This window comes from Rattus norvegicus, chromosome 13 (assembly GCF_036323735.1).
Source record: "Rattus norvegicus strain BN/NHsdMcwi chromosome 13, GRCr8, whole genome shotgun sequence".
NCBI classification, from domain to species: Eukaryota; Metazoa; Chordata; class Mammalia; order Rodentia; family Muridae; genus Rattus; species Rattus norvegicus.
This window is the reverse complement of record NC_086031.1, coordinates 64,345,607-64,633,964: the sequence shown is the minus strand read 5'-3', so window position 1 is coordinate 64,633,964 and position 288,358 is coordinate 64,345,607. Positions and strand designations below refer to the sequence as shown.

General features: G+C 40.1%; 1 protein-coding gene across 1 annotated transcript; it reads left to right on the top strand.

Moving 5' to 3' along the window:
* Positions 1-61,612: 61,612 nt before the first annotated feature.
* On the top strand, positions 61,613-206,044 carry Pla2g4a (phospholipase A2 group IVA). The gene is made up of 18 exons (NM_133551.2): positions 61,613-61,717; positions 87,808-87,906; positions 103,085-103,166; positions 125,185-125,333; positions 126,388-126,501; positions 140,414-140,451; positions 141,868-142,009; positions 153,476-153,612; positions 160,840-161,062; positions 162,472-162,586; positions 169,510-169,647; positions 169,743-169,835; positions 173,716-173,787; positions 177,139-177,381; positions 182,962-183,146; positions 194,076-194,271; positions 195,481-195,638; positions 205,501-206,044. Exons 2-18 carry the CDS (start codon positions 87,874-87,876, stop codon positions 205,639-205,641), a joined length of 2,259 nt encoding a protein of 752 aa, NP_598235.2. The 5' UTR covers positions 61,613-61,717; positions 87,808-87,873; the 3' UTR covers positions 205,642-206,044.
* Positions 206,045-288,358: the final 82,314 nt, after the last annotated feature.

The window sequence follows — 288,358 nt, the reverse complement described above, 5'->3', positions numbered from 1 at the left end:
ATTTACAATTCAAATGTTATACTTTTTCCCATTTCCTGTCTGTAAACCCCCTATTCCATCACCCCTCCCCATTATTCTATGAGGGTGTTCCCCAACCCATCCATCCACTGCTTCTTGACTCCCTGCCCTGATCTAGCCTTGGCAGGACCAAGGGCTTTTCCTCCTATTGGTGCCCAGCAAGGCCATCCTCTGCTACGTATGCAGCTGGAGCCATGGGTATGTCCATGTATACTCTTTGGATGGTGGTTTAGTCACTGGGAGCTCTAGTTTGTTGGAATTGTTCTTATGGGGTTGCAAACCCCTTCAGGTCCTTCAATCCTTTCTCTAACTCCTTCAATGGGGACCCCATTCTCAGTTCAATGGTTGCTGAGAGTGTCTTCCTCTTATTTGTCATGCTCTGGCAGAGCCTCTGAGGAGACAGCTATATCAGGTTCCTGTCAGCATGCACTTCTTGGCATCAGAAATATTGTCTGGGTTTGGTGGAAGTATGTATATGGGCTGGATCCCCAGGTGGGACATCCTCTGGATGGCCTTTCCTTCAGTTTCTGTTCCAAAATTTGTCTCTGTATTTCCTCCTATGAATATTTTCGTTGCTCCTTCTAAGAAGGGAAGCATCCACACTTCGGTCATCTTTTTGAGCTTCACATGGTCTCCGGATTGTATCTTGGGTAATCCAAGCTTTTGCACTAATATTCACTTATCAGTGAGTGCATACCATGTGTGGTTTTTGTGATTGGGTTACCTCACTCAGGATGATTTTTTTCTGGCTCCATCCATTTGCCTATGAATTTCATGAAGTCATTGTTTTTAATAGCTGAATAGTACTGCATTGTGTAGATGTACCACATTTTCTGTATCTATTCCTCTGTTGAGGGGCATCTGGGTTCTTTTGAGCTTCTGGCTATTATAAATAAGGCTGCTTATATATAGTGGAGCATGTGTCTTTGTTATATATTGGAGCATATTTTGGATATATGATCAGGATTGGTATAGCTGGGTCATCAGGTAGTATTATGTCCAATTTTCTGAGGAACCTGCAAACTGATGTCCAGAGTGGTTGTACCAGCTTGTAATCCCACCAACAATGGAGGAGTGTTCCTTTTTCCTCACTTCCTTACCAGCATCTGTTGTCACCTGAGTTTTTGATCTTAGCCTTTCTGACTGGTATGAGGTGGAATCTCCGGATTGTTTTGATTTGCATGTCTCTGATGACTAAAGACATTGAACATTTCTTTAGGTACTTCTCAGCCATTTGATATTCCTTAGCTGAGAATTCTTTCTTTAGCTCTGTACCCCATTTTTTAATAGGGTTGACTCTCTAGAGTCTAACTTCTTGTGTTCTCTGTATGTTTTGGATATTACCTTCTATCAGATGAGAGAATGGTAAAGATCTTTTCCCAATCTGTTGATTGCTGTTTTGTCCTACAGATAACATTTTTGCCTTACAGAAGCTTTACAATTTTATGAGGTCTCATTTGTTGATTCTTGATCATAAAGCATAAGCCATTGGTATTATGTTCAGGAAATTTTCCCCAGTGCCCATGTGTTCGAGACAATTCCCCACTCTTTCTTCTATTAGTTTGAGTGTATCTGGTTTGATGTGGAGGTCCTTGATCTACTTGGACTTGAGCTTTGTAGAGGGAGATAAGAATGGATTGATTTGCTGACTGCCAGTTGAACCAGCACCATTGTTGAAAATACTATCTGTTTTCCACTATATGATTTTAGCTACTTTGTCAAAGATCAAGTGACCATATGTGTGTGGGTTCATTTCTGGGTCTTCAATGCTATTCCATTGATCTACCTGCCTATCTCTGTACCAATATCTTACAGGTTTTTTTTTTTTAAATCACTATTGCTCGGTAATACAGCTTGTGGTCAGGAATGGTGATTCTGTCAGAAGTTCTTTTATTGTTGAGTTTTCACAATCCTGGGTGTTTTGCTTTTCCAAATGAATTTGCAAATTGCTCTTTCTAACTCTATGAAGAATTGAGTTAGAATTTTGATGGGTATTACATTGAATCTGTAGATTACTTTTGGCAAGATGACCATTTTTATAGTATTAATGCTGCCAATTCAGGAGCATGGGAGATCTTTCCATCTTCTGAGATCTTTTTCAATTTCTTTTTTCAGAGACTTGAAGTTCTTGTCATACAGGTCTTTCACTTGCTTGGTTAAAGTCACACCGAGGTACTTTATATTATTTGTGATAATGTGAAGGGTGTCCTTTTCCTAATTTCTTTCTCAGCTTGTTTATTCTTTGAGTAGAGGAAGGATACTGATTTGTTTGAGTTAATTTTAAAACTAGTCACTTTGCTGAAGTTTTTTATCAGGTTTAGGAGTTCTCTGGTGGAATTTTTGGGGTCACTTAAGTATACTATCATATTATCTGCAAATAGCCATATTTTGATTTCTTCCTTTTCAATTTGTATTCCTTTGTCCTCCTTTTGTTGTCTGATTGCTCTGGCTAGGGCTTTGAGTACTATATTGAATAGGTAGGGGAAGAGTGGGCAGCCATGTCTAGTCCCTGATTTTAGTGGGATTGCTTCAAGTTTCTCTCCATTTAGTTTGATGTTGGCTACTGGTTTGCTGTGTATTGCTTTTACTACATTTAGTTATGGGCCTTAAATTCCTGATCTTTACAAGACTTTTAGTATGAAGGGGTGTTGAATTTCGTCAAATGCTTTCTCAGAACCTAATGAGATGATCATGTGGCTTTATTTTTTGTTTCTTTATATAATGGATTATGTTGATGGATTTATATTGAATCACCCCTACATCCCTGGAATGAAGCCTACTTGGTTATGATGGATGATCATTTTAATGTGTTCTTGGATTCTGTTTGTGAGAATTTTATTGAGTTCTTTTGCATCGATAGTCATAAGAGAAATGGATGTGAAGTTCTCTTTGCTGGGTCTTTGTGTGGTTTAGGTATAAGTGTAATTGTAGTTTTGTAGAAGGAATTGGGTAGTGCTCCTTCTGTTTTTACTTTGTGGAATAGTTTGGACATTAGTGATAACAGCTATTCTTTGAAGGTCTGATAGAATTCTGCACTAAACCCATCTGGTCCTGGGATTTTGGGAGACTTTTACTCTTACTGACTGCTATTTCTTTAGCAGTTGTTGGACTGTTTAGATAGTTTATCTGATCCTGATTTTTACTTTGGTACCTGGTATCTGTTTAGAAAATTGTCCATTTACCCCAGATTTTTGAGTTTTATTGAGTATGGACCTTTGTAGTAGGATTTGATGATTTTTTGAATTTTCTCAGTTTCTGTTGTTATGTACCTTTTCACTTCTAATTTTGTTAATTTGGATTCCCTCTCCATGCTCTCTGGTTAGTCTGGCTAAGGGTTTACCTATCTTATTGATTTTTCTCAAAGAACCAGCTCCTGGTTTTGTTGATTCTTTGTCTAGTTCTTTTTGTTTCTACTTGGTTGATTTCAGCCCTGAGTTTTATCATTTCCTGTCATCTACTCTCCTTGGGTGTATTTGCCTCTCTTTGTTCTAGCATTTTTACATGTGCCATCAAGCTACTAATGTATGCTCTCTCCACTTTCTTTTTGGAGGCACTCAGAGCTATGAGTTTTCCTCTTAGCACTGCTTTCATTATATCTCATATTTTTGGGTAAGTTTTGCCTTCATTTTCATTAAATTCTTAAGTCTTTAATTTCTTTCTATCTTCCTTGATTAAGTTATCTTTGAGTAGAAGATTGTTCACCTTCCATATATATGTGGGCTTTCTGTCATTTTTGTTGTTATTGAGAAAAGCCTTAGTTCATGGTGATCTGATAGAATGCATGGGATTATTTCAATCTTCTTGTATCTGTTGAGGCCTGTTTTGTGACCAATTGTATGGTCAGTTTTGGAGAAGGTACCATGAAGTTCTGAGAAGAAAGTATATTCTTTTGGTTTAAGATGTTTTATAGGTATCTGTTAAATCCATTCGGTTCATAACTTCTGCTAGTTTCTCTGTGTCTCTGTTTAGTTTCCGTTTCCATGACCTGTCTATTGATGAGAGTGGGGTGTTGAAGTCTCCAATTATTAGTGTGCAAGGTGCAATGTGTGCTTTGAGCTTTAGTAAGGTTTCTTTTATGAATGTGGGTGCCCTGGCATTTGGAGCATAGATATTCAGGATGAGAGTTCATTTTGGTGTATTTTTCCTTTGATGAATAGGAAGTGTCCTTTCTTATCTTTTTGATAATTTTTGGCTGAAATTTGATTTCATTCAATATTAGAATGGTTACTCCAACTTGTTTCTTGGGACCATTTGCTTGGAAAATTGTTTCCCAGCCCTTTACTCTGAAGTAGTGTTTGTCTTTGTCACTGAGGAGTGTTTTCTGTATGCGGCAAAATGCTGGGTTCTTTTTACATATCCAGTCTGTTAGTCTATGTCTTTTTATTGGAAAATTGAGTCTACTGATGTTGAAAAATATTAGAGACCAATGATTATTGTCTCCTGTTTTTTTTGTTGTTGTTAGAGGTGGAATTGTATTTGTGTTGCTATCTTCTTATTCAATTTATGTTTGAATTTTAGTGAACTTTTTAAAAATAGGAATGCTTGGACAAATCATGTGATCTATTCTAGAAAAGGTACAAAGGACTAGGGAAGATTACATTGGAAGATATACATTGAAGAGAATATTTTGGGAGTAAGGATCACGAACATTGTTACATGAGAGCAGGAGGAAATAGTAATATTAGAAGGAGTATGCAGTGTGGAATAACTTAGAAATTATAAGCCAACGTAAAAAATTAAGAGAGCAATATGCTGAATGCAGAGGGAAAGAGGAAAATTCAGAGTGAGTGCAAGGAGCAGGCAGGCTTCTCCTTACCACAGAACCAAACAGGTCTTTTCTTAATAGCAAGGCAGGCTTAGCCTTACAAAAAAGAACAAAGCTTTCTCCTTACAGACTTGGGTTTAATTCATTTAGTAATAATAAGGTAGAAGTTTTTTCTTTCTCTATGCAATGAAGATTGGAGCTCATTTTTCATCCAGAATGAGTGAGTTCTTTCTGCACTGGCACTTGGTCTTTTGCTCCCTATACATACATACATACATACATACATACATACATACATACATACATAGATGTGTGTGTATGAGTGTGTGTGTGAGTGTGTGTGTGTGTGTGTGTGTGTGTGTGTGTGTGTGTGTATGTGTAAGTAGGTAATTATGAGATAGTTTGAAAACTGGGCCCAAGTGGTTTGAATGGAAATTCATGAATATACACGAACAAATCTGTAGATGAATTTATGTGGTTTTAATCCATAGTTGCTTTTGTAAAAGTTTTTCCTTCTGTGAGCATGATTTTCTTCTCCTGGTTCAATAGAAGTTTCTTGCTGGAACTTCCTCATACCCTGACAAGTGACAAGAGGGAAAAGGCACTAGCTCTTTTTTTTTTATTGACCACCTAAAGAATAAGAAACTCTTGCAGTTCCAGGAAGTTGTGAGTTACTCTGTGTATGTTCTTAGAACTCAACTAGAGTTGTTGCAAGTGTCTGGAAGAGATGTTGAGCCATCTCTCTAACTCTTTTTTTTTCATCTTCATTAACTTGAGTATTTCTTATTTACATTTCAGTTGTTATTCCCAAGGCTCTAGCTCTTAATCCACAATCCCATGCTGCTTTAAGATAAGGTGCTAATAGGGGTTGGGGATTTAGCTCAGTGGTAGAGCGCTTGCCTAGGAAGCACAAGGCCCTGGGTTCGGTCCCCAGCTCCGGGGGGAAAAAAAAGGAACCAAAGAAAAAAAAAAGATAAGGTGCTAATGCCAGAGACTGCAGCTTCTGGCTTTAGAGGAACTTAGACAGAAAGGTCAGCTACTGCAGCAAAGTGACTTAGACTTAAGGCAGGAAAACATTTAATTATTAAACAGAAAGTTTAAGTATCTTGCCATAGCTGACATTCTTTTTCCTCAGTTTACCTTCAAGAGAAAACCAAGAAAGAAGAAGAGTCAGAGATGGCCTCTGGCAACATCGTACCTCTGGCTGCTTTAGAACTTGTTATGTGGACCAGGCTTGGCTCTGCCTCCTGGATTCTGAGGTTAAAGGTCAGTGCCACCACACACAGCAAACAAATACTCTTTAGGTGGCAAACAACTAATTCTAATCTTAGTTAACCCACTTATCTATGATTTCATTGCCTTTCTGAAATATCGTCTGAGTTCTGAGCACAACTGGTTTTGGCAATAGCACAAGATGAAATCTGACTAAATGGTTAGGCGGTTACAAGTTGGCTACATTTTCGTTTGGTTGGTTTAAGAAAAAAAAAATAAATGTCCTTAAGCCTAGGAATCTGTCATATACAAATGTAAATACCATTTTACCTTCTAAAAACTAATAGCTTCTAAAACGCACGACTACTTTATCCTTTGGGATTCTTGACTCAAGTCTTTCTAGCCATGTGAATAACTGAGTTCACATCTTGGCATTTCAGTTGTTGGAAATAATGGGCCCACTAATTTCAAAGTGCTTTCTCAAGATAAACTAAGATTATTTCACAATGAATGCATTCTTTCATCTTTGGGACTGATAACAAATACATACAAACATAAACTAATCGCTTTGCTCCTTCCACCTGATTTATCAGATTTCGAGTGACAATCTGTTTTAAAGAAAGCTTTGACGTGTAAAGAATATATCAGACATGAAAAGAATGCTTTCATAAACCTAGGATTATAAAATAAGTTCATCAAAACAGGGATTTTGTAGAATTCTGCTACTAAGAAAATCAAAATTGTATTATTAATTGACCTATTTGCAACATAAATAAATTCACAGTACAAAAATATGTTAAGAGACATTTAGGAAAATCTATTAGGTAAGGTATAAGAATACTTGATTTTTAAGAAAGTAAATTAGAATGTTATAATACTAATAACTTGGCTTGCTTTTTTGGAAGAAGAGTGGATTGGCTAGATATTTTGAAGTTCTACTAATGTTACTCTCTCTTCTCTCTCTCTCTCTCTCTCTCTCTCTCTCTCTCTCTCTCTCTCTCTCTCTCTCCCTGTGTGTGTGTGTGTGTGTGTGTGTGAGTGTATGTGCGTGTGTATGTGTGTGTATGATTTGTTTGAGTCTCACCCTGTAGCCTAGACTAGGTTCAAACTCATGACCATCGCTTCAGCCTCCCATGTAGTAGTAGAATTACAGGTATGAGCCACTACCCTTAGTTTGTTTGTTTTTTTTTTTCAAATTTAAAGTATCTTTTCACTACTTTGCCCTCTTTTCCAATATGTTTCTCCCCTTTTTGTGTTTATTCCACTTAGTTGCAAACATATTCAAATGATTCAATTATCAAACAAATCACAGAAGGAAAGAAAGAGAAAAGAAAAGAAAAGAAAAGAAAGGAAAGGAAAAGAAAAACAAGATCTGCTCAACCCCACCTCCTCCTCTGGCTCCTTTCTTTTATCAGCCACACTTGCTTATTTGATTTGCAATATTTCCTTGCCTTCTGCACTTCTTTATTCTTTGATTTTAAGCTTATCTTTTTGATGATTTGGTTCTGTCACATAAATACATTCTCTCACTGACATACCCAGGGGACACCCTTTATCTCCTTGTGAGCAATAGGTCCTTCTAATGGTGTCTACAGTTCTTGACTCACTCTGACTCTGATAAGATTAAAACTAACCACACATGCTTTTGACATCCAATCTATATGAGAACAGGGAACTAGACAATTGCTAAGAAAACAGCATGTTTAAATGGACTAGGGAGTGCAGGACAAAGGTCCTTGGGGCAGCAGCAAAACCTCCAGATTGTCAAGCCATACAAATTTCAAAGGTGCTGACTGAGTGTGAAGACCATAAAATCCCTGCTGTTGCCCTCAGGATCCAAGTAACTTTTAGAAACAATATCATAATTTTTGTGAAGAGAATTCTTATTCTCTGGGTCTTCTTATATATTTATAATGTCCCCTTCTTTCCCTTAATTATTTCTCTTCTTGCTCCTTAAGTATTGATGGTATTTTCTCAGGAAACCAGCTTTTGGTTCTGTTGATTCTTTGTACAGTCCTTTTTGTTTCTACTTGGTTGATTTCAGCTCTGAGTTTGATTATTTCCTGCCTTCTACTCCTCCTGGGTGTATTTGCTTCTTTTTGTTCTAGAGCTTTTCGGTGTGCTGTCAAGCTGCTGATATATGCTCTCTCCTGTTTCTTTCTGCAGGCACTCAGAGCTATGAGTTTTCCTCTTAGCACAGCTCTCATTGTGTCCCATAAGTTTGGGTATGTTGTACCTTCATTTTCATTAAATTCTAAGAAGTCTTTAATTTCTTTCTTTACTTCTTCCTTGACCAAGTTATCATTGAGTAGAGCATTGTTCAACTTTCATGTATATGTGGGCGTTCTTTCCTTATTGTTATTGAAGACCAGGTTTAGCCCATGGTGGTCTGATAGGACACATGGGATTATTTCTATCTTTCTGTATCTGTTGCGGCCTGTTTTGTGCCCGATTATATGGTCAATTTTGGAGAAAGTACCATGAGGTGGTGAGAAGAAGGTATAGCCGTTTGTTTTAGGATAGAATGTTCTATAAATATCTGTTAAGTCCATTTGATTCATAATTTCTGTTAGTTTCTCTGTGTCTCTGTTTAATTTCTGTTTCCATGATCTGTCCATTGAAGAGAGTGGGGTGTTGAAATCTCCTACTATTATTGTGTGAGGTATAATGTGTGCTTTGAGCTTTAGTAAGGTTTCTTTTATGTATGTAGGTGCCCTTGTATTTGGAGCATAGACATTTAGGATTGAGAGTTCAGCTTGGTGGATTATTCCTTTGATGAATATGAAGTGTACTTCTTTATTTTTTCTGATGACTTTTGGTTGAAAATAGATTTTATTCGATATTAGAATGGCTACCCCAGCTTGTTTCTTCAGACCATTTGCTTGGAAAATTGTTTTCCAGCCTTTACTCTGAGGTAGTATCTGTCTTTGTCTCTGAGGTATGTTTCCTGTAGGCAGCAAAATGCTGGGTCCTCATTACATATCCAGTTTGTTAATCTGTGTCTTTTTATTGGGGAATTGAGTCCATTGATGCTGAGAGATACTAAAGAATACTGATTGTTGCTTCCTGTTATCTTTGTATTTGGAGGTGAGATTATATATGTGTGCTTCTCTTTGTTTTGTTGCAAAGAATAGTTTCTTGCTTTTTCTATGGTGTAGCTTGCTTCCTTGTGTTGGGCTTTACATTTATTATCCTTTGTAGGGCTGGATTTGTAGAAAGATATTGTATAAATTTGGTTTTATCATGGAATATTTTGGTTTCTCCATCTATGTTAATTGAGAGTTTTGCTGGATACAACAACCTGGACTGGCATTTGTGTTCTCTTAGGGTCTGTATGACATCTGTTCAGGATCTTCTGGCTTTCATAGTCTCTGATGAGAAGTCTGGTGAAATTCTGATAGGTCTACCTTTATATGTTACTTGACATTTTTCCCTTACTGCTTTTAATATTCTTTCTTTGTTTTGTGCATTTGGTGTTTTGACTATTATGTGATGGGAGGAGTTTCTTTTCTGGTCCAATCTATTTGGAGTTCTGTAGGCTTCTTGTATGTGTATGGGCATCTCTTTCTTTAGGTTAGGGAAGTTTTCTTCTATGATTTTGTTGAAGATAATTACTAGTCCTTTGAGTCAGGAGTCTTCACTCTCTTCTATACCTATTATCCTTAGGTTTGATCTTCTCATTGTGTCCTGGATTTCCTGTATGTTTTGTAGCGTTTTCCGTTTCACATTATCTTTGACAGTTGTGTCGATGATTTCTGTGGAATCTTCTGCTCCTGAGATTCTCTCTTCTATCTCTTGTATTCTGTTGGTGATGCTTGTATCTATGGCTCCTTGTCTCTTCCTTTGGTTTTCTATATCCAGGGTTGTTTCCCTTTGTGCTTTCTTTATTGTTTCTATTTCCATTTTCAATTCCTTCACCTGTTTGATTGTGTTTTCCTGTAATTCTTTCAGAGATTTTTGTGTTTCCTCTCTAAGGGCTTCTACTTGTTTACTTGTGTTTTCCTGCATTTCTCTAAGGGAGTTCTTTATGTCTTTCTTAAAGTCCTCCATCATCATGATCAAATGTGATTTTAAATCTAGATCTTGGTTTTCTGGTGAGTTTGGATATTCAGTGTTTGCTTTGGTGGAAGAATTGAGTTCTGATGATGCCATGTAGTCTTGATTTTTGTTGCTTGGGTTCCTGTGCTTGCCTCTCGCCATCAGGTTGTCTCTGGTGTTACCTTGTTTTGCAATTTCTGACAGTGGCTTGACCTTTCTATAGGTCTGTGTGTCAGGAGTGCTGTAGACCTGTTTTCCTATTTTCTTTCAGCCAGTATGGGAACAGAATGTTCTGCTTTCAGGCATGTAGTCATTCCTGTCCACTGGCTTACAGCTATCCCTGTGGGTGGGAACCAGAAGGGCCTACCCCTACTTTTCCTAGGTCCCTGTGCGCAGGGGGCCCTGATTGTACTAGGTGTTTTCCTCTTGCGTCAGAAATGTGGACAGAGAGTAGTCTCCTCTGGTTTCCCAGGTGTGTCTGACCCTCTAAAGGTCCAGCTTTCCCTCCCTTGGGATTTGGGTGCAGGGAGCTGTCTGACCAGGTGCACTCAGATGCGGGCGCAGTCTGGACCTAGGGCTCCTGCAGCTTGACTGCTGCAATCTTCCTGTGCCCAGAGGCACTCTACAGTTGCCTCTTGGGCCAAGGATGTGGGCAAAGGTGGGCAGAAGTGGCAGTTTCTCCTGCCCTGCAGTCTCAGGATTGCTCACACTTCTGGGCAATCAGCTCTCTCCCCCACGGGGTTTGGGAGCAGGGAGCTGTGGGCTGGGATCAGCCATATATATATATATATATATATATATATATATATATATATATATATACATATATATATATAATTTTAAATGTTAAGGAGAAAGAGAAGGAGAAGGAAATCAGCCTGGTCTATACAGCAAGTTCCTCAACCTTTAGGGCAACATAGTGGGAGTAAAGATGATTTCATTAAAGGTTATATTGGAGAGGAGATCTGGCCAGCAGTCTTTCTTTTGCCATTTGACTCCTTGGTGATTTATTCTCTCCTCCCTGTGTGGCAGCTGCTGGTTTGCAGTGTGGCTTTCTAATCTTTATTTCTCCAGAGATGTTCTCCGTGCAAGCCTGAGGCAGAAGGGATTGCAGAAATGGCCCACTTGCCTTGAGAGTTATGTGGACCTTACTGCCTCCCTTTGTGTCTGCCCACACAGAATAGGGTCCCAGACACAGTCTGACACCGAGCCAGTCCTCAGTTCTCATTATGTGCCAAGCTCTGAAAAAAAATTTGGGCTGAGCATGTTCTTTGGCTTTTGGGATTCCCTCTGTGGTTTGATTCCTTTTGTAGGAACGTGAGGATTAAGCGCAGTGCCTCACGTTCTTGAGCTGAACCCAGCCGTCGGTTTGTCAATGTTGAGACGAGAGCCGAAGCCTCTCACCCATTACTGATACTATCTGTAGTCAGGTGTCGAGCTGTATTCCTCTGAAATATTTTCCGAGTTTTCAGCTTGGACGTTAGCGTCATTTTCTGCCTACGTAAGTGAACCACACCTGCCTGTCTCAGCAGCACGGGACAAGAATCCGCAGTTCTCCAAGAATGCTGCATACCATTAAAAGTTAAATGTTTTCCATCACTTTTACCTGCCGTCCTTCAGGGTGATTTCCATGGGACTATAATTTCTTTTTTATTTTTTGTTTGTTTTTGTAATTTAAGTTACAAAACGATATAATTTAATCACAAGGTTTCTCCCTTCCCTTTCGTCCCTCCAAACTCGCTTATATGTACACCTGGATGAACCACACTGGATAGCTATGACTTCTTCATTTCCTGCTCTTATTTTCTTCCACATCATTTTCTTTCTCTGCTCCTCTCCCCTGCTGTCACTTCTTTCATTGTCTGCTTAACCAAAAACTCAAAGAGCTGCTTGTGGTGGTGCACACCTATGACCCCAGCACTTGAGAGGTAGAGGAGGCGAGAGACCAGAAGTTCAAAGTTGTCCTTGACTGCATAGACAATTCAAGGCCAACCTGGGATATGTGAGACCCTGATTCAGATAAGCACACACAGAAACAGTTGAGTAGATACTGGGCAGACCTTTTCTGTTCTATGTAGTATATGGATTTCTAGAAACCATTTTTTTTTTTCCGGGAGCTGGGGACCGAACCCAGGGCCTTGCAAGCGCTCTACCACTGAGCTAAATCCCCAACCTCTAATATATGGATTTCTAAATGCAAACAGCTCAACATGCCGTGAACCAGATCGCTCTAATACACAGGTCTCCAGCAGCAGCTAAGCCTAACTTGACAGTGAGCAGAGGTTGCGACTTCTAGTCGGCTGTGCAGAAGGGAGGCTCCTCCCAGATCTGTTGCTAACCTCGTCTTGCTTCATTCCTACAGTGTGTGGCAGGTTCTAGGCAATGTGTCTGGGAGAAGCTGCCTTATGCTGAGGGAAGCTAGTTCAGTGCCCTGAAGGCCTACCTTGAGTATGAGTGTGCATTTGAGTGTATGAGCATGAGTGACGTCACTGTTATGGGAGTGGTGGATAAGGTGAGCCGTTGCTTTGAGGGTACATAGGTCTCTGATCAGTATCTGAGTACACGTTCATCTCGAGTCCTCACTGCTATGGGCTTCTTTAAAGCCTCTTGCTAGATTTAACAGATGATCATCTATATCACTCACAAAAGACTCCTTACCTGAACAGTGCTACTTTTATTATCTTTTTAATAGAGAATTGCCACAAACCCACACAGAAGCTCTGCCACTTACCTTTCTCTGTAGAAAGAGAGCTCCTGCTATGCTAACAAGCGCAGCTCACAAATTGGACAGGTGTCCAGGGCTGATTGTTAATTGCTTCTTGCTGATGACCTAAATATGAACTTGCAGCCAGAACTCTCAACTAAACAAGTACAGCGTTCTGTGCTGCCCTGTTTTCTACATGCTGTGAATAGGTCCTCTCAGCTGAGAAATCTTAGTAACTCATAAAACAGGGTGAGACTTGAATGCAGGGCACAGCTTTGCCAAAGCCTTGACTTTTGGAACTGGAGAGGAATCTTTGAGCTTATTCAGGAAAGCTCCTCCTTTGTGGGCTTTAAATGAGGAATCTAAAGTCCAGAGGAGGTTGTGAGTAGCTCCAGGTCACATAGGAAGCTTGTGTCAACCTTGAGAATTAAGGTCCATTCTTCTGTTTTTTCTTCTGAGAGACACTATTTCTCATAACTGCCTACTTCCCTTACCTCTCCTGCTGTGAGGATCTCTGCGGCTGACTTCATCGTCCCAGGACCCTAAACTCTGAAAGCCATATTTATTTCCACTCATTGGAGAGTAAGACTTGCAGTCAGATTGTACTGTGGATCCTAGGGAGATATCTGGGACTTGCACGTAATGTTTTGGTGATAATGGGGGCTGTAGCATGAGATGGCCGATTGCTTGCCTAGTACGCAAGAAGCCCTGGGTTAGATCCTCAGTCCTGTATAAAGTACGCAGGGTGGCACAGGCATGTCATCCAACACTCTGATGGAGGCAGGAGAGGAAGGAGATGGAGGAGATCAAGATCATCCTTGACAACCAAGACAGTTTGTGGTTGGTCTAAATAACTCTATGCTTTTAGGATCATTTTTTATCATAAATATATAAACCGTAGAGAGTTACTATATTACACTCTACCAAACACTTGTTGTGTTTTGACTTGTTTTCTTCCTTTTCTGTTGCCTGTCATTGCAAGCTTCCATGTTCTTTTTACAGCATCTTGAAACAAAATTAAGCAAAAATCACCTAAATATTATAAAGTTACGCATGTCAGGTAGCTGTCTTTGGGTGTAAATCTAAGGAGAATTACATATAAGGACCATGCAGTGAATGGTGCCCTTTCTACTTTAGGGTGGACTGAGGGAAAACATTCCTATTTTATCTTTACAGGATATCTTTTGGAAAGAATTCTTAAAGGTGTGTTTTTCCCAGTGTTAGCTTTTTATACTGAGAATCTTGACTGTAATCACAAAGGGCAGTTGGAATGGAGCAACCATTCTGGTAAGCAAACAGGACTAGCCTGGGGTTCCCTGATTCCTGTAAGGAGCCTGTGTCTTTTGAGAGGACTTATTGCTGTCCCCAGGAAAAAAAAATAAACATTAAGAAAATTGGAACTGGTTCTGTAGTTGGATCACCTGCAAACACAGTGGACCAGTCCTGTTAACATCCTGCTTTGAAAGAGAATTGGGGGAGCTAAACGTTATCTTTTCCTGACAACTTCCTGATTTTGGCAAGACTTCCTTACTCCTCCTGCCCTCAGGACCTTCGTCTTCTTCCATCAATAAACAGGCCTTTCTGACTTCGTCTCCTAATCTAAGCAAAGCTTCAATGCAGCTTTGCTAACCCATCTACACTGCGGATATGCTGCCATTTCTCATGTCCTTTGCTGTAAATTTAAAGATTGCTTCTCTAACGTTTATTACAATTGACCAGCCTTGTCCACTTTTCCGGCATGGTTTGAGGTCCACGTCTATGAGAACATTCTCTGTGCACACAAAACTCTGCATGTACTAGTGACTCCTGTTGCTCTCATTCCTTCTCAGGCAGTTCAACTTGCTGTTTCACGCACATCCTCATAGATGTACTACACTTTGCAAAGCTGCTTCTTCCAGGAGAGAGTCCTTACATTGTATTTTGCCCATGGCTCCAGGGTCTCACGACAAAGCCCAGGCTGTCTTCTAGCGCATAATTAAAGAGTGTGATTACAAGAGTGCACTACCATGCCCAGCCACTGACCAGTGAGTGAATCTGGCAGTGTTTGAGCATTGAAGTGCAAATTAATTACAGTTCTAGATCTATAATTTTCAAAATCAATGCTAAAAGTAGCATCTGTATAACCTCTGCAAATATTTGGAAAAATGTATAAGAGTTGCATAACACTGCTGCACTAAAGCGATAAAGTATTAGTGAGAGAAATTAACAAAATCCTTAATGTGTATAAAGACTCAATATTGTTAAGCTGTTCCAGGGCCTCCAAATTCCCCCAGATACATGGACAGCATCTCTAGAGATTCTTTTAAAGTAAACTTCCTAAAAGTAGAAGTTGACAAGGTAAAATTATAAAATGCACATAGAATTGATTCAAGAGATTTAAAAAAAAACAGTTCTGTACAGGATTTTAATTCTTTTACAGGACGATTCTGTAAACTGCATATCCCTATGTGAAAAGAAATTTTGAGTGTTTCTTAAGGTCACAGATACTGAACCATGGCCACAAATGCAAATGCCAAAACATGGAATTCCTAGGTAAAAGAAATAAAGGAAAATAATTGCAATGGTTTGCTAGGGAAGTGTCATGTTTAGAAAAGACAAGTAAAGCTAGCCATAGAAGAATGGGAAGGAGAGCACTTAAAATGTTGGCTTAGCAGGAGACACTTTGAAGAAGATACATATGTATGTCTACCTCCCCCTAAATACTTCTGTGTATATTCTTAAAAACTAGTATTCAAAATATGTAAAGAATTTGTACACCCTCCACCAATTCATTCTACCTTGATTGCCTGTGTTTTGGCCTCTCCCAATTTTTACATGTCAATAATAAAGAAAAGCAACCTAGCAGAGAGGTGAACCAAAGGCTTCAGCCTGTATTACACAAAGATCCATGACAGAGAAAGATCCACGACTAAGAAAGATCCACGAGTGGATAACAACACATGAAAGCTTGTTCCTGCCTTCAGTCTTTAGAAATCCTGTATTTATATGAAATCACTTCACAGATACTACATTGGCTGAAGTAAAAAGGCAGGGCTGAGCATGCAACTTAGTTTCTGGGATGCTTGGCTTGATTTGAGCACCAGCACCTAATCAACCGGGTGTGTTGACATACACGACAATCTATAATTCCAGTACTTTGGAGGCTGAGACTGAAGGATTAGTAGTTCAAGACTAGCCTCAGCTACATAATGCATTCAAGACTAGCCTTGACTACAGGAGTCCCTTCTAATAAATAAATAAATAAATAAATAAATAAATAAATAAATAAAATAGAAAAATAAAATAAAAATTTAAACTTTGCAGGCTGATAAAAACATAAAACAAATGAAACTTATTTTTCCTGGTGGGAATGTAAAATAGTTCCTTTTTTAAAAAAAATTACTGTTTGTTTGGTTTTCTTCTTAGATTTTACTCTGTAGCTCAAGCTAATGTTGAACTCAGCAATCCTCTTGTTCCTACTTTCCAAGTGTTTGGGTTACAAGTATGGGACACCATAGCTATTTTGTTCATTTTGTTTGAGACAAGATTTCCCTACCTAACCTTCTAATCAATTTTTAAAGTTGAGGGTTCTGAAAATTTTAAACAAATCTTTTGCTGTGATCTAGAAATCCCATAAAACCTTTCAGGTTTTAATCCAGAGAAATTATAGTGTATGTCCACAAAGATTTGCATAAGAATACTAACAATAACTTCGGCTCGAGAGCCTAATTCTGGAAATAGCCTCCATTGACCTTAGTGAAAGACTAGACACATAAAAATGTACTGGTTGGTTGCTAAGCCACAAGAAGCAAGAAGCTATAGATGATTATGACACCATGGCAGCATCATATAGACTAATGCTATTCAGATATAAAAACACCTACCTGAATCCAGATAGAATAGAAGAAACATGTTATTGCAATAAAAATCAGAGCCAGGCTGTTCTAGGACAGAAAGACATTGGCTAGAAAAGGGCAAAACAGGATTTTCTGGGGCTGTTATCCCCATGTTCAGTAGGACACGGGAGATATGTGTTTCCTGTTTAGGTTGTTTTGCTTGTTTTGGAGACAGGATTTCTGGCTTTGGATGGCCATGAACTAACTACCTTGAGTTTCCAGGAATAGCCTTGGGCTTCTGCTGCTCCTGCCTTCTTCTTGTAGATGATAGGATTGCAGCTGTGTGTCACACATCTAGATAATACATAGTCCCTTTGGTACCTTAGGTTTTCCTCTCTTTTTCTCCTGGAGAATATTAATGGGGAGCCGAGGATGAGTGACTCAACAATGGAGGGGGATTTAGAGTCTAGCTCAGTGAGTCATGGACACACAGGGATCCCTCCTTCATCCACATCGTTTTCTGACTCTGCTAGTCTGTCATTATGTACTAAACCTCAATTCTCACTCAGCAAACTTCCATGACATTACAAAATATAATTTCCCAATGTTATTCAGGGACAGCTCATTGAGTCTTTATTGCTAAGGTGCATTTCTTCAGATTCCATAGATTACTGTCATTTTACAGTCAAAATCCTCCTTGACGTGGCATTTCTTCTGCCAGACGTTTTAAAGTCACAGACTAATATGTAATCTGTGGTAAAGAATGTCTCTCTTTTTTTCTTTAACAAATCGCTTATGTCACTTTCTTTTTGACTCAGTGACACACAGAATAAGTGGGTGGCAAGCTTCTTGTTTCCTAGGCTACCACTAAATTTGACTTTAGTGTTCTATTGTGTTTTCACTATGGTTTCCATGTTATTATCTGACCATTGTCTTGAGAGTGACTGAATAGTACTAATAAGTAACCTGTAGGCCATAGAAACTGAGACCTTTGCAAACAGTGTGTATGAGTTCTAAAGTCGTAACATCTTTCACTTTCTGCAAATGAATTTTTATAAAGAGATGAAGAATGTTCATACTTGTTACGATTTCTTCATGAATATTTTGAGTAAAGAGGCAGTGCCTTTCCCTTACTAGGGACTCTTGAGTGTGAAAGCAAAGTATAGAGGATTTCCTCGTTTGTGGAGGCACTCCGGGTTGCTACTGTGTGGCTCGAGGCTTCCATTTTGAGTATGTGAGCAAACATCTGGATGGATACATGGATTATTTTGGTTACATTAAACAAAGAAACAAACAGACAAATGAGTGGATTCTAATATAAACTTAACTTCCTGTGAGGAGAGAACATTGTTTTAGAGTCTTGACTTCTGGCAATTCTTGTCCTTGTGAGTCCAAAGAGGAAAAAAGTATACGTCATTGAGTAAGCTCAGGCGTAGCTGGACTCCACACACGACCTTTCAGAGGGATTTGCCAGTGAGTTTGGAGTTGCCTGAAGCTTAATCTCTTGAGAATTGTATGCTTGAGTGCTTGAGGTTTCTGGAGGCAGGTTTTCCACTAAAACTAAACATGATACTTAGGTTTTAATATTCATGTATCTGGCAGCCAAAGCCTCATGTAACTTATACTCTGGTACTGACAGGTAAGGCTGTCATCGTTCCTCCCCTGGAAGCCTTCCTTATTTTAATTTCTTCTCCACCCCAGGCCCCTCCCTTATGTTAAGAATATTAGCATTTACTAGGGTTTTACTGCTGTGAACAAACACTGTGACCAAGGCAACCCTTACAAGGACAACATTTAATTGAGGGATGACTTACAGTTCAGAAGTTCAGTCCATTATCATCAAGGCAGGAACATGGCAGTGTCCAGGCAGGAATGGTGTAGGAGGTGCTGAGAGTTCTACATCTTGTTCCTAAGACAAACAGGAAAAGATTGGCTTCCATGAAGCTAGGACGAAGGTCTTAAAGCCCATTCCCACAATGACAAACTTCCTCCAACGAGGCCACACCTCCTAATAGTGCCACTCCCTGGGTCAAGCATATTCAAACCATCGCACTGATCTATTATATTTATTTGTATAACAGTTTTACAGAAATATAATCCTTGTAATAAAAAACTGTATTGTTAGACATATTCGACCACTATTACAACCAAAATTTCAAGAAACCATTTAAAGAACATTTAAAGCACCTATAAAAGAAAGCCTATACAACTTTCTCAGCCCCTAATGATGCATCTACAACACAGTCCCTATATCTCGGGCTCAGGGAACATCCTTGGAAAAGTAGATAGAAAGGTTGTAGGAACCAGCAGTGTAGAAACTCTACTGCAAGGTTGTGTCTTCTGGATGCAACAGGGGAGATGCATGCATGAAATCTCAGGAATGAACAAAAACCAGAACAAGACCAGAACAAAAACAATATCAGTTGACAAAATAGCAACATGGATGGGGCAAATCTCCTGGGGTCTCATCTCTAAATGAAGAACTAAAGGCAAGTAAGGACACTTGAAAGGAGAATTAGTTTTCCCCAGGGATGGTCAGCCATGTACAAGCTACACTAAATGGATAAGCATTGTTAAGTAGATGTAGCTGGTTCAATTACTATATTTATTTGCAAATATATGTAATAATAAGTAAAGAATAAGAGGTCTTGGAATTTAGAGGAGGTATAGAAGGACTTGGAGAAAGGAGAAGGAGAAGGAAATGATTTAATTACATTTTAATTAAAATATTTTAAAGAAAGAAACTCATATTTATTGGTAGTCATTTGTTATTCTTGCTGTATTTCCAGTCTCTGTTAATGACTAATCTAATTTTTTATAAGTTTACTTATTGTAGATATTTTTGATAAATGCAATCATACTCAATGTGACAATCTTCTTTTCACTTAACATAATACTTCTGTGATTCATCCGTATTGTAGCATGAATCAATACTTTATTTTTTGATTGGTAAGCATTGTATTGTATTGGGTTTTATTTATCCATTATCACTTAATCAGTGTTTGGATTCTTTTTTGGTACAAATAATAAACTTGTGCATTCTTCTGTACAAGCCTTTGGGAAAATGTTTTCCTTTTAGATGCTTCAGAGAGAAATTGCTAGGTCACATGGCAGTTATGTCTAACAAACAAAACTATTTTTCAAAGTGGCTGTATCATTTTCATATGCCCAAAACACTGCATGAAGGAATCAGTTGCTAATCATGTTTGTCAACATTTGTTATTGCCTGTCATTTTGACTAGAGTCATTGTGTTCAGAGGTGTGTCCCTATCACATTCATGTTTACTAATGGCCACTATCTTCTTCATGAGGCTATTAGATAAGTACATACATGCTTTGGAAAGATGTCAAATTCTTTATCCACTTGTAAATTCATCTCCTTGACTCTATGTAATTGATTTGTAAGATCTCTTTATTATGGATACAATTATTTTATCATATAGATGCATTATTTACAAATAAACATGTTGCCGTCATTTGCAGTTGTGACCCTCAAATAATAAGGATGACAATTTTACTTTCTCTCAGTCTCCCAATATTTGATCATTGTGTGAACTTTCTGTGCAGAAATGCGAACAAATGACGGCTTGCCCCAGGTAGAATTCAATGACAGAACAAAAGATCTGTCTAATAATTGGCAAGCTAGCGAGTTGACTTGTCTTACTTACAAAGCATAAGTTTTTAAGCATCTATTACTCACAGGAATATGAGTGACCTCAAAGCAGCCTCATCACAAAAGACTCTCAGTCCAACATGGATGAAGTCTTCCCCTTGTGGCGGAGGAGGAATCCCCTCTTCAGTCCATTTTCCATACTGTATTATCTACTGAGATCACTAGACCAAACGCGTCTTGGGCAGAAGTGCGTATAGCTGTGGAGGGAGGCTTAGAAATTAGTGGGTTAGAGTCTCACATGAAATTTTAGTGACCTTCCACCTGCTCTTTTCCATGAGTAAACACCCACAGGCCATGTTTTGAGAGATGCTTACATGTAGTCTAACACACGAATGAAGAGATTAATGTTATTATGACCAGATGACAATGTTCTACGGCAGTGATAAGCAGCTATAATGAAGTATGCATAATTCCTGAGATATATTCTAGATTTAGTCAACAAGTTGAGGTAAAGTAGCTGGTTCTACCTAATCTCCCACTGAGGTCCTATCTTTCTACTATTCCAAACAACAGTACTTCTGAGATGTCTCTGGGACCCTCAGGCAATGTTCAGAGATCTTTTGTGTTATCACTAGCATTTCATCTCCTGTTTTCAGAAAAATGTCTCTCAGGTAGGAATCATTTTCTCCTTTTAAAAATCTGCATGGCTTCTGAAATGTTATTTAGTTTTAATTTTTGATGAGTTAATTGATTGCTTTTTAGTGTGTATGTGCCATTATCCACAGTTCTCAACCTGTGCGTTGCCACCCCTTCAGGGGTTGCATATCAGATATTCTGCATATCAGATATTTACATTATAATTCATAACAGTAGCAAAAGTACAATTATGAATTAGCAGCTAAAATAATTTTATAGTGTGTAGGAGAGGAAGAGTCACCTCAACACAAGGAACTGTATACTAAAGGTTCCAGTATAAGGAATGCTGAGAATCACTGGTCTATGTACAAATAAGCACAGGAACCTTTGGATGTTGGAGGAGGATATTGAATTCTCTGGTGTTGGACTTAAAAGAGGCTGTGTGAGCCACCTGATGTCCATGTTGGGAACTGGACTCAACTTCTCTGTAAATATATGATACAAGTATGTGTATACAGCATTCTCTGTCATTCACTGGGTTATCTCTCTTGCCACCAGGGTATTCATTTAATTAATTTTCAAGGTGGGTCTCATTCTATAACCCAGTCTGACTTCAAACCCAACCCATTAAGTAGACTGTGTTGGCTTTGAACTCATAGTTGTCCTCCTGCCTAAGCTTTGTAGGTGTCAGGATAACAGGGATTGATACCTATATCCATCCTTTGATCCCTTTATATTCTATGATGCAGTATGCTCTTATGCTCTTCTCCAAACTTTTATCTCTGTTGCTTGTTTTCTTCTGTTCATATCTGAATACATTTGAAATCCCATGATTTTCTATTTATTATTCAAGAAAAGGCCAGTGAAAAGAAGGAGACCCTGAGTTCCTGGCATTTAGACAATGTCCAATGAGCTACACAGATCAAAACTAATGATTTGTGTCACTAAAAGCATAGGGCTCTGATCCAATTTGTCATGCTAGAGCAGGGTTTTCTGAGAAGAGGTTTTGAAATGACTTCAAGGCAACCTAAAATTCATTAGGTGAAAGCAAGTGAGAGATATTCTGGGAGGAAGAGATATTGGCATGACCCTTTAGTAGAAGGGTCATGGAAGATTCCAACTCTCAAGAAAGGCAGTTAACTTGAGTAAAGAACATAATGAAGAAAAAGTAGAAAATGAGAAATTTGGGTCTGAAGCAATCTGACATTAGTTAGAAAGGTTCAGAAAAGTTAACCAGTCTCTGTCTTATAGCAAGGCATTACCTTTGAAGAATCTGAGAAGAGGCAGCATCATGAAGTTGATTTTATCAGCAGTTCATAGAGATTGGTGGGTGAGAGTCAATTGAAATGACCAAGGTCTACACAGATTGAAGGGGTAGTTCGAGTGAATTGTCAAGATCCTGGGGATGAAGGATGTCAAGGGATAGGACATGACAGCTGAATATATATTCAATTCACTCAGAGAGGTGATACAAGCATGGGACAAAGATCAAAGTTTTAGTGTCAAGCTTACTACCTTTGTAGTACCTTTTAGATGACAATGGAGGTTTCAAATAGAGTGGCTAATACATACATTCATATGTGTCATATATAAGTTTGAATTTTAAAAATGTTAAGAGGTCAATAAAAAGAAAAGAGTTGTGGTCTACAAAATATCACTAAGAGGCAGTTTCCTACTTATTTATAGTAAAGGATGTCCTTACTGTAGGCCTTACTAACGTAGTAGGCTGGCTAACATGATCATCTATAAAATTATATTTTCTGTGTTTTCTGAGAATTATCAGTAAGAGTTTAAGAACACATGAAATATTCCAACACAACACATAACTCCTTCATAAAGTTAGATCAAACATGTCTCTGTTTTCTAAATCACTTTGATCATGGCAATACATAACTCATTTTGTATTTTCTTTTTGCAAGAATGTTTTATGATGTACTACAAAGATCTTGCTCATGAGTTTCAGTGTGTTTAGGTGTATTTCTATGTATTTTATACATTTTCCACTGTTTTTCATTGTATTATAAATTTTTCATTGAGTGGAAAGATTTGCAACTTTCTAGTGAAACTTCATAATCACAAATCAAGGTCACGGTGATTTGAATTTCTCATTGCCATTAACCAAGCGAATACAGTTTGTGTCACTCAAAACCCTCACGGTAGCATTCCTCTTAAACTCATGGCAAGTTGGCCCCCAGCTGCCTTCCTGGTTTACAAACGTCTGTAAATATTTGCGAGTCTCAGAAAAGAAATGGTCTCTCTCAAGTGATAATTTGTGGAAATGCGAGTAGGAAATCATAGCTCGTGTCAGAAGATAAGTTTGGATCTCAGATGGAACTTCTGACAGTGTCTGACTGTAGCAAAGTGAGAAGCACAGTCTCAGAAGCCAAATGTTGATTCAGTCAAGAGACACTAATATAGGGGCTGGGGATTTAGCTCAGCGGTAGAGCGCTTGCCCAGCAAGCGCAAGGCCCTGGGTTCGGTCCCCAGCTCCGAAAAAAAGAACCAAAAAAAAAAAAGAGAGAGACACTAATATAGAGCTCTGTGGAATTTTAATATTAGATTTTAAAAAAGGATTCTTTATAAATCACCCTAATTCATATAAGAGAGCTAAGAGATCTCCAGAATCAGTGTTTACGTAAGTTAGAATGTCTCTCTCCATCCATTACAAGTCACTAGTTATTCCACTCTGCTGCCGCCTCTACTTAAACTCCAAACCTTCTCACCAAATAATTCTTGGAATCACCATTGTTACTTCATCCCTTCATACTAAAATTATTAGTTTTTGAAGCTATACCATAGAGTCGAGGCTGGCCTTGAGTTTGCTGTGTGGTTGAAGATGAAACCCGCTCTCCAGGTCTTCCTCCCTCTATCTCCCAAATTCTTTGATACAAAGTCTTCTGGGAATGGTAATTAATAGAAGCTCACTTGTTCAAATGCCCTTCTCAGTCATTATAGGAACTGGATAATTCCATGACTGGAATAAGGTCATGACTGGAAAAGAAATAGGGGAAAGCTATGTTAGAAAAGGAGAAAGAGAGACACCGCCGGAACCTGAAAGAAACAGACCGGATAAACAGTTCTCTGCACCCAAATCCCATGGGAGGGAGAGCTAAACCTTCAGAGAGGCAGACAAGCCTGGGAAGCCAGAAGTGACTGCTCCCTGCACACACATCTCGGACGCCAGAGGAAAAAGCCAAAGACCATCTGGAACCCTGGTGCACTGAAGCTCCCGGAAGGGGCGGCACAGGTCTTCCTGGTTGCTGCCGCTGCAGAGAGCCCGTGGGCAGCACCCCACGAGCGAACCTGAGCCTCGGGACCACAGGTAAGACCAAATTTTCTGCTGCAAGAAAGCTGCCTGGTGAGCTTGGGACACAGGAAAGCAGAATTTCTCTAGGACCGGGCACGTTCTGTGTTTACCGGAAGTCCCACACCCGCGGATCCCGGCCCGCAGCAGCTCTCTGCTCCCAGACCCGGTGAGAGAGAGACCCAACCACCTGGTCAGGTGGGCACTCCTGAGGCTGCAGAGCAGAAGAGACCACCAACTCTGCTCACCCCTGCCCACATCCCTGGCCCAAGAGGAAACTGTATAAGGCCTCTGGGCTCCCGTGGGGAAGGGCCCAGGAGCGGCAGGACCCCTGTGCCTGAGACACCGCCGGAACCTGAAAGAAACAGACCGGATAAACAGTTCTCTGCACCCAAATCCCGTGGGAGGGAGAGCTAAACCTTCAGAGAGGCAGACAAGCCTGGGAAACCAGAAGTGACTGCTCCCTGCACACACATCTCGGACGCCAGAGGAAAAAGCCAAAGACCATCTGGAACCCTGGTGCACTGAAGTTCCCGGAAGGGGCGGCACAGGTCTTCCTGGTTGCTGCCGCTGCAGAGAGCCCGTGGGCAGCACCCCACGAGCGAACCTGAGCCTCGGGACCACAGGTAAGACCAAATTTTTTGCTGCAAGAAAGCTGCCTGGTGAACTCAAGACACAGGCCCACAGGAACAGCTGAAGACCTGTAGAGAGGAAAAACTACACGCCCGAAAGCAGAACACTCTGTCCCCATAACTGACTGAAAGAGAGGAAAACAGGTCTACAGCACTCCTGACACACAGGCTTATAGGACAGTCTAGCCACTGTCAGAAATAGCAGAACAAAGTAACACTAGAGATAATCTGATGGCGAGAGGCAAGCGCAGGAACCCAAGCAACAGAAACCAAGACTACATGCCATCATCGGAGCCCAATTCTCCCACCAAAACAAACATGGAATATCCAAACACACCAGAAAAGCAAGATCTAGTTACAAAATCATATTTGATCATGATGCTGGAGGACTTCAAGAAAGACATGAACACACTTAGGGAAGCACAGGAAAACATTAATAAACAAGTAAAAGCCTACAGAGAGGAATCGCAAAAATCCCTGAAAGAATTCCAGGAAAACACAATCAAACAGTTGAAGGAATTAAAAATGGAAATAGAAGCAATCAACAAAGAATACATGGAAACAACCCTGGATATAGAAAACCAAAAGAAGAGACAAGGAGCTGTAGATACAAGCCTCACCAACAGAATTCAAGAGATGGAAGAGAGAATCTCAGGAGCAGAAGATTCCATAGAAATCATTGACTCAACTGTCAAAGATAATGTAAAGCGGAAAAAGCTACTGGTCCAAAACATACAGGAAATCCAGGACTCAATGAGAAGATCAAACCTAAGGATAATAGGTATAGAAGAGAGTGAAGACTCCCAGCTCAAAGGACCAGTAAATATCTTCAACAAAATCATAGAAGAAAACTTCCCTAACCTAAAAAAAGAGATACCCATAGACATACAAGAAGCCTACAGAACTCCAAATAGATTGGACCAGAAAAGAAACACCTCCTGTCACATAATTGTCAAAACACCAAACGCACAAAATAAAGAAAGAATATTAAAAGCAGTAAGGGAAAAAGTCAAGTAACATATAAAGGAAGACCTATCAGAATCACACCAGACTTCTCGCCAGAAACTATGAAGGCCAGAAGATCCTGGACTGATGTTATACAGACCCTAAGAGAACACAAATGCCAGCCCAGGTTACTGTATCCAGCAAAACTCTCAATTAACATTGATGGAGAAACCAAGATATTCCATGACAAAACCAAATTTACACAATATCTTTCTACAAATCCAGCACTACAAAGGATAATAAATGGTAAAGCCCAACATGAGGAGGCAAGCTATACCCTAGAAGAAGCAAGAAACTAATCGTCTTGGCAACAAAACAAAGAGAATGAAAGCACACAAACATAACCTCACATCCAAATATGAATATGACGGGAAGCAATAATCACTATTCCTTAATATCTCTCAATATCAATGGCCTCAACTCCCCAATAAAAAGACATAGATTAACAAACTGGATACGCAACGAGGACCCTGCATTCTGCTGCCTACAGGAAACACACCTCAGAGACAAAGACAGACACTACCTCAGAGTGAAAGGCTGGAAAACAACTTTCCAAGCAAATGGTCAGAAGAAGCAAGCTGGAGTAGCCATTCTAATATCAAATAAAATCAATTTCCAACTAAAAGTCATCAAAAAAGATAAGGAAGGACACTTCATATTCATCAAAGGAAAAATCCACCAAGATGAACTCTCAATCCTAAATATCTATGCCCCAAATACAAGGGCACCTACATACGTAAAAGAAACCTTACTAAAGCTCAAAACACACATTGCACCTCAAACAATAATAGTGGGAGACTTCAACACCCCACTCTCATCAATGGACAGATCATGGAAACAGAAATTAAACAGTGATGTCGACAGACTAAGAGAAGTCATGAGCCAAATGGACTTAACGGATATTTATAGAACATTCTATCCTAAAGCAAAAGGATATACCTTCTTCTCAGCTCCTCATGGTACTTTCTCCAAAATTGACCATATAATTGGTCAAAAAATGGGCCTCAACAGGTACAGAAAGATAGAGATAATCCCATGCATGCTATCGGACCACCACGGCCTAAAACTGGTCTTCAATAACAATAAGGGAAGAATGCCCACATATACGTGGAAATTGAACAATGCTCTACTCAATGATAACCTGGTCAAGGAAGAAATAAAGAAAGAAATTAAAAACTTTTTAGAATTTAATGAAAATGAAGATACAACATACCCAAACTTATGGGACACAATGAAAGCTGTGCTAAGAGGAAAACTCATAGCGCTGAGTGCCTGCAGAAAGAAACAGGAAAGAGCATATGTCAGCAGCTTGACAGCACACCTAAAAGCTCTAGAACAAAAAGAAGCAAATACACCCAGGAGGAGTAGAAGGCAGGAAATAATCAAACTCAGAGCTGAAATCAACCAAGTAGAAACAAAAAGGACCATAGAAAGAATCAACAAAACCAAAAGTTGGTTCTTTGAGAAAATCAACAAGATAGATAAACCCTTAGCCAGACTAACGAGAGGACACAGAGAGTGCGTCCAAATTAACAAAATCAGAAATGAAAAGGGAGACATAACTACAGATTCAGAGGAAATTCAAAAAATCATCAGATCTTACTATAAAAACCTATATTCAACAAAATTTGAAAATCTTCAGGAAATGGACAATTTCCTAGACAGATACCAGGTATCAAAGTTAAATCAGGAACAGATAAACCAGTTAAACAACCCCATAACTCCTAAGGAAATAGAAGCAGTCATTAAAGGTCTCCCAACCAAAAAGAGCCCAGGTCCAGATGGGTTTAGTGCAGAATTCTATCAAACCTTCATAGAAGACCTCATACCAATATTATCCAAACTATTCCACAAAATTGAAACAGATGGAGCCCTACCGAATTCCTTCTACGAATCTACAATTACTCTTATACCTAAACCACACAAAGACACAACAAAGAAAGAGAACTTCAGACCAATTTCCCTTATGAATATCGACGCAAAAATACTCAATAAAATTCTGGCAAACCGAATTCAAGAGCACATCAAAACAATCATCCACCATGATCAAGTAGGCTTCATCCCAGGCATGCAGGGATGGTTTAATATACGGAAAACCATCAACGTGATCCATTATATAAACAAACTGAAAGAACAGAACCACATGATCATTTCATTAGATGCTGAGAAAGCATTTGACAAAATTCAACACGCCTTCATGATAAAAGTCCTGGAAAGAATAGGAATTCAAGGCCCATACCTAAACATAGTAAATGTATTTCTTATATACATTTCAAGTGTTATTCCCTTTCCCGGTTTCCGGGCAAACATCCCCCTCCCCCCTCCCCTTCCTTATGGGTGTCCCCCTCCCAACCCTCCCCCCATTGCCGCCCTCCCCCCAACAGTCTAGTTCACTGGGGGTTCAGTCTTAGCAGGACCCAGGGCTTCCCCTTCCACTGGTGCTCTTACTAGGATATTCATTGCTACCTATGAGGTCAGAGTCCAGGGTCAGTCCATGTATAGTCTTTAGGTAGTGGCTTAGTCCCTGGAAGCTCTGGTTGCTTGACATTGTTGTACTTTTGGGGTCTCGAGCCCCTTCAAGCTCTTCCAGTTCTTTCTCTGATTCCTTCAACGGGGGACCTATTCTCAGTTCAGTGGTTTGCTGCTGGCATTCGCCTCTGTATTTGCTGTATTCTGGCTGTGTCTCTCAGGAGCGATCTACATCCGGCTCCTGTCGGTCTGCACTTCTTTGCTTCATCCATCTTGTCCAATTGGGTGGCTGTATATGTATGGGCCACCTGTGGGGCAGGCTCTGAATGGGTGTTCCTTCAGTCTCTGTTTTAATCTTTGCCTCTCCCTTCCCTGCCAAGGGTATTCTTTTTCCTCATTTAAAGAAGGAGTGAAGCATTCACATTTTGATCATCCGTCTTGAGTTTCCTTTGTTCTAGGGATCTAGGGTAATTCAAGCATTTGGGCTAATAGCCACTTATCAATGAGTGCATACCATGTATGTCTTTCTGTGATTGGGTTAGCTCACTCAGGATGATATTTTCCAGTTCCAACCATTTGCCTACGAATTTCATAGACTCGTTGTTTTTGATAGCTGAGTAATATTCCATTGTGTAGATGTACCACATTTTCTGTATCCATTCCTCTGTTGAAGGGCATCTCGGTTCTTTCCATTTTCTGGCTATTATAAATAAGGCTGCGATGAACATAGTGGAGCACGTGTCTCTTTTATATGTTGAGACATCTTTTGGGTATATGCCCAAGAGAGGTATAGCTGGATCCTCAGGCAGTTCAATGTCCAATTTTCTGAGGAACCTCCAGACTGATTTCCAGAATGGTTTTACCAGTCTGCAATCCCACCAACAATGGAGGAGTGTTCCTCTTTCTCCACATCCTCGCCAGCATCTGCTGTCACCTGAGTTTTTGATCTTAGCCATTCTCACTGGTGTGAGGTGAAATCTCAGGGTTGTTTTGATTTGCATTTCCCTTATGACTAAAGATGTTGAACATTTCTTTAGGTGTTTCTCAGCCATTCGGCATTCCTCAGCTGTGAATTCTTTGTTTAGCTCTGAACCCCATTTTTTAATAGGGTTATTTGTTTCCCTGCGGTCTAACTTCTTGAGTTCTTTGTATATTTTGGATATAAGGCCTCTATCTGTTGTAGGATTGGTAAAGATCTTTTCCCAATCTGTTGGTTGCCGTTTTGTCCTAACCACCGTGTCCTTTGCCTTACAGAAGCTTTGCAGTTTTATGAGATCCCATTTGTCGATTCTTGATCTTAGAGCATAAGCCATTGGTGTTTTGTTCAGGAAATTTTTTCCAGTGCCCATGTGTTCCAGATGTTTCCCTAGTTTTTCTTCTATTAGTTTGAGTGTGTCTGGTTTGATGTGGAGGTCCTTGATCCACTTGGACTTAAGCTTTGTACAGGGTGATAAGCATGGATCGATCTGCATTCTTCTACATGTTGCCCTCCAGTTGAACCAGCACCATTTGCTGAAAATGCTATCTTTTTTCCATTGGATGGTTTTGGCTCCTTTGTCAAAAATCAAGTGACCATAGGTGTGTGGGTTCATTTCTGGGTCTTCAATTCTATTCCATTGGTCTATCTGTCTGTCTCTGTACCAATACCATGCAGTTTTTATCACTATTGCTCTGTAATACTGCTTGAGTTCAGGGATAGTGATTCCCCCTGAAGTCCTTTTATTGTTGAGGATAGCTTTAGCTATCCTGGCTTTTTTGTTATTCCAGATGAATTTGCAAATTGTTCTGTCTAACTCTTTGAAGAATTGGATTGGTATTTTGATGGGGATTGCATTGAATCTGTAGATTGCTTTTGGTAAAATGGCCATTTTTACTAAATTAATCCTGCCAATCCATGAGCATGGGAGATCTTTCCATCTTCTGAGGTCTTCTTCAATTTCTTTCCTCAGTGTCTTGAAGTTCTTATTGTACAGATCTTTTACTTGCTTGGTTAAAGTCACACCGAGGTACTTTATATTATTTGGGTCTATTATGAAGGGTGTCGTTTCCCTAATTTCTTTCTCGGCTTGTTTCTCTTTTGTATAGAGGAAGGCAACTGATTTATTTGAGTTAATTTTATACACAGCCACTTTGCTGAAGTTGTTTATCAGCTTTAGTAGTTCTCTGGTGGAACTTTTGGGATCACTTAAATAGACTATCATGTCATCTGCAAATAGTGATATTTTGACCTCTTCTTTTCCGATCTGTATCCACTTGATCTCCTTTTGTTGTCTGATTGCTCTGGCTAGAACTTCAAGAACTATATTGAATAAGTAGGGAGAGAGCGGGCAGCCTTGTCTAGTCCCTGATTTTAGTGGGATTGCTTCAAGTTTCTCTCCATTTAGTTTAATGTTAGCAACTGGTTTGCTGTATATGGCTTTTACTATGTTCAGGTATGGGCCTTGAATTCCTATTTTTTCCAGGACTTTTATCATGAAGGGGTGTTGAATTTTGTCAAATGCTTTCTCAGCATCTAATGAAATAATCATGTGGTTCTGTTCTTTCAGTTTGTTTATATAATGGATCACGTTGATGGTTTTCCGTATATTAAACCATCCCTGCATGCCTGGGATGAAGCCTACTTGATCATGGTGGATGATTGTTTTGATGTGCTCTTGAATTCGGTTTGCCAGAATTTTATTGAGTATTTTTGCATCGATATTCATAAGGGAAATTGGTCTGAAGTTCTCTTTCTTTGTTGTGTCTTTGTGTGGTTTAGGTATAAGAGTAATTGTGGCTTCGTAGAAGGAATTCGGTAGTGCTCCATCTGTTTCAATTTTGTGGAATAGTTTGGATAATATTGGTATGAGGTCTTCTATGAAGGTTTGATAGAATTCTGCACTAAACCCGTCTGGACCTGGGCTCTTTTTGGTTGGGAGATCTTTAATGACTGCTTCTATTTCCTTAGGAGTTATGGGGTTGTTTAACTGGTTTATCTGTTCCTGATTTAACTTCGATACCTGGTATCTGTCTAGGAAATTGTCCATTTCCTGAAGATTTTCAAGTTTTGTTGAATATAGGTTTTTATAGTAAGATCTGATGATTTTTTGAATTTCCTCTGAATCTGTAGTTATGTCTCCCTTTTCATTTCTGATTTTGTTAATTTGGACGCACTCTCTGTGTCCTCTCGTTAGTCTGGCTAAGGGTTTATCTATCTTGTTGATTTTCTCAAAGAACCAACTTTTGGTTCTGTTGATTCTTTCTATGGTCCTTTTTGTTTCTACTTGGTTGATTTCAGCTCTGAGTTTGATTATTTCCTGCCTTCTACTCCTCCTGGGTGTATTTGCTTCTTTTTGTTCTAGAGCTTTTAGGTGTGCTGTCAAGCTGCTGACATATGCTCTTTCCTGTTTCTTTCTGCAGGCACTCAGCGCTATGAGTTTTCCTCTTAGCACAGCTTTCATTGTGTCCCATAAGTTTGGGTATGTTGTATCTTCATTTTCATTAAATTCTAAAAAGTTTTTAATTTCTTTCTTTATTTCTTCCTTGACCAGGTTATCATTGAGTAGAGCATTGTTCAATTTCCACGTATATGTGGGCATTCTTCCCTTATTGTTATTGAAGACCAGTTTTAGGCCGTGGTGGTCCGATAGCATGCATGGGATTATTTCTATCTTTCTGTACCTGTTGAGGCCCATTTTTTGACCAATTATATGGTCAATTTTGGAGAAAGTACCATGAGGAGCTGAGAAGAAGGTATATCCTTTTGCTTTAGGATAGAATGTTCTATAAATATCCGTTAAGTCCATTTGGCTCATGACTTCTCTTAGTCTGTCGACATCACTGTTTAATTTCTGTTTCCATGATCTGTCCATTGATGAGAGTGGGGTGTTGAAGTCTCCCACTATTATTGTTTGAGGTGCAATGTGTGTTTTGAGCTTTAGTAAGGTTTCTTTTACGTATGTAGGTGCCCTTGTATTTGGGGCATAGATATTTAGGATTGAGAGTTCATCTTGGTGGATTTTTCCTTTGATGAATATGAAGTGTCCTTCCTTATCTTTTTTGATGACTTTTAGTTGGAAATTGATTTTATTTGATATTAGAATGGCTACTCCAGCTTGCTTCTTCTGACCATTTGCTTGGAAAGTTGTTTTCCAGCCTTTCACTCTGAGGTAGTGTCTGTCTTTGTCTCTGAGGTGTGTTTCCTGTAGGCAGCAGAATGCAGGGTCCTAGTTGTGTATCCAGTTTGTTAATCTATGTCTTTTTATTGGGGAGTTGAGGCCATTGATATTGAGAGATATTAAGGAATAGTGATTATTGCTTCCCGTCATATTCATATTTGGATGTGAGGTTATGTTTGTGTGCTTTCATTCTCTTTGTTTTGTTGCCAAGACGATTAGTTTCTTGCTTCTTCTGGGGTATAGCTTGCCTCCTTATGTTGGGCTTTACCATTTATTATCCTTTGTAGTGCTGGATTTGTGGAAAGATATTGTGTAAATTTGGTTTTGTCATAGAATATCTTGGTTTCTCCATCAATGTTAATTGAGAGTTTTGCTGGATACAGTAACCTGGGCTGGCATTTGTGTTCTCTTAGGGTCTGTATGACATCAGTCCAGGATCTTCTGGCCTTCATAGTTTCTGGCGAGAAGTCTGGTGTGATTCTGATAGGTCTCCCTTTATATGTTACTTGACCTTTTTCCCTTACTGCTTTTAATATTCTTTCTTTATTTTGTGCGTTTGGTGTTTTGACAATTATGTGACAGGAGGTGTTTCTTTTCTGGTCCAATCTATTTGGAGTTCTGTAGGCTTCTTGTATGTCTATGGGTATCTCTTTTTTTAGGTTAGGGAAGTTTTCTTCTATGATTTTGTTGAAGATATTTACTGGTCCTTTGAGCTGGGAGTCTTCACTCTCTTCTATACCTATTATCCTTAGGTTTGATCTTCTCATTGAGTCCTGGATTTCCTGTATGTTTTGGACCAGTAGCTTTTTCCGCTTTACATTATCTTTGACAGTTGAGTCAATGATTTCTATGGAATCTTCTGCTCCCGAGATTCTCTCTTCCATCTCTTGTATTCTGTTGGTGAAGCTTGTATCTACAGCTCCTTGTCTCTTCTTTTGGTTTTCTATATCCAGGGTTGTTTCCATGTGTTCTTTCTTGATTGCTTCTATTTCCATTTTTAATTCCTTCAACTGTTTGATTGTGTTTTCCTGGAATTCTTTCAGGGATTTTTGTGTCTCCTCTCTATGGGCTTCTACTTGTTTATTTATGTTTTCCTGGAATTCTTTCAGGGATTTTTGTGTCTCCTCTCTATGGGCTTCTACTTGTTTATTTATGTTTTCCTGGAATTCTTTCAGGGATTTTTGCGATTCTTTCAGGCATTTTTGCGATTCCTCTCTGTAGGCTTCTACTTGTTCTCTAAGGGAGTTCTTCACGTCTTTCTTGAAGTCTTCCAACATCATCATCAAAAATGATTTTGGAACTAGATCTTGCTTTTCTGGTGTGTTTGGATATTCCATGTTTGTTTTGATGGGAGAATTGGGCTCCGATGGTGCCATGTAGTCTTGGTTTCTGTTGCTTGGGTTCCTGCGCTTGCCTCTCGCCATCAGATTATCTCTAGTGTTACTTTGTTCTGCTATTTCTGACAGGGCTAGACTGTCCTATAAGCCTGTGTGTCAGGAGTGCTGTAGACCTGTTTTCCTCTCTTTCAGTCAGTTATGGGGACAGAGTGTTCTGCTTTCCGGCGTGTGGTTTTTCCTCTCTACAGGTCTTCAGCTGTTCCTGTGGGCCTGTGTCTTGAGTTCACCAGGCAGCTTTCTTGCAGCAGAAAATTTGGTCTTACCTGTGGTCCCGAGGCTCAAGTTCGCTCTCGGGGTGCTGCCCTCGGGCTCTCTGTGGCGGCAGCAACCAGGAAGATATGCGCCGCCCTTTCCGGGAGCTTCAGTGCATCAGGGTTCCAGATGGCCTTTGGTGTTTTCCTCTGGAGTCCGAGATGTGTGGGCAGAGAGCAGTCTCTTCTGGTTTCCCAGGCTTGTCTGCCTCTCTGAAGGTTTAGCTCTCCTACCCACGGGATTTGGGTGCAGAGAACTGTTTATCCGGTCTGTTTCCTTCTGGTTCTGGTGGTGTCTCAGGCACAGGGGTCCTGCCGCTCCTGGGCCCTCCCCCACGGGAGCCCAGAGGCCTTATACAGTTTCCTCTTGGGCCAGGGATGTGGGCAGGGGTGAGCAGTGTTGGTGGTCTCTTCCGCTCTGCAGCCTCAGGAGTGCCCACCTGACCAGGCGGTTGGGTCTCTCTCTCACAGGGTCTGGGGAGTCATATCTTTTCATAGCCATAAAACTCTAATGAATACAAGGGCACAGGATCCTCTGGGACTGGAGTTACAGAAAATCTGTTTAAATAGATGCTAGAAAATGAATCCACTTCTCTTGATAGGCAGCAAATACTTCCTGTTAGTCATTGAGCTATCTCTCTAACCTCACAAGTGTCCTTTAACATTTTTGTCACATCATTGCTCCGGAACCCTGTGTCTTAATAGATTAAAACAAAAAGGGGCATGGTGATATAGTCGTGTAATCTCAGAACTTTGTAGGAGGATCACACTTGACTACACAGTATGTTCAAAGCCTGCCTAAGCAAGGTATCAAAAAACACAGCAAACAAAACTAGGACCAAGCACACAAGTGTAAGATAATCTGCACGTAAACATTTCTCAAGTTTGGCCTTGAAGGGAACATAGTTCACATTTTCAAAGGACAGGCCAATTTGATTTGGTTTCTTTTTTTTTATTATTGTGAGGGAGAGTCAGTCAGATAACTAAAACTCCTACAACCATCTCTTTCTCTAAGCTGATTTGATATGATGGAAATACCTTAAGCTACTGAGATGTACATTTTGGCATCTGCCTGAATTGCACGAGAAACATGTTCCTGTCTCAAAACACAGATACAATAGACTAGGAAGTAAAAGTAAACAAGGAAGTATTAATCTGGAGTCATTAATTATATTGCTACTAAATAATAAAAGTTATCTCAACTGTTATTAGGAACTACTGAGCTAAATGTTTAGGGGATCACCTAGTTACTTTCAATTCTGGAAGTTCTCCCAGTCAACAGAGTAAATTGTTTATTGTTGCTCATTCATAGCATCATGAGGCTGAATCAAGTTGTGACCTGCTTGTTTTGAGCTTTTGAGAGATGGTCTTTACTGGGTAGTTAAACCTGACCTAAAGTTCCTGAAGGGTTATCAAGAAGACTCAGTGGGTAAAGGCGCTCACCACCCAGTCTAGTAGCCTGAATTCATTCCCAGAATCAACATAGTGGAAGAGGAGAACCAACTTCTCCATGTTGTCCTTTAACCTCCACATTCGTGCCTGTATTCTCTAAGGTTCTTTAAAGACTGTGTTTAGCATTTACAGTCTGCCTTACCCAGTGTTTTCTCATCTACCAATCTTCCACATTCAGCTGTCAATTTTACTTCCTTACTTGTACTAGTGTCTTCTGTTTTCCTTTCCTCTACTCCCCTCAAAGGCTGGGCACACCACTGTTTCTTTGATGCTGTGGAAAGCAGACAGTGTAATTAGTTCTGAGTCAGCTTGTCTTTAGTGAGGCTCTATCTTTGAGTAAATGACCCTAAATAAACCTAAGAAAAATACCAGAGTCAGAGTAATGAGAGCAGGGCTGGTGTGCTTTTGGTGTATACCGCTCTCTCAAGTTTTAGGGGCAAAATCAATTAAAAGGGCAGACAGAGAAAATGAAAGCATTAGCCTAGAGATGCTCTGTGTCATTGTTTTTTTCTTTCATTTTATTTTGTTTATATTCTGTTTACTTCTTACAATTACTTTTCAGAGAAGGAACCATCTGCATGTTAAATTGGTTCCTCATATAATTAGAGGTTCCTATGCATGGTGGCTCGAATGAGAGTAGACTCATATGTTTGAGTGCCTGGTCCCCAATTAGTAGAACTGTTTTGGTAAGTACTAATAGGTGTGACTTTTTGGGGGAAAGATTGGCCTGTTGGAGGAGGTGTGTCTCTGGGGATGGGCCTTTGAAATTTCACAAGCCCATGATATTTCTTCCTGTAATGATACCGATCAGATGTGAGCTCTTAACTATCGCTCCAGTACCATGCCTGCTTGCCTTTCCCTACATGTCCTGCCATGAGAGACTGTAAGCAAGTTCCTAGTTAAATACTTTCTTGTAAAACTTTTGTTGATCATGGCGTCTCCTCATAATAAAACAGAAACTAACATACTATGAATGAACGTCACTACAGGTATGAATATTTTCAGTTTTCTAATTTTTTTTTAACAGAGGGCCAAGAATAGGAAACAAGAACAATGAAAGGCTGTTCCTAAAGAGGAACACGGTGATGAAGGAGGGGTTAGAGACCTTCCAAAGACAATCAGCCAGTCTGGCTTCTAGCTGATTGTCATTACTTTCTACAGAAACTCAATCAACTTATGTGTGCTTCTTTGATACAGAACTATTTAAACCAGGCATGAAAGAGACTCTAACAACTCACTAGTACATCATCAAATATACTTGAAACTAAAATACCAAGCCGCCTTCCTTTCCTTCAAATTACCCTATAAACTCCAGTATTGATAAAAGCACTTTGGAGACCACATTCAGAACAAGGGAGTTATAGTCAGTAACTATCCAGAGTCAGGTGTCATGGTTCTATGTGTGGGGTTGGGAATCCCCAGTCAGGATATTGACGTGTAAGCAGCTCTCCCCACCCCAGAGGGGGGAAGAGAAACAGTCCTGGTGTTACACTTTAACCACCCAGAAGCCTTGAAAGAGCTAGGCAGGGCATTCAGAAACCTAATGAACTATGCTGTACATGTAATGTTCTCAAGACTTCCTTCCCAAGGCAGGACAGGGTTATTAATACAGTTGCAATTTCAAGGGCACACAAGTTTTTTCACATACAACTTTGTTGGATATTTTTTTAAATCCTTTTCTCTACACTGTACACGTTTAACAGCAAATCATTTATTTTTATTCACTTGTTTTGGGTTTTGATGCTTTGATTCAGGATCTTACATAGTGCAGGCTAGACTCAAACTCAGTCTATACATAAGGATAGCTTTGAACTCCTGCCTCCACAGCTCGAATGCTGGGACAAGAATGATACTTAAAGATATTTTTAAAAAGTTTTATGTGTATGAGTGTTCTATCTGTGTGCATGACTGTGTACCGCGTGCATACCTGGTGGCCACAAAGGCCATTGGATCACTTGGAACTGAAGAAACAGCTGGATGTGAGCATCAGTGCTAAGATTCGAATCCAAGTCCTCTAGAAGACTGGCCAGGGCTCTTAACCACTGAGCTATTTCTGTAGCCCATGAGTAAAAATTTTAATTCAATACAAATACCTTGAGATATCTGTTTCTAGAATGTGAACATCACTCAGTAACTAAGTGAGCTGCTTTGTTAATGGATAACACTCGTCATTGAAATCACTGAAATTCCACTCAGCACTCAAAGCTTTTGCTGTCTCTGTTGTGTTATCTCTGGTGAATAACTAGTAGAGATACTGTTTATGTTGCCTCTGTGTATGTATATCAATCATTGGGAGCAAAATTAGGTTAAAGAGAACTTTGTTTAATATAGTTGCCAGTATTTTGGGGAGAAACAACCACTGCTCAAAGATTGACAGATTATCTCATTAGGTCTCTAGAAAGTGATTGCCAAGATGACTTTAAGAATAAAAATAACTAGCCTGTGAAAATTGCTTTCGCTCTTAAAGCTGGAGCAAAGATGAAGTAGGCCAGGAACGGTTCAACTGTTTTTATGGATTAATGTATAAGGCAAGGAATGTGTAATTGTTTAGCTGCTTAGCTGCTTTCACTTCAGCACACAGGGGGTTAATGTGAGATGGTAAACTTCTGGGGAAGGGCAGTGGGAATAGCTGTGGAAACAAAGTATATGGCCCCAGGCAAAGCAGCAGCAGTCAGTCAGTTGCTGGCTTTTATTACTATGCAAAAGGAAATGAGTTTTCTCATTATTATTCTTTTTTATTCTTTTACATCATATACATTTTTATTGGATATTTTTAAATTTATATTTTAAATGTTATCCCCTTTCCCTGTCTCCTGTCCATAACCCCTCCACACCCAATCCTCCCTCATCCATCCACCTACTCCTTCCCACCTCACCACCCTGACATTCCCCTATACTGGGGCATTGAGCCTTGGCAGGACCAAGGGCTTCTCCTCCTATTGGTGCCCAGCAAGGCCATCCTCTGCTACATATGCAGCTGGAGCCATGGGTCTGTCCATGTGCACTCTTCGAATGGTGGTTTAGTCCCTGAGAGCTCTGGTTGGTTAGTGTTGCTGTTCTTGTAAACCCCTTCAGCTCCTTCAATCCTTTCTCTAACTAACATTGGGGACCCTGTTCTCAGTTCAATGGTTGGCTGCGAGCATCCGCCTCTGTATTTATCAGGCTCTGGCAGAGCCCCTCAGGAGTGCATCCTGTCAGCATGCACTTCTTGGCATCAGCAATATTGTCTGAGTTTGCTGGCTGTATGTATATGAGCTGGATCCCCAGGTGGATCAGTCACTGGATAGCCTTTCCTTCAGCCTCTGCTCCAACCTTTTTCTCTGTATTTCCCCTATGAATATTTTTGTTCCCCTTTCTGAGTGTTCCGCACTTCAGTTGTCCTTCTTCTTGAGCTTCATGTGGTCTGTGGATTGTATCTTGGTTAATCAGAACATTTGGGCTAATACCCACTTGGATACCAGTGAGTGCATACCATGTGTGATTTTGGGGATTGGGTTACCTCATTCATTATTATTCTTAAACATTTGCCTTTTTTACCACTTTTAATCTTTAGGTTAAAAATGAATGAACATATGCAACTGTTGGAGGTGAGGAGGTTGGGGCCATCTCCATGATGAGACAGAGACTTGGGATAAGGAAGGCACCCAAGGATCAATGGGAGTGACCTTAGCTGTGACTCACTACCTTGGGGATATGGAACCCTAGTGGAGTGATAGAGACACCAACCCACCTATAAAACTTTCAAGGCAAAATTAATTCTGTCTATAGGAAATGCAGACATGGTGGGAGGGAGCAGAGACTCAGGAAATGGTCAACCAATAGCCAGCCCAATTTGAGACCCATCCCATGGGCAAGCACCAGTCCCTAACACTATTAATGATATACTCTGTTATGCTTGGAGACAGGAGCGTGCTGTCCTCTGAGAGGCTCCACCCAGCAGCTTTTCTCAGACATACAAACACAGCCAAACAGTGGGTGGAGATTGGGGACTCTTATGGAAGAACAGGAGGAAGGATTGTGGGCCTCGCAGGGCCTAGGAGCTGTGTTAGGGTTTTACTGCTGTGAATAGGCACTGTGACCAAGGCAACTCTCATAAGGACAACATTTATTTGGGGCTGACTTACAGGTTCACAGGTTCAGTCCATTATTATCAAGGTGGGAGCATGGCAGCGTCTGGGCAGGCATCGTTCAGGAGGGGCTGAGAGTTCTACACTTTCATTTCAAGGCTTCTAGCAGAATACTGACTTTCAGGCAGCTAGGATGAGTGTCTTAAAGCTCACACTCACAGTGCCACGTCTACTCCAACAAGGCCACACCTACTCCAACAAAGCCACACCTACTCCAACAGGGCCATACCTTCTAATGGTGCCACTCCCTGGCCTAGCATATACAAACCATCTCAGGGGCTCCACAGGAAGACCAACAGAGTCAACTAACCTGAATCCTTGGGGTTCTCAGAGTCTAAACCACCAACCAAAAAGCATACAGAGGCTGGACCTAGGCCTTCCTGCATATAGTAGCAGATGTGCAGTTTGGTCTTTATGTGGGTCCTGAACAACTGGAGTGGGGGCTATCTCAAAAGCTGTTGTCTATTTGTGGCTGGCCTTCCTTGTCTGGCCTTCCTTGTCTGGCCTTACTGGGAAAAGAAGCACCAAGTCTCACAGAGACTCAAAGTGCGGATTGGGGGGAGCGGGTGGTTGTAAGTCCCAAGGGGGCCTCATCCACCTAGAAAAGAAGGGGGTGGGGATAGTAGGGGGAAGATTTTGGGAAGGGGTGACTGGGAGGGGGACAGTGAGTGAAATGTTAAGTGAATAATTTAAAAAATTAAATTAAAATTTTTTAAAAAAGCTTTCCTTTTATATGTGCCCATACAAACACTTTAAAGTCTTCTTTTTCTTTGTTTTGTCTCCCTCAGGTCATCCCATCCCTATTGTCCTCAGACATCTGAGCATCTTGGTGCCACATTCTATGATCATGTGAGCCTTAGGCAGCTTCGCACATGTTAGGCAACCATGAAGTATGAATTATTCCACTCTTACTACAAGATTGGAATCCCAAAGATGAAGACCTCATCTGTTTGTTAATAGTTCAGCATTTTTGTCTCAGAATTCCTAAGTGAGCGCACTGCTCCTTACTATCTGAGAAGCTTTTCCTGATTTTATTCCTTTTGAGGAATGTGAGAAATGAGATTCAGTCAGTCTTAAAACACTGGTTATATTGACAATGAGGAATAAGCATGTTTGCAAATAATGCGATAACATTTTAAACACGTCTCAAAGGCAACACACTGATTCCCTACAGACTGTTTGGAAAGTAATTATGGAAAAACAGCCTTAAATGGAAAAACTGAGCAGTCTCAGGTGGGAGAGTTCCACCTGAACACTTGGCCTGTTTAGCCATTCTGTAATTAGACTTGCTTACTGCGTAAGAAGAAGGGCTGGTGAGCCGACACCCTCCTACTGACCTATTGGAAAATGCCTGGCTCACTGACCTCCACACAGGTCATGTTTCTGTACCTTTCCCGTTCGTCACTGGTGGTTGGTGAGACATGTTCCTTTACTTCTGGTCTCAATACAAATTAATAATTATAGGAAAGTTTAGGAGGATTAAGATCTTGGCCATTCTTACTCTGCACTGTTCCTCAAACACTCTTGCAATTTACATACAAGTTAAACAATTCAAGCCATGAATGTGCTTTTCTGGAATACCATGGTATCGCCAGCTCCACATTCTAAGTTACTTAGGATCATTTTATGAAACAAATTTCATGAACACAGGAAATTGAAGATAAGGCTAATCAATGTTTAGCAAACATTTAGATAGGATGGCATGATTAATGGTGGCTGGCTTACACCAATGTCAACATGCAGACTAAACTTTTGTTTTGTGGTGTCTTCCATTGAATACTCCCCCCATTCATTCCTCTCTGGGTAGTTCTGGATGATCCCTGGTTTGCAACTTGAACTAGTTTAGTATTTGCCTCTAATGAAGACAGATATGTGGCCCCCTTCCATCCCTTTATATGCGTTCTTTAACCCTTGAAAGCCCCCTAATTTAGTGATTTCTATTTACAACAGTTAAGAAAGTAGCAAAGCACGATTATTACAGATTTCAAACTAAAAAGGTATAGTTTTTGATTACATCCTTGGTCAACTACAGGAGTTAACATTATAAATTATGGAGATTTCATTCTATTCAGCCCCATAAATGTGAATATTTTATAATAGATAGTCAGTTAACATCATTTTATGTTACTTTAAAAAGATTTGCTTGTATGGGCATTTTTGCCCATACATTTGTATACATATATCTGTGTACCGTGGATGTTCTGGGTGTTCTTAGAGGCCAGAAGAGGGCATCAGACCACTGGAACTAGAGTCAGGGACACATCATGTAGGTCCTGTTTCTCTGACATGTTGACTTTACACTAAGGTAGCATGGGTAAATTGGGGTGTGACTCTTTTCATTACTTATTTTTATTATTTTAAATGGCATTGTAAACAATAAACCTGGAAATAAGATGACCAATTTCAAACTCCAATTGTGACTTAGATAATTCAGATCATGTCAATTTTTGTAGCTACAAATCTTACGTATCAATGAATCTGTCAGTAGCATGTTGCCATTATCACAGATAACTGTGGGTACAAATATTGGAACAGTAAAACTTCTTGTATCTGACATGGTTCCACAGAGGACAAAAAAAAAACCTATTGGATAGTTGATAGACAGGTAGGTAGGTAGGTAGATAGATGATAGATGATAGATAAGGATAGATAGGTAGGTAGATGATAGATAGATATGTAGATAGATAATTGATAGATAAATAGATGATAAATAAAAAGATGTTAGATGATATATATGTGATAGATCAAAAGATGATAGAATATATATATGTATATATACATATATATATATATAAATACTAAGTGATTTTCATGTTGAAATCAGGAAGTTCCTAAATTGCCATCTCCAGACTAGAGAAATGGGAAAGACGGTGGGACAATCCAGCCCATGAGCCAAGACTTGAGCACTAGGGTATACTGTAGACACTCCTGTTGGGGTGAATTGTACCTCAAGCCAAAGTTCTTGAGAGGCAGGAGCTCCAGTGTCTTAATGTGGGAGAAAGTATGACCCATCTCTGGACAGAAAGTTCATTTCATTCACACCACCCTTTGCTATTTTCTTCCACTGAAAACAAGACTAGTAATGGCGCATCTTTTTTACTTAATCTCTTGATCCAGATGATGACCATCTCTTGAGGCTCTTTTGCAGACTTATCCAGAGGTAGTGTTTACCAACTAACATGGCATTCCTGAGCCCAGTCAAATCAATATCTAATTTACTATCACCTATATAAGAGTGTTTGCTATTAATAATGTCATTAATACCAATGTTTCAGGCTTATGTATAAATGTTTTTTTATACCCCCAGTAGTTTATGAGATATTAGAGGAACATGTTGTGGTCATTATTTTTTTAATATGCTGGATAAACAGTATATACAAAGACTTGAATAAGGGTTGTTGAATATATAAATAAATTTTTCTAAAAGGAAAACTGGGAGGGCTGTGGTAACCCAAAAGTAATTTCACTTGTTTTCTTTCTGTTTTTTTTTTTTTAGAAAAAAATTACAGGACACTGAGGAGAGTCATGTTGTTTTCAATGATGAATTATCTCCCAGAGAATAAAATAGTCATACTACTGAAATCCTGTGGACCACAAGAATTTAACAATGATTCCAAGACAAACCATTTGTAGCCTCATTCACTTGAGAATGAGGCTGAAATTATGCTGGGAAAGAATGAGCCAAAGCAGAAGAGAATTACATATGAATCAACACAAAAAAAAATAAATAAAACTACAGTAGACAATAAGTTCAGCTCAATTCTGGGAAGACAGCTGTCCTCTTACACAAAAGAACCTATTAAAAATTCAGTCTGAGATAGACCAATGGAATAGAATTGAAGACCCAGAAATGAACCGACACACCTATGGTCATTTGATTCTTGACAAAGGAGCCAAAACCATCGAATGGAAAAAAATAGCATTTTCAGCAAATGGTGCTGGTTCAACTGGAGGTCAGCATGTAGAAGAATGCAGATCAATCCATTCTTATCACCCCGTACAAAGCTTAAGTCCAAGTGGATCAAGGACCTCCACATCAAACCAGATACACTCAAACTAATAGAAGAAAAAGTGGGGAAGAACCTCGAACACATGGGCACTGGAGAAAATTTCCTGAACAAAATACCAATGGCTTATGCTCTAAGATCAAGAATTGACAAATGGGATCTCACAAAACTTCAAAGTTTCTATAAGGCAAAGGGCACTGTTGTTAGGACAAAATGGCAATGAACAGATTGGGAAAAGATCTTTACCAATCCTATAACTGATAGAGGGCTTATATCCAAAATATACAGAGAACTCATGAAGTTAGAGTGCAGGGAGACCAATAAGCCTATTAAAAAATGGAGTTCAGAGCTAAATGAAGAATTCACAGCTGAGGAATGCCGAATGGCTGAGAAACACCTAAAGAAATGTTCAGCATCTTTAGTCATAAGGGAAATGCAAATCAAAACAACCCTGAGATTTCACCTCACACCAGTGAGAATGGCTAAGATCAAAAACTCAGGTGACAGCAAATGCTGGTGAGGATGTGGAGAAAGAGGAACATTATTCCTTCATTACTGGTAGGATTGCAGACTGGTACAACCATTCTGGAAATCAGTCTGGAGGTTCCTCAGAAAATTGGACATTGAACTGCCTGAGGATCCAGCTATACCTCTCTTGGGCATATACCCAAAAGATGCCCCAACATATAAAAAAGACACGTGCTCCACTATGTTCATCGCAGCCTTATTTATACTAGCCAGAAGCTGGAAAGAACCCAGATGCCCTTCAACAGAGGAATGGATACAGAAAATGTGGTACATCTACACAATGGAATATTACTCAGCTATCAAAAACAACGGCTTTATGAAATTCGTAGGCAAATGGTTGGAACTGGAAAATATCATCCTGAGTGAGCTAACCCAAACACAGAAAGACATACATGGTATGCAATCACTGATAAGTGGCTATTAGCCCAAATGCTCAAATTCCCCTAGATGCACAGAACACATGAAACTCAAGAAGGATGACCAAAACTCGAATGTTTCACTCCTTCTTTAAAAGGGGAACAAGAATACCTTTGGGAGGGAATAGGGAGGCAAAATTTAGAACAGAGGCATATGGAACACCCATTCAGAGCCTGTCCCACATGTGACCCATACATATACAGCCACCAAACTAGATAAGATGGATGAAGCAAAGAAGTGCAGGCCAACAGGAACCGGATGTAGATCTCTCCTGAGAGACACAGCCAGAATACAGCAAATACATAGGCGAATGCCAGCAGCAAACCACTAAACTGAGAATGGGACCCCTGTTGAAGGAGTCAGAGAAAGGACTGGAAGAGCTTGAAGGGGCTTGAGACCCCATATGAACAACAATGCCAAGCAACCAGAGCTTCCAGGGACTAAGCCACTACCTAAAGACTATACATGGACTGACCCTGGGCTCCAACTTCATAGGTAGCAATGAATATCCTAGTAAGATCACCAGAGGAAGGGGAAGCCCTTGGTCCTGCCAAGACTGAACCCCCCGTGAACGTGATTGTTGGGGGAGGGCGGTAATGGGGGGTGGATGGGGAGGGGAACACCCATAAAGAAGGGAAGGGGAGGTTAGGGGGATGTTGACCTGGAAACTGGGAAAGGGAATAACAATTGAAATGTAAATAAGAAATACCCAAGTTAATAAAGATGGAGGAAGGAAAAAAAATATTAAGGAAAACCTTAAAGGATAAAATTAAGAGTATCTGAGAGAGATACACAAATACACACACACACACACACACACACACACACACACAAAACAGTGTTGATTAAATTTCAGTCTGCCCTCCCTCAGCGTGATGTCACAGTACATAGCTACCTTCTCTAAATTTCCTAGGGTTTGTAAGAAGGCTCCTAATAATCAGGAAGCTCATGAGAATTTTAATATTCCAGAGGTTCCTTCCCATGTTAGTGTGAAGAGAATCCATTTCTGGGGAGAGGAGATTTTCCTGTTGAATTTCAGGCAAGTGGGTGGGAGAGTTCCACAGATGCACTATTTTGTGCCTTCTCACCCATGTTGCATTGGGATTTTTAGTGATGCAGGTTTATTAGAGTCTGACATGCTCCTACAGATGACCCCAGTAAACTCAATGGGTCACAGAACCAGATCTAAGTGAAAACTTTGGGGTTGTTGTTGTTGTTAATGTCGTTTATTGAGTGAAAAGATACTGTTTGCACATGTCCCCCGAACAAGATTCACATGTTATCTCATCTTACTTTTAATGTACCTTAAAGCCTCATTCCCAAATAAGTTTACTTTCATAGCTACTGGCGTGTGCCTTCAAGTTTTATGTCAACTTCATATAAGCTAGAATCATTTGGGAAGAGGGAACTCAACTGAGACAATGTTAGTAGCAGATTGGCCAGTGGGCAAGCCTGTGGTGCACTTTTGACTGATGACTGATTCAGGAGGGTACAACTCCCACACTGTGGGCTGTTCTATCAGTGAGAGGGTGGTCCTAAGTTCTATAGGAAAGCAGGCTGAACAAGCAAGCTAGTAAGCAGTACCCCTCCATGGCCTCAGAATTAGCTCCAGCCTCCAGCATGATTTGATGTCCTCACTTTCTTCAGTGATGGATTGTACCAGGAAACAAAATAAACTCTTTCTCCCCCCCAGCCCCCCCCAAAATTCAGTCTGATGTCATCTTTATATTTAGACTAGTATTGATTCAAATCAGAAGTTAAGAGCATATGAGGTACTGTCATGAAACCATGCTACAATTAATAAGTCCCACTGCTTTCAGAGTTGTAAGAAGTGCTATATAAATCCCAACAATATTCTGACTTAAGTCAGCACATGCAATAGGGAGGATCAAATGACTTATTTATATACTTTGGGAGAGAGCGTTTTACTGTGTATCTCAGGGTATCCTTGAGCTCACAGCAATCCTCCTTCCTCAGTATTCTTAGTGGTAGGAATACAGGCAAGAGATGCCATAGCAGCTCAGGTCTCATTACATTCTGATCTAGGTTAGGAATGAGACTGAAATAAGCTGGCATGGATACAATATAGCACTTGTATATTGTTGGTACCATAATTGTGATGCAATTGAATTCAAAACATGTACTATTTGTCTTCTGAGAAGCAATTCATGGTGCTCTGATTAAGTGTTAAGAAAGAAGTACTAATCGCTAGCTTAAAAACATATACAATGTAGTTAGTGAGAATAAACATTTGTGGCCTGTAAAATAAAATAATTGAAATCGCTAGTCTAAAAGGTTCAAATTGGTATAGTTTGAATAAGTGATAAGCACATAATTACCCAGGGCTCCCATGGGAGGATGCTTTGGGAAGGCCTAAGGCACTTTTCTTAAGGTGATGAAGCCCTTTCCAATTCTATAGCCAGCTCTAGGCAATGACCCATGCAAAGGCACAAAGACAAATGGTATGCTCTTGTGAAGGATGACAATTAGATGTTAACTGATGTACAGGTTGCATTAAGGGTTGGAGTATAGAAAATAACAGGTGACTTACTTATGTGTGGGTGTTGGGTCATGGGCAAGTCTTGAGATTTGAAAATTACAATGTTGGTAAAAATAGGAATCTACTGAGTCTGGGAGTCTAAGAACAGGAATCTGTGATTAGAAGTCAGTTGGGAGAATAGAGATACCCATCTGTTCTTTCTTTAATCTCATGCCTGCTCGTCCCTTACATATACCTCAGAATGTCCTGTGAACTATGGAGCAAAACAAGGAATACGCTGAACATATGTAGACACATGGTACTTATGCTTCAGTGAAAGGAGTTACAAACACACAAGAGACAAACAAATGACATAATTACTGGATAACTGCAATGAAGAAAATAAAAGTAAATGAAGACAGAGAGACAGAAACAGAGAGAGACATGCATGGGCACATGTGCACATGTGTGTCCATTCACACACATACCACACACACACACACACACACACACACACACAGAGAGAGAGAGAGAGAGAGAGAGAGAGAGAGAGAGAGAGAGAGAGAGAACTTGTTTGCTTGTTTATTAAAATTGGCCTCACTTGCCTCTGCTCCCAAGAGTTAAGAGTACAGCTCAGCTATGAGTTTTTTTTTTTTTGTTTTGTTTTGTTTTTTTTGTTTTTTTGGGTTTTTTTTTGTTGTTGTTTTTTAATTTGGAGCTAAGAGAAGGAGAATGTAACCTCTCCTCAGTGACATGACAGTTTGGATTTGAAGAGCTTCCTTATTGATAGAGTACTTTCCCAGCATGCACAGGGGCTGGGCTTGATCCTTTCAATAAAAAAAAAAAGGTAGGCAAAGCTGAATAAAACATATGCAACAAAGAAGAGGAAAGAGAAAGTCACAGAAAGGTGGATAAGGTTATATTATCATAAAGACCTAAACCAGGAAGCCCAGCTTCACTTCCAAATGAACATCTGGTCCCCTCACCCATAGGAAATTCTACTAATTTATGTATGAAGGAGTCCTCACAGCTATGCCCCCACACTGCCTCTTTATTTGAATTTGTATTTGAAGTCATATACTTAGGAATGTGGTCTTAGTCTGGCGGAATGATTGCCAGGAGACAGACAAAATTCAAAACACGGGAGAGCACTGGAGTTAAGAAGGAGGAGGCAAGAACCTGGTGTCTAAGAAAATGAAAGTAAATGAAGACAGACAGACAGAAACAGATAGACAGGCATGGGCACATGTGCGCATGTGTGTCCACACACACACACACACACACACACACACACACACACACACACACACACAGAGTAATGAGTGTAACAGGAAGGACCCCATGAACTTAAAGTTCCTCTGAGGTAAACCGACAGTGTGGCCGCAGAGCTCTGAGGACACAGTCATATGTAAATTGAGTAAAACTGGAATTAGTAGAATTCACTATGGGCCACTTGACCAGATGTCAGTATAGAACTAAGACCCTGCTTCCTGGTTTAGGTCTTTATAATAGTATAATTGTATCTATTTATGAGACTTCGTGTTTCTTTTCTGTGTTACATATGTTTTATTAGATTTTGTTAACCTTTTTTTATTGTTTTGATTTTTTGTTTTGTTTTGTTTGCTTTTGAGTCATATGGCTTGATGCCAGCCCCCTGTGCATGCTGGAAAAGCAGTCTATCAGTAAGCTTTGTGCTTCTCTCCTCAACAGAGTTTAGGGGTCCTAAGAAAATTCTTAACCCAGAGTACATTATCAACTTTATGATTACATGGCTTCATATTTATTTCCTTTTGAAACAATATCTCATACAACCTAGGCTGCTCACAGACACTGCTGAGGCTGACCTTGAGCTCCCAATCTCCTACCCCCAACTTCCAAGTAGTGATGTGTAATGAATATTCTTACTTGAGATGAGTTTTCATTATTAATGCTGCCTTGTTGTAAAGGCTAATTTGCCAATTAGGGGTGGATATGACCTTTGTTAGGTTTCGAATGAAGACTCCCTCCACGTGGCTTTTAAAGTGCTAAAGGTTTGGTCTCTAGCTAGGGTGTTATTAAGACTGAGTGGCCCGTGAGGGCTCCGCCTTCACCAATGGACTCAATTTGACTGCATTATTAGGAAAGCATCATTATCCCTCATCCCTCCCTCCCCCCAGCCCCCTGTTCTCTGTCACTGTCTCTTCCATGTCAAGGTTCGGTGTTTCGCCGTGTATTGTAGTGCTAAGAGCAGGTTCCCAAGACCTAGTTGTCCCAGAGACAGGAGAGTCAGCAGGTAGACCCAAGTGACCCTATGTGACCTCACCCTCAAGTTATTTCTGGTTGGTAAACAAAGATGCTGAGGGTCAATAACTGGGCAGAAGAGACAGGGGCAAAGTTTAGGATTCCCGGGCTTTGGGGTTTGAGGAGAACCTAGAGGTAGAGAAGGAATGGAGAAGAAGCCACCACAGGCTAGGTGAGCATGAATAGGTGGCAAAGAGTGCTAGGCAATTGGAGTAAGAGCAGCCCAGATGAACCATAGTATAATTTGGGGCTATTGGAAAGTAGATTCTAATAGCACAGAAGATAGATATCTGCCCAGCTCTTAGGCTATTTAAGGCTTATTGTACAACTTGTGTGTCTTTTATCTGGGAACTGAAAGGCGTTGAGGAGGAGTTGAAACCTCTGATCAGGACTAAAAATTTCTCCAACACTTTCTCTCCCTGTCCTTTTCTCTCTTTCCCTCTGCTTTTCCTTGCTTGTTGAAGAGCTATGTCCCACTGCACCCCAGCACCAGGAAGTTCTGCTTCACTGAAGACCCAGAAACAATGGAGCCCGCTGATCATCGACTGAAAACAAAACTCTCTTTCTTATAAATTGTTTCTCTTGGGCTGGAGAGATGGCCCAGAGAATCAGACTGCCTGCCCTTTCAGAGGACATAGGTTCATTTGACATCATCTCCACAGCTGCTTACAGCCATGTGACCTTCACTTGCAGGGGATTCAGTTCTGGCTTCTAAACTCCCTGGGCACCAGGTATGCTAGTGGCACAAAGAGATGCGCATAGGCAAAACACTTATATACGTCAAATAAACTAGAACGATTAAAAAAAAAACCCTGTTTCTTTAGGTATTTGTCAAAGCAGTGGACAGATAACTAATACAGTTTTCCAGCTGTGGAGTCTTGGAGCAGAACAGCTAGGTAGAAAAAGGGCGAAAGTCTTAGTAGAGATGGGATAACAAAGAGAAAATCCATTCAAAGACTCCAGGATTATAAGCCTGTGATCGATCATAAGCTAAGAAATTCAGGAAAGCATTAGTATTACTCCCTACACCCCACACCTCCAACAAACACAATTGGTACAACCAAATACTTGTCAATCATCTTAAGGTAGATAGATAGATCTTGGCTTACAGTTTGAGGAGATACAATAATCATGTCTGTGCTGGTGACAACATGTGACATGACTGATAAGGAAGGGAGATTTTTTTTTCTCATTTTCCTTTTTGTCTCTTCAGGCTGAAACTAAAGCTTGTGGGAAATGTCACCCACATTCCTGATGGGCCTGTCCCTAGCAGTGGTTCCTCCTAGGAAATATTCTCATGAACACACCAGTCTGTTCCACTAATATCTTAAGCGCTTTGGGACCCAATCCTATTGATAATTAAATTTGCCATCACAGCATCAAGTTTGAGGAAGAAGTAATAAATGAAAAAATGGAAATAGAAAGGAAAGGGAGGTGTGGTTAAGGAGAAAGTTTATTGTGAATATATGGGAGAGCACAGGTAGAGTCAGGGACCTCTGGGACAGTCCGGAGTGGACGTGACTGTGAGCTGGGCCATGGGGGGAGACAGGGTCGAGGAAAGAGGAGAACCAGGAGGCCCAGTGCTACAAAAAGAATAGGTAACCAAAATGCTTGGATTATATAGGGAAGTGCAGCCCAGCCCCTCTGGGCTGGAGAGTTCAGGGTAGGGGGATGGGGTATGCAGTGAAGAGAACCCTGTAACAGGTAAGTACTGAAGGATGTCTGGAGAAACTGGGAGCTAGGTCTGCCTGAATATGTTAAATAGCCACCCCAGCATTTGTCCTTGGTCTGAAGCCTAACAAGAAGCGACTCTCACACATTTTCCACTGTCAATCACACATATGCTTTGACATGTTTGTCTCCCATACACAAACATATATATGTACTAGAACATTTTACTTTTAAGTACTGGCCTTGTGACCAACGCTTCAGTTTCTCACTTGTGAAATGTATGATTCCTTCCTTCCTTCCTTCCTTCCTTCCTTCCTTCCTTCCTTCCTTCCCTCCTCTTTCTTTCTTTCTTTCTTTCTTTCTTTCTTTCTTTCTTTCTTTCTTCCTTCCTTCCTTCCTTTCTTTCTTTCTTTCTTTCTTTCTTTCTTTCTTCCCTTCTTCCTTTCTTCTTTTTTCCTGTTTGTTTGAGACAGTATCTATGTAGTCCCAACTGCCCTCCATCTCAGAGAAATCCTCCTTTTTTTGCTTTCTTGGATGCTGGGACTAAGCCTAGCAAGAACATTTTCTTTGAAGAGTCACTGTCTTCTCTAAATATGTAAGATTTTCTAAATCAAAATTATTTCCTTTTTTTTAAATTCTGCTCTCCCTTTATCTTTTGTGATTTCAAGATGATGGCCCCCAAGATGATCATTATATGAATGTGAAGTATGTTTACAAACAAGGACTGTTTAGATCTCTTCCTCAGGTTTGTGTCAGCTGCATGATTAGGATTGTAGGGCCTGTACATGCAAAGGCTGTCTCCTGTTCAGTAGCTTTCCTCAACACAACTGCTTGAGTTTATTGTTCTCCCAGGATATTACCATCGCTGTAGAATGGGAATGGCCTGCTTTCTGCTGTGGGTTCCCCCACTACAATCATACATTGTTAAAATGTACCTTCTGTTCCTTCCAGTTTCAATCAGTTTACTACAATATGCTATTCAGAAATGATTGGAGAGTCCTGCTTTCTTCAGTCAGCCAGTTCTGACATGCTATAGAGTCTATAAAAATTCTTAAACCTGACCGTCTGTATAGCTCCCCTGTCTCCTCCCACACCTAATCCTGCCCCCCTTTTTTCTTCTCCCCCTCCTCTCTTCCTCCTAAGTCCTTCCCACTCTCTACATCCCATGATTATTTTGTTCCTCCTTCTAAGTAGGACTGAAGCATCCGCAGTTTGCAGCACACTTCACTTGAATCTCTATTCAGTTTATTGCCTAATTAAAATTTTTTTTTATTATTAACTTGAGTATTTCTTATATACATTTCGAGTGTTATTCCCTTTCCCAGTTTCCGGGCAAACATCCCCCTCCCTCCTCCCCTTTCTTATCGGTGTTCCCCTCCCCACCCTCCCCCCATTGTCCCCCTCCCCCCAACAGTCTAGTTCACTGGGGGTTCAGTCTTAGCAGGACCCAGGGCTTCCCCTTCCACTGGTGCTCTTACTAGGATATTCATTGCTACCTATGAGGTCAGAGTCCAGGGTCAGTCCATGTATAGTCTTTAGGTAGTGGCTTAGTCCCTGGAAGCTCTGGTTGCTTGGCATTGTTGTACATATGGGGTCTCGAGCCCCTTCAAGCTCTTCCAGTTCTTTCCCTGATTCCTTCAACGGGGGTCCTATTCTCAGTTCAGTGGTTTGCTGCTGGTATTCGCCTCTGTATTTGCTGTATTCTGGCTGTGTCTCTCAGGAGCGATCTACATCCGGCTCCTGTCGGTCTGCACTTCTTTGCTTCATCCATCTTGTCCAATTGGATGGCTGTATATGCATGGGCCACATGTGGGGCAGACTCTGAATGGGTGTTCCTTCAGTCTCTGTTTTAATCTTTGCCTCTCTCTTCCCTGCCAAGGGTATTCTTGTTCCCCTTTTAAAGAAGGAGTGAACCATTCACATTTTGATCATCTGTCTTGAGTTTCATTTGTTCTAGGCATTTAGGGTAATTCAAGCATTTGGGCTAATAGCCACTTATCAGTAAGTGCGTACCATGTATGTCTTTCTGTGTTTGGGTTAGCTCACTCAGGATGGTATTTTCCAGTTCCATTTTCAGGAAATTGAACAGAGGTGTGTAGCAATGGGGGATGGGGAACTGGGAGATAGCCACCAGAAAGTCCCAGATGCCAGAAAAGTAAGAGGCTCCCAGGACACAACAGTGATAACGTTAGCTGAAATACCCTACAAAGGGGAGGGAGAACCTATTGAGATCATATCCAGAGGTTAGTCAAGACCTTGGGTTGAGGGATGGGGCCACCCACCCTTCACAAAATTTTAATCCTGAATTGCTCCTGTCTAAAGGAAATATGGAGACAAAGAGTGGAGCAGAGACTGAAGGAAAGGCCACCCAAAGACTGCCCCACCTGGGGATGCATCCCATATGCAGCCACCAAACCCAGATTCTTGCTGATGCCAAGAAGTGTTTACTGACAAGAGCCTGATATAGATGTCTCCTGAGAGGCTCTGTCAGAGCCTTACCAATACAAATGTGGATGCTTACAGACAACCATTGGACTGAGCACAGGGACCCTAAAGGAGTTAGAGAAAGGACTGGAGGAGCTGAAGGGGTTTGCAACCTCATAGGAAGAACAACAATATCAACCAACCAGACTACCCAGAGCTCCCAGGGACTAAACCACCAACCAAAGAGTGTGTATATATATATACATATGGAGGGACTCATAGCTCCAGCTACATATGTAGCAGAGGATGGCCTTGTCTGGCATCAATGGGAGGGGAAACCCCTGGCCCTACGAAGGCTTGATGTCCCAGCATACGGGAATGCTAGGGCAGTGAGGAAGAAATGGGTGTGTGGGAGGGGAAACTGGGAAGGGAGATTACAATTGAAATGTAAATAAACAAAATAATCAATAAAATATTAAAAAAGAAAAAAAATTCTTAAACCACAATAGAAGAAAGAGCAGCGCATCAGATTATGTTAATTGTGATAAGAATTCAAACCCAGTGCTTTATCTTTAAAAAAAAATGTTTAAGCAAAAATAGAGAATGCTATTAAGCTACGCAACAGGAAGTAGTCCAGGAATGCACGTTGCCTGTCACATGCAGAGGAGAGGCTCCCTGGCTTTTGGGATGTTGGTCCATCATCATGTTCTATCTTCAATTAGTTGATATGAGTTGTTGATTCGAAATACCCAAAGTTATATTATCCGAGTTAATAAAGAATTATGCTAGCTGGATTTTATTGTCACTTATTTCATACAATTTAGAGTCATTTGGAAAGAGAGAACTTCAATGGAGGAATTGATAGTTGATGTGGGAGGACCCAGCCCACTCTCTGGGTGGCAGAATAGATTTTTGAGATAGTCCAAGGGATGATACAGGATGCCAAGCTTCCGATCTGAAGCTACTACAAGTAAAGGAATATCAAAAGCCTGGTCCTGAAGGGTCTTGTTTTGTTATACGGCAAACAACACACACACACACACACACACACACACACACACACACACACACACACACACACACCAATCATAGTGTGATAAGCTATGTGCATAGCTCCTTGGATTACTTTGTTGACAAGAGGTGTGTCTTAGTGATTGTGTTGCTGTGAACAGGCACTGTTACCAAGGCAACTCTTATAAAGGACAACATTTACATGGGGTTGGTTTATGTGTTCAGTGGTTTCGTCCATTATCATCATAGCAGGAAGTATGGCAGTATGCAGGCAGACATGGTCCTGGAGAAGCTGAGAGTTCTGCATCTTGATCCAAAAGCAACCAGGAAAAGACTATCTTCCAGAAGCTAGGAAGAGGGTCTTAAAGGCAATAAGCACAGTGGTACAATTCCTCCAAAAAGGCCACACCTACTCCAACAAGGCCACATCTCCTGGGCCAAGCATATTCAAACAACCACAACATGGGATAAAGCTTGGTGTGATTTAAGGAAGTGATTGCTTTCCTTGTCCTTTGTCCATGACAAGAGAAGAAAAGAAGCATTTGGTTATTTTCTAACCAACTTTTCAATGAATATAATTTCTTAAGGTCATAAATTTCTTAATAAAAACAAAAACAAGATTGTTCATAGAAATATTGGGTTCACTGGTATATCATTAAACTGTATTATTAACCCCCCTTTGCTTATGTCTACTCAGCCTTCACTGCCCAAGGTCTAGCCTACTCAGACAGTTGGAGAAGGATGGTGTCACCTATTGCTGACTCCACATCTCAGCATCTGTGGTGTTCCTCAGCTAAAGCAATACGGGCTCTGCAGACTAGCCTGAGAGCTATCCAGTGTGGTGGTGATTGTAGAGAACACTTAAGCCATTTACACTTTATCAGTTTCTTGGTGTGTGCCTGGACCCTCATGGATACATAACACATTTAAATTCTGGAAATTTTGTGTCCATGTTTGACCTCCTGGCTTGACTTGACCCAGGTGGAAGTTAGCCTCCACTTAGAATAGGCAGCACACATTGAGAAATGTAGTAATGAGCTAGTGGAACGCTGTAGCATTTCCAGAGTACCTGTTGTAACTATAGACCTGGTTAGGAAGGCTCTTGAGTTTCGAAGTTTAGAGGAATTATTTCTGATGATCGAATTAGTAAAACCATCCTGCGTTCATTTTATCAACTTCCCACTGTATTAGTATTCAATAGGTTGATAATATGACAATACTATTTTAAATTTTTTTCTTTATAAGATTTCATTTATCTTTTGTGTGTGTTTGAATGAATGCATGAGTACATGTGCTCGTGCCCATGAAAGCTAGCAGGGGTGTTGGCTCTCCCTGAAGCTGGAGTTACAAGGCAGTTGGGAGCCACTGTAGGGATGCTAGGAACTGAACTCAGATCCTCTGGAAGTGCTCTTAGCCACTGAGCCATGTCTTCAGCCTCAGGTATCATGCTATTTATAAAGACTCTTGAGAGAGCTCTAGTGACAAAATAATAGTTGGGGAAACAAAATACCCCCATAGTTGTGCATCTGTCCCTTTCTTGAATGCTAAGAACTGCTGTTCCTTAACCAGAGAGGAGCAGGCTGTTTTCTCCTTTGAAGCCACCCTTGTAGTTGCCATTCCTAGACTTGCTCTGAGTTCAAATCCCCAGATTCTCCTTAGAAGATTCCTTGCCTTCTTACAAGTGGCCCAATTCAGCCATGCCGACTTTGCCATCTATCTTGGGGTGGAGTGTCTGACAGAATGTAGGCCATGCATCTTGTTCATAAAGTGCCCACTGCCAACTCCCAGGGATTGAACTCTCAGCCATAGTCATGGGTTTTATGCTAGACAATAATTTAATCTTGCAATAGTATGTTCATTAACTTCTTACAATGAGAAAGGGGTGCAGGTATGCTAGAACACTGAGTGTTCTATCACTCTTTGCCTAATTCTTTTGAGGCATAGTCTCTCCCTGACCTAGTTGGAACCTGTGTTGTTTAGCTGGGCTAGCAGCCAGGAAGCTGCAGAAATTCTTCAATCTCGATGATACAGAGCACTGAGGTTTCAAGCCTGTCTACAAGTCTGTCACTTGTATATAAACATGTGACTTGTTGTAAGGGTGCTGGCATCTGCACTCAGGTCTTCATGGTTCAGTAGTAATCCGTCTTAACCACTATGGAATCATCTTTCAAGCTGCTGTTCCTATATTCTAAAGAATTACAGGGAGAGATTCCTGCAAGATGAACGGTCCTGTCTCTGGATTGTCTTCATTGTGTGTTTTAAATAATAATGTAAAACTCTTTTGATACATATAACTTAAAGATCACAAAGTCCAAGCAGTGACCTTTGCTGGGTAGACTTTTAAAATTTCTTTGGCAGTTGTAGCTTACTTTGTTTTGTGTTATAGAATGAATGGTAGTAATTATAGTCTTAGAAAGGGTATTTAAAACAAAACATGGTTTGTAATTCTAAATATTCCCCCTCAGTTTTTTTCCATAGTTTTTAGATAACAGAACTAATTCCAACTAAGATTATACTCTTTCCTTGTTTGGGCACAATTTTTCAATGTAAACAGCATCTTGAAGATAAACATCTTAAATCTTGAACAGGATATGGTAGTGCCTGTCTGTAATTCCAGGACTTGCAAAGAGGAGGTGGGAAGGTCAGGAGTTCAAAGCCAATCTGAATTATAGGATGCTGTCTCAGCAAATTAACAACAGACAAAACCATAAGTCAGACATATTGTGTAAGTACGGACCAAGTTTGTGTAAGACGTCAAGTCTCTAATTCTAAACGGAGTCTGAACTGTGAGTCTTATGTTAACTAACTTGCACATTATGGAATTGTAGTTAACAATCTAATTTATTACCTGCCTTTTCCACCCTGATGGGCTCCTCCCTCTCAGGCCCTAGTGCACAATGCCTGCTTGACCGTGCTCGCCATTCCCCCTTTTAACATCACTGTCTATCCTAGTCCCGTCTAACCTGCTGTCAAGAAGTTTAACTACAGCGGTCCCTGCAAAAGCTCAAAGGTACCAATGCGTCCAAGTTCAGAGCAGAAAGTTCTAAATAACCCAAAGCATCTCATTCTAGGCCCAAATCTAAATGTCTGTCAAAACTTTTAAAAACCTGACCTCCAACGTACATTTCTAAAATTGCCTCCAACGCCTCGCCCCATAAACTCCACTGTGTGCTAGAGAGGACTTCGCACTGCACAGGGTGACATCTGTTGCTTCTGTTTACCCACCAAATTCCAACCCTGGCTTTAGGATCCTGCCTTGGGTTTCTGATTTAATTCAGCCCGTGTTTCTTCCTCATTCACTTCAGTGCTTGCTGTTTAAGGTCCACCCCATTCCCCCAGCCCTCCCCTCCCCACACTCCACCCCTTCTCATTCCACATCCCTCAGTCGCCCCCCACTCTCATGTATGTCTTTCAGATTTTATGGGCCAGTTTAGGTTTCTGTGTGCATACCTCCTGGTTCTTTTGTCTGGAACATTCCTTCCATATTTGGTTTCCTCCTCTAAGCCTCAACCAAAATGTCACATCATTAGACAGGCTTTCCAGGATTACAGTAGTTCCCGACATCCATCTTGTTCACCTCAGTAGCTTTCAAAGTCCATCCTCCAGGATGTAGTTTCATGAAGATGTGGAGCCTGTCTGTTCTGTCTGCCCTCTCTCCAGTACCTCCTGGGATGTTATTTCACTTTATTCCCTTGCCCCCCATAGATTAAGGAAGATTGTCTACTGATTTAAAGGTTGATCTCTGCTATTAACCCCACAGGGATCCACTCAGAAATAATGTTTTCCCAACAATATCTTTTCCCAACCATCCCAGAGCAGTTGATGCATAAGTTTAACCAACACAGTAGTACCTAAAGAGATATTTAACTTGGCTGTACCACCAATGCTTTTCTTAATGGGCCTCCGACAGGAAAAACAGTTGTATCACTTTGCTAATGTGTGTGTGTGTGTGTGTGTGTGTGTGTGTGTGTGTGTGTGTACACACTTGTGTACAGAGTATGATGTGTTATGTATATGTATATGTGAGTGTATGTAAATGTGTTATAGGTATATGGCTGGAGGCCAAAGGTCAATATCTACAGCTTTCTTTGGCTACTTTCCACCATATATATTTTTAAAAGTTATTTTATTACTTCTGTCACTTATGTGTGGGTGGCCTAAAAACCACCAGATTCTCTGGAGCTGGGACATAGGAAATTGCTTGATGCTTAACATGGGTTCTGGGAATCTAGCGTCAATTCTCTGGAAGAGGAACAAGGGCTCTTGAGCCATTTCTCCAACCCCTCTGCTTTATTGATTGTTGATTGATTGCTTGACATAATCTTTTGATGAACTTGGAGCTCACCAACTTAGCTAGATGAGCTGCCCAGCTAACCCTAGGGATCTACGTGAGTCTACTCTTCCAGTGCTGTGCTTGCAGAAATGAATTGGCATTAATATGGATTCAAGGGACCAGGACCCAGATCCTCTGGCTTCCTTGGCAAATACTTTAGCAACAGCATCATTTCCCCAGACCTTCATTTAGGTTATTTGGAGCAAGTCTGATTCTTTCATTAAGTAAATGTTTCAGTATTTATTTTTCTATGTTTATATTTATTACTATTAAAACTGTCTTTATTATATAAAATAATATATTACACAAGCATGTGCACGTGTACTTCTAGAGGTAAGAGAACAACTTTCAAGAGTCAGTTTTCTTATTCAACTGTAGTATGGGATCCAGGGATCAAACTCAGGTCAACAAGTTTTTTAGTTTTTGTTTTGTTTTGTTCTTCTCCACTGAGCCATCTGGACAGCCTTGTTTTTTCTTCTCCTCAGCCCTCTCTTCTTTTTCCTCTTTTTCTGAGCCTGAGTCTCATATCGCCCTGTGTGACCCGAAACTGCCTATGTAGACCAGACTGACCTTCAACTCACTGAGACCTGCCTGCCTCTGTCTCTGTCTTTGGAGGGCTAAGATTTAAGGATTGTCCTATGACCAGCAACTTTTGGAAAAAAAACACTTTACAGTATATATTTATTGCAAGTTTTCTCAATTTTTACTTCACCTACAAAAATAAATGGGATAGCTCTGGACTTTGAAGCCATGTGATAAATAAAATGAAATGAAGTCCTGGTATGTGATTATCTTTGTAATTTGGGTAAAAGTCAAATTACTTGTTTTAATGGAAGAAAAATTATGGGTACATAAAGAATGAGGATTCTTCAAAGTAGCTGCTGAGGCCTGACCATGTATTTGAGAGAGCAAACAATAGAATGTTCCTGAGCTTGCAGGCAGTGGTGTTATAAACACACATATAAGAATGCTATTATTATCTTGGCCCTAGGCAACCGATGTGCTGAAGAAAAACCTTCTAGTGACATCTTTCAAAGCTCAGCTACTTGAGAAATACAGGAAATTTACTCAGAGATAATTCTTTCTACTCAGAATTGCCTCAACACAGTGGCAATGGGGCTTAGACTACACACTGTCGTCAGTGCATTTAAATTCCGACAGCATAAATATTTTCAAAACCCTGCAGTGCCTGGAAGTCCTTCTGTGAGATGAGTAATAGGGTTTGTGCCCATTGTGACAGAGTCACTAAACTTGGATGGACATTTGCTCCACCAAATTTAGAGGGATCTTGGAGAGCAAAAAACAACTTGTGAAATTATCGCTGTAAGTGGATAGAAGGAATTAGGGCAACCTAATTCCTAATCCAACTGTTGGTGAACACGACTATGTGGAGCCGTATTTTCTACAGTGGATTGCTATATTTATTCTAACTGTGCGAATCTTTCTATTCATACCACATAAACTTGCACTTTGTGATAGAATAGAGGTGCCAGATTCGCCTTTTACTTTATTTGTGAATGGAAAAGGAGCCTTTAAAAGTATAATGACATGAATTGCTAGGTATGGTGTCTTGTACCCTTGATCCCAGAGAGGTGGAGGCAGGAAAGTCAAGAGTTCAAAGTCATCTTTTGCTGGCCAGTTCAGTTTGAGTCCAGCCTAGGCTGCATGAGAGAGTCTGTCTCCTACATCAAAAAGAAATAAATTATGAGATAAGAACAAAAAGGCATCCCTCCTTGGTTTTTGCTTCGGTTCCTGCCTCCGGTTGTCTGCTTTGAATTCCTACTCCACTTCTCTTCCTGATGGACTACCATCAGGACCTGTCTGCCCAAACGAAGCTTTCCCTTCGCAAGTTGCTTCTGGTCAGAAAATTTTATCCCAGCGATAGAAAGCAACCTGAGAGAAAAGAAGAGGAGAAGTGCTTTAAAAAAATATTGATGATACTAATTAGGAAATGAATTAAGGAGTTGTAGGGAGGAAGGACAAGATAGTGACTGCTGTTGGTATGGTAGAGGCTCTGCAGGCTTCCTAACCAGGGTACTTAGAATAGTGGAGTTTCGGGAATTCTCATGATGTCTGTTTGCTTTGAGATATGGCTTCACTATGTAGCTTAGGCTGACCTTGAACTCATCCATAGATACTTCGTGCTTCCCACGTGCTGGGATGACAGGTGCGAGCTACCACACTTGCAAGGGATACAATGCTTTCTTCACACAGAAGTTATTATACGCTTTACAATGTATTCAGACTTGGGATTCTGCCTGGTTTGTTGTTGTTTCTGAATTGGAACGTGTGTGTTCTATCCTTTGAAATGTCTTAAATAGGTCAGGGGTTTTGAGTTTGGGGAGAAAAGCTTGAAAAGGTTTGCATTTTAAAGTGATTCAACATTGTTCAACTGTTTTTTATACACACACACACACATATGTATAAATAAATAATTTGAGGTTTGTTTAAAACATCGCTTTTTAAAGACTTTAAAAATGCTCAACATAATTCATTATCTTTTCAACTTCACTTTTAGTCTTTTGGAAAAAAGAGGAAGTAGTGACTGCTTAAGGGCAAGCAGCAGTAAAACACACACACACACACACACACACACACACACACACAAACATGCACACACTCGCATACTCCTAGGACCAGTTAGGTCACATGTTTTTAAAGCATATTTTCATGCACACCCCTAGGACCAGTTAGATCACATGTTTTTAAAGCATATTTTCTGACTTCAAAGCCTTGTTTCTGAAAATTAAGCATGTACATTTATAACATTAGTCTTCACCAGAGGAGCTCTGGCCCTCTCTTGAATTCCACCTTAACATCCACAGAGACCAGCCCATTTCTTAGCCCCTCCTACCAGCGGGAGAAGACTTTCTCAAAGTCGGAACTGTGAAGGGCTCCCATCAGGGCTCCCGACTGACAGAGAGCTAGAAGGCACAGAGAAACCTGAGGATTCTCATTTAACTCTGGGAACTGTAAGCGATGTATTTACTCTCCCTGCCTGCTTCCTCTTGCACTTTTCGTAGCTATATCATCAGGGCAGCTTCCTAGCAGGAAGGCAGCCACGCGTGATTAAAACCTCACTTGTTCACTCCTCTGCCTTTGGGAAAAGTTCACAAAGCAGGCTTCAGTTTCCTTCTAACTGATGAGGATTTGCTTTCCTGGGTCTAAGGGCAGATTGGAATAAAGGTATAGGTCGTTTCCTTCAGCGGGTGCTGGGAAATTGAGTATAGAGAAGTGAATTGGCGCTCGGTCGTGTTCCACGTGATGCCTCCCAGTGATTCCTGACTCCTGGATTTGAGTTGCATGTTGCTAGCCAGTGAAGATGGTCAGGGGCAGTTTGGTGACTCATTTAAATTTTAATTAATAAAAAAATAGTCATACTAGGCAGAGAATTCCTGGTTCTTTAATGGGTTTCTGTGTGCTGTGACAGATAATACTGAAAAACTGTGAACTACAAACATTGCTGCTCGCAGTCTTTGGGTAACTTGTTTTGACAGGAGAACGGGTCAAAACTTTTTTATCCAGTTGCATGCTTAAATTTTGAAAGCGAATACCGTTTTTAGAATTGGGGTTCAAAAGATGAAAGCGGGAAAGGCACTTGGTTTTGAAATAAGTGACTTAACCTCTTTGTGTCTTTTACAACTTGTAATGATTTCATCACTTCAAACACTGGGTTAAGAAAAATGTTCTTGATGTTGGCCGATGATTTAAACTACTTTCACTGAAGGCCAGTGGAGAGTGTTAGAGATGTGCCACTTAGAAAGGGTGGATTCTAGTAAGATATTTTGGATTCTAATTTGGGGAATGGTGTATATTTGTTTCTTCTGTTTGTTGAATACATTTGAAATTGCAGTCAAAGAAATTCACAGGGAGTTTAACGAAATAAACGTATCGAGTCTGAAATTATATCCCAGATACATCGAGACCTTCGCAATGAAGCTAGTCTCTGTTTCAATTGAATTCAGGAAGAGTTAAATTTTAAATTAAGCAATAATTGTGAAATTCATAGAGAAGTTTAATGGCCTTTTCTCAAAGTTTTACAGAACTTCCTCTAAGGAAAACATATTTTATGGGAAGGAACACTTTCATTTTAACTGTATACGTTTTCAAATAGCATTTATTTTTAAATAGAAAAAAAATAAAGTTAGGAAGCACACGTCTTAGCCTCTGGTAAAGTTCATGTCACAGAAGTCAATTGGCCTGTTTTTAACCCTTGTCTTCCCTAGTGCTGCTACTTAGACAGCAGAGTCCTGACACTAATTGTTTGATTGCTTAAATATTAATAAGCATGTTCTAGGAGTAGAAAAAAAGAGGAAGACAAAAGTTGCCACGTCCGTTTTTACTCCCTTTCTATATATCCTCACATCCCCCTACCGTACGCCATCATGCTGGTTATACCTCTTTCTTTCTTTATGATCGCTAACTCCTTTACAAACATTTTGAGAACTCTGAAGTTCTCCTAGGATAATGAACTCATGCTTGTCCAGTGCATAGAAATCTGAAAGAAAAAAAAAAAGAAATTCACACATTTTTTCCCAAAGGAATGGGACATTTTCACAAACCTTGGGACTCTCTGATGCTTTATCCAGGTGAAGCAGCAAACACTTCCACATGTGAGGTGGAGCTGCTCCACTGTGCCAGCATCTCCACAGGCACTCGTTCACTGACAGGAATTCCAAGCGCCCCACTGCCACGAGTAGAACCACTTCCTAGAAAGCCAGTGACCCAGATTCTAGACTCAACCCCAACGACAATCTCCATGAAACATCAGGCCTATCATCGTTTGCAACTTTTGATGGGTCTTTTCGTTTAAACACAATAAATTCAATGGAGAAATAGGTGCAAGTTTTTGACTGGAGCCGGAAGTGGATCTACACATCCTGCTCTGTCCTAACATTGTGAATTGTGTTTCCCGGACTGATCCTGTGCTTTAGTCTTATTTTTCTATCACACCCATTGTCAAAATCTTGCTAAATAATAGAACAATTGCAAAGAACAAAATAAAAACATATGTTGATTCTCCTCTAAGGAGTTACTTACTTTTAAATGGCCTTCGTTTACTTACTCCTTTGGTAGTCATCGGTTACCTATCATGCATTAACACATAGAAAAAGAATCCATGCATTTTCATTAATTTATGCCTTTAAATATTTTCCCTTATACTATAGAATCTACTCATTAACTTACAAATTGGGGAGTTAGATTTTGGTGCCATTTTATATGGCATTCTCCACCAATTTATGACTTTAATTAAAACATATTTTGATAACTGCAACTCTACATTCATCCATATTTTCAGCAAATACTAATAAGTCTCTACTCTGAGTCAGATATCATGTAGGAGATGATATCCTACCAAGGTTGATGATAATCTATGAACTAAAGACTATGGTTCTTACCATGAGCTGTCTTCAGTCTGTGGCTATGCTGAACTGAGCAATCTTAAATGACTGAATATTTAGATTGATTATAAATATTAGTTTATATCAGTCTCTATAGCTCAATCTGATTCAGCCTTACAAGTGCATTTCTAGATAGCAATGAGATCATAAACCACCTAGTTCCTTAATCTCCACATCGTTACATTTTTTTTAAGCTGGAAAATAGGAATAAAAATAAAATTCAGTGTGCTGACAATGCTCAAAATATTTAACAAAATGCCTCTGAATACTACCTAATCTTTGCCATTTTGCTTTGGAGGAGTGTATCCTTCTTAAGTAGCTTCAGGACTGGAGTTTGCCTAACATTGGATGGTCTCATACAGAAAAAGCAGAGAATCCAGTCATTCAGACACCTGCTACAGGAAGAGCGCTGCCTTATTTCCAGGCACATCTCTTTCTTAACCAAGTTCAGCAGGTTCGGAATGGTACTTAGAAGGGTTCACCTTTTGATGTGACTTTAACAGTTTTTCCTCAGTATTAACTTTTAGCCTAGCAAACCTGAACAGCTATTCTTCGCACTATCAAAGATTGTTCGGAATCCTCATAGATTTTGAAGAATGTCAAGAGTCTTAACGATGTACTTCCAAAGTAGAAATAGAGATCCTGTAGAAACTACCTTCCTCCTGTTTTAGGGAGTTCGGTCTCAGTGTTTCATGGAACTCCCCTTCACAGTGGATGGGACTGCACAAGAACGTGAGAGGAAACAGTATTCTCACAGACTCATAGTTCACCAGAATTGAGGAAATGCAAGAGACTTCTGAGAAGAAGCCTCAAGCCTTCTGTAGCATCTTTCACAGCACTAGAGATATCCAGGCTTGCTTACGAGAAAGTAGGGCAAAGGCCAAGAGCTGGCTATGTGATGGTTACTCATAAGAAAGTTTGTAAAACGAATGTTCACGTTTATCAATAATCAACTCTGACCAACTCATCATCTTCTACCTCTTGACTAGTGGGGCGACAAAGCTGGGGAATCATGATGCTGGGGTCCTTTTTTAGAGAAGGCAGTGAGCAGGGAAGATATTCTTCTGATCTTCTGATATGATCACCTGTAGGGTGTGTGTGTGTTTGGGTGTGTGCGCGTGCGTGCTTTGCAGGTGGGCTGAAGCATGTTTTTGCTGCTCTTGATGTGTAGCCCTCAGTGTTTTACTGTCTGTGGCTTTTAATCCACTCAGAGCTATCTTTAAATACAGTTTCCCTTTCTTCTAAAACAAATACAAACATTCAGTGTTGAGCATAAGCAGTTTTGAAAACCTGCACTACCAGTTTAATCGCTTAATTAATTCAAATGTCTACAGAAAAATGCAACACGTGCCTATTGAGTGAGCTGGGATTGAAAGACAAGAGACAGCAGACCTTATCTTTCTTTTCTTTCTTAACACATGCATCTGTGAACAATCTGCTCAACCTTCTACTCCTTTGCTTGCCCTTGGAATCTACAGGCAACGTCAGATATTTTAAGTGAAGAGTAGGTTTTGAGCTAAGTGTCCCTAATATGCCTAATTTTGGCATCCTTACCAAATATAGAAAACTCATGTGTCCACAAGACTCAACTTATATTTTTTTATTCATTTGTCTGTGTTTATGAACTATTTTCCAATCATTTAGTTTGAAGAAAAATGTGAGTTCTATTATTAGCTCCTATTTATATAGCGACAAGTGGCTTATAAGAAGGCTACCTAAGAACTTCATTCTTAACCGAGGCTGATAGCATAGGCAGGTAATCCCAGCTACTTGAGAGAAGCTGACACAGGAGGTTAGCAAATCCAAGGCATACCTGGGTGCCACATTAAGTCCTTTTCCTTGTCAAACATTCACTAAACTGTAGATTCTGTCCTCAATACTGAAAAAAACAAAACAAAACAAAAAAAGAAACAAACAAAACAAAACAAAACAACAACAACAACAAAACAACCCCAAATAGCATGAACAGAAAATTCCATTCAGCTTTGTTTTTGTTGATGTTTTCGTTGATGGCTGAATTAGCAGAGCAGTCACTGCTGTTGATACTTAGAGGGATGAAAAGAGAAATCTGGGGGAAAAAAATCAAATGGCTCTCTGTACTAGCTTATGTCCATGGCCTGCACCTGATGCACTTTGGAAACTTGTTATTAGAGCGGCCAAGTTGTTCATAATCCTTGCTCTTGATGTGCTTCATGTGTGCTTCTTAGCCTCCTCCAGCTGTGGTTAACAGAAAAACTAAGGGGAGGCTCAGCACAGCACATGCTCGCAAAGCCCCGTCCCACAGCAGCTCCATTGCTCTGCCCTTGCCACCTGCTCAGTGATGGATAGGACACTGCACCAACATCGCAGGCTCTTTGAAAAGATTAGTTTCAGATTTGTTTCAGATTTAGTTTCAGGGTTTTTGAACTGCTTAGCATTTTATGTACGCACACAGTGCTTTAAAGGCATATGCTATTTTATCAAAACCACAAAATAGACATATTAAAGACTGATTTATGTTTTTATGAATCATGATAAGAAATACTTATTTAACACAGGGATTTACATCCGGGTGGCAACAGAGGGGAGTCTTTAGAGTATTTGGAGTCTTGAGGTCCTTTTCATCTCTGATTACGCTGGACAGTATAAAGCACTTGCCTTCACCCTTTGTAGAACAAAGTAAGAAGTTTACTTTTCCTAGCAATCCAGAAGGTTACAGTCAAGAAGATAGCTTCTCGGAGCTTATAAACTATTCTTAGTGTGCATGACGTGGTCATAATTAACAGCTGAGGGCTGGATGCTGGGTGCATCTCTGCCTCTAGAAACATTAGGTCAGCAAATAGCTTCAGAATTTCAGCCAGTGGATTGGCACACTTCCTATTTGCACCACACTTCATGCCCATAGCTTTGACAAGATAAGAGAGTCGAATGCAGTCTATAAGCAGCGAACTGGTTGTTAACCCCTGGATGAAGGATATTTTCTTTTTGGGTTTACAGATCTGTAATTTCAGAAGATATTGCTTGTCTGGGGGTGTTTAGGGGAAGAAAAATGTGACTTAAATTTTTAGGTTCTGATGTTTATTTATGGAAACAAAAAGGCAATTGATTTTGTGGAATTTTTTTACCTGTATTTTATGCAATATTTTGAAAACATCAAGAGAAGTAATTTAGAGCAATTGTGTCCGAAGTTATTAAAAAATCAATTTGGAGGAAAGTGCATTAAGATGTATGCATGTACAATGATATAGATTATTCTATATAGACTCTTTCATCTAATTATGATGTCTTAATAACCATCAACTACTTACTCTGTCCACTATGACCTCAAATATCAATAGCTTTTGATAGCCTTTTCATTCATAAAGAAGAGGGAGATGATTTTAAAATCAACTGAGTTTATGAGCACAGGTTAAAGAAGAAAAACCTGGCATTTTTATAATTCATGGAAGAGCATTTTACTTTCACTGTACAATGTACATGTCCAAATAACACCTTCTAAGTATTGACAGAGTCTTGATTCTCAGAAGTTACAACTAACACACTTTATAAAGATTTGTTGTAGCAAAAATTGTAATTTAAATACATTTCTTGAAATCAAGGGTATATGACACATGCCTATAATCCCAGGCAGGTAAATCAGGGTTACCTAGGAGACAGAGTGAGTTCAAGGCTCACCTGGCCAATCTAATGAGGTCATGACTCGGAGCAAATAGTGAAACAATAGGGCTAAGACATAGCTCAGTGGTTAATGTATTTGCTGAACCTGTGCAAGGCCAATATAAATATCGAAATAAAAAGGTGTCGTTTAAAGCTGTTAAACAGTTATTATAATCTATTACTTATATTTATTTCCCCAGTAACAACCAATGATTTAAATTTAAAGTACGTAAACATTTACAATATTTAAACAGAACTTCCTCCCTCCTTTGCATTGTCTACCGTGATGCCTCTCAGTCAAAACCAGAAAGATGAAATGGACAACTTAAGAAGATTCAAGGGATGAGAGGCGATGTGTTCGAGGTGCATAGGATGAGGGTAGCATGGCTCCCATGGGCTCCTGGCAGAGAAAAGCATTTGTAAAGGAACCTGAAAAGAACCAACCATAAAATCAGATGAGAAAACAGGGGTTTAGGGTAATGTGGGAGTTCGGGAAGGATGGTGGTTCCAGAGGAAACAAAGGTTGGGTAGGATGAGGGTGGAGAATTGGCTTCCTTGTTAGAGAAGGTTGAGATTGTTCCTGACCTTCCCCAGGGACATCTCAGTGCAGTGATGGAGGCAGACTGACTAGAGGAGGAGGCAGAAGTGGGATAGGGATGCCAGAAGTCAGAGGACAGGGCGCATCTGAATACAGAAAGGAAAGAATCCTTTCTGGAAGGATCAGGGACTGGTAGAGACTATAGTACATTTGGCAATCTGATAATCTGATCGAAGTTGATGTTTGATGATTCAGGAAAGAAAATCTTTGCCTTCAGAGTAGAGAGTCCTTGAGGGAGTGTGGAGGTAAGAATCTCTCATTCAGAGCCATGTGCCCAGGTCTGTCCAGGGGATGGAAGTCTGCCTCTTCAGTGACTGATTGTCACATGTAGGACAGTCCCAAGCTAATCCTGGAGGGTGAGAAGGAAGTCAAGTCACTTCCATGAGTGGGAATGCCTCTTCATGTTCTGAGGCTCAGAATCTAAAATACAACCATGACTCGGTTGGGTTATGTCTCTGTAGCAGTTGATTTTAGAGTGAGTGTTTCTTCTGTTTTGCTTTTTTTTTTCTGAGAAAGAAAAGGAAGGAAAGGAGAAAGAGAGGAAGAAAGGAAGAGAGAAAGAAAGGAAAGAAGGAAGGAAGAAAAAATGAAAACCTTGAAAATAAAACAGTGTATTCAGTAAAACAAACAGCCAAACAGTACCAGATCTTAAACATAAAACATCTCAAGTAAAAATACAGAGACATCCAGGAATGTGTAGGACTCGGGTTCTTTAACACAAGTTAGTTAGTAATTGGCAGGGTGTGTCACACTTTGGCATGGTTTCCAGTAGGCAGGAATGGAGCCTTTGTTCTTCTCAAACCCGTGTTGGATTTCATGCCTCTCCTTGTCCATGTTAGGCCTGCTTCTACACTTCATCGAATCTCAATGACTTTTGACCTGTTCCAAGGGCCGACGTGTTCTGGAATCTGTTTTCCTCATGTACCACTTGGTAGAATAGCTGCTGAAGTTGATTTGAGATCTGCGTTCTGTTTGCCTCCTGCTTGGCTCCTGCTGGCTCCCTAGTGACGTCTTTAGGTTCCACTTGAAGTACATAGGCTGCCTTTTGTCTACCACTCCAGTTTCAGAGGAAAAATTAAAAGTACCTTATTATTTTAAGACAGGCATTTTGAGCCGGAACTCAGTATTTAGACCACTCTGGAGCCTCAACTTCCTCGTGCTGGGGTTACGTAACACCTGGTTCTCAGAGTGTTGGTGTATCTGATAAGATAGTCTAGAATTTGATTGCATTCATGGATTCTACTGTACAGGGTTGGGAGTCAGGAGGAGAGTCCTTGCCTGGCATGTGTGGGGCTCTGGGGTCTATCCCTAGTACCATCAAAAGCAAAAGCAAATCCAAACTGAACCTTTATTATTGTGCTTGAGACAATTAGTAATAAAACAACAATCAAAAGGAGAATCTTTCTCAGAGTCCTACTACAGAGCTGAGCTTTCTTCAACCTGATCTTGTTTTTTTGTTTTTGTTTTTGTTTTTTGTTTTTTCTCATCTGAAGGCCACTTCTTTTGCTTCTTTTTCAAGCACCAGACAGTCTTAGGGAACAGCTGGTTGCTATAAGCAAAGTCATGGGTTCTTCCTACCCATGACAAAAATGATATTATTGAAATATTAACTCATATATTTCTTCAAAGCTAAAAAATAAATCACAGTTTTAAAGGTCCATTAGCCAGTATCATAAATTCTCTGTACATAAAAGAGCCTCACTTCTGAACCACTTGGAGCCTTAGTCTGAGGAGCTCAAGCTGTTCATCTTGTAAGTGGAGTAAACACTCCGGTCAGAGGCTGTGCCATTGGCTCTGGCCTTACCGTGAATAGCTGCACTTCCCCATGATAGGAACCCATCCCTTCCCCTTCCTTCCTCTCTCCCCCCTTCCCTCCTGCTTTCAGGACAGTCGTGAAATGGAAAGTAACTGTACACTCCCCTCCTGGTTCTCACTATGTTCCTAAGTTATAGTTTAGTCAACAGTCAACCATCTTCCTCATCTGTAAAACCAAGGAGACTGTCAGACATTAGTTTTGTTAATTTTTTATTTAAAAAAAGACTATTGGTAGAAGCTGAACTGAGACCCTACAGGTTTGATTTAGACTTTTGGTACAGCTTTCTAGCTTAGGCACAAAGGTCAAGGAAATATACAGATGATATTTGGAGGGAGTGAAAGTCATGTTAAGTTATCATCAAATTCAATGCATCTTTGAATAATATTCAGGGTGGAGTACAAGAGCATTATGGTTCCAGCAAAGGACAATAGCACAGAGCGAATGCATTTCCTGCCATGTTTACCCACTATAGTTCTGCCATGGTACTATATCTCATCATAATTTTTTTAATACTCTGGTGATTTCATTAAATGGATTTAACCTCAGACTGTTTTGAGGACTTCCTTCCTAACCTTCACTAGACTGCTATCAGCTACCACAACCAAAAGGTGACTAAGAACCATTGAGAATATTTCCCTCAAGCACGAACTTTATCTTTACTGATACCTTAATCCTGCAAGAGACTGGGTTTATTTCTCATTTCGAAAGGGAATTTCCATTCATGGTATCTAGAAATACCATTTTTAAGATTTCTTATATCTAAGAAGAAAATTGTGTCTTTAAACCTCTTTTCTGTGTTACACAATCCTGGACCCGTGGGCTTCCGTTCTCATGTTTAATGGTTAAACTTCCTCATGATGCCTAGACAGCGGTATGAAGCGCTCACCCAAGTTTGCATACCCCCCTCTTAAAGATTTTAGTTCAATTGTTCCATTTAAACATCCTGTTGACATCACATTTTAAAGAATAAACAAGACCAGTATCCCAAATTTCCAAAATAGTTGCTGATCCATGTTGATCCAAAAGCCAAGTGCAGAAGTTCATTCAGAAAGAAAATGGCTCCCAGGAGACAGTTCTTCTCATCAGATGGATTTGCAGAAGGTTTTGCCTGGACTTTGTCTTAGAGAAAATATGAAGCTTTATCTGTGGGGCAAGCTATAGTAAATCACTGGTAGAAAAGAAACAAAAAGATTAAAATCTATCAGTTAAAGACCCATTGGGTCCTGTTGTAAAATACAAGGATTCCCAAAGGGCCATATTTGCAACTCTCAGTCTGCAGAAAATACACACACTTGGCCTAAAAGCACCCTGACTTCTCAGCACTTTGTGCCCCTTTGTTAGGTGTGTTTAAAAGGGTTGACAGTGACTGAATCACCTTCTCAGTTTCTATAAGGGGAAAGGCAGACCTTTCTCACTCTATACTGGCTAAAAATGAACGTTGAGTATTTTTCAGTCATCACTGTAATTCTATTCCAGTGGTGGTCTAATTGACAAAAGGGTTTTTATTTAAAACAACCTGTGCAGTATTTGTAAGCAACCAGCTTATAACTGTGGTTCAAATATAGAAAAGTATAAAAGATAAACAAAGGATAAAGTCATCTTTCATCATTAACATGGGGAAACTTGGCTACTAGTTTTTCTCAAGTTCATTCATTAAGTCTACTTTCTACCACCAAACTAGTAACTAGGTCACTTAACCTACTGGCCGAGCTAAAATGCATATACTTATATCGTTTTAATTTTGATTAATTTTTAAAATCTTTAACGTGTACACTGAGGTAGAGAGAGTGAGCTATGAATGTAGAGCTGTCCTCTCCCTAGGCTAACTTGGCCGGGCTTGTCTGTTCCTTCGGCTGCTGCTTATAAACTTGATGCACAACGATGGCAGGCATTATAAGAGAATTTCCTCCAACTTCAAAATATTACGACTCTAAAATATGGCCAGAGTGGCTACTTGCTTAGGTGAAATGATGGAAAATCACAGCCAACATGAATGTCAAGGAAAGAACATGAGAAAATTATCTGAGGACTGGACTGGTTTGCTTTGTTTGTCATTCGGTGTGAAACTGGGCTGGCCAGTTTGCTTACTCTGACATGTGCACATGCCCCTGAGTGAGTGTTTCCTAGTGGCAAGGTTGTGTAGGAAAATGCTACAGGGAAGCAATAAATAGTGTTCATTGATGTGGAATGCTGAGGGCTGTGCATGGAAGCCTGCTGAATGGTCAGGTGTGGTGGCTGTCCCATGGAAATGGTGAGTGCTGCCTTCTAACCAAAGCTCTGCCTCAGTGCGGGACTCAAAACAGCTAACTCCCCTAACCCCCCCCCCCAGCCCCTTGTCATTGCATGCCTCACTCAGCAACTAACACCCTGACATTCACAATCCATTTCACATTGCTGGATTCTGGATTGCTATGCCTAAGTTATTGAACTGTGTTTTAAAGGGATGATTAGTTAAAAAAAAAGATCAGTCAGATGGGCCGTAATCCAGCCAGACAGATGTTCTTCTAACAGAAAATTTGAACACACATAGACACGTGGGGCATTTGGAAAGAAGAAAAAGACAAGTGCGGACTGAGTGAGAGGACCACCACCTGTAGGCAACGAGAGGATGCTGGAGACACAAAGTGCAGTGCTTTGGTTTTGGACTTCCGCTTTCTAGAACTGCAAGAAAATGAATGATCATCACAAATCTGTAGTCTTGTCTTCTTTCTTTTTCTTTCTCTCTTCCTTCCTTTCTTTCTTTCTTTCTTTCTTTCTTTCTTTCTTTCTTTCTTTCTTTCTTGGTAAGATATGACATTTCTGGCATGTTGCTTAAGGCTTTCCAATAACTCATTTCTTCTCGAGCAATTTCCAAATGTTTCTGGATATTGTGTCATTTAAAAATTGTTTATTTTGTGAGTGTGTGTGGTGTGTGTGTGTGTGTGTGTGTGTGTGTGTGTGTGTAGATACTGCTTTTGTTCAACAGCTGTGTGTGCTCACTCTTTTCCTTTGTCTCTCTGTCTCTGTCTCTCTGTCCCTGTCTCTCTGTCTCTCTCTGTCTCTCTGTTTCTGTCTCTGTCTCTGTCTCTGTGTGTGTGTGTGTGTGTGTGTGTGTGTGTGTGTGTGTGTGTGTGTGTATTAAGGTCAGAGTATAGCTTAGAGAGTTAGTTTTCTTCCTTGCACCATGTGGGTCTTGGTTATTGAACCCAAGTCATCAGGCTTGGCAGGAAGTGCCCTTTCGCACTGACTCATCTTTGCTTGAGTTGAATTTGCCCATCGAATTTGCTTGAGCACATGTGGCAAAAATAAAGTTCAATGGAGAAAAAATTAGTACTGAAATAAGCCAGTGCTTAGGTACCTAGTAGTTTGTTGTTCTAGGTTCTGTGAATAGAGAATTCCCTTACATTCATTCTCAGTACATGGTTCATTTATATTCTGGGCAGTTTTCTCTAGTATTCCATGAAAAGTCCTTATTTGCTTATTTGTCCTTTTATCAAGAGTAGTTAAATAATTGTTCCTGGTCCAAGTAGAGAACCTGGGGAAGGAAGCAGAACTCTCTTTGTGCTGTTCAGAGTTAGGGCCACCACTATGTAATAAAGTCCACAGCTTGTGCTGAGCTATCATATAGAAATACAATGGTCCAAGCTGGTAGATATATCAAGAGTGCTTCCTCACAAAGTGCTTAGACAGAACACTGAATGGCAAGCACACAGCTCCAGGGAGAGCCACAGCTGACTGGGAGTCTTTAGCACTGAGTCTTTCCCTGATATTTCTCTGCCCCCTTCCTGTGTATCTTCTTAGTTTGTGCTTCTCTGAAGTCCTATTTTAAGCCAATAGACTCTGTTCCTTCTTTGATACTCTGGTGTGTGTTCTGTATGTGGTTGTGGGTTTAGAGTGAGCTTTAGGAACGCACATGTGACTGAAGAATTAGAGACCTAAAAGAGAAAGCAGGAAGGCCAACAATCAGCTCCAAAGGAAGAGCATGGGTTCCAGTGCATGGTAACAGGGGCGCCATCGTGATGTGCTGGGTAGGCCCTGCGGTTGTGTGACTGGGCTGAGAAACCCACCAAGTTGATAACCCATCTCTCCGAGTCTGGGAATGAGCATTTACATCTCTGAGTAAACAAGGAAGCCCTCAGGTTTTCTGTACTAAAGTAGTGTGGTTTGGGGGGACATTTCTTATACATTCATTCCTCTTAAACTACCTTTTTACTTGTTTGCTTTGAGACAAGGTTTCATTAGGTAGCCTTGGCTTACCTGGAACCCATTATATAGAGCAGGCTAGCCTCTAACTCAGAGGTCTACCTGCCTCTGCCTCCTGAGTGACGAGATTAAAGGCATGTGCCACCATGCCTGGCACATTTACTGTTTAAATTCCTACCGCTCATTTTTCTCTGGCTGTGGTTGATAGAAAGCTTTGGTTAGCTTTAGTTTAAAAAAAGAGAAGCATCATTCACACCATTCAAGAATGGAACTTTCGGAACTTTCGTAAGCCCTGAGTGGTAATGCATGTCTAGGGGAGATGCTAATAGGGCCCAGAGCCAGCTCTTTTGTTTCCAGGGCAGCTGCGTGTCCATTATAATGGAGAGAACCTTGACCCTAGCTAGCATCAGACAAGCCAGTGGCCCAGTGTTTTTACTTTTTAAAGTCGTAGTGTATTAGAAGTGTAAGCACTTCATATTTTCTACTCAAAACTCAATCTTGACCATTCAAAAAAAGCACAAGATCCTTATAAGAGCTTCTCAATAAACTGGCCAATTTCAGACTTCTTAGAACTCTCAGCAGAGCCAAATACCTCCAGTAGAGTTGAGGCAGCTTGGGAAAGCCTCTGTTTTGTAAACACCACTTTGTTATTTCACTCATTTCATTGGCTTGTGGTTGGAGTTGACATACATTTGCTCATTTTATCCACTGAGTCTGTGAGACGGAGGAGCCACTTCCTCATTTCATACAGCAGAATGCATGGGGGAATCAGGACAGGAGAGGAAGCCAGCTCTGGCTCTGGCTGAGAAGGTGGTGCTCTGTTGTGAGAGCTCATGTCACTACCTGGGAAGCATAAATTCCTCTCCTTCTTGCCTTCAGATGCCATGGCTCTAATGCTCTAATTATACTCTAATTATACCATTCTCATTCTCTCTCTCTCTCTCTCTCTCTCTCTCTCTCTCTCTCTCATTCTCTGTTACATCTCCTTCCACAAGAGAAAGAAGTGACAAAACACTTCAGGTCAGACGTTTAGTTTTTATCCACTTTTTCTGAGAAGCCTGTGTCACCCCAACATGACACAGCATCCGATTTTGGTTTTGGTCACAGCATCCGATATTAATTACTTATTGAAAGCCGACAGAAGCATGTGTGTGTTGGGACGTGTTTTCAATTCTGAATATTCCAGAGGTTTCTAATTATAGGGCGTGGGGGTGGGGTATGGGGGTGGAAAAAAGACCAAGACAAAACAAAAAACAAAAAAGGGGGTCCTGGGGATATGGGTCAATGATTAAGAACACTAATCACCCTTCCAGAGGTCCTGAGTTCAATTCCCAGCAATCACATGGTGGCTCACAACCATCTGTAATGGGATCCGATGTTCCCTTCCGGTGTGTCTGAAGACAGCAACAGTGTACTCATATAAATAAAATTAAAAAACAAAACAAAACAGTAACCCTTCAAACCAATAAAACCATAAGGTTATATGTCTTACTGCAGGCTTGCAAGATAGTCTTTTCACAGGAAGACTGGTTGTTTAGCCCAGTTAGAAGAAATGAGGGAAAACCTTCTTTTTCATGAACAGTCATTCTAACAGTTGTGTAACTTAATTGTAGTAAGAGTTCCAGGACTGAGCTAATTGTGGGGGTAAAGACATTTTCCTAGTGTTTACAATGGATAGTTGGGTAGAGATGTCTTAATACCACAGAAACCTAAGGTATCTGCTGCCATTACTGTCTCTGTCACTGGAGGGCAAAAGTGGGTGAGAGGAAGCTGATTCCTAACCAGAACTACAGAAGTGGACTCATTGACAGTAACTATGCCTGGTTTTTGTCCCGAGGAAAAGTGACTGTATCCCAACCCAGTTCCCTTAGGAATGCTTTAATTTCCTTAGGAATAAAAATCGTACATATAAATGAAGTCTATTGACATTTCTTTTTTGAGACAGAGTCTCACTATGGGACTGATGTTGAGCTCACAGATACCCCTTCCTTTGTTTTAGAGCCCTCGGATTAAGAGCACGCACCACCATAGCCCCCATAACATGCACTATATTTTAAAATAAACTAAAGATAATTAAGATAAGAAATCCTTAAAGTGTTATGTAGAGTTCTTGCGAGCCATTTACTAAGGTTCCTCATTGTATGCAACCAAAGCCAGGACACTAACATTGGTACAGTAGTATATCATATTTATGATATAATACTAAAGTATTACAGACTTTGTTTATATGTGTACAAGTCTTCGGTATTATTCAATCTGAAAGCCATTGACTTTTGACTGGAGGACAAATCTATGTTCATAGCTTTGCTGTTTCATTTTTGAGAACATTTCTTACTATGTAGTTGTTCTTTATTATTTTTTCATCTGTGCATGTGTTTATTGTCATTTACTTATATTTAGATTGTTATTAGCATGTGCCATGATGTGTTTTACTGTGATATTTTCAAACATGTTTACAATATATTTTGACTGCATACCCTCAGTTCGTTTCCACTTCTGCTGATTACTCTACACACACACACACACACACACACACACACACACACACACCCTCACACACACTTTCATGTTTTATTGGTGTTTAATTTTTTCTGCAAATGAATGAAATGCATTAGGGTTACAGCACAGGCAATTGAATAGGTTATTTACCAAAGCATGAACAGCTGACATGTGGCTCTAGCACTCAAGAAAATGTTGCTCTCCTTTAGCACCCACTAAGTTCCTATAGGTCTTCCAGAGAGACACTGGGGCTTGTGAGACCCATCCTATTCCAGGATAAGATGTTGCATATCCCCATCCTGTTCATGTCCTGTGCTGGCGATCAGAGATGCTGTGAGTTTAGGAAGATGATCCTGTCATGTCCAAACAACAGCCTTCCACACCACTCTACCCCTTTCTATGGCTTTTAAATTCTTTCCATCCTCTGGTCTGCAATTTTCCTTGAGCCTCTGGAAAAGGTGATGCAGATGACTGTGCATTCAGGGATGCCTTATTCTCATCATTTTGACAAGGTGTGAGTCTATACAGTAACCTCTACACACTGCAAAGGGAAGCTACGTGATCAAAACTGACACCAGCACTATTTATGGGCAGAAGCATAAATATTTGTAAGGTAGTTTGGCAAACCATCATACCTATATCAATATCTGTATCTGTATACTCTCTCTCTCTCTCTCTCTCTCTCTCTCTCTCTCTCTCTCTCAAACAAACAAAAAACAAAAGGCAAGCCAGGGTTTCATCCCCTGTGACTTCACCGACCATTGGCTTTTGACCATGTTTTCAGCACCAGACATGGATTCCCACTTGTGGAGTAGACCTCAGTTCCAATTAGAAAGTAATTGGTTAACCCACAAGTCATGCCAAAGTTGCACCATTTTGCCTTGCAGGTTGGTAATGCAGCATGCAGGGTCCATAGCTAACGATGTTGGTGATAATTATTCCCTAGCATCCCAAGAGCCTGCACAGTATCTGTGAAAACTGTGAAAACCACTAGTTGGGAGGCAGAATCACTTCTACCTTGACTTCTCTAGTCTTGTATACAGTGCCTTAAACAATAGAGTCTTATGATTTATTCCTGGCAGGCAACCAGGAGTAGATACATTAGCTCTCAGGGTTCTCTCTGGCCAGGCTGACCTTAAACCTAGAATCCTCCTGACATAGCCTACCAAGTCCTAGGATTCTAGATGTGTGATACCTCATCTGGTTTCACAGTTTTTGTTGGTAGATACATGGTTGAATTTCTCTCCGCCATTGTTTTTGTTCACCCACAACTCATTTCTTTCTTTTCTTTTCCTTTTTTTTCGGAGCTGGGGACCGAACCCAGGGCCTTGTGCTTGCTAGGCAAGCGCTCTACCGCTGAGCTAAATCCCCAACCCCCACAACTCATTTCTATATTGACTTATTTTTAGTCTTCTGTTCTCCGTACTTGGTAGCTCTTTTCTGGTGAACTACTTTACTTGTTTGTCTCATTTTGGCCTGGTGGTTAATTTAAATAATGTTGTTAATATTTCAATGATATTGGAATGAGTTTGTTAGTAGTTCTAGGAATTAAGCTATATGTATTTATTACAGTTTTCTTCATGTGAGTAATAACTTATTCTTGTAAGATACTTTCCATGTAGTTACAATACTTCTTTTCTTATGTGGCTATTTCTGTTATATGTATCCTATCTGCATGTGCCATAAATCATGTTTCTATAAACCTCATCCCTCTATAAAATGTAGAGATAAAACTAAAACTTGTATTGAATCTGATATTCTTCATTTCTTCCTATGGATTCAGACTATCTGTTATCTTTTCTATATCCCAATATAACTACATTTATCACATTCTTCTTTCTCTCTCTGTCATATAGCTTCTACACACACACACACACACACACACACACACACACTCACAATGGAATCACACACAGTCTTTTTAAATCAGCTAAGTGTAATTTTATCATCTTTGGCATAGAGATAAAGATAAAATATATCTTTATCTTTTATTTTATCATTAATTTTTAAAAGTGGCATGTAAGTTTATTGGTTTCTTTAACTCTGTTTCTTGGTGTGGACTCGGGTTATTGTTATTGTCTACTGTCAACTTCCTTTCAACCTGAAGAACTTTCTTTACTATGTCCTGTCTCCCCTTCCTCCCCTTCTCTCTCCCTCCTTCTCTCCCTCCCCACCTCTTTCCCTTCTTCCGTTCTGACCCCAAGGTCTTCTGAATGTTAGGCAAGTGTTCTAATACCCAGCTGCATTTCCTGTCCTTTAGTAGTTTTTAATTAATTTTAAGTTAGCATGCAAAGTAATAGGTTTCATCATGACATCTTCTTCTGTGAGTCATTGTGCTTTGGTCTCATTATTTCCCTTCCTAGTATTCCTTCCCAGCTGCTTCTCTTCTCTCTATCAGCTGGTGTTCCCCCTTGACTTATTATCTGTAGTCCATCACCTCCCTTAATGGTCCCCCTTTTCGCTTTGCTGATAAGTGTTCTAGTTTCTTGACATCAAACACATCCTTATAAACACACACACACACACACACACACACACACACACACACACACACACAGACTTTTAGGTTTAGGTTCTGCATCTCTTACTAGTTTATTTAGTTTTTATCACATAAAAAATTCTTCCTGTGTTTGCTGCTATGGTGATGTGTGTCAATACGATGAACAGCTCTGTGTTGCAGTTCCCAGCACCACATAGGGTGGCTCTTAATCACGCCACTGTACTTAAACATGTACATACTCTCACATAGACACATACACACACACAATCCCAATTTAAAGCAATAATTAATGCCAAAACAAATAAAGCATGATTAACAGAATAGACTATTATGCTGCTCATATTTCAGAAAGAGTTGTGTGACTCCATTTTTTCTCAATGTACAGCTTGATTTTTTTTAGTACTTTAAATCTGTGGTCCCACTGTCTTCAGGATGCCATTGGTTCCAATGAGAAGCCATTTGTTGATCATTGATTATTTCGTGCATGAGCAGCTGTTATTTTCTTGCTCTTAAAGGTATTCTTTATTTCTTTGAATTTCACGAGGTTGGATATGTGTCTAGATGTCAGTCTTCTTTGTATTTATTCTATGTGGAGGAACTGAGCTACGTTGATCTGTTTTTAAATCAGAATCAAAGGAATTCCAGACAATATTTATTGCCGTTTTTTTCTTTTGCCTCTTTCTCCTTGGAAATTTTTGGTGTATGATTCATACTGGTTTTGTTGTCTTTTTATTATTTATTTGTTTGTTTGTTTTAAAATCCTTGTTAAATTTTATGACATTTATTTATTTTTTTAGAGTGTTTATGTGTGTGTGTTTACCGAGGAGCTTGTGTGGAGGATGTCAGAAGACAATGTGCAGGAGAAGGTTCTTCCTTCTACCATGGGAGTCCAGGGCCTGAACTCAGGTCCTCAAGCTTGGTGGCAGTCACCTCTATCAGCTGAGCCCTCTTACTGGCCTTCTTATGATTACTTCTGAAAATAAAATTCTAGATTGCATATCAAGGTGTAAATTGTACATGATGGTGCCTTTTGATTCTGGAATTTTCTATGGGTAATTTTCTATAGTAATTGAGTTGTTTTAGTGACTGTCTTCAACTTATTCACAGAGGTGCCCTATAGCGGTCAACCTTGCTCAGGTTACTCCCCTGTCTCTGTTCTTGCTTTTACTTTCTGTGTTGTTTTTCTAGGGTTCTTCCTCTGTTAGTATGGCTTAGCTGTCAGCCAGTGCCTGGGCAAAGGTTTACTTAGGGATCTTAAATGAGTAGTACATCTCTGCTCTGACATCAGACTTGCGAGTGGCTTGAAGAATGCATTCTAAATTCAGGCAGTTTACAAGTCCATGCCTACATTTTCCTCCCTGACTTTAAGATTCCCACGTGGAATCTCTTCCTCACACTCTTTCAGCACATCAGTAATGTGCTGGACATTACCAAGGTCTTTCTCAATCAACCTTTCTCCATTTATTTATTGGGTATTATTTCTGGAGCCTCACATATCGCCATGTTAAATTTTCTGGTTGGGCTATTGTCTGGTTTTGTTGCTTGTCCCACACTGTGGATCACATTATAGTATAAGATGTATCTGGTGCTTGCTTTGTGATATTTGATTTCTCTGACAACTTCTAGGGTGTGGAATTTTCCACGTTCTGTCCATTATGAACAAGCAAGGCAGCAAAGGTGTGCATTCTCAAGGCTGCACTGCCTTACTGCTTAGAACTTTATGCTGAGAAACTGGGGAGTGTAGGAACAACTACTTCCTAAAATGTCAAAGGTCTCCATTCTCCCTGGTTCTTGGCATATTGGAATATATTATGTTCACATGCCCTATGATCTTCCATTGGTTTCCAGAGTTGTTGATTACTTGTGACATTACTGCTTTGTCAATGTTTCTATAGCATGAACTTTGCAAATTCTTTTCTCTGCTGTTTTGGAAGTTGGTCTAGCTTGATGTTCAACCTTCAAGTGGAAGTATTAGCCAAGACCCTAGCATATTTTTAAGTTAAAAAAGTACTAAAACTGGATTATTGGTATACTTTACATATTATGAATGTTTTTGTTGTTGTTGTCGTTGTTATTATTGTTGTTTGGTGGATTGTTTTTTGTTTTGATTTTGAGATAGGGTCTCATGCATTACAAACTGACTTCAAACTCATGTACCTGAAGATGACCTTGGATTCCTGAGGCTCCTGTGTCTATCTCCCTGGTAGTGGGATGCAGACGTGTATCACTAGTTTATTTGGTTCTGGGGATTGGACTATCCATATGATATGACTACTTGATTTCCCACTTTGACATCCTTTAATGATGGGCTGAAACCTATGGTTGTAAGCCAAATAAACCCTTTCCTCCTCTAAAATGATGCTTTTTGTAAGCATGTTTTACCACAGAAAGAGAAATGTTAAAATATTAGATCTAGGGAAGGGAGGAAGAAAGAACGTCGGTGACCCACTTTCTCTTTGTGCAATAGTCTCTGCTTTCCATTCTAAATGGACCTGGCATCTAAATCCACTTTTTTATTTCATTGTTGTTCATAACGGAAATCTTTTAAGGCAGCCTGAAGTTTTATGAGAGTTGAAAAAAGTTTAGACCTGGTCTGGCATTAAAGGAGACAAGAAAAAAGGAAGTTGTTCTAGGACTAAAGGATTAATGCCATGAGTCATGTTTGTCTAATATCTAGTTATCTTGTAGTTCTTAACCCTGTAGCTTTAGAGAGGTAGAGACAAGGAGAGATGGGGGTGGATTTAACAATGTTGGTTGGATCTAAGTATGCATGCATGTATGAAATTACCAAGGAATAATATAAACATTTAAGAAAGAATATTAGTTGGCTACTTAACATGTTAACTATCTCGAACACATTTCCTGCCAGGCAAGTGTCTGTCCAGGTCTAGCTGGAGGATGTGGTTTTGGCTGATAGTTGGATGTCGAACACAGTAGTTATGAATGGAGTTACTGGATGGGAAAAGAGGAAATAAAGTTGCTGACACCAGGGTTTGCTCCCCAGCAACAGATTTCCTCTAAATGAAGAGTCATCTCAGTTCTTGTGGAATTTTCCTTCTTCCTTTTTTTATTTGTTAAAATACAGGCTCATTTATAGCATCTTTTGCTGTTAAATATAGTTAGGCATGAACAGAAGTGCCATTGAAAGGGCATAATTGTGAGAACTTCCTAAATGCACATGCTTGCCATTATCCCTGGTGCTGTCCATCATCCATCATCCATCATCCGTTGAACACATCTTTTCCTTGAACGCGCTGTGTTGTAGGCACCATGCTATGCACACAGGGGCAAGGTGAACATGGTCACTGACTTTATACATCTGGCTTTAGTTCCTTAAGAGAAGGCAGGCATGTTGGAATGGGAACTAAAGGCTTGAAGAAGTATAAAATAGAAACAAAATCAGACATGCTCTGAAGGTCACAGAAAATTTCTCGGTGGTAGTGAGCTTCGAAGCTGAGTTCTGAAGTTTAGGTCTGTTTAGCTGGTGTACAGTGCTGCTTACCCACCGAGGCCTGCAGGGTCTAACCCAGCTTCCTTTCTAACCGCACAACCAACCATGTTTGTTTCTGGGTTTTAGTTAGTGGCCACAGGACCTCTCTCACTTCCTCCACTTGCCTGCTGGGAACATTATCTTCTAAGTCCACTCGTTCACACTCTGTGGCCAGCCCCTTTCCAGAGCTTAGCTTTAGGAGACTCTTGCTTTCTCCTGCTGCATTATTTATTTTCTGATGGTTCTGTAGAATATAAGTTCCTACAAAGATGTGCAGCTATCTCAATTGTCACTTTACCTCTGGGATCTTGGAACACGATTGATAGGCAGTAGCTAAATGTTCTACTTGAGTAAGTGGATAGACGGAGGAAGTAGGTTACATTTTGGAGAGAACATCCTACATTTGGAGAAAAGTAAGATCATCTGTATGGTTGTGAATAGAAAAGAGGATAGAAACGAGATGGGAATGAGGAGGTCGATGAAAATCTAATCTTGAAGTCTTTTCGATCAGTGTTTGTAAAATTATGTTAAGTTGAGCCTTTAAAATGGTTTTGGTGGATTGCTCTAAGCATTTAATCACATGGGGCAATATAAATGCTGTACCTTGTTCCTAATGAAAGTATCACCTTAAGTTTGCTTCCATATTTAATTGATACATGTATGTGTACACATATATAATATGGTATGGTAGAAAAAAGTTTTCTTGGTTTAGCTTGAAGTAAATAAGTATAAAAGAATCATTTACCGATTGAGTTAAGAATATCAGGCTTTCTGCTCTAAGACTAAATGACTCATGAAAAATATTTTCACAGAAGAGGTAGATTTCAAGGTGCCCTTCCATCAAAAAGATATCAATCCTAGGAAGTGATCCTGCTTTTAGTAACAGAAGCATTAGGTGTCATTGTGTCTACAATCTCTAGGTTTCTGGGAAGGAGGAGCTCTGCCTCATTCACTGCATCTGGTGCCTAACACACACACACACACACACACACACACACAAACACACACAATATATATATATATACATATATATATATGTTATATATATGCTCATATATAGAAATGGCACAGGGGTTGCATGATGAACAGATTAGTCTACAGAGAAATGTTTATGTCTTTCTAAAGTTGCACTTTGTGAACTGAATAGATATAGAACTCTCCTGGCCACAAGATTTCTACCTCTGAACTACACCCTGGCCCACCTACACTTTTTATATGAATAACTTTGGTGAGAATACCAGTCCTAGCCATCTTTGCTTTCATAGATTCTGATATGAATCTCATCCACTATAACAGCAAAAAAAAAGAAAGAAAGAAAGAAAGAAAAAAAAGCCATAGTAAGCATTAAAACAAAACAAAACAAAACAAAACAAAAAGGTCATTTTGTGTTAGCCAACTACTCCTGCCATGTGAGCTGCTCTGACATGTCGTTTATGTACCCAGTGATATTTTATTGGAGAAAACTAATTTTCCCTGTCCCAGAAGGTATCAATTGATTACAAATAGGTTCTTGGTTAGGGGTTGAACTCTGCTCATTTTCCCTTCTCCCAGCTGGGATTTTGTATTTTTTGAACCTGTACAGGAGTGGTGTATGTTATCATAGTCTCCGTGAGTTTTGGCCTTATTTGTTACTTATTTGTGACTTTCAATTGTAATTATGCATATGTGTTTGTGTCTATGTGGACGTATGTGGACATTTAAGTACTGGTGCTTGAGAACTCCAGAAGACAGTGCTGGGTCCCCGTGAGTTGGATTAGCCTTGTGGTTAGGGATAGGCAGAGTGAGCTAGGGTTGCAGTTTACATGTAGTTTATCCCTTCCAAACCTCAGGTTGGTTGTTGGTCATACTCTCCTAGTTTGCTCTTTTCTTGCTACGGTAAAGACCATGGCCAACAGCAGCAACTAGAGGGGGAAACAGTTAATTTGACTTCCAAGTTCATGTCACAGCGCCTCATCATGGGAAACCAGGACAGGAATTCAAGGCAGGAACCTGGAGGAAGAAGCTGAGTCCGAGGCCTAATAATCTGACATCACCAGTTACATTTTCTTCTCTTAAATTTTAAATATAGAGACTCATGTTGCCCAGGATGATATCAAACTCTGGAGTAGCAGATAGCAGACCTTGAATTCTTGATCTTAATACATCTATCTCCCAAGTGTTGGGATTATAGGAATGTAGCACCCTGGCCTTTGGATACGAAGTGTCAAAATGAACTTCTAACAGTAAAACTGTAGCACAGAGGTCCTTGGTGATAGCCTCATGTATCATCACATTTTTTTCTATTTGTGCTGAGAGAAAGTTGAAACAAAAATCTCGAGAAGCCCAGGTTGGAGTTCAAACTCCTGATGTTCTTGCCTCTGACCTGTGAATGCTGGGCGTGTGTGTTTTGTCATGCCTGGAAAATGTTTCTTTTGAGTTTGAAGTAAAGCAGTGCAAAACAAAAACAAACAAATAAACAAAACCTACGTCAACTTTATTTTGGTTTATTGAAAGAAAATCAGAACGATAGTTTGGATTCACTTTGTTTAAAGTGGATTTAAAATGCTGTATCCATGCTGGGTGGTGGTGATGCAGCCTTTAATCCCAGCACTCGGGGAAACAGAGGCAGGCAGACATCTGTGAGTCTGGTCTACAGAGATATTTCCAAGACAGCTAGGAATACACAGAGAAAACCTGTCTTAAACAAACTTGCTATGTGCAGCCTGATAGAAAGATAGGATAAGCAGTCCAGTGAGGTGGCTTGCTAAGTTATTAATATGTTCCGTCCCAAGTCTGGCAACATGAATTCTATCCCTGGAACCCATGTGGTAGAAGAATGTCTCCTTGTTACACTTTGACCTTCACATGCACGTGGCACCTTTACATCAATATACACATAAACACACACATTCTCTCTCATGCACAAATAAATAAATGTAAAAAATGCATGACTAAAAAGTAAAGATAATTATGTTTAGTTGGGCATGATGGTATACTGTTTTAATCCCAGCCCTAGGGATGAAGAGACAGAAGAGCCAAGAATTCAAGTTCATGCCCAAGTTTAAACTGTTCAGGTCTTATAAGCCCCGTCCATTCATGAAGAAATACTGGTGAACTTGGTACTGGCCGGTAACCACAGCTGCTGTGAGTTCCTGAGTACAAGACCCATGTCATAGTCACAAGGCAGTGTTTCCCAGTATTCCTTTCCAACCTTCAGCTCTCTTCCACAATGTTCCCTTAGCCCTACCGCCATGGGTAATATAGATGCCCCACTTAAGGCTAAGAATTTAACAGTCCCTGTTCTAGCACTTTGACCAGTTAAGAAGACTGCCTACTACAAAAGGAAATCTGACAAAGCTTGAGGTCAGCACTGATATGGAGGTGTACACAAAAACATTTAGAAGGCAGTTTCATATGCTCGTTTAACAAAACAATAAGAGTAGACACCTTCCTAGGACTCATGGCCTTTCGCAGCCATGGGGTTTTGACCAGGTTGATAGTATTGGGCATACATTTCCTCCTGTGCAGCAGGATTTGAATTCAACCAGAAGAAAGCAGTCGGGCAACATTTTAACAGTCATGCCACTATCATACCAATGCATACACCTTGTTTAGAAGGTTGTCACAGCTGTGTAAGATCGTTGATAACTTTTTTTTCCTTCAGCAGGCTGCATAGCTTCTTCTGGCACTATGAAAATTACCCTTCAGTGAATATTTTTACCTTAATTTAATATGAATGAATTATGGAAGAAAATACAGAGAGTAGTTTTTCTGTTAAAATGTTTGCATGGTGGTGCACACCTTTAATTCCAGTACTCAGGAGGCAGAGGCAGAAGCAGAGGCAGAGGCAGAGGCAGAGGCAGAGGCAGAGGCAGAGGCAGAGGCAGAGGCAGAGGCAGAGGCAGAGGCAGAGGCAGAGGCAGAGGCAGAGGCAGAGGCAGAGGCAGAGGCAGAGGCAGAGGCAGAGGCAGAGGCAGAGGCAGAGGCAGAGGCAGAGGCAGAGGCAGAGGCAGAGGCAGAGGCAGAGGCAGAGGCAGAGGCAGAGGCAGAGGCAGAGGCAGAGGCAGAGGCAGAGGCAGAGGCAGAGGCAGAGGCAGAGGCAGAGGCAGAGGCAGAGGCAGAGGCAGAGGCAGGTGGATCTCTGTGATCGAAGCCAGCCGGAGCTCCAGAGCAAATTCCACAACATCCAGGACCGCATAGAGAAATCTTGTCTCAAATAAATAATTACATAAATCTATCAATTAATAAATAAATTGGAAAAATATTAACTGTTTCCACTTAAGCTGGAGGCTAAGAAGTAAAAAAATAAAATAAAATTCTGTCACCAAAATTCAACTTCATTATGAATTTTTAAGATTTCTAATAAATACCTAGGGTAAAAAAGCTATTACTTTCCTACTGTGAATTCACGTCATGTTAAGCAACTGAAAAAGCAAAGGATGTGCATTATTGAACTATGTCTGACATAATAATATGAAAAAGAACTTTATTCTTTTCAGTTATGTATATATGTGAGTATGGGTTTGTACTAGGGAGTGGAGACATCCTTGAGGGCCAGAGGAAGGCTTTGTATGCCTTGGACCTGGAGTGACTGGTGGTTGTGAGACACCTCATATGGGTGGTTTGAAGTGCACCAGGTCCCCTGCAAGAGGACTACAGTGCTGTTAAGTGTTGGGACGTCTTTCTAGTCCCTCAGGAATAATTTTAATTTTCCGAAATTCAATAAATTTCTCAGCATTCATTTGAACAAATGAATGCGGGAGTTAAACGGTGGCCTTAAACTATGCTTAACATCCCCCTAAAAGAGGCATGTATATAAAAATATATAATGAAAAGTCATATAGAGAGAGCTCAGTCCACTCCTATAGACTTCTATATCCTAAGATGTCTAGTCACCATGGTTTAATCTTGGAACTGAGTCCAGGAGGAAACTTAATGATAATGATTGCTTGTTTCATAGGCTTCAAGAAGCTATAGTACCAGAGAACACCTGGGAAGTGTGAGAATTCCTGCAGCTGGGACCAAAATGTCTTTCATAGATCCTTATCAGCACATAATAGTAAGTAGACTCCTTCTGGGAAGGGAGTTGATGTGCTCGGTGACTGTGTGTGTACATGTGTGCATGAGTGTGTGTGTGTGTGTGTGTGTGTGTGTGTGTGTGTACACACACACAGATTGCTGATGCTGCTAGTAAAATTGAAGTTTTAAACTACTCCTTGAATTTGTATTCTACCCACGAACATAATATGGCCGTGCTGCATTACGAAACAAACACATGTCTTTAGATCACTGTAAATCTTTAGAGAAAAGGGGGATTTAGGAAAAACAATAACCAAAACATCTGTGATCTGTGACAACACCAACCTTCATGGAATAAGAGAAGAAATGTTAGCACTTGACCTTTGTCAAAGAGCGGAGTTGGATATGATGTTGTAGAGAAAGGACAAATGAACTTCTGGGCTTAAGACTGTATGTTGATATGCGTCTCCAAGGCAAATAATTGTTATAAACTTTCACTGAGCTAGAAATGCTCAACAAGTTATTCTATGGTTGGCGAATTTTTGGTGAAGAGTTGAATAATTTGAATTTTATTCACTGTGATTTTCTGTATCTCATTAAAAACACACAGTCTGTCTTTTGATTAAAAAAAACAAAAACAAACCAAGCCAATAACAATAAGAGAGAGGGAGTTGTGGGGGGGGATTTTCTGTTTGAATTCAGCACATGGAATTCAGTTAGGTTTCAGTGAACTCAAGATCACTTTGTGAGCATTGACGAATAAATTGTAGCCTCATTTTTGCTTATGAAACCATTCTCTTATTAATTCTTCACTAGTTGGCCTTTGTTTTCCTGTGTGGGTTGCAAAGTTAGCATATTATAGTTCTTGTATAGTGTGCTAAATTCTAAACTCAGTGCAACTCTGGCTTTTCCTTCCTCTCTCTGTTGGCCACTCTTGCCTTGAAATCTTGAAAATCTTAGTTTTTTCTTTTTTTAAAGTTTTTCATCTGTTTTCTTTCCTTTGGTTACTTATTAATTTTCTTTTATAATTCTCTCTGTCTTTCTGTGTCTCTCTGTCTCTGTCTCTCTGTCTCTGTCTCTGTCTCTCTCTCTGTCTCTCTGTCTCCCCCTTCCTCTCTCTCTCTCTCTCTGCTCTTCCACATTCCTTCTCTTCCTCTTAGAGATGCACTGCTAAGCTAAACTTGATGAAGTTTTACCTATGTATTCCACCCAGAAACTATCATATAAATAAAAATATCCACTGTAAATTCTCCCAAAGGCTGGTTCATGTATCTTATAGTTCATAAATCTCCTCATCAAAAATCTGTATTTAGATCTGATGTCACAGGTAAAATTTGCTCCCCCACCCCTACATTTCTCTAAACATCTGGGTTCAGAATGATGTTTCAGAGGTTCATTCAAGTTGTGGTGAATAGAATTCCACATGTGTAGGTATATTGTCCCGTATTAGTTCATTAATTGGATAGAGTCCAAACTATGTATTCTACTCATAACCATTTTGGATTGCTATAATTTAGATAACTTTATATAGGTGACTTGATTTATTTTTCATTCCTATTGGTCTATTACTCTGTGTTTGCCTCAGAATGAAACTGCCATAATTGCAAATATTTAATATATATATATGAAATCATAAAGTTTCCTATTTCTTCTCCAAGACTAAAACTGATCATTTTATTTTTATTCCTGAAACTTCATATAAATTTTGCAGTTAGTTTGTCAACTCATGTGAACACACAAACACACATAGGCACACACAGGGATACACATACCCTTCCCTTCACTCTTGTAATGATTCAATAGATCACTATCTATTAGTGATATGATCATGAATCATTTTTAATTAACTTAGTAATATGCTATAGTTTTCTGTAAGACTTCTTATATACACAAATATATAAGAATATTCATATACACATGTATACATATATATACACATAAACATTTGAATGCAAATTTATACATACAATATATATTCCATGATTCTTAGGTTTATTGTACTTGTATTTTTAAATTTTATTTTAATTAGTTTTTTGGTGGTTCAAATGAGAATGGCCCTCATAGACTCATATGTTTGAATGTTTGGTCCCTAGTCCGTTGATGTGTTTAGGAAGTATTGGGAGGTATGGCATTGTGGGAGGAAGTGTGTCACTGAGGGTGGCCTTGGAGGTTTCAAAAGCTCAAACCAGTTCCAGTGCCTCGCTTGCCGCCTGCCGCCTGCTGCTTGTGAATCAGGATGTGAGCTCTTAGCATTACATCTGCTTGCCTGCTGCCATGGTTCCCACCACGATGACAATAGACTAACCCTCTCTGAAACTGTAAGTGAGTTCTCAATTAAATAGTTTCTTTTATAACAGTTGCCTTGTTCATGATGTCTCTTCACAGCAATAGGACAGCAACCAAGACAGTTTTGTCTTCATATGAAAATATAATTGATTATCGTTGTTCCTTTGGACAACCTAGATTTCTAGATCAATCATTTCTGTGATTTTCGAATACTGTTAGCTTTGCTTCTAGCATTTTGATTACTGAATGTTAAATATTAAATTGTTTATAAACCATTATCTTACTTCATAAGTTTTGAGAGGTCATATTTTAGTGTATTATTTTTAATTTTGACTGTGATTTATTCTTTGATACATAGGTCATGTAGACATGGCTTTATTAATTTTCAAACATTTGATAATACTTTGCCATTACTGTACTTCAAGTTTCCAAAATATACTCTGTAATGTTTTAAAACAAGTTTACGCATGATATCAGCTAGCATCTTGTCCATCTTGATAAATAGTGCACTTGTAAAAATAAGTTTAATATCAAATTTTACTTTATGAAGTTTTCATTTGTGTTATTTGGCACACATAACTTTGAATTATACATATTTTTGTTGAATTGATATTATTATAGTAAGTCCTTTTAATCTAGTATAATAATTTTGTTTTAAATTTCACTTTTATTAATATAACTCTTGGTATTTTTGTGTATCATAACCTGTATTTTTCCATATATTTAAAGCATTTATCTTCTAAAAAGCAAATAATCAAGGTTTGTTTCAAAAATGCTGGTGGAGTAATCTTTGTTTTCTGAAACAATATTTTACTTTTCTTAATGATTATGGGTTTCTATGGATTAAAATGCAGCTTTAAAAATATTTATAAACTATTTTAATTTTTAATAATTTAATTTTTAATTATTTTAATTTATATTTATTTTCAAACACGAGATCAGGTGCCCATAGAGGCAAGAGGAATCAGGCCTTCCTTAGGCTGGTGTTACCGGCAGTTAAGAGCTGCCAATGTGGGTGCTGGGAATTGAACTCTGGTTCATCTGCAGGAATATTACACATTTTTAACTGAGCCATCTTCCCAGATGCTGTTTTTATATCTTTAGTACAGTTTAAAATTTTATTCCTCACTCCATCACCCATGGAGAAATAGTTGTTCTTACATAACCCTCAGAGAATTCACTCGAACTGGTAACCTTCAAACTTCTGCATGGAATCTGGCCTCTAGAACAAAGAAGGAAGAAGAAAGACAAGTGGGTGTCTGTAGACTTAAGCTTGTGACCAGATACAGTTTGCAACTCAAATGTTTGGACTTTTGAGTCCTTCTATCTGTAAACCTATTGCAATTTTTATCTCAACATGTATCGCTGTTCGCTGTCTGCTTGCAACATAGTAATCGTTCTTAAAAGTACTGGGGACACAATCACCAGTCCAGTACATGGGAACTTATCCTTTCCCTCCCTCCAAATAAGCCCCTCCTATTTTCATATGTGTATTTTGTTAAATCCTGATTTCACACAACACTAAAAGTATCCATAGGAGGGGATATGGAAGCAAAGTTTAGAGCAGCGACTCAAGGAACAGCCATTCAGAGCCTGCCCCATATGTGCCCATACAGCCACCTAAACTAGATAAGATTGATGAAGCTATGAATGGGGCTCAAGACCCCATATGAACAACAATGCCAAGCAACCAGAGCTTCCAGGGACTAAGTCACTACCAAAAGACTATACTTGGACTGACCCTGGACTCCAACTACATACGTAGCAATGAATAGAATAATAAGAGCACCAGTGGAAGCCCTTGGTCCTGCCAAGACTGAACCCCCAGTGAACGTGATTGTTGGGGGGAGGGTGGTAATGGGGGGAAGGATGGGGAGGGGAACACCCATAGAGAAGGGGAGGGGGAGGGGTTAGGGGGATGTTGGCCTGGAAACTGGGAAGGGGAATAACAATCGAAATGTAAATAAGAAATACTCAAGTTAATAAAAATAAAAAAAAAAGATTGATGAAGCTAAAAAATGCATGCTGACAGGGACTGGATATAGATCTCTCCTGAGACACACATTCAGAGCATGTCCAATACAGAGGTCAATGTTAGCAGCAAACCACTGAACTGAGAACAGGACCCCCTTTGGGGAAATTAGAGGAAGGATTGAAAGAGTTGAAGGAGCTTGCAACCCCATAAGAACAACAATGCCAACCAACCAGAGCTTCCAGGGACTAAACCACTACTGAAAGACTATACATGGACTGACTCAGGGCTCCAACTGCATATGTAGCAGAGAATAGCCTTGTTGGGGCGCCAGTGGAAGGGGATGTCCTTGGTCCTGCCAAGGTTGGACCCCCCCAGAGCAGGGGAATATGGGGGGGCAATAAGGGAGATATAATGGGGGAATACCTGTATGGGGGAGTGGCAGGAGAGGGGATGGGGGCCTATGGACAGGAAACCAGGAAGGGGAATAACATTTGATAAGTAAAGAAATATATCTAATAAAAAATTTTTAAAAAAACATGAAAAAATGTGATATTTGTTTTTCTGAACTACATAGCTCTTTTATTTTATTCTTTCTTTCTTTGCTTGCTTGCTTGTTTATTTATTCACGGAGGATAAGGTCTCACTTTTGTAGCCTTGACAAGCCTGGAATATACTATGTAAACTAGGCTGACTTTGAACTCATAGATTCAAAATCTGCTTGCCTCTGCCTCTGGCATGCTGGGATTAAATGCATGTCCATACTTCTTTTAAATGAAGAAGATCCTATGAGTTCATAGTTTTCATCACTGTCTTGGGCTGTGTGTATATCAAAACAAAACTGAGTAGATGAGAACATGCTTTATGCTTTTCAGAGGAACATATTCTCCTATTAATTAATTTTGGGTTAGGGTCTTGCTGTATATCTGAGGCTTGCTCAATGCTTACTGTGTGGCCCAGGCTAGGCTTCAACTGACAGCCATCTTGTCTTAGCCTTCTGAGTGTGGAGATTACAGAAGTGGGACACAGTACCAGGAAGGTCTTTTAAAAAATATATTACTGAACTCTTTCACTACAGAGCAACGTTAGTAAAAGAGGGAAGATGAAACAAAGTCAGATAGCCTGTAATGAGCAGAAGATGAGAGAAAAGCCTTCGATCTCGCTGTCCTAAGGTCCAGGATGGGGCTTTTCAAACTACACCTTTGCGTTGGAGAATACTGTGGGTTGATGCAGTGTTTGCAGCCACCAAGCTCTCTTACTTCTACTGGTGTTGGTTTATGAGAGATGGTGGTAGAGCATGGAGTAATGTTGCTTTAAGGTGCTTTCAGCACTAAAGATATACATTACTGTAGAATTTGCTGTGGCTTCTTTTGTTGTGTTGTTACCAATGGAAACATCAACTTCATAGGGAAAGATCAAGATGAAGCATTTATGAAATTAATGCAGAAGGGGTGACTCGCACCCATAATTTCCATACTCAGGATGCTGAGGGACAGGAGAATGTCATGAGTTTAAGGGAATTCAAGGCTATAGCGAGAGTCTTCCGGTCAAAAACAAAACAAAAAACTTTATGAAAATTTCCATCTTTTTTCTCAGAAAAATGAATCATAACCCTTGTAGTTTTAGAAAGTATCCACATTTTTTTCCTACCCTATATTAGAAACAGAGGGCCACTGTCATTCCACCGAAATAAAGACTAGCCTTTCACTAGAGAGGCCAACCACATAGAGGTGCGAGCATGGCCTATTGGGAGGAAAGAACCTTTAAAAATGAATGACACCTCAGGATGTCTGAAATGTGGACAGGCATTTTTCCAGATTATTACAGTAACACAGGGAAAGAAACCTACGAGTACTGGACATGTAATCCAAAATGTAGTATTGCGGTGGTACTGCTGGTGTTCTCTGCCCCACCTGGAATGCAGAATATAAATAGCATCTTCTGTGGTGTCTGTCTCACAGGGTTCTCATGAATAACACATCACTGTGTACACACCATGATTTCTTTTAAAATGAAAAAAGAGGATATTTCTGGAACTTCAGAAAGTAAGATGCTGCTACTGGCAAATACATATGAAAGTGACCAAATCGTACCTGTCAAAGCAAAGGACAAAGCAAATGTTAATAATGAGTCTTATTACGGCAAATTCTTGAATTTTGAATACTAATACAATCTGGTAAAGTGAGGAAGAGGACATCTAGTATATCAGGCTTCTTCAGCAAACAGAGCCCATTGCCGCTATTAATTCTGTAACCGTAATACTGAGGATAAGAAGCCCACACACCTTAAGATTGCAGAGCCTGAGAAGCCATATCCTGTGCTTTCTGAAGATGGAGACACAGAAGATGTGGAGGCATAATTTAGTGCTAGTATAAAGGCCTATCTTAATTTTATTTCCCATTGCTGTGATCAACTACTCTAACAAAAGCAAATTAAAGATGAAAGGGTTCTTGTGGCTCATAATTCCAGATTAACAGTCAATGACTGTGGGGAAATAAAGATAAGAGTAATCTGAAACAGTTGGTCATATCCACAGCCAAGAGTAGAGAGAATGAATGAATGCATGCATGTTTGTGTTCATTGAATACTTCCATTCATAGGACATAACTAAGATAATCCCCATAAGGCGCATCTCTAGTCAAGTGATCCAGACAGCCCCTCACTGAGACCCTTTTCTCCTAAGTGATTCTAGTGTGTCAGGTTGACAATTAAGATTAACAATTACAAGGCTTGAGAATGAGGGGCAGCTATTAGTGTTGATCCCAGCCTAAGAACTCATCTTAGATGAGATGAGACTTCTCAGCTCAAACAGCAATGCAAGAAAAAAAAGGCAAATTCTATCTTCTGTTCTAGTCAGGCTCCGTCAACAGATTGGGTGATGGATATTCTATCACAGTGAGGAGGATGATCTATGTGATGGTTTGTATATGCATGGCCCAGAGAGTGGCACTATTAGAAGGTGTGGCCTGGTTAAAGTAGGTGTGTCACTGTGAGTGTGGGCTTCATCCTAACTGCCTGGAAGCCAGTATTCTGTTAGTAGCCTTCAGATGAAGATGCAGAACTCTCAGCTCCATGCCTGCCTGGATGATGCTACCATGTTCCCACCTTGATGATAATAAACTGAACCTCTGTACCTGTACGTCAGCCCCAATTAAATGTTGTCCTTTAGAAGACTTGCCTTGGTCATGGTGTCTGTTCATATCAGTAAAACCCTAACTAAGAGAGTTTAGTTTATGAAGTTCACTAATTCAAATTAGAAATCATATTAAATTGTCAAACGATGACAGTAGTTGATAATTCTTCCCTTGTTTCCATATCTGGCCACAAGCCCTCTTTTAGTGCAAAAGATGTAGAAACCACAATGAATATTTATATTTTTGCTTTTGTAGCATGGAATGTATTTCAGAAATCCACAAGTTACCAAGAGTTTTAAAAAGATACTTATTTTATTTTTAACTCTGTGTCTCTGTGTGTATGTGAATGTGAGCTCAGGTATCCAAGATGGCCAGAGGTGTCCAATCACCTGGAGCAGGAGATAAGGTGGTTGTGAGCCATCTGATGTCAGGGCTGAGAACCTAATCGTGATTCTGTGCAAGAGCGGGATGTCTTAGCCACTGAGCTATGTTTCCAGGCTGAGGCTATCAATGTTTATCTTTGATGCTTAGTGCTTTATAAAATCTCATCAAGTTTTGTGAGTACCATTTGATGTGGTTTTGGTTCTATGGATTTCCACGTCTTGAGATTTATTTTTTTCTAAGGACTCATAGTGTGGCAAGTGTGTGTGTGTGTGTGTGTGTGTGTGTGTGTGTGTGTGTGTGTGTGTATGTGTGTATGTGTGTGTAAGTGTATCTTTGGTTCATTGTCTTGGTGTCTTACTTCTTCTAATTTGGCTACTAATTTGTGCTGAGCACATGAAGAAATAGAAATCTAGAATTATTTGAGGACAGAGCTTGGTTTGCTCCTATCAGATGCTGTTGTGTTAACAGTTTCCTCCAAGATTGAGACTTTCTGTCCATGGAAATGCTTCTTAAGCAGGAAGGTAAACAACCCAAAGTAAATTCAGGAAGTTCCAGCTTCCTGGAAAGAGATTTAAAACTAAAGTGACTTCCAAAGGACTTTCTCCAACCTGTTAAGCTGCCTGCAGGCTGTGCAGAGTGCTCTGGGTTCCCAGCCTTTGGGAACTGTCACCTGTGCTGGGTTGGTTTTGATGCTGCTGCTGTCTTTGATATATTTCTGTTCTTGTAAAGAACCTGGTGCTGATATTCCTGTAGCTCCAGGAAAACTCATTGGGTCATCAAGTTGGATTGTGGTGGCATCTGTTCTTTGGTCTGTGATAGACTTTCTGTCTAGGGCGAGTAGATGTGTTTGTTGCATCTCCCCAGGGAAAGTTTTGTCAAACAACCAATGCCTTGAGAAACTGACAGTTTGGGACACACTGAATTCTAGTCCAATGGTTGTTTTCTGGTGGCCTGAACTGCATTAAAATGTTCTGCCAGTGCAGGAAGGCTTTATATGTTATCCCTATGCTACACATTGAATAGCTTCTTTCTGTTCTGCATTTTGATTTTTGAGACAACCTCACAGCCGGGGTCATATTTACTGTGTAGTTGTGTCCGATGTTGAACTCAAAATCTTTCTGTTTAGGTTTTAAGCTCTGGAATAATTCTTAAACTGAATTCTCCCATCACTTATTGCATTTATTGCACATTTTAATCAGTTTAGAATCTACCATCCACCCCACATGCCCTTCTGAGTCCCCAGTTATCAACTGTTCAGTGTAACCATGGAAGGGATCCTGTGTGCTACTGCAAGAATGAGAAAGTGCTGGTCATTCCTCTACAGAGAAGGAGCATGATGAAGCAGCACCCACACTAGTTTCTTGTCCTACAATGAAACTGCACATCAGGAAGTGAAACTGGAAATAAGCAAGAAGGTTGAAGGTAATATCAGGGCGGAGGTAGTTTTTTTTTTTTTTTTAACAGCTCTGAGATTAGTTGGAGTTGCTAGTTGCTGATCAAAGATCACTATCTCTCTTCTCAGTAGTAAGATTCTGTCCACCCTAACTGCAATAGCATCATTAGTGCAGACTTCATGTTAGGTTTCAGTTGAAGTCCATCTGTTTACACGTAGAATCTATCTTCTCTTCTACCTGATTTGTTTTAGGTTTTTTTTTTTAATCTTTTAACAGTAGAGATGTAAATGTAGCCAAAACACCACACTGGCTTGATCTAAATTGGTTGATTTTTTTCAATGTTAATCTTCTTAGTTACCGGTGTCAACATAATTGTACAGAATCAACTGAGGACACTGGCTTCCCCCCTTCACCCCCCCCATTGTTTGGTAAATTTTAATTCACTATGGAAAAGATTAAGGATGAGGACAGACATTCAAAGTAACATAATTCTAGACCTGCAGGCAAGGCTTAATCTTCGTGACTAAGTCAGAGGCTGGGGCTTAGATTTGACATCTCAATAGAAATACAACCAGCTCCCGCCTAGCACTGTCCTGAGTCACTGGTTCCTCCTGGAGAATGTTAGTTGTGGAGTCAATGTCATTTCCTTTGGCGGCATCCCCGAGCCATTAGCAGCGGTCTATCATCAGATTCGGGACCCAGCCCAGACTAAGCTCCTTTGAAATGATACTGCTTTGGGATGCCATGACAAGACATCAGCCCATATGGATAATAATTTATTGACAGTGAACACCTTTCTCCAAGAATGCAAACTCTGCCTGCTTTATAGCTACTCCCTTCTTTATGCTTACAGCTCTAAGAATGAGATCGATCATGAAGATCATGTGTGGTGGTACTGTTTGGGAAAGAGTGGGACACCTGAAGCCTTGTGAATGTTTCCAAAGTTAACTTGGGAAAATCAAGAAAGTGGTCAGTTTGGTCTTATTTCTTATGGGGAACACAGGAGTGTGCTTTATTTGTTGTAATGAAGATGAGACTGATGAAAATGGGCAGATTAGAAAGGAGGGCTGCAAAGATCAGAGTAAGACCAGCTTCCAGATCTCTAGGTAGATCAACTACAGATGTAGAAACAGGAACTTTTCTAAAGTAGGATGCCATCTATTCTCCTTCAGTAAGTGGAAGCCATCTAATTTCTACTGGTTTGGCTTTATTGTCTAGTCAAGCAGGAATGTACAAAGTGGAAGGCCCAGGGGACAACCACACCAGAATCTAAAAATGGTTTATTATTTATGAAAGATGACTTACCTTGAAATCATTTAACCTATTGGGATTATACTTTATTGACCCTGAAATGTAAGTACTAATGCATGTGGCTGGAGAGATGGTTCAGTGGTAAGAACACTTGCTGTTGTTCCCAAGTACCAGAGTTTGGTTACCAGAGTTCCTGCAGTGTAGCTCGTCCTCTTCTGGCATCTCTAAGCAGACTCCCATACATGGCATACACTCACAAATGCAAATAAAAAAATTCTAAGAAACTAAAGTCGAATATAATTTATAGTAATACATATTATTTTTATAAAATCTGTTATTTATAATGAGGTCTCATTGCAGTCAACAGTAGGGCTCTTGGGAAGACTGAGAGGCAGCATCCAGTAGAATGCCTAGAATTTGATGTGTACTCAAGAAGCCCTTGTAATGGTAACATTTTTCTTTATTAGGAAACACTTGATAAGAATATACATGCAACAACTTAAAAGTTAAACTAGAGATAGATAAAAGTATTGCTCATAAGTTTCGTATTATAGGGGACTTTTAGACATTGAATATTCATATGCCTTTACTTGTTCAAAGACCTAGATAAGCACAGATCTTTGGCAGGTAAGCAAGCTTACATGTAAGCATAATTTTATGTATGTGATCTCTCTCTCTCTCTCTCTCTCTCTCTCTCTCTCTCTCTCTCTCTTTTTCTCTCTCTCACTCTCTTTCTCTCTCTCCCTTCCTCCTCTTTCTTCTCCTCCCTCTTCTTCCCTCTCTTTTTCTTCTTTCTCTTTCCCTTCTTTCCTTCTCCCTCTTCCTTTTTTCCTCCTCTTTCTTTTTCTTCTTCCCCCTCATTTTTCCTTTTCTTTCCTTCTCCTCCTTCTCCTCCTCCTTCCTTCTTCTTCCTTTTTGTCTTCCTGTTCTTTAACATAGAGTTCTATGAAGGGTAGCCTAGTCTAAAGCTCATTTTGTGGAAGGGCTGGTTTTGAATCCTTATTTTCCTGTCTCCATCTCTTGTGTGCTAGAGTCCTAGCATACATCTATGATAGTTAATTTTGAGCTCTCAAACTGTGTTTTAATGACATGATATTTTAAAAATAATTTTATGTTTTATGTAACTGTTAGGTTAATGCACACTTTTGCTTCTTATGGAATGGCTATCCCACTAATCATTCTGCTTTCTTTCCATTCATTCTCCTTCCTCACTACTCTGTCCTCCCCTCCCCTCCCCACGGCTGGTTCTCTTTCCCCCCTAGATATCAACATCTTCTGCTCACATATCACGTATATCCCATTACCCTCAATTTCTCCCTTTTCCTTAATATCCTTTTCTCCTGTCTTGTGATCTTTTGTCTAAATTTATGTGTTAAATATGCAGGGAGATAGAAGTAAGCATCTATGTATAAATTTACATATAAAACTTTAAGCCTAAATTATGAATATGAACGAAAATTTATTTTTCCTGTTAAGTTTGAATCATTTTACTTGACATAATGGTTTCTAGTTCTATTCACTGCCTGCCAAGTTCCATGGCCTATGACTCTTTGTAGACATTAGACTAAGTTTGCTAATGTTTTGTTGAATAGTTTTGTATCTATGGTCAGAAGGGACATTAGTCTATAATGTTCTTTTGTTGTAATATCGTTGTTTGGTTTTGAAATTTGAGTAATGCTGGCTTCCAGGAAAGAATTAAGTACTATTCTGCCTGTTACTACTCTCTGTAAGAGACTCTACCTAACTATTGTAATTTTTCATTTGGTAGAATTCACAAGTTAACAGAACCATGTGAATAAGATGCTTTCTCTTTGGAAATGTTATCTGTTCTTGACTCACTTCATTTTGTCAGATGTAGGTTTATTGAAAATGTTTAGTTTTGATGGATTGTCTAATGAAGTGCTCCAGTTTCTCTACTTTTGTTGATTTTGAATCAGAGTATTTTTTAAATTCCTTTTATTACCATGTTGTTGTCCATGAAACTTGTTGCCTTTTGATTTCTGAGGTTAAATAACCCACATTCCCATTTCTGAAATGCCTTGGTTAAAGGTTTATTGATTTTATGCTATTTTATTTTATTTATTTTCTTTTCTGAGACAGGGTTTTACAATGTAACTCCTGCTGTCCTAGAACTCACTGCATAGTATGGGTTTGCCTCAAACTCATGGAAATCTCTCTGTCTTGGCCCTTTAACATGGAGATTAAATGCCTGCAACACCTCAGTGGGCCTGGCGTTTTTGTTTTTTTTTTGGTTTTGTTTTGTTTTGTTTTTGTTTTTTTAATCATTGCTTTTCACCTTCTCATTTTGTGTTTTCAATTTTATTCATATGTGCTTTAATTTTACTGTTTTCTGCTTATTTTGTATTTTAACTTGTTCCTTTTCGTGTTTCTTAACATGGAGACTTAGTTTACTTATTTTGAATTTTGTCTTCCTTCTAGTCAAAGAATTGGATGCTATAAATTTCTAAGTTTTCCCAAGTTGTATTCTAATTTTCCTTTAATTCTTGTTATTTGTGATTTTCTTTTATTATTTCTTTGACCTATCTATTATTTGTGTACCTGCAACGTTGACTATCTCTGTGTGTTTGGGGGACTTTATAAATCTTCTGTCCTTAATTTTTAGCTCATTTAATTTCATGTGTTATGAAAATATTGTTTTATTTCTGTATCTTAAATACAGTAGGGAGTGCTTATTCACTTTGGTGAATGTGCCACGTGAGGTTGAGAAGAATGTGTGTCCTGATGGTAGATGACATGGTCTGTAGATATTTATTATACACGGTTAATTGACTGAATTCTGAGGTAACTATGTCTTTAGTAGTTTTGTGGTTTCTGTATCTGTTACTGGTAGAGGTCTTTTAAATTCTCCAGCTGTGATAACAGATCTTCCTGTTTCTTCTTGTTCTTATATATTACACTTTCCCTCATGTATTCACCATACATTATTTGACACATACACATTAAGGGTTATTATGTCTTCATGAAGAATTTACACCTTCAGCCTAAGTAATACTCCTCTTTATTCTTGATAATTTATCTTTCCTTAATGTTTGGTCTGTCTCAAATTAACATACCAAACCAGTTTTCTTTTGAGTAATGTCTGTCTGACATATCATTCACCATTTTTTACATTTATAGTGGGCCTATTCCATACAGCTAGTGCAACCTAATTTTAACACGCACTAGAAAAGTGACAACAGTTTTAACAAAGGTTTTCACACATCTACACACACACACACACACACACACGCGCGCGCGCGCACATACATAAATAAAAGACCCTATTGAATGACCTGAACTTCAATAGTACTAAGAAACTTTAAAATGTAGACATGCAGGCTTAAGAATGCCATGACGGGACACATTTCTTTGTGTGTTTATTTAAATTAATTAAGTGATTTGATCCCCAGCACTGCCTAACATGAGCTGGTGGAGACACATAGGCCTGTAGTCATAGCTATTCCACAGGAAAAACTGGAGGTCCAGGACTCAAGTTCAGGATTGGCCTGCGATGGCTTAAGAGGCCCACCAGGGTATATAAGATCCCATTAATCCGTGAATCTGCCCCGGTTATTTTTTAAACTTTTTGCCTATAAATTATCACAACTCCATAGTATTGTCATTATCTCAGCTTTTTAAATATTAATTTTAAAAGTGGCCTATGTGTTTTATATATTTGAGTGGTTTGCCTGCATGTATGTTTGTACATCATATGCATACACGGTGCCTGCAGAGATAAAGGCCTTGGAGACCCAGGACTAGAATTATAGGAAGTCATAGGCTGCCATGTGGGTGTTGGGAATTGCAGCAAGCGCTCGTAACTGCAGAGGCATCCCTCCAGCCCCCAGAATATTTTTAAATAACTGTAGACATTTTATTTTCCAGATAAGTGTATTAACATTAACTGAAGCAGACTTTTATAAGCTTGAAACAAGCAAGAAAAAAACCCCTACACTTTTAAATATTTTTTCTTTTTCTTTCTTTCCTTTTCCTTCATTCCTTTCTTTCTCTCTTCCTTTTTTCTTTCTTTCTTTCTTTCTTTCTTTCTTTCCTTCCTTCTCTCTCTCTCTCTCTTTCTCTCTCTCTCTCTCTCTCTCTCTCTCTCTCTCTCTCTCTCTCTCTCTGCTGCTCTAAAACTATGTAAATTCCTACTTCCCTGTTTGTTTCAGTGAGTAAGGTTCTTAGATATCTGGTTTCCATTTGGGCCAGGTGTTTAATGACCCTCCTCCCTGTTAATTTTATTATGTGCTTGCAGACTTCCAGGCTCTTAAGAAACATGACATTATTTCAAACGTAGTTTAGAACAAATGTATTTAAGTCAATAAAAGTAGTTTATTTATCATTGCCTTGGGGTCCAGAGTATTCTGACTGCTGCCTCAGGAATGTCATGCAGAAGACTTCTGGTGGGTTCTGAGTAGCAGCAAGAGAAGAAACATGCCTGAGGGATGTAACCTTCTTGCTCAGGGATCACTTCTCTAAGCCACACTTCCTAGTCAGAGGACAAAGCCCAATTGTGCTCTAGCTGCCTGCAGTCCTGATTTACATTTCCCTGGCAAGTAGCAAAGACTGTCTCACACTCACAGTCAAGCTGTAGTGACAGTCTAAGTCAAGAGCAACCTCCTCAATGATTCTGTGGTGGGCAAAAAGAGAGAGTTGAGAGAAGACCAACCCCTAGCCTCGCAAAATGTTTCTGGTATGTGTGCACTGATATACAATGAGCATTTTCTTAATCTGTCTCAGTGAAACAATGAGGTTCCTTAGGGAATACTTATTTTATGTTTCTTATTTGATTTCTAGGTGGAACACCAGTATTCCCATAAGTTTACAGTAGTGGTTCTACGTGCCACCAAAGTAACCAAGGGGACCTTTGGCGATATGCGTGAGTACTTGATTTGTTGTGTGGTTGGAGAAAGGGATTATGTATATCTCAGGAGGTGGGGGACTTTCTGTTCAATGGCCTGATACCTTGACAAGCCAGGGGTGTTCCCTCCTTGAGCAATTACCTGTGAATGTTTGAACTGTTCCAAGGCTGTCATCTATCGGAATAGCCATTGCTTTTTTGTGTTTGACATTAGCAGAGAACAACTGCAGTCTGACCAAAATGACAATCTCGTGACCTAGCTCTGAGGAATTCAAAGTTCTATTTCATCCTATTTGGAAAGAGTGCTGAGTCAGGACTTCAAACAGGTTGCCTCTGTGAGGTATTGTGCTTAGAGGATTAAAAAGTGCAGTGCATGGAATTCTTCTGCCTCTGAGTCTTTATTATGTATGGGATAGCTATAGAAACTGGTGCAGAATAGTAGCCTGAGGATCATGCTGCATTAACTTATTGGCTGTCTTCTTTGCCATGCTCAACAGCACTTTTCCTTGTTCTTATGAGAAGGCCAAAGCTCAAGGGTGTGGAGTGCAGAGGGAAAAAAATGTATAAATATAGTGATGGTGTATTTGTAAATGTTTGCCTATTGCTATAGTCTGGGAACGGGTGGCTGAACACACAGAAGTCTTGGAGAGAAAAACAAAAAAGCATACATTGAAAATGGCCAGACACACAGGCAGCATTCTGCTGCACGTTACAGAAACACATTTGTTTTGTTTCTCATATCACTCTCAGCAAAGACTTCTGACACCAGGTATGTGGGGACTTTCACCACCAGCAAGTAAACAATTGACTGTGAAGTAGAAATCAGCACTGTCTCTTCCGACTCAATTCAGTGTGTCTGATCTCGGCTGCGGCTAACTCTGGATCACACAGGATTGAGTTTCCAAGACTTCTGTTCTCTTTCCACTTAACAGGCATGTTGCAAGCTCTAGTCATTTAACTTGGGCTTCTGACCAACCGTGAATGAGTAGTGCTTCCTTAGCTTCCAATTCACTGGCCAGGAAAATGGCTCATGGAACTCAGGGAAATAGGTTTATCACTTTGTTATGGACATCTGTAAGACACTTAAAGGAAGAGATAGCCCCAACATGGTAGCAAATAACTTTAATTCTAACATAGTGAGTTCTAGGAAAGGAAAAGCCAGGGCTATGTAGAGAGACTATCTCTGAAAGGATTGAGAAAGAGAGAAAGAGAAACAGAGAAAGAGGGGAGCAAGGAGACAGAGAGACAGAGAGACAGAGAGACAGAGAGACAGAGAGACAGATCAGGGCGCAGAGCTCCTTGGCTTCACCAGGCATCACCCTTTGAGAGCTTCTCTAGTTCAGCAGATCTGATGATTTTTCTAGTCCTGTCCTTTGGGGGTTTTGTGGAGACTACATCATGTCTCCTGCTAATAAAACTGGAACCCAGCAAGGATTATCTCCTTAAGTGTTTTTTTTTTTTTTTTTTTTTTTTACTTATCTGGACATAATTGTCCTTCCAGGGTGTGAGGCAAGCATCTTCTGGAACCAGTTGTATCTTATGATTTACTGGTTCACTAGACTGAGTGGTCAAAGAGTTTCTTGATGGTCAAAGGGAAGAATAAAGTCCCTGTGATCTGCCTCGAGGGTGGGAAATGCTAGTTTCTGGGACTTGTCTTAGAGAAGAGGTCATGATCCAGGAGCCATGGAGAACAAAATGTGCTTGATCACAGCACATCTGCAGAGTGATTCTGCATGGTGGTGAGCAGGAGGAATCTCAGGCAGGAGGAATCTTGGGTGGAGACTGGCTAGCATAGGTCCAGCATTGCTAGTAAGTAATAGACGCTAGATGGGCATGGTTAGGACAGCAAGCACTAAGGAAACTGAGGCCTGGGAGGGGAATATAATTGTCTATGTGGTAGGAAGAACTGGATGGCATTGAAAGGGTCAGTCACAGGGCTGTGTTTTCACTCAAAATGTTCTGACGACAATGGATTAGATGTTTAAAAAGTGAAGTAGTTTAACGGACAATGAGGAAATGATTTTGTTTTTAAGGAAAATAGGAAGGACTTGCACTTGCTTGAAATATTGATGAAAAAGCCAAGAGAGGGTAAAGTTAAACATTAAGAAAGGAAGTGAAGTCTGAGCCTATGCCAGTGAATGCAGAAGAAGCAGGAGGTTGGTGGATGTCAGCACTAAGAAGAGTGGGGTTAACTCTAATGGCATTGGTGGAGCCGAGCATAACAATGGCAATTTCTTCGAAACTAGTTAGTCAGCCTCACTGGTTTAGATCACTGAATATTATTTTTCTGTCTAGCCTTCCTAATCCCCCTGGTCACTGTTGTTTTTATTCTTCTTTGACCTTTTACAATTCTTTACCCTTTTGTCATTTTAAATCAGAATTTCTGTGGAAATGAAAGAGCATATAATGGGTACACAACCATATCAACACTTACCACTTCTGATGTTAGCAATCGTGTCCTGGAGAGCTGCCTTGCTCTTGGCTGACTCAGAACCCTTAGTCAAAAATCCTGGGAGTGGAACAGGTCAACCGTTAGATGAAAAGGCCTTTCTTCCTCTTATTAAACCCTGTGCCAACGAGTTGCCAGCCATGCAAACAATAGTCCTGATTTGACTTTTACAAATATGGCTATTATCTCTTAGACAAAGTAGCAGTGGTCCTCATCCAGCAATGCTCATTCTGTTGTGTAGAGACAATGGGTGTGGCTACGCCTGGGATGCGACTCAGACTTCCTGTGCATATGTGTATATCAGCTAGAGCTGGGTGAACTCTGATAGTCTAGACTGCTACAAAAGACTGAGTGTTACCTGGTGTGGACGGGATTTCTTTGGAACCTGAGGTATTTATGGTAATTGCTCCAGGAAGTAGACTAATGAGAATAATACTGGGTGGATTTCTGTGCCCACAGTGGATTTGACACAGGTTAGACCACTGGGCTCCAGATGTGCCCTTTTCAAAGTGAAAGGTCCATGAGAGGAGCTGCCACGAATATAGGTGAAAGGTCAGAGTTAAGGCTTAATGTTTCAAATGTAAATGTAATGTTTCAAAAGTAAATGTTAGTTCTACGTGTTGGTAAAGAAGGATGACTAGCATTTTGACTACATGATTGTTTTTAAAAGGGGTGAGGCATTGTTGCCAGCTTCTAGTATCAGGTACTGATGTGACAGAACTAGGAATATACAAGGAGAAGGAACAGGGAGAACAATAAGAGCAAAACCCAACCCAAACCACCACCACCACCACCCCCACCACCACCAGCACCACCACCACCACCACCACCACCACCCCCACCACCACCACCACCACCACCACCACTACCACCACCACCACCACCAACGGCCAACAAACAAACTTCATGGCAAGTTTGCCTAAAAAAGGAAGGCAATAGCTAAGTCCAAGGCCTTACTTTTTTAGAAGCTGCACAAGGCTATAGTGAGGAAAGCATGGAATCTTTTTCTAAGGTGAGTGCTGATGAACTGGAGCTATCCAAATTAACGAGTTAGCCAAATGTAGCAAGTATGCTTGCAATACTTCTTAGGAAACAGATCGCTATAGGAAACTATCAAAGTATTTGAAAATAACGAAACTACTACAAACACTAAGAATGTCCAGATAGCAGAACCTGACACCCCTGTTCTGTTTTCCAGTGTTTTTAGAACCAAATTTCCATTACATTCTCAATATTCTGAATATGCTTGGATTTTAGATAATACTAACGTTATTGTTGTTTTTATCTACTGGTGAATTATCCCATTCTTTATAGCTATACTGGAAACAGCCTTATGCATTGTTTAAGTGTCATAATAAAAGCAGAGGCATCCCACGAACTTTGTTCGAACAACTAGCTGTTGTTCTGAATGAGGTTAACAACAAGGCCTTGAACTCTGTATCCTCCTCCATCAGTCTCCTTGATTGTGGGATTACAGGTGTATGTCACCACATCCCACACCAAACTGGCTTTTTTTTCTTTATTAACTTGAGTATTTCTTATTTACATTTCAATTGTTATTCCCCTTCCCGGTTTCCAGGCCAACATCCCCCTAACCCCTCCCCCTCCCCTTCTTTATGGGTGTTCCCCTCCCCATCCTCCCCCCATTACCTCCCTCCCCCCAACAATCTCGTTCACTGGGGGTTCAGTCTTGGCAGGACCCAGGGCTTCCCCTTCCACTGGGGCTCTTACTAGGCTATTCATTGCTACCTATGAGGTCAGAGTCCAGGGTCAGTCCATTTATAGTCTTTGGGTCAAACTGACATTTTCATCATAACCCATCCTCATTTGTGACTTTTTGCCTCTGGGTTCTGGGTCAAAGAAGAACAAGATGGCTGTCGGTCTCTTCTAGGCATGACTGCTGCTCTTAGAAGTATTAAATTTTGATACTACTGTGTGGTGTTTGTACCTCATGCCCCAGAACAAACCACATTCTGTGTCAATGTGGTCAACGTTGATAGAAATGCAGTCTGAAGCTCAAAGTTGTACCTGGCTTAAAGATCATCACCACACTATCATTTCTAAGACAGGTAGCTTGCATTAAATTGGTCTTCTTTCGCTTGTGAAGTCATAGTCGGTTGTTTTAGATGTGACTTGTAACAGGCAGCATTAATGCGCAGGCTGGGCACTGAATGTCTGTGGCTCTGAACTTTATTCCTTTATTCTTGCAACACAAGTTGTACCTGTGAGTAATGGCTGCACTGGTGGCAGGATTTTTGTAAGTTCTCCCTGTGTCGACACAACCATGATGATGAACTTATGGTGTAATCAAACAGATAGCTGATAGGCAACTGTTTGGGTTGCTGTACTGAGTTCTTGATCCTTAATTTTAAAAAGTGCCAGTGAACACATATGTCTGGGATAGCAGAGGCCAGTCTTAGAGTTGAGCTCCAGATAAAGCCAAGCTTCATTCTCTGAAAAGACATTAGGCAATGAGTCGATTGGGCCTTGTTCAAGGGGTCTCAAAATTTTAATGTAGAGATTTTAATCTGTAAATATTATTGGTATCTATGGAAGGTGAGTTTGTGTTTATTTGTTATTGAGATAGTCTTACTATGTAGTGCTGCCTAACCTTGAACTCATTACAGAAATGCTCCTGCCTCAGCCTCCCCAGTGCTGACATTCTAGGTATGTTATAGCATACCCGACTCTTAAATGTCTTCTTGGCCTCTTTATTGGACACTGAGAACTTTTCTCTGCAGATTTTACCCTTAACATATCAGGGCTTTTAAAGACACTTATAGCATCATAGGTAGACCTTTCTTTTCATTACTCAGGAGCCAGCAGAGCTTAATGAGGATCTTTAAGCAGAACAATTTAAGAGAGATATGAACATGTTTATAAGATCTTAATATTCATATGATCACCAGAAAGTCTTAATAAAAATACAGATTCAGATTCAGAAGTTTCACCAAGTAGGTGAAGATCAAGCATCTAAGTGATGTTGGCATGGAGGATCCATTGCACACTTTCAGAAGGGAAGATGCTTCTTTTTGCCTTCCTTCTTCCTTATGTGGGAGCTTCTGTAGTGGAGAGCAGAGTCAAAGTCCAAGTGTTTTTTGTTTTTACTGCTTTTACTTCTTTGACACCATGAATCCCTTACTACCTTTATTTTGTTTTCTAATTCCTATGAAGACTGCCCAATTTCACGACTCACAGCATTTTCACCTGGAAGACTGTCAGAAACAAACTCAGAGGCGTGAATCCTGCCTCACAATCCCATTCTTTGATCCTGAAGTGAATCAAGATCAAATCAGGTTACTAGTAGCAAAAATTCATTGTTTCTTTTTATTGTTGCAAAGACCTCAGTGCCTACTCAAAGTCAAGTGGTCACCCTTCTGTCAGGTCCTATATACACCTGAATATTCACAGCAGCTAAGTACTGTATCTCCCAGCCCGGGGATTCCCAGTGCTTAATACTCCATCTTCTTACTTTGTGATTATATGATATTTGCCTGGTATTTCCTCTGCTTGTAACCACTATAGCGTTATGAACATTGTTTCATTCACTTCTGTAAGTAGCTTTGGTTGAGACAAGGCAAATCTTGTTAAGAATGTGTTGTCTGTGTGAAATTTAGGTGAAACTTTCCTATCATCATTTGTACATATTGCCAGAGAATATGAAGAATATGTATGTATGTATGTATGTATGTATGTATGTATGTGTGTGTGTGCGTGTGTGTGTATATGTGTGTGTGTGTATGTGTGTGTCTGTGTGTGTTCATGTGTGTGAGAGAGAGACTTCTTCCTTTGCAGGAGGGGCTCTCTTAGAACTCAAGAGCTTGCATTTTCTTGGCTAAACCAAAAGCCAGCAAGCCCTACCATCCCTGTCCCTCTTTAACGTGTGCAAGATGACCTGACTCCTGGCATAGTGTTGATCTCAGCTTCAGGCCTCCGGAATTCTCAGCAAGTATTCTTAACAGCTGAGCCTTTCCTTTAGTGCCATGGCAGAGTTTTTAAATATTTTAGACCACATGCCTTCATATGGAAATTCATGGCCTGCCTTGCTTGCACTGGTTCCTGAGAAAACAGATAATCTGCAGGCTCACTTCTGTCTTCAAAGGAGATGCTCACTCAGGAGGAATCAGCAACAATTCTGAATTGGTAATTAAACAGTGCAGAACAAACACCTATGACATCCCAGAAACAACTATCAAAATACCTCCAAATCAGTCTTGACTACATGTCCCTGTGTATAAAGTGATTGTTAGGCATAAAATATTTGCAAATGCTCAGTTACTCTTGAATTGTACTGTGTGATATATGGTGCATCCAATCATCAATCACTCTTAACACATCAATGTGTGGAGGTGGAAATATTTCTGTTCTTACTCAGGGAAAGCAACACTCAGTCAGCACATTTCTAAGTCACATTAGGTTTGACTCTGGGTCTGTTCTGGTCAGTTTGACACAATCCGAGGTCATCTGGGAACAATTGGACAGGTGATTCTAGATCCTATTATAAAGCTGGCTGAGCAAGCCATTGTGAGTCAGTCAGTAAGCACCACTCTGCGATGGCCTCTGTTTCAGGACCCACCTCTAGATTCCTGCCCTGCCTTCCCTTTGTGATGGACTGTAAGGATAAAATGAACTAAGGCCTTTCTTCCCCATGTTGCTTTTGTTCTCGGTCTTTAACCATAACAAGAAAAAGCAAAGTTTAAGACCAAGCCCTAACTCTTTAAAGGTAATCAGGGAAGTGTGGGTGGTCTTCCTTTTTCTCAGAAACTGCAAGAGGTCTAGGTGTTTAGAATTGCCTGTAACACAGAGGGAAGGCCTGCAGCAAGCATCATTGATGACCATCATTGCCTTCCTTCTGGCCTTTTGACAGGAAATGAAATGCCCCTAAGGGAAGACTTCTTGTTAGTTTGGGCAACATTAAAGGGAACTTGTGAGCATCAAAGGATAGTGATGCTGAGTCCAGACCCATGGCTGCCCTGAGCCATCAGGCCTCACACAGCGGGTGAGAAACATAGCTTTCAAACCCTTTGGAATGGAAGCTAAAACTCATGTGGAGTTCAGGAAAGATTGCCTTCTTTTTCACAATTTTAAAATGTGTGTGTGTGTGTGTGTGTGTGTGTGTGTGTGTAACATATACTCATGTGTGTTAATGTTTTACATGCAAACCACAGCACATATGTGGAGTCATAGAGGCCCACAAGTATCATTTATACCCTCCACTTTATTTGATAGGCTCTTATTCATAGATTCAGACCCAGGGTACCTGACATGTAACCTTCCAGGAATTCTCCAGTCTTTGCCTTTGTTCTCATTGTGGGGACATTGCAACACTTAGTGGCATGCGTGGCTTCATGTGTTCTGAGGATCCATACTTACATCATCGTGACGGCTCAAAAAAGGTTTTTGTTTTGTTTTGTTTTGTTTTGTTTTGATTTTAACCTACTGACCCATCTCCCAACTCACCTTTTCCAGCCCAGTTTTTAAAGCAGCAACTTAAATCCCCACTTAAGATCACCAAGTTAAAGCCTTGTCAAAAGAGCACAACTCCTAATAATTCTCAGACACAAGCACCATGTTTTGGGATAAGCTAAATGCCCTCTCTCTGACTTTGCTTACTTTGTCTTGGAAATGTGAACATGTGAGTTAGCATTAAGTTAAATACTTATCTGTGTGCTCTCGATACACCACCTGTTGTTCTGGAACCGTTTCCTGTATCCACATAAAAAGACATAAATACTCTCAAACATCGCAACTAAGAGCTTAAGGAGTACTGGGAAAATAAATCAAATTGATTAGCCTCTCTTCCTGAATGATGCTCTCCTTACTAACTCAGTGAGGAGAGGATTGGAAAAATAGCTTTATGTTACTCCCCCTCTCCAGATTATAAATGTCTGTGTTATTTCTACCCACCTCTTATTAGAAGTTTTCTGAAGCAGACTGTAATGAAATTTTTATTAATAATTATGTACTTAATTATTAATTACAGAATTTCAAATTCTGTAATTACAGAATTTCAAATCTTATCCTTCGAAACTAGCACTGCTCTTTCCCATTTGCTACCTCGACATGTGTATTTGGTAAGTTGTTTCTCTAGGGTCAGCCTTTAGGTTGTGGCTGAATGTGAGTTTTATAAGAGTTTCCTAATGTCTTTGGAATGTTTCTGAGTCCGCCCAAACGTTTAAAAGGGCCCTAAATCTAATGAAATTATTTCCCAGTGGTCATTTCATAGGAGATAATTTCAAGATGAGTCAAGTGTCCCATAACATTTTTATCTCACTTGTCTTCGGTCTATGTGACTTCAGAGTGAATGTGTTAGGCATGGAGAAGAGTCAGGTACTGAGGTGCTAAAGTGGATGTTTTCCTCAGCCGAGTAGATCACTTCCTATGTAAGTTGTCAGATAACTTTAGGAGTCCATTTAGATGGTTTCCTCTGCCCTTAAATTTGACGAGGTGTGTGTGTGTGTGTGAATTTAAGTCTTAAGAGTTCAGTTAACGATACCATTGAGCATTTCAGTAACCTTGGCTGGGTGGAATTTCACCCAGGTTGTGGAATTTCACTCTGTTTATTCAATAGAGGAAACAGAAGTGCATACAGCAGTATAGGCATATATAGGTGGCATCAAAGAGAACGTGTATTACTAATCCCAGTCAGGATCCCCATACATTGCTCATGTGCTGCTTTGACGTCTCAGCCACCATCTACTTATTTAGGTCCTCATCACCCCCGTCTCACACAGGAGCATCCTTCCTTATGGTCCTGCTCTTAGTTTGTCTGGACTTTGCAATGCCAATGTTCAATCAAGTGAGAACAAAAGCTAATTTTCCAAATCTCTCTTGAGTTATACTCAGTCATCTTTGCATGTACTAAATGCATTCTTTTTGCTGAAAAAGTTATAAAAGCCTGTGGTTGAAATGTAAAAGAATTAAATTAAAAAAATGAGTTTAAATCTTTAAGTTTCCAAACAAAGTATTTTCTTAAAGTTTCTGTGTCAAATAAAATAGCCCTATGGCTCTACAATTTAAAACATTTGTATAAAAATGTCTAGCATATTATTTTTAATGTTTTAATTTTTTCTGAAAATGAAAACTGTTGTTTTTTAAAATCGTATGGAACTGGAATAGTTAATTAAATATTATTGAGATGTTGTTGGAATATCACCAAATATTACATCTCCATCCTCAGAAGTAGTTTTCTCTTTCTACAGCTCCTTTGATGTATAAAAGACTTCATGGTTATTTTTATTTTGTTTTGTTTTTTTGGCCCAGGATGGTCTTGAACTCTATGCCCTGGGGATGAACTTGAATATTGAACATCTTATCATTTCCTACCGCCCAACTGTTGGCATTATAGGCATGCAGCATCATGTCTGGCTTTAGTGAAATCACTTCAAAAAAATTTCAGATAAAACTCAAACACAAACTGTAATAGCAACATGGGAATTTTGACTCCAGAAAAGAAATATTAAGAAAACATAACCAAGGCGTATTGTAGCAGTTTTGTTGACTAAGGTCCTTATTGGTAAATGCCGAGTCCCTCAAAAAAGAAAAAAAAAAAAGAGAAACATACTATCTGTGGGCAAGTAACTACACTGAAGGTGGCTTTTCCACCAAAGAGGAAGCTGTGCAGAGGCCCGAGCCAGCCCTCTTGTGTATTGCTACGTTCATGTCTCCACTGTTTGTTAACTGTGTGAACTGAGGGGAGACTGCTCAGCTATGTCCTGTCTCGTCACCATTGGCTGTTAAGGGAAGTGACAGTTACATCTTCTTCTCAGGTTCCTTCACAGCATAACTATTTGTGAAATAACCACAGGGGCTGAGCAAAATTCTCAAGACTTTATACTTCATTTCTTCCCTTCTGTGGCTCTGTGAAATGTGGTGGGGTTTTTGTTTGGTTGTTGTTGTTGTTATTGTTGTTGCTTTTTTTTTTTTTTGAGACAGAGTCTCATGTAGCCCAGATTGGCCTTCAATTCCCTTCATAGCCGAGGATGACCTCGAATTTCTGACCATCCTGCCTTCCCCGAGTGTTGAGATTATCCCATCATGTTTGGTTTGGGGAGTACTGGGATTTGGGTGGGGATCGAACTCAGCACTTTGTGCAGGCTGGGTAAACTAAGGTCCTTACGTGTGTGCAGCAAGCACTTTACCAACTAAGCTGTCTCCTGAGATCCAAGAGTTACTACAAAGGCATTTTTGTTTCCTTAGAAATTGTACACAGAGACTTATGAAAATGGCCGTACAAAAACAACAAAAGTTGAATTTTGTTGGAGATCTGCAGATGACTTCTGTACTTTGGTTCATTGGTGTTACCTTTCAGTATTTCTAGCCATAAGGATTCCAGTTCTTAGCCTTTTCTGGAGGGATCAGGGGCTGTTACGTATAAACACCTACCCTGATGCATTCCTGTTCTGGTAAGGAACTATTGAGGGAAACTCAGAATGCATTTTCAATCTTTCTTTGGAATACAGATTAAATACAAATACACTTGGAAGAAATGTCTGGCAGTAATTTGTTTAGAAATAAAAATTGATAGCATGGGGGCTATATTAGGAGAGTTATGGCATATTACTGAGGAGTAAAACGGGATATTATTGAGCCTATAGTGAGGACCACCTGTTCTCTCAGTGTCTTTCATCATTAGAAAGCCATTTACAATATTCTTTATATTCTTGTGATGTTTTGTATTTTATAATTTACCGTTGGATTTGCCACTCCACCATTCAATGCTAGATAAGAAGGGATCCCTGTATGATGATGCTTATCATGTAGCATTGACAGAAACTGCTTCAAACTGGTTTATCTGCTACCATGTTAGTCATGACTTTGCAGGAAGAGAAATTAAACATTATGCTTCAGAAATCCAACTGTGTGGTGTCATGGAGCATGCCTGCTAAGTTAGCCATTGCAGGATTAGGATTACATTGTGTCCAAGGTAACGTGGTGCTTGGTGAACTAGGGTAGCAGTTCAAGTGGAATTATGACTAAGGAGCTAGATGGATTTAGTTCATATCTAAGGTGCAAGAAATGAAAACTGTGGAGAATATTGGATGTAAGAAGCTCAGAGGAAAAGAGAGCAACTCTACTTTCTAATTCCTGCAACTGTAAATGATAGTATTGCAGTCACAAAGGAAAGCCAGGAACAATCCCCAGGTATACATCTCGTTTTTGTTTTGTGTTGTGTTTAGAGAAAGAGAGATGGAAAGGGTGTGGGTTTGGCTTCTGCACACAGAAGGATTTTCAAGGCAGTTAAGAACAGACTTACGGCCTCAGAATAGAGATAGACAAGATGTAACGAGAGAGACAACAGTGTTCCATGTAAGCCGGAGCCCTTGAGGGACAGCTAAAGACACCTAGAGTTAGCTTGTCATGAGTGAAAAAGAAGGAATCCTTCCAAAATGCCTTATTCAGTAGTAAGGTACATGTGCGCCTGTAACCAAAGCCTGCACACCTCTCATGTCTGTTCCACCCTTCCTTGCATCCTCTGGGGAGAGAAAGAAGTAATGCACCTTGCCTGCCGCTTAAACCTCAATTAAACGTTTAAGGTATGAGATGAACTATACAATGGGAGCATAGAGAGATGTGAGAAGGGCATAGTATATATTTAAAATATTTTTAAAGGTTTATTTTTAAGAAGGTTTGTGTGTGTGGGGGGGAGAGAAATGAGTGGGGAGGGGGACGGGGAAGGGGAGGAGAAGGAGCAGAGGGAGAGGGAGAGGGGGGAGGAGGGGGAGAGGGAGGGGAAGAAGGAGAGGGAATGTGACTGCAGGGAGAAGCCTTCACAGCCTTTCAGTGCAGGCACCTGTGGAGGCCAGGAGACGCCCTTTTACCCTGATGTTGCAAGCTGCTGACTTATGTGCTGCCTAAAGTGGATGCTTAGAACTGAGATCAGAACTCGGATCCTCTGCAAGAGTAGTACGTGCTTTTAAATGCTCAACCGTCACTCCAGCCCCAAACTAAATACTTTTAAGACTGTAAATAACTGGAAGTCCCACACCCGCGGATCCCGGCCCACAGCAGCTCTCTGCTCCCAAACCCCGTGGGAGAGAGACCTCACCGCCTGGTCAGGTGGGCACTCCTGAGGCTGCAGAGCGGAGGAGACCACCAACACTTCCCACCCCTGCCCACATCCCTGGCCCAAGAGGCAACTGTATAAGGCCTCTGGGTTCCCGTAGGGGAGGGCCCGGGAGCGGCAGGACCCCTGCGCCTGAGACACCACCGGAACCTGAAGGAAACAGACCGGATAAACAGTTCTCTACACCCAAATCCCGTGGGAGGGAGAGCTGAACCTTCAGAGAGGCAGACACGCCTGGGAAACCAGAAGAGACTGCACTCTGTGCACATCCAGACGCCAGAGGAAAACACCAAACGTCATCTGGAACACTGGTGCACGGAGGCTCCCGGAAAGAGCGGCGCAGATCTTCCCGGTTGCTGCCGCCGCGGAGAGGACTTAGGCAGTACCCCATGAGCAAACTTGAGCCTTGGAACCACAGGTAGGACCAACTTTTCCCCTGCAAGAAACCTGCCTGGTGAACTCAAGACACAGGCCCACAGGAACAGCTGAAGACCTGTAGAGAGGAAAAACTACATGCCCGAAAGCAGAACACTCTGTCCCCATAACTGGCTGAAAGAAAACAGGAAAACAGGTCTACAGCACTCCTGACACACAGGCTTATAGGACAGTCTAGCCACTGTCAGAAATAGCAGAACAAAGTAACACTAGAGATAATCTGATGGCGAGAGGCAAGCGCAGGAACCCAAGCAACAGAAACCAAGACTACATGGCATCATCGGAGCCCAATTCTCCCACCAAAGCAAACACGGAATATCCAAACACACCAGAAAAGCAAGATCTAGTTTCAAAATCATATTTGATCATGATGCTGGAGGACTTCAAGAAAGACATAAAGAACTCCCTTAGAGCACAAGTAGAAGCCTACAGAGAGGAATCGCAAAAATCCCTGAAAGAATTCCAGGAAAACACAATCAAACAGTTGAAGGAATTAAAAATGGAAATAGAAGCAATCAAGAAAGAACACATGGAAACAACCTTGGATATAGAAAATCAAAAGAAAAGACAAGGAGCTGTAGATACAAGCTTCACCAACAGAATACAAGAGATGGAAGAGAGAATCTCGGGAGCAGAAGATTCCATAGAAATCATTGACTCAACTGTCAAAGATAATGTAAAGCAGAAAAAGCTACTGGTCCAAAACATACAGGAAATCCAGGACTCAATGAGAAGATCAAACCTAAGGATAATAGGTATAGAAGAGAGTGAAGACTCCCAGCTCAAAGGACCAGTAAATATCTTCAACAAAATCATAGAAGAAAACTTCCCTAACCTAAAAAAAGAGATACCCATAGGCATACAAGAAGCCTACAGAACTCCAAATAGATTGGACCAGAAAAGAAACACCTCCCGTCACATAATAGTCAAAACACCAAACGCACAAAATAAAGAAAATATTAAAAGCAGTAAGGGAAAAAGGTCAAGTAACATATAAAGGCAGACCTATCAGAATCACACCAGACTTTTCGCCAGAAACTATGAAGGCCAGAAGATCCTGGACAGATGTCATACAGACCCTAAGAGAACACAAATGCCAGCCCAGGTTACTGTATCCTGCAAAACTCTCAATTAACATAGATGGAGAAACCAAGATATTCCATGACAAAACCAAATTTACACAATATCTTTCTACAAATCCAGCACTACAAAGGATAATAAAGGGTAAAGCCCAACATAAGGAGGCAAGCTATACCCTAGAAGAAGCAAGAAACTAATCATCTTGGCAACAAAACAAAGAGAAGAAAAGCACACAAACATAACCTCACATCCAAATATGAATATAACAGGAAGCAATAATCACTATTCCTTAATATCTCTCAACATCAATGGCCTCAACTCCCCAATAAAAAGACATAGATTAACAAACTGGATACGCAACGAGGACCCTGCATTCTGCTGCCTACAGGAAACACACCTCAGAGACAAAGACAGACACTACATCAGAGTGAAAGGCTGGAAAACAACTTTCCAAGCAAATGGTCAGAAGAAGCAAGCTGGAGTAGCCATTCTAATATCAAATAAAATCAATTTTCAATTAAAAGTCATCAAAAAAGATAAGGAAGGACACTTCATATTCATCAAAGGAAAAATCCACCAAGATGAACTCTCAATCCTCATCTTCGGTTGGTTTATATACAAGTGTGCAATTTCTAGGCTTGAAAGTAAAATGATGCTGTCTGGTGCTGGATAGAGGAGCCTTATGTTTTATTATGGCAGCTTGCTATTTTTGTAACATGGTGATTTGGTTGAACACAATAAAGTACAGTAGTAACTGATCTCCCCTTCTTCCTGGATGAGTGAGGAGATGATTAAATGTTGATGTCAGCATCCTTGAGCATATTCAGATGAGCTTCTGCTTCTGTTGAAAAGGATGCTGTGTTTGATTGTGGTCCGTAGCTTTGAAGCACTACTTGGCATCTCCTTCCTTGGAGGTCTCACTGCTTAAACATAACAGATTTGATAGCTTGTTGGTAAGGTGAGGTCCAGCTTGTCTCCACTAGGTCATCTTCATGTGAATCCGGTGGTTATACGGTTTTGTTCTAGGGATATTTCATTTTTTTAATAACAGTTTTAGCTGACATTCATGGAGAGAATGAATCCTTAGAACTGTGCCACTAGTAAAAGGAAATCCTGTCTAGAGTATGTTTCTTTACAAAGCTGTGTCACACCATCCTTTGGGCCCTCTGCTGGAAAAGTAGAATCAAGTCTCAAATAATGCCTTTTAAATTGTATCCTCTAGTATTATAGATGTAGGACAGTACTGTATCATACCTCTGTGGATGTAAAATAGCTTGTACCTGCTTTATGATACGTAGTAGTGACCGTGCTTTATCAGAGCTGTTTTTAATGATGTTGCTCAGAATGTTTTCTTTCCAGATGATGATTGAGAAGCTAATTTAAAAAAAAATGGTGCCAGGTACCACAAGAGTAACAGAACTGTGCTGTTTTCTCGGGTTTTGTTTTTTTACTTTTTTTTTTTTAATGGAGTGTGCTGGATGTCTCTACAGTTTTGTTCAGATGACTGCAGAACCTGGAAAAGCTGTTGCTGCTGTTGATGCATAACACACTGCTATATTAGTCTTTTTATATAAATATAAATATATATATACAGATATATAATTTGAATTTTTTTGAAACTTTAGCTGTGCTGTCAACTTTGGAAAAAAGTATCCCCGTTTACTGTGTTGAGTTGGCACTGTACAGAAATTAACAGCCATATTGGTCTAGAAATGTTGAACTTAAGTTTTTTCCATTTGTACAGGGGTAACACACTGTATTAAATATGTAAGGTCTTAAAAAAACTTTTCAAAAAGGATCTTATTTGGAAATAAAAGACATCTGAAATATGGAGTGCAAAAGTACTCTAGTAAAAAAAAAAAAAAGACTGTAAATAACTGTGTGAACATCCCTGGAAATTATTCTATATATGTCAGTAGGAACAAATCTTCTAAATTTAATGGTGGACAAAAAGCACCAGATTGGGAGGGGTTAGGGGGATGTTGGCCTGGAAACCAGGAAAGGGAATAACATTTGAAATGTAAGTAAGAAATGCCCAATTTAATAAAGATGGAAAAAAAAAAGCAACTGACCCAGATTACATACTGTGTGCTTGCTTTTGTTTACATAGGGATGAAATTGGGCAAAATTATTCTACCGTGATAGAAAGCAGCCAGAAGTCGTTGCTGTAACTGTTTATTTTTTTATTTTTGAAATTTATGGTTAAATGGTGTTGCTGACTATCCTGTTCTAGGTACAGGCTGTGGAAGCCCCTCAGCTACCTTAGAATATCTGCACTAAAGAGACTGGCTATCCTCAAAGCTGCTGGGGATCCTCATGTCAGATTGTCATTGCTAATTATCATACAATTTCAAAGAAATGGCTACATTTGGAAACATCCCCAGGCATGTCTTTAAGCAAATTTGTACTAAAGTTTTGATCTTTCTGGTTTGGGTAGAGTTGAAAAATAGTGTTTAAATATCAGCCCATGACCTCAAATAAATTGCTGACCATCATATCTACTTTACTTTATTCTTTTTCTTTAGATGTTCATTTATTTTATTTGTGTGAGTACACTGTAGCTGTCTTCAGACACACCAGAAGAGAGCTGCGATTTCCACTGTAGATGGTTGTGAGCCACCACGTGGTTGCTGGGAATTGAACTCGGGACCCTTGGAAGAGCAGTCAGGGCTCTTAACCGCTGAGCCATCTCCTCAGCCCTATTTTATTTCTGATGATGGTTTTCACGTGGCTACTTGAAAATTGATTGAATGTTGGACAGAATCCACAGTGGTTAACTAAACTGTGCTTAACCATGTATGGCAGAATAATTCCTGCACAGAAGGGCAAGATAACGTTTGTTACTTTCCTGATGCCAAGCGTTTATATGGCTGCAGCTACACTGCTGTTGTTTAGTTTATTCTAATCTTATGTCTTAAGTCCTTGGTTTTAAAAGTGTGTAAAACAGTCACCTGATTATGATACTAAAAAGGAAGATTTCTAAACTGTTCTGAAGATTCTGATGGGAGATGAAGGGGGCTGCATTTTCCTTCTTTCCCTCTCTCCTTCCTTCTCTCTTCTTCACTCCCCCCCCCTCTTCTTTCCTCCCTCCATTTCTTTCTCCCTTTGTTCCTCTGTGGTTTGGGGATGAACTCAGGGCTTTGCACATTCGATGACTGAGTCCTCAGCTATCCCTAGTTCCAGTTGGCATTTTACACTCACCACTGCAGATGATTCTGGGAAAGTAATCAATGGTCTCAAAAGAGGGAAACAAACTTTTAAGCTCTCTACTGCTTATGGTAAAATGGACTCTGCATCTTTGGGAACCCCTCTTTTTGAGATCTTTGGGGTTTGTTTGCTTGTTTTTTTCCTTCATCCCGAAATCAGTAAATTACTCATCCACTTTATTTCAAGCAAGGAGTCTTGATGGTCTTGGGGTAGGTAAAGTGGAAGAGAAAAAACAATAGATTTTATTTTTTAAATAGAATAAAGGAGTTAAGGAGCTGCACTGGTTCCTGTCATGAATCACGTAGTCTGTGACCTGGATAAAGCCCAGTGACAGGTGGGACTGTTATGACTTCAGGCAGGCGCTCCTTAAACTCCTAGAGTTTATGAGTAAGTTTCAGAGCCGTGGGATTGTGAAGCTATTTCTGGTGCATGTAGCTTCGTGTCATCCTTATGATAATAAAAAGGAAAGGTCTTTATCCTTCGCCCCCATCATTTTTGTTTGTCACGATGTACATAAAAGGAGGAGATGCAAAAGAGTTTCTGCCCACACATATTTTTCTCCATTACTTCTTTAACTGGAAATAATTTAGATGTTCACTGGTTACTGATCAGTGGTCCAACATAAATGCATGGCCCTGTGTGTATTAATTTATAAAATAATGAAATGGACAGGGGTTCTTTTTTTTTGCCTTTTCTGCTTTTTTTAAAAGTGCATTTCTAGGAAATTCTCTTAAAGCATTGGGCTAAGTTTTTTTTTTTTTTTTTTTTTTTTGCCGTCAAAATGGAGCGATGTTCCTTTTCATGGTGTCACTATAGTTTGTATAGCATAGACTTGAACTTTAAAACTCAGACCTTAGAATTTCCTTTCACTCTGGAGACTTTCCCAGGGATACAGTATCTCCTGGCTTACATGATGAGCAGAAAATCATGATGAGACTACAGCATCAGAGTTTGGAGCTGTTAGTAGTTCTCCATCTGAGAGCTCTCTCCTCAGCCCTTCAACTTTTGACATTCTAACGTTCAAGAAGCAACAAGGGAAACAACAAACAAACAAACAAACCACCAAACAACAACAAAAACCCAACAAGCATGTCGCTTTTTCAAGCATTTTAAACTATTCACTTTGACTTTATTTAAAAATAAGATAAATATTTGCAAGGTAAAGGGTTTGAACTGGATTCTAATTTTTCAATATGTTTTTGATTCTTTGACATACAAAGATGGAACCAGTATCTTTAAATATCATTTTTTCCTTTCTTTTGGTCCATTAAAATGTTCTGAACCAAGGCAGGCACTGAGAGTCGAAACTCACTAAAAATGGTCATGTTGTTAGTTGAGACCTTCCACTTGAAATTGCCACTTCCTGTTCCTATCTGGTGTCTACCTCTGCTTCCTTTCCCTGTCTGCCCTGTGATCTCTGCCGCCTTTCCCTCCATCACTCACAGGAAGGAATGGAGAGAGGACTCCATGGTCAAGAGCGCTTGTTATTCTTGCAAGGAGACCGGGTTCAAGTCCTCGAACCCACCGGGCAGCTCATTACCATCCTTCACTGCAAAGCTCAGGAATCCAGTGCCTCTTCTCACCTTATACCAGGCACACACGCAGTGGGCATGCCTACACGTAGGCAAACTGTTCATACACACGAAATGCAGTAAAATAAAATAGAAATGTCTTTGATAAAAGGCTCAAACATCAAGCCTTAAATAACAATTTTTCCACCTACGACTTGACCTGGTTTTTGGTATACCCATTTGGGTGAGTGAGCTGGGAGTCACCAGTGTGCTGTATCTGCTTGCCTCCCATTTATCTTGCTGTTAAAATTAGGCTATTTGTTTTTGACTCACTTTCATAATTCAAATCTACAGTTTAGGGCTTGGCCCTTTGTCCAAGCCAAAGTACCTTTCTCCAGGCAATCCTGGCCTACAGAGTGAACTTGAAAGTGCATTGAATGAATGAATGAATGAATGAATGAATGAATGTTTATCATCCACATGCTCCCCCTTCCTTTATAGCTTTTATATTCCAGAGTGGGTATACTTTACTTCCCTGTTCCCATAGTCTGGGAAATATATTGGAAACACGAACACACAAATGGCCCTGTGAAAAAGGACTGGCCCAATGGGGTGATAATAGCCATGTTTCATCCTGCATTTCATTTGTTGCATCATATTCTCACTGAAGTCATGTCTTTACTTCTACTCCACAGAGGAAAGCCTGCTTCTCTTTACAATCTCTGGACGCCATACCTGTTCTAAGTATGTTGATTTGCTTCTGGTTTGGTATCTAATGCTCTGGAGAATTGTGTAGAGGAAAAGGAGTGAGTTGAGGGGGCAGAACCACCCCAGTGTCTTTCTCTTATCTTGCTTCATGGCTGCCTCGCTGTTCCATAGCTCTTCTTGCCGGCTCAAGGAAACATTTGTGCTGTTTTAGAAAAGGCAAGGGCCATCTGTTCTCCAGAGTGGGATTTCACCTGCATCATCAGAAACTGTCCTATGTTGGCCATGTCAGCTCTACAGTACATAGGTGCATTAATAATGTACACCCTGCCTGCTCATTGTTGGCTTAGAGACTGAGATGATTTTTATAAAACTTCCGGCACACTTGCTCTGAGAACTGCTGTCCTTGCCCAATGTCACATGAACTCAGAAGTAGAGATTTAAACATAAAACAATTTTAAGGGTCATTTCATTTATACAGTTAGAACAAAAATAATAACTAATAAAACAAACTGTGATCAGTATTTCAAAGAATAACTGAAGAACATTGATAATGTTATTTCATGGAATGATTATGATTATGGTAAACAAGATTTATATGGGTAAACTGATTTATTTGTAACTGTAAAATAATACTGGCCTTTATTATACAAGCTCTAGGTCCTAACTTAGGCCTTGCTGGCTTTTGCTCCCTGGATCTTCCTCAAACGTCTTGCTCCTTGCCTTCCATCACACAGCCATCTATTCACCACACTGGTCCAATGTTGGTGTGTGGTCTCAGTGGATCTGCTCTTCTATAAACCTGCCACCTCTACCACCCTTTCTTTTCATAATTTATCTCATTTTTAAGTTTTTCTTTGATCACTTTTTAAAAACATCTTTCCTCCTCAGGAGTCAGGTTGGCCCTCTCCTTGCAGTTTAAGCAGGATGAGCAGTGGGATGCCTCCCACTGTCTCTAGGGTGTGCTATCAGTGTGCACAGTGTGGTTATTCGTCATGGTGCAGACCAGCTCATTTTTAGATGTGTTGTAGGCAATGTCAGTGATCCCCATTCCAAGTAAAACACAGGGCCTTAGGTGAAGCTCCTGAGATTCAGTTGCAGGACACGGAACCCTTTCCTTCTTAAACTTGGGCTGTTGTATATGGTAGGGATCAATTATAGTGTTGGTAGCAGGATAGCTCAGCTTGTTCTTTTCTTTTCTCTGCTAGGGCTCCCCCTTGATTCCAGTCTTCCAGTTCTTGACTTAGTTGTCCTGAGTGATGCCCGTTGCTTGGTGTTGGCTCAAAAGATATTTGTATACCCTTATCTCCTTGGCTTTCACTCTTGGTCCAGCTCTTCTTCTCATGGAAATCTGTGTTTTATGATCTCTCCCTTTTCTCATAGGGACAAGATGTCATTAAGGCTGCAGCTGATGTAGTTAGATGACCCATGCTCAAGATCTTTCTCTGAAGCTTAGCTGTAGGTCGGAGGATAGATTGCCTGACACATGTCAGTTTCTGTTGATTTCCTCATAGGTACTAAAATATAGTACTTATTGTATTGTGATGTGAGATTTAAATGAAATCAAGGTGTATTGAAAAAGTTTATTAAGAACTGTCACTTATAGTTATTGGTGGCCACATGGGAAAGGTTGTGTTAAAGAAAAATGCAGACCTTATATTTTATTGTGTCAGGTTTTATTTGACAGATTCTGAAAGCACAAAGGGAATATATTGTGATCCTTGACCTCAAGGTATTTATGGTCTCATAGAGAAAGACCGATGTCTCATTTCATACATACAATAAAAGTACAAACAGTGTTATAAGATTATCAGAGGAGTCAGAGGACTCACAGAAGAGGGAACAATCACCATTTATACTATTTGGGTAATTTAATTAATTACAAACATAGTAGCAATAAGGTAAAATAGCTCCTTCACATCCATCTCTTTCTTTGTAGTTAAGGGAGGATACATAGGCATGACTCAAAGTGGACATTTATGTGACATAAAAAGGGCTTTCTTTTTTTAAGACATATCACTTTAGTTTGAGTAAACACTACCACAGTAAAGACAGCTAATATGAATGCTGCATTTTAGAGCTGCCCAGCCTTATTTCAGGATGCCAGGCACTTTGGAGAAGATGGAGTTTCTGTCAGCAGCACCATTCTTCTCATAGTGCCCTTTACTATGGTGTTTGGTAAGCAAAATAAGCCAGACAATTTGTCCAAAGTCAACCAATATGAGGATCTTGGATTTGTGATCTTGTTACCATTACATACCTATAGTGAGGGTCATTCTATAGTTAGATAAACATCATTCCTTTCATTGTGGGATAGCTTGATCCAGCAAGATGCTGGCCCTCCAGATGGATGAATTTCCGAGTCGATTGCTTTATAAATGATTCCTTCTCATTCATCTGTAATGGAAGGGAATGGCAGATTATGTAAAAAGGATATCACCTGGTGATGTTCTGTTGTGTGTTGTTACATTTTTATTTATAATACTGCAGACTTACTGGAAGTAAATTAGCATCTTATGTTAGCAAAAAGGTAGGGACAGTGAATTACATTTTTGTCCCCTTCTCTTCCATTGGTTTCCCTAGTGGACACTCCTGATCCTTATGTGGAACTTTTCATCTCTACAACCCCTGACAGCAGGAAGCGAACAAGACACTTCAATAATGATATAAACCCTGTGTGGAATGAGACCTTTGAGTTCATTTTGGATCCTAATCAGGAAAATGTTTTGGAGGTAAATGAATCATCTTGGGGATGTGGACCATGCTTGTTCCGCCAGAGAGAGACAGCAAGTCTCTTCCTCACTGGCTTATTTTCCCTCAAATTACTGTGGTTGCCTGTGAGCTGGGTACCATGCTTGTCGAGTCTCTCGATAATGTGTGAGGAGTTATGTGAGCAGTCAGGTGGAATTTCAGGATCTGTGTGCACTTTGGAGAATATGTAGTTTCTATTTTAAAGATGAGAATTCTTTAAAAAAAAAAAACCCAACAGAATACAAACACTGTCAATTGCTCTTAATTGTCTAATTACATGGATTTTTAAAAAGTGTTTGTATTGGTTTCCTGCATTTCTTTTATATATTTCACAATGGAGAGGTAATCATATTCCATTTTTATAAATATTTGTCAGTCAGGAGTATGTAAAATTCATTGGTTTGACTAGAAATGTAGTATTGAGAGGGAAAAAGACAGTATTTCTGTGTGTTAATTATTGAGACCTCTAGGGATCTGTATAGCTCACTTGTCTAGAATGGACCAACATTCAAACAAAACAAAATAAAAACACAAGAACCTTAAAGGACTATGAAATATTTTATAGATAATTTTAAATTAAATTTTGAGACAGGTTCTTACTCTATAGACCTGACTGACGTGGAACCTGCTTTGTAGACAAGACTGGCCTCAAACTCTAAATATCTGCCTGCCTCGTCCCTTGATGCTGGTATTAAAGGTTTCATGTTACCACATCTGGCCTAGAATTTAGATGATAAACAGATTCTTTAGAAAATATTTTTTAATTTTATGTGTCGAACGTTTAGACTCTATGTATGTCTGTACATTATGTGCAGGCAATGCCCGTGGAAGTGAGACAAGGACATTAGATTCCCTAGAACTGGAAGGACAAACAACATGGCATGCCGTGAAGGGGTGGGGAATTGAACCCAGATCCTTTTGGAAGACTTAGTGCCTTTAACTGCTGTACCATCCCTCTTGTCCTCCAGGAGAGACATCTTAGATAGTGCTTCTAAAGATTCCTGGAACCCACTTCTCTTCTGCTTTGCTTTGTAGATCACATTGATGGATGCCAATTACGTCATGGATGAAACCCTAGGCACAGCTACATTTCCTGTATCTTCTATGAAGGTGGGAGAGAAGAAAGAAGTCCCTTTTATTTTCAACCAAGTGAGTAGCAGCAGCGTCATGTCCCACTTCATGTTCCACGGGCATCGATTTACTTTAGAAAGTTAGGCATAATTTTCTGAAACTTATATTTCCTTTTAGACTTTATCTTTCCTTTTGTTTGCTCTTCTGGTGCCTGTCTTAGCCTGGTCCTCTCTAGTTATTCTTTGTGGTGCTATGGCATAGACACGGGACTTTACACAGGCTAGGCAAACACTCTACCATCTAGTAATCTCCATAGACAACTGTACTAAATAATCTTATATACACCTTAAATAAAGTGAGAAATACTAGGAGGCATTGATATTTTGTTGTTCCAAATAATACCAGTGAAATTAAGCATCAATTTTGGACTCCACTGGAGGGTCCGTTAGCATTTGGGATAGTAACATGTTGCAACATGCAAACTATTTCAATATTGTGTGCTACTTCGTTGGAAAATGTATTTACTATTAATATTATAAACCCATTTATTAGAAACACATTGCTGTATATGAATTAAGCATCGCTAAGAAAATTCTGTCTCAAATAATTAATCCCAAATCGGTGAGAGGTCAGAAGGAATAATGTTGGGTAATGATTATTATCTTTGTACTTTCAGAAGTTATTTATGAATGAAAAAGAAACCTTGGATAAATTATTTGTGCAGAACAAACTAACTGTATCTCAATGTATGAGAAATTAATTAGAGGATTTAGGTGAGACATGTAATCAATTGTTGGGCTAGTTAACCCATGATATCAAGCCCACGAAAACACTGTTTTCACTCATCCTTAGCATGACTTCAGGTTGCTCTACTCACACAAACCTCTCCCATAACTCTCAGTTCCCCCATGCTGCCTATCCTATTGCTCAGATAACCTCTTCCCATTTGATCTCCCGTGACAACAATCTGTAGAATTTTCTATCCGTAACTTACACACACTACCCAACTTAGCAATTTCCACTGGTAAATAAAACCAGATAGACTAAAAAGTAAAATACTGAGAGTCTGTCCATGACTTACATGCACACTGTAGATATGCCCTTACTTCAAAGATAACTTGCAATCACAAGGTTCCTTGAGTAGTCCACGTGATCTGACCACCAGAGACTTGGAGAATTCACATCTGTGCATTTCTATGGATCCTTTCCCTACTCTGGAGAGCAAGTGTTCTATGCAGTACCAAGAGATGCATGCCTTAATTTCCTGTGGATTCCTTTTAACTTCTTCTCATTCACGCATGTTATAAACATTTATGGAAAAACTACAATGAACCAGCTATTGTGTTTGTACAAATCATATGAGGAATAATATGGAGGGAGTTCTCCCCTCGATTATCTTCCTTTAAGTTAGAGATGATATTTGGGGGTTGGGGATTTTGCTCAGTGGTAGAGCACTTGCCTAGCAAGTGCAAGGCCCTGGGTTCGGTCCCCAGCTCCGAAAAAAAAAAAAAGAGATGATATTTGACTGGTAATATGAAGTAGAAGGAGGTGTACGTGTATCTGTGTGTGTGTGTGTGTGTGTGTCTTTCTCTCTTTGTGTGTGTAAACGTATAATAAAAAGAAATCACCGTTCATCAAGATAAATATCATTAAGGTATTATATAGTTTAATTAAAGAGCATAATAAAGGAAGTTTGTCCTGTGAGAGGCGGCACCAGGTGATTTGAACAGTTTGAGCAGTGAGCATAGTGGTTAGTACCCTGACATTTAAAGCTACCCCATTAGGCCTTTGAATTCTTTATCATAATTGCATCATGGATATTTAGTTGTTCCTTTGTGACTCATCTTATTAATCTATAAAATAGAGATAATATTTTATAAGGGATTATTGTGATAACTATACACATTAAAATACAGTATAATGATTATCATGTATAAATTTAATCCTCACTTGTTATACTTTTTGGCATTAAATTATAAGCTATATATAATTTTGGTAGTTTAATTATTAATATTGTATAGTGCATTCTGTATTAAGTATGCAATGAAAATTAAAACATAAATAGTAAGCATGCTATATACTGCCTAGAACAGTGGCTGGTACGTATTAAGCACTATTTATGAATGTATTTGCTTTTGGTGCTGTGATGACTTGAGGAAAGGGTAGCATTTCAGGAGGCAGAGATATAGTTTTGAGCTTCTAGAAATCAGAAACTGCAAAAGCGCAGTCTTGAAGGAAGAAATCAAGGTGAGACCAAGTGAGTTAAAGGTTTGCCAGGTCCATGGTGTGAGTACAGGGGCAAAGAGGATAGAGATGATCAGAAACACCTGAAGGCCCTGCCTGGGATTTCAATAAAGATCCATTGAGAGCATTTTAAGCTTGGATTAGCCTTTCCGAAAACAGTTCTTTTATACCTCAATCTCTGATCCAAGAACAGATTATGTAGGAAGATATTATGGAGAAAAAAACTGTATTTCCTCCCCTTCTGTCATTTCCTATGGGTAAGTTATATAAACCTGGGGCTCTGAAGAGACTTTCTACATTCCTGAATTGAAAGTAGGTTACATAATTACTTCCCTTAGTGTATCTGGAAAGATCCTTAGGCCAAAGAACTTGGCTTCATTACTTTTCTCTCTAGAGTCCTTTGCAGTTTGTATTGAATGTCCATCCTTCCAGTCGATGAGCTTATGTGGTCACTGGGAGAAAGGGAATTGGCTGGTTGAGTGAAAGGTCTGGGACCAAGTTCTTTCTTGGATCATGTGGGAGAACCCCACGGGAGCCATGCCTTCCTCTCCATTTCCTGAGATAGGATCTACCCTAGGTGGGTGGCTTTCTGTCTGCAACACTCACAGACTGGTAAGAGAGAATGAGTCGCTTGAGAATGCTGGGAGAACAGAGACTTAAGTAAACCTTCACGATGGTAACGGCCACATGATATAATAAGGAGAGCACTTGGCTTTGGTGAAAAAGCGCAAAAGTCACAAGCCAAGACATTACTAGTCAAAGCTCTCTCAAACTTTTGGCATGGGAAAGCTAATATTGACGCAACCAGAGTGGAGTCCATGGCGCGGACACAGCTGGTGATCAACAGGAACCTCCAATTGGATGTAGGCTGACTCCCAGGGACAGCTCTGGCCATTTGGAGAGAGAAACAGGATTGAGAGTCTGTAATCTTGTGTGTATTGACATTGTCCTCCTTCCAGATATTTGACTTGTCATTTGTTTTCTCTGGGTCTCACTTTCATCCTTAAAGGGAGGGTTTAGAGAGCATTCTTTCCAAGCTCCTCTCTTGCTTCGTTCCTTTGACTACATCCCCAAAAGCACTTGAAAGTCTTCCCACTTCACAGACATTAAAAATGAAACCACCAAGGGTAAGATTTTCATTTGCATATTAAATAATTTCAAAATTCTGACTTTGCCAGTGGAATGACACGCTCGGCTATGAGGCGAACGTGAGGGCTTACTGCGTGCCTGAAGCTTACTAAGTATTAGAGAGTCAGAGTGATCTGTGCCCAAGAACTGAGTGGTCTGTGTGAAAAGTAGGTAGTCACGGGTACAGTGCCAAGTGATATGGGAGGAGCCTGTTTGCTCCCTATGACTTGCTTCGTGATGAACAAGGAACAGATGACATGATGGGCAGATTCCTAGTTGTAGAGACTCACATTCTCGTAAGGATGGTAAGAGGGCGAGGGTGAGCAAGGGCATAATCACTCAGCAGCAGCTCTTGATAAACACCAGGAAGAAGATTCCACAAAGCAACATAACAGTGCTGGGTGTGGTGGCACTTGCTTGTTAAGGGCACGAGCAGAGCACGAGGTGGGCGGCTGAGGCAGGAAGATAATGAGTCTCAGGCCAGTTTGGCCTACCTACTCAAATCCTGTCTTCAAAAGAGAAAAACAAAAGGCTCTGTAGAGCTGCCTCAGTGGGTCAGCTCACCTGCTGCTGAGCCTAACACCTGGGTGACACACCTAAAGTTTATAGTTCATACAGCCCGGGAAGAAGGCCTCTGTCAGGCAGTCTGATTGCCACCCCCTCCCAACACCAAATTTTATTATGATGTTTTTCAAACAAGAAAAGTTCAAATGTCTCCACAGCAAGCATGCACATAACTACCATCATGTTCTCCTGTTACATGTCCCTGCTTCATGTTTCTTCATCCAACTCCCTTTGATACATTTCTAAGCAGATAGCAGATGGCAGATGGCAGTGTGCTTTACTGCTAAATACTTCAGTGTTAAGTGCCAATCAGGAATTACATAGGATCATTTTAAGAGCCATGTACCTAGTACAGGAAATATATGCAGAGAGCTAAAGGAATAAGCCACTCACTTATTAATTCATTCATTTCACAAGCACTGTCACGTTCCGTTATTAACCTTCTACTGCTGGGTGTGTTTGTCACCCATCCCCCTTCTACTCACGCATAACCACTGAGCCTCCAGGAATGTGCAATTACTTCTCGGCCACTGATTTCATACTTGAGCAAACAAGTAAGTGTCCTTGTCTTTCTGTAGCTAATATTCTCCGTAGTAAACCAAGTGAAAAGCAAATTAAAGCACGGAGAGATGCTCTTGTTAGTAGTAGGAACAAATGCTGCACAAACCACGGAAGAAGAATAAAGGGATTTACACATGTGTATGGAGAGGAGGTAGCAGGTGTCATCCTAGAAAATGTGGCTGAGAAAGGAATCTTAGAAGCTGAGGGCAGAAGATATCCCAGGTAGAAAGACCCCCTCCTATGGTTTCCATGTATCTTTCTGGAATTCCAGGGCTGGGAATATGTGGCAGTGTTGATAGGTGGTGGATTGGAGCCTTTAAGATATGGGGCTTAGTAGGAGCTATGTCATCGTGGCTGTTACCTTTTGAAGGGATTGATGCCGACCATTCTTAAAAGAACACAACTGGTATCCCCACATGTTCTGGTTCTCTGCCTTTGACATAATCTCTGGGAGTTCAAGTTGTTGACCTACCATCTGTCGTGTGGTTTTCCTGGGGCAACCTGATTTGGACTTTCAGCCCTTTAAACTATCTAAGCAATGTAAACCCATGGGGCTGCTTTGTTGTTGTTGTCGGTGGTGGTGGTGATGGTGGTGGTGGTGGTGGTGATGGTTGGTTGGTTTCTTTCTTTTTTGTTTTTTTAATAGCATACATAACTTCTCTGGTTGTAATGACAGAAAGCTGACCAATGCAATCTAGGAGACCAGATTGCCTGGCAAAGTACCGGTGAGAAGGGAATGACTCCTGTATAGATAAACTGTATAGATAAAGAAGAATTGAGAGAAAGAGACCTGGTCCCAAAGGGAATGAAGATGGTGGGTTACAGCCATTGTAGAAAGCATGGGCATCAAAGGCTAAGCTTATCTTTGAAACAAAGGTGTGGCCACAGTGCCTCACTAAAGGGGTAGAGGATGATTCTCATCAGAATTACCCAAGGAAATGCCTGAGGAAAGCCATCATCTTGGATTGGAACAGCAAGTTTAAGAAAATGTTTCTAAATAAGGATAATAAAGAGAGAGTTGATGCATGAAGGAAGAAGAGGTACAAGGCCTCAGGACACAGCAGCACTTGGATGGGAGATGTAAGAATCGACACAACATCTGACAGTACGAGTAGTGACTCACAGCGCGTTTGTGCCCATGTAACAGGAAGCTGAGAGCAACCAAGGTTAGGCATTTTCCTAAGAAAGGATTAGCAAGGTAGAGATACCCGGTGTTGAGATGCATGTCAGAAAGGTGGCTGCCCTAAGAGTACAGTGGAAAGTAACTAGAATGGGAATTGAAGGTGATAGATGTAAGAAAAGCTTCTGTCATCAGCTCTAATGTGTAAGAGTTGAGTCAAGCAATTTCTTAGTAGGTGAGGGCTGCTGAGTTGGAAAATAGGAATTGCCAGAATTGCCATTTGCGGTTCTTCCTTAGAGTCTCTACTTTATCAGTTTCAGAGCTGGGTCTCCAGTGTTTGGTGCAACTGGCATTTCTCAAGTCAAGATTAGGTTGTATTGTTGTAGTCAGAGCTTAGAGAGCAGCATAGCTTTCTCCTGAGAGTAGTAGCTAAGGGGTCAGCTGAGAGCAGCAGGACAGCCTCAGAGCCAGAGAGCTTCTGCTTGTTGGAGTTTGTGGCTCGTTACTGATTAGCTTGAGTGATGGTAGACTCGTAGTTTTTGCCTCATACCCTCATCTAGGAAGCAGAGTTACATCTAGTACTCACATCTTAGGATTGTGGTTATGGTTAAGCAGGTTAATACCGGGAACATATTAATATGATACACGGTCCAGCAATCACCAGATAAATGTTAGATATTCTCATTATAATTGTTACTGATAAGATTCAACCAAACATGAATCACGCACTTCATGAAACTGATTTAGCTGGATAGTAAACTTGTCTTATCGACGTGAAGACACTCATTGTTTAAACACAGAGTTGAATTCAGTAGCCATTTGTTTGAAAATGAATCAGACTACTCTAGTCAGTCATTCTTGAATTGATCAAACACAGTTCTTAGGTTATAATAGACAATTTCATTTCAAAAGATCTAGATCAATGGTTCTCAACCTTCACAATGCTGAGACCTTTCAGATTCTCATGTTGTGGTGACCCCAACCAGAAAATTATTTCATTGATACTTCATAATGGTAATTTTGCTACTGTTATGAATTATAATTTGGGGCTGGAGAGATTATGGCTCAGAGATTAAAAGGGCTGACTGTTCTTCCAAAGCTCCTGAGTTCAGTTCCCAATGACCATATATTCAGTTATAACCATCTATACTGAATCATAATGTAAATATCTGTGTTTTCTGATGATCTTACATGACCCCTGTGAAGTTCAACCCCCAAAAGGGTCATGACCACTGGTCTAGATCCTTCAGAAGTTATTTGGATGTGTATAAACTAGCCCACTTCAAACAAACCATGGAAATGATACTTCACCATTTTTCTGGATAAAGTAAGTTTGTTTTGGCCAATACTGTAGCCTCAGGTTTACACCATGTTTTAATTTTCTGTCTTTATTTGGAAGTTAGCATTATTGCTTAAAAATAGCCGTGTTTCATGCCTCTGTGGCAGTTGTCTAATTTTGGCTGATTGCTTTCATTGTTGCTTAGTCATGATTCTGACTTAAATTCTGTGGAAGGGATAACTGCAAAACTTTGAAACGGTGGGAACTGTGAATGTGAGTTCATGATGTTAAGTTTGCGTCAGGGTGATTTCATTGAGGAACTATGTTTCTTGTGAAGTCAGAGAACACGTTAGATAAGTTCAGGAGATAAGGTCAAATTTGGAGGAAAATCAAGATACTACCGAGGCCCCAGGTCATGGTGGTCAGCATGGTTCTGGCTTTACAGCATGTAGAGAAGTGATCCATTTACTAAAAAGTCATACTTTAAAAGTTGTGAGTTCTTTTCTTTCTTTCTTTTTATTTTATTTTTTTTAATGAACACTGGAGATAGAAACCTGGACTTAGCATGTTAGTCAAGGATTTTGCCACTGAGCTGTAGCCACAGATTTTAAATTTTTCTGTTTTGTTTGGCCACCTGTGGGAGTACACTGCTATTATCCCCGTCCCACTATACCATTAAAAACAAATCCAACACTTTGCAGGACACTATTTTGCTAATCCAATGTGAGCTGGGAGGTTAGGTGCATTTGATGCATTTGACTTATGGTTCCTTTGTCATAATAGGTTTCTCAGCATGTGATTTTACATCAGTGGTGGCATCACTTTGTGAAAAGTTGGGGAATCACTGGATAAGATGGTGTGCTGCAGAGTTTTACGTCAACTTGACACAAGTTAAAGTCATCTGAAAGGAGAGGACTACAGTTAGGAAAAGGCTTCCATAAAATTAGGCTCTAGACAAACCTGAAGGGCATCTTCTTAGTTAGTGATTGGTGACAGAGAGCATGGCACATTGCAGGCAGTGCCATCCCTGGACTGGTGGTCCTGGGTGCTATAAGAAACTTGGCTGAGCAAGCCATCTCAGCAAGCCAGTAAGCAGCACTTTTCCATGGCCTCTGTGTCAGCTTCCACATCCAGGTTCCTGCCCTGTTTGAGTCCAGGTTCCTGCCCTGTTTGAGTCCAGGTTCCTGCCCTGTTTGAGTCCAGGTTCCTGCCCTGTTTGAGTCCAGGTTCCTGCCCTGTTTGAGTCCAGGTTCCTGCCCTGTTTGAGTCCAGGTTCCTGCCCTGTTTGAGTCCAGGTTCCTGCCCTGTTTGAGTCCAGGTTCCTGCCCTGTTTGAGTCCAGGTTCCTGTCCTGTTTGAGTCCAGGTTCCTGTCCTGTTTGAGTCCAGGTTCCTGTCCTGCTTGAGTTCCTGCCTCCCCTTCCTTCTGTGATGCACTGCTACCTGGAAGTATTCGCTGAAATAAATCCTTTCCTCCCCACGTTGCTTTTGATCACGGTGTTTCATCACAACACTTGTAACCCTAAAAGAGATGTCAAGGACATCAGACAGTCAACCATGCATGAGATAGTCCAAATAAAGGTCAAACAATTCTTGGTTTCAAGAAATAATACATTTTTATTTTAGACCACTAGCAATAGACACTGTGGTGAAATGAATCATCTCATATCTTCACAACTGATAACTTTTAAATGACAGGGTATTTTAGAATATCCCTTTATTCTTGCTGCTCCTGCATCAGGCAGTAAGTTCTATGAAGGAAGTCCAACATAGGCAGCTACAAGCCATAGTATAGTACTTGGCTACAGTTGTTGGAATAGTTTTGATTATGTGAAAGGTTGAAAACTTGCGAAGTGCTAATGAAAATAATAAAGTTTTATAGACAAAAGCTTGAGAGACCACAGAGACAAAAGTGGCTTGTTGACAGTGTTCTAAGGAACCTAGGTTATTGTGCGAAGGCTACTTATTATCCAGCTCTTCATAATTCCCATTGACGGCTACATTTGTTCAAAGGTTGAGTTGAGGAAATGTAAGGTCATAGAAAGCAAGGAGGAAAAAGTCACTGGAAAAAGAGTGTAGTTTCTTCACCTTTCAAATCTTTAAAGATTACCTAGGGTGTACTCTGGATGGCAGTTGTTCTGAGTCCTTGAATAATAGAAGATTATTGGTAGGAAATGCTAATTTTATGTTAGTCAAGTTTTGTATATGAAAAATGCTGTTTCCCCCTGTAGTGCCTGCGACTCCGTTTGCACTGGCAGAGTTGTAGTCCCCACTTGCTGTTCAGAGTGCCCTTTCTTGTCAAGTTCGTATTTTGTTCTTCACAGGGTGGAGGTACGGCATGGTGTGGAAATATGACTCCTTGTAAAAGTGACTCTTAACTTTCAAATTTTCATTTTATTATCTTGCACGGGTCAGGCAAACAGAAAGACACTTAAAGTATCATTGTCGTTCCTTTGATGGATGTACACAATTACCGATGTTGCCTTTATTCACCTTGTTTCTGTCTAGAAGAAGTGAGGATGAACAGAGCAGAGATCAGAATTCAAAACGATTCATTGACGGGAAACAAACATTGAAGTATGGACATAGTGTGTTATAAAATATTTGAAGAACTGTCTACCAATAAGAAAATTTTGTTTGACTGTGTGGATCTTTTCAGTGTGATTGCTTAAAAATATCTGTTACCAGCACTGTATTTGCTGTTTTTAGTTTCATTCTTTCAACATATTCAAGAGAACAAATGACTTAGGCACATTAGAAATTATGTTAAAGTCCGGAATGCTCTTTTATACAATAGTTTCTCTACTCCTTTGCTTTCTCTGACTGAACACGTTCCATGGGAGATATCAAAATTCTTCTCCACCATGGAAGGCAAAGAAGAGGGTTTTAGTTTCCACAAGAATGAATATTTGGTGCTGCCTTCTTTTTACATCTCTGATTCTGAGAGGAGTTGGAGTTCTGATTTGTTCGGAAGGGGTTGATGGTGCGGAGAAGCTTGAGGTATTTGGTCCCCTTCCTTCTAATGTAGTGTGTGGGAAGAAACTTCAGTCATTGTCTAATGCCTCACAGGAAGTGCATATTTTTGTTGCTGTTTTAGCTGAATGACATATTCCAGGTAGAAGATGTAGAGATCATGAATATCAGATTTCACAGCAAGTCTGAACATAGTGGATTAAGGAAGGGGTAGGCAGCTGAAACTTCCTTCTCATCCTCTGTGATCTGCTTGGGCAACACAAGGAAGTTAGGGGCTGACCCATGACGAGAGCCGTAGCAACACATCCTGAAATGTTCCAGATGACAGAAACATCCTGTGCCTGCTTTTATGCTGCCTTTACCTCAAGAGCCTTGTCTTCTATCTAGGATCAGAATATCTTAAAAGGAACACAGATAGAAAGGGTATTCTCCCAGGAACACAAATGTGGCCCAAAACATGTCATACCAAATTTTAGTTTTGTTTGTTTTAAATCAATGGAACAGTGAGGCACTAGATACCTTCAAGCATTGAGTATTTTAATGATGAAGATGCTTCAGGAACTGCCAATTGGAAATTTAGCTTTTTATTAACAGTCTCACGAGGTACGCATTGCAATAGCACACTAGAGTTTATTTTCTATCCATTTATACATGGAGATTTGGCCCTTTGGAGAGAAATACACAGAGTCTAGTCTTATATTAATGGCAACTTTCATGTTTTTTTTAAAACAGAATATAACGCCAAGTAGGATGGGGCAAGGCTGTAATTCCTGAGCACTGGGGCTAAAGAGGAATTATGAGTTCTAGGCCAGCCACATTATAGAGTGAGACCTTGTCTCAACCAACGGACAAATTTCCAATACCAGCAACAACTACAAAACAGAATTTGTGTTGCCTATGCCTGATTTATCTTAATAAATATTCTGGATAAAATTATAAAGTATAAAACCTCTTCCAAGTCCCCCATTTGGAAAGATTTAAGTTGAAATTTTAAAATGTAGTATTAGGCATAGTATCCTGGGATGTGGTCTAGGTAGTACTCCTGTTGATAAATGGTTATTATTTTAAAGTCTATCAGTTTTGACTGATATTGAACTACAATTCATATATAATTCATTTTTATCTAGAATTTTTGGGTTTGTTGTCAGCTATAAAATTAATATTTATATCTTTCATGAATTAAGATTTGTAAAATTAGGCAAAAGGATTGTTCTGTGGGTCAGACCATCCCATGATTTTATCTCTATTAGTGATTGTATATTCCTCAAAAGAATAAGATTGTCTGATGTACTTCACACACATGAGCATCAACAAATATTTGTTTGGAACTGATTACCTATCATAACCTTTTATTTATAAAGTTCATTCTAAGAATCATCTAGGAACTTATCTTAAGCTCCTGCTATTTTGACTTCTTCCTACACCACAAACCCAGAAGTTAACAAATCTGATGTTCTGTAGCGTTGTTTGATGATTCTAAACTCGTGGCCTGAGTGTTTCAAAATGTATATTGTAGCTCTATTCCATAGTAGCCATTGAGCAGTCTTTCCAACCTATATTCTTATGGTAACTGGTACAATAAAAGTAATTAACATGATTTTAAAATTATATGACTTTCAGGACATTTTCCCAATGTTCTTGTGACAATTATAAGGGACGTTATTCAGCACTGATGAATCAGTACTGATGTCAGAAGTCTTTCAATACATCAGAGATGTACTCTCTGCCAAGACATCTATTTGTAAATTTTGGATCTGTGGTTATTAGGCACTCCCTTTAAGTTAAACAAAATGTGTCTGATTAATCTGATTCCACTTGGTTGTCTCTCAAGTCAGCCTGAGAAAATAAAACCTGGATTCCCCACATTGCATTGGTAGATGTTTCTTGGAGTCTACTGGGTACACAGTAGGCATGAGTATCCCATTTCCAGACTCATTGCTTGTTATACACAGGCATAAGTTCCTCCAAGGCTTTTGTTAGTTTCTTGACCATGGTGGATATTGAATCTATGTCCTTATGCAACTCACAGACAGTACACTCAACAGGAGTGTGTGTGTGTGTGTGTGTGTGTGTGTGTGTGTGTGTGTGTGTGTGATATTTTTACCAATCCTTTGTGAGTTTCACATCATGCACCGCAGTCCCATTTGTCTTCCTGTCCCTTTGTATCCATCCTTCTCCCTTGCAACCTTCCTGTCAAAAGAAAATAAAAGAACAGAAAAATAAAACAAAGCATAAAAAACAACTCGCAATGGAAGCTGTAGTGTGTCACAGTGTGTTCCACAGTAAACCCCTGTGTCCACACAGCTTCCCTTGCAAATGCTCATTGTTGTGAGTCATTGGTCTGGTTTGAGGCCTCTGGCTTCTGTCAGATCCTCATCAGGACTCTTCATGGTTATCCTCCCTTTGTTATGGAGATCCTGCAGCATCCAACCATCTGGATCAGACTTTTCATACACTGCAACCATTTACAGATGATGCAGATTTTGGGATGGGCCAAGTCAAAGACCTGGATCTGGGCCTGAGTCTTAGGTGGGCTGGTCAGCACTCCAGCTGTCCCACATCTGCACCTCCAGGTCAAACTCTGCAGCACTGCCCTGGTTAGCCCAGCCAATGCTGCTGCTGACCTGCTGGCTGGGGCAGAGACAGCTCTCCCACTGTCATTACCTAGGGGTTGGCGTACTTGCACCTATGTAATGAAAGTCAGTTCCACGGTGTTGTGCAGTTGAGGCATGGTGCCCACTCTCACAAATGCTGCAGGTTTCAGGGGCTGGGCCATGTCTCCCTCTGTGGCTGGCTCACCCATGCCTTCACCATCATGGCAAGCTCCACTGTGTTGCCTAGGCAGGAAGCAAGGCCTGCTCTCTCAAGCGATGCTGCTGGCGAGAGGCAGAGCTGGCTATCTATTCCTGTAACCCCAGGGCCAACTCTCCAGCCATTTTTCACGTTTTATGGAGCTGAATACTTTACTTCAATATAGGAACAAAACAACAAAGCAACAAAGCAAAACCATTTTTTCTTTTTAAATGAAATTTCCATTTTTGACAATTTCATTTATGTACATATATACATTTATAATGCATTTTAAATATTTTCCCCGTTCCCACTCTCATCCCTTTCCACTCCTTCTGAATAGCACCACTTCCTCCTCCTCCTCCTCCTCCTCCCCCTCATCTTCCTGTTTTCACTTTTTGTCTTTTTGTTTGTTTTTATGATGCACTGAGTTCAATAGGAGTTGCTTGCATGAGCGTGGTTAAGAGTTTATTCACTGAAGCATGGGTAACTTACCAGTGGCTACTGAAGAAAATGATTTTCTAATCATTACCTGCTAATAATGAGCGGTGGAGCATCATGAGTCGCTCTCCTGCCTGTGATGGAGTATTGAGAGGTCCCACCTTGTGCAGGTCTTGTTATGGTTGCTATGGTTGTAGCCTCTGTACGTTCATACCTGCAGTGGCCATGACATGTACAGAAGACAGTGTTTCATAGCACACCTACCTATCCTCTGCCTCTTACATTTTTTCCAACCCCCTTTCATTGACGTTTCCTGAGCCTTGCAATGGGTAATAGAGATGTTTGATCTTGAGCTGAATGATCAACACGGTTATTTTTGGGATTTTGACCAGTTGTTGGTCTCTGCATTAACCACTGCCCACTGCAAATGGAAGCTTTTCTGACCAAAGCTGGAGAGCACTAATCCATGAATTGAAATAAATAGAAGGCAGTTGGACACCATGTCCATTTAGTAAAACAACAATAATAGATTTCACCCCAGGGCCTGTGACCTCCCCAGCCTCCAGGGACTTTTGAACAGGTTTATAGAATGAGGCATGGCTTCCCTTCTGTGGATCACGTCTCAAATCCAGTCAGAAAGCAGTTGACTACCACTATAACAGCCATGCTACTAATCAGGCAGAGGGAACTCTGATACTTGTTAACATAATTTATTGTGTAGAGGTATGTAATTACCAAAAATGGACAGACGTATCTATGTAGAGATCTCAGCATGGAACTTTCACTTTTCTTTTTTCTTTGTTGAATCTGTCACTCAAATTTTATTTTTAACAGTTTTATATCAATTACATCTGTTTTATTACCTCATCTAGTTAATATGTTCCTTTTATAGGTCACAGAAATGATTCTGGAAATGTCTCTTGAAGTTTGGTAAGTTTATTTATTTAATTGGATGAAGAATAATAGTAGTTTTGTTACTAAAGAAAATACTTGATGTGCGAAATAATTCCTAATGTTTTGAATGAATAACAGTGTCATTACAGTCTCCTTCAGTTATCTACTCATTTAAAAAGTCCAAAGAGCAGAGTTGTGCATTTTTTTCTTACTTTCCCTACAGTTTGGAAGCTGGGTAAGAGTTGTCAGCATAAGAGCTTGTTTTCAAGGGCTCTCCTTCTAGTAACGTGTTTGTTCCCATGGATATAATTACAGTTTTTATAGCCTATGTCCCATTGCTGATTGGCCACCTACACATGTAATAATTTCTTCTGATGCATTATGCTTGATGTGGTTTTTCAGCAGGGCATAGGTAGCTAAAAAATTATTGCTACTAGGACTCAAAAGAAGGATTATAAACAAAGGGTTTTCAATGTCTTATAGCTATCCCTACATTTGTGGGTATCTGGAGTTCTGTTTTTTGAAGTTCTTTTCTTTTTGAGGGAGTCCTCCATTAGACAAGAGAATCTGTAAAGACAGTGTTTCTGAAAAAAAATGTTCCCTGGGAGTCAAGCACATTCTTCTGTTAGTGAGTATTATGATATTAGTGTGCCAGGGGTGCAGGGACAAGGGAAGAACTCCTGACCATGTAATATTGTAAAGTACTGAACCAAAGACCCCATACATATACACAAACATCATTCTGCATCAAATCACTTCTGATGTCTTCACTCTGCTAATACACAATGTGCTCTGGCCACTTTTCTATTGCTGTTATAAAACCCCATGGCCAAGGCAACTTATAAAAGAAAGACTTTAGGACTGAAGGTTCCAGAGGGTTAGAGTTCCTGATGGGGGAGCAGAGGTAGCAGGTACAGGAGATGTGAGCAGCAGTTAAGAGTTCATATCCCCGTCTCTAAACAAAATGTCAAGGGCACACTGGGAGTGACAGGAAAATGTAAACCCTGTCCCCAGTGACATGCTTTTCAAAGCATCGCCATACCTCTTAATTTTCTCCAAAAAGACACCAAATGGGGAGCAGATATTCAAGTGCCCAAAATTTAGGAGAGCATCTCACCTAAACCACTAGGCAGTGTACTGGGGACTCTTTCATTTTACCTATATACCACTGTTTTTTTGGGGGAAACGCTTTTAATTTGTTCACATCTGAATGCATATCATTAGTCTTTTTCTCTCTATTTTGAGTTCATTTAGGTCATTCCTTGCCATAGGATGCACACTGGTTTAAGATAACCATCATATTGCATTCTTGTTTAAGGTGCTTTCAGGAAATGGCTTGAGGGAAGCAGTTGGCATGAATTAATGCACCTTTGGGGAACTGAGGAGGGTGGATTCTATAGAACAAGGCTCCTGGGAACTCTGGCTCATTGACTTCTCTGTTTTCCACCATAGCTCATGCCCAGACCTACGGTTCAGCATGGCACTGTGTGATCAGGAGAAAACATTCAGGCAGCAGAGGAAAGAGAACATAAAAGAGAACATGAAGAAACTTTTGGGTCCAAAAAAGAGCGAGGGGCTTTATTCCACACGTGATGTGAGTCCGGGAATTTTAAATGTTATTGTATTCTTATTATAATCTTCTGGTATTTTCTCCAATTATATTTCTTAATGTGACTTTTTTTTCTTCAACTTTTGGAGTGAGATAAGTGGTTCAAAAAAAAAAGTTCAGGAAGGTCCAACTGAATATTGATCATATTTGGTAAGAGTTAACAGCTATAGTAATTATTTCTTATTTATTGGTTATTTTATTTATTTACATTTCAAATGCTATCCCCATTCCCAGTTTCCCCTCCAAAAACCCCACATTCTCTCCCCTTTCCTTGCTTCATGAGAGTGCTCCCCTACCCACCCACCTACTCCCATCTCATCACCCTAGCATTCCCTTATACAAGGGCATCTGCCCTCTAGAACCAAGGGCCTCTCTTCCCATTGATGCCACATAATGCCATCCTCTGCTACATATGCAGCTAGAGCCATGGGTCCTTCCGTGTGTATTCTTGGGTTGGTGGTTTAGTCCCAAGGAGCTTTTCCTGGGAGGGTTCCCGTTGGTTGATATTGTTTTTCTTCCTATGGGGTTGCAAACCCTTTCAACTCCTTCAATCCTTCCCCAATGCCTCCACTGGGGTCCCCATGCTCAGTCTGATGTTTGAGTGCAAGCATCCACATCTATATTGGTCAGGCTTTGACAGTCTCTCAGGAGACAGCTATATAAAGCTCCTGTCAGGAAGTGCTTCTTGGCATCAGCAATAGTGCTTGGGTTTTGTGTCAGCAGATGGAATGAATCCCTAGGTGAGGCAGTCTCTGGATGGCCTTTCCTTCAGTCCCTGCTCTACTCTTTGTCCCTGCGTTTCCTTTAGACAGGAACAATTCTGGGTTAATATTTTGGAGATGGGTGGGTGACGCCATCCCTCAGCTTGGGTTTATGTCTAACCACTGGCTATGGTCTCTATATGTTCTATCTCCCCTTTGCTGGCTATTTCAGCTAATGTCATCCCAGTCGGGTCCTGGGATACTCTTGCTTCCCTGGTATCTGGGACTTTCTACTGTTTTTTCAGGTTCCCCATCCCCTACTGCTACATAACTCCCTTCAACCCTTCAATTTCCCGACCCTCTGTACTTCTCCTCTGTCTCCTCCAATACCTGATCCCTCCTCTTCCTCCCTCCCTCCCAGGCCCCTTCCTCTTCTCTACCTCCTGTGATTATTTTGTTCCCCCTTCTAAGTTGGACTGAAACATCCACCCCTTGGTCTTCCTTCTTCTTGAGATTCATATGGTCTGTGAGATGTATCATGAGTATTCTGAACTTTTGGGCTAATGTCCACTTATCAGTGAGTACATACCATGTTTGTTCTTTTGTGACTGGGTTACCTCACTCAGGATGATAATTTCTAGTTCCATCCATTTGCCTAAGAATTTCTTGAAGTCATTTTTTTAACAGCTGAGTAGTACTCCATTGTGTAAATGTATCACATTTTCTGTATCCATTCCTCTGTTGAGGGACATCTGGGCCCTGTCCAGATTCTGGCTATTATCAAGATGCTCTGAACATAGTTGAGTATGTGTCCTTGTTATATGTTGGAGCATCTTTTGAGTATATGCCTAGGAGTGGCATAGCTAGGTCCTCAGGTAGAAAAATTTCCAATTTTCCAAGGAACCACCAGACTGATTTCCAGAGTGGTGGTGTATCAGCTTGCAAAACCACTGGCAATGAAGGCATGTTAGTATTTCCCCACATCCTCACCAGCATCTGCTATCACCTGAGTTTTTTTTTTTTTTTCTTAACCATTCTGATTGGTGTTAGGTGAAATCTCAGGTTGTTTTGATTTGCATTTCCCAGATGACTAAGGATGTTGAACATTTCTTTAGGTGCTTCTTGGCTATTCAAGATTCTTCAGTTGAGAATTGTCTATTTAGTCTGTACCTAAGCATTAATAGGATTATTTGGTTCTCTGGAGTCTAACTTCTTGAGTTCTTTGTATATATTGGATATTAGTCCTCTGACGGAAATAAGGTTGGTAAATAGCTTGTCCCAATATGTTGTTTGCCATTTTGTCCTATTTTCAGTGTCCTTTGGCTTATAGAAGCTTTTCAATTTTATGAGGTTCCATTTGTTCTTAGTAATTATTTCTTTTTTTCACCTCCATCTTTATTAACTTGGGTATTTCTTATTTACATTTCAATTGTTATTCCCTTTCCCGGTTTCCAGGCCAGCATCCCCCTAACCTCTCCCTCTCCCCTTCTGTATGGGTGTTCCCCTCCCCATCCTCTCCCCATTAATCACCCTCCTCCCAACAATCACTTTCACTGGGGGTTCAGTCTTGGCAGGACCAAGGGCTTCCCCTTCCACTGGTGTTCTTACTAGGCTATTCATTGCTACCTATGCAGTTGGAGCCCAGGGTCAGTCCAAGTATACTTTGGGTAGTGGCTTAGTCCCTGGAAGCTCCGGTTGGTTGACATTGTTGTTCATATGGGGTCTCAAGCCCCTTCAAGCTCTTTCAGTCCTTTCTCTGATTCCTTCAACAGGGGTCCTGTTCTCAGTTCAGTGGTTTGCTGCTGGCATTCGCCTATGTATTTGCTGTATTCTGGCTGTGTCTCTCAGGAGAGATCTACATCCGGTTCCTGTTGGCCTGCACTTCTTTGCTTCATCCATCTTATCTAGTTTGGTGGCTGTATATGTATGGGCCACATGTGGGGCAAGCTCTGAATGGGTGTTCCTTCTGCCTCTGTTCTAAACTTTGCCTCCCTATTCCCTCCCAAGGGTATTCTTGTTCAGCTTTTAAAGAAGGAATGAAGCATTCACATTTTGGTCATCCTTCTTGAGTTTCATGTGTTTTGTGCATCTAGGGTAATTGGAGCATTTGGGCTAATATCCACTTATCAATGAGTGCATACCATATGTGTTTTTCTGTGGTTGGGTTACCTCACTCAGGATGATACTTTCCAGTTCCATCCATTTGTCTATGAATTTCATAAAGTCATTGTTTTTGATAGCTGAGTAGTATTGCATTGTGTAGATGTACCACATTTTCTGTATCCATTCCTCTGCTGAAGGACATCTGGGTTCTATCCAGCTTCTGGCTATTATAAATAAGGCTGCTATGAACATAGTGGAGCATGTGTCTTTGTTATATGTCGGGGCATCTTTTGGGTATATGCCCAAGAGAGGTATAGCTGGGTCCTCAGGTAGTTCAATGTCCAATTTTCTGAGGAACCTCCAGACTGATTTCCAGAATGGTTGTACCAGTCTGCAATCCCACCAACAATGGAGAAGTGTTCCTCTTTCTCCCCATCCTCGCTAGCATCTGCTGTCACCTGAGTTTTTGATCTTAGCCATTCTGACTGGTATGAGGTGGAATCTCAGGGTTGTGTTGATTTGCATTTCCCTTAGGACTAAAGATGTTGAACATTTAGGTGTTTCTCAGCCATTTAGCATTCCTCAGCTGTGAATTCTTTGTTTACCTCTGAACCCCATTTTTTAATAGGGTTATTTGTCTCCCTGCGGTCTAACTTCTTGAGTTCTTTGCATGTTTTGGATATAAGCCCTTTTCAGGTATAGGTCTTTTCCCAATCTGTTGGTCTCTGTTTTGTCCTAACAACAGTGTCCTTCGCCTTACAGAAGCTTTGCAGTTTTATGAGATCCCATTTGTCGATTCTTGATCTTAGAGCATAAGCCATTGGTGTTTTGTTCAGGAAATTTTCTCCACTGCCCATGTGTTCAAGATGCTGCCCTAGTTTTTCTTCTATTAGTTTGAGTGTATCTGGTTTGATGTGGAGGTCCTTGATCCACTTGGACTTAAGCTTTGTACAGGGTGATAAGCATGGATCGATCTGCATTCTTCTACATGCTTACCTCCAGTTTCTAATTTGATTTTCACAAGTGGTAGTTCCAGAGAAAAGCTGAGCAGAAAATACAGAAAATTCCCCTAATGTTCCATTCACACATGTGTATAATCATCCAGTCTTAGAGTTCTCTAGAGAAACAGAACCAAAGGAGTGTGTGTGTGTGTGTGTGTGTGTGTGTGTGTGTGTGTGTTGGTTCATACATATTATGGATGCTATGAAGTCCTGGGATATGCTATCTGCAAGGTGGAAACACAGGGACTACAGGGATACAATTTAATCTGAATCCCAAGAATGTATGCTCTAACCATGAGTTAAAAGGCTGTTGGCCTAAGAGTGTTGGGATGGCTGGGGTAGTGGGATGGTGCTGTTGATTTCATGCCTCAGAGACCCAAGGCTGGTGAATTCATCAGAATAGGTAACCAAGGGCAAGAAGAGATGGATTCATATTAAGCCATCCATGTTCACAAAGAGGATAGAAGGTATTCTTCATATAGTCCACTGATTTTAACACTAGACTTTTTGGAAACCACCCCATTACACGAATGAAGAAATACTATTTTATTAGCCTGCTATCTGGGTATCCCTTGACTCAGTGCACTTATCACAAAATTTATTATTACATTCTTGATTTGTTAATCTTCCACATCAGAATGGTAGACTTGTTAACATTGACAAACCTGCAGCTGATGCAGAATTGCTCAAAGTCCACAGTTTCCATAAGGGTTTGTAATTAATGTACGTTTTATGGGTTTTGACAAGTGTGTAATGACCCATGTCTACAGACTCAGGGGAGATAGTTTTGTTGTCTTGAATGGTTACCCACTGTCTTCTATTTACATAGTTCTTCCTCTCACATAACCTCTGACATAGGAAGTCTTTTCTGACTGGATTATTTTATACAATAATGTGAATTCCAGCTTGTTCCACATCTTCTCATGGTTTAGTAGCTTCTTTCCTTTATAGAATTGAGCAACCCCCACTGCATGGATATAACACAATTTGTATTTTCTAATGCAAGATTAAACATTTTCCTCTTTATTTTTATTTATGTGTTTTGCTTGAGTGTCTTGACCACAAGTGTGTCTGCTCACTGTCTGCATCCAGCTCTCATGGAGATAAGAAGAGGGCTTCAGATCCCCTGGGACTTGAGTTACAGAGAGATGTGTGCTGCCATGTGCATTCTGGGAATTGAAACCAGGTCCTATGGAGGAGCAGCCAAGTACTTTTAACTGAAGAGCCGACTCTCCAGTCCCCAGTAGAGGTTTTTTTTTTTGTTTTTGCTTGTTTGTCTTTTTAAATGAGACATATAAATAATAATCCTTTCAGAAAAACATTCCCAAGAGATAATAGAAAAATAAAGTTTTCTTAACTAGCTTTCCAAGATTCTTTAGCTGAATTGAGTTGCATATGAACTGGAGATTAAAAACTGCTTATGTTTCAGAGCAAAGAGCTAACAAAGTAGTCAAAAATGAGTTCTACTTATTAAGAGTTCAGAATAGAAGAATTGAGAACAGTTATAAACAGTATAATATTTTAACTGTTTTGCTTAAATTAGAATGAATACTCAGTAATATATTATGTAATTTTTTAGGGCCATTTATCATCCACTTGACTGTCTGTCTGTCTGTCTATCTATCTATCTATCTATCTATCTATCTATCTATCTATCATCCTCATTGCCTACCTAATATACTCTGTGTCTCTTTATTCCTCACCATTCTATCTTTATCAACGAAGTAGTTTATTTATAAAGACAAATTACTGCAATGATTAAATATCTTGTTAGTGATAGATCAGAAATTCTTGATTTATTTCCACTAGCTTTTTCTATTAACTGAATATTTTAAATGAACAGGGTTTTATTCATTATATAATATTATAATTTATAATAATATTTAATATTTTATAATTCATAAATATGTACTTTCACACACACAGACACACACACACACACACACACATCGCCCCAAACATACCAGAATTTCAGTATAAATGAGAATTAATAACTGAGTAAGGGCACAGGATGAACAGCCCCATGCCATGAGATGGCCTGTTTCTGGCCATACTTTCAGGGAGCTATGAGGCGGGAAGGCAGTTGCTGATGTTGGAATGGCTTGGATTTAGGTGGACCCAACCTAACAGTAGATATAGTAGGTGCCACTTAGGGATTTCTGCCAGAAGTAAATGAAGCAAAGGGGAGAAGTGAAGCTTCCGTTCAAATTTCTATTTTTTAAAAATGTGGAGAACGTATTCTCTTTGATTGTGCATCTTCTTTGCCGGCCTGGCAGATCTCCTGAGGAATTTATGACAGGTTCTAGTATTTGGTGATACTGCCTTCTTAGCATCTTCCTCATTTTGTTTTGGTGTCTCCATTGGCTTGTAATATAGGGAACGAGCCTTTCATCAGCAGCTCTTCAACTGCCTTTTGTTTCTGTCTTTGGTATGGTTAGACCATTGGAACCTAGAAATCATATCAAGTTGATTTGGTTCCTGTCATATATCACTGATTGAGGCAACAGTGCTAACTCCTGGAGATGTGGGGGCAAGGGTAGGTTCCTTACTTGGTGACTTTGAAGCCTTGTTTGACAGATCTTTAAACAAATGAAACTAATGATGTGCTAAGTGAAGAGATGTGGGGGGATGTGAAGTGGGTGGGAAGGTGGGAGAATACCGCCCAGGTCACGTGGACAGAGTGTGCTGGAATGTAAAGAAGGTTCGCTACACTCATGGTCACCTCAGTCCCTCACCAATAATCCCAGGCTCCCAGTCTAGCTGCTGTTCAGTTATTTACAACAGTTGTACCTTTTCCTTCCACCCTCTCCTTACTCCATTGACCGCTAGTAACTTGGCTCCTAATCAAAGGCAAGTAAAAGTTGAGAGCTAAGAGTTCCATGAATCTTTCTCTTGTGATTTTTGGCCGTAGGATTGACACCCACCACCTGGTTTCCTTCCTAGTTTCTTTCCCACTTTAATGAGAGAATTTCCTTTTCTTTCAAATGCAAACCCACATCAGCTCACAAGCCTTTCTTAGGAAGCAGGATATGTTAATTAGGCAGCCCTTTCCAGGCCCCTCCCCATATATGTCGTCCCCTTCCACTTGAGTATGGATATGTCATACAAAACTATATGCATGCTCCTCACAGCCCGCTTTGCACCTTTTCCTGCTTTGGGCATCTGCCTTCACGGGTTCTATTGTATCCGTTCCCACCAGATGCTCACAGTGTCTTACTCTACTTTTCCCAATCACACAGCCGCTGATGTCCTCCTGGCATTTAAAACACTGCTCCTACACTCTGCAACATCTACTTCATCACGAGTCTTTGGTTTTCTTGTCCAACCTCCTTGATCTCTTCTTTGATTTCATCACCAACGAGTCTCTCAGTATCTCCAACTTTGAGTTCCTAATCCTGAAAACACCATCACTATTCTTCTTATCTCCTCCTCCTCATTTTCTGTCTACTCAGAATTCAGTGATCTTTTTAAAAAATGAATTTGATTATGTTAAACCCTTCTTTTGCACTTAAAGGTACATTTTTCCTTTATCTATCATAGAAGTACTTATACAAATATTCATTTGATGTCTGCTTTCTCCATTAGAACATAAGTTTCATGAAGGCCAGGCACTGTCTGTGATGTCCACCTGTGTGTTTCCAGTACTTAGGATAACTCCTAAAATATGTTACTCAGTAAATATTTTATGTAAGTTGAGGAACACAATTAGGCAGGAGTTGGTAGCATTGCATTTTGGAGAGGTAGAATAGAAGAAAGGGAGGAGGAGGGGACAGAAAGGAATATCAGGCTTTCAAAACAGAGGGGCACCAATATCTGGATGGTAAGGACGAGATGAGGGTTTAGATGAGAGGATTAGATTCTTAGGGTGGACACATCTGTGGGCCATATTAATATGAATGTCCAGTGGTCATTTATTTTTGGGGTTTCAAAATAATAGTTGTTACTGCTACCCCTAATCCAGCATTTCCTAATGGGAAAAAACATATTAAACCTTCCCAGAAAAACCAAATTTGGCTTCATATTTGTAAATGTAGCAGTGTACTATGGGTTTTTATTTTGTTTGTTTGTCTACAGTAGATGGATGCATAGTGAGATAATTCCTTTTCTTATACATAGTACTCAAAACTAGAATTTCATGTATTTGAAGATGGTTTCTAGAATTCTGGTTTAGCGTTTGTCTATCCCTTTCCCTCTTGTCAGAAATAATCAGCTTAGACATAATCCACACCACAGACTATGTGACCAGTAGTGCCCATTCCATAAAACAAGATTTCTCTATTATCATGTTAATCTTTGTGCCGTTTAGTCTCTCATTCTCCTGCTCTCTATAAAGATCTTCACGTACTACATAGGTGCCCTCTAGGTATGGAAAAGTAGGTCGTTTCCCCCAAGAACTGTCTTAAGTAAACCTCAAAGTCAGGGATGTCCCATCCTGTTTTTTCTTTTCAACAGGAGACAGTGTTCAGTGCAGGATCTTAGGAGTTTAGATCTTGAGTGAACTTCAGCTCACACTGTGTTGCATGTGCTTCAGCCATAAAATGGAGATACTATCTCTCACAGAATCAAGGAAATGGACATCAATGGCTAGGACGTATCTAGTAAAATGTGCAGAGCACACAGTAGTTATGCAATAAAATGGTTGATCAGAAACACTGCTGGGAGTTGTTGATGGCGTAGCACCTTGTGACAATAATTGTTAAGCATAACATCTTCAGTCTCCTGCCTGGAGAGTGAGCTAGTCAAAGAGTTAAAGATTTCATATAGTCTACGAATCTGTGCTCCTAAATACTCAACTTTAAAACATCATCACCAACAACAACAACTACAACACAAGAACAAGAACAAGAACAAGAACAAGAACAACAACAACAACTACTACTACTACTACTACTACTACTACTACTACTACTACTACTGTTGTTTTTGATCATTTGAGTCAGAAATCTTTCGGAAACAGGTCTCTTCATGTTCTGATTGGATGGATTTGGACATTCTCATGTTGGTACCCTTTGAAATCAGCTGCTATTTTGCATACCCTATGTATCCACTTGAAGTAAATTCTTTAAACCATAATATTCTATTTCATTATTGTTGCTGTCAAACTTAAATCTGGTAAGCAAGCTTGCTATTGGAACAATGTCTCTAATTTGAGTAACGGTTCCCCTGGTGAGGGGCTCAGACGAACATCTATGAGTAAGACATTTAAGAATTTTGTTGAGGAGTGCTTGCTCTATTAGGATTGTTCAGAGTCCATTATTTTAAAACTGATTTTGATCAGGTGAAAAATTTTCAGATTACTTTGTGTGATTAAAATTAATCAGATGAAAACTCAGATCTGTTAGGATGTACACTATCCTGTTCGTATGTTTCATCTAGAACATTCTCTCTGTCTCATTTCCTCTTTATTTTCAAGTGACACTTTGCACTATTGATCCTCACTCTATTAATTCTTAGGTATTGTCACAGGGCAGACCGTGTAGGATGTCCTTTGTTGAGTCTGGAAATGTGATCTGAGCAGGTGAAAGCTTGCTTGGTATATGTTCTAGAACTAAAGCATTAAACTAAGTGCTCCTTATCGAAGGTATTAGCAGGGCTTGAATTACCTTGGAATGCAATAAGAGCTGGAAAGTGGTCCTGAGAAGCAGATATCCAAGGACATACTGCAGTCAACAGGGTCAAACGTTGTGAGGGGCCTGAAGACCCTTGAGAATTGAGAATAACTGCATGTATGAGAAATGGTATGGTGGCTTTCGGGGCAGGTGTAGATTTGTTTCAAATCTTGTTGCTTACCTTAGCAACAGAGTACTCTGTCAGTGGGTGGCCCTCATCCAAGAAGGACAGAATAAAACAAAAAAATACAGACTGCCTAGTCAGAAAGGACTTGAACAGTACTTCTTTTGCACTTTCCCATCAGCTTTTCTAGGCTTGGACCTTGGTGATCCATACTATAGATTTATACTTTCTGTTCTCTACAATTGTATGAACTGCTTTACTATAATGAATGTTTATTATAATGAATGTTTTTTTCTATAGACACACATTGTATTGGTTCTGTTTCCTTAGTGAGCTCTGACACAAGGCCATGGAAAAATGTCTTTTGTGATGGTTAGTTCTTAGAATCTATGGAAATGTCAAAGCCCTTAAGCACTTCATAGCTTTCTTCTCTAAGGAAGAAAATTAATAGTATTTGCAAACCCATACATCAAGAAAGATTAAATCAAATTACGGGTCTTTTGGTAAAGGCAAGTTTATTTCCTGTGATCATACCAGAAAGTATGTGAAATATTTTTGGACACATTTATACACAAATATTGATGTTATGTCCAAATATAACCTAAAAGTTAACATTTCTTATCTGATTTTCTTCAAATAGCAACCAGGACTACCAGATGCACAAATTACTTCTCTGGATGCTATTTCAGAAATGACAGTTTAGAAGACTATTTTAGCATCCAAATTTATTCTTCATGTGTCAATTAGATACAAGAGATTGTAACAGGGAAGACAGTGTAGGACGCCCTTTTGGGGGAGTCTGGAAAGGTGAACTGAGCAGCTTTACTTAGCATAGGTTCTAGAACTCAACAAAATTATGCTGATACAATTTGATGGTATACATGAGTATGAAATACAGTTTGCCTATGCATCGGGGATTTCTTTCTATAAACACCATCCTTTTCTATAACAATGCCAAAGAGAAGGAGCATGACTTTTGGCATTAGTCGTACCTTAGCATGAGTCTTGGCTGCTATGGAACCTGTACTGTGGGCACTTCACCCCTTTAAAGTGGAAACAAAAATGGCTTCTCACCACATGCCTAACTCATTGCTAGCACCAGATCTGTTACATGGTGTTAAAGATTCTCTCTATAAACATCCTTTGAAAGCTAGCTGCTTTCTCAACTGTAGGTTACCAGCTGAGAGACTGACAAGTAACAGTATTCTTTTTAGACCTTTATGCTATGTTTGAGAGACCAAATGAATCAATGGCCTGAAAGCAAGGAAATCAAGCTACAGACTACAGCAGGCAGAACAAGCACAGAACTTGGTTATCGGTCTTATTATAATTATTATTAAAATAATATTGTTTTCCAGTTGGCTATGATTCTTGATTTTTAAGATGAAACACCTTTTTGGATTCTGTTCTCTTTTTAAAAAATTAAGTTCCTTATTTACTTTACATCCTGACCTAAGCTTCCCCTCTTTCTCTCTCCCCAGTCCCTCCCTCTCTCTGGTTCTCCCTCCTCCTCTTTTCCCCAGAAGAGGTGAGTCCTCCCATAAACATCAACCAGCCTTGGCATATCAAGTTGCAGTAAGGCTAGGTGAATTTCTTCCATTGGGGCTAGAGGAGGCAGCACAGTTAGAAGAAGGCAACCAGTGAAGTCAGATACAGCCCTTGCACCTGATTTGGGGCCAGCCAATGACTGGCCCAGGTCGAAACCTATGCCATGAACGACTCCTTGCAAAAAGTTAAATTTACAAAATAAGATGAGTAAACGTACAAGAGAAAGTCCAATACTGCCAATGCATGAGTAATATACGTTTCTTTATGTTAAAGTAGAACATGCTCAACCTTAAAGTTGAAACTGAAAAAAAAAATTCATCTACTGTCTCTGCTGTTTGGACAATTTCTGTGTTGTTTCGTTATAGGTGCCTGTGGTGGCCATTTTGGGTTCCGGCGGGGGTTTCCGGGCCATGGTGGGATTCTCCGGTGTGATGAAGGCGCTCTATGAATCAGGGATTTTGGATTGTGCGACCTACGTTGCTGGTCTGTCCGGCTCCACATGGTTAGTATGCATTTTTGATGAATTTGAATTTTATTTCTCTAAAGGATCTAACTCAAACATTAGGAAAGGGAGATTTAAAAAATTGAGGCGTCATATTACTAAAGCGTTTCAGCGTGATGCTACAGTCAGTTTAAGAATGTCTTACAATAAACGTTTATATTTATTTAAGACGTTGACTATTGGCTTACTCTTTAAAGTCAGTTTTGACTAACATTGTAGGTAGGGCATAAAATTAAAAGGATCGCCTAGTTGAAGATAATTTTAGATTAATATGACAGTAGTGGAATAGCATACTCCACCCATAATTAATTTAATCTGCCTATAATTTGCTGATCTGGAGTCCTCCAGAAACATGTCTAAGTCTACATGATTCACTAGGTATTCATCTTCCTCTTTAGGGCAAATAGAAAAAAAGTGCAAAACGCTATAGACTACAGATGATGGAAATGGCCCTGGGCACACAGATAGAGTAGGCCTCACTGGTTCTTATCTAAATATCAAACTAGTCCTTTAATTCTATTTAAACTCCCTGAACTAGGTGGATAGCTCTGACACTCGTGTGGTTAACATTTATGTCCTTCAGAATTAGCATTTTGTGAATAATACTTATATAACATTTTCAGAGAAACACTACATAGCTTTTGGCGTGCCCAATACATATTCACACTGAAAACTCACACAGGTGATCTTGTAGTATCATACACCTTTAATCCAAGAGCTTAGAAAGCAGAGGCAGGTGAATCTTTTGAGTTCGAGGCTAGCTCAGTCTACAGAATGAGTTCTCAGGACAGCAGAAGCTACACAGAGAAAGCCTGTCTCAACCCGCATTTCATCACCCTCTCCCAAGAACACCCAATTCCCTAAAAAAGAAAATCAAATAGATGCTCTTCTTCAGAAATCTCAAATCAATTGTAATAAAATGTATCACCTTATTACAATGTATCTATCTCTGGCCTAGAAGGGCAATTTAATTGTTTAGCTATGGCAAAATTCATATGTCATACAATTGTAGTTTTTATGTTTAGCATTTTTAAAGTATTTGTATCATTTCATCCCATTATTTAAATTTTTGGCTAAAGAAAAATGGAGTCACAGGCCAAGTGAATTTTTTCATCTCTTTATGGACCAGCCTTAAGGTCCCTTCTAATTTTTGGTACTAAATTATAATCCTCTCTTAGAGTGTTGTACATATGATATGATGTTAGTGCCATGCTCTAAGCAATTGAGTCAACCAGCTACTTCTTACATATTATACAGAGTTTCCTATGGGGAGACTCTAGAGTCCTTGAATTTTTTTCCTAAATCTTTCGAACCAGATTCTGTGATTAAATAACCAATAACCCAAGGCTACATTTGCCACCTTCATTGTACCCTCAACATGATTTATGTCTTCTGACGGAAGGGTGTAGCCTGTCATTATTCTTTCCCTTGAAGGAAAGAGCACGCACCTGCCTGTTCAATGAGTAATGTGGTGTAAACATTTGGACCCTTTTGTTCAATCTCTTACTTAATATTTTTTTCATTTGCCTCTGCATGGTTTTCTTCACTCAATATTTATGAGGTCCTTGGTGCCCTTTACTGACTACTATGAGAAGTCTATTTTCTTAAAAGAACCCAATAAGTGATGTCTAGGCCATGAGCACTGACTTGGGGTAGAATCATGTCCTTGTGACATGGATTAGACTTGTAGTCATTTCCTTTACCATTGTTTTGGGCAATCTCTTCTTACATGATATTATCAAGAACATGATAACATGTCATGTGAAGTGTAAGAGAGTTTTAAATTTCTACACTTTCATACAGACATGATGTCGGTTCTACCCCTTTTCATTTGAATATTAACTTTACCATCTTTATTCCATTTTTGTGAGTGACTTTTGGTCTTTAAATCTTTGTAATACATGTTCATGCATAGGCTATTCCATGTGTGCATATTGTATACACTTTCCTTTATTTTTTTCATGGATTTAGGAGGTAAGGGCTATGGTGTCAGATATACTGTCCTTTTAAGTTCCACGTCATCCCCTCTGATTGCTCTCTCTTCTATGTCTCCATTATTTATTTACATGGATTTCTCCTTGATACTAGGCCTCTTCTATGACCTCTGTTTTGCTATATTATATGTGCACAACAAGTTTCACCAATTCCACAAACCTCTACTTCTTGACTACTTGTGCCAATGTAACGAATACTTTAATTTGTAGAATCTTGAGAACAGTAAAATGTGACAAAGAAAACTAATAGAAATATCAAGAAAGCCTGAGAAAAGAGACTGAAGGGAAAGATGAGTCCCAGAGCACAGGGATGGGAAGAGCTCTGAGAAACAAGCTAGCCTGAGTTTGGAAAATGTTTGTGGTTTTAATTAGGAAACACTAGATTCAGTTAATTGATATTGTTTTAGTCATGAAGTTACATGAAACAAAGCACAAGTTCAAATGTAGCCATGTGAATTCTTGAAAAAACTGGGTCAGAAGGAGAAAAAGAAAGGACATTCATTGTTTGAGGAGACCGCAGGGCTTCCTTCTTTTGTTTTTGCAAATTTAAGAGACTTGGATATTGAGGTAGATATCTGAGGTGTAGGGAACAGTACAGAGAGGTAGTTGAAAGACAGGAAAGAGAAAGGTCATAGATCATGAACAGAAAAGATTTAGAGAGGGACACATTGCAAGGTAGAAAGCACACACAGGGAGACGTGAACTATGAAGACAAAGCATTTCCTGGGATACAAAAAGGGTGGCGAGTAATTCCTGTTAATGATTCGTCTTTGAGTAAGATAGGTAGGAAAATAAAAGGGAGAATTCAGAAAGACCTGGAAAAACAAATCATACTTCATTGTTCTGTAATGCTTTATATTCTATGGAGACATGACCATAATTTGGCAGAAATGAAATACTACAGATATATGTAGAGTAGCCCCGGACCTCCCAGAGAGTTTTCTGTGGTCACAAAATTCACTTTCAGGTTAGACAAAGGTTCTCTTATAACTGTAGCTACCTTTACATAATTATTTCTGAAATTATTTTTGGATGATTCCTATGACTCATTAAATATAAACTTGGGAGACTTGGCATGAATAAGCAAGGAGAGTCATGATGCTAATTCTGTGTTCTCTTGCCTAGACTTTTAACAAAGCTCTCTCCCACAGAAAAGCTGTTGCCTTGTAGCACTGCAAGAGGCTATATAATCTTAATTACCATGTTTGTACGGGATTACTGTCTAAAGAGAAATCAAAGTGTCTCTGTGTCTATAGGAAATAATAATAGTGTCCTATCAATTAAACTAGTTAGCATAAAATTTGAGAATAAAAACTGTTCACTAGCATGGAGGATTCCTAGAACAACATGGAGAGTCTTCTCAAGTAATACAAAATCTTGGTTGAGAAAGAGAATTACTTTGGCACATCTTTGATGTAGGAAGTCTATATATACGCATCCAAGGATTCTAATTCAGCAGATCCAAGGACTTAATGCTTTGAAATGTGCACTGTGGTCTACAGTATTTGAAGATAGGGACTACATTGAGCTTTTCCCTCTGGAATGGTATAGCATTGAAAAATTTACAACATAAATGAATTTTTATAGAAATAGTAAAGTATCTTGTATAAACATGTTGTAAATTGTAAGTAAATACAGATTTTTACATGAATAAAGGTGAGCATTTTATTTATTGATTTATACATGTTTTGCCAAAGACAATCTTTAGAAACTTGATTGGTATGATTGGGATCAAAGTTAAAGTTTTACTGTCAAATCATAAGTTAGAGTGACTTACAGTGACATATGTGAACTTCATATGCAAAAACTAGATACATTTAGTTCTGACTCAGTTCAAGGAGACAAAGAAAGGCATTTAATCTTAAAGAGATACACAGAAAAACTAGTTGCCTATTCCTCTATTTTTAGCTACCACTAAAGCCCAAATTCAAATCCAAGTAGACAATGATATCATGGAATGGATTCTAGCACACTCTGATGAATTCTAAAGAATGCATTCATAGGGCTGAACAACACAGACCATTAGCTTGGAGCCAATAAACTACTCAAGGGTTTTGTGTTTTGCTTTTTAAACTGGAGCTTAAATTTCCAAGCAAATTTCTTCCTGAGAAAAATGGAAAGTAGAGATAGAATGAAATCAAATGACTCTACTTTGTCTTCTGGAAGATAGAGGCAGAGGAAGAAGGTAACCCTTCTCTATGGAATCAAGAGAACATTGGACTCACATCATGGTACAATGTATGCTTTGTATTCCCTTGCAAAGGAATACAATGATGTGGAAAATTGGAGATTTTAATCAACTAGCCACTGAGGAAAGACTTTTCTTAACTTTCAGGAGGGATAGATTAATGTTGAGGGAAATACAAGGAAGGAGAGAGCCTTTGGGAAGAATACTTCATATTGATTCATTCGCAATTCGCTAAATATAGATGAAGAAGTTGTAATGCAATGTACATAGAATTTGGGTAATTATATCTGTCAGTGTACAGTAAGGAATGACAATTTCCAGTGATAGAATAACCACATCAAACTCTTTTCACTTTTTTCTTTTTTTTAAATCATTCTGTGACTCAACTGAGTCCCGATGAGAAGCTTTGCTGGCCTTACTCACATCTACCTCGTCTCATTCAGGGACAGACTTAATGTTCTATGTCATGAAACAGACTAAATTGGTTCCATTAAATATAGGGATGAAAGAAAGAGAAATGTGGTTTGAAGTAAGAAAATGGGTTCTACTAGACTGTTGGGGGGAGGGCGGCAAGGGGGGGAGGGTGGGGAGAGGAACACCCATAAGGAAGGGGAGGGGGGAGGGGGATGTTTGCCCGGAAACCGGGAAAGGGAATAACACTCGAAATGTATATAAGAAATACTCAAGTTAATAAAAATAATAATAAAAAAAGAAAATGGGTTCTATAATAGTAACCTTTGTGGGCATGTGACACTTTAGAGCAGAGCTTCCCTGACTTCAAAACCATGCAGTCTGTGTGAAGGTAAATAATACAAATTTTAATAAGTTACAGGCACCTTTGGGGAAGTACAGTTATTCTTAGTAATGTGTGTTGATTTTTTCTTTGTTTTGTTTTGGTGTTGGGAATTTAACTGAGTCTCATACAGGCTAGCCAATTGTTCTACCATTGAGCTAAATACGCAACTATTCTTGGTAGTAAAACGAAGAATTTCTTTTTAAAACTTTCATAAAGAGTGAGCTATGTTCTGAATATTTTCAGAGCTGAGCACGTTACAGTCTCAAAAGGGTGATTTATTTTCAAATATTGTGATGTCCTCAAATATAAACCACTATAGCTACATGTGTGTTTATTAAAGCTTAACAGGATCAGAAATTTGGGTTCTCATTAATGTGTGTGAATCATGATGTAGACTTTTGGATAATTACCTAAGTGCATGGAGACTGTATCTTTAAGTGCTCTATGTTGTACTTTTATAGTTGTTTGATGATTGTACTAACCAGAGTTCAAGGTAAGTTTTTGATGACGTTTCTGTACCAGGTGTTGGGGGAGTTATAAATTTAGTTCATATGATCAAAATAGTTCAGTGGTTTTTCTTTTTTTGTTGTTGGGCATCCTTTTTTGTCTATGATCTTTCATTCTTTTTTCATTGATTTATTTTCCAATCTATTATATTTTAGCTTGTTTATAAGAAACTCTGCATTCAAAAGGACATTCTAATTGACTATTTAGTGAGAATGATTTTGTTCAGTAAAGACCAAGATCTTGTAAATTCATTATAATCTAAAGCCTACACTTTGGAGGCATTGGGAGTAGCTTTAGAAATTCAAGGCTGGTCTAGGCTATCTAGTTAGACCATGTCTCAACAAACCTAACAAACCAGCCATGGTGATGAATGCCTTTAATCCCAGCATTTAGGAAACAGAGACAGGGGTGAGTTTGAGGTCAGTTTAGTCTTCCTTGTAAGTTTTAAGACAGCTAGAGCTACATAAGAAAGAGACCCTAAAAAATAAAACAAACAGTAACCAATCAATGAAAAAAATAATAAAGCTTACCAGAAGATTGGATATGTTTTAAATTCTACTTCTTTTATTAATTGTTTATATGAACATCTTACTGACAGATTACTTCTTTCTTTATTTTTAAGACAGAATATTTGAAAGCCATGTGACTCTTTAAGGGTGAACTAGGAGTATTTATCCCAAATAGTGCCTAAACAGAGTCTCAGTAGGAGTTAGGCTTTCCTTTCTAAAGAGAAGAGAAGCCATGGTGGTACACATAGAAATGAAAATCTGTATTATTTTATGGATTTGTTTGGGTGGAATGGCAGAGTGTCTTCCACTGTACTTTATTTTGTCTGTGTATGTCAGATTATCCACTGAGACTGAAAATCGTAATAATAAACCTTTATTTTCCCAGAATTTATTAATGGAGACAGATAAGTAAAGAATCTGTCCATTTGATGTCTACAGTGCTAGACATTTTGAATAGCAGCAGAGAGACTAGTAACAGAACGATCCTTATCTGGTTAATAAATCAAAGGCTTATGGTGAATTTTTGGTATCACTTGAAGTGGCCAAACATCTGGTGGCCAACAGGCATCATCTGGTAGGGAGGTCTTATTCTCCTTCAGGATGTTCAACTCAGGTTCATACTCCTCAGAATTCTACTCTTCATACTCTTCTACTATTTAAAATTCAAACCTGTGCTCCATGTAGAATTTGAATTTTAAATAGTTGGCTAGTGCACAATTTTAAAAAGAGAGAAAGGAAATGAAGGAAAGAGTGGAGAAAGAAAGAAAAACATTCGTGACAAGTACCAAGCATCCATAGTAGCAGACAGCAGTGTCTCCATGTAGGTCATCCTCATGGACAGTGAGATTATCCAGTTCCTGACTGCTTTTCTACCCAGAAAGGTCAGTTTACACATGAGTCAAAAGTGTTGTCATCCATGTCCAGTAAGTATGATAAGGACAATCATTCTTGGCAGACCTGTGGGTAGTAGGTCTGGCTGTCCTTTTCTGACAACTAAGAAGTGTCTCTATTGCGCTTCCAAATTCATTTCCCTCCTAAATTGCTTCCCTTGCAGAGCAGGTCAATCATAATTACTTCTTTGGTTCTTAGATAATTGCTACTTTCAACCAAACGGAGGATTTAGTCAAATCTATCTACTATTCTTTATCTTGTGGTGAAGAATGCTTGATTTCTTTGTAGGCCTTCTAAGGAATGCCTGTTATTTTTACCAATGAGGCTTTGCTTTCTTTACAGGTACATGTCAACCTTGTACTCCCACCCTGATTTTCCAGAGAAAGGTCCTGAGGAGATTAATGAAGAGCTAATGAAAAATGTTAGCCACAACCCTCTCTTACTTCTTACGCCACAGAAAGTTAAAAGATATGTTGAGTCTTTATGGAAGAAGAAAAGTTCTGGCCAACCTGTCACCTTTACTGACATCTTTGGAATGTTAATAGGAGAAACACTAATTCAAAATGTAAGTTGTCATCAAGTGATAATCCCTTTAATTGTAGTAGGCGATGTAGATTATGTATGATGTTTGGCACCAAAGTAGATTTTTGTACAATCTACTTTGCTCAACTTATTTCTTCAGTAGTGTATGTGCTAAACATGTCCTCTCTGCCGGATGTTACAGTTCTTCACTGCAAACCAGTGTCCATCACCAACTAACTTAAACTATTTTCAGTTTGACATGGGGAAGAACTTTTATATTGTCCTTTGGAAAAGTCAAATTTCACAGCCATTCCCCTCTGGAGTGGTAGGACATTGAATAAAATTGAGACACAACCAGACCATGTCAACTACAGAGGTCAATGCTAGCAGCCAACCACTGAACTGAGAACAGGACCCCATTTGGGGGAATTAGAGGAAGGATTGAAAGAGCTGAAGGGGCTTGCAACCCCATAAGAACAACAATGCCAACCAACCAGAGCTTCCAGGGACTAAACCACTACCCAAAGATTGTACATGGACTGACCCAGGGCTCCAACTGCATATGTAGCAGAGGATGGCCTTATTGGGGCACCAGTGGAAGGGGAAGCTTTTGATCCTGCCAAGGTTGGACCCCCAGTGTAGGGGAATGTCGGGGTGGGAGGGCTGTAAGGGAGGGTGAGTGGGGGTAACACTCTTATGGGGGAGGGAGGTGGGTTAGAGGGCTTATGGATAGGAAAGTAGGAAAAGGAATAAAATTTGAAATGTAAATAAAGAAATATATCCAATAAAAAAAGTAATATTTAGGTGAGATGGTAAGACTATGCATTGCTTTTGAGGGGGATGTGAGTTCAGTAGTCAGCACCTACATCTGGCAGCGCACAACTGCCTGTAACTCCAGCTTTAGGAGGAGCCGATACCTCTGGCCTTTATGAACACCTACACTCACATGCATATATCCACACACAGATAATATACATATGCATATTTTACTTTTTATATTCATATTTTAAAATAATAGAAGTGGTAGAAAAAATACTCTTTGCCTAGTAAGAGTCAAATAAGGAAATGGATCATAGGAAACAAATGTACTTGATGTGTCACCAGAGGGTGACATTTCATCTGAAGATAAAGCAGGAGAGACGGGACAACCTGTGCCAGGGACACCAGCTGAGAGAATTAGTTCCCAGAACTATAGCTGCCAAATCTTCCCCCACTTCAAATGTTGACACAGTCCCCAGAGATTCAATTGTTTTAGAATACAGACATCTATTTCCAGGGAGCTTTCTTTCTGTTGTCTAATCGAGACCACAGATTGCCAGAAATAATAGGACTTCGTTTCATTATAAAAAGGCAAGCGATTTGGTTAGACATATTATTTCAAATAGCTTTTATCTGTGTCCATGTCTATGTATTTAAAGCCACCTTATTCTTTTTGTGTGTGTGTGTGAACAGAGAATGAGTACGACCTTGAGTAGCTTGAAGGAAAAGGTCAGCGCCGCCCGGTGTCCTCTGCCTCTCTTCACCTGTCTCCATGTCAAACCGGACGTGTCAGAGCTGATGTTTGCCGGTATGTTCCAGTTATCACAACATCCCTCGAAATGGAGAGTTCTAGTGATTTTTATTTACAGACAAAGCCATAATCAATTTCAGTTGCTAATCATAATACATTTTCTGTAACCCGGGACTGTTTGAAAATATAAAAAACTGTATTAAGTTAAGTGATTTTTCTGGTTCAAAAGTAGTATCCCGCCAAACTCTATCTGATGCCCCTTCTTTTAAGTGAGAGAACTGGAAGGTAGTGCTTCAAGAAGTCAGTTACTGAATGATCCCCTTTCTGATGTCTGCAGATAATATGGTGCCTGGTGTTCTTAAACCATGCTTATACTTCTGACTAAAAGCAAAATGCCTCACCTCTAAGGAATATGGTTCTACTCATGTCCTGTATAGTGTCAGTTCTTGGGACTGAAAAGCAAAATGCCTTGCCTCTAATGAGTATGGTTCTACTCCTGTCATGTATAGCTTCAGTTCTTGGGTGCTGTGAAAGTCCATCATGTCTCTGGGGACTCAGAGACCCAGCTGCTTCATGGACAGTGCAGGGATGTCACGGACTGGATGTAGGGACACATCACTCAGTAACTTCTTGTTAAAAAACAACTACAGATTAGCACATATAAGTCCATTAATTCTTTTGTAATTTATGTCTCTCCTTTTATTTTTCTTAGCTAAATCCTCTCATTCAAGAATATTTAATAGTTTATATAAAAAAGGTGATTTGTTCACTAGTGTATAAGAATTTATTAACGATGTGAATCAAAATGTTTATTGTGCTTGTGGCTTCCAGAAAGAACTATTTACATTTATGGTTTTAATTCACGCTTAGTGGATCCCAGGGAGGTAAGCATTTTTTAACTTGGCTTCACAGGAAAGCAAGTAAAACCGTAGGAACACTGTGTGATTTGTATAATCACCATGAGCCCAGTGCACAGCAGAACTGAGAGCTGATTTTGTAAAGCCTTTGTTCTTTTAATAACCTCATATTGTCTGTTTACTGACCTAGTTGGGAGGCAGATTTGACGGGCTTTCAGGGTCACCCCTCTCCCAAGCACATTGTTCTTGTCTAGAAGAGCTTGTCATTTCTTTGGGAAATTTACAGTAAGCATCAAAGAGATGGCAAAGGACCACACTTATCCTTGGGTATACTGCCATCAGCGTCTTGTCGCCTACATTCTTTCCTTCATTGTTTCACAATGTTTTGACAAATGCCTGTGATAAAATATAGGAAATACTTCAATCAGTGGCGAACCCTAATGAAATCTCTGGGACATTTTAACAAATTTGAGTGTTCTCTAAAAGTTGGATAAAAAAACTCAGTCTTCGAGATCTTGAGGGCAAATAGCATTTTGTATATAAAGGTGAATTTAGTTACTGGGCTGTCAATGATGGGATGGAGGCATCTATTCGGAGTAAGCATTTATACCTAACAGCACTAAGAACCACAGCTTTGACCAGGATGTAGTTCATCAGGGATGAGGCTTTATTATATGAAGGAATTAAGTGCTATGATGATATACAGCCCCTCTACAGTTACTTTTTTGGAGGAGACTTGGAATTTTGGGGACCGGCTGATACTTTAGCATTCACATTCTAGTGAGAGCTTGAGGCAGCTGGAGAAATCATTACCCCATAGGCATTGAGGTAAGACCAGAAGAGCATGAGAGTCTAATTCGTCAGCCTTGGCTTCTATGCTGAAATCTGACTGGCAGGTCATTTAATCTCTCTCAGGCTTATTTCCCTCACTGTTTTAAACATTATTAGTCATTACCTTTACCATGTGGAAGGAGTTACAATGACAACTCCTGGTTTATGCATAAAACTGACAGTTGGGGAAATACATATTCTATGATTGTTCTTACAATAATAGAATGACCTTTTTCACAGGGTCAACTGTTTTCTCTGAGATTTTAGTTGACAGTCGTTGGCAAGGAAAAAAATTAACTACAATAAGAACACATAGTTATGTGGACACTAATGGCACAGCTTCCTTTTATCGTCAGTCTGGATGAGTCTGATCTAGATATGACGCTCTGAGATGCTATATGCCATTAACCTTCATTGCTAAGCCTCCGTGATAAGGAGGGTCAAGTTGTGTCTTCCATTAGCTATGGGAATCTTGTGCTTAGATAAGATGTTCTGAGTTGCATATCGTGACTTTTCAAGTAGCTTGACTCAAGTAATTAGCAAAGAAAGAAAGAAGAGCAAAAACATGTCTTATGTTTATTATTTAAAAATGCTTTTTCATACAGAACAGAAAGGCTGAAATAACCAGTGAATTATTTTCTAGAATGCTGACAAACCCAACCAGCTAAGAGAAGTTTATCAAAAACTGCTTCACAAATACCAGAGAATGTTTATCTTCCTTCTTGGAATATCTTTAGACGATTTTTCCTTTGGAAGGTTTTCAACAAATGAATATTAGTGTTTAAACCATTAAATTGTCTGACTCCTCCACTGTGTTCCATTTCTAAGATTTAAAACTACATTTAAGACTTTCCCATGGGTGAATAAATTACATGTGCTGAGTATGACTTATGGCTACAGACTAGATATCATGATGAATTAATCAATTTTGAGACAAGGTCTTGCTGTGCATCTCATGTTACCTGCCTTAAATTTCCAAGTTGTGGGGATTACAGAGATATACCACCATGCCCTGTCTTATGCTAACTTTTAGGATCAAAACCATAGTTCTCAAATCCATTGTCTTTCTTCCAAAAGTATAATCTCATTGAAGGCTCAAAACTAAAAACCTGGGCAGATGAACAATGTACATCTAAAATATAATTGTTGGGGTGTATAGATATGACATAGGATAACATTGCATATCTTTAGTATAATCATAAAAATACTATACTAAATACTATACTATGATTGAAATAGGATTCAAGTTAGACTAGAGGCAAAAGTCATCTTTGAATAGGAACCGTATAGAAATATTTATTAAAAAAAAGGTGTATTCTAGGGAGTCACTAAAACTCTTGAGCTCCCCATTCTGGAGCCTAGGACTTAAGCACACCTTGGTGGAGACTAAATCTCTATGAGAAATGCTTTAGTGCTGAGTTAGGAACCATTTGCTCTCCAGCTGTCTTTACTTAACTTTATGATAATGGGAAATTGTTGTTTTGGGGATGGGCAATTAAATTAGTAGGCTAGTGTTTTTGCAAAAGTTTTTCTTGCTATTTTTTTTTTGAGGGCCTAGAGAGATGGCTCAACAATTAAAAACACTTGATTTTCTTGGAAAAGACCTGGGTTAGGTTCCAGTATCTACACAGTGACTAACAATCATCCTCACTTCCAGTTTCAGAGGAGCCTAAAACTTTTTCTGGAGCTTTTTCTAGCAGGCATACATGTACTACGCATACATACATGTAGGCAGAACAGTCATACACAAAAGAATAAATCTTTAAAAAAAATTTTCAAAGCCTCTTGGTAACTGGAAGGGAAAGACAGTAGAAGAAGAGATGATTCTTATTTTCAAATTCAAATTGAATCACTGGGATGAGATCTTGAGGCCGGGAAGACACTTTTCAAGAAAGAAACAAGTAGGAAGATGTTCAAGGTCAGTCCACTATGATGACAGCTTTCACGGGGTCAAAGTTTTTAGCAATCAGGGAATTGGTCAATCAATAGCGCAGTTGTCTGGGCTGTGATAATGTAGTTTACCAAATAAGTAGGAGAGGAGGGAAGGTAATTTTTTCAGACAGGGCCAGTGGGAGGTGATGATAGAGCATCTGAATGTAGTCCTGAGCAGGAAGTGGGAGTGAGCAGATGGGGGTACAGGGGGTAGAGAGCAAGGCTGAAATTGAAATTTATGAGTCAGTAGCTGGAGAACTGGGGCTGAATAACAAGAGGGAGCCTTCAGCAAGGGGTGGAGGGGAGATCTGAGCTTTTCAAGATGTCTGTCATCATGATGTATAAGCCCATAAAGCAATTAAGGAGGGATCAATCAAAGTTAAGGGAAAGAGGAAATTCACATGAGGTCCCAAGACAGTATTAGAAATTGAAACACTGACATAGGAGTTTGCCAGGTATCCTCTGCCTCACTGCTAGTCTGGTCTCACCAATGCCACATTCCTCAGTCTAAAATAGGCCTCTGTCATTTGGAGTGTGTGTTGAGGCACCATTCAGCTTAGACTTGAATGAACCATGCTATCCATCACAACTATGATTTTACAACTTCCTTTTTGAAAGACGCTAGTGTTTTCCCTTGAGTAAACAGTACAGGCGAAGTAGGATTGTTTTCTTAAACGATAACATTCTTCTTGGAGGTTCAAATGCGTGAAAGTTAACGTTGTGCTCATAGTTGATATGGTTCACTATCCCCATGGAGTCCCATAATCAAACAGCCTGGCATTTGTCAAATAGGAGGGGTCACCATTTTGACTGAGATAGCTAATACAGGAAGAATACCCTTTCCCAAAGTGAGTTCAGATCAAGTGTTACCACAAAAGAGCTTGTGATTGTTGTGATCGTTTGCACTTTGGTTATTGAATAATATATTGGAGACAATATCATCTCACAAAAATAAACTGAGCAAAACAGAGGTGGGGTAAGATTAGGAGTTGAGATGGGGCTAAGTGATGTTGGGGTTTTATAAAGAATTCCTAATAATGACCTCCAGCTCCAGATAGAAAGAAGCAATTAATTGCAGAAGAGAAGAGCAAGGAGAGGACCTTGAGAAAATGGCCTTGATTTCTGAGGAATAGCAAGAGAGCTTTCATAGTCAGGGTGTGTGATAGAAAAGTTGATGGGAGACTGTTCAAACTGGGCAGATGGAGAGTAGGCTGTCTTTCAATTCAGAGCATAAGGAGGCAGCTTTAGAAGGCCCTCAGTTGGCATTGGTGTACTGTGATTTCTGTTTCCCTATGTTTATTTTGATCCTAGTTAGGCGGGAATCAGGATGGGGAACACTGAGGGAAAGGAGAGGGTTGGGACATTTTAGGAAGTCACCATGGAGATCCGGGGAGAGGGAACAGCATTCTGTGTAGTACGGTGATGATGTTATTTCTAAACATGTCTCAGGATAGACCATACAGCACTTGGCTTTTCAGACGTGAGCTATCATGTTAAGTCATAAAAGATGTTAAAGTAAGATTGGCGCTGTGCACAGTGGTGCTAAGAAAGGAAGCCAAAAGGAGCAGTAAGTATGGAAAGCAAGAGTCAGATCCCAAACATTCTTTTTGGATTCATTAAAATGTAGATCACAATTAGACACGGGGATGCCCTGGGCAGACCACAAATATTACAATGGCTGCTATTAAGTGTATTCCATGGCTTCCCCTATGCTTCCTACATTTCTTAATTCACTGGGACTTTAATCTTACAAATCATCAACTGATTTTATTCATGTTAAGATTAGGGAATTACGTAGGCAAATGGTTGGAACTGGAAAATATCATCCTGAGTGAGCTAACCCAAACACAGAAAGACATACATGGTATGCACTCACTGATAAGTGGCTATTAGCCCAAATGTTTGAATTACCCTAGATGCCTAGAACAAATGAAACTCAAGACGGATGATCAAAATGTGAATGCTTCACTCCTTCTCTAAAAGGGGAACAAGAATACCCTTGGCAGGGAAGAGAGAGGCAAAGATTAAAACAGAGACTGAAGGAACTCCCATTCAGAGCCTGCCCCACATGTGGCCCATACATATACAGACACCCAATTAGACAAGATGGATGAAGCAAAGAAGTGCAGACCGACAGGAGCCGGATGTAGATCTCTCCTGAGAGACACAGCCAGAATACAGCAAATACAGAGGCGAATGCCAGCAGCAAACCACTAAACTGAGAAAAGGACCCCCGTTGAAGGAATCAGAGAAAGAACTGGAAGAGCTTGAAGGGGCTCGAGACCCCATATGTACAACAATGCCAAGCAACCAGAGCTTCCAGGGACTAAGCCACTACCTAAATACTATGCATGGACTGACCCTGGACTCTGACCTCATAGGTAGCAATGAATATCCTAGTAAGAGCACCAGTGGAAGGGGAAGCCCTGGGTCCTGCTAAGACTGAACCCCCAGTGAACTAGACTGTTGGGGGGAGGGCGGCAATGGGGGGAGGGTTGGGAGGGGAACACCCATAAGTAAGGGGAGGGGGGAGGGGGATGTTTGCCCGGAAACTAAAGAATTATTATTACGTATTAAATAAATTAAAAAAAAAAAAAGAAAGCCTCATGGTGACAAGGTGAGAAAGAACTGTATAGAGGACAAGCATCAGCTATTGGGCTTCACCTGTTACTATATAATAACATATCAGAGCTGTCTAACTGGAACAAAGAATACATTTATGAATCTCGAAAAAAAAAGATTAGGGAATTAGAACCGGAGGAGATAGGCGATTTATTGAGGTTATGAGCACAGTTAGTGAGCCTCAACTTAGGGTGGCTGCCAGACTGTCTGCCTCCAGTGCTGCTGTCGTGCAGTGTGCCTAACTGTGCCGGTCTTGATATCTTTGCTAAGAAATCAGAATCATGTTTTGGCATTATGGTTGGGTCTTTAGAACAAATGATTAGCAGAAAAAAAGTTGAATAAAGGTACCGGGCATTGGACCCCATTTTATTAGAGGTTTGATTCACTATAAAGAGTTTGATTTCTTTAGTCTCCTTAGTGGATTTTATGTCTGAGTTAGACTTAAATTTTTACAGTCTTAAATTTAAGACTGAAAAGAAGTCTGAGCTTTTATAGAAAAAAGGTATTCGTTGTGTGCCAATTGGAAGGGAACTTTTTATATTGTCCTTTTCATCTGTTTTTCTTCCTCTATCACTACACAGTGTCATTTACTTAGTAGGGATTGGTTAATTTTTAAAAATAGCTTAAATAAGTAAAATTAATCAATTAATCATGGTGCTGTTAAAGCCATTATTGACTACGTGTGTTACTATGTCACTTTTTTATTAATGAAGTGTCTTGTTTCTAAAATGCTTTTAGATTGGGTAGAATTTAGTCCATACGAAATTGGCATGGCAAAATATGGTACCTTTATGACTCCTGACCTGTTTGGAAGCAAATTTTTTATGGGAACAGTTGTAAAAAAATATGAAGAAAACCCCTTGCATTTCTTAATGGGTAAGTGATTAACACCCTCCCCTTCCCTCCCTCTTTCTCAACTGTTTTAAATCTGGATGCATTTTAAGTTACTCTGTGTTTCTCCTTTGTTTTAGGTGTCTGGGGCAGTGCCTTTTCTATACTGTTCAACAGAGTTTTGGGAGTTTCTGGCTCACAGAATAAAGGTTCTACAATGGAGGAGGAATTAGGTACTGTAAAAGGCCTGGGCTGATGAAAAGCTACACTGATAGTTAACTATACTGATAAATCACACACATATATGTGGAGACCATTAAATCTTATAAGGATTTTAATTCTAAATGTATCTTACTTTATTGAAATAATTTAAGCATTTCCTAAAACTCATGTCCAAATTATTTAAGTACTGTTATGGCATTGTAGTTGAGAAGTTTACAAAGAGCACTCCTTGTTCCTAAGAATAGCTTGTACCGGGGCAACCCTATTCTTCTCTAGCCTATTTTATGATACTAATTCACACTACAACAGCAAAAGGAAAAGGCAGACAAATGAAGTCATGTCTTGTAAGCTAAAATGAATGGTTTTCTTTAAATCAAGCATCCTGTGATAATTGAAAAATGAGTGTTGTAAATCTTTAAAAAGTAGACAACCTCTAGGTGAACTAGTGGCTTATATTCATTATTAAAATAGTACTCTAGGAATATGTTTTCCTGGGTGAATAAATTTGCCTTACAAAGAAAAGTAGAGTATACATTAATGACTTGCCTAGAGGCTTGTGATCTATATCCAGTAAGCACTGTGTTTTGATGGACTTGGGGAAGAAGTCATTGAAAGCTGTGTTAAAGTTTTTGGGACAAGGATGTGGTTCAATTGATAGAGCACTTGATACCCTGCAAAATCCTGCCTTCGGTCCCCAGGAACATAAACTAGGCATGGAGCACAAGTCTGTAATTCCAGTACTCACGAGACAGTGATAGGAAGATGAGAGATTCAAGGTCATCCTTGGCTACCCAGAGTCAGAGAATTCCTCAGGACTCATGAAATCCTGTCATAGAAAGAAAACAAACAAGAATAATGAATGAGTGAATTTGGGGCTAGTGTATCAGGGATCGGGGATAATTACCTCCTTTTTTTTCTTTCCCTGTTCATAAAACATACAGATCTGTTTGGAGGACATGGAATAAAAAGAATAATGTTTTCAAAATAACCAATCCTTTTTTTAAAATGTGTTTATGTAATAGGTTTACTGTGTTTTTTTTTTTTTTTTTGGTTTTTCTGTTTTTGTTTTTGTTTTCCCTAATATGTTATTTTTCCTTTGGCTATCACGGGCAATGGCTATTGACATAATGAAGCTTTATGTGCAGAAGAGAATCTAATTGTAACATGGCATGGAGTGCCACACATGTCCTTTAAGTAGGAATGTTTGTCCTCCTGAGAGAATTTATTTCAGTTGTTGATAGTTACATAGAAGGCATGCAAGCATTCGTTAGCCTTCTCTTTAAGAATATCCTTTGTTCATTCAGATCATTCCTAAGAGAAAGTGACTGTACCATGTCATCAGCACCAACTATTTCTAGATACTCATGAAGTCAAGCAGAAAGGATAGTTGTTGCTGGTAGTACTTGCTGTCATCCGAGCATCCCTACGGTAAGGGGTGGGCAAAATGGAACCAGAGGTGATCTTTAATACAGAGTCACCACCTCTTCATGGTTAGAGTAGAATCAAAGTACATAAAGAGGAAGGACTGGGAGGCAGCCTAGTGGTAGAGTACTTATCTAGCATTTGCGGAGCCCTGGACTTGATCCCCATACTATATTGACAATAGCAACAAAGCAGGGTTAGCCACCGTAAGATCATAAGATGGCACCTAACCGTAGTTTTACAGAAAGCTCTGTATCAGCCTGAGCTCAAGTATAGGGATGAGGTAATCGTGCTTGGTTTATTTTAATGGCATCCCAGGTGGACGGCCTGTTCAACTTTAGGCTTATGGAAGCCACACAATCTTTTCTGAATCACTGGAGTCTTTTCTGAATTACGTGAAGGTTTCTAAAAAGCTGGGTGGCCTGCTTCCTGTTTTCTTTCTCTACTGAATAATCCTGATAACTCAGGTTAATTATTATTTTTTTCCTCCTAAGGCAGGAAGAGAATAGGGCTGAAATTACACATCAGAAGGTGGGCGAGACAATGGACACAGGCTAAGGAAAAGGAAGATGTTTACAGCGCACAGTGCTGAGAAAACTCTGTGGAGAAGTCCCCTTGGGGCCAGCAGTCTAGCCACTGACTGTTTTGTGTCAGACTGAGGGCAATGGATATTGTGTACTTGGACTCCACTGGTCAGCAGGAGGCATGTTACCTCAGATTATGTAAGGGTTTCCAGAAATGAAACCGAAGAGGTGACTGAGGGGACTCAGGACTTCTGGGTACTACTCCATCCTTTGACTAAACGGGGTCTCCCTTTTTAAAGGGCACCCAGAAGGGGCTTGTTTGCCTGTTCTTTTACTCTGTTACCTTAGCAAAGGTTTTAAGGTGAACTGGACCCCAATTAAATAACTTTAAATGAAATAATTTACTTGCCCAAAGAGGTTTTTTTGGTAAATGTACAAAATTTTGCTACTAAAATGAGCTATGTAAAGACAGGAGTTCAGATAAAACCAATCAAGCTCTGAAAACATCCTTATAAAGCTAATGATGAAATTTTCTTAAATCAGCATACCAAATCCTGCTAAAGTAGAACAAAAGTGAAACCACAGAGACAGACAAGAGAGAATGTTTAAGGAAAGAAAAGAATACACAGCCGTAGGGACACCCAAAGTATATGACGGCTGGGGTGAGTCTTTTCTTGCCACCCACCTCTGCTATGCAACATAATTGCTGCGGCCACAGTTATAATAGGAAAAGAGCAATCACATTAGCTTTTGGGTATTTTATTTTGTTGAATTTTATATTCATATCTAATGCCAGTAAAAGTAAAATGTAACCTCTGAGGAATTTACTGTTTTCCTTTATGTAACTCCCATGCACCTGCCATGTATGTGAGTTTAACAAACAAGGAGAGAAACATGGGAAGTCTTATGCCATGCCCCTGGGTTTTCTTTTCTTTTTCCTTCCTTTTTTTTTGTTTTTTTCTTGTTTTATTTTTTATTTTATTTATTTATTTTTTTGAGCTTACATTTTCCCAAGTTGTTCTATGAGTACAATTGCTAAATTTAAATCGAGTGTTTTGAAATTGAATAAAGAAAAGTAATTTTTTTCTATTTGCTAGCAAAGAAGAAGATAAAGTCACTACGAAGAATAGTTCGCAGGAACCCACAGAAAGTCTAATTTTTCTGCAAAGAGTAATCATGAGAATAATTGTCAGGTTTCTCAAAGTAGATGCATTTCCCCTGGAAAAAGGATGATGGGTGGTTGTATCAGCGTTTACCACTTTGTTCACGTTAAGGCTGTGCAGTGCCTCTTAGCTTTCATAGCTGGTCTTAGTATGTTTTGAAAAAAGACCACAAATTATTCACATAATGGAAACCAACAGATGGTTTCAGTGTTGGCAAAAATCGGAGGTTAATTGAAGTGAATACGTGTTCTTCATGTTCTGGACACTGTATAGTAGACCATTTGTAGGTCTGGTTTGTGTCCTTTATTCTTCATAAACACTGCTTAAAAATGTAATCAAACAGTTATTAAAGTTGCAGTGAACTCATAAAAGCCCTTTCCTTACAACTAGGAATAGATAAATTTACACTAATTATTTTTGTTTGCTGGGATATTATTTTATTATTTATTGATACATTTTTTTTAAGAACTAGGGAGTCTGGTAAGTCTCCAATTACAACACTAAGGTTAAAGTTCCATGTAGACAAGTAACTGCCTTCTTTTGTTTTGCTCAGATCACGTCTTTATAGTTGAAAAAGAATGAGACCTAGTCTCACCATGTAGCCCTGGTTGGCTTGGGACTGGATTTGACAACCAGGCCAGCCTTGAATTCACAGAGATCTGCCTGCCTCCAACTGTGTGCTGCAAGTAAAGGCGCACACTGATACTCCTTCACCTGCCCAGTAAATTTAGTTGTGATTTTGATCCCTGAGATGCCTCCATGATTTTGTCTTCTTTCCACAGAAAATATTACAGCAAAGCACATTGTGAGTAACGACAGCTCTGACAGCGATGACGAGGCCCAAGGACCCAAAGGTGAGAGAGTAAGAGCTTCTGGGACAGTTTGAGCAGAGGAGGGGCGAGCACTGTCCAACCAACCCATCTCTACGTCTCTCCACGCTGATGAGAGAAGTGTCAGATTGGGGCCTGACCAGTGGCAGACAGGACTGTTGAATAGAACATGAAAGGCATCACATATTTCCCTTGCTTTTGATGCCTCATATATATTTGCATTACAACCGATGAGCTTGTCTGAGGTGGTGGCGATACTGAATTCTGTTCAAAGCCCGATTGACGCGCTGTACCTCAGTGTGGAAAGTGGGCTTTGGGAATATGTTCAGTGACTTTAACGCTAGTGTAATATCATCACTAGCGTTAAATAGTTGTTCACTTGTCTGAAAGTTCTGCCTGTCAACTTGTTCCTTAGCTTTCCGTGATGGTCAGTAACCCATCTCTAAGTAAGAATGCAGTAGTAAAATATGTTAAATTATCAAGACTTGTTGCAAATTTGACCTTTGGGTACCTGGGATTCGTTTGTATTGGGGCATGGCAGCTAGATACCAGTTTGGTGTAGGTCAGAGTGGTCACCAGGATGTTTGAGATGAGGGTGAAGGTGAGGAGGACGAGAGTGAGGATCAGAGATATTTGTTTCATTGTGGTATTTGTTGTTAATTAAAAATATGAGGAGATTGGATTATATCCATTACAACTTTCCAACAAAGCAGTTGATATAAATGTACTCAATAATTGAAACACACACACACACACACACACACACACACACACACACACACAGGATGAGAGAGAGAGAGAGAGAGAGAGAGAGAGAGAGAGAGAGAGGGAGAGAGAGAGAATGAAAAAGCATTTAGAATTGGAAGAATCTTCTCCCATTTGAGTATGATTGTCTAGAGTTTAGAAAGCAGAAGATTGCTTTGTCCAAAACAATGAATTCTCCCAGGCTTGGTATGCATTAGGGGATGCTTGTCTTCCTCTCCTTCCAATTATCACTAAAAATAAGATTCTCTTTTCGTGGCCAGGGTGCTCTTATTTCTTTATAAGACAAGTTTATGCAGGGCACAGAGCAGTTACCTCACACAGGATGTAACTGCACATGGCCGTGGTATAGGGAAGAATGTGCTGTGCCTTATGAACACACACACACACACACACACACACACAGAGAGAGAGAGAGAGAGAGAGAGAGAGAGAGAGAGAGAGAGAGAGAGAGAGAACAATAAAAATAAAACCAAAAACTGAAATCCAGCCTCCCTCCCGGCATCTAAGCCTTTAGCAGGGTGGAGCCAAGCTAGGTTTCAGTCCCATGTTGTCCATTTGTTCAATAGCCCCGCTTAACAGCTGAAGCCCTGGAAAGACCCCACCCCACAAGAAACAAGTCTCAATGCTAAAGTCTTCATTAGAAGTTCAAATTTTACTTTTGGCTAGCTCTTCAGACTTTCATTTTTTGTTAGTTTTTAATGATGGAAACAAGCCAGTACAAAGGGGTCACAAGCCATATGCCTAGCACTTTGAGAATAGTTAGTGAAGTCCACGAGGAGGACATAGCTGATTGTTACTTACTGAGTAAATCACATAAGTGACCAGGACATTTAGTCACTCTTCACTACTGGCCAGTTTTTGCGATTGAGAAGTTCCAAGAACTTTGAATTAGCTGTTTTGGCTTAGTTTTGTTAAGTTAGAGGTTGACCTTGTGAATATTTTTTTATTAGTTCTTACTGTTCTTTTAAAATAACTATTAAGAGAACCATTTTAGGTTCCACGAAAAATAGAACAGATAGATCATTTTGGTAAATCTCCTGCCCCGTTCTTTCCCAGACAACCTCCCCCCACTATAACTTGTTCCAGTGGAGTGGTGCCCTCTGTTACAACGATGCCCTTCGATGGACACAGCATGGTCTCTCTGAGCTTGTTTCCATGAGAGTTCCCTCTGGTGGTTAAGCACAATGTGGGTGATGTTGTGAGAAGTGTGTAGCACTGTAGTGTCACGTGGAGTCCTTTTACAGCTCTCCTAACCATCCCTCAGTTGGGGAAAACTCATTCTTGTGCTCCCTCCACAGTGTTGACTTTCCTGGAGAGGTATATAGTTGGAAGCATGCTGTCTGCATCTTTGTCAGATCCGGTTCTTTTTTCTCTATAATGAGGGCTTAAGTTACCCGGATGTCTGCTTACGGCTTTATGTATGTTTAGTATATATTTATTGGAAATTTTAGAAGTTGAATGTAGATACCCATCTCTCAAAACACACGGGGTGGTGGTGGGTGTCGAGAGTTGACTGGGCAGTGAAAAGCACTAGCTGCCCTACCAGAGGCCCTGGACTCTGTAGCACTTTACAGCCCCCTGTAACTCCAGGCTCAAAGGATCGGACACCCTCTTCCGACCTTCTCAAGCAATACATGGAGATGAAACACCATAAAGTACAAATAAGTCTTTTCAAAATGAAGAAAAAAATCTATTAACACACAGAATTTTATACAAGTGTGCATATTGATTCTCATAGTTCCTAGAAACCAGAGCAGTTGTGAGGGTTCCCTTTTCATAGCTCAAATCTAAGGCCAGCCACTTCCCTGAGAACCTCACCCCGAGATCCAAGTCACAGTAATTCACATTTTAATCCTGTGTGATTGCTTTCCTAATGAGGAGAGGAAGGCTGGGAAGAGGTTCGTTCAAGGTAGCTGAACCCCTGAAGAGGATTAGAACACAGCGGTGAGCCCTTCCTTGCAGGTGGTCTAGGAATAGGTTTTAGAGGAGGAAATCATTTGTCATTGCTTCTCCAGACACACTGGTGAACTTTAAAACACTTTATATCATTTGTTTAAATTACAGAGGTTTAAATCCCCAGGCTGTATAAGCAAGGATGCAATAACAGGTCATAAGATCAGTGTTTATTTATCCGCAGTCATAGGGTGGGTCTGCTGTCATGCCTAGGTTTCGGTAACCCCTGGATGTTTATTAAGCAGGATACAGACTCTTAGGAAAAAATTAGAAAACATAGGTGGTAGTATTAAGTAATAAGGGTTCTCAGTGTATGTCTCTGTGTTGTGTGTGTGTTGTGTTGTATAGTGTGTGTTGGATGAAGGAGAACTAGAGAAAGGGAGAAAGGAGAAAATTGTTTATATGAAAATTTTAAACAGATCAAGAGGTTTCAGTGAAGGATATAGACTGACGTTATGTGTAGGGAAAAGGTAACTAAGAGGACTTGAAAGCAGAAACGGCTGGGCTTTTATTTTATGCAAATAAGCATATTCCACGAAGCCCTAGAACTTGAGTTTTAATTTGGGTGATTGAGCATGGAAAGTCAATAATAACAGAAACCTGTCCCTTTGGGCACGCGGGTATATACTTGGCACGTGACGTGTTCCTTCGCTTCAGGCACCGAGAATGAAGATGCGGAAAGAGAGTACCAAAATGACAACCAAGCAAGTTGGGTCCATCGGATGCTAATGGCCTTGGTGAGTGACTCAGCTTTATTCAATACCCGAGAAGGACGTGCTGGGAAGGTGCATAACTTCATGTTGGGCTTGAATCTCAACACATCGTATCCACTGTCTCCCCTGAGAGACTTCAGCCCCCAAGATTCCTTCGATGATGATGAACTCGACGCAGCGGTAGCAGGTATGTACCAAAACGTAAACCGTGTAAGTTTCTCCAGGACATCTTTATTTTTTTCTTGGGGAGAAGCATTTTAATTCCGGTCAACATTAAACTAGACTCAATTTTAAGAACATTGACTTGTGGGGGGATATTATTGTTATTGTTGTTATTGTTGTTGTTGTTGAAGAAGAATACATTGGATAGGAAATGGCCTAGCCATGCAAGTGTAGAAAATATTCTTTGAAAATATTCACTTCCAGACAACAGGAAACCTCTACCATGATAATTACGGACTGTAAGGTAGGGAAATAGGTGCTTCCAGAACTGTTCCAAGGATTAGAGAAGCAAGTGCACGGCTTCCAGGAGTGACTCCAAAAACACCAGAATCATTCCCCAAACGCCTCCACAGTCGTGCCTGGCAGCAGAAAGAGAAGAAACAGAGCTATGTCTCATTTCCTCCTTCCTATCCCGTGGGCGGGCCTCTTTGGAAAAGGCCAGGTCTGTCTGCAAGATGAGTATTTGAGGATGTGATGAAAGTTCACTAGGCCTGTCGCCCCCTGGTGGTAATAAGGAACAATGCAGCACAGGGGTTGGTGTGGACCAAATGGCAGTGCCCATCTGGACGGGGAAAACTGCCTCTCCAGTTTTCAGACAAGATTAGGAAACTTTGTGAAGTTGATTGGTAAGAATCTAGTCACTTTCAGACTTGTCCCTAAGTGAAATCCCCAAGAGTAGTAGTAACATTTTATTCTTCAGTTCCCTGTGACTAACTGATTAAATGTTTGTTACATTTGCCTTGCTGATAAGAAATATGTAATGTATCTTTTTTTATGGTGGCCTTAAGTTTTCTTCTAGATCACACTATTATCTTTCCTTAGTTGTCCAAATATCATTTCTTAATCATCTCTGTCTCAAGGTCATTACTGAGATGCTGTAAAACTTTAAAGGGGATATTCAAAACAACAGCCCCTCCTGCCCCCCAAAGCTTTCCTATTGCCTTTTAACATTATTATAGGTTTCAGAATGTGTTGTTTGTTTTTACTTGTTTGACTTTAAGGGGAACAAACACTGCATTTTGTATCGTATGCATGGCCTTAAACTCCAGGATGTGAGTTACTTTTAATTATACATTTATCATGCCCAAATCTGTGCATATTAGCTGTGAGAAAAGTCTAATTGTGATAAGGTAAGTTTACCTGACCTAAAAGGGATTAAAACATCCTTATACAGTTGGTGGCATTCTTTCCCTCTTTTTGTGGCATATGCTGTCCATCTGGACTACTCAGGGGCGAGTGCTTCCTTAGAAACGTTTGCTTTATGGTAACTGCTGACCGGCTCAAGCAAATTATACTCAAAGTTTTCGTATCTGTAGAGAGCCTTCATCTACTTAACTTTCTAGACAAAGGATATCAGAGAAACTATAGTTTCTGTTGTCTTTGTTCCAAATTGCTTAGCAAATCTGGGCTTGGGCCATAAGTCTCAGGGTCTGGCTTCTAAGTCTTCCCCTCCATTACACACCAGCCCCTGTGGTTTTATTAGTCATTGTTTTGCTGATGTAAGAGTGGAAGTTTTCTTGGTGTATTACTTTGTCTCATCTCTATTTCAGTATCATTTTGCCAACACAATTCCTCTGAGGTTTGTGTAGCAAGCATCCCAGCAAACTCACCCCACATTTTAAGAACTTCCTGGCAGTTTTATAGTATCGAATATCAGTGTTGGGACGGCAAGAGAAAGCACAGAATTCACAATTGATTTTTTTAAAAAAAATTTAAACAATACATTTATGTGTATATATCAACACAAAAACATTTGGGATATATTGAGAGTAAGCAATCGTTTGTTGCTTGGGTGAGCTGCAAATTGGAAGCAGGGCATCCTGTATTTTTATTAGCCGACTTTGGTGACTGGAGGGATCATGCCTCTGTATTGCTCATCTTGTCTTAACAGGTGTTCAGAATCCTGGGGTTTCTTTCCTTCGTTCCTTTGTGCATTCGTACAGAGTTTAGGGGCACTCCTAATGTCCTTGGTCCTCAGGATTCACCAGGCAGCATGTTCAACAGAACCATCACAGCTGTGAAGATTAAATGCACTTCAAGGCCTTTCCTCCAAGAGCTGATTCATGGAAGGATTTCTCTACTTTGGCTCTAATAATGCTAATAGGAAAGAGAATACCAGCTGTGCTGATCCTGAGGGAGCTGTAGATGAAGGAGGGCATAACTATGCATAAGTATGGCAGGCTGGGGCTTCCCCCTTGCTGTGTCTATCACCTGGTCTCATATCTTTTCCCTGAAAAAACGCTTATTAGCATTACAAAAGTGAAAACAGCCTAGGGAACTATATGGTAATCATCCTAAAATATATATCATATGTACTAAATATTTATTCTTTAGATTTGTTTTAGAGTTTTAACATTTTTGTTACTTAGTTGTGTGTCAGCGTATGTGCCCAGGGAGGGGAGAGAGGTGTTGGCTCCTGGAAGTGGGAGCTCCCACTGTGAACCGCCTGATGTGGGTGCTAGGAATGAAACTTGTGTCCTTTGCAGAGACAACTGGTGCTCTCAACCACAAATTGAGAAATTGCTCTCTCTCTCCAGATTCATTTTTTGAGATGCTTTTGACATGTTGAAAAGTTGTTTTCTGCTAATGATATTTGGGAAAAGGTTTACTTTTAACATCTCAGTAAACACTACATTAAAATTATTTTTAATGTATTTCATGTTTGCTTGACTGAAATATAGGTAAAAGCTCTAATCAGTTCAACAGTAAATTTGTTCAATTCGTTCAAATTCGTTTATTAAAATTCCTGTTTATAGCTTAGCGCATAAAGTCACTTACTGTCTTGTTTGACAGCCTAAATGAAATCCCCAAGACTCCCATGATAGAACCAACTCCCTCAGGTTGCCCTTGACCTCCATATGTGGGCCATGGCATATGCATGACCTCCTGCCCCACACAGAAAGAAGTAAATAGCCATAATAAAAAAAAATAAACGGAATTTAAAAAAATCTTGTGTATTGTACAACTGAAATGTCACAATTAAGATAGTGATGAGATAGTCCCCTTTTAATTATACCCATTCTCCATGCAAAAAGGTAAAGGCTTTTGTCCAATGTACACATTAGCATTGGAAGAAGCATTTTACTCTACGGCACCTTGGCTCATACACATTAATAGTTAATTGTCTGTAGAAACAAATTTTGGAGGAGTTATTCATCCATCATGTGACTTCTTTCCTGTTTACTTTGTGTTTATAGTGTTTGCTGTGACACACGTTATCTGGATTAAGAAGTCGACATGAGATAATTCAGGCCAGAGTTCAAAACGCAGACATTCCAAATATTTGTCTGTTGTAAATTAAATCTATGTGATGGACTCCTCAGATACAACTTAACTCTTTAAGGGAGAATTCTCAACTCGCGGTTTGCTACCCCTATGGGTTGAACAACCCTTTCACAGGGGTCAGATATCAGATATCCTGCATATCACATATTTACATTAAGATTCGTAATAGTAGTAAAATTACAGCTATGAAGTAGCAACGAAATAATTTTATGATTGAGGGTCACCACATGAAGATCTGTATTAAAGGGCTGCAACATTAGGGAGGTCATAAACCACTGCTTTAAGGAACTGTTACAGACTTATATAATACAGTGTTGTTTCTGTATCTGTCAGAGAACCAGATTAACTCACTTACAGGCTTGGAAAATTTGTGTACCTTCGATCACAGCAGGATCTTTGCCCATCGTAGCATAGAACAAACTTTCTACATAGTAGTATTTGTCATATAATAAATTGGTCTTAAGACTACAAATATACTTTCAAAACCTGATCTCCCCCTCACCCCTTCCTCATAGCATGCGGGGAGAACCTATTGAGTTTAGGGGTTACGCTGAGGGGTCTAATACTTTCAAAGCCAACTGACAATTGAAACCCAGCCCAGCCTTTTATAGTTGGCTATCTATTAAATGCCACATATCCCATTATCTGGCATAATTGATAGTTTGTTATAAAATGAGAATGAATGGCAGCTATTGGAAAGCCTTACTGTGGGGATTGAGAGGCCCTTCGCACAAACATCTGTTGCTCCCAGAGATGGTACAGAGAATAGGAACATACCATTTACGTGGCTGTTCCTGTAAGATATTCAGTTCTGACTTTCTGGAATCTGATCATGAAAGCCTTACTTTGCATACAGAACTGCTGTTAGTGATGCACACGTGCGCTGATGGCAGCACAATAAAGGCTGCTTTAGTGTCGCTCATCTGAAGGCAGGACAGCGGGACTCAGTCACACACCATCTAGGATGCCATCCATACCCTGCTCATGTCCTCAAGGCAATCTTGGGCTTAAGAAAGGCAGACAGCTGTAGTTTTCTGACCTGTTTTGATGAAGCTCTTAGCTAAAAGTCTAAAAGAGAAAACACTTGATTTGCAAAGCCAAAGTACTTATGATTTCTTCTCTTGTTTTACGATATTAGGAAAACGTCTGCGGTTAACAAATGCTCCATGTTGTATTTGCTCATGGTCCGATGCTACTGATGTGTTGTAATAGAGCTCGAAGGCACTCGTGGGTTGCCTCTGTGTCCTTTACTGGCTGCTTTTTAAGCTGTCTACTACAGATGACTTCCGTTTTCTTTATTGTAGGCTGGTCTCTCCTTAGCCTTTGTACTTCTATGTGGTCAGGTCTTTGGGCAGGGTTCTGAAATGATTAAATTGACAATTCCAGAAACATTGCTTGGGTAGTTCTGTTTCAGATGGAGGATGTCGTCTAAGGACTGTCTCCCTTGGGCTTGGAACAGATGGATGCTCCCTCCTCCCTCTCACCACATTGATACTTCTGCCATGGCAGTCCTCACTGCACTGTCCTGTCGGTGCATTGACTTACGTGCCAGTAGCCTCATAGCATCTATCAGTGTTTAGTCGGCTTGCTCCGTCCCCAGACTTGTGCCTGAATGGGGACACACAGCTCACGCTAATAGTGCATGCGGTTTAGACTTTTATCTTGGATCCTTATCTCATGGTATAATGTGCGCTCAGCTCAGAGGGAGGCAGCTGGATCTGTTCAGATTCTGCCTCTTCTCAGATGTTTCATTTTACAGATGGCTTTTGGTTCGTTTCACCCCCAATTTCTAAATGTCCTCTTCTTTGCCTCTCTGCTACAAAAATTAAACAAGATGATGTCTGAAGAAGTGTTGCCAGGACACTGTAATGGGAGATTATACCGTTAAAGGCATCATGGCTAGTGTCAATACCAAAGGCTGAGCTAAGTTCCTCCCTTAGCATCTTAAAATTGCTTTTGTCCTGATAGTACAGATGAAGAAACTAAGACTTCTTATCCCGGAGCTGAGGATCGAACCCAGGGTCTTGCGCTTGCTAGAAAAGTGCTCTACCACTGAGCTAAATCCCCAACCCCAGAAACTAAGACTTAATGCTATTCATTTACCTACATTTCTCAGAGTTAAACCTATACCTGATTCTAACAAGGCTGGAGGACCTAATCACATAGTACTCTGTCTCTAATTTACAATAAACGTTTGTGAATGTAAAGTAATATCAAATGATCATCTAATTCATTTTCCTCTTGACTTTCCTTTTTAAAGATCCAGATGAATTTGAACGAATATATGAACCACTGGATGTCAAAAGTAAAAAGATTCATGTTGTAGACAGTGGGCTCACGTTTAACCTGCCGTATCCCTTGATTCTGCGACCTCAGAGAGGTGTGGATCTCATCATTTCCTTTGACTTTTCTGCAAGGCCAAGTGACACCAGCCCTCCATTCAAGGTAAAGAGGACAAGAACATGCCCAGGGAAGGGTACACCCCATGTATCAGTTAGAATCAAGGCAATACCCATATGCCAATCTGATTCAGACAATCACTCAATTAATATTCCTTTCTTAGGTGACTCTAGGCTGTGTGATATTGCCGGTTCAGTCTAGCTGTGGCAAGAGCTGAGAGTTCCTAGGCTGAATAGTGGAGAATATTTAAAAGTGTTAATATTCAACATACATTAATATTTGGTCTCTTTGAGGCTGTTAGTAGTATTCAACAAGAAAACAGGAATTGATATGAGAATAGAGAATAGCAAGTTCTGTGCCTTGCAGATCAGGATGCATATGTGTTGCTGTTTCCTGGAGTCAGGGAATAGTGAAGTAGTGAGTGAGTGAGTGAGGGAGTGAGGGAGGGAGTAAGTGAGGGAGGGAGTGAGTGAGTGAGGGAGGGAAGGAGTGAGGGAGTGAGGGAGTGAGGGAGGGAGTGAGGGAGGGAGGGAGGGAGGGAGTGAGGGAGGGAGGGAGGGGTATGTAAACTTCCCAGACATGACCATGAACACACTGGAAAGATTGGGGTGCTCTGATTGTAACTGACAGATAGTAAGCCCACGAGGAGGACTCCAGGGAAAATTTTAACACGGGAAGGTAGGAAATGGAGACTTGGTGGAGGATTTCCAGCAGACAAATGAAATCATGAAATTGGAATCTTAGGATGATTCACCTGAGTTAGTGAATAGAAGGCAAAAAGGTTAAAATTATGACTTACTGTAAGCCCAGCCTAGGATAATAAAATCTTGTATTATGTAAACCACAGGCAGAACCTGGTGACCCATGAGGGACAAAGAGGAGGTAGGTTCCAGTGATGGTTACAAGGAGGTGATTCTGATGATGTAAGACACCGAGGGATTCATTTAACCAATAGGAATGCAAAATGTCAAAGCCGTCACTTTCTGAGTCAGAGCTTTACTTCTGAATGGGATACTACTAAGGAGTTCTAGTAACACAACTAAGAGAAATATTTTTAAAAGAGTCTTAAAATGTTTCATTCTTATGATTAGGAAGAATATATATGAAAAATGAAATATATATCAAACACTTCTATATAAAAGATGATGGTATTTTGATGTTTTTTCCTCTTCTAATCTGTCTTTGATGGTATGTGTGCATGTGTATGCATGCCTGTGTGCAAGTGTGTATTATATGTATGTGGTACACTTGTGCGAGTGTGCAACACCCACCCCATTTTACACACATGAAGGCCAGAGCAGTATGTTAAGTATCTCTCTCCACCTTATTCCTTTGAGACAGAACCTGGAACTGAACCAGAAGCTCCAAATTTTTGCTAGACTGGGTAGACAGCTAGCTGTCATGTCCTGTCTGTCTCCCATCCCCAGTGCTGGGGTCACAGGCACTTGTAGCCATGCCTAAGTTTTTATATGGGTGCTGGAGAATGAACTCTCATGCTCGCAAACTAGGTGCTTTTAATCAGTGGGCCATCTCCCCGGCCCCCAGTTTCTATTTTTAAAAGTGAGTATGTGTGTGTGTGTGTGTGTGTGTGTGTGTGTGTGTGTGTGTGGTGTGTATTTGTGTTTGTGTGTGTGTGTGTTGTTGTATAAGTATATGGGCTTATGTGTGGAAGTCAGAGGACAACTTGTGAGAGTTGGTTCTCTCCTTCCTAGGCTCTGACTCAGATCATCAGAACTTTAGCCACTGAGCTGCCCCACTGATTCCCTTTTCTGTTTATAGACTAAGGTATAGACAGCATTTTCATTGAAGAGTAGGGTACGAGTGCAGGTGAGCAATTCTATCATTGACCTCAGTTGGTAGAGCGCTTACCTGCTATGCATAAAGCTCTGTGTTGAAATCCTTGCACAACTCATAAAATCTGGGGTGGTCGTACCCACACAATACCAGCATTTGGTAAGTGGGGATGGGGTTATAGAAGCTTAGATCATGCTCGGCTACCTGAGTTCCTAACCAGAACGGGTTATACAAACCCTATTTTTAAAGGAAAAGGAAAACACACAGTCATTGATTTAATTTTTTTGTTTATTGATACAAGGTGCATTTCCTAAGGATAGTTAAATTTCAGATTTTATTAGGAAGCTACACAGGAGTGAATGCCCTGGCTTTTGATAAAGGCGGATCACAGCCATGGTATCTGTGTTTTAACTGGTCTTCAAATGTAACAACATCATTATAAGGGATACTGTTTTCTTTAGAGCAGATAGTGCACACTGCTAATAAAAGTTCTGGTGCGGTGTTTCGTGATTCCAAACATTATTCCTATTAGTCCCTCCAAGAAAAGCAGCCCCGTGTTTCATTTTTCTCGAGTTTTATTTTTATTACTCATTTAATAATGTCAACATAGACAGTGTCTGTTTGATTTCCCTACCTGTCAGTAGCCCTCATGGTGTTTGTTTCAGTGACCAGAGCATTCATGAATAAATAGACTCCGAGTTTAGGGGGAAGGCTGCCTTGGTTTTGATTGAGGGGCAAGTCAGCTGGGATACAGCAGAACTCAGAGTTTGCTATTGATGTATTTTCCTGTATTTCACAAGAAGAATATTTAAAGTCATCTTTTCATGACTCATATCATTTTATATCACATGCCATGTATTCCACATGGGTCTGGCTAACTCTTTCAATGTTCCTATGAGTGATTTATGACCAGAGGCCAGCACAACACTAGGTCTACTCTGTCAAACAGGAGGAAAGGGAAGGAGGCAATGAGGAGGTCAAAGGATGAAGTGTCAAGGGAAGCTTGGCGGGCTACACATGTGTTGGGGATAATGTGTGCTTGCTAAATTCATCTCCACATAGGTCATTTGGGGGACCCACAAATAGAACAAACTAATCTGTGTTCATCCATATTAGCCTCATTTATTTGTTGGCTCTTGGTTTGGAGCTACCCTGAACATAATTCACTTCTTCACTTGGGTCTCAGCATGGACAACAAGAACTGATTCGGCACATTACTGGGAACCATCCACCCAAGCCAGTCCAAGAGACAGAGCTTTAGACAGAAATGTACCCTGGCTGATGGAGTGGCCTGAGAGACATATTAGCCCGGGTTAACTGTAAATGGCAGCCCATCATGCCCAAGGAGGGCTCTGCACAGCATTGACTGTTGTACCTGTACAACTCTCACATTACTTTCTCAGAGTGGCTATGAAAAAGTGACATCATACATAGAACTTAAAATTACAGAGAAGTGTTGTGTCTCAGTTCTGGGTCCAGCAGTTGAGCAGGGTATGATCGGGGCTGTGTTTACTACTAGGATTGGTGGTAGGACTTAGCTGCGTTTTGTGGGTTCTGGTGACTCTGTACATGCCTTGCAACATGGTTAGGGGACCTTGGTCATTACCTCAGTTGTTACTTGGTATTTTTATTTCTGTGTCTCTTCTTCTCTTATTAGCAAAACTGTCATTGTACTTACCCTCTACCCTATAATGGAGGCTGATCACAGCTCAAGAGCCTTAATTATATTGTGAAGAGCCTTCTTCTGGGTTCTAGTCCAGATCCCAGAGTGGAAGGAGAAAGGTGACTCTGGAAAGTTATCCTTTGACTTACATGCTCTCTCTCTCTCTCTCTTTCACACACACACACACACACACACACACACACACACACACACACACACACCACACCACATGTTGTAGGGGAGACACACACATATATACACATACACACACACAGATATATACATGCATGTACACACATATACAGGCATATACAAACAGTAATAATGTTATTGTCACATTTAATTTTTAAAAAGCACTCTTACCCTTTTGCCCAGAGCTACACCCTTGACTTAGCTCCGAGATCATGCTACTACCAGCCCATGCTCCTGACTTAGCTCCACGATCAGCTACCACTGGTCTCACTTACCTCTGCAGTCAACAGTTTGTCTTTCCCCAGGGGCTGTGATTGTTCCCTCAGCCCCTTGCGGCTAGCTTTGCCAAGTCACCAATAACCACCCTGGCTGTCTCCTTTCTCTTCCTGCCCACCTTAGCTATGGATGGAAAACACTAGATTTATTATTTTAAAACTAGCCAATGACTGGGCCAAGAATTTCCTGCCCTAATCTTATCAACTAGGTCCCTCCGTCCTCCATTCTCCTTGGCGGATGCTCTGAACTCTAGGTGCTCTGAGACCTACATGTCTGTGGCTCCTACTTGCTCTGAAGCCTGGTCTGAATTCTCTCCCTCTGTGTCCCTTCTCTTCCTCCTGAGACCCAGAAGTCTCATCCTTTTCTTTTCACCCAGCAATTGGCTTCTGACTTCTTTATGGACACAATCAAGAACCAGTTAGGGAATCAACAGCTCTCTACATATTATAATATGTTTTTGAAGAACCCCCTTTTTTAAAATGAGGTTGGTGGCTAGGTTATAGGTATCCTGTTAGGGCCTCCATTCAGTTACCATACCCATTTCAGTCACGGGATGGTCAGATGCACTGTGGTGAGCACATATATCTAATTTTAATTTCCCCAGGGATGTTTCTTTGCAAGTGTGTACCCAGATTTTAATGGAGCACTAACGCCCCTGAGTGTTATGCAAGCTTTGAATCCCCCTACTTAATTGCTTAATGAGGCTTGTGAAGTCTAACTATAGCAAGTTCCTTATTAGAAGAGATGGTAACCATAACCACAAATAGTAAACTCTAAGTGGTAGTTCTGTCTGTCCATCCTATATCCTATTTTAGTTCCTTTAATGTTTTTAAGATTATACTGTTTTAAACATTACATTATTTACATACTATTAGGTCACTATCTCACAAACTAAAAATAGGCTTTATCGAGAATATACATATAGGGTTGGGGATTTACCTCAGTGGTAGAGCGCTTGCCTAGCAAGCACAAGGCTCTGGGTTCGGTCCCAGGCTCCGAAAAAAAGAAAAAAATATATATAGATATAAAATGTTTGCATACAGATGAAAATCTCATAATTCTCTGTGAAAAACCAATCTATTATTTATGTATATTTCTTTATATAGGGAAATACATTGTAGGTTCAAATTAATTAATTAACATGAATATGCCCTTTTCACTGTGGTCTGGATGTATTTCTGTTAAAAGAGTTCTTTAACAGAAGTAAACCACTAAAATAGTTCTCAACCTTCTCACCACTGCGGCCCTTTAATACAGCTCCTCATGTTGTGGTGAGTCCAACGGTAAATTATTTTTTTGTTGCTACTTCATAACTGTAATCTGGCTACTGTTATCAATCACACATAAATATTTGTGTTTTCTGGTGCTCTCAGGCACGCAACCTTTGTCAAAGGATTGTTGGTTACATCGCTCCCAAAGGGGTCGCGACCCACAGGTAGAGAACTGCTTTGTTTAATTATTTTAAGATTATTTTGTGTTTAAACTACGGTTTGGTACTCAAACAGGAATATGGGCGTTTTTTGAAAGCAGGTCCCTGATTCTTTATTCGATAAGACGCCGTGTTTACAGTTAGTACTGTGTAAGCTTAAGATGTTCAGCACAGTGAAGCATCTCCGGGTATCAGGCAGCCGCCAACGCTCTGTTGCTGTGATTTGAGAAGCAGGCCTTTTTGCTCACTAAAACCTTGTTTTTGTTTCAATTTTTTCAAACTGGGGGCTTTAGTCACAGTCTGCGTCATTGTTTCTCAGTCTTACTGGAGAGAAAGGAGACATCAGGAAGGAAACATTTTTCCATCCTGTAATCACGGCCCTTTGCAGTCGCCGGTGTTTAATCTTTTCCACGTTGGGATTGGAGCAGAAAAGGGAAAGTTTCCATCACTTCCTGATTCCAGCATAGCTCTGTCCAGCTAAAAATAGCCAGACCTCTACCTCAACTCATCCCCTTTCCTTCTTTCTCCACAGAACCACATATCATTTGGTCATCCCCTGACTCACGTTAGTAAACACTAGAAAGCTGCTTTGCCTCGTCCTCACGCAAGTGCCTTACTATGTGAGCCTCGGTCTGACTGTAGTGGCGAACAGTCAGGAATGAATAACCGTGGACAGTGCTAGTCATGAAATAGCAAGAGAAGTTTGGCGAACCGGGCGATGGGGGAGGGGAGAGGGATGAGAAAAGTCTTCCGGAACCTCAAACGAGAAGCTTCACAACTGTTGGCTTTATGATACCAAAGCTGAACCACATTCAGCAAAAATGTTTTTATGAAAGCAGCCGCTTCCATATGCACTGAACCCCCTCTTTTCTCAGATTTTTATTTCTTTGTACATTTTGGGGGAAAATGATCAACTTAAAGTTCATGAAGTTCATGAAAGTAAAATGATGCTATCTGGTGCTGGATAGAGGAGCCTTATTTTTTATTATGGCAGCTTGCTATTTTTGTAACATGGTGATTTGGTTGAACACAATAAAGTACAGTAGTAACTGATCTCCCCTTCTTCCTGGATGAGTGAGGAGATGATTAAATGTTGATGTCAGCATCCATGAGCATATTCAGATGAGCTTCTGCTTCTGTTGAAAAGGATGCTGTGTTTGATTGTGGTCCGAAGCTTTGAAGCACTACTTGGCATCTCCTTCCTTGGAGGTCTCACTGTTTAAACATAACAGATTTGATAGCTTGTTGGTAAGGTGAGGTCCAGCTTGTCTCCACTAGGTCATCTTCATGTGAATCCGGTGGTTATACGGTTTTGTTCTAAGGATATTTCATTTTTTTAATAACGGTTTTAGCTGACATTCATGGAGAGAATGAATCCTTAGAAGTGTGCCACTAGTGAAAGGAAATCCTGTCTAGAGTATGTTTCTTTACAAAGCTGTGTCACACCATCCTTTGGGCCCCCTGCTGGAAAAGTAGAATCAAGTCTCAAATAATGCCTTTTAAATTGTATCCTCTAGTATTATAGATGTAGGACAGTACTGTATCATACCTCTGTGGATGTAAAATAGCTTGAACCTGCTTTATGATACGTAGTAGTGACCGTGCTTTATCAGAGCTGTTTTTAATGATGTTGCTCAGAATGTTTTCTTTCCAGATGATGATTGAGAAGCTAATTTAAAAAAAAAAATGGTGCCAGGTACCACAAGAGTAACAGAACTGTGCTGTTTTCTCGGGTTTTGTTTTTTTACTTTTTTTTTTTTTTAATGGAGTGTGCTGGATGTCTCTACAGTTTTGTTCAGATGACTGCAGAACCTGGAAAAGCTGTTGCTGCTGTTGATGCATAACACACTGCTATTATTGGTCCTTTTATATAAATATAAATATAAATATATATATACAGATATAAAAAAAAAAGACTATATATGGACTGACCCTGGACTCTGACCTCATAGGTAGCAATGAATATCTTAGTAAGAGCACCAGTGGAAGGGGAAGCCCTGGGTCCTGCTAAGACTGAACCCCCAGTAAACTAGACTGTTGGGGGGAGGGCGGCAATGGGGGGAGGGTTGGGAGGGGAATTCCCATAAGGAAGGGGAGGGGGGAGGGGGATTTTTGCCTGGAAACCGGGAAAGGGAATAACACTGGAAATGTATATAAGAAATACTCTAGTTAAAAAAAAATACACAAAATATATTTGGGGTAAAAATGAGTTGAAATGTGTGTTAATTTCCAAAGAAGAAAAGAGCACACATTTGTATCTGTCATTAAAATATTTAATTTTCAAAAAAAAATTTCAAATTCCTGGAATATTCAGGCTTTTTATTGCTTATCTTATTTAATTTTGAGATCATAATATAATTATATCATGACCCCGTCCCTTTCTTCCCTGCAAACCCTCCCATAGGCCACTCAGCTTTCTCTTTTGAGGATGAGGGGAAAGACCAGGAGACTTAACACTATGAAAAGAACTAACTACTGGGAACGTAGGAATGATGAGAGCAGAGAGGTAGCCTTCCCCTGGGGAAGGGTAAACCAGTTGCTTATCCCATGCCAAATGGTTGACCCCGAAAATGTGCAAAAATGTTGCGTTTATACAGACTGATCGGTTCTCTTTAGGGATATCCCTGTATATATATACACACACAAATGCCTGTAAAGTTCATGGCTTTTCTGAAACATGTCCAGTAGTGAAAACTGTGTTTTCTGAATTCTGGGTACCAGACTGAAATGCTTGCTTGCTGCCCACTGAGTTTTTATGTCTCATCTCGAATCCTCACAGCTACGTGGTGAAGAGGAGTGATGATTAGTGATTAGAAAGCAAATCGCTGAGAAATGGAAAACAGTGAAGACTAGGTGAGATGTGCTCAGGAGCTGGTTATGTCAGGGACAGCAGTGACACTTTAGTCCCCATGCTATCCCGTAGCTCGCATCTCCACAGTAGTCACGTAGTGGAGCACGTGGTCTATTTTAGGTCTCCTCACGTGTTTGGTGCCTGGTGCCCTGTAGTATCGGGCAGCTGGTCTTGGATCATCTAATTAGCATGTGTCTGTTTCAGCTGAGGCCAGTATACCATACAACTCAGGTATATGGCTGTCTTCTACCTTCCTTACTCTCCCCAGCTATTAACTCTCAGTTCAGTTGTCTCTCTCATTGACTTAAAAGCATCAAAGCTTCAAATGCAGGCCCTCCCTTACGCATAGGATATAGTGAGGGGCTCAATAGTATTTATTGTATAAGTTAGCAAATTCGCTGAGGAAATAGTGTAGGCGCGTGTCCCAGTATTCTGGAAATGTGTAACTTTTCCATAGTATCTCTGACATCACCTTGGCATATGGAAGATCTCTTGACTGATGCCCCTCACCCAACCAGGTCTATATGCTATAGTGCTGAGAGCCATTAGACTTCACTCACTGACTGTTTTGCCCTCAGCCAGTAATGATTAGTATTGACTAAATCAATATGACAAGAATAGCTTTAAAATAAAACAAAACAAAAATTTTAGTGGTTTACTCAAAACTTTGTCTCTTTAAACATTTCTCTAATATGGTTCCTGGTTTTCTTCCTTTTTTTTTTCCTTTTGTTTTCTTAGTTTCTATTTTCTTTATCCCTGTTTATTGATTACATATCTGTATAGTCTTTATTGTGTGACAGATGGTGGTCTAAGTAATTCCTTTTATTCTGATTACACTCTGTGTTTTGTAGCTGGGAATATTAAGTGCATACACATGCCCCCGGCTGCAGAACTGACATTTGGACTCAGGCAATGCGCCCACTCTGTGGTTTTATACCACGGTGCTTTATAACCATTGATTTATTCTGGCTCCTGAGACTACATAGAAAAAGAAATGAGGCCTACTTTTTCCTGACAACTTTCCACATTGATTCCCCAAGTTAAATTTAGTCTTAATTTTTATTTATTTATATTTTGTATGGTGTGTGCCAGTGTGCGTGTGTGCGTGTGTGCATGTGCATCCTCATGTGTGTGTAGTATATGTACACATTCATGTTGAGTGTGTGCATATGAAAAGGTGGTGTACATGCACACATCTGCACCTGTGTGTGCAGGCCATAGGTGGATATTTATGTATTCCTCAGTTGCTCGCCCCTTATTCTTTGAGCTGGGGTTTCTTACTGAACTCAGAACTCACTGACTTGACACATTGAGGTCTCAAGTTGCTTTGTGTTTCCTTTGCATAAACAGAAACCAAAAATGCTAATTTAGAGGCATGCAAATATTATCTCTGCATAAAACTCATTTTTAAAATATGAATAACTTCGTTGCAAATTTAAAAATAGAAGGAAGCATTGTTTAAAAACCATTTTACTAGTAATACAAAATCCAATGAAATGGGAATGTCCAACACCAAAAGCTCTAAAATCTAACTGTGTGAAGTAGTTATTCAAAAAACAACCTGCATTTTTTAAAAAGGATTTTCTCTATAAGCAATCTTACGAGCTATACAAGAACTTTTACCATGTTGATACTAGACTTAGTGGTGAGCCACACATGAATTTCACATTCTTAGTAGAATAATTTAATTGATATATTTTTGATTGAGAGGACATGTATAAAATGCAGTGACAGAGTGGCTTAGTATTTTCATAGCCATGATGAAACTCTGTGACAAACAGCAACTTTGGAGTACAGGGTTTAGTTCATTTTATAGCTTATAAGTCTCCAGGGAGCTGGATCAGCATCTGGAGGCAGGAACCTGGAGGCAGGAACCTGGAGGCAGGAACCTGGAGGCAGGAACCTGGAGGCAGGAACATGGAGGCAGGAACATGGAGGCAGGAACTGAGGCTGAGGCTGAGGGTGAGGCTGATGCTGAGACTGAGGTTGTGGAGGAATGCTGCTCGCTGGTTTGATCAGCTTGCTTTCTTATATACCTCACAACTATGTAAATTTGAGTGAGCTAGACCTTCCCCCCATCGATCAATGATTAAGAAAATGCCCTGGTTGTGGAAAGAAACCTTGTCTTAAAGAAATAGAATTAGAAACAGCAGAAGAGAAAGAGGAAGAAGAAAAAGAAAGAAAGGAAGGAAGAATGAAAGAAAGAAAAGAAGAAAGAAAAGAAAGAAAGAAAGAACGAAAGAAAAAGAAAGAGAGAGAAAAACTCTCATATGCTTGCCAAGAAGCCAGTTTTAATGGAGGCATTTTGCCAATTGTGGGTCTCTTTTCTCAGATAACACTAGCTGTGTCAATTTGACCAAACAACAATGCACCTACCAATACGCAGGGTTTCCCATTGTTCACTGTAAAAGCCATTACCCTCCTAAGGCTTAAAACTCATCCAGGCAGTTGTAAATACTTTGGACCCATTTATTTTATTTCATTTTTTTAGTAAATTCTTATTCAGTTCCGTTTATTAATACATTTGTCAGATGCCTGCTGTTTAGCAAGCCGTGTTGAGAACTGATGTAATGGTATTGGGATTGTTTAAAGAGTCATTTTTACACATATTGGAGATTTTCACAGCCTTTGAACCATGACTTTTTGTTTGTTTGTTTGTTTTAGCAACTGCTGGCTGGTACTAACATCTAATGGATATAGAATAGTGGACAGACCAGCTGAACTAATGAAGACTGAAATTTTCTAAAAGCATCTTTCTCTTCCCTGCAGGAACTTCTGCTTGCAGAGAAGTGGGCTAAAATGAACAAGCTCCCTTTTCCAAAGATTGATCCTTACGTGTTTGATCGGGAAGGATTGAAGGAATGCTATGTGTTTAAACCTAAGAATCCTGATGTGGAGAAGGATTGCCCAACCATTATCCACTTTGTTCTGGCCAACATCAACTTCAGAAAGTACAAGGCCCCAGGTTTGTTACCATAAAATTGAAGTCTGGCTAGCAGGATGACTGCTATTAAGCTGTTGATACTATTACACTGAGATTGTCTCATGAACTATGACTGTAAAGAATGTGCCTCTGACCATGACAAACAACAGTGACATGGGAGTCCAAGTCCTTCCCTCATTTTTACCCCAAGATTTTGTGTTCCTTATAATAGAGAAACTGAAAGATGCATGTCAGGCTTAGCAGCAGTTGATAGGACATTGAACCAGAGTCTTGGGTTGGATAGGTATCCAAGTCATAAAGGATGTTATGTAGTTTGACTTTCATCTTTGTGAAATCATGAAAAACAAAATCATGGAAAATGCTTTGGGAGCTATTAATTCATCATGAATCTCTCTAAAAACCTCAGCATGACCGACCATTTTAGGTCGCCACATTGTATTTTACCATTCAAGAAACCGTTTACTCTGTTTTACAGTATCTGGAGGAGTAAGTGGACTCTAGTGTATCCTAAAAGATACTCATTGACAAAAGAAGCATTCTTCAGGCTTTAAGTGCTAAATATTTTTCAAACCAGATGATTCAGTTTTCTATTTTGTGAATGAAAACATGCCACCCCCCCCCCACACACAGTGGGTAGTGATGGAATATAGGGAAGTTTTTCCTAGATTTCTCAGAATGATAAAAAAAGAAGCGAGAGTGGAGTTGATCCTAGAGAAGAAAGGCTGACTAGTGTCTCTGATTTTTAAACTGAAAGCAGTCCAGATAACGTTCTATTACTGGTACCTCCTGGGGAGAAACCAAGAGTTTGGTAAGTACAGGGACTTCTGATGGTTGAATAGGATTCAATGTTTTGGTTTGGATTTCCCCCAGAGGAAGATTCTCAGGACAAGTTTCAAGTGCTGATGGTTTATTTGTAAAGGAGTGGGGAAGTGATACTGGGCAGGGAGACAGCCAACATAGCACATGTTAGTACGCCAGCTACTCAAAGAGGAACAGGACCCATCTGGAAAGGCAGAACCCCCAGGATGTAGGCTCATCCTTCCAACCCGAGCAGGCAAGGAAGCTGGGTATCTTCCCAACTTGAGTGTGGCTGACTGGGGAATAGAGTTCTTGTTTTAGAATCACAGACTTTCTGGTGATTCTCGGTGCTGTCTTCATGCTTGTTTGTATGTTTTGAATGTTTTTTTTTTAAGTTTACAAAGCAAGAATCATATTCTTTCTGGAATACAGGTGTTCTGAGGGAAACCAAGGAAGAGAAAGAAATAGCTGACTTTGACATTTTCGATGACCCCGAATCGCCATTTTCAACCTTCAACTTCCAGTATCCAAATCAAGCATTCAAAAGGCTACATGATCTGATGTACTTCAACACACTGAACAACATTGATGTGAGTATCTCCCACAGCTGACAGCATGACAAATCACTAGCCTGTACATAAAGTCACCAAGAAGACAGGCTACCATACATGGTCGCTCTGAGGCGACTGTATTCAAAACATGGTGCCTTGACTTCCTGCATTATCTCACTAACCTCTAGTGGGCACTAAAAAGTCACAAATAAGGACATCACTGTCTGTGGCTAGGCAGAGCCCACACTTTTTGCATTGTTTGGTGAAGCTAGTGTTCTATCCCAGCTTGCTTGATATACACATGGTATCCATTTTATGATAAAATAATTTATGAAAAGAGGGAAGTGAGTGAAGAGCAGTATCTGGGCAGGAGAGTATAACCATGAATGTCATTACTGTAGGAGTCTCACCAATGGTGTAATGGTTTCAATGTATTCCAATGTATGGGCTCTGTAGCTCTTGATAATATTGCCAAATACTCCAGCCTCCTGCATTTCAGCCTTTGAGATAGTACTGTGGTTTGTGGAAGAGACTTCTGAAGCAAGTCTTTCCCTATAGTAGCAAACATTATTACCACCTCCATATCTGCAACTGAAGGTCTTGGTCTGTGAGATTGCTTAGTGCTAAAAGCACTGTTTTAGAGTGCCATTGTGTGACTGAGATCCTCAGCTGTGGGCCCAAATCAAAACATCTAACCAATTATTATTACCTATGAAAGCTGAGCTTATTGGATTTTTGCATATTAGGAAAGAAATTAAGAAATGAGAGAGAACTAGAGCTCTGTATCATGTCTGGTTTGGTAGTCCCTTTGAAGATTATGAATCATTGTGGGTTATGGATTATGGAGTTCTATTTTTGAAGACTGTGAAAAGACATGTCTGTGCTGTTTTCTGTGGAACCTAACTAGATTTGTGCTAAAGGACAACTGACATGCATCAGTGGGCTTGCTTCTGTAGTTAGCTTACCTTGACACACTTAAAAGACAGGTCAAAAGCAACCATGACACGGTGGCCATAATACTTAAAAATCAATACAATTTTGTCATCATACGAAAATATTCCTAATAAACTCAGTTCCTATAAATTCTAAAATTCCTTCCTTTTTGCCCACATTTTCCAGTAGGTGGAATGACTAATGCATTACAACTTATCAAATTCGTTCAGCATTTGCTTAATAACTCTTATGTGGGAGTAAATATTTAAAAACCTCATGCTACCTTATTTCTCTAGTGATGGCTAAAATTTAAAGAAAATAGAGACATGAGTTTTGTGTCACAAGAAACAGAGAATTTTTCAAAATAAAGCTGTATTTTATGTTATTTAGATTTCATTTTATGTAGGTGTGTAGGAGGGGGCCATGTGAGTGCAGGTGGCTCCAGAAGCCAGGGGTGTCTGATATCCATGGAGTGGGAGTCACAGGAAATTTAAAGTACCTTACATGGGTGATAGGAATGGATCTCAGGTCTTTATGAAATCAGTTTGTGTTCTTAATTGCTGAGCCATCTCTCCAGTTCATGTAGGGTTGTGTTTTTTGTAAAGTTTAATGATACTGAAAGAAAAGAGAGCTAAGGAGATCCTCATTTTCTATTTTGAAATGAATAGACTCATATAATCTTTGGGGTAAAATCTATTAAATTTGATAAACTAACCTTTAATGAAAGGAACTAGAATTGTAGGAACCATAAATATCCCCTTAGAAACATACTCCCATATATATTTTAAACAACTACATTTCTCTTGCTATTTTCAGTTCTTGTTTATATTAGACCCGATAAGACATTTGCTGTAAGTTATTGTATAGTTCTCCTTACATGCCTTACAAGCGTTCCTCCACGCAGTTTATTTGATGCAGACGTGAAAGACTTAAAGCCTGGACAAAAATAGACTGATTTCCAAAACAATCATCCTGAGCTTAATAAACATTGTATCTTCACAACCTATTTACTAAGCATTACATATAATAAAATATTTGACACGTGAGAATTTTATACATCGTATTTTTATGATAGTCAGTGTTACCCCCAAACTTTTCCCAAAGGGACATCCCAATTCTATCACACCCAACATTGTTTCTCTTTTTTTCTTTTTTACTATAGAAAGTCCAGTTAGTGGATACAATCTTCTTGATTGTGTGACCATCCATTAGAAAGTGTAATATCCTTAGAGAATAAAAGTGCTTCTGTCAGTTACCGATAACTCCTGAGGTACAGCTAGAACTTCATAACCACTATCCCCGCCCCATGATAGGATTTTGTCTGGTTTGAGCTTGTACAGATCCCATGCTTGATGTCATAACCACTGTGAGTTTCTGCAGTCAACTACCCCCTTTTGTGTAAACCAACATTTTTTATAGCTTCTGCTAACATTTGAAGCATGACATTTACAGGCAAAGATAGGGGTATTAGAGTATCTTCACATGAAGGTTAGGTGACGTCTTAGTTATGTTTTTATTGCTTCCATAAGATGCTGTGACCAAGCCAACTTATAGGAGAAAGTTCACTGGGGCTATTTCAGAGGATGACTTTGTGATCACCATAGCAGGGAAGCAGGGCAGCAAGCAGGCAAGCATAGTACTGGAGTATTAACCAAGGGCTTACAACTTGAGACATAACTACAAGTCAGAGAGAAAGCTAACTGATGATGGCATGGACTTTTGAAATACCAAAGCCCACCCGGAGTGATACACATACTCCAACAGGCCACCTAATGTGATCCTTCCCAAACAGGTCCACCGACTAGGGAACAAGCATTCAAATATATGAGGCTTTGGGAGTCTCTCTCATTTGAATCACCATCGACCACTTGTAACTGAACATTCTACTCCAACTTCAAGAGGTTTGGATTTTTCATCTTGAAAGCAGGAACAATAGGATTCATTATAGGGGCAGTGTGACTGTGAATGTGTAACCATGTAGGGCATTAATAGTTCCCTGCAAGCATAAGCCATTTAAACATGATGATCTTAGCTATGCATGCCAACCTCCTGCTGCCTGATGTGCATGGAGAATCTACAAATTAAACAGTGAAAACGTTAAGGATTTACCATATAAACAAATTGTAGAGATGGTGACAGGATAGGCATTAAGTAAATGTTTTAAATTTATGAGTGTATGCTTTTTCCTAAATTAAATGGCCATTTTGACTTACATTTAAGTGCTTCTGAGTATGTGTATGCGTGTGCATGTGTGTGTGTGTGTGTGTGTGTGTGTGTGTTGTGTGTGTGTGTGTGTTATTCTATTTTTACTGATATCTTATTTCTTGGTGGCCTCTTGCATAGCATATATCCAAGAATAAACACATTTTGTCATAAAAATTATTGGTAAGTGGTGATGCATAAAAATTATTCAAGTTTTGCTAGGCTTACATTGCAGCAACATACATTAACTTCAGTTGCTTAAAACCTTCCACACCACATGGGTGGAGCAGAACACGGACTGCACGTAAGCAAAACTGCATGTGGATCGTCAGAGTGGTTTTCACATGGCATAAACTGGAATAAAACACGATACAAAGTCGTTAATCTACCAAATCCTAAGACAATTTTCAACCTTGTGGCCAGATACACTGTGGCTTAAGGTGTCTCCTTGCAATTTGCTTTCTGATCTGGGTTTGGTCTGAAAAGGCCTCTGGGTATCCAGCAGCTGGGAACTCCTGCTGGCTACTCTCCGAGGACGTCCTTCCGAGCACTGTATTTCTGCTTTGGCTCACTTTTTGACAGCAGTCTGGCTTTCTCATGAGCGTCAATTTTCTGTACTTACTCAGTCCTCCCAAATTCCTTTGCGATGAACACTGCCGCAATGCTTTTACAGTTAGGGAATTTTGTGGGATTTAGATTTTTCTTTTCCCTATTAGAAACTTAGGGTATAGTGACTTAGACTGGTGGACTTGTGGTACGTGGTAGGCAGAGGCTTTGGATTCAGACAAAATTGTGTGTCTAGTCATTGCTCAGCTGTCTCTTAACTGGGTGACCTTGAACGTGTAGATTATTTTCTCCTGTTGTAAGGGGAATCAGCAATACATTTTATAGGATCAGGAGTTTGGTTCATATAACTTAAGGACTTAGGATGTAATAGGATCTCAGGAAATTGAAACAGCAAATATAATGAACAATTTTTACTTTCTGTATTCTTTTCTGCTTATAAGTATACATTATGAACACCATAAAAAAAACATGGCGTTTATCTTCTGTTCTCTGGGAATAGTGATCATAATGCCTGGCACCTCCAATGAATATACAATGTATTTTTGTGTATTTGTTTTTATAAGTCACTGACTGGTTGAATATAATGAGGGCGAGAATAAAAGTTGCCGCTGGTTGTAGATGGAGTTGTTGACCATGAAGCCTGTTTACAATACATACCTGCCCATGTGGCATGTACGCTTAGAAGCCATTACTTTGATATGGAGAGAACGTGGGTTGGGAGGGCTGTTTTAAGTACTTGTTGACTTGGCTTGTTTTCCATTCTTATTTAGTTATCCGTTCGGTAGGCAAATTCAGGCACATTCTACGATACTATTACACATCACTAAGTTCAATAATTGCTGGTGTGCACCGTCTGCTTAAATTTTTGTCAGATGGTTTCATAAAGTGTTTTTAGTAGTTACTTCTCTTGTTCATTGTGTGACAAAAGCAGGAGATGTGTGATTTGGTTCAGGAGTGGAGGGTATCATCCATGATGGTGGTGAAGGTATGACCGTAGCAGGTGAAGCAGCATTGACAGTCACAGAGTGGTGAGAACGACGGTCCGTGGGATGATGCTGCCCAATTCTAAGTTGATTTTCCCACTGCACTTAACTTGCTGGTCACAGATATGCTCAGAGGTTTATCTCCTAGGCGATTCTAGAGTGTGACAAGATGGCAGTTGATGTTGACCATTGCTGTGTTAAAAAGTGTGTGTTAATCAGAGTGAGGGAAGTACATGTCCTAAGTTCTACGAGTTAATTTTCAGTCTAATGGCATTTCATCATTATGATTACACTGGCTAGGTACAAATTACAGTGTTTGCCTATGCGAAAGATAATCTGAAAATTGAATATCCTGACCTACTTTATTAGGGATAAAGGGGAGGGGAGATGGTGGTTCCACTTGCACATCATATACAGTCTTGGCCAAGATCCTAAACAAATTGTAGAACACACAGAAAAGCCTGTGGATTCATTAAAGCATGGTTCTGTACAATATAGGATCCTTTAGAGTAAAGATTTAGAATTATAAAATAAACTACCTATTTTTTTTATCTTTAGGTTTTAGGATGCATGGACAGACATATAGAAATGTGATTTCTTCAGTTCAATGAATGCCTAACATGACATGTTAAGCTGTTAATAATGATCAATTTCTGGCCCAAACAAATAAGATATGAGTAAAAGCTAGCCTGTGTTTGTTAAAACCAAATCATATGAAACCACTTCTGTATCCTTCCTTAAAACAGGGCAAGTCTACAGAATAAAGAAAAATCAGTAGAGACTTGGGTAAAAAAAAAAAAAAAAAAGAAATGTGATTTCTTGAATTGAATATGTAGGGTCTAATTCCGAGAGGAACCCAGGACCCAGGGTAGTCTGTTTGAATTTTTTCTAGTCTCTGTGTAGCATTCTGTTCTGTGTACGAAGTAGGCTGTTTTGAAGTGTAGGGAGAAGGTTTTCTTAGGGTATTCCATCAGATGGGGCAGAGCATTCCTTTATGATTGTTTCTAGGGAAAGAAAGTTGGGGAGTGAGGCCAATATATTTTTTCAGATGTTGGGCTTAGACAACGGGAGTTCTAACATCTATATCTCCTTTAGGAAAGAGAGACCTTACTTGCCCTGGGTTGCCTGAGGAGGGGCTAGAGAAAGGACCAGGTGACAATAGACAACAGAACATATTTCCAAGGCTTTTTTGAGACTTTCATTTGAGGGTGTGTTTTTCTGAACCCCGGTTTCCCCATACTAATCTGCCTTCCATTCTCCACATGGCCTAATCCTGTCTCATTTATATATTGGTTGAATGTGTTTTTATTATTAGCTGTGCCAGGCATTGTTCAGGGACACAGAGACACAGAACACCAAAAGAACAAAAAACCCAAGCTTGCAGTCTTCTCACTCAGGAGGCTAAGGCAAGAGGATCCTGAGTTTGCAGCCTGTACAAATACAGAGACTCTGTTTCAGAAAAGAAGGAATATGAAAAACAAATAGAAATATGAATACTCAATATTAACCAAATAATTTCTCCTAAATATTCAACATTCAAAATTAACCTAAGAAGCATGATGGATAGATGGATCTGTGTGTGTGTGTGTGTGTGTGTGTGTGTGTGTGTGTGTGTGTGTTAATATATAGGCACAGGAATTGAATAACAGATCAACTAGAAAAAATGCCAGAACTCACAGTTTTAGAGTGGGGACTGAGCTTAGGTCATAAATCCTCCCTACTCTTTTCTCTGTCAACCATTTCTCCTCCAAGTGGCCTTATTTCTTAGTGTTCTGCAAGCAGTTTCTTTTCCAATGAAGCCAACCAGTTTCCATGTGTATCATATGCCCTCCGTTCACCACAACATTCTATCCTTAGCTTTATATGGCTGTTCACGGAGAAAACCACTCGCCCCTTCTGTTCATGAAATCCTGTGTGTTTAACTCCAGTTATATCTTTCTTGTGGTTTTTCCTGGGCTTTTATTAATTTTGAAAATATTTGTTATGTGCCTTTCATAGTCTCAGTGCTATAATCAAACACTAACAAGTCTTAATTTTCATGATATTTCAGACTTACATACAATCAAACATTAGCCAGGAAACTCCCAGTGATTTTTTTATGAAAATCATAGCTGTTTCTTATACTGGTAATTTTTTTTACTATCCTCTAAAGGTGTGTAAGAATACACCTCTGTAGGAATACACCATAAATTCTCTCTTTGACTAATGTTTTAATTTGATACCATAAGCATTCTGCATTTGTCTACAGATAGTTCAGTTGGACGCCTCCAAAATCATTCATTTTGATGGAAGGGAGGAAGATGCCATTTTCCAAGTTGTATTTTTTTTCTTACTTATCTACCTGTAATGATGAAAAATTAAGGGAACTGTTTTTTAAAAAGAAATTGGAAAGTTCTTGAACGGTGTAGTAAAAGATGTCATGGATCACATGTAGTTGGGATAAGCAGTGAGGATATAGAAGATTAGCCTACAAGGGTTATTACTAGAATAAACCTGGAAGGGAGGATTCGCAATCCCAATGGAGGGAGTGAAGCAATTGTATAAACCCTTTAAGATCATTCCTGGTTAAAAAATAGAAAGATATAGATACTTCATAAGACAATTCAGGTATATCCAGATACATCGTGTAGCATTCTAAAAGCTTTACAATTACTAAGTGGTTTAATATTGAGTTTTTCTTGGCATGGAAGCTTTAGGCTCTGGGGGCAGCAGTGGGACGTGTTATGAGGAATCAGAAGTCTGTTCAGTGGTTTCATAGTGTTAATGTGCCACCTAGTGGTTCAACTTGCACATTCTTCTTCCCAATGATTTGGGTTTTTTTAGTTATAGATGTAAATGTTGGATTTCATATTTATATTTATTATAATATTATATTACAGATATATTTTATATATCTCTGTGATACTAACACTGCTAGTTTTTCTGTTCTCTTTTTAGTTAGAGTTTTAAGATATTGAGCACAGGACCCCACATACGGTAGTGTACCAATTGAAGTCAAAACAATCTTGATCTCAAAACTTTGGTTTCTTCCTGCTCCCTCCACGTCTCTCTCTCTCTCTCTCTCTCTCTCTCTCTCTCTCTCTCTCTCTCTCTGTGTGTGTGTGTGTGTGCGCACGCGCACGTGTGTGAGCATGTGCATGTCTGTATTCACTGTCAAAGAATTAACATCAGACAGTCATCACTAATGTACTATTCCCCGGGTCTTTTCTGTTCTAAAGCATTTTGGATGGTTAGTTTTACCTGGCACTTCCTTGCACCAAGGGATTTGGTGGCTGGTCTGAAGGAGCAGAACTGACTGGTAACATTGCAAGCTGGAGTCTAGAAAGACAGAGAATGTTAGAAGTAAATACAGAAGGTCATTTGAATAGTGTACCAATTGGCTGATTTGCATAGCGTAATGAGCCCGTTCTTGCCCATGTTAATTTCGTATAAGCTTTGTAGTCTCCTGACTTGCATCCCATAGATTTGATAAGCAATGGTTTGAATGGATGTTTGTTGCAGGTTGTGCCAGTCACTGTCCACAGGCCTTCATAGCATTGTACTCCAATTCCCAGCAACCCAAGATTAATAATGTTATTCCTGTCTTAAAGACAAAGAAGCAGGGAGCAGAGAGATGGGTGAGCAGTTAAGAGTCCTTGCTGTTCTTGACAGGTGCCCCAGGTTCAGTTCCCAGCACCTAGATGGCAATATACACTGCCTGTAAATATTTACAAGGGATTCATTCCCCTCATCCACACTCCATAGGCACTGGATGCACATGGTGCACTTGTATGCAGACAAAATATTCAAACAGGTAAAATAAAAATATGTAAATCTTTAAAGACAAAACAATCTGTAGAGTTTAGGCTAATTTCCATCTATTTCACACAACCTGGACATGATTGGGTTAAGGAGGCCTTTGATTTAAGTCTTTTTCAATAGATCTGAAGCACAGAATTAGTTATATCGCCCTTATTTGTGGAAAAATGGACTCTGCCAACACCCACTTAACAGACTCAGTACTATTTGAGTCTGTTTGTACAGGTAGAGTGACAACATTTTTTGACCATATGAAAGACTTGAATTCTTCAGGTTAAATTCTTTTTTGTTGTTTGTTTTGGTAATGTGACAGCATATTTCATGAGCCACTCTGGAAGAAATAGAGGTTTCTGCCAATGGGTCTGATAAGTTGCTGGAAACTGACCACAAGTGCACATAACTGAGTCCTCCTATCTCTGTTCTAGGCACTGGCACATACTTGCTCAGTGACCCATGGAGTTAGGAAAAGCCCTCTGTGTGTGTCTGTGGCCAGATGAGCCACATGAGATCCCAGTGGGAGGAAGTCATGGGTCTTGAGCTTTTTGATTTTTCCAAGTATTCCTATTCACAATCATTGCTTTAACCTTATCTAACAGTCCCATGGAGGACAGAGGGGCTTTGGTGTAGCCCTGTAACTTCCCTCTGCCTCTAGTGCTCCAAACATCTATTTTATTGACAACTCTTGTGGGAAGGTTGAGGCTTTTTGATGTTGATAGGACTCTAAAACAGTAGCAGAGTCATCTTGAACTTCCTCTCACCCTACTCCCAAAGCAATTCCCCAACTGCAGTCACGACTCTGTCCAAATCCAAATTCCACTCTCTCCTAAAATTCCTAACAAGGTTAATTTCATAGCAGGAATAGTGTATGTTGCCTGTGATCATCATTAACATGGGTAAACATAAGGTAACTCTGGATGGATATTAGCAAAGAATTGTCCTGGGGGAAATCACAAAGTATGGCGTGACACTTGTTCTCTAGTCATTAGTGTGAATCAGGAAAATTCTCCAGCAATGCCTTCTCTTTCTAGTAGGGGGCATCTTCCTTCTCTGTGGTCTCCCATCCCCTCTTTAACTTTAAAAACACACATTACCAGTTTAGTATTTTCTTTCCTATTTTCACTTCCTAGTGAAGGATTGAGGGAGCGTGAATTTACCTTGCTACAATTATTTTATTCTTAATGGTAACTCCTAGAGTACATCTTCACAAGAGTGTAGTAATGAAATCTTGCACAATGTGTGCATGAAAGAATCATATTTCTCTCAGCAGACTTCAAAAGGAACACACACACACACACACACACACACACACAAAGAAAGAAAATAGAAGAAGAAAAGAAAGGAGTCTTTTGCTTTCATCCAACAAATGTTTCAGGGATTTATATCTGTGCTCATCATTTATCTTGTGTGTCTTTTGGCAGGTGATAAAGGATGCCATTGTTGAGAGCATTGAATACAGAAGACAGAACCCATCTCGTTGCTCTGTTTCCCTCAGTAATGTTGAGGCAAGAAAATTCTTCAACAAGGAGTTCCTAAGTAAACCCACAGCAGAGTCCATTTGAATTCCATGACTACTGGAGTTCAGAGCACATGAGAGATCATCTTACTATGCACAAGAGACTGACTGCTACTCAGAGTTGTGGGGACGGAGGCGTGTGTTAGGTGAAAATGGTGTTGATTATGCAATACTTGGCAACAGTTTCTGACAGTATGAATTTTTTGACATAAGCATAGGGCTATATACTGTATTTTAAACATTCCTCACATTTTTACCTGAGCATTTTTATATATATATAAAAATATCCTTTCCTTTTATAAATATTTAATAGTTTAACTCAGTAAAAAAAAGCTTCCCATTGTGTGTGAATGTTATTCTGAACTAGATTTGTTCATGCCATGTTACAACACTATTTTTATTTAAATGTTCATATCTACACATGCGAAATAAATACTTTGATATACAAATTGCCACTAGAGACTTGAATCTTTTCTATCACTTAAAAATCTTTCTCTATGAGTGGGCTTTATATGGTTATGTGTGTATGTGTGCCTGTTTATATGTGTGACTGCAAATGTGGTCATGCCACTGTGTGGGAGGTCCGAGGACATTTCAATGATGTCCCTTGCACCTTGTGTGAGACAGGGTTGCTTTGTTGTTGTGGCGGTGTAAGCCAGGCAGCTGCCCTTGAGTTTCCAGGGCCTGACCTGTGTCTGTCTCCCAGCTCACCATAGGGTGCTGGGATTGCAGACACATACTGCCTACATTGGCTTCTCATGGGGATTCAAACACAACTCTTTATTCTTATGCGCTGAACACTTTACCCACTGGATCATTTCCCTGGCCCTTGCTATTCTCTGAAGGAAGCATTTTACTTTTACTATGAAAGGTTTTCAGATTCACTGATTTCAAGCAACGCAATTGTGAAACATAGAAACTTCTTAAGGTTTATTTTTAGTTTTAATTGTTGTGTGTCTCTCTCACTGCCTGCTTATGCATAAATACAGGTGCCCACTGGGGCCAGAGGTGTTGAATCCCATGCAGACAATTACGGGTAGTTGTGAGCCATTTTAACATGAATGCTGGGAACTGAACTCAGGAACTGAACTGAACTGCAAAAGCAGTGTGTGCTCTTAACTGTTGAAAGAGCTCAGTAAAGCTTACATTTTAATTGTTGAATTCTTCAGAGGGAAATATATATAATTTGTTCATTGTGGCAATAATCGGTATTCGTTTGTATAAAAATGTCTAATGTAGAACTTTATTCCATTGAGGGTATCCTGGACTACCTACCCAGCCAGGGAGCTGAGTCCAGAGAAGTGATGAGGGCTGTGTGTGGCTTAAATTAGTGCTCCAGGACAGTACAGGCCCCTGATTTCAGCAGCAGTTGGATTGCTATGATTCAGAGATACCCTTCCAAATACAACTTCTTCTTCTATTTCCTCTGTTCTCTGTCACTCGTTCTTGAGCTAACTTTAAGTTCTCTTTCTTTTGTTCTGTAATTTCCTTTCCTCTTGCATTCATTCCTATGAGTAATGACAAAAGCAATAGAGAAAAAAATGACAGATTTTTAAATTGCTTTATGCAAAAGACAAAGGAGTAGCATGTTGTAGAATCCTTTTGGCATGCTGTACAGTCTGGGAGACACAGTATTGACTAATACAGGCAGAGATGCTTGTCTTGGGCACATAGGTAGATATTTTAGCTATTTGTATATCATTATGCAAAATACCTGCCGTAAACAGGGTAAAGAATGAAGGATTTAGACTTTTGGTTGCTTACTGGGTTCTTGGAACATCATGCTGGCAGGAGCATGCCCTCTAGGAGGGCGCTCACCCTATGGCAGAAGGTGATAGAATGGCTCTCAGGACGAGATGTAGTGCCAAGAGCATACCTCAGTGACCTTGTTTTTCCACCCATCCCCCCCTCTAACTTTTCCAGAGTCTCCAAAAATAGGTCATCATCTGTAAATTATCCTTCTATGTGAGCCCTTTGTGGGGTGCTTCATCTCTGAACCATAATTAGTTTTATTAACCAGCAATAAAAGAGTATGGCAAAGCATGCTAATTAAAGAATAGACAAGTTGAAAATGTGAGACTTTACATGGGCTTTGGGGAGTAACAGTGTAAACTTACAGGAAAAGGATGTGATGAGAGCATCCTTGAAACAGATTGAGCACACTGTGTTCTGCAGTGCAGCCTCACACATGCTGTGTTAACCAGGAATGGGCTGAAGGCCCAGCATAGAAAACTTGACAATCCTGTTTAATTTTAATAAATATCATGGTGCCGGAAATCACATCAGGGCAATATGGTTGTTTGTGTTTCTGAATATCCCTGGGAAGGATCCAAGTGACATAGTTGTTAAACTTAGCTAAAATTCCTCAAACTAACATTGGACTTGGGGTCTTCTGCTGTGTGGTCTTTATGTCACCATCTAAAGAGGTGAAAGGGGTGAATGTGTGAAAGGTCACTGTAAGTGAATGTATAATGTAGTTAACTACAACAACATCAGTGTCTCATTTAAAGGCAGCTTTGTCGATTTTCTGTTATGAATTTCCTGGAAAGCCGGAAATGTATTTTAAAAGGAAACACATTGATGACACACTTTTAAAGGAGTAATTGTATATTAGGATAACTGACGAGCTAATCAATATGAACAACTTCAGTGATGAACAGAAATCTTTTCAATACCTGCTAGAATGGCTCACTTGGATTGTCTCACATAAATTGCACTAACTGAATCTAATGTCAAAGAGGTATCAGACAAAACCAAACTTGGGGCATACAGAGGTAACTACCTCTCTGAACTGTAAAACAGGAAGTCAAGGGAAAGTTGAAGAACTTTTTAAAAACTTTTTTTATTTTTTGAAAATTAAAGAGATGTGACCACTGAGAACCACATGACCTTGACCTGAGTTCTTCCTGCCAAGGATGTCTGTGGGACGATTGTTGGACCCTTCATCAGAGGCTTTGATCGCAGTCATGTAGTACCACTAACATTCTGATTTTAAAAAGGTGTTTGAGATGGCATCCCTTGGTGCAGTTCAGGCTACCCTCAAATTTACATTGAAGCCCAGGTTGACCTTGAAGTTGCAATTGTCCTGCCTCACCCTTCCTGTTGCAAGGACTACAAGTATATGCCACCATTTCCAGATCAGTATCTTGGCTTTGATTGTTGTATTGTAGCTTTCTAGCAGGTCGCCCTTATTTTAATAGATACCCATTATCCAGAAGGCTAGGACCTGAGGTTGACAACATATTTCTAAGAGACAGACAGACAGACAGACAGATACACATGAGAGAGAGAGAGAGAACCAAACATTGATTCAAAAATGTCACAAGTGACTCAAAATATTAGCAATAAAGTTTCAGTTAGAGTATTTTCTCAAAAGGGATTTCACTATTGTTTCTCTTGTTCATAGCCATAGTATTCTCTTTAACCAATTTTTCTAAATTGAAATATCCCTAAGAAATAAATTATTGGGTAACATTTTCATAGACTTACTCTCAACAGCTTTTAAAATTTTATATACATATATATATGTGTGTGTGTGTGTGTTTGTATATGTAAGTATATGTATGTATATGTATACATATGCAGCTTCATTCTTCACCAACATATTACAAAACAGTCCCTAGTCCATACACTAACATTCTTCTCCTTGAGCCAGGCCCCCACAGTTCAAATTACCTTCAGCACTATTGTGCTCCATTTTACTGCTAGGACTGTCCATTAAGCCCCACTTAAAGCATTCTACTATTTCCCAAATATGAAGTTCTCAAATCCACGTTCCTCTAAACAAAAATATGGTTAGGCTTTAATCATAGTAGTTGTGTGTGTGTGTGTGTGTGTGTGTGTGTGTGTGTGTGTGTGTGTGTGTAATAGTAAATGATAAAATTTCCCTTTTCTGTTGGACTCTGAACAGTGCATGTCTATGGGTATTTATTGTTTATCACATATAAAATGTCTTGTTTGGTGTAAATTCCTCCAGATACCCTTTACTAAGCTGTAACACCCATCCTTCATGTTTCATGATACTGACTGCATTGTTTTGGGAATTGCTGTAACCTGATGACATTGGCTTGGGTAGTTATGACAGCCTCCTTGGAAACCTATAACCATGATTAACTGAAGTGAGGTACAGCAGTCACTGTATATCAAGATGGGGCCATTTCCTGATATCTTTCATGGTCCAGAGTTCTATGTTAAGACTTCAAATAAACCTACCTGTGGTGGTTTGAATATGCTCATCCCAAAAGGAGTGGTACTGTTAGGAGGTGTGGCCTTGCTGGAGGAAGTGTGTCACTGCGGGGGTGGTCTTTGAGACCCTTCAGTGGGATTAGCTGTCCATGAAACAGTATGTTCCTAGCTTCCTTTCAATGAAGATGTAGAACTCTCGACTCCTCCAGCACCGTGTTTGCCTACACACTGCCATGCTTCTTGCCATGATGATTGTCAGGAGCCATCAAGAAGAAGCCAAAAACTAGCAGGTGATCTTCTTGAGACGGTTCTACTCATTGACTGTCAAAGTCAATGACAGCTTTGCTTCTCTAGGCAAGGCCAAGAAGCATTTCATTTTAGGAAAGATTCCTGCTATTAATATGCTTTACCAGTTATTATTAAATATATATATCAGTCACTTAGATATGAGCTCACCTTTTTGAGCAGACCTCTGCAGAATAACAAAGATACACTGTCTCGTCATGATGCTATATAGACAAATAGATTATTTTTAATGCTTAATATCTTTTGGTGATATATATTTTTAAATTTATTCTTTAATCTTTTTGTACAGCCCAGACTTTATCCCCCTCCTGATCCACCCTTGGACTGTTCCACATTCCACACTTCCTTCCCCCATGTTCAAGAGGATGTCTTCAACCTACCCCCACCTCTACTCTAGCAGACATCCCCACTCCCTGGGGCTCTGAGTCTCTCTATGGATAGATGCATCTTCTCTGACTGAGTCCAGACCCAGCAGTCCTCTGCTGTATTTGTGCTGGAGGCCCATATCAACAGGTGTATGCTGCCTAGTTTGTGACTCAGTGTTTGAAAGATCCAGGGACTCAGGTTAGTTGAGACTGCCGGTCTTCCTCTAGGGTCACCCTCCTCCTCAGCTTCTTCCAGCTTTTCCCTAATTCAACCATGGGGTCACCAGCTTCTGTCCATTGGTTGGGTGTAAATATCTGCGTCTGACTCTTTCAGCTGCTTGTTGAACCTGTCGGAGGGCAGTCATGATAAGCCCCTGTTTGTAAGCACACCATAGCATCAGTAATAGTGTCAAGCCTTGGGGCCTACCTTTGAGCTGGATTCCAATTTGGTCTATCGCTGATCCTCCTTTTCCTCAGGTTCTTTTCCATTTTTGTCTCTGCAGTTCTTTCAGACAGGAACAATTTTGGGTCAGAATTTTTGACTGTAGGATGGCAACCCCGTCCATCTGCTTGATGCCCTGTCTTTCTACTGGAAGTGGACTCTACAGTTTCCTTCTGCCCACTCTAGGGCATTTCATCTTAGGTCCCTCCCCTTAAGACCTGAGAGTCTCTCACCTCTCAGATCTCTGGTACATTCTAAAGCTCCCCTCCCCATACCTCCTACCTCCCAAGGTTGCTTGTTTCCTTTCTTTCTGCTGGCTCTCAGAACTTCAGTCATGTTCCCCCACCCAATACCTGATCATGTTCTCCCTTTCCATCCCTGTCCCTTTCCCACCCAGATCCCTCCCTCCCTGCTCCTGTGTGATTGCTTTCTTCTCTCTCCCAAGTGAGTTTGAGGCATCCTGACTTTGGTTCTTTGACTTGTTAGCCTTCTTGAGTTCTGTGGATTGTATCCTAGGTATTCTGTACTTTTCCCCCCTAATATCCACTTATTAGTGAGTACATACCATGCATGTCTTTTTGGGTTTGAGTTACCTAACTCAGGGTAATATTTTCTAGTTCCATCCATTTGCTTTCAAAATTTTGGAAGGCCAAGAATCATTTCATTTTAGGGAAGATTCCTGCTATTAATATGAATTTCCTGTTATTATTAAATATAAACAATCACTTAAATATTAGCTCACCCTTTTGGGCACATGATGCTACATAGACAAATAGATGATTTCTTAATTCTTAATGATGATCCTTTAAGAACCCTAAAAGTGTATTAGTAATTATTAAGCTCTTTTATAATAGGACTGCTATTAAATCTTTTCTAATGTCAAAACTGTATTAAGAACTTTGCCAGTGTTGAGGTGTCAGAATTAATTGCTTCTGAGAAAGCAAGAAGGCATCTACAAACTTAGATCACATTCCAAGAGGTTGTAAAACAAATAAACAAAGGTCATAAAAAAGGAACATAGGATTTACTATAGGTTCAAGGACAGAAGATGAAATAACGACTGGGTTTATCTGTACAAAACTTCAATGAAAACTAAGTTATGGTCTTTAACTTCTCCACGAACCTGTAAAGCTAGTGACATATGATGAATGTTTATCCAGATAATTACTCTTAATGGTTATGCATGTAAACATTCTCTGCTGTAAATTTCTTATTCAACTTATGATTTGAATTTATGTGTAAACTTGTGGTGAACTTTTTGCCATGTGATCATGTATTCTGAAAGATTTACTAAGTGCTGAGAACAAAGAGAGGAGACAGAATTGAACTCAAGAAGAACTTAAAAGTAAGGGTATAGCATTGTGAGTAATGACATTATGATTGTTACATCAGAGCAGGAGGAATGGGCAAGATTAGGAGAAGAAGAAAGCAGATAGAACTCTTTTTAAGAACAGTAGAGAACTTTCTTAGAGAACTTTTTGGAGAATGTTTTAGAGGGAAGTTTTTGGAGGAAAGCTTTATAGAAAAATTGTGGACTAAGAACATACAAATAAAAGCTAAAACCAATTTTTAACTTGTCCCATTGTCTTGTGGTTTTTCTGCTGTGAACAGACACCATGACCAATGCAAGTCTTATAAAGGACAACATTTAATTGGGGCTGCCTTACAGGTTCAGAGGTTCAGTCCATTATCATCAAGGCAGCTACATGTCAATATCCAGGCATGCATGGTGCAGGAGAAGCTGAGAGTCCTACATCTTCATCTGAAGGCTGCTAGCAGAATACCAGGGAGGACAAGGTTATTAAAGCCCACACCCACAAAGTCACCTGTTCCAACCAGACTACATCTCCCAAAGTGCCACTCTCTGGGTCAAGCATATACAAACCATCACACCCTTTTTCTTCCTGGAACTTCAACTAGCAGGTTGGGAGTTAGAGCTCTTTAGTTCCTGCAGATTGAACAAAGGCTACTTTATTTAATCCCCTGCTGTTTTATGATCTGACCTCAGAGCAACTCAGCTACAGCAGCAAAGTGACTTAGACTTAATATAGGTAAGTATTTTACTATTAAACAGCAAGTTGCCTTGGTAATAGTTTCTCTTCACAGCAATGACAATCCTAAAACAGAAGTTAGTACCAGGAACTGAGGTATTGCTGTGACAAGCCTGACTGCTTTTTTTTTGGAGGAATGTGGATTTTGGGACTTTGGAATTGGGAAACAGTTGAATGCTTAAAGTGGGGTTTAATGGGCCATCCTAGTCAGACCTGGAAGACTTTGGTGCTGAGGGTGAGGTGAATTGTGCGGGTCTGGCTCAAGAGGCTTCAGAGGAGAATATTAGTATGTGGCCTAGGGACTGTTTTGTGTATCTTCGTGAAGAATGTGGCTGTTTTTTGCCCATGTCTAAAGAGTCTGCCTGAGGCAAAGGCTAAAATGTGGAGAATCAGATTAATTGCATCAGCAAGGGAAGTCTCAGAAAAGACTAGAATAGGCCTTGTCTTCTGGTTTACTCTCATGAAGATCAAGATTTTGATCAAGTGTAGCAAGCTTAGAAAAGAAAAATACAAATTGTATGGGTCCAGGAATAAATGGGTACCGGGAAGGAGAATGGACCTGAATTCCATGTTCAGGGTGATAAACAGATTATGGGAGTGATGACCTCATGGCAAGATTTCACCCAGCTAAGCTTATTATTTATGCTTTTGCAATTGAACAAGGGATAGTTATATCTAGGTGTTATTATTACCATGTTATTGCTTTCATTTCGACTTTTAATCTGAAATTGAGTACAATTCAGGATTAGAGGGCACACCTGTGGTCCAGATCTTGAGGCTGAAAGACACCAGCTTTTAATCCAGCTCTTAAGGAATAGTGGCCATAAAAAGGTTAGGTCCAGGCCTTTAATTTGAGCATTCAGGAGACAGAGCCATGTAGATCTCTGAGTTCAAGGTCAATCTACAGAGCAAGTTCTAGGATAGTTAAGTTTAGTAGGTGAAGGAGTTGGAAAACAGAAAGCTTCTGCTGCTGCTGATGTTATAGAAAAAGCCTCAGCAAGCATCAGAACTCAACAACTTCCACCATGTGGTTCTAGCTTTAGAATCAGGAATGGAAGGGCTACTGGGACAATTGACAATGGTTAGCTGGAGCTAAGAAATTAGCAGTGATTAAGAAGAGACCCGCATAAGCGAGGTAGAATCCTCTGGGAAGCATTTTCTGAGAGCACAAAGAAGCTGTGTTCCAGGGATAACCAAGGTTGCACCTCGTGCTGCAGCTTCATTTGGTAATATGCACAGAAAAAGGAAAAAAAATACGTAACTCATGAAGTAAGGAATGACAAACACACAAACATACACTGCTGTTGAGAATTGTTCTTTTAAACTAGGTAACATGGGGAATTTTCATGATATATCAGCCTTTAGGCTGAATATTTAAAAGATAAGCAGAATTGCAAATGGGATTTGGGAGACAGGTTATTTCTCTACCAAAATGAGCTTATTTCTTCCTTCTAGATTCTGTATCTTTCAATGCAGTCTAACATTACTTTAGGGATTTGGGACACTGATTCACTGATATATTAGCTTAAGAAACTCTAAAACTTCAAAACGTTTTAAAAAGTGAATTGCTCATATGCTGCAACAAGCTAAATTCAATCAGATGAAGCAGAACAAACAAAGCAGGGAATTCTGCACTGAAATCCAGTGACCTGGAGTGTGAACCTGAGAGGAGATGTATGGCTTCATATATGAAGGAAGACTCCATCTATAATGCCCTAAACAAAAATGACTTCCTTGACCTCTGTGACCAAACACTTGAGAAGAGCTAATTCTGGTTCACAGTTTGAGAGAGAATAACTAGCTCATCATAGTGAGAATGCATGAAGGGATAGGCTCAGTGACTTGTAACCAAGTTGATGATCCAGAGAGCACTGAGAAGCCCAGCCCCCAACAGCAAACTCTCCACCTCAGAAAGGACCCATGATTCCTCCAAATGTACTACCATCCAGGAACCCAGTACTGAAACACATGAGTCTATGGAAGATATTTCACATAAGACATAACTGAGGGCTAGAAGCAAGCTTAGAAAATTTTAATAAGATTATCATGTGGAGCAAGTATTTATAAGGAAATATTTCAACACAGAGGTGATGGCATTATTGTAGTCATCTCTGAAGAGTTTGATTTGCTAACGCATTCTTCACGTTGCCTCTTTCCCTTCCAGAAATCCTGGGAGAGACAGTCTTTGAATCATGTCCCATGGTGAGTCTGGATACACTTCCATTTCCTGCTCAGTTCCGTTTCCCAGGTCAGTCACACGTATGCATCAGAATTGAGGTGGTTTGAAAATTACTTCTAGGTCTCTTGGGACAATGGAATTAGACATGATACAGTTCCAAATAAGGAAAATGTTCCTTCTGGTTAGATTTGTTCAAAAGGAAAATGAAACCCATGACTAATTTCTTGTACCAGTGCTTATCACTTACTTAGAGGATGTGACTTCAAGGAATCCATTTGCTCGGTGGGAAGTAAGTCACAGTTTAGGTGATGGCTTGGTACTTTCCAACTAAGAGTATGAACTTCTTCCATTTGGTTTATATTTACAAGCTGGTTCCTATTAACACATTAAAACAGGTCAACGAGGGTTCATGGTGGGAACTGGTTTTGGTAGATTTCCATCCATTACTGGCTCCTAAAACCCACTACGCAAATTACACTTGTATGAATACAGCACCTGCTTTGAGGTAAGGAGTTTATTACCCATAACTATCCACAATGTATTAGATTAAACTAATTTCTATGTCTATATACTGAGTAAGAACATAAAGAAGGTGATAAATAAAATGCCTTAAGACTGAAAATAAGGACATAAAGAAGTTAATAAATAAAATGTCTTAGTACTGAAAATAGAGTGTACATATTTTATGGCTAAAGAAACCCAATACATCCATTGCCTACCAACTTTTGGCTGATTTCTTCCACCGTCAAACTTTCCTTATGTTTCGTATCATATTCTCAACATCAATTGCACTGTATTCACTCTTAATTCACTAATTTAATTTTCTCTGTTGGCTTGTTTTTCTAGAGAGGCTTGTGCTATCATGCAAAGCTTCAAGTGCCCCTTTGAATAACTGAACATGAGTCAGTCTACTCCCATGACCACTCTATGACTGTATAATAACCCTGTGCTCATTTTCTTATACAAAGGAAATAATAAAACTCTATCAGGGTTGCCTGTTGATCTTTATTCAACCTAAGTGCCCACTCAATAAATACTTCGTTTTGTTGTTACCAAATTTGTGCTTCTACAGTCACAGATACTAACAGTATAAGCACATTCAAGGACATGGTGATAAAATTCATTATCGTTCATGGCTCTTGAGACTCATGATAGAATAGAGATTAAAGACATGATTCTAGTACTCGTAATGCTAGGGGAAAATATCATCAATAAGTCGAAGGTCACAATATGGTAGAGGACTCGACCCTTGTAGGTGTCACTGTGGCATTTCTCCACTCCTAATTCAGCTTCAAAATTGCTCTCAAAGTGTCTTTTTAAAGCGTGTAAAACTCATAGCCAGAGAGGTGGATCAGTTGGCAAAAGTCCTTTTCAAGCATTTCCAACAACTTGATTTCAGGTCTTGGAATTCATGGTGGAAGGAGAGAGAGAACAGGCTTAGGAAAATGCAAGTTTCAGAGCTATGAGTGTATCCTTGAGGAAGAGTTCCTGCCAGAGGGAAGTTTCTGGATTCACTTCCAGGACAAAAAAATAGGATTTATTTATTTATTGTTTAAATTTTCAGTTAATTTTCATTCACTTAAGAAAAATTTAAGACCCTAAGGAGACACAGATGGTTTGCTGTTGTCTAGCTTCACCCTTTCACTGTGATAGGGTTTCCATTGCTGTGAACAGACACCATGGCCAAGGGTAGGAACCCATATAAAAGAAAACATCCAATTGGGGTTGACTTACAGTTTCAGAGGTTCAGTCTAGTAAGATATCTTGGGGCACTGAGGTGCCGGACCTAGTGGGGGATAAAAGACAACAGTACTTTTTTTATTTTTTATATTTTTACAACAACATGGCATTACCATGGTAGGAAGCATGGCAACAGGCAAGCAGACTGGTGCTGGAGGAGCTAAGAGATCTACATCTTGACCTGAAGGCATCCAGAGAGAAGATTGTCTCCTTTAGGCAGCCGGGAGGAAGTGCCCTTTCAATATTGGAGGGATTCTAAGCATAGGAACCTCAAAATATAACCCCTCAGTGATGGACTTTCTACAAGGCTATGCCTACTTCAACAGGGCCGCATATCCTAATAAGCCACTCCCTGGGCCAGGTATATTCAAACCACCATATCTGTCTTCTCTAATAACTCTCATGCTCTTTTGCATTTTGCAATCTAGATCATCACTCTGCATTATTTTCTCCTAATTCCTGCCTTTGGTTTTATTGGTCATGCCATCAACAATGCTTTCCTCGTCCCCATCCCATTGGCCCAAAGATGTACCTCTGTACAAAGACGTCTCGTCATCAGTTCTAGAAGCTTCCTTCCTGTATTTCCTTGCTTCCCCATCTGAGACAGGGCTGGATACAACATCATTTAGCATTTTTTTAATTGCTTTTGTTGTTGTTGTTAATTAAATGAGAAGATTTTGGAAAAGCATTTAGAATTAGCTGTCTGATGTGTTTGGAACAGAAACAAAATGGATTCTAGTCAGGTTCGTTGCCATGGTATCATCCAAGTTTGTGTGGAGAGTAAATGACAGCAAGCTGCAGGGTCTTCTTTGATGTTAAACTTTTTCATTTCCTGCTGGAAACGTTGCCGTGTTTTGAACCGCATATCATCATTTTTTTTTTTAAGGGGCAGACACCTCATCCCACATAACTGGCTCTATTCCAATCTCAGTCGCTTTGCTGGAGCCCCTCTCAGCTTGGGCTCAGTTTATCTGCTCGGCATCCACACCAGCCACGGCGTACAGCTACTATCTGTGCTCCTCAAGATGTTTAAAATTCGCAGTTCTCCCAACATTCAACATAATCAGGGCCTAATTCATCAAAATGAGTTATTGGCACCACAATGAATGTTCTTTGTGTGAATTATAGTAGCCCTTGTTAATTGCCTGAAATCCGCAAACCCGCAGGAAACATTTGCAATAAATTGATTTTTTTTCCTAGACATTGCCTTAGTAATAAATAAATCCTCCTGGTGATTAATAATTACCCCTTTTGATTTTTTTCCTTTTTAATTAAAAACATGAAGACTCTCAACATCACATCTGGCAAATACAACGGCAAGTACACGAAACAGGCCTGAGGCCCGGAAACTGTTCTCTCTCTTAATCGCCACTGCTGAGAACATTTCAGTTGCAAACGGCAGGGACAGAATTCAGAGGAGGAGCCAAAGAAAACATTTTCAGATTTACTCGAGGAGTAGTGTCCAGTCTCAGGTTTGATCAGAAAAGAACGTGAAGCATGGCATCAGTATCTTTCTCACTCACCTCTGGGGCTCCTCGCTTTGGAATCTTTCTAGCAAGCTTGCCCCTGACCATGAGAGTCAGTCGTGTCAGTCTATATAAATCTTTGGACCTAGACAAAGATTTTCTTTTTACACATTGCTTTTCAGAGTTGAACCCTGAAGTGTCTGTCTACTGGATGCGTCCACTTAGGTTATAAGTGGAATAGACATGGGGATGAAGTGGAAATAGTTCTCTTGAGGATCTCTCTGCATGCAAGGTATTGTCCTATGAGCTAGTGATAAAATATAGGAAAAAAGAAATGGATTCCTTCCAGTTCTAACATGTACATTTTAGTAGATGATGGCATGGTAACTACTTGGCCAATGGACTTTTAGTAACAGTTCTATATTGAAAGCATGCTTTGGAAAATATAAACTGTAACACAGCAATGGTGGTGTCTGCAGCAGTTTAAGGGATGGTTTTAAATATGCAATATGTGAACAGTGATAGTACCCAGGCCAATGGATCTTGTTGTAGCTTTTTGTTTATATTAGAGAAAAATTCAGAGTCAAAAATAAACCATTGAGCCCAGAGCCACACATATTCTAAGACCTTACCAGCTAGGCAAGATTGGGCACATAAGAAAGCTTCAGAGCTGGGGTTCTAGCTTGGTTGGTAGAGTGCTTGCTTACCATTTAGGAAGCCCGGGTACAATCCTAGAACTGTGGAAACTAAGCAGGCTAACCTGTGCCTTTATTCCCAGCACTTAAGAGGTAGAGGTAGGTGACAAACTATTCTTATCTACAAGGTGAGTTTCCGGACAGCCTCATCTTTTCAGCCCCTGTGTCAAAAGCAATAGCAAAGAACTTCAGGTAAGAGGTAAGATTCTCTTCTTCCTTGGGCTTTATTTGCATGTTGAAGACACCTGGGTTCTCTAGATTGATCTATGACTAAATGGCAAGGTTTTTTTTAAGCTTTAAAAGCTGAATGATTCTGAATTCTTTCTCTACGCAATTCAGCAATTCATTTTCACACCTTTTGCCATTCAAATATTGTCAGATGAATGATGCAAGGACAAAATTAAATCATAGAATCACAATTTATATTATTCAAATTATAGAAGGACATTATAAATAACCTTATCTAGAAAGAAACAAAAGTTATATTCTTTAATGACTCATGTGTCAATATTTGCCAATCCCATTAAGGGACTTTGAAAATGCCTAGTGATGTAGAGTAATGATTTATTTTCTAGCGTGTGCAATCTGTGATTAGATTAACATCTCTGTGATCAGTAAACAGCCTCTCAATGTAGTTGGCATGACCTTGGCAGCCAATGGGACAAATATTTGAAGAGTAAGAATCCTAAGCGTTTCTGACTTGTGCTTGTTAGCACTGGTATTCTTTGATTTAAGAAGAATAAAAGAAACACCCAAGTAAATGTTATCCTAGAAGACTTTGCTTTTGGTCATTCGTGCTTCCAAATGCAAAATGCCCGGAACAAAAACCAGCAGAAGTAGCTAACATTAGAGTCTCTGCACAGATGTATTTATTATATATGCACGTATAAATAGTTTATACATGCTATACAGAAGCTGCTTTTTTTTGAGGCTTTATTTCATGATTTATTTTAATCCTTAGCCCTCTGACATGCTGTTACTGTTAACTTACCTTGCAGATGGGAACAGAGGTGATAAGATCACAGAAACTTTTCCAGTTCAACATTGCATTCTTGAGAATTTTACCCTTACTCTATCTGGGGGTCAATGCACTTTCTAGTACTGTATTGGCTCTCCAGGGTCCCTTTCTGTTCTACCACCCTTAATGAAAGCGAATTTCCTAAGAAACTTATTCAATTGCCTAGAACCTAGCATCATCTGGAATCCTAGTTTGTGCCTCTCAGGAGGACAGAGTTTATAGTACATTTCCTGTAGAGAAACAGGAGGCTTTGCTTTGTCTGCAGGGACTCAGATTTATGCGGTAGGGTGGGATAAATATTTGGAGGGTCTGATTGAAATCTCATTGTTGAAGCAAATCCACCTAATTAAATGGCTTCCCAGTGTTTGGCTTGGTAGGTAAGGGTACTTAGGCTAATTGTATTAAATATTCAAAATCGTGAACTGGCGAGGGATAGAACAATTAATTGGATATAATTTCCCAGGATGGTCGTAGGCTACAAGATGTATCATATAGGCTTTTGAAAAGAGATGGGAGAAGAAAGTGAAGTAAAATTCTAACGGTTTTACCAACTCTCACTGTAACATCAGACATAAAATGTTACAAGCAAATAGGGCAACATGGCTTGCCAGCTAGATGGGTGCTTTGGGTTAAATAAAATGCTGGAGTGTGAGGAAACTGGAAGACCTTCATTTTCCTGTGCTAAACTCTCTCTGAGTAGCTGAAGATAACCTTAATCTTCTCACCCTCCTGCCTTTTCTCACTACCTGCTGGGATTTCCAGAGTGAGCCACCGCACCTGGTTTATGTGGGACCAAGGTTTAAACTGAGGGCTCCCTGAATGCCAGGCAAGCACTCTATCATTTGAGCTCCGTCCCACGGATGAAATTTTCTGTATAACCTTCTGATGCTTCAATAATCCTTTTACTGGATTGCTTGAAAATGGAACAAATTCTTCTTCTTTTTTTAAACTGTGAAACACTTTAAGCAATGTCAAAGTAGTCAGTAGGCCTTCAAATTCTAATCACCACCGTATTTCTCCATTAAGCATCACTTAATCTGAACTAAGTGATTTAAGAAGTGAATACCTAGTACATTGCAACAAGGAATCTTTCCTCCTGGCACTGACACCTTTCTCTGAAGAGTGGGTATGTGTTTCCCACATGTATATCAAAATGCTTTATCATTTCCTCTCTCTAGCACACTTGATCTGCTTTCTCATTCAGAGCAATGGCTCTCTCCGGCCTGGCAGTAGCTGCTGAAAACAGGGGAGTACCTACAGGCAACGCAACCTCAGAGTCCTGCAAACATGCGCGTGCTTTCAGCCACTTTCCAGCAACCTGCCTGTGGCTGAAGTGTCAGATGCTAACCCCAGGATTAAATAACAAACTGGCTACTCAGACATGCTCAATGACATTCTAGTCTAGTGATCTTCTTGCTTGCACATGTGGACAGGTCTTCCCTTTTTGCTGACTTCATTTTTTTTAATTGAAGATCGATTTTTCATTACAGTATGTTCTGCTTATGACTTCCCCTCTCTCAACTCCTCCCATATTATGTTTCTTTCCTAGTTTAACATGAAGTGGATAATGCTAAAAAGTGGAACTTTTCTATTTGTTCTCTCAGTGTTTTCTTTTTAACAATATGAGGGTATGAGAAAGCAATGCTAAGCAAGCCATAGGGAGCAAGCTACTAGGCAGTGCCCCTCAATGGCTTCTGCTTCAGTTCCTGCCTCTAGGCTCCTGCCTTGAGTTCTTGCTCTGACTTTCCTCAGTGATGGGGTTAGACCAAAGAGTGTTCTGGTAAAACAAATCCTTTTCTTCCCACGTTGCTTCCCATTATGTGTTTTACCACAGCAATAGAAACATAACCATGACATAACCCAAGCTGGCTTTGAACTATGTATTCTACAATAACCTTGAACTCCTGATCCTCTTGCCTCTAACCTACTAACCTACTAATGGCACTCATTGCAGGCATGTGCCAACCCACCTGGCCAACTACTCGTTCTTGAAGTACTGTGTCTCAGAAAAAAGGATGCTGAGGCTATTTTGGGAGTTATATTAGTTCCCAAAGAGCCATACATATTGACAAATTTTTAGATTATTTTAGTCTATGTATTCGGGTGTGAGGAGGTGCATATTTTGAATTCTTCTGTCTTCGGCTTGTCCATTGGTTCATGGTAAGAGTCTGGCTCTTCAGCCTGTGTTGGAAGACACATTAGAGCTCACTGGCTTCACCCTGGCAGATCCTGTTCCAGCCGGGCTTTCCTTGGTCACTCTGTTCTACTGGTTAGACACCAGAGTGTCTGACTCTTGTCTGAATCCACTAGAAGCGGCAGTTAGAGTGATTCATCGGGAAGCCACAAGAGGGTTTATCTTCTAAACCAGAAGTATAAGGCAGAGAAAGAATGATTACACATTTGCCTCTCAACACAAAAGCTCGGGTTAAAGTTTGAGATTAGAGTGCTAGCCCGCCCTTAGGGCCTTCTGCGTCCAAACATTTTGAACAGTTTATAAAAAAAAATTAATCACATTGAAAAGTTTATTATGTAATACTTACGTAACTTAGACTCTCTTAGCTCCACATTTTAGGTGACTGATTGGAGGCGTTTCCTGCCATCTTCCTACAATCCATTTCACTCTTACTTCCCCTCGATTGGCAAATCAGTTTTGTGTAACATAATGTGTCAGTGGTCTTAGCATAAGAAGAGTCTTGCCTAAGGATGACAAATATCTAATGTGCACTCTGAAGGTCGTGGTGAGGGTTATCGCAGATGAAACCTACAGACATTTCGATCTGAATCTGACAGAACTGTAAGCCGTCTGCCAGTCAGCTCTAAGTAGTCACTACTATTATTAGAGATTGCTCCGAATCTTTGTGAGGTGTCACCACCTAACGGTGTGGGAGCAAAGCAATGTGCGCACCACCAAAGACCCCAACAAGAAGGAAGATTTTTCACTTCGACACACACAGTTCTCTGACATATGTAACAGTTTGACTCAATTAATATTAAAGATCAACATTAGATCCTTTTGCACACATCTATTACCAAACAGCTGTCGTGGCATCAGGCAACAAGCTGGGCCTATAAATTATGTTATGTGTACTTTTATTAGTGCTTTTCTACATCCTTCTCCCAGGAGGAAGAGCACAAAAATGTTTCAATTTAGCGACTCAAGTTTACACACCTAGAGATCTGAGTTGGGAAAAACATTTCGAAATAAACAAGTATGGCATTTCGATCTATCTACATATTTCCTGTTAATTTCTCTTTGGCTACTCCAGTGCATGATACCAATGGTTTGAACCATGATGTTGCTCATTAAACCTTTAATGTTGCTCATTAAATTTCCACTTCACAGGACTCAGGATGCACGGCTGTTTTGACTCAGAGTTTATCCAGGATGGCTGGAATAGTAGACCTCTGAAGATAGCAAACTGTGAATGTCTTACCTTGTGGGAGAAAGATGATTTTATAAACCTGATTAAGGATTTTAAGATGGACTTATCTAAATGGGTTCAGTGTAAACACATCAACCCCCCTTTTTATATTTTATTTTATGTGTTTGGGTTTTTTGCTTGCACGTCTGTGTGTCACACATGTAAAGTTCCAAAAGAGGTTAGAAGAGGACATTGCATATCCTTGGATTTGGAGTTACAGACTTCAGGGTCCCACTGGAAAAATAGCATTTGGTCTTACAGGTCTTACCCCACAGTGGTCCTATTAAATAGAAGGAGGAAGGCAGAGAAGCCAGAGATGAGAGGAAAGAAGCAAGGATCTCAGAGTGTACTGCCAAAACAGAAAAGCGTTTTCAGAGTACAGACTTAGAGCAGTGCTTTTCAACCTTCCTAATGGTATGACTCGTTAATACAGATCCTCATGTGGTGAACCGCCAACCATAAAAATAACTTTGTTGCTACTTTATAACTAATTTTGCTGCCTTTATAAATCATAAGGTAACTATTCATGGTTTCCTAAAAGGTTTCGACCACCAGGTTGAGAACCCCTGCTTTTGAGGCTTGAAGGGCAAAGGGACAGATTTTGTCAGGGTGTCTAAAAGGAAGCAGCCAGACCATGACAGTTAGAGTCCTGTAGTTACCATTTCCGACGTCTCACCTTCACATCAGTATAATGTTTGGCCTTGTTTAAGAGACTTTGTGGCAGAAAGAATAGAAAATGAACAGATCTTGTTTGCTGTGTCTAGAAGCCATCTTTCTCGTGAGTGCTCTCACAGGTCAGACTGTTGGATTCATTCCCATGTAGATCAGGGTTCTAAGTGACTGGATTACAACATTCACATGAGGTATTCAACTCACTTTTTGTCATTAAAATGTTTTGGGAAATTCAGTATGAGAGACCAGTAGAGAAGGACGGGAGATGGAGCACGGCCTTTTAAGGCTTGTCATAGCTCTAAAGTGGTTTTTGGTTCCCTGTGGAATTCTGACAAGGCCTTAAGAGACATTGGACTTGTACCATTAAAAAAAAAAATCATCGATCCATCAATAGAAACAGCAGCAGCTGGCAATTTTGGACTAACTGCAATTTAGAGAGGTTTATGTATGTAGAGGAATGCATTCACCCTGAGCTGAAGATGTGAGAAACATGCTCTTGGTAACTTCTCTAATTTATAAATTTAGTTAGATATTTTGCTTATAGTAAGCCTTGAACTAATTGTCGTTATAAAATACATTTTTATGACCATAGAATTATTTTCAGTTTAAAATGTACACTTTTAAAGTATTTTGACTACCGTTTTTGTCTTCAACTGGCAAGTCTGTTTACTGGGGTGTTATTTAGATCATAATTGGTGAAGTAGGTTATAAATGATTGAACATCTTTGCTCCTTAAAAGATAAAGAAGATGCCATTTCACAAGCTGTCCACTAGGTGGCAGTATCTTACAAGAACAAATGGAGAGTTTATTTGGTTGTTAAATAGTTAATCGCTCCCATTCTGTTTATTTTGAAGAAGGTACTAGGGTTGGAGGGGGAGCACGAGCTTATACTGTATTCAATATCTTTTCAAAATAGAAAGAATGTTAGCAGTGCAACAACTTTGATTTATAACATACATTTTTTTTAACGTGAGAATTTACTTCGAAATGCCATTTATAAAAAAAAAACAAACCTCATCACACATATTTAGTTAATTCTTGAGTCCATGAGGAGACTGGTTAGCATGTGAATGGGCAGGCCGAGATAGCGAATGACATAACCTGTGATGGCATTGCCATGACACTTATCCTAGTTTTCAGGACAAATATTATATGATATGCATTTATCACATCCAATTCCACAACTTCTTTCTTTCCTTGCAATCAAAATCTTCCATGTGAGTGACAAAACTCTCCCAACCAAGACATATCAATGCTAAAATTTGTGGTCAGATCAAAGTTGTAAGTTTTTTTTTCTTTTTTTAAAAGATATAATTACAGACTATATCGAAAATGATTAGTGAATGCTTGAATAGCATTTCTGTAATAGAAATGTTGGTACATTTAGTCAGTGAGTGAGGCCCTAGGGAAAGGTCTCGCCCAATCTGTAGTCCCCCTGCCTCACACTCACGTCACAGTTCATCAATACTTCTCCTTTAGTATCTGGGCTGTGGAGCAAGCTGTTAACACACTAGTCTGGTGGCTCTTGAGAAGTCACAGTGATTTCTCAATGCCTCATCTTTTCTGGATCCAAATGGATATTTCAGGCTCTGGTTCATTAGCTTCGAGTATATAATATGTTGATTAGTGCAAGTTTAAATGTACTTTAAAGTGATACGTGCCGTACTCTCCCCTAATCATGAGTAAGAAACGACTCTGTTACAGTCACGCAAGCCATCTCACAGTTAATAGTTCGCGCCTTCACTATCGGGATATGAATATGACTGAGTTTTTGAAGTATAAATATTCACAGATATTTCAACTTTGATCCTTCTGTGTGCGGTCCTACAGCACGCAAACTAGAAGAAGCCTGCCAGAACATTTTCCATGGCGGGTTAGCTGTTTCACACGTCTGAAAGTGACTTTGGTGGCATTCGTTTTAGAACATTCATTTTTGTCACTTTTACTTATGTGTAAGTAGGTACAGGTGCCCGAGGAAGCCAGAGGCATCAGATTCCCTGGAGTTGGAGTTCCAACTCGCCTGACCTGACACAGAACCTGGAAACAGAACCCCTGTCCTTTGGAAGGGCAGTAAGTGCCCTTTGGAAGACCACTCACCCACCAGATCTTGCATGGTGGGAACTGATTCATAGATATTTTAGCAATAATTATCAGATAAGAAAAAAACATTTCAGCGATGTTTTCATTGAAATGTCACTCTTTCACATGAGGACAAACCTGGAAGGTCAGAAAAGGGAAGGGAGTGCAGGGAGATAGAACCAGGCTCGATCAACCGACTGGAAGAGAACAAGTGAGTGTGCACTCAGTGGGAGGACTGCAGTGCCTGTTAAGTCCGAATTCCTCGGCCTTACTCAATTCGGGAAGGAGCGGCGCCCAAGAACGACAAGAGAGATTGAGTTCGATGCAAAAGCGACAAGCTGTATTCGGGCAGAGCTCTGGACCAATCCGTACCTCACGCAGGAGGCTGAGGGATTGGCCCCGAACCACAAAAGCACAGAGTTTATATAGGGTTTTAGAGAAGGAGCGGGAAAAGGATGGCAGGGCAATACATGATTGGTCTCCGCACTTATTCAAACTTGAGCAGGTTTTGAGCTGGCAAAAGAGATATCTGGGATCCCACAGATGTTCTTTGTGGCTTTTCTCGGAACTCTGGACACAGGGTGGAGGAGGTAGTTTTTCTCGGAACTCACCCCTGGAGGACAGCTATCTAATCTCATGGTCTCGAGTTCCTAGGCCTTGAGTGGGTGGGCGACAGAGACGAGTTTTTGAACAACATTTCATGCCCACTCAGTATCTCTGTGATTGATTGGTTGTCACACAGTGGGAAGCATGCAGTGAACAGTATCTTTGTTTTTGATTGGTTGTCACACATTGGGAACATGTAGTGGCCACTCAGTATCTTTGTTTTTGATTGGTTGTCACACATTGGGAACATGTAGTGGCCACTCAGTATCTTTGTTTCTGATTGGTTGGTCACACAGTGGGAAACAGGCAGTGAACAGTCAGCGTTTCTGTCATTGATTGGTTGATCACGTGCGTTTCTTTTGGTTAACATTAGTCCTTTATTTCAAAATTAATTTCCTGTAAAGAAAATAGAAACATACATCCGTATGTTTTGACATTTTTCATCTGCCAACCATGCTGTCTCATTGGCTGGAACTCTAGGAAAGATAGAGGCACACGAAACGATGGTAAGACATGGATGGTACTCGAGATGTAGCATTGAGCTGTGGTAGCTGTGCTAAGCCTACAGGGTTTTCCATGGCTTTTTTTTTTTTTTTTTAATTACATGATCCACTGACTTCCATCAAGTAACTCATAAACTTTTGGAAAAACAAGACACACACAACTGAACACTCTGCTAATAAAAAGAGACATAATAAGTCCATGTGTCAAAATATATAATCTTATTCTCCTCAACGGAACTGACACCACAGTCTGAAGAAACTTACCGCCTCATATAATATGTGGAAAATATATTTAAGAGAAATCCTTGTCAAACTTACTTAACTTTAACGTTCGTCTGGGGGCTGGTTATAGTAATGATAAAAGCCAGCACCAAACATCTGATTTTATTTTTTCTAATGTTTTTTCCCCCTTGTAATCTAGTTCTTCATCTAAGGTTTGTGTCCTGAGTTGTCCTTTTCAATCTTATAGCCTTGTAGCCTGAAGAGTAGATGATGGGGCAAGAGGAGGAGACAGGCAGTGAATGTTCCGAGTCTTCTAGTGTGACAGAGCAGCATGCAGCAGGGACCGTTGGAGGCAGGGTGTCCTCATGTGCTTGAGTTAGTGGAAGAGAGCAGTAAAGGTTTTGCGGCTCTCCAGTTCAGTTCTGGAATGGAAATCAAATGTCACCAATGACTGCTATCAGTTGTCTTCCTATGGTATCCAGGGGCAGAATCCAAAAGGTTAAGTCAGGTCTTGCCCAACTCTTCCAATCTCACGAAGAATGAGTATAGCTTCCTAGGTTTGAACTAAATATTCACTCAGATTTGTATACAATCTTAGTACTGTTCAAAACCTATCTCATGATATATCTCACAAAGTGCTACATAATTTTGTAAAATACTTTATTACTCCACTTTCCCAAAGTATTTATATTTGAGTCAAACCTTATTGCTGTAGAATCAATTACACAAACCGTAGACTCACACATTTTACTTATATAATCTTTGTCATCCTATCAGTATTGGTGGGGGAGGGGAGGGGATCTCTGCAAATGCCATGACCAGCAGAGTACAGATCCACGTGAGGCAAGAAAGAAATCTGTGTCAGCCTAACTCAGTAACTGCTGTTGGTTCAAACTTCTATAGTCTGACACTGGGCAGTTTACTTTAGGCATATGTAAGTACAGTTTTGGAAAAAAGTTACCTGGTGACAACTTAATCTAGTGTGCGACGAAGCTTAAGATGTGATTACACTGAAACACTTTTCAAAGTACATACAACCTCGTTCTCTATTGAGAAACAAGGCTCAAGACAAAGGGTTAGAAAGAAGGACTGAGATAAATGCAAAATCTAGGGGAGCCAGATGTGGCCTGGCCATACAGATATCACAGAGGTCACTGGGTTACCAACCACCTCTGCTCCACTTGGAAAGTACACGGGACATTTTACATAGGAGGGGTTCTATTGACGGAGAAACAGTGGATAAGATAAAGGCCTGGGGAAGAAGAGTCTGACAAACATAAGAGACTGGAGAGCCAGGTGTGGTGTGGCTCTTCCGATGATGCCACAGGTCACCAGGCTATTACCCACATTCACTCCCAGCCTTCTGAGCAGGAAACACGTGAGACGCCTCTTCCTTTGAAGAGACAGCCTGTGTGTTTAGCATGGCCGGTTTTCCTAGTGTTTTTCTGTGAGCACTAGGACCTCATCAAGCCCTCAACAATTTTCATCTGGAAGACTCACACCAACTTAAAGGAAATAAACACACAGTCTTCAGAAAAGTTATGGGTCCGATGGTTTGGCTGATTGAACTGAAGAGCTACGGCTGCTTTGACATCATCTATGAATTTTTCTCCGTAACAGTTCTTTCAGGATCTTAGGGCATTTCATGGGGGTGGGGAGCTTCATATGCAAGCAGGTCTATAATAGGGGATTAAAGAAAGAGACTTCCCACAGCCTCTTTTATGTGTAAGAGCAAGGAAGGCAGTCTTTACATTCTCCTCTCATTTCAGGGAATGGAATATCCATATATAGCCTTAACATTGGTGACAAGAACACGAGGCCATTGGCTATTCCAGAGAATCGTGCGAAACAAAAGTGTGCAGTGGAGCCTGAGTTTTATTCAGGGCAGTTTTCTCCCCTAACAGGAAGGACTCCCTGGTTTAACAATGCTTCTTTCCCTGGGTCTCTTCGATGCAGAAGGCCCTTTCAAGGGGAATATCAATTTGAATGATCACTGTCATAGAGTCTCTGCTGTGAACGTGTGCACTGATGCTGGTATGTGAATGGGCCCGAGAGATCATGAGAAACGATGGGCCACACTGTTCATCTTTCTAATTCTCACTCCTTCACTGTGTGTACTTTGTCTTTGAGCTCCGAGAAAGTTATGGTAGTAGTTATAGTAAAAGATTGGGCCATTTAACTCCTTGTGCATGTTAATGAGGCGTCCTCCAAAGCTGTGCATGTTAAACTTGGTCTTGCAATCAGATTTCTGAAGTTTAGGGGCAGTGGGAAAGGACTTAGATATTTAGTTGCAGATCTGTCTTTCAGAGAGACAGTGACAGACAGTGAAGTGTGCCTGCTGCTCCTTCCCATTTCTTGGCCACGCATAGCTAAATTCTGTTCTATTTCATGCCAAAGCCTTTGGGTTAATGGGAGAAAGAGGAATAGCTCAGACTCTGAAGAGCAAGCTGGGACTCTTTGATGTGAATCTCTACTCCTGTCTGTGAAACAGATCCACGTTCCTCGGTCTCCTAAAGAAATAGAGTCTCCTGTCATTTGCTGTTGTTAAAGAAATAAAGACGTATCAGAAGAAAAGAGGCATTCATTATTGTGGGGACAGTCTTCTTTAAATTTAATACTAGTAGTAAAGGATGACACTGATTAGTACAACATGGTCCTCGAATAAAGACTTTGGTTTGCATTTGAATAGATTAATGAAAGAATTTTCTGCTACTGCTTTAGTGTTTTAAGGCGACAGTCACTGCTCAGATTTGCAGCAAATAAAAAAGAAAAAGAAGAGAGAACAACAACCATGACAACAAAAACTACTCAATGTATTATAGTTCTCCACTGAAAGAGAGGAGCACATTTGCATAGCTCCACTACTTAGCCAGTGGGAAACTGCCCTAAGCCTCTGCATTTGTGTTTTTCCTTCACAGAAAGCCAGAGAGTGTTCAAACCCCCCCAGTCTCAGGTCAAGTCAAATACTCGGGCTTCCTCTCTATTTTTTTTTCTGCCAATGCTAGAATCTAAGTGAAGGAGAGGAAAACAAACAGAGGAAATAACAGAGGTTGAGCAATCTTGTTGAACATGTCTATGTATGTGTATGTGTATGTGTATGTATGTGATGCAGATGTAGATGTATATGATTATATGTAGATGTATATGATGTGTATGTATATGATGTATATGTATATGATGTATATGTATATGATGTGTATGTATATGATGTATATGTATATTACATGAAGACACACACACATATATATAATATATATAACATATATATATATAATGTGTATATATATGTAGTCTGTCAGTTTCATCTTAAAGAATGCTTCCCTGAAAGCAATGCATATTTTATCACTGAGGTGAAATTATTGGTAACTTGAAAAATTTAACAACAAAAATATCCCCACGAGGAGAAGACGGCATTAACTAAGACATTCTGTATTAAATGAGTCTGCATTAGACTCATCCTAGGTATTGGCGATGGGCTGGAGTGAAGAGGATCCTTCGTTACAATGGTAATGTTTTGTTAGCACAGCCAGCAGAGCACCAGTGTTGTCACTTGCTAGGAGTAAAGGGGATCACTTAGTATTCATGCCACAGCAAGACACGTGCTCCCCTGCTCTCCAGTCCTCCAGTTCCCTAGAAGAAAGTGCCAGTGTGGGCCACATTGGGGAGCACGGAGCTCGAGAAACACTCCTGCTGTTATATGAGAAGTTACAGACATTTTGCTGAATATTTCTGAATACAGACTGAACCTAATCATTAAGTTTCTTGATAGGCAGGCTTAGCTCTGCCTTGTCTCAGGGAAAAACACTTTTCCCCCAAGGATTTTTAAAGAAAACCAGCCCAAAACAAAAACAACAACAAAAGCCATCACAATGCTTATAATCCTGTCACCGACTTACAGGGATTACACTCCCAGTGCCAGGGCATACACATCTACAGATACAGTTTTGTTATAAATCGTACGCACGTATAGTGATGTATAGGTGTATATATACAGTTTATAAATATATTTGTTGTTTTCCTAGAATTTGATTCTCTTAAAAGTTCTGTGAGTCAAGCTTATCCTTCTGTCTTAGGTATAAGGAAATCACGTGAGCCAAGCACCTTGCCTAATTATACGAGGTGACATGGGGCAGACCCAGAACTTCACTGCTGTCTGCTCAACATTCCATTCTCTTTCTGGATAACCTACACAGTGATCATCAGGACAAGGAGGGGAAATAAATGTGTCTATTTTTGATACTGAGTTCGAGAAACATGTCCCTCTGATTTTTTTTTTACATGACTCCCACCAGAATTACAGGATTTCCTATTGTCACTCCATTTAATAATCAGCCTCCTTACAGATTAAACCGCATGCCCTGCCATTCAAACAAGTATGTCAAATGGTGGTCAACGAGGCGACATGATACTTTTCCTTCAATCAAACCAATTGCTGAGTATAATTATAATCTTGGAAGATACAGTTAAAAAGATGTTGAATTAAATTGAGCTCTGAAAATTGCTCACCTCATGATTCCTTCTGATTACGTCTTGGCATAATTCCACCAAGTTTCAATATGTAATTTAGGGATAATGTATAATTGGTATCCGAACCGTTGCGGCTTCTCTACATTTAAATGGGAGGTCGATTTTATTAGTAATAACTATAATAACTCTGCTAAATAGGTTGTACGACTTAGCTTCTCATTAGGAGATTATTTTTCAGCAGGAATACCTTGCCTTTACATATTTAGTTCAAATTTTAAATAGGAAATTTATTAACAAGACAAGTGTTTAGTAGAAGATACATTTTTTTTAGAGATAATATAGTTAGGTCCTAATCAAGCAATTATTTCCCCTGGTGTTAAATTTAAGGGGCTATTTTTATGAGGCCTTATTTGCAGGAAAAATTTTATCCACAAGAGAAGCATGCTAATGATAAGCAATAAGACTGAGGACCACAGTGTCGAAATTCCAGAAAAGCAAATGTCTCCCTCAGGTTCACTATAAAACATTTTGTTAATAAGATTCATGGGGAAACATTACTTTCAAATTAAAAATTTACTAAAATAATCCATACCAGATATTGGTATCTACCAGCAGGAAATAGTTTTTCATAGTGGACCAAAGCTAATATGCTTGCCTAAAGGGCAATCCTTTTAAAGGAGGCTCTCAAGTTAAGTGAATTTGAAGAACTGGTTAAAGCAATTCTTCTCAACCGGTGGGTCGTGACAATGGTTGCATATCCTGAATATTAGATATTTACATTCCAATTCATATCACTAGCAAAGTTAAAGTTATGAAGTATCAACAAAATAATTTTGTGGTTGGGGTCACCACAGTATAAGGAACTCTGTTAAAGGGTCTCAGTGTTAGGAAGGCTGAGAACCATTGGATTAAAGTAAGGTTTCATGCATCCCTGTTAGACGTTAAATACTGGCCCTGAAAGATCCAACCATGAAGCAACTTGCTTGTCTTTATCTTTCATATTTCATATTGTATCAGTGTCTCCTTACTTGGTAACTATATTGATATTTAAGGAGTCTAAAAGCTCTCTAATGATCTTTCAATTTAGAATATCAGGGATCAAAATATTAGTGGCAGACTTTGTGTTCTCACAAGCTGACTAAACTCTCCTTCTTGCTATTGATCTTGTTTTTCTCCCCCTCCAACCTTTCCTCCTCTTCTCTTCATTTGAAAATATTCAGTAGTCAATAAGCCCATCTTTTCTCAAAGTTTCCATTTACTCTGAAGAGACACAGCCTAAAAGTTTAATATGTCAGGTTAAAGACGATATATCATGAGAGATTTTAAAGAAATTAATGATGGTAGAAGATGAATGATGGGGATTTAGTGCTCATTGACTCAAAAGTCTTCTTATTTATATCTTGCTATCTGTATTTCTAACATGAGAACACTTTCTCCGTTTACTATAAAGCTTACCCAAATACACCTTGGCATGTTTCACAAATGCCAACGATCGCATTGGTGTGTGCCAACTATCAAAAAGTGGCTATCAAAGTTATATGATAGGAGTTATGTTGATTTTTCCCCAAGATAACCTTTTGCCATCATTTCATGAAATACTCTGTATATGTCATGGGGGACTATATAATACCCATATTCTTTCGGAAATTAATATTGAATCACAGTGCACTTGTTTAGCTTATCCAACAGTATTGTTCACAATAGTGTGGTATGATCTTGTGGTAGATATTTCTCTGCTTCTACAGATCACCAGCAAGCCAAACAGAAAAAATATTCTCCTTTCTTATATTTGAAGTTATAAGCAGGTTCTTCTAATTTTAGTGAAGACAAAGAAAACATTTTAGAAATCTGAAAGGGTAACAATAATAGCATGCTAAGTGTGACTGTACTGGCAGTAAATGAAGCCTGGTGCTTCCTAAAAGAAGCTTGTTTCTTGGCAGAAAGTGCAGGAATGACCTTTCTATTTCCATATGACTTTACTATCATGAAGAAACAACTTATCTCACGTCTCAGTTCCTTCTCAGGAGACAAATAATGTAAGATTAATTTTTATCTTCTGAAATCTTTTTATTACCATTTATTCTCTCTGCGTGGGTATGTATGCACACAAGTGCTTGTGCACTTACACACACACACACACACACACACACACACACGCATGCATGTCACAACTTGCAGGAGTCATTTCTTTCACTTCACCCTGTGGCTTTGAGGGAATAAAGCTGCTTGTCAGATTTGCTGCCTGGTCCTTACCCGCTGTGCCATCTTGCCAGCTTTTATTTTCGTTTTAAAACCTTTACCTCTGAGTAGACTACATGCAGGAGCGGAGGAGAGAAGCTCCCAGTCGCTGAGGGAGTACAGAAACTTGATATGACTCTTGGCTGAGGGTGTTGGCTACCTCCTCACTGTGAAAAGAAAAGGTATCACCATCCTCCATGCACAATTGCAACAGAGCATGGCTGGGGCTGGTTGCTAGCATGCGTGAAATCTAAACATCCTTTTACAGAGGCTATTTTCCCATCCTGTGAAAGCAGATAATTCCATGGAAACTAAGATTGTGAGAATGAGAAACTAAGATTTTTGAGGTGAAGATTATATAGTCTTTGGTCTTATGTCAATTACTCTAATGTAATTTGCAATTTTATATGTTTTTGAATGAGTCCTATCACTTTCCTTGTGTTATCAATGTAAGTCCTTACTCCATGTTGCTTTATTCCTGATGCAGATGCTATTGATAAAGGAAGGACAAGTGACAAGGAAGCTTGGCCCAGTGGCTCACCTCGCCTGGATACTGTGGTCCTTCTTTGGGATACATGGTGGTTAGTGTTCCTGTCCATGAAGTTGTAGTTCCTGCTAAAGACTGTCATCTGTCTATTCTTTTATTTCCAACATAATATTTTTTATTGATTACTTGGCAGTTTTATATAATGTATCCCAGTCACATTCACTTCCCAGTCTTCCCAGGTCCACCCTTCCTTGCACCACTCGTGTGACATCTGCCACCCAAAAAAGAAGAAAGAAAAGAAAAATCACCAAGTCTGATTCGTGTTGCCCATAAACTCACTGGAGCATCGTCAGACTCCAAGTGGCCAACCCCTTAAAGAAAAGCAAGTCTTTCCCCACTCCCACCCGCACCAGAAGTCTACCCTGAGTTCTCATCGGTGTTCAATAATAAAGGAGCCTACTTCATGGGTATCAGTTGATCTATAAGATTTGTACTCAACAAAATACTTCCCATCTTAGACATTCTACCTCCTGTTGATTTGCTTATAAGATTATTTGAGAAATGTTTCATTATTATAAAGACACTTTGAATACTGACACTGTTAAGGAATAGTTAAAATTCATAGGCAAGATAACCAAATGATACAAAGGAATCAATTTTAAACAGTCTTCCATTTGTCTCTTACTTGAGATTAATCTATATCTATACATCTATATCTATCTCTCTCTCTCTCACACACACACACATACGCACACCACATATATATATGTATATATATATGCGAGTTATATGTATATATAAGTTGTAAGTTTGAATTTGGAAGTTAACGTCCTCTATTCATCCTGCATGCTATTAAGAATAACAATGAATCACACTATCCTACTGTTCCTTTCTTGACTTTAACATGCCAAACTTGATTTAATTAATTCCTGGGTAGGTAAGACTGGGAGAAGAGCAGAAATCAACATGAATCCTTTCAGATCTCAGTGTGAAGGAAAGAAACCTGTATCCTGGTGCAGAATCCCCATTGACAAGCTTACAAAGAAATTTCCCTAAGAATTCCCTGCTGATCTTTCATTGTCAGGGAAACATCCTGAGAGTAATTTCTCACATGTATCAGAAATTTTAGAATACATTGCGGGTGATGTTAGACTCCTGTCTTAGTCAGGGTTTCTATTCCTGCACAAAACATCATGACCAAGAAGCAAGTAGGGGAGGAAAGGGTTTATCCAGCTTACACTTGCAAATTGCTATTAATCACCAAAGGAAGTCAGGACAGGAACTCAAGCAGGTCAGGAAGCAGGAGCTGATGCAGAGGCCATGGAGGGATGTTACTTACTGGTTTGTTCCCCTGGCTTGCTCAGCTTGCTCTCTTATAGAACCCAAGACCACCAGCCCAGGGACGGCACCACCTACAATGGGCTGGGTCCTCCCCCCTTGATCACTAGTTGAGAAAATAAATGCCTTACAGCTGGGTCTCATGGAGGCATTTCCTCAACTGAGGCTCCTTTTCTCTGTGATAACTCCGGTTTGTGTCAAGTTGACACACAAAACCAGCCAGTACACGTCCTTAAACTGAGGTGCTCTCACATAGAGTTTTTGCTTTTTAGTTTTATTTTGTTTTTGTTTTTGTTTTCAGTTTGGCTTTATGAAAAACAGTGTAACAGAATCCAGCAAAACACCAGAGTGCCAGGTCCTAGGCTGTCTGGGTTCACATTGTGCTATGACATTTCCTATGCCATGGCTACAGTTATAATCTTTAACTTCTAGACATATCTCATTGACAACCTTGTTTCTGATGCTTGTGTAAGGCTGCACATATGAAGGAGTTATGTGGCATGTAACGCTTGGTTCATTTGTGCTCGCTTGTTATTGTTCCTACGGTAGATAAGAAAACCCTTATTATATCATCTTACAATCTTAAATCCCATTTTCACTGTTTGGTTTAACTGTCATGGTGTCATGGTGTCATGGTTCCTAAGGTAGGAAGCTCAGAAGTACTTCACTGGAAAATTAAAAATAATTGAAATCCAAAGCTCTTGAGATTTAATCAGTTCCTCAAAGGCTTCACCTCTTAATACTATTGTGTTGGAGATTGTCTGAGTATATTAATTTTTGGGAGACAACTACTATACTGCAAGACTTGACTATAACATATTACTTATAACTGAAGGGTTAGTCTTTCTGCTTTTACATCAGTTCATGTAGCATCTTGAACGCATGATCGTTTTTCACACATTTTGCATTATTGACATATATGACACAGAGGTCATGGTTATGGGTGCAAATGCAAACAAGCGAGAACAATTAGGGAGGGAATTTAAGGAACAAGTGTCGCTAACACCAAGTCTAGGTGGAATCTTTTGTGGTCCAGCAAAAATCCACCATGATTGCTGAATTGTTTAACACTGAAAGAAAAATCAGATGAAATGTAAAATAGTTCACAGAAATTAAAAATGTGTATAATACTGGAGACCATTTTAGCTAATGAGTAATTTCCACATCTCTCAAAACAGCCACTTCCCTGCTTTGTTCTCAGCTTTGCAAATTTCAGTGGAAAGAACAGCCTATATTCTCATATTTAAGTTATCCCATCACTCATTATAAATTGCCTGCCTTCAACAATTATGGAAGGTATTAGGCACAGCAAGACAGGAAGAAAATTGAGTCAGCCCTGCTAAAGGAAATATTGCTTTTCCTATAGCGTTTACTAATGTCACGTTGAGAAATCTAGAGTATCTGTTTTTCTGTTCAATTATTAAAGACAATATGCTCATGAGACTAAGTCCATTAGTTTTGAATTTTGCTTCATGCTGTTCTGAATAGGGAGATGTTGCTCCAATTATTCCGGGCAATATTTGCCCTTTTGATATTTTTCTTTCTGCTTATTACACTATGACAGTGATTTATAAGTGCTCTAATATATTTACTATTTTTTGTATATTTGAAAATAATTAAAAATGCTGGAATGATTTCTAGAAAACTAGTGAGTTAAACATAAAGTTTTTCTTGGTGTTCCATTAAAATTTCTACATGACCCTGAAGCACATACCTCTTTAGGAAGAAAAATGCTGTTTATTAAAAAAGAATAAGACAGTCGACGACATGTATCATGCTACTTTAGAAATGCACATAGGAATAGCTGTGGAAAACACAGGTATTAAAAATATGATCCATTAGTATTTTAGTCAATATTATTTACAAAATGATTGCATAAGATTTATTGTTTAATGACTGCTATGATAAAAACATAAAAATTAAGGACTCTTACCTTTACAATAAAATTCTGTGGCAAAGAATAGATAACTCTTATTACTTACTGTATTTTTGTCACCAGGCACGGCTACTGGAATGTCAGATGTAACTTTCTTGGACAATAAATACCATGTTGCTCAGAGTCATTTCTAACTATGTTTAGACTGAAATCTTAGGGAAAAAAAGTCAGTTCCTCTATATAGTATAATTCACATGATAACTGGTACCAAGGGAGAGTAACTTTGGGAATCTTTAATGCATTTACCATGTATGCAGAGTGTTTGTCCAGACAACTGTGGGGGAGCTTGACTTTCCCCATTGGTTTCCATAGTGTGGCAGAAAAGACAACACAGCTGTAGCGTCCTCAAAGCCTTTCCAGGCAAGGCTACTTAGAGATGGCTGAAGGGTGAACGTGTGGCTATCAAGGGTGGTGTTAGTGAGCCACAGCTGGCAGCAGTCACTGAGGGTTGCCTGAGGTGATGGATTTCAGGATGAAGGATGGTGTGGAGGAAAGCAGTTGTCAGCTACTGGACTCTCAACCTCTCCCTCCTTTGCCCGAATGGTAGAACATTGTCACTTTCAGCTTGTACGACAGAGCCCAAATAAGGCAATGGAAGCTGATGAAGCAGACAGCTCAAGAAAGCAGAAATGATTCTGATGTTAGCCTTGTTAGCCAGTGGTCGAATGTAAGAAGGGGATCTCCAAAGGAGTCTCAGGCAAGAAAGAACTCTTGCAGCCACTCATGCTGTGGCATGCATGTCATTCCAGGGCTCAGGTGACTGATGCTGCAACACTGCAAATGCCCTTCCAGACTGAACTACAAAGTGAGATAAGAAGAGAAAGCCTGGGGAGAAGGAGAAAAAGATCAAGGGAGGGGTGCAGGGAGGGGGAGAAGGAGGAGGAGAGAGAGGGGAAGAAAAGGGAGTGAGAGGTGGGAAGGAGAGAGGGAAAGGAGAGAGGAGAGGGAGAGGCAGAGGCAGACAGACACAGAAAACTGTAGATGACATTGAAAATACAGCATGGAGAGGACTAAAGCGAAAATGTCTCTACAAAGATGGAGCAAAACAAAATAAAACAAGAGAAGTGACGATAGATATGGGGTTGGGGGAGGAAAGCTAAAGTAAGAAAATGTGGCCAGATTTGAGAGAGCACAGGCCAGTAGGAACAGAGGTGTAGGGAAGGGAGCACTGGGCTTCATGGCAGCGAAAGCTTAGGCTTGTCTGGAAGTTGCTGCCCAGAGGCAAGTAGAGAGGTGTGTTTTACAATTCTTCTAGCCTCCCATAGCCTCCAGAAAGGACCAACTCTGGTGACATCTTGGCTCAGAGTTTCAGTTTCCACTTCTGAGAGGGGAGCCGTTTCCTTCTTTTTTTTTAAGTTTTTAATTTATTTCTTTTTTTTTTTACATTTTATTATTATTTTTTTTATTAACTTGAGTATTTCTTATATACATTGCGAGTGTTATTCCCTTTCCCGGTATCCGGGCAAACATCCCCCTCCCCCCTCCCCTTCCTTATGGGTGTTCCCCTCCCCACTCTCCCCCCATTGCCGCCCTCCCCCCAACAGTCTAGTTCACTGGGGGTTCAGTCTTAGCAGGACCCAGGGCTTCCCCTTCCACTGGTGCTCTTACTAGGATATTCATTGCTACCTATGAGGTCAGAGTCCAGGGTCAGTCCATGTATAGTCTTTAGGTAGTGGCTTAGTCCCTGGAAGCTCTGGTTGCTTGACATTGTTGTACTTTTGGGGTCTCGAGCCCCTTCAAGCTCTTCCAGTTCTTTCTCTGATTCCTTCAAGGGGGTCCTATTCTCAGTTCAGTGGTTTGCTGCTGGCATTCGCCTCTGTATTTGCTGTATTCTGGCTGTGTCTCTCAGGAGAGATCTACATCCAGCTCCTGTCTGTCTGCACTTCTTTGCTTCATCCATCTTGTCTAATTGGGTGGCTGTATATGTATGGGCCACATGTGGGGCAGGCTCTGAATGGGTGTTCCTTCAGTCTCTGTTTTAATCTTTGCCTCTCTCTTCCCTGCCAAGGGTATTCTTGTTCCCCTTTTAAAGAAGGAGTGAAGCATTCACATTTTGATCATCCGTCTTGAGTTTCGTTTGTTCTAGGGATCTAGGGTAATTCAAGCATTTGGGCTAATAGCCACTTATCAATGAGTGCATACCATGTATGTCTTTCTGTGATTGGGTTAGCTCACTCAGGATGATATTTTCCAGTTCCAACCATTTGCCTACGAATTTCATAAAGTCGTTGTTTTTGATAGCTGAGTAATATTCCATTGTGTAGATGTACCACATTTTCTGTATCCATTCCTCTGTTGAAGGGCATCTGGGTTCTTTCCAGCTTCTGGCTATTATAAATAAGGCTGCAATGAACATAGTGGAGCACGTGTCTTTTTTATATGTTGGGGCATTCTAAGCCTTCCCACACACACTGAATTTAACTATGAAACTCATTAATCTATGCAGTACTGGTTATCTCTGCTATTTTATTCTGGTCTTTTTACACATTTCCGTGAGATTGAGTTCATGCTGACTAACTTTCCCTTTCTAGTTTACAATGAACATTAAGTTGCTTTGCACTGCCAATTAAATATATTCACGTTAGATTTCTTTTAATTGTGCTTTTATTTTTCTCAGGACATTACTTCCACCAAGCCTGTTTCCCCTGGATTAAAAATTTGAAGATGTAAATTTTGCTAAGTAGATAAGATTTATCCAAAACAATTAAACCTATACAGTTGTGAGTGTGGCGATTTTGTTCTTATGCTTATTTCTATCAGAGATTTTCATTATGACTTTTATGGACAACCGTGGACATTTCTGCCATGAGAAAGCTGTAAATACTGTAAAACTGGACTTGAAGGAGACAGAGACAAGCATTGGTGCTGGAGACAGCGGAGAGCTGCTATTGACTTACTCAGATATCACATGAAGTGAGCAGCCACATTTTTAAATGCTCATTAAGGTAGCTCCGGTGCTTCTTTTATGCTAGGATTCAGGCCGTGCATGATGACCAACCTAGCTCACATCTGGCTCCAGACATAGTCATTGAGTCAGTCGTCAGCAACAGTCATTCCATCTGCAAGATCCTGGAGCTTGTGGAAGAGCCAATCCTGCAGAACCACACATCATTGCTGAATAAGGCTGGTCTTAATTCCACTGGCTGGCTCCCAGCATCGATCCACTGTGGTTGCAGCCTGAGTTGCTTGCCCTGCTGGGAGACAGAGAGCACAGGGCATGGTGCTGTCTGCAGCCTACAAGCACAGTGAGCCTGTGGTGGTTGACAAAGAGAACAGGTATGTGTGCTGCAGCCTGGAGTTCTCCAGGAACCTGTTCCCAGACACCCTGTGTAGCCACAAGATCATCCTGACTTGGGGCAATAGCAGAATATCCCAGCCAAGTCTCAGTGAACTTCTAATATTTATGGTGCTACAGAGACCTCGAACCAGTCTGACCACTTGTCATAATGAATACTTTCATGTAAATCTGTTCGGACAAATAGTACACCATAGGGCACTATTTGAAAACTGTAGTTTTCAAAGCCACTGTGATGAACAGATATGAGATGGAGAGGTGGGAAAGATGGAGGAATGGATTAGTCCTCGAGCAATAAGGAGAACAGGATTCACTTTGGCAGTGATAGGTGTGAGTGAGGGCTGCAGTGGCCTGGGGATTGCATTGTTACCAACTATGGCCAACAGGGTGGTGTACAGCAGTCTGGAGCTTGGATTCTAACTCAGTCCCTGAACACGCTGCCCAGTTGCACCGTCGCCCTGGTTCTGAGCAATAATAGGATGTCTAAGATGCAGAAGGGGTCATGTTCTGGACTAGGCCTCCTTGAAAAATCTCTATGCTCTGTGCTGCCCCTAGAGGCCACTTTGGTATCCGTGGTCCACTGCTCCAGGCGGTGTACAAGCCAGAGGTTCATGTGGGTGTCCACGGTCCTATTACAGACTGGTGCCATGTTTGTGTCCCTGGCCTCAGCCTTCATGCAAAGGTCATGCAGATGTTCTCGGTCTGGGCCACCACCTGAGGTCATTCTGCTTCCACTGGGAGCCATGTTGGTGTGAGTGGTCTATGCTGCCACCTCCATGCTGTGTCTGAGGGCTGTATCTAGGTCCATAGTCTTGCTGCACCAGGGTTAGTGTTGGTGTCTTTGGCCTGTGATACCCCTGAAGGCCATGAAGATGCCAGTGATCTGTGCTGCAGCCCGAAGTCATGTTGATGTCCATGGGTTGTGATATCACTGGGGACTATGTTGATATCAGTGACCTATATTGCCACTTGAGGCCATGGTACTATCTCAGGACCATGTCTGGGTCTGTGGTCAGTCCTATTGCAGCCAGAGTCTGTGTTGATGTTCATAGTCCAAGTTACCATCAAAGGCTAGGCAGATGTCTACGGTCTGAACCCATATTTATATCAGTGGGCTTTGCTGCCACTAAGGACCATGCTGATTCCTTGGCCTGGGCTGCCACTGAGGGCTATGATGGTGTTTGAGATCCGTGCAACAAGGAAGAGCATGTTGCTGTTAATGGTAAGTATTGCCATCTGAGATCACACTGAGCTCTGTGGCACATGATGATGCTGGAGACCATGTGGATGTCCCTGGACTGTACAGTTCCTAGAAACCATGTGCAGGTCCATGCTCCACGCTCCTGCTGACTGTAAAGGGAAAGAAGCTACTTTTGCTATGATATTAATGACAGTATGTTGTGGTTTGCCCTGAAGTTATCTGTATTTTGATGCTAATTCCACTGCCCCAAGGACAGCTGCCTAGTCAAGGACTCAGAACTCAGGTGACTTCACCAGAACCACCTCCCCATTGAATTTGTAAAGTAGAGGTGAGGGGCAGGTACAGGATAGAAGGAGGACTGTCATTGGAGGAGAAGGAAGGATGGGCGGGAGAGAAGTTTGAAGGAAGAGGAGGAGACTAGGAGAGAAAGGAGGGGGACAGGGACAGAGACAGAGAGAGGGGAGAAGCCATGGCAGGTGATGTTAAGATTCTGCCCTGTGTATTTACAGGTTGTTATCAATGTTCCTAAGGGATGGATGGTACCGGGCTTTGTATGTTTAAGTGGGCAATTATATCATACCAATTGGGTCAAAGATTATTGTGTTGTGTGTTCTTTAACGTGTAGATTTAAGTAATGTAATGGAGTGTGGGGTGACTGGTCTGGGCTGCCTCGGAGTTGGGATGTGTTTCCGCCAAGATATCTAGAAGATATCTTGGGACACCGTGGTGCGGACCTAGCAGGGTAAAAGACCACCATTACTTTTTTATTTTTATATTTTTACAACAACAACAGAGACTCACAGTTGAAAAAGATGGACATAAAAGGCTTCTGTGACAAGCCCTAACCCCTATGCCTAAATAATCAATAAAAACAACAATAGCAGCAGCAGCAGCAGCAGCAGCAGCAGCAGCAGCAGCAGCAGCAGCAGCAGCAACAACAACAGAAAAACAAGCAAAGCCCAACCTTCCCCCCACCAAGAAAGAGATGTGCAGGTCTTTATCTCTGGCTAAAGAGAACACTCCGTGCTTGGAAATCATGAGACTAGCTGGGTTGGAGGAACTTGGATCCACTTTCAGAAAGTCTGCTTCAGCTCCAACTCTGTACAGGGCATTCTACACTGGAGTGAAAACAGCTCACCCCTGCCTTAGTTAGGGTTACTATTTCTGTGATGAAATTCTATGACCAAAGCAAACTGGGGAGAAAAGGTTCATTTGGTTACACTTCCACATCACTCTTCATTTAAGGAAGTCAGGACAGGAACTCAGGCAGGACAGTAACATGAGGAGACAAGAGCCGATGCAGAGGCCATGAAGGAGTGCTGCTTACTGGCTTGCTTTCCATGGTTTGCTCAGTCTGCTTTCTTAAAGAACCCAGGACCACCAGCCCAGGGATGGCCTTACCCACAATAGGCTGGTCTCTCTCTCTCATCTGCCACTAATTCAGAAAATGTCCTATATGTTTGCCTGAATCCAGATCATATGGAGACATTTTTCCAATTTTTTTATTAACTATTTGGGAATTTTGTACAATGCACACCTTCCTACTCATTTCCCATTCCTCCCAGGTCCTCCCTGCCAACCTTGTGCTTCCCCAAACTCACCCAAAAAACCTAACACCAAGTTCAATTTGTTTGCCCATATACACATTGGAGCATGGTCAAACTCTCATCAACTGTGAAGAGCTACACTCCGGCATCTTTACCACAGTTTTTAAGGACTCCCTTCAACAGTTTCCTGTCTGAACTATTTCTTTGGGGCAGGGAGGGTGTTGTGTGTGTCAGCAGCTTCAATGCCTCTCATTCTCAGTTATGAGTCTGCAGCATCGATGCCATGGCAGAAGAAGCTTCCTTGCTCATAGCAGCCAGCATCAGGATGGATCATGGACTCCCATATACTTTCCAGGAGCAGCACAGTTCACTTTCTTAGGTAAGGTCCCCTTACAATTATCTATCATATTCCCAAACTCTGGCTTCAGCTTGAGGTGACTTATTTGCCTCTCAGGTAACTTGGCCCACAGCTACTTCTGCATGTGCACAGCCTCTGGCTTTTGTTTTAGCCTTTCTATAAGTTGATATACTTCTGAGGGCAAGCTACAGGGGACTGAGAATTCCTCTTTACTCAGTTGTGGCCCAAACTAGACTGATTCTCTGTCTCTGTCTCTGTCTCTGTCTCTGTCTCTGTCTCTGTCTCTCTCTCTCTCTCTCTCCCTCTCCCCCACCCTTCTTTTGACAAACACACAAAATTCACTTTTCTTTTTTAAAAAATTATTTTATTTTATTTTTATTATTGTGTCCATGTGTGGGTGTGTGTATTTGAGTGAATGGCACCATGGAGGCTAGAAGGCATGTTAGGGCTCCTGGAACTGCAGTTACAGATATGCTACCTGACATTACTGATGTGAGCAGAGCTCAGGTTCTCTTCAAGAGCAGCAAGTGTTTTTAGCTGTTGACCCACCTCTCCATCCTCAATGTAATCTCCTTATTATGCAGGTGATCATTTGAACTAGAGCTAGGCCTTATGTGTCCTTGCTCCCCACCCCCATCACCAAGTCCAAGTCCCAATCCTCCCTGCCCTATATCCTGTCCAGTAACAAGATGACATATCTGAATTTTACCACGGGAAAACTATAGGTTACTTTTCTTACCCAGAAGCACAATACGGGATTGTGGTGTGTGTTTGGGATCCAGCCATGGTTCCCTGTCTGCTGCTTTCTGTCTCTTAGACTGTCCAGATGTCAATGCACACCAGGCTGGAAGGATAAAGCAGAGTCCAGATTCGGTGGAGTTCTGCAGGATTTCAAAGGCCTGAGAGTGAGTGCCAGGGGTCAGAGTGTAGGGTGGAGAAGGCCTTCTCTGAGGATCTTAGTGTTATAGCTCTTTTAGGTGAAGTCCTTCTGTGATCTACAATGAAACAGCTCTCTGAGATGATCTTAGCTTGTGCACTTTTCTTTATTTGGGATTAACTTGTATACATACACTTAATTGGGGTGAGTCAAGGGTACCTATGGACTTTGGAGAGTGGGAGTTTTCAGGGTAAATAAAACCATTGGCTGGAGTTTAAAGTTCTATGAATGCCTCCTTTGCATGGAGAGGCAATCCAGGAATCCCAGGTACTTGCTGGGTGGGTTCTTATGCATGTGTGGGTGGATTTGGAGAGGAAGGAGAAAAAGAGGAGGCTGAACTTGTATGTTTGCCAAGGACCACTTGACTTTACTCAGGTAGAGAATGTGGGGATTTGGATTCCCCAGACAAGGTCAGAGAAGGGGAAGCCTTTCTGATAAAGGGAGTCCTCCATTTTGCACCAAGCTCACAGAGCTATCTAGGCAATGGTAGAGTGTGATCTTAATTAGCATGGTCTAACAGGGGATGGAGAGGACAGCATCATCATGGATCTTCCACCCATTGCAATAGACAATAAAATTGTCAGAAATTGTTCTGCTGATTGTTTACAGAGTAAACAGCAAGCAAACTAACACAGTAATTTGAGGTCATTTTTCACACACATTTAAAAAGAAGCATTCAGTTGGGAAAGAAACAAAAACAGCAGCGTGGCCTCTACTGTACTGTCTTTTATTGGGCATGCTCTGTTTCAATCTTCTCCCTTCTCAGCTGGATGCCATTCCAAACTAAAGCAATTTACCTGTCACTTTGCCAGAGGTGGTTGATTTTAGTCAGAATCAAGGACTTTATATTGTAAGCAAACAAACAAACAAACAAACAAACAAACACAAAACCCCAAAAGCCATGGTTACAGTTAGACCTAGGACAGAGTTACTGTGTATAGAGAATCATAAGTTTGAAAATATCTCTTCATTAGTGTAATATCCTTGAAGAAAAGTATATTGGTTTTTAATATTGACATGCATACACTCTAGAGGGAAATTTAAAAATAATCTTTAAATTTTGAGATCAATTACAGCAGACGTGGAACTGTTAGAAGAGTGGACAATTTCATCCTTGAGTTGTTTTATTGAATCGGTCTTCTGTTAATGTTTTAAATCTAAAAAACGTTTACAATTCAAGAGAGAGGACTCCTTCCTTCTGTATTTCTAGATCACTGGTTTTAGCCTTTCTAATACTGCCACCCCTTAATACCGATCCCCATGTTGTAGTGACCCCTGACTATAAAACTATTTTTGCTGCTACTTTATAACTGCAATGTTGCTACTGTTATGAATCATAATGTGAATATTTGATATGAAGGATATCTATTATGCAACCTCTGTGAAGGGGTCACCACTCACATCTTAAGTACTGTCTAGACTGCAAATACAATTTGCTACTGGAGTCCAAAATAGCCCAATCAATGCACAATTCACTTCCACCACACTTCCGTTACAGACAGAGTTTTGCCTGCTACCCCCTGCACACAGATATCTGTAGGAAAAGTACTCACAGTTAATATCATGATGTCTGCTGCAACAGTTTTGTAATGACTTAAGCATGTGACACCTTTTCCAAGTCCTAGAACCTATAATGTTTCTTTCCTGTCACATATAGATCACGTCTCTCAGAAATTCTGACAACTGGCCAGAGCTGAAAGTGTTACTTTATCTTATCTTCAGTCCACATTCACAAAACCTGCCAAATCCAAAGCTGACGCCTCCTTTGGGAAACGGGCATGTTCTTCATGGTAGTTCAGCTTTGCTCCCTTTTCTGGCAAGCCTAGAGATTTATTTTATATAATATGTATTTCGGCAATATGCATTCCTTTTCTCAGTCGCTTAAAGAAATATTGACTATCTAGCTATTTTCCTTTTGTGTACAGGTGATTTGCCTGTATGTCTGACTGTGTACCATCTGTGTGCCTTGGGCCGGGAGGGTCAGAACAGTGTTTGAGCTCCTGAAACTGGAGACGCAGCTGTGTGTCATGTGGATGCTAGAATTGAACCAGGGTCCTGTGGCAGAGCAACTAGAGCTCCCAGGTCTCCTCAGCCCCTTCTCAGTCACTTTTAAAACCAAAAGAATAAATGCAAATAAAGAATAGTAGGAAATTTGTATAGTTTTGTGGTGCTAGTCTAGTGATGATGATGATGATGATGATGATGATGATGATAACGGTGAAACAGTTAAAAAACAAAAGCTGTTGTAAATTATAGGAGGAAAATTTAACTGCAGCTATTTTTTTTAATCTTTATCCTTAACTCTGACTTAAATTTGTGACAGAGTTCCAGGCCAATATTTCTCAGTTTCAACTTCATAATTCTATAAAGTTTCAGAATTGGGTGCAATAATTTTTAAAATCTGTTTTAGTTATCATAAGCAAATGATTCTCAATAGTCATGTTATTTTACCCAGACCAAGCATTTCCAGACTTGACATGTGTTAATTCACTTGATGCCTATCAGATGTGTCCTCTGGTAGGAGATGAAGCTAAAACCTCCAGGCCACCGCTGTTGTCTTGTGACCTCAGGTATGTGGCCACAGCCAGTGACAATACTGTTCATGGCTTTCCCTCTTGGTCAAGTTCCGAGGTCTCATCTCAGTATTCTTTTCAAGGTTTAGACGTGCAGGGCAATCAATTGACACAAAGAAGAGCCCTTTAAAAATCTTTAAAATGGATTTAGCTTTGTATCCTCATCACTGTAAGTCTTTGTTATACAAACGAGGGAGAAGGTAAAAGGAGAATGGTTTGATCTTTGCATTGGGTAAGGCACAGATTGATGGCATTTGCATTTTACTAGAGCAATGAAGGCAGGAGGAGGCAGTGACCACCATAGGGAACCTCTACAGTTCTCTTAACAAGTCCATATTTCGACAGTTTATGTGAGTCCCAGCTGTGACCAAGGGAAACAGCCTGGTATCACTTTGACCTTGTAGTTGCTTTTGGGGTAGGTGGAGTTCTGTGTTAGTCTCAGGAAGACACCATAAAACTTTGAAAAGAGGGATCATTTCATTTCACTGCTGTGCCAGAACCTTCCAAGCCCTTAACAAGTTGACTGAGGAAAGCCTAGAAACACTATAAAAGCATTCCTTTGTGAGTTTCCCCCAAGTTCTCCCAGAAATGGTAAGAGACGAAAGTGGCTTCATAGTGTTCTATACCTACTCAAAATAAATGGACAAAGGAAGTAAGACATACATGTGCATACGTGCACACACACAGGCGTGCGCGCGCGCGCGCGCACACACACACACACACACACACACACACACACACACACACACACACAGAGTTTTGGTAAGATGGTGTTAAATCAGAGTCAGTTACTTTAGGCCAGGGAAGCATTCAAATATCTGAAGCTAAACACTGAGGCAAAGAGGGTATGTAATAGACCTTGTAAAAGAGTTACGTAAATACTGAAGAGCCTAATAAGGACAAATGTTATCACATCTGGCCATTGGATTCAGGGTAACTCCATGATATTGCAAACTCCTAAAAAGTAGTTTTAGGATCCCCCCTTTCTTCCTTGGGACCACAACAGTAGACAGCCTGGCTTTTCAGGTTGTCACCATGATTGCTACATATCACTTCTTCCCCACCAGGCATTGCCGTAGATATAGCATTTCTACTGTTGCCTGTCTCCATCTATGGAACCACGTAACAGATGTTGAAGTGTGACCCCTTACATATGGTTATTAAGAGCCTCCAGCATACCAAGAGTTATGATCTTGCAGGTGTTGCCAGGATACTCTAACCATAACCTTTTCGCCACATTTCAGATTTCCAGACAAAATTACAGGCAAACCTATATCACTTCCTACAGAGGTCCTTTTTTAAGTGTGTGTGTGTGTGTGTGTGTGTGTGTGTGTGTGCGTGTGTGTGTGTGTGTGTGTGCATATTCCATGTATGTGTGGGTGCCTGTGGAGGCCTGAAGAGGGAGAGAGCTTCCTTGAAACTGTTGTTGTAGGCAATTGTGAGACAAGACATAGGGGTACTGAGAACCTATATCCAGTCCTTTGTGAGGTCAGGAGAACTGTCAGCTGTTAGCTCATCTTTCCAGCCCCTATCAGTTAACTTCAACTTTCATCACTGTGTATATTAATAAACTAAACAGTATTAAGCATGTGATTCTAATAGTGAGAGAAAGAAGTGTTAGGCTGGAGAGGGCAGTTCTTAATGTTTGTGATTTTCCTGCTAAAGCCTTCGGCACATGATTTTCTCTTTCCCTCTACTCTTCCTGTCTTTAATGCTGAATTTAATATCTTTGAAATATAGTTGAGATTAAAAGTCATTTACTTGCAAGAGGTATACTTTCAGGAGATATGAATAAAACTCTTGATGAAATTACTGTTTTTTAAAAAATATGCTTATGAAGGAAAAGTCATATCTTTTACATTGGCAATTTATAACAATCCTTACACAAACAAATTACTTCTGCACTTCACAGACAAATGGATAAATTAATGATGATTTGATTTAAAATCTTGTCCTGAGGTGTCCATATATATATATGATTATTCAAACTGCGCCATTCATGCTCCGTAAAAGGGATGCTAAGAGCGGTTTATAATTCCCGGTACACGTATTTCTGCATTCAGTTTTTCTCGACAGATGTAAGCTTGAAAATTACACTCTTAGCTTTGATTGAGATTGGCTAAGAGCTGGAGGACATGGCGCTACCTGGAGAAAATTGATAGCAGCATACACATCCGAGGTTTGTTAAGGAAGTAGCCGCCTGTCCACATCACTGTGATACAGCACTTCCTTTTGGATGAAGGTTCATCCAAGTATGCGAACAAAGATGAACAGAAGACTAAACCTTGTCAACAATGGTTACACGTATGCTTAAAATGACAGCTGGAGAAGAAAGTCCCTGTGAATTCGGAAGAGAGCAAGAGCTTATGGGAGGCTTTAGAGAGAGGAAAGAAAAGGATCAAATGATGTGCTTATATTTTAATATCAAAAACAAAACAATTAAAAAGAAACTAACATTAAAATGTATATCAGCTAATAGCATTAATTAAACGATATGGGGTGGTGAAAGTACCAGTGGTGTTGAATCTGAATTTGTAAAAAATATTTAAAGTTTGTTGCAATAGAAAGATTCTAGACAAAAATCAAAATTGTATTGTTCCCAGAGGATGTGACTATAAATATTCTGAAATTAGAGCTCAAATTTTTAGCATCTATTTCATGTGTTTAAAATCCTATTACCTGGAAATTACTAGTCAGTCTTGAAAAGCTGTCTGAAGGTCCCATAACACTACTAGAAAAGGTAACTGAATGAAATTGGTGAAAAATTTTTACTAACAGAGACATTTCCTGTGGTAAGTCTGCATTTGTTGTATAAATTGTCTCAGGTAAGTTCCATCAGTAAGGAAGGACATTTACTTAAATGGTCCTTGCAGGAGAGAGAATGGAATTATTCAGATCACAGTGACCTCACTGTAATTTCCAGAGGAATCTGAGAGTCATCTCAATTTAGAAATTGTTCTGTCTGTCAAATCCAATGTCGCAGGACCCTACAGGTATAACTTCATTTGTGTTACCATGGAGAAAAACTATTAAAAAAATTCTACTCATCCAAAACTCCCTTGGAGGTCTTAACCACATGCTTCTGGGGAAGTCTGAAAAGGAAATGTGGCTAAACCAAGAAAAAACTAGATCTTAAAGATTCTGGAACTGCTTAATGAATTAGACAAAGGAAGTTGAGGGCTTTGGGTCTAACACAATGGCTGAAGTTCCAATGCTGACCTTATTTATATGAGGATAAGGAATTTAGTATTAACCCATTTCCTTCTTCCCTCCCTTCCTCTCTCTCTCCTTCCCTCCCTTTCACCTTCTCCCCCACCCTCCCTCCCTCCCTCCCTCCCTCCCTCCCTCCCTCCCTCCCTCCCTCCTTCCCTCTCTTGTCTCTCGTGTGTGTGTGTGTGTGTGTGTGTGTGTGTGTGTGAGTGTGTGTGTGTGTATTTTGATCTAACCTTTCACTTGATCTATGTTTATTTATGATTTTATTTTTGGAGACAGATTCTCTTATAATCCATGCTTGCTTCAGACTCTGGCTGTGGCTTTGAACTTCTAATTCTCTCCCTTCCATCCTCCAAGTTTTGAGATTATAAATGAATGTCACCACAGTTAACTAGTATCTTTACATAATTTTGCAAGTAGAGTTTAGAGTGTCAGGACTTTTTGCTTCTCCAACAGTCAAGTAGTTAAGGTCAGTGAGAGGTTCCTAATTTGAAAACAATCTAGTTGCTTCTGACATTGTATCAAATAACCAGAATGAAAGTTCATTAAATAGATATGAACTTCAGTCCTCTCTCTCTCTCTCTCTCTCTCTCTCTCTCTCTCTCTCATTTATGAACTGAATAATCAATCAGGTTACATGTCTTTCTTGCTCACTTGTAATCAGTGATGGGAAAGTATTTAAGACATGTAGTAGTTTCAGTGACACTAGTTTTGATGGTGTAATACTAATAAAATAAGATATGTTGCTGCCAATCTTATTATTTTAGGAGGAAAAATCTCCATACATTTGACGTTTGGCATAAATATTCCTGAGAGAAAACCACAGAGGGTATGGAAGAAACTCATGAATTTCCCCACTAAGGTATGCTTCAAAACAAGTTAATGTAGAGTTCTATGCTATCTGCTGAATAGTAGGTAAGTGGTAACTGAACCCTTTGGCTGAGAAGTACATGTCCCAGAATATTTATTGTCTTAATAATTGTTCTGTTTCTATGACCAAGATAAGTCATAAAAGAAAGAGTTTAATTGGAGGCTTGCTTCCATTTTCAGAGGTTTAGTTCATTATCACATGGTGGGGAACATGGCTTCATGCCTGACACTCCAATACTGGCAGGAAGTTATATCCTGGTCTACAAGCACAGAGAGAGGGAGAGAGAGAGAGAGAGAGAGAGAGAGAGAGAGAGAGAGAGAGAGAGAGAGAGAGAGAGAAAGAGAGAGAGGAGAATATGAGCCTTGCATATTCCAAGCCCACCCCCACTGATATACTTGCTTCCAACAAGACCACATCTCTCTTAATCCAATTTCTTGGTGACTACACATTCAAGTGTATGATACCATGTGGTGATTCTTACTCAAACCACCACATTCTACTCCACAGACCCCATAGGCTTATGAAAGTATCATAATGCAAAACGTATTCGGTCCAACTTCAAAATTCCAATAGTCTCTTAGTCTCAACATCTTAAAAATCCAAAGTTCATAGTCTCTTCTATACTATTAGTTATAATTCTTGCAAAATCAAGATTAAAAAGCAGATCTCATGCTTCTAGCAGAGAATGATACAGAAGATACGTTGCCATGCCAAAAGGGAAGAAAAGGAGCATAAAAAAATCTATGGACAAAATCAAAACCTAAACCCGGTAGAGAAAACTCCAAACTCTTCATCTCTGTGTCTAAAATTCTAGCACTCTTCATTGCCTGCAACACTCTTCTCTCTCTTGGACTGGTTCCACACCCAGTATACAGCTCTCTTCGTCAGGTATTCCACAACTTTATCATCTCCAACCTGTTGGGGTCTTCAACACAGTTTAAGATTCATTCTATTAGCTTTACACAATGGTCTCTTTGGGCTTCGTTGATTTTCCTTAGCAGAGCAGGATGAAATACCACAACCCCTTTCTTGCATTTTGATTGTAAAGCCAGAATCAGTTGGCAAAAGCTTGCTGGGGAGCTTGACCCACTCTTTGAAATGCAATTGCAGCAGCTTTCTGTTTTTGATGGTTCCTTTACTGCTTCAGCTTCTCTTTAATTTGTTCTCATAATTTGGAAGCTTAACTGGATGAAGTCTTGACCTGATGTCCCCTCTTTCTTTATCCCAGTTAGCATTAGGCTTTTCTTTAAATTTTTATACATTTGAGCAATGGACATGGCTTTAATATTACATTTTCCAGTGTTCCTTTTCTCCTTCAAACTGTAGCTTGTATTTTTCCTTGCTCAACTTACTCCTTTTACTTATAGATCAGCATAAGTGTGACCACGAGTAATCATGGTACTCAGTCAATACTAGACTGTCTTGAAATTTTCTCTGAGAACACTATTAGTCGAAGACTCCACAATTTAGCCTCTGACATATTTTTATGACAGGGCAAAAAGCAGCTATATTCTTCACAACTATCAGAAGAATGGTCTGTAGACCACTTAGTAATATTCTCCACTGAAACATCTTGAGTTGGGCCCCCATTATTCAAATTACCCTCAGCATTGTCTTTCATGGTCCTACTAAGATGGCCCCCCATTAAGCACAGCTTAAAATGTCCAACCAATTCTCTAGTGTAAATTCTTGACATATTATATATTCTTCTATCAAACAGCATAGTTAGGCCTGTCACGACAATACCCTATCCCAGGTACAAACTTCTGTCTTAGTTATTTTTCTCTCATTGTGAAGAAAAACCATGGCCAAGGAAACTCTTATAAAAGAAAGTATTTAATGGGGTGAGTGTTGCTAAATTAATGTTTTTAATCCATTATCATCATGGTAGGAAGCACGCCTGCATACATGCACTGGAGCACTGGCTAGAGTTACATTCTGGTCCACGAAGGGGGGGGGAGAGGGAGGGAGAAAGAGGGAGAGAGATTTGGCTTGGAATGGGCTTTTGAAACCTCCAAATCCATGCCCAGCAGCCATTTTTTATTCAAACCACCACAAAGTTTTTCCTACTAGTGATCCACATAAGAATAGCCATCCTAATTTATTCCTAAACAGATATGATATGCTAAAGGACAAAACTTTTTCTGAGTCAAGTTGAGAGAGATTAACCTGTGTTTACAGGTTATGTGTGGAGTGGACAGAAGAAGTCACAGTTGGTTGGAAATTCTTTAGAAAGAAGTTCTTGTTTACAGAACTTAAGGCATTATTGCTTGTCTATGTAAATGCTACTTCAACAGTGTAACCACTTGCAGTAATTGTGAACAGTGTCTCTGAAATGCTCATGGCTGTGTGCTGGGCATCTGAGGTTCTGACAGGGAAAGAATGTTTCTTACCACTATGTAGTATGTGTGTTTCTAGAGATATGTATGCATTCTTTCTTCTACACATCCAGTCAATGGTATGTATTCTGCTATGATGGTCAGCTCTAGGTAGTTGCCAATATATATATATATATATATATATATATATATATATATATATATATGTGTGTGTGTGTGTGTGTATAATATATGTGTGTATTTCATGTGTGCGTGTGTGTATAATTATATATATATATTCAGTTATATATAATTTAAATCATGTTGCATTTGAAAAGTTATCTCTAGGAGATTCTGTTCTTGATTACCCAGTATTTCAGTAGCAAAGTCAGGCACTCCTGTAGTGAAACATGGCAGAAACCTTCTGCTCTCAATTATAACAGTTCAGTTTCTGTAAAGGGGAAAAAGAATTACTAAACTAGATCTTGGTGTTGAAAGTTCAGTGAATTAATAAGTAAATGTGTGTTATCTGTTGTCTATAACACTCAGTGTAGTATTTTACTTCTATGATTGTATCTGAAATAAAGAATTTAAATTTGACAAGTAGAAGGAATCTAGTAATAAATAGTGTCCAAGAAAGAAGAACTCATCCTAGCAGGCACAGCAGAACAGAAACAGGCAAAATATAGCTTCTGACTATACCAGTAGAAACAAGGGCTTTCACAACTCAGCACTGAAAACTTGCTAAAGACCCTTTCTTTCTTTTTTATTTTGCTCTTTTAAAGGAAAACAAGAAACAACCCTCTACTCAGTCTTTGTATCTTTCTTTGTTCAAAGCCAATAACATTAACCACTTTTCTTCTTCTTCCTCTTCCTCCTCCTTTCCTCCTCCTGCTCCTCCTCCTCTTCCTCTTCCTCTTCCTCTTCCTGTTCCTCCTCCTGCTCCTGCTCCTGCTCCTGCTCCTGCTCCTCCTCCTCCTCCTCCCCCCCCTCCTCCTCCTCCTCCTCCTCCTCCTCCTCCTCTTCCTCCTCCTCCTCCTCTTCTTCTTCTTCTTCTTCTTCTTCTTCTTCTTCTTCTTCTTCTTCTTCTTCTTCTTCTTCTTCTTCTTCTTCTTCTTCTTCTTCTTCTAATATTGGATATTTTTATTTACATTTCAAATGTTATTCCCTTTCCTGGTTTCCCCACCATAAGCCCCCTATCCCATCCACCTCCCCTTCTTCTATAAGGGTGTTCCCACTCCCAAAAAATCCCCCTTCCAGCCTCCCCTCCAACATTTCCCTACACTGGGGGGGGGGTGTCTAGCCTTGGCAGGACCAAAGGCTTCTCCTCCCATTGGTGCCCAACAAGGCCATCCTCTGCTACATATGCAGCTGGAGCTCTGGGTCTGTCCATGTGTAGTTTTTGGGTAGCGGTTTAGTCCCTGGGAGCTCTGGTTGGTTGGCATTGTTGTTCTTATGGGGTTGCAAGCCCCTTCAGCTCCTTCAATCCTCTCTCTAATTCCCCCAACTGGGACCCTGTTCTCAGTTCAATGGTTTGCTGCTAGAATTCGCTTCTGTATTTGACATGCTCTGGGTGAGCCTCTCAGGAGACAGCTATATCAGCCTCCTATCAGCATGGACTTCTTGGCTTCATTAATATTATCTAGTTTTGGTGGCTGTATATATATATATATATATATATATATATATATATATATATATATATATATATATATATATACTGCATACCCAGGTGAGAAGGCTCTGAATGGCTGCTCCAAACTTTGTCTCCATATCTCCTCCTATGAATGTTTGTTCCCCCTTTAAGAATATATATATATATTCGCACTTTGGTCATCCTTCTTGAGCTTCATGTGGTCTGTGGATTGTATATTGGCTAATTCAAGCTTTTGGGCTAATATCCACTTATCAGTGAGTGCATACCATGTGTGTTTTTTTGATTAGGTTACCTCACTCAGGATGATTCTTTCTAGTTCCATCCATTTGCCTATGAATTTCATGAAGTCATTGTTTTTGATAGCTGAGTAGTACTCCCTTGTGTAGATGTACCACGTTTTCTATATCCATTCCTCTGGTGAAGGGCATCTGGGTTCTTTCCAGCTTCTGGCTATTATAAATAAGGCTGCTATGAGTATAGTGGACCATGTGTTTTTGTTGTATGTTGGAGCATCATTTGGGTATATGCCCAGGAAAGTTATAGCTGGGTCCTCAGGTAGTGCAATGTCCTATGCTCTAAGATCAAGAATTAACAAAAGGAACCTTATACAACTGCAAAGTTTCTGTAAGGCAAAGGACACTGTCATTAGGACAAAACAGCAATCAACAGATTAAGAAACAATCTTTACCAATCCTACATTTAATAGAGAGCTAATATCCAAAATATACAAAGAACTCAAGAAGTTAGATGCCAGAGAACTAAATAACTCTATTAAAAATGGGGTACAGAGTTAAACAAAGATTCAGCTGAGGAATACCAAATGGCTGAGAAGTACCTAAATAAATGTTTAACGTCCTTAATCTTCAGGGAAATGCAAATCAAAACAACCCTGAGATTCCCCCTCACATCAGTCAGAATGACTAAGATCAAAAACTCAGGTGACAACAGATATTGGTGAGGATGTGGAGAAAGAGGAACACTCCTCCATTGTTGGTGGGATTGCAAACTGGTACAACCACTCTGGACATCAGTCTGGAACTGATTCTTATTAGAATCATTTCTTAATTGGTGTATGTTTATTGCACACCCTCATGGGTTCATCCCTTTCTACAAGCACTGACAATGTGTGTATATGTTTGTACATGTGTTTAAATGAAGATTCCAAAGTTTACTTACATTGTTGAATATGAGCTCTGGTTTCACCCATTGTCTTGCAAAATCATGGGTTCCAAGGAAAGTGGATTACAGAAGAGGAGGAAGAAGAAGAAGAAGAAGAAGAAGAAGAAGAAGAAGAAGAAGAAGAAGAAGAAGAAGAAGAAGAAGAAGAAGAAGAAGAAGAGGAAGAGGAAGAGGAAGAGGAAGAGGAAGAGGAAGAGGAAGAGGAAGAGGAAGAGGAAGAGGAAGAAGAGGAAGAGGAAGAAGAAGAAGAGGAAGAGGAAGAGGAAGAAGAAGAAGAAGAAGAAGAAGAAGAAGAGGTCTAAAGGAATGGGGTATGCAGTCAAACAAGAATGATGGGATATATGAAGCATGAAATCAGAATGGAGGACCCCTTAGAATGAGGAAGCAGATCAATTGGAGAAGAGGATGAGAGGAGGCATGAGGGAAGTTGAGTGATGGTTACTAAGATTAGTTATGGTTACTAACAATGATGTTTCTATATGAAAATGACAACATGAAATTCACTACTTCATACACTAACTTTAATAAAGGTTATAAAAATATGCACATGACCAAATTAGTTAACACTTTTAAATGTTTAAAATAAAGTCATATTTCTTTTGAAAGATGTTGTAATAGTAGACTATGTCAGGGATAGGTAATAGAGTATGCTTAACCTCTGCACCTTGTGCATCTAGTCTCAGAGCTCGCTTGCTAGTTTTGCACCACAGAGGATGCCGGAGGACGGCAGGGAGAGGTATTGCTCCTCTTCAGCCAGGCGGTAGGCTGGAGAGCATGGCTCCCAGAGTAGTTTCCTAGTGTACTTAGATGTGTAATATTATGTAAATAAAAATATCCAATAAAAGAAAAATATATTTAACCCTGTGGTGCCAGGGTAACTTATCTTCTTTGCTATCCAAAGTTTTTCAAGAACAATATTCTTAAACCAGAAAAGTGAGTGAGTGTGTGTGTGTGTGTGTGTGTGTGTGTGTGTGTGTGATCTCTCAGATCTTTATTTCTATGACATTTTATTGTTTGAGTTTGTCTTATTGAGATCAAGTCAAACTGATGAGATTTCGAGTACCATTCCCTATGAAAGACATGTCTTAAACCAACAAGAACCACTCAATGGGAGTAGGAGACTGAAGCATATAACATCTATAAATATCTTAACTATGTTATTTCTTTCTTTTAATTTATTTTTTAATTGGGTATTTCTTATTTACATTTCAAATGTTATTCCCTTTCCTGGCTTTCTGTCCGTAAGCTCCCTAACCCCTCCCCCTCCCCTTCTATAAGGGTGTTCCCCTCCCCATCCACCACAGCCACCAAAACTAGATAAAATGGATGAAGCTAAGAAGTGCATGCTGACAGGAACCAGATACAGATCTCTCCTGAGAGACACAGACAGAATATGTCAAATACAGAGGCAAATGCTAGCCACAAACCACTGAACTGAGAACAGGACCCCTGCTGGAGGAATTACAGGAAGGATTGAAAGAGCTGAAGGGGCTTGCAACCCCATAAGAAAAACAATCCAACCAACTAGAGCTTCGAGGGACTAAACCACTACCCAAAGACTGACCCTTTTTATTTACATTTCAAATGTTATTCCCTTTCCTGGTTTCCCATCCATAAGCCCCTATCCCTCCTGCTCCCCCTTCTTCTATAAGGGTGTTCCCCTTCCCAAGCCACCTTCCTTCCTGCCTTTCTGCCCTGACATATCCCTACACTGGGGGGGGGGATCCAGCCTTGGCAGGACTAAGGGCTGCTTACCAGTGAGAACCTCTAAGATCAAACCTCAGGTGACAGCAGATGCTGGTGAGGATGCGGAGAAAGAGGAACACTCCTCCATTGTTGGTGGGATTGCAGGCTGGTACAACCATTCTGGAAATCAGTCTGGAGGTTCCTCAGAAAATTGGACATTGAACTACCTGAGGATCCAGCTATACCTCTCTTGGGCATATACCCAAAAGATGCCCCAACATATAACAAAAACACATGCTCCACTATGTTCACAACAGCCTTATTTATAATAGCCAGAAGCTGGAAAGAACCCAGATGCCCTTCAACAGAGGAATGGATACAGAAAATGTAGAGTACTACTCAGTTATCATAAACTTTGTTATTTCTAAGATTTGTTAGTGGTTTCTGCTGGTTAGGGTGTCATTTTCTTCAATGCTGTAGCTACTGTTAAGTTGTCCATGTTCTAATAATAACCCCTAAATCAAATTAGTGGGACACACACACACACACACACACACACACACACGCACGCACACACACACACACACACACCACACCACTTAGGAAGGGAACTGGGAAGAAATGTTTCAGCAGGAGCAGGAGGTGGAAGAGAGAAAAAGGTGGTGGGGTGCAGAAAATGACTAAAATTTATGACACACGTGTGTGAAGCTGTTGAAGAATTAAAAAGAAATAATGGTGTAGAACCAGTCTTTTTGGTTCTTTCTTTGCGGAAATTTTATTTCTACGTCACAAAGAAGAAAGTTTTGAGTGATCTGACCACCTGTCTTCCCTTTTTAAAAATGAATTTATACCATTATTATTTTTGTTTATACGCGAGTATGGAAAGGTCAGATCACAACTTAGTGACATGAGTTCACTAATTCTACCCTTACATAGGTTTCGCAGCTCAAATTCAGGCCACTAAGGGCTTGTGTGGCAAGTGCTTTAACCTGCAGATCCATCTCCCAGGACCCCTGCATTCTTTTTTTGAAATAACATAGCATTAGAACATTAATTTGACTTATATTTCGATGTTTAGAGAATGTTTGGATTTCTTGGTTGGGCTTGACTTCCAGCCCATCTGAGGCTCGTGGTCTCCTCTGTCGTCTCGACTAGTATTAGCTGCAGGTGTCAGTTTTAAGCAAAGCTGAAGCAAACCATCAGTAGGCAGCCCTTGTGATGATGGCTTGTTTTTCTCTCCTGTACTCATTAAGGAGTTGTATGCCTGGCCACGACTCAGAAGGTGCCACCACCTCTGACAGCTTTGATTTAGGAATAGACTTATTTTGTGACTTTAGCGATAAGTCTTTAGATAGCTTGGGAACAAGAGTGTGTGATCTAAAGTTTAAGGAGTAGAACTCCTCAGAGCTCGGTTACGATATATCTGAAACTCACCGGGGGTGCTAATGTACCCTGTGGTCACTGAAAGGATAGTCACATTTTGGGAAACAGATGGCAGAACTGATGCTAAGTTTATACGGGAACTCATCTGTGGCAAATAATGAGACCAGGTTTTATAATGAAGAGAATACAAGGAAGAACTAGTGACTAAATATGAGGTTACTGCTCTCCTGAAATGCAGGGAAGAGAGCGAAAATGAGACAGAGATGTATGCGTAGAGGCTGCAGAGAAAGCATTAGACAAGTACTGCTGCCTCCAACCATTCTGAAATGAGATGAGGTAGAACTTTACTAATAAATGAAGAGTTTAACTCAAAAAGACCTCCAGACAAATAGAAATGTAGACAAATGAACAGAGACATATCTATCATATGTGCAAGTGATCAGATATGCTCTCTCATTCATATAAGACTTTCAAATGAACACAGAGGCATGGGGGTCTTATCTACCTACTTTAGGCACTTTCTATAATGAACTAATATAGAAAGGTATTCCAGGAAGAGAAATGTACCAAGGCAGAGGGACTCAGCAACCTGTATAAAATACATCGAGAAACAGCTCCCAGATAGACGTTTCTGAACTGCTTTTTCTTATAATGATAGACCTACCCTGGAGTCTTTTAGGATTTTTTGAATTAAAGCCATTTAAAACTGTATTTCATTTTAAACTCTTCTGACAATATCACCTCTAGGCATTTGCTTCACAAGCTATATTAAAGTTATTGAAAGGTAAGTTTTGACTCATGGACCAGGGAGATTCCCCACTTCTCACTTTTAGTAATAAAATCAGTGGATATCACCATTAGCTTACAATTATTGGTATGGGTTAATACATATTAGAACTGTTAAGATTTGTTGTTAATGGCCTCTTTCAATAGGTGTTAATGATTGTACACACCATATGGCATCCATACAATTTAATTTCTTTATATTTGTTCAGGCACGGCAAGTATTTTTAGTGGAAGAGAATATAAGAAATGAATCATTCCATCAATAATTATGCATTTACTCTTAAATGAAGCTTTACATTATTTAAGGGCTAATTTTAAATATTATATATTTCTATATAAAAGTAAAAAGTAAGTTCTTTCAACTCTTCAATATTATTTACTAAACAAAAATTGAAAATGCTTACATTTCCTTTAACACACAGCATAGCATTGCTAATCTGACAGTATACTTCTGATTTCTACTAATTCATTCCTTGCTCCATTGTTGAAGTTCCTGATCACATCGTGTGAAAATTGCACTCTAAGTTGTATGCCATGCACACATCAAGATAGGTAGTATATAATGAATAATCAGAAAAAATGGTTATTATGGATAGAAAAAGATTACATGCTACTTTAGAGGAGACAAACTCTTTTAATGTCAAAACAGAAAAACAAAATTTTTTTATTTAATTTTCAGAGATAGTGTAAATCATGTGCATTTTAAAGATAAGTATCAAAGTGTCAAATGATGTTAATGTAGATGTTTTAAAGCATTATATATTGCCAAAACATATTTTAAAGTTCTACTTTCTCAACTTGTTGCTAAGTAACACATTGTCAAACTGTAACATGAGATTTCAATTACCATAAAATATAAACTATCATAATATTGGTAAAAAGCTTAAATAAATTAGAGACTATTAAAAAACCAAATTCTTGAGGACCGGGCACGTTCTGTGTTTACCTGAAGTCCCACACCCGCGGATCCCGGCCCGCAGCAGCTCTCTGCTCCCAGACCCCGTGAGAGAGAGACCCAACCGCCTGGTCAGGTGGGCACTCCTGAGGCTGCAGAGCGGAAGAGACCACCAACACTGCTTACCCCTGCCCACATCCCTGGCCCAAGAGGAAACTGTATAAGGCCTCTGGGCCCCCGTGGGAGAGGGCCCAGGAGCGGCAGGACCCCTGCCTGAGACACCGCCAGAACCTGAAGGAAACAGACCGGATAAACAGTTCTCTGCACCCAAATCCCGTGGGAGGGAGAGCTAAACCTTCAGAGAGGCAGACAAGCCTGGGAAACCAGAAGAGACTGCTCTCTGCACACACATCTCGGACGCCAGAGGAAAAAGCCAAAGACCATCTGGAACCCTGGTGCACTGAAGCTCCCGGAAGGGGCGGCACAGGTCTTCCTGGTTGCTGCCGCTGCAGAGAGCCCGTGGGCAGCACCCCACGAGCGAACTTGAGCCTCGGGACCACAGGTAAGACCAACTTTTCTGCTGCAAGAAAGCTGCCTGGTGAACTCAAGACACAGGCCCACAGGAACAGCTGAAGACCTGTAGATAGGAAAAACTACACACCCGAAAGCAGAACACTCTGTCCCCATAACTGACTGAAAGAGAGGAAAACAGGTCTACAGCACTCCTGACACACAGGCTTATAGGACAGTCTAGCCACTGTCAGAAATAGCAGAACAAAGTAACACTAGAGATAATCTGATGGCGAGAGGCAAGCGCAGGAACCCAAGCAACAGAAACCAAGACTACATGGCACCATCGGAGCCCAATTCTCCCATCAAAACAAACATGGAATATCCAAACACACCAGAAAAGCAAGATCTAGTTTCAAAATCATTTTTGATCATGATGCTGGAGGACTTCAAGAAAGACGTGAAGAACTCCCTTCGAGAACAAGTAGAAGCCTACAGAGAGAAATCGCAAAAATGCCTGAAAGAATTCCAGGAAAACATGAATAAACAAGTAGAAGCCAATAGAGAGGAGACACAAAAATCCCTGAAAGAATTCCAGGAAAACATAAATAAACAAGTAGAAGCCCATAGAGAGGAGACACAAAAATCCCTGAAAGAATTCCAGGAAAACATAAATAAACAAGTAGAAGCCCATAGAGAGGAGACACAAAAATCCCTGAAAGAATTCCAGGAAAACACAATCAAACAGTTGAAGGAATTAAAAATGGAAATAGAAGCAATCAAGAAAGAACACATGGAAACAACCCTGGATATAGAAAACCAAAAGAAGAGACAAGGAGCTGTAGATACAAGCTTCACCAACAGAATACAAGAGATGGAAGAGAGAATCTCAGGAGCAGAAGATTCCATAGAAATCATTGACTCAACAGTCAAAGATAATGTAAAGCGGAAAAAGATACTGGTCCAAAACATACAGGAAATCCAGGACTCAATGAGAAGATCAAACCTAAGGATAATAGGTATAGAAGAGAGTGAAGACTCCCAGCTCAAAGGACCAGTAAATATCTTCAACAAAATCATAGAAGAAAACTTCCCTAACCTAAAAAAAGAGATACCCATAGACATACAAGAAGCCTACAGAACTCCAAATGGATTGGACCAGAAAAGAAACACCTCCCGTCACATAATTGTCAAAACACAAAACGCACAAAATAAAGAAAGAATATTAAAAGCAGTAAGGGAAAAAGGTCAAGTAACATATAAAGGCAGACCTATCAGAATCACACCAGACTTCTCGCCAGAAACTATGAAGGCCAGAAGATCCTGGACTGATGTCATACAGACCCTAAGAGAACACAAATGCCAGCCCAGGTTACTGTATCCAGTAAAACTCTCAATTAACATTGATGGAGAAACCAAGATATTCCATGACAAAACCAAATTTACACAATATCTTTCTACAAATCCAGCACTACAAAGGATAATAAATGGTAAAGCCCAACATAAGGAGGCAAGCTATACCCTAGAAGAAGCAAGAAACTAATCGTCTTGGCAACAAAACAAAGAGAATGAAAGCACACAAACATAACCTCACATCCAAATATGAATATAACGGGAAGCAATAATCACTATTCCTTAATATCTCTCAATATCAATGGCTTCAACTCCCCAATAAAAAGACATAGATTAACAAACTGGATACGCAACGAGGACCCTGCATTCTGCTGCCTACAGGAAACACACCTCAGAGACAAAGACAGACACTACCTCAGAGTAAAAGACTGGAAAACAACTTTCCAAGCAAATGGTCAGAAGAAGCAAGCTGATATTAGCCATTCTAATATCAAATAAAATCAATTTTCAACTAAAAGTCATCAAAAAAGATAAGGAAGGACACTTCATATTCACCAAAGGAAAAATCCACCAAGATGAACTCTCAATCCTAAATATCTATGCCCCAAATACAAGGGCACCTACATACGTAAAAGAAACCTTACTAAAGCTCAAAACACACATTGCAACTCACACAATAATAGTGGGAGATTTCAACACCCCACTCTCATCAATGGACAGATCATGGAAACAGAAATTAAACAGTGATGTCGACAGACTAAGAGAAGTCATGAGCCAAATGGACTTAACGGATAATTATAGAACATTCTATCCTAAAGCAAAAGGATATACCTTCTTCTCAGCTCCTCATGGTACTTTCTCCAAAATTGACCATATAGTTGGTCAAAAAACGGGCCTCAACAGGTGCAGAAAGATAGAAATAATCCCATGCGTGCTATCGGACCACCACGGCCTAAAACTGGTCTTCAATAACAATAAGGGAAGAATGCCCCATGTACGTGGAAATTGAACAATGCTCTACTCAATGATAACCTGGTCAAGGAAGAAATAAAGAAAGAAATTAAAAACTTTTTAGAATTTAATGAAAATGAAGGTACAACATACCCAAACTTATGGGACACAATGAAAGCTGTGCTAAGAGGAAAACTCATAGCGCTGAGTGCCTGCAGAAAGAAACAGGAAAGAGCATATGTCAGCAGCTTGACAGCACACCTAAAAGCTCTAGAACAAAAAGAAGCAAATACACCCAGGAGGAGTAGAAGGCAGGAAATAATCAAACTCAGAGCTGAAATCAACCAAGTAGAAACAAAAAGGACCATAGAAAGAATCAACAGAACCAAAAGTTGGTTCTTTGAGAAAATCAACAAGATAGATAAACCCTTAGCCAGACTAACGAGAGGACACAGAGAGTGTGTCCAAATTAACAAAATCAGAAATGAAAAGGGAGACATAACTACAGATTCGGAGGAAATTCAAAAAATCATCAGATCTTACTATAAAAACCTATATTCAACAAAACTTGAAAATCTTCAGGAAATGGACAATTTCCTAGACAGATATCAGGTATCGAAGTTAAATCAGGAACAGATAAACCAGTTAAACAACCCCATAACTCCTAAGGAAATAGAAGCAGCCATTAAAGGTCTCCCAACCAAAAAGAGCCCAGGTCCAGACGGGTTTAGTGCAGAATTCTATCAAACCTTCATAGAAGACCTCATACCAATATTATCCAAACTATTCCACAAAATTGAAAAAGATGGAGCCCTACTGAATTCCTTCTACGAAGCCACAATTACTCTTATACCTAAACCACACAAAGACACAACAAAGAAAGAGAACTTCAGACCAATTTCCCTTATGAATATCGACGCAAAAATACTCAATAAAATTCTGGCAAACCAAATTCAAGAGCACATCAAAACAATCATCCACCATGATCAAGTAGGCTGCATCCCAGGCATGCAGGGATGGTTTAATATACGGAAAACCATCAACGTGATCCATTATATGAACAAACTGAAAGAACAGAACCACATGATCATTTCATTAGATGCTGAGAAAGCATTTGACAAAATTCAACACCCCTTCATGATAAAAGTCCTGGAAAGAATAGGAATTCAAGGCCCATACCTAAACATAGTAAAAGCCATATACAGCAAACCAGTTGCTAACATTAAACTAAATGGAGAGAAACTTGAAGCAATCCCACTAAAATCAGGGACTAGACAAGGCTGCCCACTCTCTCCCTACTTATTCAATATAGTTCTTGAAGTTCTAGCCAGAGCAATCAGACAACAAAAGGAGATCAAGGGGATACAGATCGGAAAAGAAGAGGTCAAAATATCACTATTTGCAGATGATATGATAGTATATTTAAGTGATCCCAAAAGTTCCACCAGAGAACTACTAAAGCTGATAAACAACTTCAGCAAAGTGGCTGGGTATAAAATTAACTCAAATAAATCAGTTGCCTTCCTCTATACAAAAGAGAAACAAGAAATTAGGGAAACGACACCCTTCATAATAGACCCAAATAATATAAAGTACCTCGGTGTGACTTTAACCAAGCAAGTAAAAGATCTGCACAATAAGAACTTCAAGACACTGAGGAAAGAAATTGAAGAAGACCTCAGAAGATGGAAAGATCTCCCATGCTCATGGATTGGCAGGATTAATATAGTAAAAATGGCCATTTTACCAAAAGCAATCTACAGATTCAATGCAATCCCCATCAAAATACCAATCCAATTCTTCAAAGAGTTAGACAGAACAATTTGCAAATTCATCTGGAATAACAAAAAACCCAGGATAGCTAAAGCTATCCTCAACAATAAAAGGACTTCAGGGGGAATCACTATCCCTGAACTCAAGCAGTATTACAGAGCAATAGTGATAAAAACTGCATGGTATTGGTACAGAGACAGACAGATAGACCAATGGAATAGAATTGAAGACCCAGAAATGAACCCACACACCTATGGTCACTTGATTTTTGACAAAGGAGCCAAAACCATCCAATGGAAAAAAGATACCATTTTCAGCAAATGGTGCTGGTTCAACTGGAGGGCAACATGTAGAAGAATGCAGATTGATCCATGCTTATCACCCTGTACAAAGCTTAAGTCCAAGTGGATCAAGGACCTCCACATCAAACCAGACACACTCAAACTAATAGAAGAAAAACTAGGGAAGCATCTGGAACACATGGGCACTGGAAAAAATTTCCTGAACAAAATACCAATGGCTTATGCTCTAAGATCAAGAATCGACAAATGGGATATCATAAAACTGCAAAGCTTCTGTAAGGCAAAGGACACTGTGGTTAGGACAAAACGGCAACCAACAGATTGGGAAAAGATCTTTACCAATCCTACAACAGATAGAGGCCTTATATCCAAAATATACAAAGAACTCAAGAAGTTAGACCGCAGGGAAACAAATAACCCTATTAAAAATGGGGTTCAGAGCTAAACAAAGAATTCACAGCTGAGGAATGCCGAATGGCTGAGAAACACCTAAAGAAATGTTCAACATCTTTAGTCATAAGGGAAATGCAAATCAAAACAACCCTGAGATTTCACCTCACACCAGTGAGAATGGCTAAGATCAAAACTCAGGTGACAGCAGATGCTGGCGAGGATGTGGAGAAAGAGGAACACTCCTCCATTGTTGGTGGGATTGCAGACTGGTAAAACCATTCTGGAAATCAGTCTGGAGGTTCCTCAGAAAATTGGACATTGAACTGCCTGAGGATCCAGCTATACCTCTCTTGGGCATATACCCAAAAGATGCCTCAACATATAAAAAAGACACGTGCTCCACTATGTTCATCGCAGCCTTATTTATAATAGCCATAAACTGGAAAGAACCCAGATGCCCTTCAACAGAGGAATGGATACAGAAATGTGGTACATCTACACAATGGAATATTACTCAGCTATCAAAAACAACGAGTTTATGAAATTCGTAGGCAAATGGTTGGACCTGGAAAATATCATCCTGAGTGAGCTAACCCAATCACAGAAAGACATACATGGTATGCACTCATTGATAAGTGGCTATTAGCCCAAATGCTTGAATTACCCTAGATCCCTAGAACAAATGAAACTCAAGACGGATGATCAAAATGTGAATGCTTCACTCCTTCTTTAAAAGGGGAACAAGAATACCCTTGGCAGGGAAGGGAGAGGCAAAGATTAAAACAGAGACTGAAGGAACACTCATTCAGAGCCTGCCCCACATGTGGCCCATACATATACAGCCACCCAATTAGACAAGATGGATGAAGCAAAGAAGTGCAGACCGACAGGAGCCGGATGTAGATCGCTCCTGAGAGACACAGCCAGAATACAGCAAATACAGAGGCGAATGCCAGCAGCAAACCACTGAACTGAGAATAGGTCCCCCGTTGAAGGAATCAGAGAAAGAACTGGAAGAGCTTGAGGGGGCTCGAGACCCCAGAAGTACAGCAATGTCGGGCAGCCAGAGCTTCCAGGGACTGGGCCACTGCCTAAGGACTATACATGGACTGACCCTGGACTCTGACCCCATGGGTAGCAATGAATATCCTAGTAAGAGCACCAGTGGAAGGGGAAGCCCTGGGTCCTGCTAGGACTGAACCCCCAGTGAACTAGACTATGGGGGGAGGGCGGCAATGGGGGGAGGGTTGGGAGGGGAACACCCATAAAGAAGGGTAGGGGGGAGGGGATGTTTGCCCAGAAACCGGCAAATAACACTTGAAATGTATATAAGAAATACTCAAGTTAATAAAAAAAAAACAAATTCTTATGAATCACAGTCAGTCAAAATTGAGGTATGAACACCCAAGGTAAGATGTTCCAAAAAACACCCTCAATGGATGTTGGCTTTTTGATAGTATTCTTGTTCATTTCCCCTTTGGATGATGGAACAAGATCACTCTTGTTTAACTAATAAGATATTGAAATAAGATAGACTGTGGCTTCCAAAGAAATTTCATGAAATATATTGAATCTCTCATTTTGTTATCTTAGCTCTGGAGGTTAAGTCAAGTCATAGGACAGGACATACAGCCTCATGGAGGAGAGTGACCTGTCTTGGATGCAGATTGGCCGGCCCGAGTCAAGCCTTCAGATAATTGCAATCCTGATTGAACATCTTGATTGCTCTCTTCATAAAAATCAGCTTACTTCATAAAGTACACTGAGTTGAAATAATTAATGGTTTTGTAATGTCACTCTTGAGTTCATGATCCAAGAAACAGATTATAAATGTATGCACTACTTGACTGTGTCTTTCACTGCTAAATTCTGCACAGATCTTCCAGATTATTTAATTTAAGCACACATTGGTTTTATAGTTCTCGTTCACATATTAAATGTGCGGATGGCATTGTGATCAGTCATGGCTTATTCTGGGTCTCAACAACATATTTTTGCACTTATGTAATTAGAAATTGTATTTAGATGATAGTGTAACATTTTCTAGGTTTGTGATTATATGAGAATTAGCATTGGGTTAATCAGGTCCAATGATTGGATTTGAATGTCTAAAAAAGCCTCTACATTGATTAATATCAATAACTTGTTCTTATTTATGATCACTTAAAAGATAATGGAGTATTTAAAAATAGATTTAGTAATCTATCATATACCAGCTTCCATTTATTAATGACATTCTTATTATATAAGTTGCATGATGTATGACCTATTGATCAGAAATGAGGGAAAGATGAGGTACTGTGCGGCTGTAATCTAGAGGAACATTTATGTGAATGAGAGAGTTCTAAAAATACAGATCCTGGAACATCACCTCCTAGATACTAAATCAGAATTTCTGGTAACTTCTGGAAATTTTTGGTAAGGGAATTAGGAACAGTTTTTTTTGTACTTTATATGTAACTTCAATTGTTGGGCAATGATGAAGACCTCTGACATTCCTGGGCAGTCATTACCACATGGAAGCCATTTGGAATGAGCCCATTGCATAGAACGAGGACGTGCACAGCTCTGCTGAAGACCTGTACACAGGAGAAGAACCACCGGTCTAGGTTAGTATGGACAGGTAGAGCTTACCATATGGTGGATCTATTTCTAGCTGTTTGAGGATTTTCCACAGTAATCTCATAGAGTAGTTTTTATTTTAATCACGGCATGAAAGATAAACATTATAGGTGGGATTTTTGGAACTGATAATTTATGTTATCTTAAGATATTAGTGATGTCGACCTTCTTTTGATAGGCAGCTATAAAATTTCAGTAACTCTGCAAATACTGTTGGAGGTAAAGACTTCCCATTGGAAAAAATAAGCACAATGAACATTTAAATTTTGATAAATTAAAAAGCTTCTTCCACAAAACGATAAAGGTAAAAAGAAAATTAGTTATACCCATAAAATTAGGGGCAGAATGTATGGCTTGTGAGCTAAGGAGCAAAACAAAACAAAACACCAAAGTCAGTGAATAGAAGAGAGATTGTTCATCCCAGTAAGCAAATAGAACTTACCGTATGTTGCATCATTTATTTAAAAAATGAATATACCAACATCACCTTCGTTCACTTCTACAGAATTGCATGCTTCAACCAAAAATAACTTAAAACTCAGCATTCCATTTCAATATGGGAAAATACATTTACACCTAAACTTCAATTCTAGGAATAAAAATAAAAGTATTTTATTTTATGTGTGTGAGTCTTTATTGCATGTATGTGCACCATATATATATATATACATATATATATATATATATATATATATATATATATATGCAGAGTTCTCAATAGGTATTCTCATTCCCCTGGAATTAAGGATGGTATTGCCCTGGAGCTGGAATTCAGGACGGTTATGAAGCACAATTTTAGTGTTGGGAACCGAACCTGGGCGATCTGGAATAGCAACACATGCCCTTAAATCCTATTTTCATCAGCCTCCCCCCTCTCCCACTCAGGAATACATCTTTAAAGAGCAGCTGCCAGGGAGACAGCTCAGCGGGGAAAGTTGTCTGCTGCCAAAATTGAGGGCCTGAGTTTGTTCTTCCGAACCCACAGGATGGAAGGAGAGAATCTGCTTCTGAAAGATGGTTTCTGGCTGCTGTGTACACATGTGCATGGGCCTCTGTAAACACACACACACACACACACACACACACAAACACACACACATTTTAAAAATAGCATACAAATGGATACTTGCAAAAATAACTCTAATGAAGCTCATTCCATCACTGATAAGACTGGAACAATTTGAAGTGGTCAAACTGGCATTGCGAATGGACATAGTATCCCTATAAGGCACACACTTCAGCATAGGACTCCTTTAATAATATATGATATATGACTATATACTATATTATATTATATATAATATATAATACATGAGAATAGACTTACAGTCACCCATAATGAATCTTGTGGAAGATTATGGGAAAAGATGGTCATCGGATCTGTCCATTAAGTCATAGTGGAGAAGCTATTACTCACTCGTCAGTCAGAGGTCATAGAGAAATCAACTTGGTTTTGAGCAGGAAGGAAGTCTCTTCCCTCATTTGCTTTGTTATTTTTCATTTGTTGTTGTTGTGGTGTGTGGTGTGTGTGTGTGTGTGTGTGTGTGTGTGTGTGTGTGTGTGCATGTGCGCACTTGTGTGTGCAAGTGTGTGCATATGCATTGTGTTTCTTTTTCTTCTTATGCAACAGTCCAGCAATTTATACCCTGTGCGTTAAGAGGAATCACCTGAGTAAACTGTACTTTCACAAGGACAAGCCACACATGGCAAAAAACATCATTCCTTCCATAAAGGCACATAAAGAAATAACAATATCCAGTTGAAATTAAGTATCTGAAGTAACTCATTTATATCCACTATACATAAGAGGGGCACAACAGCAAAAACTGAGAAAAAGTCTGTATATTTTTAGTAACTAGGGTGACAAGAATTTTTCTTGGTTCCTTAGAATTTTCTCACAGGCACTCAGAAATCACCTCATATAACTCCATTGTTGGAGTATGTTCTCATATGTTCCCCCCTTTAAAATGTATGTATGTATGTATGTATAATATATGTATGTGTGTATGTATGTATGTGTTTATTTACATTTCAAATGCCCCCTTTGTGGTTTTCTCTCCACAAACCCTCTATGCCATCTCTGCTCCCCACTGTTTCTATGAGGGTGACCCCCCACTCACCCACTGCCTCACCACCCTAGCATCCCTCAATGCTGGGGCATTGAGCCTCCACGGGATCAAGGGCCTCCCTTCTGATTGATGCCAGACAAGGCCATCCTCTTCTATATATGCAGCTGGAGCCATGGGTTTCTCCATGTGCAGTCTTTGGTTGGTGGTTTAGTCCCTGGGAGCTTCGGGGCAGGGGTTGGTCTGCTTAGTTGATGATGCTGGTCTTCCTATGGGATGCAAACTCCTTGAGATCAGAGGACAAGTTGTGGGAATGGCTCTCTCCTTTCTTGTTGTAACTGGGGATTAAATTCATGTTGTCATCAGTTTTGGCATTAAGGGCCTTAGCCTGCTCAACCCTGTAACTGTTCCTGTCCCTTTGCTATAAAGTATGTGTGTGTATCTTTTAACCCACATAGCATTGTGGATATGACAACAATGAGACAGAGAAGAGATTGTAAGGTCTGTTTCAAATAACCATTTTTTTTCTTTGTGGCTGCCTATATGGTATATGATATATGATATGTACAATGTAATATAATGAATATACAATATAATGAATATGTATTATAAATTAATATATAACAAATGTATGATAATATATGCTATATCATGTATATGATGGATGATATATGACATATAATACATAATACATCATATATACTATATACTATATACTATATACTATAGTATTAGATATTATAAGCCCATAATATTATATCATATATTATATATCATAATAGAAAATAGATACTAGGTAACAGATAATAGATACATCATATATCATAGTATAATATATAGTATATGTATAATATGTATTTATATCTTAGCTATTGCTAATAATGCTTGAATGAATATAGATTTGAGCTATTACTAAAGGAAAAACATCAGTGACAGTCCAATGACTGACGATGAGTAAGCAACTTTGCAAAGGGGACAACAATTGTGTTATAGGTAACATTAGAATTCAGGCTATAACCCAGAAGTAATAAACCTGGGGGAACAAGCCACACCTTGCAGTGAGTATTTGAAGCAATGTGGAGTCCAGGGACCCAGATCCCCAGTCCTTTATAGCCGTTGTGTCCATATTGATCCACCTACAGTATGTGCTATACGAACAACAGTGGGACGTGCCCAGCCTCTTTGCTGTCGTCCTCTTCCTTGCTGTAACAATAGCCTTAAGTAGGAATGTCAGCACATGTAATCCATTACGTGCCAGCATCTTTTTCATTACAGAGCATTCCTGCTCTCCCTGCCTTTGAGTGTCTGCCAGTTCCAGTGAAGGTGCGTGACTGAATTCCCTGTACAGCAAACTCTAAATAAATAGCCCGTTCATTTTCAGATAGTTTCTGATTATTTATATCACAATAGCATGTAAACCTTGTGGGCATTTGCATGAGAAAGACCCATTTATGCTTACATGCTTTGAAAATCAGTACTATCTACAAGCCAGTCCCTGATAGCAAGCTTAGGTAGCTGTAGGAGTTGAGGTGTGATGATGCTCTGTTTTCATGGTTTTTATTTTTTCCGCATTTGCTTTGCTTTTCAACGAACACATAAAAGTCATGTGCATAGAAACAAAATCACTTCAAGTTCTAGGTCAGTTTTCCATCACTGGGACAAAACACCTGGAGTAGACAGCTAGCAATATAAAAAGGTCAGGGAAATTGAACAGAGGTCTGTAGCAATGGGGTATGGGGATAAGTCCCAGGTGCCATGGAAGCAAGAGGCTCCCATGACACAGCAGGTATGACATTACCTGAAATACCCAACAGAGGAGAGGGAGAATCTGTAGAGACCATATCCAGAGTTAGGTATGTCCCCTGGTTAAGGAATGGGGCCACCCACTTATCTCTAAAATTTTAACCCAGAATTGCTCCTGTCTAAAGAATATATGGGGACAAAGAGCGGAGCAGAGACTGAAGGAAAGACCATCCAGAGACTGCCCTACCTGGGGCAGACACCAAACCCAGGCACTATTGCTGATACCAAGAGCTTGCTGTCAGGAGCCTGATATAACTGTCTCCTGAGAGGTTCTGCCAGAGCCTGACAGATACAGATGGGAATGCTTGCAGCCAACCATCAGAGTGAGCACAGGGACCCCAGTGGAGGAGTTAAGGGAAGGACTTAAGGAGCTGAAGGGGTTTGCAAACCCCATAGGAACCAACCAGATCTCACAGAGCTTCCAGGGACTAAACCACCAATCAAAGAGTACACATGGAAGGACCCATGGCTCCAGTTGCATATGTAACATAGGATGGTCTTGTTGGGCATCAATGGGAGGAGAGGCTCTTGGTCCAGTGAAGGCTTGATGTACCAGTGTAGGGAATGCCAGGGTGATGAGGAGGGAGTGGGTAGGTGATAGGAGCTTTGTGAAACTGGGAAAGGGGATAACCTTTGGAATGTAAATAAATAAAATGTCCAATAAAAATATGTGGAAAAAGGTTTATTTTCATCCAAAGTTTCAAAGGTTTTGTCTCATGGTTGCCATACCATCATTTTGTGTCTATGGATGCTGGAACACAGAGCAGAGGGGTTGCAAGGTAGGGACCATGGTCCCTTGTATGCCCTTGAGAGATACTTCTCTAGTAATCTAATTCCATTCTGCTAGGCCCCATTACCTGAGGACTTCCCCACTTAACCAGTAATATGCAGGAAAGCGAGAAAACTCCAACTCTCAAAAACATTTAGAGCTGAATTACAGTCATAATTATGTTTAATGTCAAAATGAAAACTCTGTATACATAGAAAGCATAGATATTTGTAATTATACATGACATATGCATGCGTGAATCCTTTCCCTATGTGATGGTGCTTAGTTTATTAGACTTCCGCTTTCCTTAATTAGTCTTGCAAATAGTTTCTTCTTTTACATGTCTGAAAAGTTTTATTATAATATGTATTTCTTAAATATGAAAAATAAGTGGAATTGAGAAATACATTTTTAATTATAAAAGTGATTAATGAGTGTGAACCATTGGAGGACTCCCTGATTCAATAGTCTCCATTATTTAGCCATAACTCAAATAATTATTATCATTCCAGGGTGAGAAAAAAGTCCCCTTAGATTAATAAACATAAATCTTCATGGTCATCAATTTTCCCTGATGTTTCTTTAACAAAGGCCAGAAAGATTAGATTTTTGAAGAGAGCATTGCTCATTTCTGTCAACATCTGATTATTTATCCTTCTACGTTAAACCAAACCCTAGCTAAGACAAAGACGAAACTTTGAATGTATCTTCAACCTTCAAATACACTTCAGACAGTGTAGTTCACTGTAGGCAAACACACAGGACCAGGGTCTCAGCTGAGCCCAGAGCTGTTCTTTCCAGGTGAGGCCGAGGCTAACCATCTTGCTACAGAGATAGTCTCATTGTGACACAGTGTGTTTCTCAGCATGTAGTTGCCCTTCATGCCTCCAAGATTCTTTCTGACCTTCTCAACCATGGGAGGTGAGATAACTACCAGATCAGAGGAAGCACATGGAACAAAATGTTTTTCAGAAATAGATCTTAATCCTCTCCTCTCTCACACTGGTTTTCATATTCACAGTGGTGGGTGGGTGAACTCCCCCCCACCACATACCACATATACACATATGCACAGTACACACACACACACACACACACACACACACACACACACACACACACAATAGTTACTTACTTTTAATTAAAGTAACAGTAACAGTTTTATATTCTTCAAAACACAGCCTAGAGAAATCTTCCCATAATATCTTTGAATAACACTTTAATATAATACCTTTATTCACTGTTTGAGAATTTCGCACAAGCATGCAAAATATTTTGCTATTATTTATTCCACCTTTCCAGTTCACTACTCCTTGATCTCTTCCCCCGTTAAGTTCCACCTGTGCTGTTCCCATGCTTAAGTTCATTATATGTGCATGTGAGAAAGAAACTTTTTTACTTTATTGTTAAAATTATAATGAGTTTTTAATTCTAAAAATATTTTAACAGTATTATTTTTCCTACCATTTTATAAGCTTCACACGCACACGCGCACACACACACACACACACACATACACACACACACACACACACACACACACACAGAGAGAGAGAGAGAGAGAGAGAGAGAGAGAGAGAGAGAGAGAGAGATATGTTTTCATATAGATGAGTCTAATTGGAGTTGCCTGGGGGATAATGTCCTGTCCAGAAGCCCAGGACCAAGTATAGAATACTTTCCTCTGCAGTTGTAGACCAACCAAACAATACAGGCGATTGGCATTACTCTTGGCTTGCTACTAGAACTTGATGGTCAGACCCTATTGTTGAAAACATCATACTCTTCAAAGGACATAGAGAAATCAAGTTGGTCCTGACTTGGAAATTTCTTTCCTCCTGGCTATCTTTCATTTGTTTTGTTTCATTAGTTGTTGTTGTTGTTGTTGTTGTTGTTGTTGTTGGTGGTGGTGGTGGTGGTGGTGGTGGTGGTGGTGTGTGTGTGTGTGAGTGTATGTGTGTATGTGTGTGTGTGTGTGCGCATGTGCATGAGCGCAAGTATGCACCATGTGCATGTGCATCATGTTTCTTTTGTATTAATGTCAGAGAACAAAATTGTGGGAATAGTCCTCTCCTATTTTGTGCGAATTGAGTATTAAATTTAGATTCTGAGGCTTGGTATTAATGGCCCTTACCTGCTAGACCATCTTGCTGCTTCTGTCCCTAAAATAAAGTATGTGTGTATTGCTTAACCCATAGCACTGTGGATATGGAAAAATGACACAGAGAAAGTATAGTCTGTGTCTAATAACCATTTTTCTTTTCTATGTGGCTGCCTCTAAAATAAAAAATAATAATTCAGAAGTAAGAAGGTGTCTTAGTCAGGGTTTCTATTCCTGCACAAACCTCATGACCAAGAAGCAAGTTGGGGAGGAAAGTCTTTGTTCAGCTTACACTTCCACATTGCTGTTCATCACCAAAGGAAGTCAGAACTGGAACTCAAGCAGGTCAGGAAGCAGGAGCTGATGCAGAGGCCATGGAGGGATGTTACTTACTGACTTGCTTCCCCTGGCTTGCTCAGCTTTCTTTCTTATAGAACCCAAGACCACCAGCCCAGTGATGGCGCCACCCACAATGGGCCCTCCCACCCTTGATCGCTAATTGAGAAATTGCCTTACAGCTGGATCTCATGGAGGCATTTCCTCAAGGGAGCTTCCTTTCACTATGATAACTCCAGCTTGTGTCAAGTTGACACACAAAACCGTCCAGCACAGAAGGGAATATTAAAAGACATTGAATTCTAATGGAAATAAATTGATGGATAGAAAAATAAATAAGTGGAATGACATAATACCATAAAATGAAACCGAAATTTCCATTGGTTAATCTACATATCTTTGTATATTGGTTATCAACAGTAATAAAGGAAAACAGTGGAGAGGTGTCTCAGTGGTTAAGAGTGTTTACTGCCCTGGCAGAGGACCAGAATTTGGTTTCTGGAACCCACATCAGGCAGCTTAGAACTTTCTGCAACTCCAGGTCTAGGACATCTGATCACTTCTCTGGCCTCTGAAAGTATGCACACATGAACATATGCACACAAAGACATGCAGACACACATCACACACATGCATAAAAAGATGTGCTCTTCCCATGATCTCTGTCACGATATACATCACAGGTGTCTGTAAGTCCATTCACAGATGTTTTATAAGCTTTCGTTCAGTGTGGGGACAGAAAGGACATTTCTCAGTTAGATACTTTCTGGAAACTTCTCCATACTATTCGGGCTGCTTATCACTTTGTATATCACTGCTTTTCAGGCACTCTACATCCCCTGGATAGCTTCACCCAGCCCCACAGTGGTGTTATACACATACTTCCACTTGGTCATTTTGGAGTTCCTTACTGATTTACTCAAGAACTTTGATATTCTGAAGCACCGATTGATTTCCAGTCACACATCTTTGTATCCTTATCAAGTCCTAGACTAGCGATCATAATTCACCACAAAACTAATCATAATTGCCTAAACGTTTGAGTCCTATGTACCAAAGTTGGACTTGTGCATTCACAAGTGGAAGATGATGACAAGAATTAACCAGAAGCACAGATCTAGTGTAAAGTTCCTGAAAAGTGCAACTAGAAAAGTGCAGTGCGTTCCTGCGATGTATGCCGCAGTGCTTCTGAAGCTCACTTTACCTAATCTGATCTGGTTTATTTAAAAAAAAAAAAAAAACAGAAGCCAATAATATGGACAGTCATGACAGGACTAGATCTCGGCTCACAGCTTGTGAGACAGTCTGCCTCTTTCCTCCTCCTGGAGCCACCCTGGAGCTTTCTTTTGCATGCTGGACTGATTGTAAGTTCCGGTTGGAAGGAGGCAACTGGCCAAATTCTTCTCTGTATCCTCCAGAGTTTCAAGTCCTCCTCTACCTGGCACTACAGTTAAAGGAGGGTGGTACCAATCTACTCTGGCCTTGGAAGGTAGGAGTAGGGGTGGAGGACATATTCGAATAACCAAAAGAACAGAAAATGATATGAGGTTCCCTCAATTTCATTTTAAATCAATTCTTTATCATCTTTAGTGTGTTGGTGGAGAAGTAGGTGAGGGAACTGGGGAAATAGCTAGGCAACTGTATGGCAGAATGTGGGCTACATACCGTTGGGTTGGGAGAGAGAGAGAGAGAGAGAGAGAGAGAGAGAGAGAGAGAGAGAGAGAGAGAGAGGATTGTAGTCTCATTCTGTCTCCTAGAGAAAAGGCAAAGAATGTGGTTTGTGCTAGCTTCTAAGAGTGTTTGTAGCCTCATGAGTTTGTTTGAAGTTAGAACACACCTTACTTCTCTTTTGCTATATATTCTACAGATGATGGTTAATTTCTGTGCTAACATTTGAATATGTATTATTTGTTATAGAAAAAAAACGAACAGGCTGAAAAACCCAAATTTGTGATATGGTCGTACCCTATGGACAAGCAGAGGGCAGAGCTGCAGTATGGAAGCCCACTGCCCTAGGGCGGTGTCTTCACCAACACTGGCAGTTTGCAGGAGTCTATTTGTATCCAAGTAACTTGGCCATTGTTTTTCCGCTCTGAGCACCAAGGGGTGATAGTTTCACTGTCTGAGGAGAAGGTCAGCAAATCTGGCTTCCAGCTAGGTCTTAGCTTTGGAGTCACCACTTCCCTTAAGAGACATAGCTCCACCTGCAGGGCATAGGCTCTTAGGTGGTCTGCAGGCAATCATGGTGGGTTAGCTGGTGTGGCATGTTCTAGATTTCATGGAATTAAATGCAAGGATAACTAAAAATCACACCAAAACCACTCCCTGAAAACTCAAAGGAGCATAACCATTCGAAGTTTAAAGAAACCCAAAGTCTTCTCTACCTCATAGGGTTTATCAGTTACTTCAAATTCATCTTGAGGGTAAAATGGTACTTTTACAGGTACAGATAAATCTAAACATTTTGGTTCAATTATCTTTTGCCATTACATTTTTATAAACTGAGAAACGTATTTTAAAAACATTTGTCTATTTGGATGGATGGCCATAGGGCATACGAAAAAGCATTTAACATTTTTACTACTGTCTAGTCAGTTAGATGATAGAATACGCTGTCGTTTTCCTCTGGAGATTAAGAAGAAAAATGCCTAAATTTTTCTCTGGTAAACTATTTCAAAAGAACCCTATCCAATATTTCTGAAGTGGTAGATGTATTGTCTCACTTCTGCCAGAGAGATCCCTGAGCCCCCTTTCAAACACTCTTAGTCAGTTTGGCTTATGGCTTTGTCAGAGTACTTGCAGGATTGCTATTGACCTGTTTCTTTAGCTCACTCACTGCTGAGACATTCCACAGGCCAGAGTTGTCCTTTCAGTTAATTCCCAGGCAGACACAATCAAGAGGAGCACTGCGTATCACGAGGACAATCTGTCTCTTGTTGGCCGTACTTGTTCGTATAGGTAGTCTCTGATTTAGAATCTACTGGAAGCTCTTTGATAAATTAAAAGCTATATATATTTAATTGACATTTAGAGTGAATTGGCCTTTGAATTGCTGGTGAAAGGACATTTTAAAATAAAATTCCTTTCCTCTGGAAAAAGCAAAACTGTTTAAGCTGTGTTGAAAATTAATTAGGGAAGTTGAGGAGCTGACTCAGTGGATCAAGTGCCAAGCATGCCTGAGGATCAGGATTTGGATTTCCAGCATGCTTATAAAACCCCAGTGGCTCGGCGGGTCACTTGCTATTGTGTGCTGTGCAGGCAGACTCAGGAGTTCCCTGTGCAAGCCGGCTGGCTAGATTAGCAGAATGGGAAAACTCCAAGTCCAGTGAGAGGTCCTATCTCTGTAAATAAAGGGGATTATGGATGAGGAAGACATTCAGTGTCAGTCTCTGGCCTCTATGCACACCTGTACACATGCATGTGCACACAGGTATGCTCCCAAATATGTGTACATGCGTGTATGCAACATACCGCAGACATATTCACAATCAACACATTAAGTACAAAAAGAAACCAGCAATACAACTAAATAATAACAAGATACTTTAAAAATAAAGGGAGCCTGGTATAGCTGTCCCCTGAGAGGCTCTGGCAGAGGTGGACCAATACAGATATGGATGTACACAGCTAAACATTGGACTTTAGTGCGAGGACCTCAGTTAGGACCAGGGCTGTAGGAGCTAAAGGAGTTTGCAACCCCATAGGAAGAACAGACCAGACCCCACCAGAACTCCCAGGGCCAAAACCACCAACCAAAGAGTACACAGGGGTACCCATGGCTCCATGCTGGATATGTAGCAGAGGATTGTCTTATCTAGCATCATTGGAAAGGGACCCCTTTGTCCTATGGAGGCTTGATGACCCAGGATAGGGGAATGCTAGGGTGCTGAAGCAGGAGTGAGTGGGTGGGTGGGGGAGTACCCTCAATAGAGGCAGGGGGAGGGTGGAGGTGAAAAGGAACTTGTGGAGGAGAAACTGGGAAGGGGGATAACATTTGAAATGTAAATAAATAAAATAACCAATTTTTAAAAAGGACAAAAGAATTTTATTTATTTCCCCAAACATTATTGGTACTTAGATGAGACAAGTGCCAAAGGGGAAAATTCTTTCTTTATTTTTTTATCTTTATTAACTTGAGTATTTCTTATTTACATTTCGATTGTTATTCCCCTTCTGGGTTTCCTGGCCAACATCCCCCTAACCCCTCCCCCTCCCCTTCTATATGGGCTTCCCCTCCCCATTCTCCCCCCATTACCACCCTCCCCACAACAATCACGTTCACTAGGTGTTCAGTTTTGGCAGGACCAAGGACTTCCCCTTCCATTGGTGCTCTTACTAGGCTAGTCATTGCTACCTATGAGGTTGGAGCCCAGGGTCAGTCCATGTACAGTCTTTGGGTAGTGGCTTAGTCCCTGGAAGCTCTTGTTGGTTGGCATTGTTGTTCATATGGGGTCTCAAGCCCCTTCAAGCTCTTCCAGTCCTTTCTCTGATCCCTTCAATGGGGGTCTCGTTCTCAGTTCAGTGGTTTGCTGCTGGCATTTGCCTCTGTATTTGCTGTATTCTGGGTGTGTCTCTCAGGAGATATCTATATCCGGTTCCTGTTGGTCTGCACTTCTTTGCTTCATCCATCTTATCTAGTTTGGTAGCTGTATATGTATGGGCCACATGTGGGGCAGGCTCTGAATGGGTGTTCCTTCTGCCTCTGTTCTAAACTTTACCTCCCTATTCCCTGCCAAGGGTATTCTTGTTCCCCTTTTAAAGAAGGAGTGAGCATTCACATTTTGGTCATCCTTCTTGAGTTTCATGTGTTCTGTGCATCTAGGGTAATTCAAGCATTTGGGCTAATATCCACTTATCAATGAGTGCATACCATGTGTGTTTTTCTGTGATTGGGTTACCTCACTCAGGATGATATTTTCCAGTTCCATCCATTTGCCTATGAATTTCATAAAGTCATTGTTTTTGATAGCTGAGTAATATTCCATTGTGTAGATGTACCACATTTTCTGTATCCATTCCTCTGTTGAAGGGCATCTGGGTTCTTTCCATCTTTTGGCTATTATAAATAAGGCTGCTATGAACATAATGGAGCATGTGTGTTTGTTATATGTTGGGGCATCTTTTGGGTATATGCCCAAGAGAGGTACAGCTGGGTCCTCAGGTAGTGGAATGTCAAATTTTCTGAGGAATCTCCAGACTGATTTCCAAAATGGTTGTACCAGTCTGCAATCCAAAGGGGAAAATTCTTAATACGTTTCGATGGTGATGATGATGATGATGATGATGATGATGACGATGATATGACAATGATGATGATTGTGTGCATGCTTATAAAGTATATGCAAAGGTCATAGGACAACTTCATGAAATTGGTTCTCTCCTCTGACCTTCATTTGTAGTCTGGTGATCAAACTCAGGTGTCAGGATTATGCAGTGGCTTTTACACACCTCAACTAATTCACTGTTCCCATTTGAGCAAAATAAAGCAACTTGTTAGGGGATCATTTTATGTAAAAGTAATAGCCTATTCTTCATAACTAGCATGCCTTTCTCAATTAAAGGCTACAAGCCTGTATCTGGTAACAGCTTTTACATATATTGAGATCAATATAGGCTTTTGATGTAGGAGGTTGGGAGGACCCTCCAGAATGTACCAGAGACCTGGGAAGTGAGAGACTCTTAGGATGCAAGGTTGGGGGGTAGATGGAATGCCCCACAGTGGGGAGAGGAAACTTGTACAGCCCACCTCCAGTAAAAATACAGGACATCAAGTGAGGGATGGGGTTGCTATCCCATAGTCAAAACTCTGACCCATAATTCTTCCTGTCTGAAAGAACTACAGGGATGGAAATGGAGAAGAGCCTGAGGAAGGGAAGGTTCAGCGACAGGCCCAAAGTGGGATCCAGCTCAAGGAGAGGCCCAAGGCCTCACACCATTACTGAGGCTATGGGGCATTCACAAAAAGGGCCCTATCATGACTGCCCTTCGAAAGATCCAACAAGCAGCTGTAAGAGTCAGATGCAGATATGTGCACTCAACCAATAGATAGAAGCTGCTGACCCCTGTGATTGAATTAGGGAAAAGCTGGAGAAAGCTGAGGAGGAGGGCGATCCTATAAGAGGACCAGCAGTCTCAATCTAGACCTCCAAGATCTCTCAGATACTGGATCACTAACCAGGCAGCATATACCAGCTGATATGTGCCCCAGTCTGCAGGGCAATCAGCAGAGGTTGGGGACCACCTAGGAGAGAATGGGGCACAAGAAATGCGAAGAAGGATAGCAAGACAAGAGTTTGATCAAGGCAACAAAAATTTATTTTTTCCCAAGGCTGAATTTATATCATAGTAGGGGTAACAGAGAGGCGGGGGGAGTGGGAAGCATCTACGCAAGTCAAGGACCCAGTACTCATGTGGTCAGCTGATGTCAGCAGGATGTTGGTTTCTATGAAAGGTCACAGGTTTGTCATATCACTGGGCATCCTGACCACCAGATTTGTATTAGTCTTCTGCAGCTGGCTGGTGATTTTCCATGAACCCAGTTACACTTAATTCTAACTATAATATTAACATCAATAATGGAGGGTTTTAAGGGCATCGCTCCCAACAGATATGAGGCTCCCGCACATATACAGGAGTGGACTGCTGGGTCTGGGTTCAGTCAGAGAAGATGCACCTAACCCTCAAGAGACTGGAGGCCCCAGGAAGTTTAGAGATCTGGCAGAGTAGGTGGGGTGGGGACACCCTGTGGAGATGGGGAGGGGAGAGGTATGGGATGTGGAACAGTGGAAGGGTGGACTGGGAGGGGAATAAAATCTGGAGTGTAAAAATAAATAAATAAATAAATAAATAAATAAATAAATAAATAAATAAATAAATAAGAGAGAACTGGAGAAAATATTTACAAGTGATGTATCTGCTAAGGGATGGATTCCCAAAGGACGCAATGAGTTCTGCAATTCCACAGCACAAATACCTAGGAGCAAAACTGAAAGATGGAGAGAGGCACAGGGATTTCTCAAGAGCAGGTCTAGAATAAACAGCAGGAGTATGGGAGCCCAGTGTTACCAATAGTCAGGAAAACAGAAGAGATTGCTTCAGGCCAGACACCATAACTACTGTTGAAAGCCAAGTGTTGCTGAGGCTGTGGAGAAATCGGAAGGCTTAGACTCATGGTCGATGTACAAAATCATGCAGTTACTATGGAAATTGTATAGGGTTTCCCTCCCAAATTAAAGCTTTTATCCCGCAACTTCATGGATTTTATTCAATAGAACTGCGACCCAGGATCTGGAAGATATATATCCTCTGTCATGTTTAAGATGGCATCATTTTTGTACATCCAAGATGTGTAAATAATCTAAAAGTGACAGAGGGCAAAAGTAAACATACCATAAAACACACAAAAAAGTATTAATCAGTACTTTAAAGGAGAAGTCCATCACATGAGACAGCAGAGGTGAACTGTGGTGAGCAGAGTGGAGCAGTCAGAAGGGAGACATTGTCAGAACCTGCCTATGCGAGGAATCCCATCTTGTCAGGTAGAGAATCCACAGGAGACAATCGGTGGTGACAGGGGCAGAGGAAGGGAAGTAATGTCATTAATAAAACAAGCAGAGAGTTTCAGACAAACTCTAGGGATCTGCTTTTAGCATTGAGCCTACAGTGAAGTGCGTTTTACACTTGTACATTTTAGAACATAGATCTCATGTTATGTTCCCAGCACAATAAAGTAAAAACATTAAAAAGCTATCACTATTCTGTCTTGCATTTGAAGATATGGTTTTTGGTTCAAGTATTAGATGTTCAGCCATCAGTTTGAATTGTGTATTTCCTTTAATGAGAAATGACATTTAAATACAGCCCCTGAGAGCAATGCTGCTTCTGAGCCTGACAAATCAAGGCGATGGTAGAGGAGCAAAAAAGGCAAGCACTTGACTGTTGTGCCCTGAATGTCTGCTCAGCACAAAAGCACACCTCCCCAGACTCCACTCCCACCAGTGCTGCAGACAGGCTGAGGTGAACAAGAGGGGGAACTTTGCATAATAGCTTTCCTCCCATTTAGCTTCTCACTGGCAACTGGAGAAAATGCAGGGCCTTCCAGGTGTGCTTCTGCAAAGCCACTGACTACATTAGGATGGTGTCCTGTCTGACAGAACATCAGGTCACGTGTGGGGCTGGATGAGATTCAGTTGGAGCACCAAGGAGAAGCGAGTGTACGGTGTAGTGAGACCATGTCAATGGATCTAAATGGAACAGTGGGTCTTATTGACTTCAGAGCTTTTCTTAAGGAGCCTGCTGGGGCAACTGCCTGTCACCTCAACAAGGGAGAGGCTGCAGCAGGGACTTGTGATATTATGGATTTCCCATATATATCACATATTCATATTGTTTATGCATCTCATACGAACATAGAAAACATAATAATGCATGCACATACCATATATACACATATGTGGGGAGAGAGAGACAGAACAAGAGGGAGAAACCTATTATCTTACTTTTAGATTTAGGGATTGACTCATGTCATTAAGACTTAGGGCAGGGAGGCAGGAGGGAAGGGGTGGGTGGTTGGGCAAGCACTCTCATGGAGGCAGGGCGTGGGGAATGGGATGGGGGGTTTGTGGAGGGGAAACTGGGAAAGGGGATAACATTTGGAATGTAAATAAAGAAAATATCCAAAAAAAGGACTTGCTATAAATCTGTTGGACCAGAGGATCAGTTATGTGTTGAGTCCAGGAATAGTGGGTTGGGAGAATTGCATATGTATGTGTGTGTGTGTGTGTGTATGTATGTATGTATGTATGTATGTATGTATGTATGTATGTATGTATTTATGTATTTATGTATGTATGTATGTATCTATCTATCTATCTCCTGTTTCATTAAAAAATCTAATGATTTCATATTTTAGTATCATCAAAATGATAATTTTCAGAAACAATGAGAGTAACATTTGAGAGAAAACATTTGGAAATGTGACCGAGCTGAATTAGTGCATTAAATTCACTGCCACAGGTTGTGTCCTATCACAGTAGGAGATTGGGAGGGGGGCTCATCTCACTCTCACAACGTCAGTCTTTGTGGATACCCACTGAGTGACCCACATTCACCCACTGAGTGACCCACATTCACCCACTGAGTGACCCACATTCACCCACTGAGTGACCCACATTCACCCACTGAGTGACCCACATTCACCCGCTGAGTGACCCATATTCACCCGCTGAGTGATCCACAGTCACCCACTGAGCGACCCACAGTCACCCACTGAGCGACCCACAGTCACCCACTGAGTGATCCATATTCACCCACTGAATGACCCCACAGTCACCACTGAGAGATCCACAGCTGCCCGCTGAGTGACCCACATTCACCCGCTGAGTGACCCACAGTCACCCACTGAGTGATCCATATTCACCCACTGAGTGACCCACAGTCACCCACTGAATGACCCCACAGTCACCACTGAGAGATCCACAGCTGCCCGCTGAGTGACCCACATTCACCTGCTGAGTGACCCATAGCCACTCGCTGAGTGACCCACATTCACCCGCTGAGTGACCCACAGCCACCCACTGAGTGATCCACAGTCACCCACTCACAGCCGCCCGCTGAGTGACCCACAGTCACCCGCTGAGTATCCACAGTCTCTGTCTCTGTGCTTGTCCTTCCCTAGCTGCTCCAGTGTGCGGCTTCATGCCCCGCCCCACCCCCTCTCAGCTGCGGTGCAGTCTGCGGCTGCGTCTACTTACTGTGTAGTGGGATCACAGAACTCTGACTTCATCTGCCCACACATGGGTAGCATAAAGCCGTGTCACCTCCTGATGCCTGCTGAGCCACCAACATTGCCTCTTTGGCTTTGAAACTGTTTCTTGCCTACTAAACTCCTCCTCTTTCGCTATCTGGGTAGCTTGTTCATTGTCTTGTCTACGCTGCTTGTTGTCACAAGTGTTCACTCCTTTGTGTTTCAGAGTTATAGATATAAACAGGGTTATTGTTCTTTGCTGCTTTTTAAATCTTGTCCCTTTTCTTGTAGAATTAGTAAGACTACAAGGAAAGAACACAAGGTTTTTATTTTATTTACTTCCTACCTTAACTATGTTGTTTTAAAAGATAGTGAACTGCCAAGAAAATTATATTCTCTGGAGAACTGATTGCTTTGGTAGCTATTTGCCTTCTGAGAAGATTCCGCCTCAGGACTAGAGAGGTGGCTTAGCACATAAGAGCACCCACTGCTTACAGAGGACCTGGGTCTAGTTTCCAACGTCAACCACAGTGGGCAGCTCTCCACAGTGTGAAAATACACTGTCGGGGTCTCTGACACTGTGTTGTGACTGCTGAGGGCATCTGCAAGGCGAGCAATGCACACAGAGACAAGCGGGTATAAGTACATATCCATAAATAAAAAGAAATAAGATTAAAAGATCCCCTGACTTTTATCGAAAACCATTTGAAGGCTTCTTTGTGTTTCTCTAAGCTCCACGCTCATACCAGAGACCAAGTTTCAGGGATGTTTTGAGTTCACATTTTCCCCAGGGTCTGGGAACGTTTAAGTACAATTACAGACAGTTTTGTAGTTGTCCACTAGATGTCGCCATTGACCAGTGAACGCTGACTAACTTGCTGTAGACTTGAAACAGGTGTTTATAATGATTTGATTCCTTAAAATAGAAACTAGTTAGAAAGAAGTCTATAGACAAAGGTCTTAAGATGATTTTGAGTAGAAAGTAACAACTCTCTTCAGTACAAGTGATGTCACACCCACACTGCCATTACCTTCTGTCCTACAAAACGCTACTGAGGAAACAGGGACGCTCCTGTTGTCTCTTCAGCAGGTTCAATTGGAAGCTTCTAACCTCAGCTTTGCACTGAGAATATAAAGGTCCCTGCGAACGGTGTGTGTGTGTGTCTGTGTGTGTGTGTGTGTGTGTGTGTGTGTGTGTGTGTGTGTGTGTGTGTCTGTCTGTCTGTCTGTCTGTCTGTCCGTGTGCATGCCTATGTTGTTCGTGTTCTGGGGGGTGTGCACACATTATGCATACAGGTCTATAAGGAGGCCAGAAGTTGATGTTGGGTGGAGATCCAAACTCAGGTCCTCATGCTTACGCAGTAGGCAGTTCAATATTTGAGTTACTAATCAGTTTCACTAGTCAAACACTTTAATTGGTCTTCAGTTTCCTTGTGAAATCAGTGTCTTAATTTAATAATCCCTTTCTATTTTAATGTGTGGTATTTCTGAGAAGTTCCTTTATCAGATCTTTTTTAGAGTCTGTCCTAGAGCTCACTTTGGAGCCCATCAACACACTATACTCCTTCTTTATGCACAGTGAGGGAGGCATCGTGAACATTCCCTTCTGTGGCCGTTGTTCTTTCTACACCGTGAATAATGGTAGCAATGAACGATGAAGTAGGCAGTTTTGTTACACTTTTTGTTTTAATTGTGACACTCTCATTGGTCCACTTTTAAATATGA

Coding starts and splice junctions, on each gene's coding strand:
- Pla2g4a (NM_133551.2), top strand. CDS start 87,874: ATGTCTTTCATAGATCCTTATCAGCACATAATA. Junction 140,452..141,867: donor GAAATGTCTCTTGAAGTTTG/GTAAGTTTATTT, acceptor TTTCCACCATAG/CTCATGCCCAGACCTACGGT. Junction 177,382..182,961: donor ACTCGACGCAGCGGTAGCAG/GTATGTACCAAA, acceptor TCCTTTTTAAAG/ATCCAGATGAATTTGAACGA.